Below are 250082 nucleotides of genomic sequence, written 5' to 3' on the forward strand. Positions count from 1 at the left end.
GCGGCATTCCTTGTATAAAACGGCAAAATCAAGCTTTGCTTTTTGTAATATTTTTTAAAGAGTATTTCCAATCTGGATGCTTGAACCCATGGATAAAGAATCTGTATAGATTTCAATGTGATAACTTTGCCTGATTTTAAGCCAGAAAAACTGACTGACAGAGGAGCTTATCCTATAGCGTTTTAATTCGTCTTCCCTCTATCTGGATTAAATCTTAATTCCAGCAGCATCCTGGGTCCATCCGCGTAATTTGCCACCCGAATGCATCCTGGGTCCATCCCTGCTTCCTGGACACAACAGAACTAACAATCCTGGACGAATACCACGCAGAGGAAAATGCTGGAGCCGAGGAGGTCACTTGCCATACACAGGAGGCAGACAGCTAGAGGAATGTCACAAAGAGAAGTAGGCCAAGAAAGGATTCTTCAGGGAGCTTGCAGCTAGAGAATCTATTCGAAGCGCTTTCCCTTATCAAGGAGGATGAAGAAGAGCAGCATGGACAGACTTCTGGGACGGAGCAGGGGAGCCTGAGAGTCCCACCCGAGGGAACAGTCGCTGCTAAGCCTCGGAGGAGGCGTGTGGTCGTAGTGGGGGACTCCTTGCTGAGGGGTACAGAAGCAGTGATTTGTAGGCCTGACAAGAGTCGCGAGAGGTGTGTTGTCTCCCAGGGGCAAAGATCCGTGATGTGACAGAGAGGCTGACAAGACTGGTCAAGCCTACTGACCAATACCCCTTCCTTTTGGTCCACGTGGGAACTAATGATACTGCAAGACACAGCATTCAGAACATCAAAAGGGATTACGAGGCGCTTGGTAGGAAGCTGAAAGGAATGGATGTACAGGTTGTCATCTCGTCTCTTCTGCCAGTTGAAGGGCATGGTCCAGGAAGGGAGAGGAAGATAGCAGATGTGAACAACTGGCTTCGCAGATGGTGCCGCCGAGAAGGATTTGGATTCTTCGATCATGGGCTGCGGTTCCATGAGGAGGGACTTCTTGCAACGGACGGGTTGCATCTCACGCCAGTTGGAAGAAATGTTTTTGCCAACAGTCTCAAGAACTTGATCAGGAGGGCTTTAAACTGAGTTCTGAGGAGAAGGGAGACAATATTAAGGAAGGCGAAAGGGATGGCGAAAATAGTCAAACCGACATAGAGGAAACAAGAAAAAAAGTGCAAGCATCCAACAGTGGGAGGCAAAAAAACTTGCACAAGCAACAAGTAAATGGGACCCGTGATCTGCGATGTCTCTACACTAATGCACAGAGCATGGGAAATAAGCAAGATGAACTTGAACGCCTAGTACAGGGGTAGGCAACCTTTTTGAGCCGGGGGTCGGGTTGCTGTCCCTCAAGACAACTGGGGGGCCGAAGCCAAAAAATAAATAATTAAATATTTTTTAAAAAGAAAAAATTAAATAAATAAATAAACCGAGACAAATGTGGGACAAAATTTTCAAATGGAGGACACTTTTTTTTAAAAAAAAAATGGAGGACACATAAAAATTTGCTGATTTAAAAAAAAATGTTAATAGAAATGCATGTTTTGGAGGCTTCTATAGACAATTGCCCCCCTTGCCTGCCACTTGCCCCCCCTGCCCGCCTCCTCCTGAGAGGTCAACGGCCCCACGTCCTCATGCGAGAGGCCAAAGGCTCTGGCGGCAATCAGCGGCAGGACTGGGCTGGGGCCGGTCCCAAGGTCTTGCTGGGACGCATCCGGCCCGCGGACCGCAGGTTGCCTACCCCTGTCCTAGTACAACAAAGCAAATATGATATAATAGGCATCACTGAAACCTGGTGGGATGAGTCTCATGATTGGAATGTGGAAATAGAGGGGTATAACATTTTTAAGAGAAATAGGCCAAACAGGAAAGGAGGAGGAAGCACTATATGTCAGAGATATTTACACCAGTGAAGAGATCCAGGACATCAATCATGGAAGCCAGGTGGAGAGCATCTGGATAAGAATCAAAGGGGAGGGAAACAACAAGGATGTTACGGTGGGAGTCTACTACAGACCCCCAAGTCAGACTGAGGAATTGGATGATATCTTTCTAGAACAGATGACCACACAGTCAGAAAAGAGAGATGTAGTAGTGATGGGCGACTTCAACTATCCTGATATTTGCTGGAAGTCAAACTCAGCAAAATCCTCAAGGTCTAGCAAATTCCTCACTTGCCTGGAAGACTATTTCATGGTCCAAAAGGTGGAAGAGGCAACAAGGGGGTCAGCTATTTTGGATCTGATCCTAACCAACAAGGATGACTTGGTTAATGGGGTGCAAGTGGTGGGATCCTTAGGTGGAAGTGACCATGTTCTCCTGGAGTTTGTAATACAGTGGAAAGGAGAAGCCAGGCAGAGTCAGACACGCATCCTAGACTTTAGGAGAGCGGATTTCAGTACTTAGAGAAGTATTGAGGGTGATCGCTGGTCAGAAATACTAAAAGGGAAGGGAGTTCGGGACGGATGGGAGTTTCTCAAAAGAGAGAAACTGAAGGCACAGATATAGGATGGGAGACACATGGTTGAATGAAAGTACATGTGAAAGGGATCTGGGAGTCCAAGTAGACCACAAATTGAACATGAGTCAACAGTGCGATGCAGCAGCTAAAAAGGTCAATGCAATTTTAGGCTGCATCAAAAGTATAGTGTCTAGATCAAGAGAAGTCATAGTGCCACTCTATTCTGCTTTGGTCAGGCCCCACCTGGAATAATATTGTGTCCAGTTCTGGGCGCCACAATTCAAAAAGGACATTGAGAAACTGGAGTGTGTCCAAAGGAGGGCGACTAAAATTGTGAAGGGCCTGGAAACCATGAAGCCTTATCAGGAGAGACTTATGGAGCTGGGGATGTTTAGTCTGGAGAAGGTTAAGAGGTGATATGATAGCCCTGTTTAAATATTTCAAGGGGTGTCATATTGAAGAGGGAGCAAGCTTGTTTTCTGCTGCTCCAGAGACTAGGACCCGGAGCAATGGATACAAGCTGCAAGAAAAGAGCTTCGACTACAACATTAGGAGGAACTTCCTGACAGTAAGGGCTGTTTGACAGTGGAAGACGCTCCTTCCTTGGAGTGTAGTGGAATATCCTTCCTTGGAGCTCTTTAAGCAGAGGCTGGATGGCCATCTGTTCATGGGGATGCTTTGATTGAGAGTTCCTGCATGGCAGAATGGGAGTGGACTGGATGGCCCTTGTGGTCTCTTCCAATTCTACAATTCTTTCACTACTACACCCAGAGAAGGGGACGGTTCCTTTTTATGATAAGAGTTAAGGTGCAGTATTTACATTGACCCCTGGATAATGCGACCTAGATAGTTTGCATCAATTTTTTGTGTAAACTTTCTAGACATATACATGAGTATATGGCAAAATCAACTTTGCTTTTTGGAAACACACACACACAGTATATAATATTTTCACGCTCTGGGTGCTTAGAATCATAGAATCTGTGGATAAAAAAAATCTGTGGATACAGAGATGTGAGTGTACCTTTATTGGGCCAAACAAAATGTGACCCAGTTTTGGGGGGGTTAATTTTTGGGGGTAAAATTTCTATACTTACACCTGAGTATACACATTATCATCCAAAATCCACAAGAGAGTGACACCTTTATTGGGCAACCAAATTGCACATTATACACATTGCAAGCTTTTGAAGCTCCCCTGGTTTCTTCACCTGACAAAAGTGTTCAAAATGAGGCAAGATGTTGTAGTTGTAGTCCTTAGTTCAGATGGCATGGCGGGGTATTCATGCAGGCGGGACCCTCATCCTTCTGGTCATGTGGGTGCTGGGAGATTCAGTCCAGGAAACAAACTTTAACCTCCATTTGCAAGACAAAAAGCTACTGCCTGAGATCCTAAGCTTACAACGTGTACAATGTGCATTTTGGTTGGCCCAACAATGGTATCATGGTCTTGTGGATTTTGGATGATACCATACTTTGTTATATGGCCAACATGGCTATCCCTGATTATGAGTTTATACAGCAAGTCTGAGGAGAGTCACTCATGCTTTTTGGAATGCTTTGAGAAAACCTGTGAATGAAGTCCCTGCCACATTCAGCACATTGGAAAAGAAGTCCACCCATGCATCCTTTCTGCATATGAAGGGCTATGGGAGGGTATTCTGAAATGGTTTGCCTTCTAGTTTCAAATGGGGGTTCTTCTTATTCTCTGCCCTAGAGGGCTGCTTCTCTCCCAAGTGGACAGGCCACCAAACATTAAGGCAATTTGTGGAAGATGTTCTCTTGCCACACTTTGTACGTAGACTATTTCCTTAGCCATCTTGCGCCTGAAGCCCAGGGGCGATGCGGATCTTTTGTATCCTGCAGAGACAGTCCTCAGATGGAAGCCCACCACTCCCCTTACATTTGGGGCAGGAGCAAACCCCGCCCTCCACTTTGTGGTGCTTGAGGTGTGAAAGCGCTCCGCTCTTGAAGTTGAAGATCTTCCCACAAAAAAGGCACTTGTATCTCACTCCCGCATGAAAGGCCTGATGGTCAGGCATGTATGACAGGGTAAGGCTTCTGCCACACTTGTCACATGGATGAAGAGTCTTCTCTTTGTCCATGCTGCGATTGGCAGCTGGGACAAGGTTCTTCTGATAATCTTCCTCTTTATATGATGCTTCCCCCTGGTGGGTCCGGCGGTGGCTCCAAAGACTACTTTTATACACGCCTTTCCCCGTGCCGTGGCATTTCAGGTGAATAGCCAGCTGCCACTTATAAACAAATGCCTTCTCACAGTTGTGGCACTTGTGAAGCTTCTTTGTTGCACAAGTTTTCGGGGGGTCACCATAACTGCCTGCTGAGGGAACACTTGGGTTGGGCTTGGCACTGTCTTGCTGCTTGCCTCCTTTCTGATGACGCCTGTGGGACATGGACTTGCCAGGATCTGGGCAAGAGCGCTGAGTAGATGTTTGCGAGGGATGCTGAGAATGCAAGAGGTCACTGTTTCCTTGTCCAGTTTGAACCTTCAGGTTCTGAGGGGCGTCATTTGCTCCCCACTTCAGCTGTTTCCCCATAAGGCAGTATCTGTAATGCATTCCCAAATTCACTTCTAATTGGAACTGTGACCCACAGTGAACACATGAAAAGGGTTTTCCCTCTTTGCCATAAAATTTCCGGGGCAGCTGCTTGTGATCTTCTGAGCCAACCTTGTTCCCATCAGTCTGGGATGCGAAATGCAGCTGAAGGGAAGGCTCACAGATACAGTTCTGGCCACATGCAACATGCTCATGCATCACTTCTTCTAAATGGCGCTCCTCATGCATCGCGACATCGCCCTGGGACATGAAAACAACCCCACATTCAGCACACAGCCAGGGCTCTGCCACCTCATGGCTTTTTTTGTGCTGGAGGAGGTCGAAGTATCTACGGAAGCCTTGTCTGCAGTCCCTGCACCAGTGCACCAGGGCTTGGTAGTTTTCACGATGCGCACTCAGCCGATTCTCCTGAAAACGGTGTTTGTCTTTCCTTCTAAAACCCTGAAAGTGGGTCCTCCGATGCACCTTCAAACGTGAGGAGGTAAAAAAGCAGGTCTTGCACTCAGGGCAAGGAAAGGACTCTTTCCTTGCTTTGGTCTCCTGGTGTATTTGAAGCAGGATTTTCAACCGGAACGTCTTGCCACATTCTTCACATTCATGCTGTTTGGGTGGTATGGATAATCTTTGGCGATGGCTTCTCCGGATTCCATTATGTGGGGCTGGGTCTGCCTTGGATCGATCACAGATCACTTGAGGAGATCCTGCCGGTTTGATACTTTCTTTGTGGCACATCTGTGCATGTCTCTGGTTTGCTGGAATAAACAGACAATATGAATTTATTAGTGAACTAAAAGGAAGGGCACAAAGATGACAACCCAATAGGAAGTTGTGAAAGCCCAAGTCCCACAGGCTCATGCTTATTAAACCCCTATTCCAGGAACCTGGATATCTGCTAGGCATGGCGTCAAATAGGCACATAGTTGGCCCTCTACATTTGCAGCTTTGATTTTTGCGGCTTTGATTATTCATGGATTTGATTAATATGTACTCTTTAGGGATCTCTCGGTCATTGAGAGCAACTCTATGGTCAACTTCCATCAGAAGCTGACCATAGAGTCATGCTGGAGAACCTAGAGATGCCTAGAGAGAACACTTTTCTAGGCATTTGTAGGGCCCTCCAGCACAATCCTATGGCAGGGACTGACTATAGAGTTGTGCTCAAGGATCAAGAGATTCCTAAAGAGATGGTCTCTCAGGTAAGATAAATGTGTTTTTTTAATTTGTAGTTTTCCCATTTTACAGGGGTCTGTACTTCCACAGGTCTAACCGAAAGGGAAAGAGTTAAAGTATTACGTAAACCACCTGCTATCAAACCAGAGGTGACCAGAGTATCTGCCTTTTATCAGCTGTGTATCTGCACAATCCTATTACAAAAGTACAAAGTGTCACGACCACATGACATAAACAGCTATATATTCTTACAAATCAGAGGAAAGGCTAGCAGTGGGTTTGTTTCTTTTTTAAGGCACTTACAATACTTTACCAAGTGCTTCCTGATGTATTTCTTCAGAACCTTCCTTGCTGTGGCACCCTGATGACAAAATATCCTCTCTTCAGAGGCTCAACTCTTGTCACACAAGCATCATTCCAGAGCCAAGTCAAAGTCATGCTTCATTATTAAAGCCCCCAGGTCCTAACCAATTTTATCTAATTTGTACATGTGCTACGGTCAGCGCTATTTTAAATTATTTTAAATTGTCTGGTTTTATTATGTGCTTTGTTGTTTGTTGTGTGCCTTCAAGTCGTTTCAGACTTATGGCAACCCTAAGGTGACTGTATCATGGGGTTTTCTTGGCAAGATTTGTTCAGAGGATTGCCATTGTCTTCCCTTGAGGCTGAGAGAGTGTGACTTGCTCATGGTCACCCAGTGGGTTTCATGGCCAAGCTGGGAATTGAACCCTGTTCCCCAGAGTCAAAGGTCAACACTCAAACCACTGCATCACGCTGGGTCTTCAAGTGCCACGTGGTTTAATATATTTCTAGTTCTTAAAAATAATTGTTATTGTTATTCGTTGTACTAAATTGGATATAAGGTGGGATATAAATATTTTAATAACAATTAAAATGTGTGTGTGTGTGTATACATCTATTCCTGTCGATAGGGAGGGTCAGGTTCGCAGTCTTCTTCCCTTCCATATACCCAGCACCTTTTCCAGGACTCTCCCTCCTAACTTTTTATTACAACTGGTATTCAAGAAACATTAAAATAAAACATATTCAGGTTAAATGTCCATACAGATAAACACTATTAAAAGCTCTTTTCTAGTAAACAATCAGTTCACCAAAATCTGTCTGAATAAAGGAGCCTTCACCTGCCACCATGGAAGTACCAAGTGTAACCTCTCTAGGAAGAGAGTTCCAGAGGTTGGGAGCAGGGGGCATCTACACTGTAGAAAAACGCAGTTTGACACCAGTTTAAGTGCTTTAGCTCCATCCCATAGAATCCTGAGATTTGTAGTTTCGCAAGGTCTTTAGCCTTCTCTGCCTTGCCAAACTACAAACCACAGGATCCTATAGAATTGAGCTGTGGTAGTTAAAGTGGTGTCAAACTGAATTATTTCTACAGTGTAGATGCAGAGGGGAAAGGAGGCCCCCCTGCTTCATTTGCAACCAGACACTCTTGTGAAGGTGGCAAAACTGGGGAAAGAGATCTCAGATCACAAATTTCAGGCTAACGTGTTCCTCCAAAAGACTACTTTTACTCACATGAACAAAGAAATCCAGAAGACGTACTAGCTTTGGAAGGCTGAGCTTCGTTGCCATTTTGACGTTCATGCCGTTCAATCCATGCGAGGACATCTGCTTTGGTGACTGGATGTCCTGCTCACAAGGAAAGAGACACGCAGAGAAGACATTAGGTGAGCAACAAAGCAAACACTGTGATGCCAAGAAAGGCTTAGAAGATATTGATGTGCTGCAGTTGTTTCAATGATTGCCATTCCGCATGCCTTCTCCAGTTCTTCTAGAGAAGAACCATGTAAGTAACTGTTAAGTGGATTTGTAATTGGCTGACTGACCGAAAGCAAACGGTGCTCAAGAATGGCTCCTCTTCATCCTGGAGAGAAGTGACCAGTGGGGTGTCCAGTGGGGCTCTGTCCTGGGGCCAGTTTGCTATTCAACATCTTTATCAATGACTTGGATAAAAGAATAGAAGACATGCTTGTCAAATTTGCAGATGACACCAAATAAGGAGGAACTATCCCAGAGGACAGGATCAAAATTCAAAATGACCTGAATAGACTAGAAAGTTGGGCCAAAGCTAACAAAATGAATTTCAACATGGAGAAATGTAAGATACTGTACTTAGGCAGAACAAAATGAAATGCACAGATATAGGATTATGGGGGACACCTGGCGTAAGGAGACTTCTACGTGTGAAAGGGATCAAGGAGTCCTAGTAGAGTGCAAGGTGAACACGAGTCAACAGTGCAATGCGGCAGCTAAAAAGGCCAATGCGATTTTAGGCTACATCAACAGAAGTCTAGTGTCTAGATCAAGGGAAGTAATAGTGCCAATCCATTCTGCTTTGGTCAGGCCTCACTTGGAATAATCCTGTGTCCAGTTCTGGGCATAACAATTCAAAAAGGATGTTGGGAAACTGGAGCGTGTCCAAGGGAGGGCCACCAAAATGGTGAAGGGTCTGGAAACCATGAAGCCCTATGTCCAAACTGTGGCCCTCCAGGTGTCTTGGACTTCAGCTCCCAGAATCCCAGACCATTAGCCAAGATGGCTGAGGCTTCTGGGAGCTGAAGTCCAAAACACCTGGAGGGCCAGAATTTGGACATCACTGCCCTATGAGGAAAGACTTAGGGGATGGGGATGTTTAACCTGGAGAAGAGAAGGTTAAGAGGTGATATGAGAGCCCTGTTTAAATATTTGGAGGGATGTCACATTGAGGAGGGAGCGAGCTTGTTTTCTGCTGCTCCAGAGACTAGGATCTGAAGCAAGAGATGAAACAGTGGGACCATCTGAGGAAAGCGGCTTGACGTTTCCTATTTGCAGGCATCAAGACCCTTTCGAAGGCTTTCTTTCTCAGCCATTGGACCTTCCTTACCCGCAAGGACCAAGGCTTCATAGTTATCCTTCAGCACCGTCCAGTACAGATCCTTCTGCCACTTTTCCAGTGTCTTCCATTCGTCTCTGAGGAAATAAACGACCACATCCTCAAACCTCACCGGCGCCTGAAATAGGAAACACCGCACTTTAAAAATGATTTCCAAACATGTGTTCAGAGGACTTCAATGAAAGCACATGGGCAAGTCACCTCCTCTCAGCCTCAAGGACAGCAATGGCAAAGGCCAAGAAAGCCCCATGACAGGTTGGCCTTAGGGTCACCAGAGTCAGAAATGACTTGAAGCGGAATACATCATTTCCAAACATTCAATGAGAGAACTTAAAAACACATGGATTTTAAGACAACGGTCCAAAACAGGCTGCAGAAATCATCCAGTTTGAGACCACTTTAACTGCCCTGGCTCAGTGCTAGGGAATTCTGGGAACTGTAGTTTTGTAGACCTTTAGCCGTCCTTGTCAGTGAGCTCTGGTGCCAAAACAAACTCCAATTCCCAGGATTCCCTAGCACTGAGCCAGGGCAGTTAAAGTGGTCTCAAACTGGATGATTTCTGCAGTGTGTTTTGGATAGGCTGTGTCTGCACTGGAGAAATAATACAGTTTGAGACCACTTTAACTGCCTTGGCTCAAGGAGTTAAGGAATTCCATCATGGAATTATGGGAACTGTAGTTTGTTTTGGCACCTGAGTACTCTGACAAAGAAGACTAAAGGTCTCACAAAACTACAGTTCCCAGAATTCCTTAGCATTGAGCCAGGGCAGTTAAAGTGGAGTCACACTGGATTTAATTCTGCAATGCAGATGCAGCCTACACGCCCAGAGTCACTCTCCCAGCCACCTTGGCTGTGTTTTGGTGGGGATCTTGGCAGTTGTTATCCTGAGAAGAGATTCACCTCTTCCTGGCTCAAAGCTATGGAATTCTGGGAACTGGAGTTTATTGTGGGGCCCAGAGCAGAGCTTTAATTCTTGCTGGTTCAAGGCTATGGAATTCTGGGAATTGGAGTTTGTTGTGTAGGCCAATCCTTGCTGTTGCTTTGCCCTTTTTGATGTTATTGTTCTTTTTAAACGATTTTTAAAAATTAAATATGTTTAAAAATGATATTTCCCCCCTAAAAAGAGACCCCCCCACGCCCTTTAAAAAAAATCCCCTCAGAAACGTCTTTTTCCCGTTCCCTCAGAGACCCGAGGAGGAGCATTCATTCCTGAGGAGAATTTTGCGCGGGAAAAACGAAACGGCCGCCATTTACCTCAGAGACGGCTTTTCCAGCGGCGCCAGCGTCGGCCATGATTGGCGATCGTCGGCCTGGCCTTGGTCGCCTCGCGAGGGGCGGGACTCTGGGCTTCCCTTTTGGGCTCCTAGCCCGGCAGGGAGGGGACAGGAAACCTCGAGGCTTCTTCTAGGCCTCCTTTGCGGGGCCTTGTTTTTGGGGGATCCGTTCCCACGTTACCTCAGACACGTATCTTCTTTTTGCGTGTTTAAACGTTTCCTGAGGGGAGACGTTATACGTCATACGTTTAAATGCTAGTACTGTAGTGGTGTATTTTAAGAATTTATTTATAATATTAATAAAGGATTTGGGGGGGAAAAAGAGTTTCTAGCCCAGAACCATGATAATGGAAGCCGCACTGAGGGATCCCCCTTTCTATTATTATTATTATTATTATTATTATTATTATTAAACTTTATTTATAAAGCGCTGTAAATTTGCACATCCTGAACCGAAACAAAAATTAAAAACCCGCCTAAGAAAACAAGATAACGACATTAAAACATGTCTTTCTAGTCTTGTGAAACGGTTTCATCTGTTTTTCGGGTCCAAAACACACTGTAGAAACCATCCAGTTTGAGACTTCTTTCACTGCTGGGGAATCCTGGGAATTGTAGTTTATTGTGGCACCAATGTCTCCAACAAGACTACAGTTCCCAGAATTCCCTAGCATTGAGCCAGGGCAGTTAAAGCGGTCTCAGACTGGATCATTTATGCAGTGTGTTTTGGGGTCATAAGGCTCTTGTGTGCATTTCAGAAATAATGCAGATCGATGCCACTTTAACTGCCAATCTTATGGGATTCTGGGATTTGTAGTTTGTTAGCTCTGATGCCACAACAAACTACAAATCCAGAACGCCATAGGATGCAGCCATGGCAGTTAAATCAGCGCCAATCCGTATTATTTCTGCTAAATGCATCAGAAGACTACAGTTCCCAGAATTCCATAGCATTGAGCCGTGGTGGTTAAAGCGCTGTCAAACCACATTGTTTCTGCAGTGCAGATGCAGGCTTTAGGGATGTATCTGCGTTGTATGAAAAAATGCGTATTGACACCGCTTTAACTAGAATCCTAGGACCAACTCGATGATTCTATGAACTGACAAGGCTGCATCCTGTGGGATTCTGGGATTTGTAGTTTATTGTGGCACTAGAGCTCTCTGATTGAAACAGTGCAGAAAACTACAAATCCCAGGATTCAATTTTAAGGAAAAGGTGGGTAAGAGTAATAAGACACAACATTTTGTTTTGTTTTAAACCGAAACTTTAATCTGCTCGAATCACTTTATGAAAAACCTCCTTTTGAGGCGGCTCTTCCAATCAGAGGAATCACAAACCACGCCCACCGACCAAGGAAAGCGCCCTCACTTCCGGAAAGCGGCTCGGCCTCCTTCCGCCCCTCGACACGTGACCCGACCCTGTTATGCCCCCACCACGTGATCCCGCGCACCGTCGCGTGAGGTGAGAAATATGCCTCGCAGAGGCTCTCCCTTTGCAAAGAAAAGTAGTCCCTGAGGAGAAGGGCTGGATCTGGAGCGTGTTGGAGGCGCAGCTTTTTCCCCCCCGCTCCGTCTCTTCGGATCAGGCAGCGCCGAGGGCAGCCCACGGATGGAGAAGGACCCGCAGGAGGGGCGGAAGAGGAAAGCGCACGCGCTAGCTTGTGTGCTGCGCATGCGCACTTACCTCTTTCGCTCTGAGTTGCGCCAATGGGGGCGGAAGGCGGGGCTTGTGCCAATAAGCGGAATGAAGGCTTTTAGGGAGACGCCTCTTTTCCACGCATGCGCTGAAAGGCCCTTCACAAAACAATGGCTTTCCGCGACCTGCGCATGCGTAGAGCATATATCCCTTTACTTGTAGAAGGAGGGCAGTAACTGCCTTGTTTTCCCAAATTAAAACTTCGCATAAAGCCTTGTGCGAAAAGAAGAACAAAATAAAGGCAAAACCTGAATTGGATTAATGATAGAGGACGGAAATAAGCAAAAAAGTATTCCTTTTATATGAGTAAACTCTTTATCCATCTTAGGAGCTGTATCTGCACTGCAGAAATAATCCAGTTTGACATCGTTTTAACTGCTACAAGCTCAATGCCATGGGATTCTGGTATTTGTGGGTTTCTTGTGGCACCAGAGCTTTGTGACAAAACTACGATTCCCAAAATTCCTTATAATTGAGCCAAGGCGGTTAATGTGGTGTCAAACTGGGTTATTTCTGCAGTGTGGATGCAGCCAGAGTCCTGAGAGCAGCACGTCTTGGTGGCTGCCAAAAATACACAGAACGTAGCCCCAAAATACACAGAAATACCCACCTCATCTGTTTGTACCCAGAATCCCACACTATCCCTCAAATACTTGTTTTCCTTTGCAGTCCTTCTCAAAATGGCGACAAATGAGAGAGACTTTAGAGCAGTGGTCCCTAAACTGCCCTTTGAGGGTTTTTTGGACTTCAGCTCCCAGGATCCCAGACTATTGGCCAACGTTGCTGAGGCTTCTGGGAGTTGAAGTCCAAAATCTCTTAAGGCACAATTTGGGGACCATTGCTTTTAGAGGAAAACAGTATTTGGGCTTGTTCTTGCTCTGTTTGTGAGAGGTTCAGCCCAGAGGGATAGCTGTTTTTTATTTACCTGTATCTTTATATCTTTCCTTTCTTCCAATAGCTCCCAATAGAAGGCTTGAGGCAGCTAATTTAATAATAATAATAATAATAATAAATGTCATTTATATCCCGCCTTTCGATGACTCATTGGCCGGTGCTTCCCTCTCACAGTTGCCCACTCCTGGTTTGGAGGAAAGGAGGGAAAAAGATGGATTTTTAAAATGGAAACAGAAGCCAGGGGATAAAGCGATAAGGCATGAAAGTGTGCACAACTGTAATGTAATTCCCCTGAGAGTGGAGTAATGTTGATACACTGCGGTCTTTCCATATTCACTGGGGTTAAGAGTGAAGGACCCCGCCATGAAGGTGGGAAAAGACACAAAAATAAAACAAAAAACCAAACAAGCTTCATTTATATACCGCTTCATACTGCCTAAGCAGTGGCTAAGCGGTTTACAACTGTAAGCTAATTGCCCCCAGCAATCTGGGGACTCATTTTAGCGACTTCCTCAGAAGGATGCAAGCCTGAGTCGAGCTTGAGCGCTTTTGCTGGTCTTGAACGCGCAACCTTGTGGTTTTGAGGGAGTGGCTGCAGTACAGGCATTGAACCACTGCGCCACCAGGGCTCTTCACGTGCCTTTTTACCTGTGAGAACACCTCTCTAGGAATCTCCAGGTCCTTCAGTACAACTCTATGGTCAACATCTGCCAGAAATTGACCACAGAATCACACTGGAGGACCTACACATGCCTAGAGAGGTGGTTTCTCTAGGTATTTTTAAGTTCTCCAGCACAGCTCTATGGTCAACGTCTGGCAGAGTTGCGCTGGAGGACTTTGAAATTCCTAAAGAGAACATATTAATCAAACCCACAAATAATCAAATCCACAAAAGTCAGATTCACAAATGTAGAAGGCTAGCTGCCCTATGTTTCTCCCATGCTCTAGAGTCCAGGGTTCGATTCTCAGTTTGGGCACAAAACCCACTGGGTCAATTTGGGCAAGGCACACTTTTTCAGAGGATGGCATTTCAGAGGTGGCACCTGAACAAATATTGACCAAAAGCCCCATGATAAGTTCGCCTGAGGATCGCCATAGGTCAGAAATGACTTGAAGGCACAAAGCAACCATATATATATATATATATATATATATATACACATACATATATATATATACACACACACAGTGCCAGCATTGTATAGTGGTTTGAGCATTGGATCCAACTCCATAGATCAGGTTTAAATTCCCCGCTCAGCCATGGAAACCCACTGTGTGATTAGCACACTCTCAGCCTCAGAAAAACCTGTGATAGGATTAGGGTTGCCATGAATTAGAAACCACTTGAAGGCGCACAACAACAACAACAGAATATTATTATTATTATAAATAATAATAATAAAATTTTATTTATGTTTCCCCGCTTCTCCCGGTTGGATCGAAGCGGGGTTACAGACTAAGTAAAAACACAGTATATGCACTAAAATTCTCTAACATTAAAATATCCAACATGTAATTATCAATTAACTATTAACAATTAACAATACAATCAGTAAATAGCACAGCGTCTCATTCAAGGGGGTAGTCGGTTGGTATATTATATCATATCAGGATACGCTTGGCGAAAAAGCTCGGTTTTAAGCGCTTTCCTAAATACCTCCAGTGAGGTCTCCGAGTGGATGTCCTCAGGGAGGCTGCGCCATGATCTCGGAGCCCTTTTAGAGAGGGCTCTTTGGGAGGTGGAAACATATTTGGAATTTCCAATCAGTTCTTGTCCGATGTTCTAAGAGTATACTGTATTATTATGTTATATGATAATATAAATGTACCATAAAGATGAGAGCCAGTGTAGGACAGTGGGGGACCAGGGTTTACTTTATTTATTTACCAAATTTGTATCCTGCCTTTCTCCCAAAAAGGGTTTCGGGTTACACTCTCTCAGCCTCCGAAGAAGCCAACGCAAACCTCCTCTGATGAAGTTTTGCCCTTCAGACCCTTCAATAGGTTCATCTTATAAGTTTATCACACTGGGGCTAATTTCAGCATGAAAGAGAGATTAAAGCGCATTTAAAGCATTCCGCAAATAAAGCTAAAATGGCGAGGAATTGCACGAATGATTATCACCCGCAATTGCGCAAATAAAGTGATATTGGAAATGCATTGTCGCTGAAATCCTGAAAGTAAAAAGATGCGCATTAATGCATCTTTGTGACCACTTTAATGGCGGGTTTTGTGCGACGCTGTGTGAAATTGTTTCACTTAATTACACAATTTCCCCAGGATATTCACAGGATAAACTCCCATTTCTTCCGTGTGATAAACTCCTCAGGGACACCGTAAGTCGGAATTAACTTGAAGACATGCAACAACATCATTACTATGATTACTACAATATACAATGCCGTATGGTATAATATTATACTAATTTAATTGAAATTAAACATTATTTTATCCGCTTGTATTCATTTACAGTATTTTGCACATGTATGCATTCATTCCAGGGTGAGAAGAGAAGCCAAGAGGAACAAGAGGTGTTTCCCCTCAAACTCTTCCAAGTTTGTGAAAGACCACCGCCGGAAAAGTCCTCTGTGTTTGCGTGAACATGATTCGAATCATTAACTGACTTGCAGGAACTGACTCTCGCGCTGCCTGTCCTTTTGGCCAAGGCTTGAGGCTTTGAGTAAAAAGGTAAATCCTGTCCCTTGCTTTACTGCTTTCTACATAGAATCATAGTCTTGGCCGTGGAGCACCTATAATGATAGGATGCAGCACATTTTTGGGTCACCTGTCCAAAGAAAGACAAGAAGTCGTAAGCACCAGAACAGCCCAGGTCCAAAAGCAGTGTTCACTCCTCCTTGCCCCAATTCTGCTTGTTTGGAAGCAGAGCTCTGGATGGTGTCATAGTAGCCAGATGACCAGATGCCTTTCTTTTCCAAGACATGCCCTATAGATTTTGTGGGTTTTTTGGACTATGTGGCCATGTTCTAGAAGAGTTCATGCCTGACGTTTCGCCTGCAGCTGTGGCTGGCATCTTCAGAGCAAGGCATTCTCTGAAGATGCCAAAGCCACAGATGCTGACAAAACGTCAGGAATTAACTCTTCTAGAACATGGCCACATAGTCCGAAAAGCCCACAAAAATCTATGGATGCCAGCCATGAAAGCCTTCGACTTCACATGCCCTACAATTCAGCCTTCTGCACAGGAGGACATCCGAAATGTTCTCCATTGTGAGGATGGCAAAGAAGCATGGATTTATATTTATATAGGTGCTTTTAGCTCTTATAGTCAGCCTTCTATGTTCATGGATTTTTTAAAATGCATTTAAAAATATATATATATTCTAAAAATCAAATAATACAATCCGCAGAAGTCAAATCCGCAAATGTGGAGAACCGACTGCCCTACATTTCTCCCATCTAAGACGGAGGGAAGTTTTTAAACATGATACATTCCCCAGATCGGAATCTCCCTGACCAAGTGTTTGCTAATATTTAATACATGGAGCCAGAGTAGCCTAATGGTTTGCGCGTTACGGACTACAACTCTGGAGACCAGGGTTCGATTCCCAGTTTGGCCACAAAAACCACTGGGTCACCTTGGGCAAGTCTCAGAGGATGGCAATGGTGGCACCTGGACAAATATTGCCATAAGTCAGAAATGACTTGAAGGCACAAAGTGTGTGTGTGTGTGTGTGTGTGTGTGTGTGTAGTGCCAGCATGGTGTAGTGGTTTGACCACTGGATTATGACTCTGTAGATCAGGGTTTTTTTAAAACTGATTTTGCCATTTTATATAAAGGACACAATTTTACTGTACCACTGTTTTTAATGGGACTTGAGCATCCAAGGATTTTGGTGTCCATGGTGTGTGTGTGTGTGTCCTGGAACAAAGCCCCACCAGTCTATTTTGTAATGTTCAACATTTTTCTTGAATGCCTTATATTTTGCAATCCCTCGTCCTCCTTTGCAGTTAGGACATCTGGTCACCCTTGTCACAGGGCAACCCCTTAAACGAAATGCTTGGGACCAGAAGTGTTTGAGATTTCGGAGTTATTCAGATTTTGAAATATCCGCATATATATATATATATATATATATATATAAAATGAGATATTGTGGACATGGAACCCAAGTCTAAAAATGAAATCCATGTAAGTTTCATATCCAGCTTAGGCACATAGCCAGAAGACTGTTTTACACAATTTAAAAAAATACTTTTGTGCATGAAACTAAGTTTGTGTACATTGAAACATTAGAAGCAAAGGTGTCATTTATCTCAGCCACCCATGTGGGCAATTTTGAATTTTGAAATGTTTCTGGTTACAGAATTCTGGAAAAGGGAGACTCAACCTGCAGTTTTAGGAAGCCCACCAAAGGTAGCGCAGAGTCCTTCCACTTAGTTGCAGCCCCATTTTGAGAGACCAAAATGGCACAAAATTGGAGAAACCAGCAAGCCCTATGAAGAGTGGCATAAAGAGCTGGGCATGCTTAGCCTGGGGAAGAGGAGGTTAAGGGAGACAAGGATAGCCCTGTTTAAATATTTGAAGGGATGTCATATTGAGGAGGGAGCAAGCTTGTTTTCTGCTGCTCCAGAGAAAAAGACACAATGGAGCAATGAATGCAAACTACAGAAAAAAGGGTTTCCACCTAAACCTTAGGAAGAACTTCATGACGGTGACAGCAGTTAAACAGTGGGGTATTCTGCCTTGGAATGCAATGGAGTCTCCTGCTTTGGTGGCCATCTGTCCCAAGGAGGACTTTGATAGTGTCTTCCTGCATGGCAGAATGGGGTTGGCTCTTGGGAGCTCTTGCCAATGCTTTGATTCTGGTGTTTGCAGTTCTATGAGTCTGGTGTTATTACAATATAATAACAGAATAAGGAGTAACAAATATATTTTCTACTCCTACTCCTGTAAAAACCTCTTACTCCTTACCCCATCTTCTTTGTAGTCACATCCAGCCACGTCAACCTTCTCCGGATCCCCCTTGCAGACTGTCTCTCTGAGCGTGAGGGAAAACGACTGGATTTTCTTGGAGGTAGCATTCTGTGGAGACATCAAGCAGAAGGTAGCAATTCTGGTAAGGGCCTGGCACTGGATCAGGACCCCCATCTGTGGTTCCCAGATCTCAGGATCTGGCCCCTCTTCTTCTCCAATCATTAGGGCAATGGTTCCCAAACTGTGGGCCTCCAAAGGTTTTGGACTTCAGCTCCCAGAAGCCCCAACCAGCTTGGCCAACAGTCAGGAATTCTGGGAGTTGAAGTCCAGCACAGCTGGAGGACCAGAGTTTAGGGACCACTGCATTAGGGGAAGGAGGAGAATTCTAAGGGGGCAGCATCTCCATAAAACTATCATCTATCTGCTGGTCTCTCCATCCATCCTAGGCTGTAGCCTGTAAGGTGAATATAAGAATGGTGTAAGATGAATATCTATCTATCTATCCACCACCGCTAACAGACATACAGTGGGCCCTTGGTAATTAGTGGGGTTTGGTTCCAGGACCCCCCTTGGATACCAAAATCCGTGGATGTTCAAGCCCCATTGTATACAATGGCGTAGTAATATAGTGCCTCATAGCAAAATCAAGATTTGCTTTCTGGAATTTTGACCTTTTTTGAGTATTTTCAAGCCATGGCTGCTTGAATCGGTGGCTAAGGAATGCATGGATAAGGAGGGTCTCCCTTCCTTCCTTTTCCTTGGAAAACCTCAGCCTGTTATTGGTTAACAAACAAGAAAATATTTCTCAGGTTGGCGGATGGCCATCTCTTGAGAGTGCTTTAATTGTGGATTCCTACATGGCAATGGCAAGAAAACCCCAGGATAGATTCGCATTAGGGTCAACATAAATTGGAAATGACCTGAAGGCACACACCAGCCACAAACATGACAGTGGGTTGGAATAGACCAGTGCTTCCCAAAATCTGGCCTTCCAGGTGTTTCCGACTTTGGCGCCCAGAATCCTAAGCCATTGGCCAAGAAGGCTGAAGTCCAAATCCTTTGGAAGACCAGATTTTGGGAATCGCTGGACTAGATTGCATCTGAAGAGTATCTTCCAACTCAGTGATTCCATGGTCCTGTTTCAAACTATTCTGAGCAGATTTTATTATATCTCACCCTGAGATCATCAGATATAAGGAGCTGAGTGAGCAGATGTCCTCCTTTTCTAGGAAGTGTTCTACATTTATGCCTTCTGTCCTGGAGAAATCCACAACGGCCTCCATTTTAAGAAGCACGAATTTACATTTATAGGAGTGTTTTTCAGCTTTTCTTTGGTGATGCCCTACATTTTCCTTGAACATCCTAAATTGTGTGGTGCCTTATCTTTCTTTGCGATTACGACAACCTGATAAGGGGAGATAGAAATATTATCATGAACCTTGGCGATGGCAATGACAAAGCAAATTGGAGAATTAAGAAAGAGAGTTATATAAAAAAGAGTTATATATTATAGAAAAGAGAGTTAAATAAGAATAGCAGGAAAATAGAATGGTGCCGAGGAAATCTTGATGATGATTATTTTGACTGGAAAAATAAAGGCATATAATGCTTACTTTGTGGCAAAAGGATTTATTGCAAAGTAAACTGAGGAAGTAACAGGTAAAACATTAATATTGTATTATAGAAGACAATATAAATGTTATAACAGAGTGAAATGGTAATTGTAGACTGTAGTAGTTTAGTGACAGATTGTTGTAGTAAAATGTGAGATTTATAGTTTTGTATTTTATGTATGATAATAAATTTTTTTTAAAAAGAAGAAATCTTCTAATGAACCCATCAATCAATGAATCAGTCAATCATGTTGTGAGACCGCCGTCCTGACGCTACTCACCCAATTTGGCTGGGTCTCAGCAAACACCAGCCGGTAGAGGAACTCACTGCGGGACTTCATGTTGTATTGTTGGACCACGAAATCGCGCACTTTGTCGTAGTCTAGCGGGGGGGTCTCTCGTAAGGAAGCGGCCAGGACTGTCCCCAGGAACAGGACTCCTACCCGGCCTCTCACCATCTTGCGTTCTCCAGGACGGCCGTGTCTTGAACTGTCTGGAGAAGGTGCCATGGTGGCTACCTCTTTTATGTCCTACTAGCCCTTCCCTCTTTTGGAATTGGTTTGGACTTCCTTTCCCCTCCTGGGAGTCTTTGGGGGCTGCCTGTCTTCTGAAATCTAACATAATCCATTTTGTCTGTCTTGCAAAGCAATCCAGGAAAGAGGGTGAGGCCGGCCCTTTTGTTAGGAACGGTTAGGACAACAAGGCCCCCTTTGTCTCCTTCTTGTCATCCATCAGCCATGCTGCAGCCTCATTTTGGTACCAAAAGAGGAAGATGGACATCTCAAGAATGGGAACAAGGTGTCAGGAACAGAGTGGCCTGGCCTTTCATTCAACCCGGATCAGATCAGATAATGGGGTTGTTCTCACTAGGTGAAACCCCGCGTTCTGAATCGAATCCAAGGAGTGGCGTTCCTATTAGGATCCGATTTAAACCTAGAACGGTTCTAGAGCAACCCGCAATCGTCTCCACTACAAATCAAATTGTAGAGCGGAATAAAATTTTGATTCGAGTTTTCCTCATTTAACACGTGTTAAAAAAACACTAGGGTCTGACCTACGTTTTTCCATTGATTCGATTTAGGAACCGGAGCATTTAAATAGGAACGACAGCCTTTGAAAGCGTTAGATGAATGGGAGGAGCGGAGTGCGATGGGGCTGTCCTTGGGGGAGTTGCCCTTTCTGTCCCCATCTGTCTGGCTGTCACCATTTTTGCTTCCCTCACCCCTTTGTCCGCTGTGGTCTTTCAATAAGAGATAAGGATTATTTTTATTTTTTAAGCGCCTGAAGTCCCGGCTGCTCAAGCGCCTGCATCTGCCAAAGGAGTACAAGGCTTCCCCCGGTGGATTGCAACCTCCCCTCTGTGTGGGGAGAGCCCATTTCTAACGGAGGAGAGGCAGGAAGGGAAGGCTCCTCTCAAAGAGGCATTCCCTGCCCGCTTGGGCACTGATCTCGCCCAGGCAGGGAAGGGAAGGCTCCTCGCGAGGAGGCATCTGATCTCGCCCAGGCAGGGAAGGGAAGGCTCCTCGCGAGGAGGCATCTGATCTCGCCCAGGCAGGGAAGGGAAGGCTCCTCGCGAGGAGGCATCTGATCTCGCCCAGGCAGGGAAGGGAAGGCTCCTCGCGAGGAGGCATCTGATCTCGCCCAGGCAGGGAAGGGAAGGCTCCTCGCGAGGAGGCATCTGATCTCGCCCAGGCAGGGAAGGGAAGGCTCCTCGCGAGGAGGCATCTGATCTCGCCCAGGCAGGGAAGGGAAGGCTCCTCGCGAGGAGGCATCTGATCTCGCCCAGGCAGGGAAGGGAAGGCTCCTCGCGAGGAGGCATCTGATCTCGCCCAGGCAGGGAAGGGAAGGCTCCTCGCGAGGAGGCATCTGATCTCGCCCAGGCAGGGAAGGGAAGGCTCCTCGCGAGGAGGCATCTGATCTCGCCCAGGCAGGGAAGGGAAGGCTCCTCGCGAGGAGGCATCTGATCTCGCCCAGGCAGGGAAGGGCTCTGATCAATGGGGGGGGGGGGTAGAGCCTTTCTCCCTCCATTTCTCAAATGGAATCTGCCTTCTCCTCCAACCCTGGAAAGAGAATCTTTGGGACGAGTGCTCCCTCCCTGCTTTTCCAGCAGCCTCCTTCATTGATCTCTGGGCTCTCTGAAGGGATTCTCCCTGGCTGTCTTGGGAGACAGGATGCTGCCCTACAAAACCTATCCCATAGTTCCTCTGGAAAGAGCTTCGCTTTTTGCCAGAAGCCTCTCCCATTGATCTCTGTGCTCTCTGAAGGGATTCTCCATGGCTGTCAATGAAATGGAAACGATGCCAAAAGATAAATCGCTTCCAAATATTCCGGATTAACGTTACGTCATTCTGATGTACTATTGATTGACAGCTCCAAATAAGGTATGGAGGAGAAGAATCGCTTTATTTAAACACCGATTTCATGCCAAGTAGGAACGCTTGCAGGTAAAAACTTCGATTTAAACAAACAGATGGGAACGATGAACAAAGCGATTCGGATAGCGGGATAAGAACAGTGTTATTTTGAATCGATTTTATTAAAAACGTTGTATTTTAAATCGTTTCAAATCTTAAGTGGGAACAACCCGAATGTGGGGCTGATGCCCAGTGGTTAAAGGAGGTGATAAAAGCCTCTTTGTGGGAGAGGGTTGCTTTGAGAGAAACCTTTCCCTAATCCAGTAGTTTGTTTGACCAACTGTCTGAACACATTTGCCAGAAAAACCCCATGATAAGTTTGCCTTGTTGTTGTTGTTGTTGTTGTTGTTGTGTGCCTTCCAGTTGTTTCCAACTTATGGCAACTCTAAGGTGAAGCTATCATGGGGTTTTCTTGGCAAGATTGGTTCAGAGGAGGCTTGCCATCGCTGAGGCTGAGAGAGTGTGACTTCTTGCCCAAGGTCACCCCAGTGGCTTTCCATGGCAAAAAACCCCATAAAAAACCCAAGAAGGATATTTTTAAAAACAAGTCAGTACAAAAAATAAACAACTGAACACACTGAAAAGCAGGCAGTAAGCAGGCAAGACTGCTCCAAATTCAGACATTTTGAGGGCAGTAAATTAAAAATAAGAGAAACCAGGCACTTATCAGTGTCTATAAAGTATAGTTACATTTACACACAACCCCCCCCCATCCCAGATAGTAAGCTCTCTCTTGAATGACCATTAAATGATTTCATTGTGTATTTACTGGTGAGGGTTATCAAACCTTTTGTTTCCTTCAAATACTCTGCTTTTGATTCACTGAGGCAAAATCGCTCTCATAATGGGAGACTTGAATCCTGGCTCACCAAACATCCAGGGGAAATTTGTATTCTAAATTATGTTCCCCGCTGTCCATTTTCATCTTCCTTGTGTCACCTTGATTCTAACAACAGCAACAAAGGCCAGCCCTAATGTATTCTTATCCTTCTTATTATCATCATTTCATTTGCCGTTTATCCCACCTTTTACCCAATACTTGGTAATGATCCAAGGGCCGTGGTCCACTCAGATCTCAAGCCAACTCAGGCTGGAGCCTGGAGGGGATATCCAGGAGAAATAAAGTCACAGGTGCCCCCAAATGATGGTTGATTTAATACACGGAGATGCTAAGGCGTTTATGACACTAGCAAGATCATGCAGGAAAATGGGAGTTAAACGAGATGTAAAGCAAAGAAAACCCAGAAATGCTTAAAGTTTATCAGACAACATCACAGTTAACATGAAGTAACACAAAGTTAATCCGAATGGAAAGCAGAGAATACCAGCAGCTTTTTACTTTTGGAACAAGCCGAAAATAAAAAAGCTGCTGGTTTTCTCTGCTTTGCGTTTGGAGTAACTTTGCGTTATTTCACTTGGGCAGTCCCCTAGTGAGATAAACTCCCTGAATTTGCAAGTTTTGTTTCAATTCAAATGTACTTTAAATCTCATTTAATTCCCGCAAAGGCAGTTTCAGCTTGTGTCCCTTCAGCTGACCAAACTAGTCCTTCATCACTGCTGATGTTCACTGGGGTCCCCAGAATGAACTAGATGCCACCCCAACAGACCGGGTCCCTGAGCTGGACTCCAGCAGAAATAGACCCCTTCGGGTGCAGACTGCTGGCCTATATTTTCTCCATTAAAAAAATATCCTTTCTTCCTTGTTCTGAAAAGTGCTGGCAGTTTCATAGGAGAAAGGGGAGATAACCACCCCATTTTTAAGCAAGGACTTCTTATCTATAGATTGGGAGCTGACTTTGCATAGGGAAGCAGCAGCTACTGAAAACTCCATCGTGATGATGATGATGACAACGATGATGATGAGGATGATGATTTTAGGATGAATGTTAGAGCAATGAGCACTCTTTGCCAACTCCTATGGAAATTCTATGCAATCCCATGCATCTCTATGGGAGAAGGTGGTGGCATGGTAGCTCCAGACATTTCTGGATGATGTGGTTCATCTGGACCCATTTCGTTCTGAGGTTTGGGTGGGATGTGGAGCAGCTTTTGGTTAGCTTTGTAAATGACCTACACTGGAGTCTCAGTAGTATCTCAGCTGTTTTTGATAGGAAAGCTTGTTCTCTACAGATAAGCTTGGAGAGGCAGCAGCCATTTGCCTTTGCCCGAGTCTTCTGGGAAGAAGGAGAAAGAAGGAAGGTAGGAATAATATTCTAGAGGCTGTATCTTTTATTCCAAGACACATAATAGAAAAAAATTGGGAGGGACATGTGGTTCTCTCATTTTGATTTAATATTCCGCTGGGTGGGAGGGAGAGCCTAAGAGGAATACGCTTGAACCAAAGCTAGAGAACCACATGCCCCCTTCCCAGTTTTTTTTCTATTGTGTAACATGGAATATAAAATATAGTTTCTAGGTGGGAATAAGATGTCCTGTCCCCCCCCCCCCCCAAAAAAAAAAAAAAAAAGACCCAGGCAAAGTCAAATGGCTGCAGACTCTCCCAGCTTGTCTCTTCTTCCTCATTAATAACTTTTGTCACTTTGCGGATGTCTGGCCACAGGTGTCCCAGTTTCCGTCTGTGAAATGTAGATGCATGTTCAGTTCCGCTTCCCAGAAAAATGTGTTTCAGGGCAATGGCCATGCCATCTGGGGGATTTTGAATCATTTCCCAAGCTCTGGCCTGAGCTTAACTCAATAACTGAAAGAACTAGACACAGTCAAATGTTGGAATATCGTTTTATATTCAATCGCAGGTGAACCGGAGAGGTAGTCACGAGGCAAGGAAAGGTTAAGACGTATAAAGCAGAAGCGTGCCTCTTGCTTCTTTCTCAGGTTCTTAGGTCTTCAGGATCATTTTGTTTTGATACTTCATGGATGCATTTTGCAATTACTCGTTGAAACCCCATTTAAATCCTCTACTGAATCCTCTCAGCAAACCACCAAGAAATCGGAATCTGGTGACCTGGGTTGGCTGGCGGGAAGAAAGGCAGGCAAGGCATTAATGGAGAATGGCTGAACACTTGCTCCTCCAATGGCTAACCCCATAACTGCTTTGGGAAGGGCCCAGGGATGTGTCTGAGTTACACAGAAGGAGGTCATAAACCCATCTGTGGCCAAGGCTGCCAGGTCAGGACAACCTCAGGCCCTGAGATTTCATTAAACACTGGAAACCAAAATGACTACACAGATGCTATCCTCCTTCAGCCCTGTCATGAGATGATAGAAAAGATAACAACGCTGGAGCAAGTGGAAGGCAGTAGGACAGTGGTTCTCAACCTGTGGGTCGTGACTGTTTGGGGGTCAAGTGACCCTTTCACAAGGGTTGCCTAAGACCATTGGAAAACACATATTTCCGATGGTCTTAGGAACCGTGACACTGCTCCTTTATCTGGAGGGTCACCATAATATGAAGTACTGTATTAAAGGGTTGTGGCATTAGGAAGGTTGAGAACCACTGCAGTAGGAATGAGTGGTTGCAGATAGATGGACTCCATCAAGGAAGCCATAATGGCTGCTGCCCAGAGTTTGCAAAACGAGCAGGGCCGCTAATAATGGAGTTTTTTTGAGATCTCTCATTCCAAGGGTCATTACAAGTCAAAGCCAATAACAACCACCCTAATATCCATCCCATCGCTGGGGATTCTTTAAAGAAGAACCAAGTTTCCACATAATGGATAGCGTCCTCTTAGTAACACATGCAGTTGCAAGCCTGCCTTATGTCTGTCTATTTTTTGGCAACTGCAAAGGTTGGCGTTCTTGTCTGCCCTCTGCAATGACCAAAGTTATCCCCAGATTCACTGTTCAGTTGCTACAGTCCCACCTCCTGCCCCTTCCATTGCTGGGGAAGAATGTGGAGAGGGAGGAATTGGAGAAGCACCTGGCTATGTCCCTGTGGCCAGACGCAGACTGATGACATTATCTGCTGAGACCTTTGGAGGATCTTCTTGGCTACAGGGACATAGCCAGACACTTCCCAAACCCTCCTGTGTTGTGGGACGGTCAATGTAGCATTGTTCAACCCTGATGCGCCATAAGGGATCTTGGCCTTTATTAGGCAGCATCAAGATACTCCCACCAAGTTGTAGGCCTTGCAGCCCTAGCCAGAGAGGAAGCCAAGGGCTGAAAGGACCCACACGATGGATGGGAAATTGCTGTGGCTTTCCCCCACCTCTGCATTATGAGGATGGAAAATGTACCTCTTGGGCTGCAGCGTTGCAGGTGATGACAATCTGGGAGATTTCCTGCTCGGTGGAGAAGTATGCAGAACAATCTTTCACCAGCTGTAAAGTTGAAAAGAGAAAATGGTCACTCCTTTATTGCATTATATCCCATTTCTCTCTGAGACCTGAGACACAAAGGCAGTGGGCCCTCCATGTTTGCTGAAGTTAGGGGTGCAGGACCCCCTTGAAAGTGGAAGAATTGCATATTAAAAAAACCACTGTTTCTACCTGAGAGAGAGCACTCCTTTAGGAATTTCTGGCTCTTCCAGCGCAGTTCTAAGGGCAACATCTGCTGGAGGTTGACCAAAGAATTGCACTGGAGGACCTACAAAGGCCTAGATAATTTTCTCTCTAGGAGTTTCTAGGTTCTCCAGCACAACTCTTAAGGTCAACATCTGCTGGAGGTTGGCCATAGAACTGCGTTGCAGGACCTACCAATGCCTACCTAGATAATTGTTCTCTATAGGAATTTCTAGGTCCTGCAGAGCAACTCTAAGGTCAACATCTGGGAGCTGATCATAGAATTCCATTGGAGGACCTACAAATGCCTAGAGAAGTGTTCTCTCTAGGTCCTCCAGCACAACCTCTGGCGGGCATTGACCATAGAGTCATGCTGGAGGACTGAGAGAGAGAACCTATTAATCAAATCCGTGAATAATCAAATCTGCAAAAGTCAAAGTGCAAATGTGCAAATGTGGAGGGATAAATACACAGAAAAGCAGTGGTTAAAAACGCTAAGTGGGTTTCTGCCTCTGATTTATTTCCTTGTTCCTCAAAGATTGAGGCCTCTTTGGTGGAACAAGGAGCAACTGATCAACTAACTTTGGACAGAAAGCTTAGTTGGAAAGGTCATTGCTAGCAAAACAGAAAAGCACAGTTCCTTTGTTCAGAGCCAAAACCTCTGTACAGGACATTGCATTCTTGTTTTAATTACTAGTTTTCCAAAAGGGTCTTAACTGGACAACCCGGTGATAACCAGCTATTTTTCCTTTCCTGACCCAACCAGAATTTCATCCAGCTCAAGTAGCTGGCTGGAATATAAAGATGTATAGTTAGGGCTATTTTCATAGTTATTTACCCAAAAATCCACTTAAAAATAGGTGAGGAAGGACTCTGCACATGCTCTGAGACTCATCATTTCAACTGTTCTCCCCCCGTATCTCAATTTCTGTTTAACATCTGCTTTCTTTGAGAAGGAGAAATGTTTCATGGCTGTGCATTAAACTATAACTGCAGGCAAAGGAGCAGTGATGGATGAAAAGACTGGCTTTTTGACTAATAGAGCAACCATCTTGTGAACATCTGAAGGTGGGTCTCCTTGTCTTTCTGTCATATGCACCAGTGTTGACATGCCTATGGAGCTTAGACCCAGAACCTGTTTGAGAAACATAGGCTCAGCTTTGGAAGACATGGAGCTGTTATGAAGATAGTGTCATCCCTGAGCATGTGCAGAGTGTAGTTACCTCAGCACCAAGAGACCACCGCCAGCCTTCCCCTCTCCCCAAACACAGCTATTGAAGATGGAGGGAAGAAGTGATTTTGCTGGGAGTTCAAGTCACAGCAATGATGACTGAGCTGAGGCTGTCATACTTTGGACATGTCATGAGAGGACATCACTCATTGGAAAAGATGGTAATGCTGTAGGAAAGTGGAAGGCAGTAGGAAAAAAGGAAGACTGTGTTACAGGTGGAGGGACTCAGTCGAGGAAGCCATGGGTGCCCTGAATTTGCAAGACAGGGCTATTGAGGAGCAGAGGTCTTGGAGACCTCTCATCCACAGGGAAGCCATAAGTCAAAGTCAATTTGACAACAAATAACAAGAAGTCCCAGCGTGCTTTTGCTCACCTTCTGTTGGTGTCTTACACACTTCTAATTCTCCTATGGAAATGGCTGGACATTTTTTTTTTTTGCTAATGAAATAAGGCTGTACAGTCAGCCCTCCTTATCCACTGATTTTTTTTATCCACGGATTCAAACGTCCACGGCTTGAAAATATTTAAAAAAAGAATAAATTCCAAATAGCAAACCTTGATTTTCCATTTTATATTAGCGAGCAGAATTTTCCTTTTCCATTATGTTTAATGGGACTTGAGCATCCATGGATTTTGTTATCCATGGAGAGTCCTGGAACCAAATCCCAGCGGATAACAAGGAGCCACTGTATTCAACACATGGGAGCAGAAGCGGAGTTCTGTGTGCAATGCCAGTGAGCATCTGTGTACACTGATGTGCAGTGTGCACTGCACATGGATGTACACTATTCATTGCGCATGCTCATTTGGCAGTGCAAATAATTCACCTGTGAAGGGTAACTCCGTGAGTGTAAAGTCACACTCCATTGCCTAAGTGCAGCACCTTGGCCCTCATTTTAGAAATGGAGGATGCAAAGAACTTTGCAGAATGACATGTTTCTTACCCCATCAGGCTTGAATTCACACTCCTCCGCATTGACTTTCTTTGAGGCCAGGCAGACAGTCTCTTGAATGGTAAAGTTCAGCTCCTGGAGAATCATGGAGTTGGAATTCTTGGTGGGGAAAAATTCAAACCAAGGAGCAAAGGTCAGGGATTGGCAGTCATTTTTTAAACAAACAAACAAACCTTGAATCACGAACCTGTCCATGAAACATCTCTAAACTGCAAAACGCTCCTGCATAGTCACATTATTATTATTATTAACCTTTATTTATGAAGCGCTGTAAATTTACACAGCGCTGTACATGCAATCTTTTTAGTTAGACAGTTCCCTGCCCTGGGGCTTACAATCTAAAAAGACATGAGACAGAAGGAGAAGAAGGGAGTGGTGGAGGGAGAGGGTCAGAGGTCCAGCAGTTCCTCTCTACCTCCGAGGCCTGGACCAAGGCAGATGGACTGGAGGGAGGGCTTGGCTTCAAAATGGAAGGTTAATCTTCATCCAGGGAAAATATATACTCTCAAGTAGGATAATACAAATACAATACATAGCAATACAGGAAATGGTTTGATAAACAGGCACTAAAAGAACATCAGATGGTAACATCATAGAACTAATGCAGTTTGATCCCACTTTAACTGCCACGGTTCCATCCTATGGCATCCTGGGATTTGTAGTTTCAAGGCCTTGAGACTTCTCTTTGCCAAAGAGCGTGGGTGCCTCACAATACTGTAAATCCCAGCGTTCTGTAAGATGGAGGCAGGGCAATTAAAGTGGTGTCAAATTGCATTATTTCTGCAATGTTGATGCACCCCACAGCCTCTGTACTACCCTTTCCTCTCAAATATGTCTCAACATTTTACTCTTTGTGCCTTATTTATTGCTGTGTATCTGGTAAAAAAATTCACCTGCAGATCCTTTTCAGCTCATAAATTCTGCCTCTTAGGATTCTGTGTATTTGCTTGGCATAGAAGACCTGGGATCCCTGCTAGGGAAGAAGAGTAATCCCGGTACTTGCTTCAGCCGGGCAGAACATCCACAGAAGGGTCAATAGGAGATTTTTCTCATGACATATCCACACTGGAGTTGCAGAAGTTTCACGACACTTTAAATGCCTTGGTTTCATCCTACAGAACCCTGGGATTTGTAGTTAACGAGGTACTCATCAATGGAGAACATCTTAAGCTTGCTAAACTACAAACCATAGGATTCTATAGGATGGAACCAAGGTGAAGTCACATCAGAGTGTTATAACTAACTGTGTATTGTAGCGGCCCTTTTGCACATCTATGATTTTCCACATCCATACTTTCCAACTCTCCTAATTTGGCAAAGACGCTTCTGAATAATTCTCTGTCGTCCCGCTTTTCCTGCTGCTTTTAAAATGTCCTGTTTCTCTTTCATCCTATTACCCTTCCCTCTTTATCCTTAACTTAATTCCATTGATCCAAGCTGAGTTCAAAGCGCAAAAGTAGTTTGGACCCCATTAACTCAGTAAGAGGAGAGGAGAGGAGGGACAAAGTCCGTCCCTTCCCAATCGGCTGAGGCAGAAGCAAGCTGCACAGCATTTCCTAGCTTTTTGTTTTCTTCCTCACTGATAACTTTTGCCCTCTTGACCACGCTCTGAGGTTGCTTGCCACACGTGTCCGAGTTTTCATCTGTGAAATATTGGCAAGGATGCATCTGAACCCCAAATACTCTAAAGGCACCAGACTGGGTCTGATCTTGGAAGCTAAGCAGGGTCAGCCCTGTTTAGTTCATGGATGGGATGCCACCAACAAATGCCAGTTGCTATAGGCTGTGTTTCAGAGCAAGGAACTGACCAACCACCTCTGAATGGTCTGTCCCTGGCTTTCTACTTCACCAAATGCATCTGGGAAAGTAGATTTAAGTCTAGAAAAGCTCATGCTGCCAACTTCCTTATTTCAGTTAGCCTCAAAGGTGCTGCAAGATCTCTACAGACTAACACGGCTGTATCTTTGAACAACCAGAACATGCATTTGATGGCAAGTTGCTGAAGATGGATTGCAAAGACACACAGCAAGTGACACCTTCCAAGAACATCACAAATCCAGAGGAGGTCTTGGAAGAAATGATTTTTCATGGGGGAAGCCATGTCACTTCTTGCTCTGAACATTGAAATCCTGATGTGAGGCACATGGGGCTAATGCTTGCCCCTCACCTGCCCACCGGCATCCTATTTTGGACTTACCTGCGCAGGTAGAGCCACTGCTTCCAGAACCCGGAAAGCATTCTGGACCTTGGGGCCTTGGTTGTAGATGGCCACCACCTGCGGAAGAGCGTCCTGGATGTTTCTGGGGGGCTCCAGGGGGACCGCAGTGGCCAGGCTGAGCAGGAACAGAGCTCCCCAAAAGTGGCCCATGGTTGTGTTCTCTAAAAAGAAGCCGCTCTCTGGGCCTTATATGCTCTGGGGCTGGCCTTTGCTTGTGGGGCTACTGGCTCATAGGGGCCCCAAGGCAAGGGTTTCCTCAGGCTTGTGGCTTTTCCTTTGGTTTCCTGAAGGCTTGACTAATAGTCAGCAGACGCTGCTTGCAAATGGCACCATCGCCATCCTTTGGGTTGTCTCTTGCAGGACGGAAGCGGCTGTCTGTGTTTGTGAAACGCATGGGGAACTTTAAAGGTCTCTTCTTGACCTTATGGTTCAAGGCAGTGGATTTGGGTGCACTTGCTATTTTAATACAAGTTGAGCCTCCCTTATCAGGAATTCTGAAATATTCCACGTTTGTCCCCTGTGGGCGGCTGAGACAGTGACACCTTTGCTTTTTGGTGGTTCAAGGTACAGTCAACCCTCCATAGACAAGGATTTTTTTATCTGTGGGTTCAAGCATACACAGTTTGAAAATATTATATATATGATCCATTGGCCCCTCCACATTCGCTGATCTTAGGGGCACAGGACCCCCGTGAAAGCGGAAAAGCAGAAAATAAAAAAGACTATGCATTCTCTGAAGGTGCCAAAGCCACAGATGCTGCTGGCGAAACGTCAGGAATAAACTCTTCTAGAACATGGCCACAGAGCCCCCTGAAACCCCCCCCCCCCAAAAAAAATGAAAACAAGACAAATGGGGTTTTTCCAGCTCAGATCCAGGGTGACTGCAAATGAGCGATGCGAATTCACGTTATAACGTTAATGTATTTTCACACCCGGTTCCTTTCAATGGGAGCTCCTTGCGTGGTGCTTCCACGGTGCTTCCGGACTGAATCCTCATTTGGGAGAGTTCGCTAAATAAGTGAGTTGACAGGATTCGCACTGAGGCTCGCTTCGAATTCACTGCTGATTGGTCTGGTGTGGAATGACACTTTGCTTGTGCTCTTGAACACCACCACAAAACCCCTGGGTTGCAAATTTCCCATGATGCCATGCTGCAATTTTGCCCCATTTGCTTCTGGTGCTCCCCCCCCCCCCCCATGAATGCCTTCACGTTTTAAGGTGGACAAGAGATATGCTGGCGAGGAGAAAGGGAAAGGGGGGGGCAAAGAGAGAGAGTGGGGTTAGTAAAGTTTCCAAAGGACTCTTTGGGGGTAGAGGCAGGACATCCTCCAAAGTGGGGCCAAGGGGGAGGCAGGGTTTACTTCCAAGGAGAACTGCAGTTTCTACACTGATTATTTTGCAGGGAAAGAAATTTATTATTATTATTATTATTAATAAATTCTTTCACTGCAAAATAACAACAACAACAACAACAACAACAATAATTTTGCCGGTGGGTGATACATTTGGATGAAGCAGAGAGCATTTAGAGATAGGTGCCATTCCCTATAAACGTGAGGCTAGGGATGGAGATCCAGATGGCAGATCTGAAGGGGAAGAAGCAGAGGCTGGAGGGAGAGATGGAACTCCCAGAATTCCATAGCCTCAAGGCAAGGACCCCACAACAAACTCCAACTCCCATAATAATAATAATAATAATAATAATTTATTTTTTAAAATAAAATAATAATTTATTATTTTTAAATAATAATAATATTAATATTAATTAATTTTTAAAATAATAATAATAACAATAATAATTTAAGTAATTAGTTTGCTGAGGCACCAGAGCTCTCTGGCAGAGAAGGCTCAATGTCTCAGGACACTACAGTTCCCAGAATTCCATAGCACTGAGCCAGGACAGTTAAAGTGGAGTTAAACTGGATTATCTCACCAGTGTGGATGCAACCTAAGAGAAGACAACTGTTACAAAGGGAAGGAGAGATGTCAATGAAATAGATGAGGAGAATGTCAGGAGGATAGATGTAGATGAGGCTGAAATGGAAGGGGGTTCTGACTGGGAGGACCCCTTTGAATTTGGCTGCCAGGGATGGGAGAATAGAAGGGAGGAAGAAAGGGGAAGCTGTCATTCCCATGAAAGTGGAGCCAGGCTCCCTTCTTCATCTGGAAGTGCAAAGGTTCAGGATGCGTCCAGAGCCCCACTGAGCATGCGCAAGGGTCCCAATTCGAATCGTTGAATCCCCATGGTATGCACTGGTGTGGAAATACAATGTGCACTCACTCCGCTTTGCCTGAATCCGCATCACGTGACTTCCTTGGATTCGATTCCCCCTCCGTTCGGAAGGGCAACGAATGGGCAACCAGGTGTGATAAAACAGCCATGTTATAACCTCAATTCGCATCGTTCGACCCGCACTCACCCCGGATCTTAGCACCAATAACCTCCGTGTGATAAACGCCTATGTTTTTAACCTGAGAGAATACCTCTCCAGGTCCTCCGATGCAACTCAAGGGTCAGCTTCTGCCAGAATTGCACTGGAGGCCCTAGAGATCCCTAGAGAGGACATATTAATCAAAACTGCAAATAATCAAATCCACAAACGTCAAAGCTGCAAATGTGGAGGACCAACTAACTATACACACACACACACACACACACACAATATATATATATATATATATATATATATATATATGTAAATTTGTATATATAAATATATACAGAGTCAGCATGGTGTAGTGGTTTGAGGACTGGACTGTGACTCTGGAGACTAGAGTTTGCTTCCCAGCTCAGCCATGAAACCCACTGGGAATCCTTGGCCAAGTCACACTCTCTCAGCCTCAGAGGAAGATAAAGGTGTCTCAAACAATTTTATTTCTGCAATGCACATGCAGCTGTAGAAGATGAAGCAAGTTGGTCTCCTGTTGTTCCAGAGACTAGGACACAAACCAGTGGATTCAAATGAAAACCTAAACATTAGGAAGAACCGTCTGATGATGAGAGCGGTTTGAGAGTGGGAAGTGTGGACTCTCCTTCTTTAAAAACGGAGGTTGGATAATAATTCTCAGGAGTGTGAAAATCACAGAATGATAGAGTTGGAAGAGACCTCGAGAAGGGCCCTCCAGTCCAACCCCATTCTGCCATGAAGGAACCCCCAGTCAAAGCATCCCCATTGACAGATGGCCATCCAGCCTCTGTTTAAAGACCTCCAAGGAGGGAGACTCCACCAAAATCTCTGAGGAAGGAGTGTGTTCCATTGTCGGACAGCGCTTGCTGTTGGGAAGATCCTCCTAATGTCGAGGTGGAATCTCTTTTCCTGGAGCTTGCCTCCATTGTTCTGGATCCTATTCTCTGGAGCAGCAGAAAACAAGCTTGCTCCCTCCTCAATGTGACATCCCTTCAAATATTTAAACAGGGCTATCATATCAATTCTTAACCTCCTCTTCTCCAGGCTAAACATAGAATCATAGAGTTGGAAGAGACTACTAGGAGCATTCAGTTCAACCCCATATTCTGCCATGCAGGAACTCTCAGTCAACAGATGGCCATCCAGCCTCTGCTTAAAGGCCTTTAAAGAAAGAGACTCCACCACACTCCAAGGGAAGAGTGTGTTCCAATCTCAAACTGCTCTTAACATCAAGAGGTTCCTCCTAACGTTGAGCCAGAATCTCTTTTCCTGGGGCTTGCATCCATTGCTCTGGGTCCTATTCTCTGGAGCAGCAGAAAACAAGCTTCCTCCATCCTCAATATGACACCCCTTCAAATACTTAAATAGGGTTCTCGTATCCCCTCTTAACCTCCTCTTCTCCAGACTAAACATACCCAGCATCTCCCTAAGCCTCTCTGCATAGGACTTCATGGTTTCCAGACCTTCCACCATTTTGGTGGCCCTCCTCTGGACACAGTTCCAGCTCCTCAACCTCCATTTTGAATTGTGTTTTAGTTGTGTGCTGCATGGCACCATTGTTAGTGCATCTACACTGTAGACATAATGCCGCCTGACACCACTTTAACTGTCATGGCTCCATTCTGGGATTTCTAGGATGCCCCAATGATAGGGAAATCTAAAGACCCTGCAAAATTACAGATCCCAGAAATCTAGGGGAGATATCTGAAATGGGATAAGAAAATTCTTCCAGAACATGCAGAAATTTATTTAGATAGGTATGTTAATTTTATTTGGATAATGATGTTAAGCAAAAAATATAATAATACCAATTCTACTGTTGTTTGAATATGAGAGGATAGCAAACAACACCAAAGAGGAAGAGAACAGAAATGTGCAAAGACTTGAACGTGAAGATTTCTGTGCTACAGAAAGAGGAGCACCTTCTCTATGCATAACTTTATATAATCTAAGAATCTGATAATATGCGATTGGAGTTTCTTAAGGACTCAAGTTGAAGTAAAGATGTTAAGGGTAGATTGGTATTGTTGAAAGTGGCAAACTGTATGGAAGTGTACATGAAGAGAATATTTACTTTTATTTGGTCTTGACAGGTGTTACATTTTAATGCTAATGAAAGAATAAAAATAACGGGAAAAACACACTATGAATCCCAGGCTTCCCTAAAAGCACTATAGTTTATTATTTCTACGCTATGGATGTATCTTGGGTTAGACGTCTCCGCTTTTGGCTCTGACTGTTGGAAGCCCTTATCCTTAAGAGATCAAGCAATCTGTCGGTTTTTTCCAGCAGTTCTCTTTGCACCAGACAAAAGACCTGTCCCAACCCACTGAGCATTGCAATGTCCTTTTTGGTTTGTGGGTCTGCTTCTCCTTTCCCCGGCTTTGTGACGGTTGGGATGGGAGCCAACTTCCCTTCCTCTTTGGGAGCTTCTGCAAAGTTATTGACAAGCAAAGTCCTTTGCCACAGGATTGCAAAGGAATCGTTGTGCAAAAGGAAAGCCAAGGTGGCTCCTGACAAACCCCAAGAGGCAGAGGCACATCTGGCCTTTTGCAATAGAGGGGCTCCGTTGCTTATGATGGCTGTTTTTCCATCCATCCATCCCTTCCTCCTTTTTTGAGCAATGGCTTTCTGAACAAGAGTACAGAATACAGCAGTAGCTCCCAAACTTTGGTCCTTCAGGTATTTTGGACTTCAGCTTCCAGAAGCCCCAGATATCTTGGCCAGCGATGTGGGATTCTGGGAGCCAGAGTCCCAGATTAAATACAGATTAAAGGCTGGCACCTGGCATGGGCACGGGGGCCAATTGTTTGCCCTGGCACCTTTTGCTGCCACAGCAGCTATTCAGTAACAAATGAAAAGATCTTTCAATTCAGCAGATATTAAACATTGCAAGGAGAAATCTGTTTAAAAGGTGAATCTCCATTCTTGGGCTGCCTCTGCACTGCAGAAATAATGCAGTTTGGTACCGCTTTAGAGAGAGCTCTGGGGCCACAGGAGTTTATCACATGGGAGGAAACTTGCACAGAAAATGGATTCCAGCCGTGGGGTTCGTTACTGGGCCTGATTCCCACTACCTTTTAAGCCGGATTGCAAATCGGTTTGAATCGGTTTAAATGACCCTGGTTCCCACTTGAAGCAATTCGTGGAAGCAATTCGGAGAAGGAGGGGATTTGCTAGACCCATTTAACCCACGTCTTTTTGACCAAATTGATTCAACACAAGTGTGAACCAGAAACGGATCGGATTCGATTCCACAAATCGATCTTAATAGAATTGCTTCCGCACAAATGTGAAGCGGATGTGCATCGGAATTTATTTATTTATGATGTTTTTATGGATTACTGTGATGGACATTTTAAAAAAAATAACCCCACAGGAAACAATTCTATTTAAACCGATTCCTTAGTCAGTGTGAACCACAAGTGGGTTATCTACCCCAGGAACTGGTTTAAATAGAATCAATTCATACATCGGTGTAAACCAAAAGTGGGTTATTTTGTAGTCAGAAAATGCAATTGGGGCAAGTGTAGTGTAAACCATGATTCGATGTCGAATCAATCCATTGGTTCAGATCATGCACCGATTTATATGTAAGTGGGAATGCTGGTTGTTGTGTGACAAGCAACACCTGCCAAAATCCCCTCTTCTACACAACCATCACAGAAACAGGATCCCTCTCCAGTTTTTGCAGTGACATTGTACAATCACATTGTTGCTTAGGGCATCGTATCACAATCTAGCATCCTCCAAATGTATTGAACTACAAATCCCCAAACCCTCCAACCTGGTATTCACACATCTGGAGCTTTGGAGAAGTTGCTGGTTTAGGAAAATGGCACAATTGACACCAGTGCAAAGAAAGAATTGGGAAGCATTAGCAAGATGTGGTCTTTGCTTTAACATTTTATTTGGACTAGCACCTCTATCCCATGAAGCTAAAATGTGGAATATATATAATCATTTCCAACGTAATTAAAACACTTAAAAGGGCATACATTTCATTAGACTGAACAAACACACTCGACAAATGGCATAACAAACAAATAAACAAATAAAAGCACAAACATTACTTAAAAGAACTTCCTTACAGATTGCAATCCCTATATATATATGTGTGTTTCTATCTAGATTTTCTCTAATCAAAGTATTCTTCGTGACATCTATACTTATACCTCAGTTACAATTATTATTTTTGTTGGCTTCCTTGTGTTTAAATTTAAATAGATTCCTCATATTCTCTCCAATGACATTCATAGAAGTCCAAACTAATTATTCAAAACAAAAAACCATGATCATCATATATTACGTTTTATGTACGTTAAGACAACCTTAAGTGTATTATATCAAACCAGTTTTACCATATTCTTTTCTCATATTCTACCATTAACCAAAATAGCATTGATTATTCCTTTATCTTGGATTCTTCCTATAACGCAAAGGTTTTCTCTATTCTTAATCTACGTAATCCAGTTATCGCTGAGTGAATGTTCTTAATATGGCTATTAAATAATCTATTAGATGGAGATAGATGCCATCTATACATCATTTTCAGATAATTCTCTTTGTAATCCTGGCAAGAAGTAAATTTAATATATACATGTTTTTCCCCAAATCAGTTTGCCAGCCAATATCTTGTGGACCGCTTTATCATCACATGTTTAATCGATTCCCATTCAAATTCTCTTTCTTTTAGCACTTTATAATACTTTGCTATATGCTGCTGACCATCCTCTTCTATAATTTTATCCATCTCATTCTGTTCTGCAAATCTTTCCAGTTTCTTATCAATCTTAAATGTTTCTGATAATTGTTTATACAGGAAGCAATTATTATTTTTTCCATTCTCTAGATACATCTTCTCTAGATATCATTTGGACTTCTTTATTTTTATCAAGTCTTATTATATCTTTATATCTGATCAAAATTTCTTTCTCTTTCCTACTTCTTAAAAAAAAGGTCTCCTGTGTTGAAACCCATAAAAGGTTTTAATTGGATGAAAGTGTGGCTTTGGTGATAAAGTCCCCCTAAGTCCCATTAGCCCTAGGAAGCATGGCTGGGGATGCTGGGAGCTGCAATTCAGCAACATCTGGAGGTGAAATCGAAAGATTTCACGGCCGGCATCCATAGTTTTTTGTGGGGTTTTCAGCTATGAATCCATGTTCTGAAGAGTTTTTCCTGACGTTTCAGCCAGCATCTCTGGCTTTGGCATCTTCAGAGAATGCTGGCCTGGAAGAGAGAGGGGTTTACGATAGTGTCTAGGTTGGAGGAAGCGATTTCCATGTTAATCTGTGTATTGCTTCACAGTGTACAGAGCAATACACAGATTAACATGGAAATCACTCCTCCCAACCTAGAGTCACACACTATGTACAAACCCCTCTCTCTTCCAGGCCAGCCTTCTCTGAAGATGCCAAAGCCACAGATGCTGGTGAAACGTCAGGCAAAAACTCTTCCAGAACATGGATTCATAGCCCAAAAAATCCACAAAAAACAACATCCGGAGGGATCCTTTATTCCCACTCCTGTCATATAGTGACTTGAGAGAAAGCGGAAAGAGAAATGAAGCCCAGGAGGAGGCAAAGGTGATGTTTATAAGGGGTTTTGGAGAAGAAGAAAAGCGTCAACGAAAGGAAAGTGCAGGAGGAGAAAGAGGCAGAGGATGCAAGAAGAACAGAGAGCTGGTCGGATATCCAAACTGTAGAAACATAAGAACGGAAGGACGAAGGAGGAGACCAAGAAAACCAAGGATGGTTCTTCTTGCTTCTCTGCATCATCTTTTCCCAATTGCTGGGGCTGCTTTGGCTACAATGAGCTTCCCGGCTACCATAATAATCTTGTTTGTGATGATCCTGCGGACGGTTTTCCCCAAATGCTTGCGCAGACGTCGCCCAGCCTTCCTCAACCGTTTCCTCAACCGCTTCCTCAGCTTCTTGAACCGCTTCACACGCCTGGAGTGCTTGGGCTAGAAAGGAAGAGAGGAGAGGAGAGGAGAGGAGAGGAGAGGAGAGGAGAGGAGAGGAGAAGAGGAGAGGAGAGAGGAGAGGAGAGGAGAGGAGAAGAGGGGAGAGGAGAAGAGAAGAGAAGAGAAGAGAAGAGAAGAGAAGAGAAGAGAAGAGAAGAGAAAGGCTTCTGGTGATGGTCTCATTCTTCAATGGGGAGCTCGGGGCAATAACTCCCAGAATCCCCAGGCAGCAGCTCCCAAAATTCCTCAGCCAACATGGTTGCTGGGAGTTGCCATCCAACAAGCCTCTTTGCCCAACCGAATCCCATGGCTTACAGTATTTCTCCTCCTGGCTCCTGGGTTTTGCTTTGCTGCAAACTGAGCAGTTCTCTTACAGTGTTTCCTTAGGATCTAAAAGGCACCCCCCAGATTTATCCCCCACTAAGAGCCTTATTGCATTATTTTGAACAAACCCAGCAGGCAAACAAAGATAAACTTTCTTTTCCTCCTTCCGCATTTCTCTTCTTCCCTTCAGGTTGTAAAAGCCTGGGAGAGCATTGCAAGAGCGTCGTTTTTGCCAAACTGATTATTTCAGCTTGGAAAACGTGACACTTTTATGACCCTCTCCCACGGTTTTACAACTGGAAGAGAACAAAAGAGAACCACGTCAAGCGGAGGGAGGGGGAAAAACGTGTTTCGCATCTCTTCATTTGCCTGCCGGTTTGTTTAACAATGCGACAAGGAGGAAAGAATACCAGCAATCTGAGATACGCAGACGACACCATACTCCTAGCTGAAAACCTCACAGACCTGGAACAACTACTAAGGAAGACCAAGGAAGAAAGTGCAAAGGCAGGCTTACTGTTGAACATAAAGGAAACCAAAATAATGACCACTGAAGACCTTCCCAAGTTCCCAGACCTGGGATCAATCATTGATAGAAACAGGGACGGCAGCCAGGAAATCAGAAGAAGATGAAGAATGGGGAGGACAACTATGAAAGAACTAGAGAAGATCCTAAAATGCAAAGATATACAAATGAGGACAAAAGTTAGAATCATAGAAGCCATCATGTTCTCTATTGCCATGGATGGATGTGAGAGCTGGACAGTTAAGAAAGGAGGAAAATCCATTCCTTGGAGATGATGTGGGGCTGGAGAAGAGGGCTGAGGATCTCATCATGGACAGCAGCCAAAGGGACAAACCAAGGGCTCCTGGAGCAGATGAAGCCAGGAAGCCTCCTTTTAACCATCCATTAAGAAGCCAAGCCCTTCCTCCAGTCCATCTGCCTTGGTCCAGGCCTCGGAGGTGGAGAAGATCTGCTGGACCTGATCCTATTCCCCACCACCACTCCCCTATCCTTTTGTGTCGTGTCTTTTAGATTGTAAGCCTGAGGGCAGGGAACCGTCCAATTAAAAAGATTGTATGTACAGTGCTGTGTAAATTTACAGCGCTTTATAAATAAAGGTTAATAATAATAATAATAATAATAATAATAATAATAAGCCAGAAACCTCTTTGGAAGAAGCCAAAGGGACCAAAGTGAGGCTGTCGTACTTCAGGCATATCTTGAGGAGGAAGGACTCCTTGGAAAAGACCATAATGCTGGCAAAGGTGGAGGGAAGGAGGAAGAAAGGAAGGCCACAGAGAAGGCTAACTATCTCACAAAACTACAGATCCCAGAGTTCCATAGTGTGGATGCAGACCTAGTAAAGCGGTAAGCTTGCTACAGTTTCCAAGGCACCTTGTCTATTTGCCAAGACTCTCCAAGGGTGTCTGTATATTTATTTAAAGGGACAAAGTGTGCTGGTGCCTCACCAAACTACAAATCCCAGGGTTTTGTAAGATGGAGCTATGTCAAAACTGCATTATTTCCACAGTGTAGATGCATCCTATGTTTTAACCAGGATTTAAAAAGAGGTCTCCAATGTACTGAATTATATTCTCCAGGTAAGTTCAATACTTTGGATAGCTCCTTTAGAGCGATATAAAAAGCCCAGCATGGATTCACCGTCCCCCTGATCTGATCTGGGACAGCTACTATGCCTCTCTGATTATGGCTGCATCTGCACTGCAGAAATAATCCAGTCTGGCAGCACTTTCACTGCCATGGCTCCATGTTCTTACCTGTTCCTCACTGATGACGCTGCAGGTGAGGACGGCTGCAGGCGGCTGTTCGTTGAGAAAGGCGTAACCAAAGCATTTTTTGAACAGCTGCAAAAGAGAAAAAGAGGGGGTTAAATCTTCTTCTTTTTGGGGGGGGCGTAATTTCATCATATTTCATTTCTTAAATTCCTGCATCATGCAACTAAAGAATAGCCTCTCCTCTCCTCTCTGTCTGACAGAAGGTGCATCTACCCTGCACAGTTATATCAATCTTTTACCACTTAATTGCCATGACTTCATCCAATGGAACGATGGGATAGTTTAAAAGGAAGGGCAGCAGCGAGGGAGATCTCCTAACCTTCTTGCAGAGGGATTTTTAGAGTTTGAGAGTCACCACCAAGAAGGCCCTTTCCTCTTGTCCCACCTGGAAAGATCATACCAAGGAAGGCCGATGGGCCTTTGGCCATCCCTTACCCCATGGGCTTTGAAGGCGCACTCTTCCTCCTCCTCATTGTCTTCCAAGTGGGTTGGATTGGTCTCTGGCGGGAGGCATGCTGCCTCTTTCAGGGTGAAGTCCAGCTCCTGGGCATTTACCGAATTTGGGTCCTGAGACAGAAAGTAACCAAACCAGAGGCGTCAATCTGTAAGGTCTATCCATACACACTGCAAAATTACAGCAGCTTGGCATCACATTTACCTGTCATGGCACTGACCTGGGAATCTGGGATGGGTAGTTTGCAGAGGAAAATAACAACTCAGAGTTCTCTAGCACAGTCCCCAGGAATGCAGCAATAGAGGACTCCCAAGTACCTTAAATGTATGGCTTCAGCATTTTTTAGTCCCTTCAATCTGGGATTTTCCAGGTTTTCCGAGACAAATAGCAACCCAACACAAGAGGCAAGTGCTAATGTTGTCACAAGTACAGTATATTATTATGAGGTGCAGGGAGGGCATGACACATGGCACCTTAAGCATCAGCCACAGCTGCACAGAATGTGCCATTGACATAAAGGCCACTGAGTCTGATAAATGAGGCAGTTACAGTGAGCCTTCCACATTTGCTGAGGTTAGGAGCCCAGGACCCCTGTGGAAGTGGGAAAAAGCAAATAAAAACAACAACTCTGTTTTTAACCCAAGAGAACACCTCTCTAGGAATCTCTAGGTCAGTGGTTCTCAAATTTCCTAATGCCGCAACCCTTTAATATAGTTCCTCATGTTGTGGTGACCCCCAATCGAAAGAGGATTGGTGTCTTGGTTCCTAAGACCATCGGAAATAAGTGTTTTTTGATGGTCTTAGGTGACCCCTGTGAAAGGGTCACTCGACTCCCAAAGGGGCCGTGACCCACAGATTGAGAACCGCTGCTCTAGGTCCTCCAATGCGACTTTATGGTCAACATCTGGAAGCTGACCACAGAGTCATGCTGGAGGACCTATAAAAGAGCCCTGATGGCTCACAATGGTTAAATGCTGGCCCTGCACCCACAAGGTTGCGAGTTCCATCCCAGGCAGGGCTCCAAGGTCCATTCAGCCTTCCATCCTTTTGGAGGTCGGTCAAATGAGTCCCCAGCTTGTTGGGGGCAATTGGTTTACAGATTGTAAGCCCTTAGAGAGTGCAGAGTTCACTGCTAAGCTGTATAGAAATGTAAATGTGAGTCCCTATATTGGGAGAAAGACGGGATATAAGAAAATAAAATAATGGCCTGTTACAGACAGGCCAAAATAAAGCTGCTTCGAGTCACTTTGGAGGTATGGTATTTCAATGATACATGAGTCCTAAGAGTCTGGAAGCTGCACCAAAGCTGCACTTCAGTCCTTAGGACTGGAGCATGGCTTTGGTATGGCTTTTGGACTCTTAGGACGCATGCATCATTGAAATACCATACCTCCAAAGTGACTCAAAGCAGCTTTATTTTGACCTGTCTGTAACAGGCCAATAAAATGATATAATAAATGCTGTTGCTGCAAGTGCCTAAAGAGATGTTTTCCCTAGTAATCTCTAAAGTCCTCCAGTGCAACTCTGTGGTCAATTTCCAGCAGAGTTGCTCTGCAAGACCTAGACTTTTCCTAGAGAGCAGATGTTCATCAAATCCGCAAATAACCAAATCCGCCAAAGTCAAAGCCATAATCGTGGAGGACTGAGTGTATATCTACCCTTTTTTTCAAGGCTGTGCTCTTTCTCTCTTCAGCTCTGAGGATCACAGAAGAGAGGCCAGGCTCTCCAAATCCAGGAATAAGTAATATGAGTAGTGGTCCTGACTTACCCACTCGGGGTGAGGAACAGCCTTGTAGAGCAGGAACGTGATGTTGTCTCCCGCATGTTCATTGTAGAGGTCGACGGAGAGATCCACTGCCTTGGCGTAGCTCAGCGGTGTTTCCCTCCGCCAGGAGCAGTCTGTGATGGTGGCCGAAGCCACTCCAACTGCTAGTACGACTCTCCAGAAACCACTTGCCATCTTTGGCACCGATGGCATCCTCACCCAATGCACCTCCTTGGGGCTGAGGTAGTCCTACCAGGTGCAAGAGACCTCCTTTTATGCACACATGTCCTGGTGCATAAACTATGTGGAAGAGATGCTGGGGTTTCCCCTTGGAAATGGCAATGGCCAGTTCCAGTATCCCTGCCTATGCAAAGCAGGGAGGTCTCTGATATCATGGGACAGGGAAGAAAGGGGCTTTCTTTTCTTAATGGCCCAAACCAGGAACCAGGTGGGCACACGGTGAGGAGGAAGCAGATGCCAAACAAGGGACAGAGGTTTTAAAATAGAAAGACTGTTCTTTGTTGGAGTCCTTTGGAAAGGCTCAAGGGGCCTGGATGGGGACCAAGGCCCTCAAGTGCATTTGCTGAGTGTTTTCTGTTTCCAAAAGGCAAAGAAAGGGCTCTTCTTGGGCACAACCTTTGGAGAGAGTCTCAGGATGCCAGAAATGGAGCAAAGAGGGATGGACAAAGATTGTAAAAATGGCTTGTTTTGGACTATATTTGCCATGAACAGAACTTGCAATGGTCCGGAAAAGGCCAAGTGTGCACACTTTCTCGCTGTCCATCTGTTGTTGTTTTTTTGTTGTGTGTATTCAACTTATGGGGACCTAAGGGTGAAAAACACCCTGCAGAAATAATCCGCTTTGAGACCGCTTTAACTGCCCTGGCTCAATGCTAGGGAATTCTGGGATCAGTAGGTTTGTGAGACCTTTAGCCTTCTCTGTCAGAGTGCTCTGAGCCACAATCAACTACAATTCCCAGGATTCCCTGGTAGAATAAAATAGAGGGGCACTATTGCTTCCCTTGATCTAGACACTATACTCCTATTGATGCAGCCTAGAATTGCATTGGCAATTCTTGACTAAATCCCATTTGGATTAGGGTAAAACACTCTATAGATCCATCTGCACTGCAGAAATAAAGCAGTTGGACAGCACTTTAAGTGCCATGGCTCCATGCTGCAGAATGCTGGGAGCTGTAGTTTTGTGAGGCAGCCGCACAGAGAAGGGTCTGATTGAATGGGTCTGCTTTAACAGATTCCTGCTGGCAGTTGCCATCAGGATTAGAAAGGATCCTATTCTGCGGAAGGGTGAGGAGAAAAGCAGATTGACACACAGAGTGATCAAAAGGGAGCTTTCAGGAGCCTGGTCAATGCATGCATGTTTTGCATGAGTTTCAAGAAAGGGCTGCTTTTGCAGCCCTCCACTGTCCAGAGATGGACGTGATGGAAATCTTGATCTCTCTCAGTCACATAGTATTTGGCAGGTGGGAAGAGACCCTTTCGGCCATTTTTGGAATTCATTGAATTGAGATGCTTCTTTGACCTTGTCAGATCCATCCTGTCCTATAAACAGTAGTTCTGCTCTCAAGGCTTTATAAAGAAAGGACATCATTGTTCTTCTGCACACCAGGAATGCAAATGGGGGAACTTTGTTTTCTAAAAGCAATATGTCACCCAGACCCAAGGTAATGCAAATGCTGATGTATGTCTTCCTCTGTGCCAGGGCAAGCCATTCTATTTCGCAACTCAGATGGCAGTTGCAAACTCATTTTACAAGCGAATAACAGTGAAAGTGGAAAGGAGACAGTTCCCACTCCAAAGAAGGAGGAATCATAATGCAGTTTGCACAGTTTGCTTTACAACTGTGTGTTAGTTTGTGTGCCTACTGCCCTGGTCTTTTAAGTGCTTACTAAACCTTTAATACACCTCTTGTGTCAAGTTTTCCTTCATTTTTTCTCCCCAATTGCGCATGATCTGTTTTTCCAGCTATACATTTTTTTCTCCTGCACATTTTGTCCCACTGTACTTTTTCTTTTTCCAATCCAGGGGATTTGCATTGACTCACCATTCAAGAATCGTCCCTAAAGATCTGGGTCATTCTTCACCAATTAAGGTGTCCATTTGTTGTTGTTATCCACCCTCGAGTCGATCTGGACCCCTGGCGACCCTATGGATGAGCTGTCTCCAAGACTCCGCCTCGTCCTCCATTGCAACCCTATAAAACCCACAGTGACCTCCTTCATAGAGTCTATCATCCATCTGGCGTGTGGACGTCCTCTCTTCTTCCTCAATCCCTCCACCTTTCCCAGTGTTATGTTCTTTTCCAATGAGTCTTTCCTTCTCATGATGTCTCCAAAAGTATGATGGCCTCAGTTTGGTCATCTGGTTTCCGACTTGATCTGCTCCTGGACCCATTACTTTGTCCTTTTGGCTGCTGTCCATGGGATCCTCATTACTCTTCTCCAGCCCCACATAACCTCAAATGAATGGGTTTTCTCCCCATCATCTTCCTTAACTATCCAACTCTCACATCCATCCATGGCAATAATAGGGAACACAATGGCTTCTATGATTCTAACCTTTGCACTGAGTTGTATGTCTTTCCATTTTAGCATCTTCTCCAGTTCTTTCATAGACGTCCTTCTCATTCTTAACCTTCTTCTGATTTCCTGGCTGCAGTCCTCGTTTCTATCAATGTTTGATCCCAGGAATGGGAATCCTTTTACTATTTCTATTTCTTCATTATGTAATTCAAATTTTGTAACTTCTCTGTGGTCATTGTTTTTGTTTTCTTTATTTTCAAAAGTAGTCTTCCCTTTGCACTTTCTTCTCCGATCTTCCTTAGTAGTTGTTCAAGGTCTGTGAGGTTTTCTACTAGTAGTATACTAGTAGTATGGTGTCATCTACATATCTCAACATGGTTGATATTCCTTCCTCCTATTTTCACTCCTCCTCCTTCTGTGCCCAAGCCTGCTTTTCTTATAGTATGTTCTGCATGTTTTATTCTGCATGAATGTTTTACCTTGGTTGAAAGAAAAAGCCGATGGAGTGGGATATTCAACCAAGGTAAAACAATTTTCCTTCTTCTTAAATTTGGACCGGATTATCACGTTTGACCTCTACATCTTCCAAATTATTCCTGATGCAAAAACATGGGAAACCTCTTGAGGAATCCATTGACTTTCCTTACAAGGAGGCCTATGGCCTCACAGGAATGGAGACCGATTGGCTTGCAAAAGAGGGTCCGAGTTGAGAAGCCAATGGACTTTGAATTCCCTGGATTTTGCATATCTCCCAATTGCCTAAAGCATGGCCAGAAGGAGGAGGAACCAGCCTCAAAATGTACTCTCCTCCTACCATCCTCACTAAGGGCAGAAACAACAAAATGCAGGCATCTGACCAACATCTCCAAGTTTTTGGTTTGCAACCTCTTGCCTGATGAAGAAGAAGAAGCCAGTGGAACTTCGAAAGCTTGCAATGAGTAGATTGTGCATTTCGGTTGGCCAAGAAAGGCATCACTGTTTGGTGGGATATTGGCTGAAATTGCTAAATGGCCATCACTGATACCCCTGAGTATTTTCTAAGTGTTCAAGACAAACATACTTACAATCCTCATATAATGTGAAGAGTCTATGCATATATATATATATATATATATATATATATATATATATAAAATGTATATACAACCATTTGAGATACCTTAGATGTGAGATGGCCGCAGGAGACAGAGACAAAGTGGATATTTAGAGAGCAATAGACAGGGCTTTTTTAATACATGGATTATCCATAATCCTTAGCAGTGGAGAGGAAGGACTTTGCTTCTGCTTTACTTTCCTCAGAGTCATTTAACATGGACAAATTCAATGGTCTTCCTGGAACCCTTTGAGCAGAAGGGCTGACATTAATTCTTATACAAAACACAGGGAAATAGAGCATGGTTTATAGACTCCAGTTATATCCACAAAAGACTTCTTAAGGGGCCATTTCAAGAAGGTTTTCCCTGCTGCAAGGAAGCCTCAGAAAAGGGCACAGTTTGGGAAGGTTAGTTCAGGACTCATTCTGTGCCAAATTTGCCATTTCAAGATTGATGATTTCCCCCATTGCAAGAAAACACAATTTTGGACACTTTCTTGCAGCCGGGAAAAAAATACTGAAATTGCCAATTTTGCCCAGAATGAGTCCTGAACTGAAAGGACTCTTCAAAAACTGTGCCCCTTTCTAAGCCTTTTTCTGCAGCAGCAGCAGCAGGGCAAATATTCTTGAAGTCGCCCCTGAAGAAGCCTTTTGGGGACGTAAATAGGGAAGAAGGACCCTCTTAGCACCGTCCTTTAGGGCAGAGCCTGCAATAGTGAGTCAGTCCTCAGGCAAATCCCTTGATTCAATGGATCTACCCTAGTTGGGATCAACAGTTGGATTCTGGAAGGGACAAGGTCTCTTGCAAGTGAAGAGAAATAGCTATTGACCGGCCGTTCCCATGTCAATGGGGCAGTGAATCTGGTCCAGGGTTTAGTCTCAACCAGATTGACCGCCCCTTTGGGTTTTCTTTGGTCCCATACTGGGAAAAAGGCAGGATGTCAAATAAAGAAGGATGCAAACAAGCAAACCAACATTTTTGGGACCATTGGAGTTCGGACCCAGATTCAGAATAGATTCACCTCTTTCCCGAAAGAGTCCCTAATGTGCTCATATCTCAAATAAATGCCAGCGTGATCACGATGTGAAAGTATATGTCTCTCCAAACCAGTTATGGCTCTTTCTTCCGGAGACTCCTACAAACTGGAGGAGAACCAGCAAGACCCGAGTTGCTGCTTTTTTGGACCCATTTTGGGAAAGTCAGCAAAGGAGGAGGAATGACCTGGATTCTACTTTGGGACTTTGGCTCCCTCTAGAGGCCAGAATGGGAATGTCTCTTCTCTCCTTGGATGCTTCTTCCACACTGCGGAATTAATGCAGTTTGACACCGCTTGAAAAGAGAAGAAGATGACACGAGACACGAGGAAATAAGGATAAAGAAACATGAAATAATTTCTTTTATTTTAACTTTTTCGTTTTTTAGGTTATTTGCTTTATTTTTTATTTCTCTAAATTTTTTAATTGATTTCTTAATTTTATTTCCTATTTTATTTGAATTTTTTAAAAAAATTATTTTTGAATTTTATTTTCCTATTATTTTATTATTTAATTTATTTTAGGTTTTTTAATTAATGTTTTATTTTCTTCTTTATTTAAATGTTTGAATTTTAATTTTTAATGTAATTTTTAGTGGTTGTTCTTTTCTCTTTTCTGGCGGAGGAGGCTGTAGGACTGAAATGCAGCCAGAGGAGGGCGCCCGAGAGCAAGCCCTGAAGCTCTTTCCCCAGTGACGTCACAGACCGCAGAGAGGATAAGAGGACCAGGAGAAGCCTCGCTAGCGACACCCAGCGGTGGCGCATAGGGCTAACAGACCGGAAAGCGAGCGGTCGTGGCCTGGGTTGTAAGAGCAAGCCCTGGGTGTCCCTTTTGCCAAAAGGCGGCTTAATAAAGAGACACATTTATTATTTAAAAGGATTTAATTTCCCCCCGAAAAATGTGAAAAAACGATTAATGTATTAAATGATTATTGTAATTATTGTAATTGTTTTCATTTTCTATCTTCTGCCTCTGGAGGCTGCAGTGTACAAATGCAGCCACAGGAGGGCGCCAGAGAGCAGTTCCCTGGAGATTCTGGGGAGTCTCCTTCATTGGAGGCCCTTAAGCAGAGTCTGGATGGCCACCTGTCGGTTAGGCTTTGAGGGAGAGTTCCTGCATGGCAGAGGAAAGGGGTTGGACTGGATCAGGGCCCTTTTTGGGGTCTCTCCCAACTCTATGGTTCTATGACTGAGAGTTCCTGCATGGCAGAAGAGAGGGGTTGGACTGGATCAGGGCCCTTTTTGGGGTCTCTCCCAACTCTGTGATTCTATGATAAGAAAGCCCAGGAGGACAGATTGCTTTCTGTAGGCTTGCAAGGCGGGTTAACGGTAGTTTGCTCTGTTAACTTGGTCTTGATTTCTGAATATCCATTCCAGCCCCTTCTTCTGCCATGCAGGAATGCGTAGAGACCTAGAGATGGAAAGGATCCCCAAGGGCCATCCAGTCCAGCCCCTTCTTCTGACACTTTAACTGCCATGGCATTATTATTATTATTTTATTAATATAGTGCCCCATCCTATGGAATCACAGGGTTTTTAGTTTGTTGGGGAACCAGAGTGCTGTGAGAGAGAAGGCTATATAGAGAGCTATCATTGCAAAGGCTGCATCTGCACTGCAGAAATATTGCAGTTTGAGACCACTTTTAACTGCCCCGGCTCAGTGCTAGGGAACTCAGGGAACTGTAGTTTTGTGAGACATTTAGCCTTCTCTATCAAAGAGCTCTGGTGCCACAAGGAACTACAATTCCCAGGATTCCCTAGCACTGAGCCAGGGCAGTTAAAGCGGTCTCAAACTAGATTATTTCTGCAGTGCGTTTTGGACCTGTAACTCTGGAGACCTGGAATTCATCAGTGATACCTTTATTGTCCAACCGTAATGTCCAATATACTTGCTGCAAGCTTTTGAAGCTCCAAGTATATTGTGCATTTCGGTTGGACAATAAAGGTATCACTGGGCCTGATTCCCACTACCTTTTAAACTGGATTGCAAATCAGTTTGAAACGGTTTAAATGACCCTGGTTTACACTTGGACCGGGGTGGGCCACACACTAGACCTATTTAACCCATATTAAACTAGACCCATTTAACCTGCGCTTTGGATAAACCGATTCTGCACAAGTGTGAACCAGAATCGATTTAAATCTGCCCTTTGATTGGCCGGAACGGGTCCAATTTGAATCGTTTTGTTCGTCAATGTTAATCACGAGTGGATTAATTGTATTTTATTTTGCAGCAAGAAAATGCAACCGGGGCAAATGTAGCGTGAACCGCGCTCCGCTGCCAAACTGATCCATTGATTCGGATCATGAAGCGATTCATTTGTAACTGGGGATACGGCCATTGATGAATTTTTGTTTGTATTTCTTAAATGGCCAGCCAAGCTGAATGTTTTCTGGAGACCAGGGTTTGATTCCCTTCTTGGGAAGGACTTGAAGGCACACAGCAGCAAGATGCACCCCAAATGTCCCCCTAAACCTTTGCTCTGTCGAGGCCAAGGCTTCTTCCTCTTCCCTGACTTTTGCTTCATGTCTTTTGGGAGCCAGAAGCCACGCGCCGTCCTTCCTCCTCCTTGCAATGCGGCGGGTGCCAACGGCCAAAGGAAACGCCAGTTTGTTGGCCAATTCATCAAGGTGGGAGATCGGTCGGAGGAGAAATCTGTGGTCTTTCTTGCAAAACCATCCCCAGGATGGAACAGCAGGCAGCGAGAGGGAATAGAGGACGCAAAGATGGAGTCAGCATAGAATCACAGAGCTGGAAGAGACCCCAAGAAGGGCCATCCAGTCCAACCCCATTCTGCCATGCAGGAATTCCCAATCAAAGCATCCCCGACAGATGGCCATCCAGCCTCTGCTTAAAGACCTCCAAGGAAGGAGACTCCACCAAAATCTCCGAGGGAGGAGTGTGTTCCACTGTCGGACAGCCCTTACTCTCAGGAGGTTCTTCCTAATGTTGAGCTGGAATCTCTTTTCCTGCAGCTTGCATCCCTTGCTCTGGGTCCTGTTCTCTGGAGCAGCAGAAAACAAGCTTGCTCCCTCCTCAATATGATATCCTTTCAAATATTTAAACAGGGCTATCATATCACCTCTTAACCTTCTCTTCTCCAGGTTAAACATCCTGAGCTCCCTAAATCTTTTCTCATAGGGCTTAATGGTTTCCAGACCCTTCACCATTTTAGTCGCTCTCCTTTGGACATGCTCCAGTTTCTAAACTTCCTTTCTGAATTGTGGGGCTCAAAACTGGACACAGGATTATTCCAGGTGAGGCCTGACCAAAGCAGAATAGAGTGGCACTATTACTTTTCTTGATCTAGACACTATACTTCTATTGATGCAGCCTAAAATTGCATTGGCCTTGTTAGCTGTTGCATCGCACTGTTCACTCATGTTCAACTTGTGGTCCACTTGGACTCCCAGATCCCTTTCACATGGATAAATCTTGTTCCTCATCCTATATCTATGCATTTCATTTTTGTGCCCTAAGTGCAGTACCTTTCATTTCTCCGTGTTAAAAGTTCATTTTGTTAGCTTTGGCCCAACTTTCTAGTCTATTCAGGTCATTTTGAATTTTGATCCTGTCCTCTGGGGTTTTAGCTATTCCCCCTAATTCGGTGCCATCTGCACTTTAAATTGGACCTCTGCTCAGATATCCTCCAACTTTCCTCATTTGGCAGCAATAATCACAGTTAATCCTTGACCATCCCACCATCTCCTTTGCTTTTAAATAACAGCCTGGCTTCTGCATCTCTTCTTCCTCCAACTTGCTTCAGTGGCTGCAAACTGAGTTCAAAACCCAAAAGGTACAGTTGGCCCTCAACATTTGCAGCTTTGACTTTTGAGATTTGACTATTTGCGGTTTTGATTAATATGTTCTCTCTAGCAATCTCTAGGTGCAACTCTGTAAGGTTGCCATTGAGTTGTGCTGGAGAACTTAGAAGTTATAAACCATCCTAGGCACAAAATGCTGTTTGAAAACACTGAAATCCTGGACTATGCCAACCACTAATAAGTCAGGATGCACAGGGGAGCCATTGAAATCCACAAACACCTGGACAATTTCAACAGGAAAGAGGAATCCCTTAAAGTAAACAAGGTTTGGCTACCAGTCCTGAAAGATAGCAAGATAAAGACAAATGCAAATGAGAAATCTCCCAGGGTCAGGGGTTTCCCAGCAGACAATGAGCACTAATCAAGCAGACATTAGTCCTCTTGCGCAGACCCTCACCCCCTGAGGACTGCCATCAGCAACCAACGATACACATGCAAATCACTCCTGCCTTTCCAGATCATACAGTATATACTGTATAGCCAAGTCCTTTCCAGGCAAACATTCTCTGAAGATGCCAGCCACAGATGCTGACAAAATGTCAGGAAGAAACTCTTCTAGATCATGGCCACAGAGCCCCCCCCAAAAACCCACAAAAAACTATGGCCTTTGGAGAGTTACTGAAATGCAGCCTCAGTTGCCCCCTTTTTAAAAATGGAGCAAACAGCAGCCAACCTCACAGAGCCGTTGTGTATGGATTCACATGCAAAAGAGAGAGATGGGTTTTCAAACGGTTTTAATGGTCTCTGGTTGTAATCCTGCAACTGCAAGGCACTGCAAAGTGTTCTAGTTGCACATGCAGAATTGCATTGCACATGGGCATGTAACACCCCTTCTGCATATTCCTTTGAGCTCCTTCAGCCTTCTCATAGCAAATCCATGGCTGGTGGATAAGAGAAGCATCTGGCTGTGTCTCTGTAGCCAGACATGAAACGATTACTACATCTTCCCTTCTGAAAAGCCTGGAGGACTCCCTGAGGATCTCCATGCCTCCAACTCAGCTTCAACCTCTGGCAGCCCTATGAAGGAGAGGCCTCCAAGAAACTCTGTTAGGAAGAGGACCCAGAGACCTGGCCGTGTGGTTCTGCAATATCAGTATGCAAGAGGGTCTTGCAGCACCTCTGAGACTGACTCTGGAAGAACTTGTAGCATGAGTTTCTAGTCCTTTGATGTCAAAGGCGCTTCAAGACCCCTTTGTATTCTGTTATGAACACTTTGGCTTCAAACTACAAGAAAAGGGACTCCTCCTCAACCTTAGGAAGACCTTCCTGATGGTAAGAGATGTTCAACAGTGGAAGATGCTGCCTTAGAGAGCAGTGGAGTCTCCTTCTTTGGAGGTTTTCAAAGAGAGGCTGGATGATGGCCATCTGTCGGGAGTGCTTTCGTCGGGAGTTCCTGCATGGCAGAATGGGCTTGGACTGGATGGCCCTTGGGGTCTCTTCCAACTCTGGGATTTTGTGATTCTAGGTCTTGCAAAGTCACATTTTCCTCAATTGACCGATAGTGAAATCTCCCTTTTCCTACTTCCCATTTTATGAAGCTTTATTGTCTTTTTCTCTTTTGTTACTCCAGACTAGCAAAGGCATATAGTGCATTCGGAAGGCTTCACAAAAGAGTCTGGAGTAACAAACACTTGAGGCGAAGCACAAAAATCAGTGTGTACAGAGCCATTGTACTGTCTATTCTCCTCTATTGGTCTGAAAAGTAACAATATGACACTCTGCTCAACCAAATGGAGACAGGAGGATCCCCTTCAGACTGTGAGATGTTTGTGTGTCTGTTTCCAGTTTTGTGCAAGACTGCTGCTGCAGAGCCCTTAGTGAGGCGCAAACATTTATTGTAGGCTTATCAAACCCATTATATTGTTAAAATATGATTGCTCATTCATGCTGTCCAGATGGCTATCTAGCATCTTTTTAGAAACCTCCAAAGAAGGAGACTCCACTGCGCTCCAAGGAACATCTTCCATTGCTGAACATCTCTCACCATCAGGACATTCTTTCTCATGTTGAGGTGGGATCTCTTTCCCTGTAGTTTACATCCATTGCTCCATTTTGTCCTGTTCTCTGGAGCAGCAGAAAACAAGCTTGCTCCCTCCTCAATATGACATCTCTTCCAGTATTTAAACAGGGCTATCATATCACCTGTTTCTTAACCTTCTCTTCTAAACATACCCAGTTCCCCAAGCCGATCCTCATAGGGCTTTCATGATTTTCAGACCTTTCCCAATGCTGGACAACAAAAATAACAACTATGGAAGAAATACATAAATTCAACCTACAGAATGAGGACATTGAAATAGCTAGAGTTCTTGTACCTTGGATCAAAGATTGGCCAGAATGGCGATTGCAGTCATTAAATTAGAAGAAGACTAGGAATGGGAAGGGCAGCTATGAAAGGACCAGGAAAGATCCTAAAGAGTAAAGATATGCAACTGAGCCCTAAAGTTAGAATAGTCCAGTCCATTGTATTCTTCCCCATCACCGTTTACGGATGAGAGCTGGAAGGTGAGGAAAGCAGATAGGAAGAAAACCAGTGGTGTGTATATTGAGCATTGCTTGTCTCACTGGGAGAGTAAAGGCAGAGGGAAACCAGGCCAACAAGTGGAGTAACTCCATGTTGGCCTGTTATTTCCCAAGACAGGGAGCATAGATGTTTAAGGATCCTTGGTCCTACAAATATTGCAACCCCCTCCCCCCAAACTGCTGCCCCCTTAAGAGCCACGTAAACAGCAGCCATGTTGCATCATATATATATATATATATATATATATATATATATATATTTCCTGGAGAAAGAGGAAACCATCCCAGGAACCAGCCAAAATTTAACCATCTGGGGAGGAGTTTGATAAGCCCCCCAATATAAAGGCATTGGAGAGAAATAGGTAAGTCACCTCCCATCACAGCTGGGCCTTCTTTGGGCATCTTCCAAAGAAGTCGTCTCTGCTTTGAGAGTAAGTATAAAATAATTGCTATAGGTTTTAATATCATTTTAAAAACGCTCCTGTAGTTTCTGGATGCATGCTATTATGAAACTAAAAGGAGAAAAGAAAAGAAAAAAGGAAGGAAGAAGGAAGAAAGGAAGGAAGGACGAACTAATTAGAAGGCTTTTCTCATGGAGGATCAGAAACAGACTAAATCAGTAGTCCCCAAACTGTGCTCGTTAAGGGATTTTGGACTTCAGCTCCCAGAATCCCGGACTATTGGCTAACATGGCTGAGGTTTCTGGGAGCTGAAGTCCAAAATTCCTTAAAGGACACTGTTTGGGGACCACTGGACTAAATTAAGGACAAGGGAAGTGGCAAGTTCAAACAATGTTTTTGACCATGCTGGGCAGGAATCAATTACTTCCCTCAATTTTGGAAATTATGTTTCCATTAATGTAGGCTAAATAGCATAATGTTATTTTAGCCTGCATTAATGGAAACATACTTTCCAAACTGAGGAAAGTAATAGTCCCACTAATGAAATGCATAGATTCAGGATGGGGACATCTGGCTTTAGGAGACTTAGGGGTTCTAGGAGTCCTAGTGGATCACAAATTGAACATGAGCCAACATCTAAAAAGTCCAATGCGATTTTAGGCTGCATCAATAGAAGTGTAGCACTATATTCTGCTTTGGTCAGGCCTCACTTGGAATAATCCTGTGTCCAGTTCTGGGCATCAAAATTCAGAAAGGATGTTTAGAAACTGGAGCCATGTGTCCAAAGGAGGACAACTAAAATGGTGAAGGGTCTGGAAACCATGAAAACCCATGAGGAGTGACTTAGGGAGCTGGGAGCTGGAAAAGAGATCGTTAAGAGGTGATATAATAGCCCTGTTTAAGTATTTGAGGGGATGTCATATTGAGGATGGAGCAAGCTTGTTTTCTGCTGTTCCAGAGAATAGGACACCATTTGGAGGTCTTTAAGCAGAGGCTGGATGGCCATCTGTCAGGGATGCTTTGATTGAGATTTCCTGCATCACAGAATGAGGTTGATGGACTGGATCAGGGCCCTTGGGGGTCTCTTCCATCTCTAGGATTCTATGGCGGGTTACACACCGCCATAAGGGACATCCTTAGGACGTCCTAAGTTTAAAAAGGGGCGTCACTTCTTGATGCCCCCAAGCCTAATACGTCCGGAGGACGTACAAGATGGTGGCGCCCCATCTATATGGGGGCCGCCATGATGGCGTCACGAACGCGCCGCCTCCAAACGAGGCGGCGCGGACGTGATGCCGTCGCTCCACGCGAGGGCGCTTAGTGCGCCCTTTCGTCGGAGCAGGAAGGAGCTCCGAAATGGAGCTCCTTCCTGGTCTTACATCGCTGGGTGCAGCCTTTGGATGGCTGCACCCAGCAACGCAAGGGAGAAAGGGTCCAAGCGGCCCCTTTCTCCTCCTCCCCGCCACTTGAAGCCCCAAGGACACCCTTTTCCAGGCCTCGGGGAAGGGGCCTTTTGCCGCTTCCCCGCGGCCTGGAAAGCGGCGGATCGGGTCCTTAGCGGCTGCCGCTCTAACCACTGAGGCCCCGATCTGGCGGGGAAAGGGGCGGGTGCAGGCTGCCGCTTTTCAGCGGTCTGTAACCCGCCTATGATTCTGTCAATCTGTCCTTCTGTCCTTTTCCCTTGCTTTAGGTACCTGGCATTGGGTGCCATAATGGGGCTTTTTGAAGGGCCTGGTCTCCTTTCCTTGGTGATGTTGGCAGCTTTGGTACCCGTATCTGAGCTGGCATCAGTCACTCCGCCTCCTCACATCAAGCCCAGGTACATCCATTTCCTCACCCAACATCGGGATAACTCCAACACAAACACCGGAGGAATGTATTGCAACAAGATGATGGAGAAACGAGGGCTGACTCGTCCAAACTGCAAGGAAAGGAACAGCTTCATCCATGCCTCCGATACGGACATCAAAGCCGTGTGCGGGGATCAAGGGGAGCCCTATGGGACCCAGCGCCGGAGCTGCAATAAATTCCGTGTCACCACTTGCACCCTGAAAGGCGGCTCAACCCGTCCCCCTTGCAAGTACACACATGACAACAGGCCTCGCTTTATCGTCATTGTTTGCGACGAAGGGTTCCCGGTCCATTACGACGAAGGCAAAGTCATTGTAGATGAGAAATGGCCATGCAAAAAGTAAACTGGCCTGCTTTCCTCTCTGCCTATTCCACTATGGCCGCTTCCCTAGTAGCTTCTTTCTTCCGTCCCCGATTCTTGATTTTGACAAAATAGAAAAGCAGCTGTCATTATTAAAATCTTTCTATCGCAACCTTTGTTTCCTAAAGTCCAGCTCCGGACTTCTTTGCTAATCTTTGCCAACCTGTATGCAAGGGAAACAAATACATCTTATCTTGTCTTGCAGCATTCCAAGTCTCTTGTAGTCTTCTATTACTTTAAAAAAGAAATTTGCTTTTCAGGAGCAAGGAGGAGGAGGGGAAGGATCAGGGCAAAATGGAATTTATATTTGTATACTAGGCTTGTCACATCTCCAGAAAAAACAACAACCAGGCCTTCTCATGGATCTTTAGCAGCACTTTTGCTATCCTGAATTTGGGTGGGTGAAGAACTGCTGTTAACAAGGAGCAACGGTTTGATTTATTGTGCAAAAAGCCTCAGGAGATGTCAAGAATAACCTTAAAATCAAATTGCTTCTATGTGCAAAAGAAGCAAGGGCCAATTTCTTTGACCTGTTTTCAACCATCTTCCCCAGAGAAGATATTTAAGCAGGATTCAGCCTTTGCCATCTAGAATCAGCAATTGTTGCATGCTTTCAAGTCATTTCAGACTTAAGGGGACCCGAAGGCAACCCTATTTACAGTGGGCCCTTGGTATCTGCTTGCAGGATGGCACCCCCCAAGGCACTCTGGTCCTGCCAATGGATCTGTATCCCAGTTTCCTGTCCCTGGTCCTTTGGAAACCTCCCTTCCCTCTCGCCTGCAAGGGGACCTGAGTTGCCAAGTGTTGGTTGCCGTATAATTACTTACACACACACACACACTCTTATATATTTATATACTTATATTCCCTGCCTCTCCCACGCATTGAAGTGGGATTACATCAATAAAAAACTACATACACATACAAATAGATCAATAAAATACTGCTATATAATACATAGCTATAGTCAATAGAATAATAAAATTACTATTAATTCAACAAAAACTATATTCTCATCTGGTCATTCAGTTCTAAACACTGAATAATCCGGCAATCATAACCAGAAGTGGAGACATAGGTTTTTCAGTCCATGTAGGATTGGGTGGGTAGGTTGGCTGGAAGAGCTCCGTCTTAAGTGCCTTCTTAAAGGCATCTAGAGTGGTAATAAGACGGATCTCTTATGGTAAGCTGTTCCATAACTGAGGAACCACAGCAGTGTATGCTCTTTGGGAAGTTGTTTTTAGTCTAGTCCTATAATATTCTAGTACATTCTTCCCTGATGTTCTGAGAGTGTGGGGCGGATTGTGTAGGGAGAGGCGTTCCCTTAAGCAACTCAGGTCTGAGCCATGTAAGGCTTTGAAGGTAATGACCAACACCTTGTACTGCGCCCGGAAGCTAATTGGCAGCCAGTGAAGAGATTTTAGTATTGGTGTTATATGGTCAAACCTAGATGTACCAGTGACCAATCTGGCTGCTGCATTTTGAACCATTTGAAGCTTCTCAACTTGGTACAAAGGTAGCCCCATGTAGAGCGCATTACAGAAATCAAGACGAGAGATTACCAGTGTAAGCACCACTGCTTCAAGGTCCTTTTGGTCCAGGTAGGGACGCAGTTGGCATATCAACCAAAGTTGGTACCAAGCACTCCTAGGAGTACTGCCAAACTACGCACTTCATCCTTTAGGGGAAGTGTGACCCCGTCCAGGATTGGTTGACAAATCTCCATCCCTGGACCAGGGGTACCTATCGCAAGCACCTCCGTTTTCTCTGGATTCAATTTGAGTTTGTTTTCCCTCATCCAGTCCATTACCGACTCAAGACAGGCATTTAGAGGGGAAATGCCACCTTTAGTCACTGCAGCAGTCTGAGACATAGAGAAATATATTTGGATGTCATCAGTGTGCTGATAACACTGTGTTCCATGTCTCCGGATGATCTCTCCCAGCAGCTTCACGTAAATGTTAAACAGCATTGGGGACAGAATTGCGCCTTGAGGGATGCCTGATTTGAGCTCCCCCCTGGAAGAATAGCTGTCCCCAAGCGACACCATCTGGAATCTGCCCAACAGGTAGGACCTGAACCACTGCAAGGCAGTGCCCCCGATACCTATCTCCCTCAGGTGTTCCAGAAGGATACTATGGTCAATGGTATCAAAGGCCACTGGGAGGTCCAAAAGCACCAACAGGGTCTCACTTCCCTCATCGATGCCCAGATGGAGATCACTGACTAAGGCAACCATGGCTGTCTCCACTCTGTATCCTGCCCTGAAGCCAGTTTGAAATGGGTCCAGATAATCGGCTTCATCCAAGACAGCCTGGAGCTGGAGAGCAATTGCCCTCTCGATCACTTTGTCTAAGAATGGTAGAAGGGAGACTGGCCTTTAATTGTTTCTCACCAGAGGTCCAGGGAGGATTTCTTTAGGAGCAGTTTAACCACTGCCAATTTTAATTTTGATGGAAATTTCCCCTCCCTGGTGGATGTATTGATTATGGATTGCAGTAATGTTATCACTGCATCCCTACCTGGGCAGTCAACCAAGATGGGCAAGGAGAGAGATGGCACATTGTCCTCCTTACACTTCCTAGCAGCTTGTCCACTTCATCGATATTTACAAACTCAAAATGATCCAGATTAACATAGTCCATAGAGTCACTGTACAACTCTTGTATAGTTTCAGTTATAATACCAGCGTCCAGATCCACTCTTAACTGAGAGATTTTATCTGTGAAAAAGTCATTAAATGTGTCACAGTTGGTTGTAGTAATAAGTTTAGTGTGGGAGGCAGTTGAGTTAGCTCTTTAACCATCCTGAACAGCTCTGCTGGATGAGACTCTGCAGACATAATACGTGCAGCATAGAAACAGTTCTTTGCCACATCTATTGCCACACCATGGGAATCTAGATAGTCTCTATGGTGTATCTTGTCAGATAAGCATCAATGTTTCTGCCAGCAGCACTCTAGTCATTGCACAGTCCACTTCATTTTATGAAGATCTTCTGTGTACCATGGTTTTCTATTTGAAACGGGCTGGAAAGGACGCTTAGGAGCGATACTGTCTATAGCCCTAGTAAGATAGTTATTCCATGTATCAACCAAGGCTTTGACAGAATCGTCGTCGTTCCCAACCATAAAACCCTCTAGGGCGTCCTGGAACCTTTTGGGTTCCATCAGCCTTCGAGGACGGACCATTCTAATAGGGTTCTGTGTAGTGGCCTTCAGTACCACTTTGACCAGAAAATGATCTGTCCATGACAGGACAGAGGTATGGATTCCCTCTGCCCACGGATATTCCTGATCCGTACTAAAGACCACACTGAGTGTATTACCAGCACAATGTGTTGGAGCTGAGACCAGTTGGGACAGGCCCATGGTCCATGAACTCCCAAGCTGCATCTGTCAGATTTGATAAGCCGGACTTGAAGGGGATGTTGAGGTCCCGCAGGACCAAAAGCCTGGGAGACTCCAACACCAGCTCCAAGACCAGGAGCGTCATCTGGGCCAGGGACTCTGTTAGGCCACGGGGTAGATGCTGTGCTCACTGAATCCCCAGACTGTCCCTGGCCTTCAGGGTCAAGTAAATACACTCAATGTGATCTGTTTTCTGGATAGGTCTCCTGGTCAGGGTGAAGATAGATTTATGGACCAAGGCCACTCCATCCCCTCGCCCACTTTTCCTCACCTGTTCCTTAATGGTATTCCGCTGGGAGGGTTTTAGCCCAGATCACACTGCTGTCCTCCCTCAGCCAGGTTTCCGTAAATCAGGCCAGGTTGGCATTTTCATCTTCCAACAGATTGTACAGTATGTGGGATTTGTTTCTAACCGACCTGGCATTACAAAGGATCAGTGTGAGAGTCTGTGGTATGGTTGGGTCGGCCCTCGGTTCTCTTGGGATAACAGGGTGAATGGAAGGCGAGATAGATTTCAGGCATCGATCTCGTATACCTTGGCAGATCCAAGGATAGCAACAGGAGGGATGTTGGGAGCCAAAGCAGAGGTCTGCTACCCATCTGGTCCTCCAAAATGTCCCAAACAGGACCCTCCTGTGCTGAGAAGGTGAGGAACAGAAGTCTGGCAAGATGGTGATCTGCACACTGGCGTTATATTATTGTGGTCCTATTTACTACTACTACTGCTATTATCATTTCATACTCTAACAAGTATTACTGACCAGAGTTTTGGACCATTAAAGATTCAGATTCTATCGGAATCTGTGAGGTATCATCAGATAATCTTGGTGTATTTTAATCTGTTGCTTCCCACCTTGATCCATAGGGAGAGGCGAGTCATAAATAAATATTATTATTATCATTATTATTATTGCTTGTATTATTACTATTATCATTATTACTATTGCTATTATTATTATTACTGTTATAATTTGGCAGCTTCCAAGCAGTGTCACTTTTTGGAGCTGTGCTGTTGTGATCCTGTCCACAGCAATTTCCTTCAAGCCTTTTGCCAGTCCATCTGGAATTGCTCCCAGAGCTGGTTTTCTTTTCCCAATGATTCTCCATTTGTCAGTCTTGATATTTTCTCACCTTTTCTCTCGCTTTGTCTTCAAATCTGATGTCTCCCTGGAATTGCCACTTTCTTTTCTCAACCCCAGTTACAGCAGTCATAACATAGCCTTATTCTTATTTTCTGTACTTACATCCAGACTTTCCCCCAGCATGATATACTGTAAGCCCTCAGTATCCACAGATATTTTATCCATAGATTCAAGCATCCACAGCTTGAGAATATTTTTAAATATATATAAATTCCAAAAATAAATCTTGTTTTTGTCATACATAAGGGCACCATTTCACTATGCCATTGTATTTGATAGGACTTGAGCATCCACGGTTTTTGTTATGCTTGATGGGTCCTGGAACTAAACCCCAATGGATACCAAGTGTCCACCATAAACATAAACACAACAACAATAGCGACAATGATGCTGTAAGCCAAGGTGAGTCAACAAGATGATAATCATTAACTGTTGCTGTTGTGATTAATGATGATGGTGATGATGATGATGATGATGATGATGATTGACTCACATTGGCTTGCAAGATTAAAACAAATGCTAGTAATACAGCAATAGCAAGTACATTTCTATTCTGCTTATCAGTGCACTTGAGTGGTTTACAATGTGTAGTCCAATTGCCCCCAACAAGATGGGTACTTGTTTTAGCAATCTTTGGAAGGATGCAAGGATGAGTCGACCCTGAAGCCCTGAGATCGAACTCACACCCTTGTGGCTGCAGTACCAGCATTTAGCCCATTCCAAGAAAAGGCATGCTGCTTGTATATGCATGCACTTTTTTGACAACATCATATGTAAGACCATTCAATGCATGCTTGCTCTTGGGCAAGTGTCAACATCTTCCCAGCCCAGGCACAATCCCAGCAGCTCACCTTCCTTGGATGCCGTTGTGGCATTGGTCTCCTCTTCCTCTTCTTCAACCTGTTCATGTCTTGACTCTCCTTGTGCATTTCTGGCCAGGGAGCCATTGGAGGAGCCAGGGCTGGGAGCTCTTGTGGTGATCTCCTTGAGGCCCTGGATCAGGCCCTGGAGGGGGCTGCCCCCAGTTGCTGCCTCTGTCCAGAGAAAGACCCACAACAGGGATGTCAGCAGTCAAGCCCTAGAGCTCCTGGGTGTCAAATCCAGAACTTGGAAAAGTTCCCTGGTTTTGGGCTGTAACTCCCAGACGCAGATCCACACGGCACGGCCTTTCAGGAGCAAAAAGAAGCTGCTGCCATTTGGGCACTCTGACACCCGTGTGCCATCATGGTGCACCCCGTGTGGACAGGTGCACACCATAATGGCACATGGCAGCGAAAGTAAGGCTGGGCACATGTGGACACCCAGTCCTATCTAGCCCTACATTTGGCCCCAGGCCGGCACCAACTGCCGGTCTGTTTAGGGCCTTAGTCTTCCAGAGAAGCTGCACCCAAGCCAATGTGGGCAGGTACTGAGAATTCTCTGTTAGCGAATACTAGGCCTGGAGACCAGAGGAGTATATCTGAATTCACTAGCAGAAAGAATTATAAGTACTTCTCACAAATCTACAAATCTCAGGATACTGGAGGATGGAGCCATGGGTGCTAAAATGGTATGAAGCTGCTATAAGTGCACAGTGTGGGCCTCCTCATCCTAGCACAGAGGGATGCAGGCTTTATAACACACACAAGACGCACATACATGTTAGTGTATATTTGTGTTGAAAATGTTCAGATGTGACAATGGTTGCTAAAGTTTAAAATTGTTTGCAGCTGAAGACAAAAGCCTAGGCCGCAGACAGAATGTCCAAGGACAACGGAACAAGACAAAATGTAAACAAAATGCATTAACATGCATCTTTTTACTTTTGGGATTTCAGCAACAATGCATTTCTGACATCACTTTATTTGCACAATTGCATGTGATACTCATTTGTGCAACTACTTGCCATTTCCGCTTCATTTGCGGGATGCTTTAAATGTGCTTTCATCTCTCTTTCTTGCCGAAATTAGCCCAGTGTGATAAACTCCTTCGATAAAAAGAATAGGTTTTTTTAGATTTGCGGCTTTCATCCTTTCACAGGGGTCCTTCTCCCCTAAACCCAGCAACTGTGGAGGTACCATTGTATTTGCATTCAATTAATTCAGCAAGGAGGAAAGAGGAGAGGAAAAGGAGGAATCTTGCTTTTCTTCCCAGTCTGCTCAGCCAAAAGCAACCTGTGGCAGACTCTCCTAGCTGGCCTTCTGCCATCTTGACTATGCTCTGATGATGTCTGGAGACATGTGTCCCAGTCTTCATCCACAAAATATTGGAAAGGATGATTTGAGAGTATGTTTTGAATTTGAGAGCCAGTGAGGCAGAGTGGTTTGAGTGTTGTACTGTGACTCTGGAGACCAGGGTTCAAATCCCTGCTCCACAATGCAAACTTTGGGCAAGAAGTCACACTCTCTCAGTCTCAGGGAAAGGCAACAGCAATTCCCCTCTGAACAAATCTTGCCAAGAAAACCCCATGATAGGTTCGCCTTAGGGTCACCATAAGTCAGAAATGATTTGAAGGTACACAAAACACACACATACATGCAATTTGAGCTTCTTTGGAGGAGACCAGGACTTTGGTCTTGTTGGAGTAGACCCACTGGACCAATGAGATTTACCCATGTGTTGATTCACCACCATTCAGCAATGCATTTGGGGGACCTGCTCTGATTTATAGGATCTGGGTCTAGGATTTTATCATCAGACTGAGTCTCTTTTGGGGCTAATTGCTCTAACTTGATCCCCAACAGGGATGCTATGAAGATCAAGGAGATGGAGCCCTTGGTGTGCAACAAGTGTGATGGACAGCGTTTGGAAATGGAAACTGAGCCACACTGCCTTGGTTTTGGCACGTCGGGTGTCCCTTGGATTAAAGCCTGTTGTGGTCAGCGTGAGCAGATGCAGATGAGAGCACATTAGGAGGAATAGCTAAATACCCCAGAGGAGAGGATCAACATTCAAAATTGTTGTAACAGTGGATTTGAAAAGAGACTAATTGAGACCAGGTGCTATAAATAAGGCATTATCTCTAAATACCTAAAAGGGTAACAAACAATATATGCAACAGAATCATACAAAACCCATATATACAAAAGATACAAAACAAACCATAGTAGTAATGGCAAACATAATAATAACAAGTAGCAAATAATAATACAAACTACATAATATAAGCAAATGGCACAAGTAGAATGCACAGAAAAGAAGGCTGAGAATAGAGTGAACAAAAGAGGGAGAGAGGAAGGCTCACTACAAAGCTACCTTTATTAAGGCTCAGAAGTGGATTAGAGCTAATGCATAGACAGCTGCAGGTCCTCTGTGTTCTCAGTAGCTCTCCATTAACCCTCCAATTGTTATTAACCCTATAATGGCTCAAGGGTAGAGCTTGTTGCTATTCCAACAAAAATGACCTGAATAGACTAGAAAGCTGAGCCAAATGAACTTCAACACGGAGAAATGTAAGGTACTGCACTTAGGGCAGAAAAGTGAAATGCACAGATATAGGATCATGGAGACTTGGGAATATATCACACTGAGATTTGTAGAGCTTTTGCAGCTCAGTTCCGACGTGAATGTGGCTCCAACGATGCGAATTCAAGTCATAAAGTGAATGTGTTATCAGATGCAATTCCTCTCTATGGGCGCGCCTTCCGTGGGGCTTCCGCAGTGATTCCAAAGTGACCCCTTATTTTGGTGAAATTGGGAAAAAAGTGAATTCACCAAAATCTGCTTCTAAGCTCACTTTGCTTTCACTCCGAATTGGTCTGGTGTGGAAGATCACTCCGATGACGCCCCCTTGGCCCCCTGCATCCTTCTCCGTCATCCCACTCCTCCTCCTTCACCTCATCTGGCCCCCTCTGCCAACCTGCCACCCATCCCATCATCCCCTGACTGCTCCTGCATCCAGATCCTGACTCCAGTGACCCCCTGCGACCTATCCCATCATCCCCTGACAGCTTCTGCATCCCCCTCTCATCCTCTCTGCCAACCTGCCACCTATTCCATCATCCCTGGACTGCTTCTTCATCCCGATCCTGGCCCCAGCGACTCCCAGTGAGCTATTCCATCATCCTTTGCCTTCTCCTGCATCCCAATCCTGGCCCTAGCGACCTATCCCATCATCCCCTGACTGCTTCTTCACCCCGATGAAGGATGACAGCTAAGGAGGGGGCAGGGAAGTAGGGCAGCATCCAGAGCCCCACTGAGCATGTACAAGGGTGCCAATTTGAATTGTTGAACCCTCCGGTGTGGTAATACAATGTGCACTCACTCCCCTTTGCTTGAATCCGCATCATGTGACTTGCTTGGAATCAAAGTGACTCCGCTTCCCCCTCGATTCGGAAGGGCAACGGAAAGGCAACCAGGTATGGTAAAACATCACATTTTAACCTCAATCCGCATTGCTAGACAGGAGTGACTCTGGATCTGGTGTGAAAAAACATCACGTTTCACATTGCTAGAACAGGAGTGACTGCAGATCTGAGCTGCAAACCCCCCACGTGGGATATGCCTATTGGAGTTTATCACATGTGAAATTTGAACTAAAACCCAGAGCCAGTTTGAAGTGTGTGCAAGGGATATAGGAGTCTAAGTAGACCACAAGTTGAACATGAGTGAACAGTGCGATGCGGCAGCTAAAAAGGCCAATGCGATTTTAGGATGCATCAATAAAAGTATAGTGTCTAGATCAAGGGAAGTAATAGTGCCACTATATTCTGCTCTGGTCAGGCCCCACCTAGAATATTGTGTCCAGTTCTAAGCACCACAATTTAAAAAGAACATTGAGAAACTGGAGCCATGTGTCCAAAGGAGGGCGACCAAAATGGTGAAGGGTCTGGAAACCATAAAGCCCTATGAAGAGAGACTTATGAAGCTGGGGATGTTTAGCCTGGAGAGGAGAAGCTTAAAGGGTTATATGATAGCCCTGTTTAAATACTTGAAGGGATACCCTATTGAGGAGGAAGCAAGCTTGTTTTCTGCTGCTCCAGAAACTAGAACGCAGAACAATGGATGCAAGCTTCAGGAAAAGAGATTCCAGCTCAGCATTAGGAGGAACTTCCTGAGAGTAAGGGCTGTTTGACAGTGGAACACATTCCTTCCTCGGAGACTGTAGTGGAGTCTCCTTCCTTGGAGGTCTTTAAGCAGAGGCTGAATGGCCATCTGTCAATGGGGATGCTTTGAGCGAGAGTTCCTGCATGGCAGAATGGGGTTGGACTGGATGATCTCTGTGATTTTCTGATTCTGACATCAATAACAACAAAGTTCCAAAAGGGAGCTCTCTTTGAATGACCTTAAAGGACACTCCACTTTGGATAGTCATCTGGTTTTGTGGTTTGCTTTGGAGGCATGCGCTCTACTTTGCTTTGGGGGAACACATAATGTGAGGATTCGTTCTCACTGCCAGCCAAGAGTCTTCACTGATCCCAGAAGACAAAGCCCTCCTATCTCTGCTGGCTGGAGTCTTTCCCAAGAGCGTTGCAACCTTGCTCCCATCCTGCCCACCTGGCTGGTTTTGCAAGGAGGGTTTCCTCGGTTTCCTCTGCCCACCTCCAACTGTTCTCCCACTTTTCGGTTGGACTGACCACGAGGGCTTCCTGCTGGGAAGGGAAGGAAACCACTTGGGTGCCCCCAAAAGGAAGGAGGACGTTGGCCCACAGGAGAAAGAGCTATAAATAAGACAGCCCCAACCTCCAGGGTCCAGCTTTGTGCCACTGTCCAACTCCATCCAAGAGAAAGCTGAGAAGATGGTCAGGGCCTGGGCATGGATGCTGTTCCTGGGGGTGGCCACGGCGGCCCCTTCGCCACAGACGCCCACCAGCTATGACCAGGCTGTGGCCGCCGCTGTGGACACCTACAACCAGCAGCAAAAGCCGGAGTACATCTTCCGCCTCCTGGAAGCCGAGCCTCAGCTGGATTGGGTGAGTAGCCCCCCAGGTAGGGCCCAATATAAAACAGGAACCCTACCTCCCCTCCACGGCCAAGCAACGTCCCGGTCAAGGCGGCCAAAGCTGTTATGCTGCAGCCACCCCAAGACTGTGGAATGACCTGCCGGAAGAGATCCCACGGCTGAGTGCGCTGTCCACATTTAAAAGGGATTTCAATATAAGCTGTTGCTTTCATTGTTTTTTATTATTGCAAACTTGAAATGATTTGAAATGGTCTGTAGGACTGCTTCAATACACCATTCATTCCGATTTAAAAGGGCATGGGAGACCAGTCTCCTCCGGCAGGCTTCTCTGGATGATTTTTAAATAGAGAATTTTAAATTATGAGTCTTAGGAGTTTATCGCATGAAGGAGATCGGGAGTTTATCCCACAACTATTCTGGAAAAATCGCATAATTACGCAAAATGATTTCACATGCCATCGCACAAAACCTGCCATTAAAGTGGTCACAAAGAAGCATTAACACACATCTTTTTACTTCGGGATTTCAGTGACAATGCATTTCCGATATCACTTTATTTGCACAATTGCGTGTGATAATCATTTGCGCAATTACTTGCAATTTCCACTTCATTTGTGGGATGCTTTAAATGCCCTTTAATCTCTCTTTAATGTCAAAATCAGCCCCAGTGTGATAAACTCCTTAAATGTGGATTGTTTTCATATATGTATATCTTATTGTCCTTTAAAATGGATGTATGTTTTCACTGATGTGTTTTAAGTGATGTTGTTCGGTAATTATTTCCCCTCAATCTGTGGGAGTTGCAGGTAAATAATAATAATAATAATAATAATAATAATAATAATAATAGAGAAATGGCAATCCTGAGGCTGCTGCCACATTGCCAGGGTGACCAGATGTCCTAATTGCAAAAGAGAAAAAGGCATTGCAAAATGTAGGACAGTCAAGAAAAATGTAGGGCATGACCAAAGAAAAGCTAAAAACACTCATATAAATGTAAACGCTTGCTTCTTAGTCATGCTCAAAATGGTGGACATTTTTGAATTCCTCCTGGGGAGACGGTTGAAATGGAGGACTGGTCTCAGAAAAAGAGGACATCTGGTCACCTTGCGCATTGCAGAATTAATGCAGTTTGGCACCACTTTGATGGCCATGGCTACAACTGTATCTGCACTGCAGAGTTAGTACTGTTTGACACTGTTTTAATTGTCATGGTTCTGGCTGCATCTGCACTGCAGAATTAATGCAGTCTGACACTGCTTTAACTGCCATGGCTCAATGCTATGAAATTCTGGGATCTGTGGTTTTTGTGAGCTGTTTAGCCTTCTCTGTCAGAGAGAGCTCTGGTGCCACTGCAAACTACAAATCCCAGGACTACCTGTATGCTACCATTCAGCAGGAGAGGTACTAACCGATTCCTTCTCTCCCTGACCCCTCAAATGTCTCCCCAGCAATCCTCTGGAGAGATCACCCAGCCTTTGAAATTCTCCATCAAGGAGACCGAGTGCCGCGCCACAGAGAAGTCGGACATCACCCAGTGCAACTACAAGGATAATGGGGTAAGGGTTGTCTCCTTGCGGGGACTGGATGTCTGAGAATAGAATCATAGAACCATAGAGTTGGAAGAGACCGCAAGGGCCATCTAGTCCAGCCCCATTCTGACATGCAGGAAGTCTCAATCAAAACATCCCCAACAGATGGCCATCCAGCCTCTGTTTGAAGACCTCCAAAGAAGGAGACTCCACCTCTCTCCATTGAGGGATGTGTCCAAGTGTCAAACAGTCCTTACTGTCAGGAAGTTCCTCCTAATATTGCAGTGGAATCTCTTTTCTTGTAGCTTGCATCCATTGCTCCATTGTGTCCTATTCTCTGGAGGAACATAAAATAAGCTTGCTCTCTCCTCCATGTGAGACCCCTTCAAATACTTAAACAGGGCTCTCATATCACTGCCTAACTGTCTCTTCTCCAAGCTAAACATCCCCTGCTCTGCACTTGCCAGGATGCTCTGGGGCCAGACTGGGTATCCTGGTCCTGGGGCTGCCCCAGTCCTCCTCCATTATAAAGCTCATCCATTTTGGATGCCTGGTGGCTGTTAGAAACACGTCCCACACCTGGCACACCTGCTGCCGCCATGGGTTGCTTTGTTCTGAGGTCAGAAGGAGATGTCCAGCAACAATCCCAAAGCTGAGCACCTTGTTCTGAACTAATCCATCAGCCTCTGCTCTGGATCTCCCAGGAGGATCTAGGGTTCTCTGTTCTGGTGCCTGAGACATCTGCCATGGCCGGACATTGTGGCATTTGCCTGCAGCTCTTTAAAATGCTCAACGGAGAAGAAAGCGTGAGCTGAGTAAGGCTCAGTTCAAGGAGACAGAAAAGACTTCAGAAATGTAAAATGTAAAATATACATTAAAAAAACCCACATTCTTTTAAAATTTTCTTTAAAAACATCACACATCACCAAATTTTCACTTTAAGTACATGAAGTTATGTACCTGTCAATACATTTAGGCTGTGCGTATGACGTTGTAATTTTAATCTGGCTAGTTCTTTACATCACAACAATTTAGGAGTAACACAAGTATGAAAAACACGACTTCGGGTTCTGTATGGTCTGGTACGGGAGGCGGTCAGTGGGGTTTGTGTGACATCACAAGTTGCCACAATAGATGAGGCCAACCCTTGTGACGCCGCTGTCTCTTGTGCTCAAAGCCTGCAACTTCTCCAGTTGCTGACCACTCTTTTTATCTCTCTGGACAGCTGGACAGGGACTGCTCCGGCTTCTACTCCACTCAGCAAAGCCCACCGGCCATCATTGTCCAGTGCGAAGACGTGGACCAAGAGGTACCTCCTTTGCCTTCTGTTTCTTTGCCATCAAGAGGTGGCCAGATGCCATGTTTTGGGGCGGCCATTGCCAGACCTCTATGGGTCCCACCGCTGATCCCACTTGTGATAACCCTTGTCTCATGCTTTAAACGGCTGCCCCCTTTTTTTGTACTGACATCTTAAAGGCTTTGCAGGGCCAACCTGGAGGCAGAGGAATGGGCACATGCCAAGGGTGACCGGATGTCCTCACCGTAAAGGAGGACAAGGCATCATGAAATGTCAACATAAAAAAAAACCCGTAGGGCATTCCCAAATAAAAGCTAGAAACACACATATAAATCCATGCTTAGTCGTGCTCAAAATGGAGGACATTTTGGACATTCCTCCTGGACACGAGGCTGAAATGTAGGATATGCCCTGGAAAAGGAGGATGCCTGGTCACCCTGCCCATGCCATGCTACTGGACCTCAGCAAGTAAGGGAAAGTCAATTGCAATTCCAAACATAGCTTACAATGGGAAAGCAATGAATGGATTACATCAGGAGCTCTTAGATGTGAAGGGTATTAAAACCTGGTGTGTTATTCTGATGGGACAATGTGTGAATCTCTGGGTACATCTGGAGTGTAGAAATAATGCAGTTTGACACCACTTTAACTGCTGTGGCTGCATCTAACAGAATCACAGGATTTGTAGTTTGGTGCTGTAGTGGTTTGAGTGTTGGACTTAAGACTCTGGAGGTTGTTGTTGTTGTTGTGTGCCTTCAAGTCATTTCCGACTTATGGTGACCCTAAGACCATCCTATTATTGGGTTTTCTTGGCAAGATTTATTCAGAGGAGGTTTGCCACTATTGTTTTCCCCTGAGGCTGAGAGAGTGTGACTTTCCCAGGGTCAGCCAGTGGGTTTCCGTGTCTGAGCTGGGATTCGAACCCTGGTCCCCAGAGTCCTAAGTCCAATGCTCAGACCACTACATTGCATTAGCATATGACCAGGGTTCAAATCCCAACTTGGCCATGTAAACCCCACTGAGTGGGTTTGGGGAAGTTACATTCTCTCCTCCTCAGAGAATGGCAATGGCAAAGCTCCCTCTCAACAAATCTTGCCAAGAAAAAACAGTGACAGGTTCTCCTTAGGGTTGCACTGTAAGTCACAAGTAAGGACATATAACAGCAGCAGCAGCAGCAACAACAACAAGGGGCAACATCACTCTTTGGCAGAGAAGGCTAAAGTTCCTGCAAAAACTACAAATCCCAGGATGCCATAGGATGGAGCTACAGCCCTAAAACTGATGTCAAACCGCATTATTTAACCATATTTTATTGTGGATGGGAGAGTTTGGGATACAACGATGATAAGTTGTGATTATATTTTACTTATGCTTTCATTGTTAGCTGCTTCGATCTGTTTGGAGACTTGGGATAAAAATAAATTATTATTATTATTATTATTATTATTGTATCTATCTCTGTGTCTGTCTCTGTGTCTGTCTCTATCTCTACTCCATCTCCATTTCCATCTATCTGGGGACAGTATTACTACATACATGATAATACATATTAATGATACATATTATGTTTGTAATTACATACATAATAATGTGGACATTGTTGATCATTGTTGCGTTGTGGTTTCATTCCTTTGGGGCATTGTTGTAATAGCGTGTTATTATAATGTTAGTTTCTCCCTACCTAATTTTTGTGTGTGTGTTTTCTAAACTGCATTATTTCTACAGCGTAGACGCAGCCTCTGTCTCTCACACTTATAAGAAATGGACCCTGAGCCTCTTCCCTCCTCGCACCTTTCTCCTTTTGTGCCATGCCTTGAATCCCTTTGCAAGCTTTGGGCCAGGGACTTCCATGGGACTTGGGCTAAGGGTCAGATATTTAAAAAGGGTTATGAATCAATGGGCAATAACTAAAGTATCTCCTTGACGTTTCTCTGTCCCATTATTCCCGCTGCAGCTGAGCCGGATCACCCGCGGACGCTGGGGACGGTTCTGGGGGAAAACCAAGCGCTTTGTGAAGAAGCATGGCGTGAGCATTGCCTTAGGAGCCCTGCGATTCGGATAAGACAGTTCCAGACCAAAAAGGATGCCCAAAACGACCTCCGCCTTACCATGCTTAGAGTAACATCTATGCAGCAAAGAGAACAAGAAGCTCAGCTCTGGAAAGAACCACACTCCTCTTTTTCTGCTATTTCTCCTCTTGCCTAGATATGTGCCAATGAACGTGTAATAAAACCCTCCATCTCCCACCATAAAGCTGTCCATTTGTTTGTCTTTTTGGCCACCCATAGCATCCCCAAAACTCTTCTCCATCCCAAAGAAGTTGGTTTTCTTGCTATCTGCTTCCTTCACGTCCACTTTCTTCACTGTCCAGCTTTCATAGCCATCCAACGAAGTTTGCTCCAACAAACTACATATCCCAGGATTTTATCAGATATGGGGCTGTGGCAGTTAAAGGGATCTCAAGCTGGTCTTTCTCTCTATAGTGGTGGTTCCCAAACTTTGGTCCTCCAGATGTTTTGGACCAAGCTGGCTAGGACTTCTAGGAACCGAAGTCCAAAATGCTAGGAAGACCAAAGTTTGGGAATTATTGCTCCAGGAGGAAAGTTTCCCAGACTCTCCCTAGTTTTCTGGTTGCAAGGCAGGCCACTCATTGAAGAAGGGATTGATTTGCTGTGAAGTCGAAAGCTTTCATGGCCAGCATCCATAGTTTTTTGTGGGGGTTTTGGGCTCTGTGGCCGTGTTCTGGAAGAGTTTATTCCTGACGTTTTGCCAATATCTGAGGCTGGCATCTTCAGATGCTGGTGCTATGCAAACTACGTATTTATATATGTAATGATTTAAAAGTTAGAGAACCAAATTACGTATTTATATGTACTCAATCATCTATTAGTCAAGCGATAAGTCAATTGCTTTTTGTGGGTTTTTGGGCTATGTGGCCGTGTTCTAGAAACATAGCCTGAAAAACCCACAAAAAACGATTGATTTATCGTTTGACTAATAGATGATTAAGTACATATAAATACCTAATTTGCATAGCACCCAGACTTCAAAACAGGCACTTTCTGGCAATTTTGAAGACGCATGAGATAAACTTAATTGCATTATTATTATTATTATTATTATTATTATTATTCCATCCTTTATCGTGGGGTGACATCTACATAAATGTAAAACCATGATTGCAAACACTTTGAAGTAATTCGTATCTGTCCAAAGTTTGGGAACCGCTGCTCTATAGTGATGTGTGTGTTAAATTAAAGCAAAATCAGAAAAGGGAAATGATGGCAGTTGGATGAGCCCCAGTTGGAGAGATTTTGGGACCTTTCATGCCCTTAGCGTGGGCAGAAGCAGAAGTCGACTTGGTGTGGGATGTTCCCGAACCCACTGACGTCGGGAACGAGGTTGATCTTGGTGACTCCCGGGGGGTACTTCAGGCGGAAACTCTGCAAGATGGTGGTGATATAGAGGAAGAGCTGCATCCGCGCCAGTCCTTCGCCAAGGCAGTTCCTCTTGCCTGGAGGAGAAGGAAAAGCAGAAGGGGGGAAACTGGGTATTCTTTTCCCAACAGAGGTTTCAAGCATGACATTTCAAACTGCAGTGCAGTGCAGCCATAGACACAGCAATTAGATGTGCCCCAGAACTCCAGATTTGTGATTTTGGGCTGCAAGTTGGCTGATAACAGGAAGAGGAGGCGATGCGATGTGACTTTCTGGGCAGCACAATGTGTTGTTGTGGACAACAGGGTGAAAATCTGACCACCTTAAAGATGTCTCCCCATCCAATGCCCGGACCTGCAGAGAAAGGCATGTCTGCTCCATTCTTCTTGAATTCTCCTTTTTCATCCAGGAAATGCGCCGGGTCAAACTGGGACGGGTTTTTATATTGCTTGGGGTCATGCAGCGCAGATCTCAGGATGGGATAGAGAGTAGCTCCCTGTGGGAAACATACAAAGGGATTGGCAAATGACAATTTTGTTGCTCATTTCTAAGCCCTAAGGAAGGCTTTACATTCTTATACAGGTTGAGTCTCCTTTCTCCGAAATGCTTGGGGCCAGAAGTGTTCCTGATGTTTTCCTCTTTTGGAGTATTTGCATATAAATAATGCAATATCTTGGAGATGGGACCCAAGCCTAAATGTGAAATTCATTTATGTTTCATGTACACTTTATACACAGAGTTTGGAGGTAATTTTATACAGAATATTTTAAAATAATTTTGTGCATGGAACAATGTTTGTGTACATTGAGACATCAGAAAGCAAAACTGTCACACTCTCAGCCACCCTTCTGGACAATTTGGGATTTTGGAATATTTCAGATCTGGGAATTCTGGATCAGGGACACTCAACCTCTATTAGTACAAGACAAATTATGGGATTATGTGCACACAGATGGAAGATTATTTAGCAGAACAACTTCTGATTCTTTCTTTTTTAAAAAGGGAATTGCAGAGTTTAAAGTATCATGTTAAAGATAACACTTAAGAGTTCAAAAACTACTAAGTCATTACATTTTGGTGGCAAACAAGAACATTTGGGCAACTGAAAGATGATTTATTTCTATGACTGATATTCTGCCTTTCTCCTAAAATGGGACCCAAAGTGGCTTAGAACAGAAATGTGGGGGGAAGTTTAAAAGGCATTAAATGACCTTTTGTTTTTGTTTGTTGCGTGTCTTCAAGTCGCTTCTGATTTACAGCGGCCCTAAGGCAAACTTATAATGGGGTTTTCTTGGAAAGTTTCTTCAGAGGGGGTTTGCCATTGGCATCCTCTGAGGCTGAGAGAGTGTGACTTGCCCAAGGTCTCCCAATCGGTTTTTACATGGCCGAGCCAGGATTCAAACCCCGTTCGCCAGAGTCACGGTCCAGTGCTTAAACTACTTTACCACACCGACTCTCTATTAAATGACCTAGCCAATTAAAATGTTTAATTTGACATAGTTAAATACATACATATTCAGCACTTCTTGAAAACATGCAACCAGCTTGATGTAGCATTGGACATTGCTTTATATCCAGTTGATTCCTTCCATCATTTCCTATGTTTCCAGTCCATTTGCCTTGGTCCAGGCCTTGGAGTTAGAGAAGAACGGCTGGCCCTCCTCCCCTTCCCCTCCACCACTCCCTTCTCCTTTTGCGTCATGTCTTTCTAGATTGTAAGCCTGAGGGCAGGGAACCGTCCAGTTAGAAAGATTGTATGTACAGCGCTGTGTAAATTTACAGCGCTTTATAAATAAAGGTTAATAATAATAATAATAATTGGACAAGGACTCTGCAGACCAGGGTTCGAATGGCTGCTCAGGCATGGAAACCCTCTGGGAGGCCGTGGGCAAGTCACACTCTCTCAGCCTCAGAAAACCAAGAAATGATTCCAGAAAACCAAGAAAACCCCATGATAGGTTCGCCTTGGAGCAGTGGTTCCCACCCTGTGGGTCTTGACCCCTTTGGAGGTCAAATGATCCTTTCACAGCAGTCGCCTAAGACCATTGGAAAACACATATTTCCAATGGTCTTAGGAACTGTGACACCACAATTTTATGATTGGTGGTCACCACAACATGAGGAACTGCATTAAAGGGCCGCAGCATTAGGAAGATGGAGGACCACTGCCTTAGAGGCACCCAAGAACAAGAAGAAGAAGAAGAAGAACACCACACTGGGTACCTTTGGGATGTTGAATCCTTCCAGCTCCATGTCCTTCTTCACAATGCGGGTGAATCCTAAGGGGATGAGGGAGAGGAACCTCTGGGCTTCATGGAGGGCGGCTTCTGTGTAGGGCATCTGGAGGCGATCCTTCATGGCCGGCAGCCGTTCCCTTCCGATCACTCGGTCGATTTCCTCGTGGATCTTTGCTGGAAGTGGAGCCAAGGGCAAGACAATAAATGCACCCAGATAGTTGAAGAAATGCATTCAGCAAACCAGAAAAGGAAAGGCTAATCTCTTTTCTTCCCCCTTTCAAACATCAATATGAGGAACGCAAAGGACATTAGCCAGTTTTCCTCATCATTGCTGAGAAAGGCTGTTTCAGTCTGTCGAGGCCCCCCCCCCATCAGCATTATTTAATTTGTTTTTAATTATTTTAATTTGTTGTCTGCTATATTTTATTGTTTAAATGTTAAGACATATTAACATGTATTATGTTTAATTATTTTCGTAGAATGTACGCCAGAGGCAAGTTTATTTTATCTGTTTTAAATGACTGTATGTACAGCAGTGTGTAAATTTACAGAAGGTTATAAATAAAGCTTAACAACGATAGCAATAATAATTTGACTGCTGCAGGATCTCTTGCCATGTGTGAGGGTGAAAAGACCACAATATGTTTTTCGACTTCCATTTGCCATCCCTAACCCCCTTTTTGCCTTAAAATGCTGTATTTTGTGCAAAATACAATGGCTGAGGTTGTATGTGGAGGAGATGGAGTGTCATGTTATGCTCATGGGATTATTGCAAAGTCGAGCAACATTGCTTTGTGAGCAAATCGCAATGTTGCGCCACACAATGTGTGAGCAATTGCGCATGTAGATATCCATGATTCAACAATCTGATAACCCACCGGCATGCACAAAGTACTTGCATCATGGCACCTCTTGGGTACTTCCATCTCCATAGTTATGAATTGTGTTTCATGTCAGACAAAAATGCCCAGCCTCTTCTGTAGGGAACGTATGCATGTGTCACAGCAGGATCCTGCTGGGTTTTATACAAATGAAATTTTTGCAAAAACATGTGAAAAATAATGAAAAATACACAAAACATTTGGTAACTTCACCCAGCAAAGAGAAAGATTTCTAAGAGGTTGTACTTGAAACGCTGGTGTGGGAGCAGTGTGGGGGCTTGGCTTTTGGATGAGGCACACCCTGATTCCGCTCCCATGCCAGCATCACAATGCCCACCTGCCCACACTGCGGGTGTCATCATGGCACCCCTTTGGCATGGCATTTATATGATGCACCCCAAAAGGAGCGCCAAAAAGTGCCACCATGGCAGCAGGGGCGCCTGTTTGCCGGCTCTAAAAGGAGCAGCATTTTGCCGTTATTTTTAGAGCCAGCAAAGCGCCGGATCAGGGCCATGGCATGCGATAAGTTTTATTTATAAACTGCTATTCCATGTTGATCATAGTGGTGTACAGGGAAAAATTGCAATATCAAATACAAAATACAAGATAAAAATTGCAATACATAAATAAAACTCCAATAAAAACATTTCAAAATAGAGATTAAAACCATACATCAATCCAGGCCAGCTAAATGTGCTCGATAATGCTGTACATATAGGGGGGAGTCATATATCATCAAGGAGCACCGGGGAAGGCTTGCCGAAACAGGAAGGTCTTAAGTCTCTTTTTAAAGAGATCCAGGGAGGTGGCGGAGCGGAGTTCCTCGGGAAGGGTGTTCCAGATCCCAGGGGCCAAGATAGAAAAGGCCCTTTGTGAAGTTGACACATATCTCGTTATCGGGATCCTCAAGAGATTCTTCCCGGCTGACCTGAGTGTGCAGGGCAGATTATATGGGGAGAGGCGGTCCTCCAAGTACCCTGGGCCCAAGCTATTTAGGGCTTTATAGGTTATAACCAACACCTTGTATTGTGCCCAGAAGCGAACAGGCAGCCAATGGAGATCATGCAGAATCGGTCTTATATGGTCGGCCCTGGGACATCCAGTGACCAACCTAGCTGCCATATTCTGCACTAGCTGAAGCTTCTGGGTTTGGTACAAGGGTTGCCCCATTTAGAGCGCATTGCAGAAATCCAACCAAGAGGTTACCAGAGCATGTACCACTGTTTCAAGGTCCCCCCGGCACAGGTAGGGTCACAGCTGGCGTATCAGCCGAAGCTGGTAACAGGTGCTTCTGACCGTCGCATCCACCTGGGAAGTCAGCTGGAGCGACAAGTCCAAAAGCACCCCCAGACTGTGAACTGAGTCCTTCAGGGGGAGCGTGACCCCATTCAGGACAGGTGGACAAATTTCACCACCCGGACCCGGGGAACCTATCACTAGTACTTCCGTTTTCTCTGGATTCAAGCTGAGTTTGTTTTTCATCATCCAGCCCATTACAGACTCCAAGCAGGCATTTAGAGGAGAGATGCTGTCCCTGGTCACTGCATCAGTCGGGGACACAGAGAAGCATATTTGGGTGTCATCAGCGTACTGATAACACTGCGCCCCGTGTCTCCGGATGATCTCTCCCAGCGGTTTCATGTAAATGTTAAATAGCATGGGGGACAGAATAACATCTGGTGTCCTTAAGGGACACCAGATGTTAGTTCCCTCTTATCGGAGCAAACGTCCCCCAGCTGCACCATTTGGAATCTACCCGAGAGGTAGGAACGGAACCACTGGAGCGCAGTGCCCCAGATACCTAACTCCCTCAGGCAATCCAGAAGGATACCATGGTCGATGGTATCGAAGGCCGCTGAGATGTCCAAAAGCACTAACAGGGACACGCTTTCCCTGTCCATGCCCAGATGGAGATCATTGACTAAGGCGACCATGGCAGTCTCAACTCCATAGCCCACCTGGAAGCCGGTTTGAAATGGGTCTAGAAAATCTGTTTCATCCAAGATCGCTTGAAGCTGGAAGGCAACTGCCCTCTCGATCACCTTCCCTAAAAAAGGCAGCAGCGAAACAGGCCGATAATTATTCCGAATCAGGGGGTCCAGGGAGGGCTTTTTTAGCAGAGGTTTTACTACTGCTGATTTTAAACTCAATGGAAAACACCCCTCCCTGAAGGATGAATTAATTATACGGCATAACATAGAGGTTACCGCCGTTCCCCCCTGGGCCGCCAGCCATGAAGGACAGGGATCGAGAGAGCATGTTGTCTTCCTAACACTTCGAAGAATCTTGTCCACTTCCTCGGTACTCAGAGACTCAAAATGATCCAGTCTAATGGAGTCCACAGAAGCTCATGAATGAAACCCCACCGCATTGGTTATCTCATGGGCTGGTTTTCAGAATAAAATGAGAGAGATTGTCAACCAGCTACAGCAGAAGAGGATAAAGTAGGATCACATCATATCATATATCATATCAATGATATAGTTGGAAGTGACCCCAAGGCTATCCAGTCCAACCCATTCTGCCATGCAGGAACTCTCAATCAACGCACTCCCGACAGATGGATATCCAAGGAAGGAGCCTCCACCACAAGTGTCTTCCACGGCTGAACAGCTCTTGCTGAGAGGAGGTTGGGTGACCATCTGTTGGGAGAGGTTGGATTGTGTCTTCCTGCATGGCAGCATGGGGATGGACTGGATGTGCCAGGGGATTTCTTCCAATTCTAGGATTCTGTGCTTTTAAGAAGACTGGGTTGACTCAGTGGGTGGTGACCCACCTTCCACGTCTGGGTGTTCAAGCAGGATCATGAGGGTGTATCTCAGGCTGGTGCTGGTGGTCTCTGTCCCAGCGAAGAAGATGTCATAAACAGTCATCATCAGATTGTCTCTTGTGAACTCCGTTTTGGGGTTGTTCTTCTCCTGGGAATGCAGAGAACAAGTGTGACTCATAATCCTAGGGTTGGAAATGATCCCAAGGGAAATGATCCCAAGGGTCATCCTCTGCCATGCAAGAAGACACAATCCAGGGCCTTGCAGTGACTGATGGCCATCTATGTCTCTACTTAGAAACCTCCAGGGAAGGAGATTGCACCACTCTTCGGAGCAGCATCTTCTATCACAACATTTGGGGTTGTCTGGAATGACCAGAACTGGGAAACATCACTTTTTTAAAAACTACAGTTCCCAGAATCCCCTTGTCAATATGTGCACTGGCCACGCTAGGTGGGCTATTTGTGAGCATGTAGCCCCCAAACCAACCAGCTACAAACCCTAGCAGTAACAGGATTCTCCCATAGGGTTGCCAGATTGACAAATGGAGAGGGCTTCTGCACTTTTGGTGGTTGTGCAGAAGAAGGAATTTCAGCCAGTGTGGTCTCAAATGAAATTCCCTCTTCTATTCAACTGATTAAAGGGAGAAGAACCTCTTCCAATTTTCACTCTGGCAACCAGACTCACCCAATTCAGTGATGGGTACAGGCACTGGCTGCTTCGTGACTGCCACCCCCATCATTGCGTTTGGGCCTATATGGAAGCAAGAAACCCATGGCCACAGACGAGGGGTCAGGACTCAGGACCTCGTCATTTCTGCTGTTTTTCCTCCAAGGTTCTTCTTGCCGTTCTTGTGTGCCTTCAAACTGACTAGGATTTATGGAAACCCTCTCCTAGTGTTTTCTTGTCAAGACCGAGGAAGCTTCCCATGGCTTTCCTCTGAAATTGACTTGCCCAAGGCCACCAATGGGTTTCCATGGCTGAGCAGGGATTGGAACCTTGGTCTCCTAGGGCCCTCATCCAATACTCTGTCTAGGGTTCCCAGGTCACAAGGCTTGGCCCTGGAGTCTCCACTTTTCATGACTCCTGGACACAAGTGCTCCTGTTTTGGTAGGCTCAGCTCTAGACAAGAAGAAAGGAGTGGGTTCAAATCTCTGGCTAGCTAAGACGTCTGTCTAAATTTCTAAACAGCAAAATGTGTTCTGTGTGAGTGTGAGTGTGCTTGAATGACAATCTGTGAGAAGCTATGGTTATTACCTAATGCATAATGTTTAATCGCATCACCAAGAGGTGCCCCAAAGTGTCTGGTTTTGTCCCTGAAAGTATCAGCATTGGCCAACCCTACTCTAACCACTACTCTGCACTGTCTCCTCCATGCCTTACCTGCTCCATTTTGAAGAGGAAGGAATCTATGAAGTCCCTTGGGCCACTACTGGCATCCAAGGTCTTCTCGTGATTTATTATCTTCCGGGCGACAAAGGCCTGGACATCCTCAAGGTTTGTGAAGAAGGTCTGGTGAGGGCCGGGCAAGTGGTCCATGATGTGGGGGAAGATGTTGTAGAGCTGAAGGGGAAAGAGAGACAGAGGAATGGAAGATGTTTGTGATGCACACTGTGGTCATGCTTTGCAAGGTTGCTTTGCTTTGGAAACTGACACCTAACTGACAGAGTTGTTACCAGTTATGCTCAATAAAGATGAATATTAGACTTTGATGCAGGAAAACTGTCTTTTGCCAGAATCTGCAGAGATGATTGAGAAAGCATACTGGGCAGGTAGGGCTGATAGTGGCCTAGACCCTGTCCATTTTTGGGGGCGGGGAGCCAAGCCTTAAAATAAAAGTAGAAACTGGACATCCCCTCATCCTCACCTTCCTCCTGCTGACAAGGAATGGCTTCATTGATGGGGTGTTTAACCTTCTTGTCTACCTCCATTGGATGAAAACCTGCCAAACTGGCTTGTTCTCTTGAATCACAGGTGTTTTCTCCAGGGCACTTGCCACCACAAAAGGGACTCAACTATCCAACCCTTTGTTCATAACTCCTCTGCCTGCCTAACATCCCACCTCTGTCCCTCTGGGCACAGATCCACTTTTGAGGACCCTTCTCCAGCCCACCTTCCAGGGTCTTCCTCACCCACCTGTCCTGCGATGGAGCTCTCCAGCCTCAAGCTCTCAATGAGCAAGCGGACAATCCTGAGGTACTCCTGGTCCTGGTAGTCGAACCGTTCTCCCAGGAGAATGTGGCTGACTATGTTGGCGGTGGCGCAGCTGAGAAGCATGGCCGGGTTGAAGGGCTGGCCTGGCAAAGGAAGGGAAGGGGCTCAGTTGAGAAGAAGAGTGGGCAGCCGCTGGATATCAGCAGCTGCTTTGCACTTGCAAAGGTTGACTACATCATTTTTGTAGGGTTTTCAGGCTACGTGGCCATGTTCTAGAAGAGTTTATTCCTGACGTTTTGCTGGAACCTATGGCGGACATCTTCAGAGAATGCATTCTTTGGCATTCTCTGAAGATGCCAGCCACAGATGCTGGCAAAACATTAGGAATACATTCCTCTAGAACATGGCCACATAGCCTGAAAACCCCACAAAAAACTATGGATGCCAGCCACGAAAGCCTTTGACTTCACATTGTCTACATCTTTTGGCTCTCAAATATTTGAAGTCTGCAGTTTGTAACTTGGCAGGACTGAATCTCTGCCTAACAATCAGTAAAACTGGGGGTGGGAATAATGCCTCCCTCCCGATATGGATAGACTGCAACTCCCAGTATTCCTCTTTAGTGGCTATGCTGTCTAGGGATGCTAGAACATCCAATCCAACCACATCTGGAGGGCTGTAGGATTCCCACCTCCGAAAATTAACACACAAAGTCTTCTCTTCCCAAACTGAGTGTAGTCCCAGGTCTCTTCAAGAGTTCTTTTGGACATAGATGACTGCTATAGGGTAATATTTCTTGGTGCAGCAGATTGAACACACAGCAAACAGCACCCCAGTACTTTCACTGATGAAGCCTAGCATCCCCTCAAAGAAAAGTTCTACCCAGACTTATCAGTCAAATCGAATCCTCATTGCTGGTCATAGAGGGAATTCTTGGGCTGGGATGCACTGCCCTTAAACCAAAGCCAATGGAAGATGGACTCCCAAGGGTTATACAGTGAAGATGCAAATGAAGGAAACCAAGTCCACAAGTATGACCAGTCTCCCCCTCTGCTAGTAGTGATGAGAAATGCGCAGAAAGAATAATGACATAGGAACACTCACTCCTCCTTTATGTTCCCAGCTTCCATATCTTTTTCCAGCCACAAACTCTCACGCAATGGCATCATGAGGCTTGGTGTCAACTCACTGCAGTAACTCATGCTGTAACCCCAGGCTGCATGGCACACACTTTTCCGGGTCTAGCAGGGCTGTTGGGTGAACAGGAAAGGGAGGCGACTTGCCCTCCTGCCTGGCCAGCAGACCCTCCAGACCTGGAAGGCAGCTCCTTCACACCAGAGTCTGACAGTGGGCTGTGGCTGCCACCTGGTAACGTTTTCCCCATTTGGCCAGCCGCTCCGCTAGACCTGGAAGGAGCTGCTGGTCACCAGAAGCATCCCACCTCCACCAGTGGCCAGTGGAAAGGATGACCAAGGGGTTCTTGGGACGGATGGGAGCAACTGCCCCACTGAGTGTTTACCCCTCTCTGTGGTGTCAAATGGTGAGGTCCGCATCCATTGCACTCCCTTAGTAGCCCCCCTGCTGTAACATCAAGGCAAAGAGTATCTTTTGCGTTCACTAATATCAGTTAACTTTTTCATTAATGTTTGGCCATGATGCTGACAAGGACTTCCATCCGTCTGGTCACAGAGACCCAGTTCTCTAGAGAGGGATAGTTCCCGCCATGGAAACATAAGAGAGCAATTTAGCACATCAATGTACGAACCCTTTGTGGCTCTGAGCTCTTTCATGAGGAACTCTGCCTCCTCTTGGATCCGTTCCTCGATGCTCTTCTTCCCCATCCCAAAGTTCCTCAAAGTCGTGAGGGAGAAGCGCCGGATCTGGAGCCAACGCTCGCCGTTCGCCATGAGAATACCTGCAGTTGGGACATTTGGTACCTCCTGAAAATTTGGGCCACTGTTCCATTTTAGGCATGTAGCCTTCTGTGCCATAAAACCTAGGTTTCATAGCATCAAAGCTTGCTTGCTCCATCCTCAATATGACATCCCTTCAAATTTTTTGACATGCCACCTCTTGATCTTCTCTTCTCCAGGCTAAACATCCCCACTTCCCTCAATCATTCCTCACAGCATTAGCTGGTTTCCAGACCCTTCCCCATTTTGGTCTACCTCCTTTGGCCACACTCCAGTTTCTCCACATGCTTTTTGAGCTGTGTTGCCCAGAACTGGACACAGGATTATTCCAGGTGGGGCCTGACCAAGCAGAATAGAATGGCACTATTACTTCCCTTGATCTAGACACTATACTTCTATTGATGCAGCCTAGGATCACATTGGCCTTTTTAGCTGCTGGATCACACTGTTGACTTATGTTCAGCTTGTGATCTACTAAAATCCTAGATCATTTTCACATGGAGTCTTTTTAAGCCAGGTGTCTCCCATCCTATATCTGTGCATTTAATTTTTCTTGCCTGAGTGCAAGATTTTATGTTTCCCCTGTTGAAATATATTCTGTAGGTTTTAGCCCGGCTTTCTAATTTGTTAAGGTCACATTGAATTCTGATCTTCTATGGTATTAGACCCTAATTTGGTGTCATCTGTGAATTTAATATTCACGTCCTCTGTTCTTTTATTCAAGTAACCAGTAAGTATGTTGAATAGCACTGGGCCCAAGACAGAGCCCCGTGGCACCTCACTAGTCATTTCTCTCTAAGATGAACCATTGGTGTATCCATCGGGGTTACTTTCCAAGGGCTTCTGTGGATACTTGAAACTGTGGATAATAAAGAAACCCATTATTTTCAATGAGACAAACAATGTCCAGCCTGGGCCTAGAAAGAACATATATTTTTCAGACATGGATAAGTGAAACCACGGATACTGAATCCGTGGATATGGGGGTCAAACTGCATGCTTTGGATTTGTCTTCACTAGTCCGTTATTGACAACTGATGATGGTTTAGTATGGAAACTGCCTCTCTGGAGTTAGAGAGAAAGAAGAAAGAGGGTTTGGTGCCAGTATGGGTGGCACCCAGCTCCAACTCTCCCACATGTTTCAAAAAAACATTAAACAGCATTGGTGACAAGACAGAATAATAGAATCATAGAGTTGGAAGTCCAACCCGCTTCTTCTGCCATGCAGGAACTCACAGTCAAAGCATCCCTGACAGATGGCCACCCAGCTCCAAAGACCTCCAAAGAAGGAGACTCCACTACACTCCGAGGAAGGAGTGTGTTCCACTGTCGAACAGCCCTTACTCTCAGGAAGTTCCTCCTAATGTCTCTTTTCTGGAGCTTGCATCCATTGTTCTGGATCCTGTTCTCTGGAGCAGCAGAAAACAAGCTTGCTCCATCATCAATGTGACATCCCTTCAAATATTTAAACTAGCATATCATTAGGAGTCTATCTCAGGCTGTGAAATTTTTTTTATATGGTACTAATTGTTTTTAGATGAGATATGGTTTTATATTGTGATTTTAAATAATTGTTATTAGTATTATTGTGTCTGTATAATCAGCGCTGTTTACGCACAATTCTAAATATACACTGGACTGACTATGTGACGAATGTTGCTGTCCTTGAGAAGCAGGGATCACCAGCATTGAGGCCATGCTATTGAGGACGCAGCTGCGCTGGGCAGGACACGTTTCTAGGATGGAGGACCATCGCCTCCCAAAAAGAGTATTCTACGGTGAACTCGCCACGGGTCAAGAGTGTAAGAGGGGCGCCCCAAAGAAGAGATACAAGGGCTCCCTGAAACAACATCTCAGGCTTGGCCAGATAGATCACCAACAATGGTCCTCCCTGGCCTCGCATCGGGAGGCATGGAGACGCACTATCCATGACGCTGCAGCCTCCTTCGAAAGCTCACGCCGAACGAGCCTCAAAGAGAAACGACAACGCAGAAAGAACCTCAACCTGGAAACATCACCCAAGGAGACCTTCTGCTGTGCTTTCTGCAACCGGACCGGTTTATCCCGAATTGGCCTTTTTAGTCACCAACACACTTGTACAAAGCGTGGGACGAGTCCTTCCTGAATCTTTGTTCGCGAAGCAAAGCCAGAGAGAGATAATTTTGTTTGTAATCCCGCCTCGATCCACTGGGAGAGGCAGGACAATATAAATAAAACTCATCATCATCATCATCATCATCATCATCATCATCATCATTATCATATCACCTCTTAACTGTCTCTGCTCCAGGCTAAACATCCCCAGCTCCCTAAGTCTCTCCTCATAGGGCTTCATGGTTTCCAGGCCTTTCACCATGTTGGTTGCCCTCCTCTGGACACTCTCCAATTTATGAATTGTGACGCCCAGAACAGAGACTAGCAGCACCTTCCTTTCTAAGAGAGGCAATACCTAGTCCTCTGTTGGTCTTATCTGCTGATGGGAAGCTTCCTCGGTCGAGGAATTCATCTCCGCTGTCCACCAGAATCTTCTTCACCACATCGTAGCCATAGAGGACCACCACCCGGTCTGAGCCAAAATACACCGTAAACACTGGTCCGTATTGTTCACTCATCTGCAAAGTCAGGGCAGGAAGAAGAGGGTGAAGAAGAGGCAACACAAGAGGGTGAGTTTGAGGGGCAAGGTGCCTATCTCTGGGCATTCCCCCTGGAGCCAAGACGGCTTTGGCAGAGCCATCATGGTCTAGCGCAGTGATTCCCAAACTTTGATCTTCCAGGTGTTTTGGACTTCAGATCCCAGAAGCCCCAGCCAGCTTGGCCTAAAATCAGGAAATCTGGGAACTGAAGTCCGAAACATCTAGAGGACCAAAGTTGGGGAACCACTGGTAAAGTGGATGGACTGTTGGACTAGGACACCAGGAGTTTGAATGCTAGTTTGGCCTCCATTGGTTTCAATTGGTTCACCCTCATCCAGTCCATTACAGAAGACAGGCACTGGTTTAGGACAGAAGCAACTTCCCTGGATTCAAGTGGAAAAGAGAGTGCAGAAAGTATTGTAGGGTAAACATTAGAATTGTGGGGCATCTTATGGCCAAAATAAACTCATTTGGATAAAACATTAAACTGTATGTTGTCGCTGCATAAGCGACCTCTCTCACCCCATTCCCTGTGTACATCCCTTTCAGACTGAAGCATTTAGCTCTACTCCTGAGTCTCTAACCAATAGCTTTTGATCCAGTCTGCCTCCTCCCCAGAAAGTTTTCCCTTTTATTCTTTGGCTTCCAAATGCCTGGAATGTGCTTCCTTCTCCTCCTCCCACTTTCCTTCCAAGCCTTCTCTCTTGAGGTTTGACCTCTTGCAATTTGGCAGCCTCCCAGGGCTTTGGAGCTGTTGCAAGCAACCCAAGCGATTGCCAAACCCAAAGCTGTATTCTGTCCTTATTCCACCTCTTTGCTGGCGTCTGCCGAGCGATAGCTGTACTTTTGCAGCAACTACAGCAAGACGCTTTAGTATCCCTTCAAGATTAGCAGATTGACTGAAGCGTGAGCTTTCATGGACTACAGAAATAATCCAGAGTTGGGAAATGTCTATCTTCAAAGGACAAGTCTTTAAGTCTCTTTAGCTTGTTGTAGATGTTCTGTTTTAATATATACCGTAAACTGCTTTGAGTCCCATTCAAGAGAAAGCAAGTTAGGAATCAGATCAAATCAAATCAGTTAATAGCTGGTTGGGGGATTCTGGGAGGTGTAGTAAGTGAACTTTGGCTAGATTGCAAAATTAATGTACTTTGATCCCACTTTAATTGCCACACCTCCATTTTATGGATTGCTGGGATTTGTAATAATGTGCATTACTTAGAGCTCTTTGTGAGGGAGCTCTAGTGCTGCAGTCCAGGGGAACGGACCACAGCTTTCTAGCACAGAATTCTAAGTCCTTCCTTGAACTATGTACCCCAGGATTCCATGGTATGGATCCATTATGGTTAAAGCAGCACCAAACCTTTCTAAATTTGTAATATAGGCTGCATCTGCATTGTAGAATGAATTCAGTCTGACACCACTTTACCTGCCATGGCTCAATACTGCTATGAAATTCTGGCATTTTAGTTTCATGATATATTTATCCTTCTCTGTCAGAGTGTTCTGGTGTCACAACAAAACTACAAATCCCATAATTCCATAGACTGGAGCCATGGCAGTTAAAGCAGTGTCAAACTGCATGATTTCTGCAGTGAACCTGCCCCTTACCTGTCTCTGGATGTTGGGGTGTGAGTTTTAAAGAAAAAAATGACCGCAGAGGTTTGAGGAAATTTAACAAAACTTTACTTAACAGAAGTCTCAAAACAATAGCAAACAGAATATGAACAGTACAAAATCTTGATTAAGCAGCATGCATACATTACCATGAGGGCAGCATGGAGAGCAGGATTCAATAAATGCTCCCTAGACCCACAAGGCAATTATACCTTTCTAATGAGTTACCTTAATCACCTGGTCTACTTAGCTCATTACCATGAGCTTATACCTTACACCTGCCTGCTCACTAGATTCTCATCCAGTCACAACTTATTACCTGGACACTGGATGCTCACCTGGAGGTTGGAAGATACAGTTGTGGGTCCTGAGCGATGAGCTGGGATATCGCTCAGAGCTGCTAGACAAAACTGGGCTCAAGAGTGGAAGGGTCCTGGTTTCTTACCTTCTTCAGCCGTTCTGCCACATTGCTGGCCTTCAGCTGCAGGAGGTTCCCAACGAAGGGGAGAGGCGTTGGACCCGGGGGGCAGGTTCTTCCTCTTGGACTCCACTTTTCTCCAGACCACAAGGAGGACCAAGCAGACCACCAAGAAGATGGTGGTGGTCCCCAAAAGATCCATGGCAGCTCAGCCTCACTCTCCCACCCTTTTCCTTCAGCCGCGGAAAGACTGAAGCTCACAGTCCTTCTCCAAGGGATGTCATCGGAGTCAACAGTTAAACCGGTAGATGATGTTCAACCGCCATCTGTTCAATGATTGCTATAAAATTTTTGGAATGAAGCCTGGGTTTGTGTTTTTCAGCACCTTCTCTTTCTCTCTGAGGAATGCAAAAGTCTTCTCTCCCAGCATTTCAAAACTGCATTGCTTTCTTACCTGACTCCACTACCCAAAGGCAGCTATCCCACCTTATTAACCAATATGGGACTCCATCACACCTTTGTAAACTGCCACAATAACGTTAGTTTAAGAATGGAAGCATGCTGGTTTGGCATCATTTCTTATCATACTTTCTCCCACTTTCCTTGTTTTGGGTGCTTGACACCCATGATGATGTCTTTTGGAAAGATTCAGTCTCTCTTCCCCCCCCCCCCCCCAGTGCTGCCAATTCCTATCGTTTTACCCAAATCTAGTCTCATGTTCCTGAGAACGACGTCTTTGTCCAGCTCACTGTGCTACAGAGCCAACAAACGTAGCATTTCCTAGCTAGTTGTTTACCCAAAGCCTAGGTCTCTTGGACATTTGCAAAACCAATTCTTCCATTTTTATTAATACCCTGTTTATTAATAGCCCTGTTTAAATATTTGAAGGGATGTCATATTGAGGAGGGAGCAAGCTTGTTTTCTGCTGCTCCAGAGACTAGGACCCGAAGCAATGAATGCAAACTGCAGGAAAAGAGATTCCACCTCAACATTAGGAGGAACTTCCTGACAGTAAGGGCTGTCCGACAGTGGAATGCACTCCTTCCTCAGAGTGTAGTGGAGTCTCCTTCCTTGGAGGTCTTCAAGCAGAGGCTGGATGGCCATCTGTCGGGGATGCTTTGATTTGGATTTCCTGCATGGCAGAAGAAGGGGTTGGACTGAATGGCCCTTGTGGTCTCTTCCAACTCTATGATTCTACTTCAGGGGCCATATCTGTGCCGGCCAAATGACATATCCTTCCCTTGTCCTCAAGGTGATCAGTCCAAGTGACGCAGGGTCCCATCCCTGATTCTGGTGCAAACTGTCCTGATGACGTATGGCCAGCTCAGCACCAAACTCACATTATTCCACCCTTAAAAGGGATTTTAAGATCTCACTTTTGCTCCAGATCTTCCCAGAAAACCCAGAGCCCTCCGGAGCAGCACCCGGTGGCTTTTTGCACGCATGTCCTCCTGTGCCACTGATGTTGCCACCAGGGATGTAGCCAAGGGGGGGTTCTTGGGTTTCGGACCCCCCCCTTCCATTAGAAAAATGAATGGTGTATGCTGCTGCGCCGCTGCACCCAAGCCCCATTATAATGGTGGCACTTAGTCTGGACCCCCCCCCCCCCTTCCTAAAATCCTAGCTACGTCCCTGTTGCCACTGCTAAGAAGGCAGAAACTCTGCAGGATGTTGGTGACGTATAGGAAGAGCTTCATCTGGACCAATCCTTCGCCAAGGCAGTTCCTCGTTCCTGGAGGAGAAGGAAGGAGAAGGTGCTGTCGGCAGCAGGTTATTTGATGGCGGGTGAGATCTTCATTTCACAACGGGCAGCGCAGATGCAGATGCAGCCTCCATTGCACAAACAGGACAGTCTCTGTGCAAGAGGCGAATGGATAAAATCCAACATTAGAAATGGTAATACCTCAAAACCAGTAGCAGAGCATTTCAAATTCCCTGGATGTATAATCCGTGGCATACAAGTAGCTGTTCTCAAAACAAAATGCATAAATTCATTGGAAGATTGGAATGAGGGAACATATGAATTGGGATATACTGCATTAGCAGAGGTATTCATTTCTTGGCATGCTCCATAGATTAAGATGTCCTCCAACAAGTCATGCAGCAAAACAATTCTTCTCAAAAAATATTTTGAATTTAGGTAACTGACTTTTGGTACGGAGATTTGTCGCTTGGTCTCCGGAGTCATAGGACCTTATCACACCAGACAAATCCTGGGCAGAAACAGGATTTAAAAGTAGAAAATGCCCGCAAATGTGGGACGTGTTTCAGACAACGTTTCTTCTAAAGAATAGTCTTGCAAAAATAAAGTGAATGGAAAGTTGACAAAAACGAGACCTTTTTACTTTTGGGAACTTCCGAAAGTAAAAAGGTGTCGTTTTTGTCGACTTTCTGTTCAATTTATTTCCCCATTATTACTGTTTGGTGCAAATGCATCTTAAAAACGTCCTGCATTTGTGCCCCCCCCCCCTCTACTTTTAAAATCCTGTTTATGTGCTGGATTTCGTCTATTGTGATAAGGTCCATAGTCCAATACTCAAAAACTACTACATTGTGTGGGCTCTCAACGCAGCTGTTTGCAAGTTTATGGCATGTATTACGAATCACATGTTCCTATACTCCGTTACACTCTGATCCCACCATTGAACTAATACGTAACCTGAAGTTGCACATTAACTCCATCAGTGCATCTGAAGAAATAGAATAAAATTTACCAAAGCCTATGCAAAAATTATATTAGTCTTAAAGCGCTGCTAGATTCATTTCCTCTTCTGCTTCCCCCCCCCCCCCTTTTAAAAACAGGTTGGCATCCTTTGCTTTAAGGCAGGTGTGAATCGTGCAAAGCTTGGATGCATCCAGACTGGAGAAATAACCCGGTTTGGCACCACTTTAACTCTTTCTGGCTCAAGGCTATGAAATTCTGGGAGTTGGAGTATGTTGTGGGGTCCAGAGCAGAGCTCTGCTCTGCTCTGGACCCACAACAAACTCCAACTCCCAGAATTCCATAGCCTTGAGCCGGAAAAGAATTAAAGTGTTGCCAAACCGGGTTATGTCTCCAGTCTCGATGCAGTCCTTCACAATCTGTTGGAGCAAATCTCCCACTGTTTCCCACCATTGACTCCTATGCTAGCAAGGGATGCTGGGACCACACAATCCCTATGCCTGCTTTAGAGTAAACCCATTCCATGCCACAGTTCTCAAATTGTGGTCCATCCTGGCCTTCTTGAAAGTGGCCTTAGCAGACGAGTTATTCCAGTGTTCTTGGCCAAGTTGAGTCCAAGTCAAATAACTGAAGAGACTTGAGTCTGACTTGAATCTGAGTCAAACCAACTCAAGTCTATATCACTGGTCCTCAATATTGTGCATATAACCAAAAGAGTCTCCAAGAGATGGTTATGACTCCAAGGAAACTGACTTTTGGTAAGTGTGTTTATTGCGTTCACACATCAATAGTAACTGAGCGCACCAAAATCTGAAAGTTTTATATCTCCTTACTAACCCTTCAAAGATTTAGGGTGAGGTTCATGATTTGCATCTTTCTGATTCCCATTACATTCTCTCCCACATAAATACAGGTCAAACCCTTCTATCCATGAGGGATACATCCCAGGCCTCCAATAGATATACCCAAAACCATGGATAACAGGGGACTCTATTATTTTCAATGAAACTAACACCAGAAGTTGACCATAGAATTGCACCGGAGGACCTAGAAATGCCTAGAAAGAACATTTTTGGGGGACATGAATAAGTAAAACCATGGATACCAAATCCGTGGAAATGCAGGTTGGCTTAGATTCCTAATAGCCTAAGGCTTCAATATCACCCTGCACTGCATCTGAAGAAGTGGCTTGATATCATGACAGCTCATCTTAGCATAAAACCAGTCTTAAAGGTGCTGCTAAACATCTTTCTCACACTCACTCCTCCTTATTAAAGACCAGGTGAAGCAAATGTCTTGGGCAAGATCCAGACCTGTGACCTTAGTGTTGCCATTCTCTTCCTTGGCATAGTTTAGTACCACCTTTGCTAGTGGGCTTCAAAAGCCAGCTTACATGTGAGTTTGCTTACATGCGATTTGTTTAGCCTCATTCAGGGGTCAACATAACGTGTACTTTGGTGTTTTTTTAAAATGGTCAAAAATGGCTATCCATGCATTCCCCCCCCCCCCCCCAAGCTATAAAAGGCACAAACTTGGCTCCATGCTCAGGGAGATTCCAGAAGGACTTTGGCTGCATTAGTCTTTATGCAAAACCCCAGAGTCCCATGGCTTGCTAAAGACCAACTAGTTGTAAATGTATTGCAGAGAGATCTTGCAGCACCTTTGAGACTAACTGAAAGAAAGAGGTTGGCAGCATAAGCTTTCGTAGTTGTAACTGGCATACGCTTTTGTGGAGTCTAGGTCACTTGGCATTGCCTCAGCTGGCGGATTATTTCAGCGCATAGAAATAGGCTCTGTTTTTTGGACTGTAACTGGGACAATTTCCCGTTTCAAAGCTTGGCCAGGACTTCAACACGTCTCTCAGCTCATGCAACGGAAAAAGCACCAAGAGCGAAACTTCCCAGCTGTAGCTGGCTTGGGCTACATAATTTCGTTAGACCACACTTCATTGAAACCATGGAGTCAATGGGATTAACCTCTGTGTTGACTCACCATCCAACAACTGGGTCAATAGGTCTGGTCCAGTTGGGATGGACCAACGGGATTCAGTCTGTGCAAGAGGGTCTGTGAACATTTAGAAGGCAATGCCATAATCACAAAAAGTCAGCATGCGTTTCTGAGAAACAAGTTACACCAGACAAACCTGATCTCCCTTTTTTGATAAAATGACCATCTTGGTAGATGAAGGGAATGCTGTAGCTATAGCATTCCTTGATTTCAGTAAGGCCTTTGACAAGTTCCCCCATAATATTCTTGCATATGAACTTGTAAAATGTGGGCTAGATAAGGCAACTTTTAGGTGCATTTGTAATTGGTTGACTGGCCAAACCCAAAGGGTGCTCAGCCATTGCTCCTTTTCATCCTGGAGGGAAGTGACCAGTGGGGTCCCACAGGGCTCTGTCCTGGGCCCAGTGCTATTCAACATCTTTATCAATGACCTGGATGACAAAATTGGGGGCATACTTATCAAATTTGCAGATGACACCAAATTAGGGGGAGTAGCTAATACCCCAGAGGACAGGATAGGCTAGAAACCTGGGCCAAAGCTAACAAAATGAAATGCAATACGGAGAAATGTGAGGGAGGAAAAATGAAATGCATAGATATAGGATGGGGGACACTTGGTCGAATGAAACTAAGTGTGAAAGGGATTTAGGAGTCCAAGTAGACCACAAGTTGAACATGAGTCAACAGTGAGATGTGGCTAGTTTAATGAATATGTCCAATGACCCCAGAGGAAACCTAAGCCGTTGATGGGATGGACACAGTTTATCTGAATCGCCATGCCTTACCTTCTGCAAGCGTCCTGCAAAATTGCTAGCCTTGAGTTGGGGGAGGCACTGGACCCAGGTGCAAGTTTTTCCTCTTGGCCTCCACCTTCCTCCAGGCCAGGAGGAGGACCAGGGAGACCACCAAGAAGATGGCGGTGGTCCCCAGGAGATCCATTGCAGCTCAGCCTCAATCTCTCTCTCTTCTCAGCAAAGAAAAGAGTGGAGCTCATAGAACGTCTCCAAGGAGCATGGTGAGACTCCACAGTTAGCGGTGCTTAGTGTTCAACTGGCATCAGTTCAATTATTATTATGATTTAACCTTTGGGACAGAGCTTGGGATTGCGTTGTTCAGCAGTTTTGGCCCCTCCAGCCAAAAATACAAAAGTGTAGTCCCCCACTTTCATAGGGTTGGATGTAACCAAAACATGTATCATCCTCCCACTCCACAACAAAGCACAAGGGTAGATATTCTGCTGTATTAACTGGCATGCTTTTAAAACAAGTCGTTAATTAATTAATTAATTAATTAGTATATTGCTTGTCTCCTAATATGTGACCCAAAGTGGGTTGCAGCACTGCTTAAACAAAATGCAGTTAAAGGCATGTATAGTACTAAAGTTTATAAAAACCCATTAAATAAACCATCCCATCAACAGTTTAAAATGTATTTTAAACATAGAGATAAAAATCCTGCATACTGGTGGCTCATGGCTGCGCCTGAGATAATGTCAGTACAAACGTACTATTTTATCTATGCTATGCGAGGAATGCATATGATCTTTCTGCCACATCAAATTTAAAATTGGAGGCTGTTTAAATAAATAAAAAATCCCTGTTGACAAAAATAAGTTAGAAGCAGGTGCCCTTCTTGTCTAGGGTTGCCATATCTCCCAGTTGGCTGGGTTTTCCCCAGATTCTTAGCATACTCTGGTGTCCATTTGGACCATCCTGGTCCAACCAGACTAATGTTCAGATGAACAAAGCCATTTTTTGGTTCAAGAACAATCTCATACAAGTTTTCAAGAGCTCTTGGAGGGACATGCAATAGTGTTTTAGGGGGCTCCCCAACTTTCCCCAAATGCCTTGAAAGGCAGATGAAGTGTCGCTTTATCATGTCCAGAGACCTTTGAGTTGCCATGTCCAGTCATCCAAACTGGCAGCCGCAGCAATGCCCTTCATCCCCTGGAAGTGCCAATACACAAATCTTGTAGCCTTTTTAGTCTCCGGAGCATGCCCACCTTATTACAATACACTTGTTCCTCAATAATTGCCAGGGTTGGGGCACAAGACCCCCGTTAATATGGAAAACTGCAAATACCCCAAACACCATGTTCTTACCTGAGAGGACACCTCTCTAGGAATCTCTAGGTCCTCCAGTGCAACTCTGTGGTCAATGTCTGACAGACACTGACCATAGGACTGCGCTGGAGGAGTGACAAAGGCCTAGTAGAGTATCCTCTTTAGGAATCTCTAGGTCCTCCAGGGCAACTCTGTGACCAACAACCAACAGACACTGACCATAGGACTGCGCTGGAGGAGCTACAAAGGCCTAGTAGAGTGTCCTCTCTAGGAATCTCGAGATCCTCCAGTGCAACGTTTAGTTAAAGTTGACCGTAGAGTTGCACTGGAGGACCTAGAGATTCCTAGAGAGAACGTGTTAATCAAATCCGTGAATTATCAAATCCGCAGATATCAAATCCGCAAATATGGAGGGATGAGTGTATTATTCTCTATCTCTGATGGAAATCCACCATGCTTTTCCCCTTCAATTGCTGCTGTCTGTCCTTACATTCCTCTTCATCTTGTTCTGTAGATCAGATGGAAGGCTCTCCCTGGAGTCTTCTTGATATTCTCATGGATTTGTTGCTTTTTACTGGTGGCTCAATAGTTTACAGCCATCTGAAGGGAATACAACTCGAAATGGCTGTGCATGAGATAATGTTAATATAACCATTACTATTTTAGCTATGCTATGCAAGGAATGCGTATGGTCACTTGACATTTTCCTCTCTCCCTATTAATCTCCAAAAGGCAGCTTTGCTGAAAGGCAGAGACAGCTTAAAGTCACGTAATGCACAAACTGCATTATGAAGCAGAAATGTGTACTTGTGTCTCCCTGTTCAAAGTCCAGCAGAATAACCCCATTAATGAGGCCATTTCGGGTGCATACTAAATGTGCAGTGGGTGCCCAGTCTGGCCACTCTCAGCTCCATGGGCAACTGGGAGAGAAGCCCCCAAAGCCCCTGGGAAGTTAATGTAATAAAATTTATTCAGTCATTGACCAGTATAAAAACAAAATCACACAAGCAGCATATCAATATAACAATAACAAATTAAAATATAAACTGATGGTAGACTGTACGTGTACAGTATCAAACAGTTCTTTCTACACGGCCCCTGGGAAGTTATCCAGATCTGTAGCAACACCTCTCTCCTTTGGGTCTGCATACCTTTGCCTCTGCAAAGGGGATGAGCGTGACTGTGCTGTACAATGGGTCCGCTACATTTGCTTGGGTTAGGAGCACAGGGCCCCCGTGAAGGTGGAAAAAACACAAATAGAAAAACCTCCACTTTTGTTTAAACCGAGAGAATACCTCTCTAGGAATTGGAAGGTGTTCTACCACTGTAAAATCGAAAGCCTTCATGGCCGGCATCCATAGTTTTTTGTGGGGTTTTCGGGCGATGTGGCCATGTTCTAGAAGAGTTTATTCCTGACGTTTCACCGGCATCTGTGGCTGGCAGCTTCAGAGAAAGATGCCAGCCACAGATGCTGGCGAAACGTCAGAAAGAAACTCTGCTAGAACATGGCCACATAGCCCGAAAAACCCACAAAAAACTATGTGCTCTACCACAACTCTATGGTCAGCATCAGCTGGAAGTTGACCATAGAATCATGCTGGAGGAGCTACAAATGCCTAGAGAAGTGTTTTCTCTAGGTCTTCCAGCTTGACTCTATGGTCATCTTCCAGTAGAGTCATGATGGAGAACCTAGAGATTCCTAGAAAACATATCAATTTTAGCGGCCGAAGGAATAAATAAATAAATAAAAGAGATGAATATCGAGTAGGTTTTTAGAGGTTGGAATAGGAAGTAATGAAAATTTAATGGGAGAAAAAGAACCCAGAGAAGTTGACATGACTAATGTTAGTTAGAAAAAGTGTAAGAAGGTGGGAGGAGGTTGGATGGGAGGATAGTGTTAAGAAAGGAGTAGAGTAAGAGACGAGGAGAAATAAGGGATGAGTAAGAGAAAGGTTAAAGGAACAGAGAGAGTAGAAGGTGTATGGAAGAGATTGAAGTGTGAAAGAAGTTGGAAAGTGGGTAAGGAGGTTAAGAAGGTATAGTGGGTTAAGGATGGAGGAGTCTGTTAGTAGGAATATGAAAGTTTGAGTACTATTTAGATGTGACTATGATTAGAAGACTAAGGGGCTGTACTGATGGGCGGCATGGGATCGGGGCCACAGCAACTGCAGGCTGCAGCCCCAATCCGGCCTCCAGAGAGTGCAAAAAGGACCGGCAAAAAGCAGCTCCTTTTTGCTCTCTCCAAGGGGCAACATAGATGCAGTGGCAGGGCTTTATGACAGCCCTTTGGTGCTGCATTGTTTAGATGCTGCGCCGGAGCAGCGCCATGATGGCATGCGCCATGTAGACGCTGCGCCCTGGCTCCACTGACAGCTCTGTATAGGCTCTAAGAGATTAGATTCTAGAAGTGAATGTGATTTAGGAGATTATAATAGATTAAGTTTAAGGCAGAAGGGAATGATACGATAGGAATGATATAATGTGATATGGATGGTTTGACGGAAGGATGTTCTTTTATGGATGTTTATAGTTTTTTGTAAGATTTTGTGTATGTGTGTTGTGATAATTTATTTAAAAAAGAAAGAACATATCAATTAAATGCATGAATAATCAAATCCGCAAAGGTCAAAGCCACAAACGTGGAGGGCTGACTGTATTTGTAATTGAAAGCAATAACTGGGAGGACATTAGTTATAGAGAGCTCTTGTAGCACCTTTGAGACGACCATAGATATTCAACTATAAGTCGACCTCATTTATAAGTTGAGGGCAGGTTTGGGGGCCCAAATTATGGGTTTTTATATGACCCATGAGTAAGTCGAGGGTAAAACTTAAGTGCGTGTTACAAAAGTTCTAAAGGATGAAGCAAGGAAAACAATGCCAAAGAACTTACAAAATTCCAGCAGGTTTGCATTCACACAAAAGGCTGGATGGATGAAAGAGTGGAGGGAGGTCAATGCTTCCAGGACAGGTTACACTTGTCCCTCCATATTGGCTAGAGCAGTGATGGCGAACCTATGGCACACGTGCCAGAGGTGGCACTCAGAGCCCTCTCTGTGGGCACATGTGTCATTGTCCCAGCACAGAGTTTGCCAGAGTTTGTTACTAGAAAGCCAGAGGGACATAGCACTTTGCAATAAATAAGTGGGTTTTGGGTTGCAGTTTGGGCAAAAGGTTCACCATCACTGGGCTAGAGTTAGGGGCACAAGACCCCTGTGAATATGGAAAAAACGCAAATACCAAAATACATTTTACCTGAGAGAACACCTCTCTAGGAATCTCTAGGTCCTCCAGGGCAACTCTGTGGTCAACATCCGACAGACACTGACCATAGAACTGCACTGGAGGAGCTACAAAGGCCTAGGAGAGTATCCTCTCTAGGTCCTCCAGGGCAACTCTGTGGTCAACATCCGACAGACACTGACCATAGAACTGCGCTGGAGGAGCTACAAAGGCCTAGTAGAGTATTCTCTCTAGGAATATCTAGGTCTTTCAGTGCAACTTTTAGTTAAAGTTGACTGCAGAGTTGCACTGGAGGACCTAGATATTCCTAGAGAACATATTAATCAAATCCGTGAATAATAGAAGCCGCAAATAATCAAAGCCACAAATATGGAGGGATGAATTTATTTTTTGCTAAGCAAGATCAAGATATAGATGAAAGTCCAATGCTCCCCTTCGGAGAGAAGACCCTGGCCCACTGGCGGCTGTTTAGCGCGGGGAGAAGCAGAAAGGGATTTGGTGTGGGATGTTCCCGAATCCACTGACTTCAGGAGCGAGATCAATTTTGTTGACTCCTGGGGGATACTTCAGGCGGAAACTCTGCAGGATGGTGGTGATATAGAGGAAGAGCTGCATCCGGGCCAGTCCTTCGCCAAGGCAGTTCCTCTTTCCTAGAGGAGAAGGAAGCAGAAGGTGCCATCAACAGAATTCACAGGGAGAAAATGTTTAATTTTATAGCACGGGGAAATGGCACCCAGGAAGTTTTAGCCAGAAGGCCACTTGGCATGGTGCTGTGGGTTTCCGGGAGTTGCGATCCAGAAAGGTAACTTTGCCAAGCTCTGTGTATTTCACAGAGACCTCAGGAAAGCCTGAGGATCTCCCTTGCTTGCGACTTGCATTAACATCCAATTAAAAGAAATAGAAAAATTAGATGTGTGATCCATAGGTAGAAATAAAAAATTGGGTTGTGTAATTCTTAAAATCACCATCTAGGATTAAATTACAGTTGGCCCTTTGTATCCACTGGGGTTCGGTTCCAGGGCCCCCCGTAGATACCAAAATGCATGGATGTTCAAGTCCATGGTTACATTAGGAATGCCATTAAATAAAATGGTATCCCTAATATAAAATGGCAAGATCAAGGTTTGCTTTTTGGAATAAACATAATTCTGGAATATTTTCAAACTGTGGATGGCTGAATCCATGCATAAAGAATCCTTGGATAGGGAGGGCCGACTATACTTTTAAAGGGGGAAAGGGGGAGCCCCCTAAAACAGCATCACATCCACCTTCCAAGGGTTTGTTATTATATTATATTATTAATCTTGCCAGCTTTAAAAATGCAGTCAAAATGGATCCCTTCCAACAGGCCTTCCTGGATTAGCATCTCAGTCGCCTCCCGCAGACTACCCTTTCTTATCTGTTTTAATAATCTTAATTGTATTGTTTTATTGTTATTGTTTATTGCTGTGAATTACTGGTTATGGTGGGTGGGTGCTGGGTTTAGGGGGCATTGTATTTTATTGTAGTTTAATGTTTTAATATTGTCGTAAACTGCCTCAATCTCATTGGAGAGGCGGGTTATAAATAAATTTATTATAATTATAATTATTATTCTTATTATTCTTGAAAGAGTTCTTCAGCAAAAAAATTATTTTGTTTAACAAAAAATCAGTCTGGGTTTTGTTTTTCATTTTGGCCAGGGCCCACACCCTCCAACATTTCACAGATGAAAACAGGGACACTTGTGGCCAAGCAACATCAGCGCATGATCAAGAGGGCAATGAAGCTGGACAGAGAAGCTGGGAGAGGCTGCAGCGGTTTGCTTTTGCCTGAGCTGACATTGAAGGGCGAGACTTTGTCCCTTTCCATCCTCTTCTCCTCCATTGAATTAATGGAGCACAAACTACTTTTGCACTTGCAGCTCAGTTTGCAGCAAGTAAAGCAAGCTGAGGACAAAAGAGGAAAGCAGAGAGAGAAACCGGGACATTTCAAAAGCATCAGAAAAAGTGGGATGGCAGAGGATTAACTGGGACTGTCCTTGCCAAATTGGTCCAGTTGCAGGGTATAGCCTAGGCCTGGGGGTCAGTGGGGGTCCCAAGGGCCACAATGGGCTTCCCATATGGCCTGTGGGCCACAGGACTGCCACCCCTGAGTTAGGCATCCCCAAGAGATGGCCATCAGAAATGCCTACCAGCGGAGAAAGGCATGTCAGCTCCGATCTTCTTGAAGCGTCCGTCTTTGTCCAAAAAGTGTTCTGGGTTAAACTTATATGGATTTGTATATTGCTTAGGATCATGCAGGGCAGAGCTCAGGATCGGGTAGAGAGTGGCTCCCTGTCAGGAAAAAGCAGAGGAGGCAACTAGGTAAGCATCCACACACACAACTACTAAGAGAGTTATCCGTTCCCTTTGGAGGAAATCATGGTTTGAGCATTGCACTAGGACTCTGGAGACCAGAATTCAAATCCTGGCTTGGCTGTTTAAACCCACTGGAAGACCTTGGTCAATTCACACTCTCTCAGCTTCAGAGGATGGTGGCAATGGCAAACCCACTCTGGAGAAACTTGCCAAGAAAGCCCCATGGTAGGTTCACCTTAGGATCGATGTAAGTCATAAATGACTTGAAGGCACACAACAACAGCAACAAACAAAGGCCTTACAATGGGGCTGTGGGTGCAGTGTGGCCCAAAAGCTGCATGTAGCCCCAGTTTTGTGGCCCCTGAAACCCTCCGCCAGCTCCTCAAGTCTCCCAGCTCCCCCATTCTAAAATAAATTAGGAGTGATTTTTAGGTAACTTGTGCTCCCATCCCAAACCATGTAGAAATCCCCCCCTGTATAATGAATACACATGAAAACCATCCCGCCCCCCAAGAACTCCCTACTACCGAGATCTTACATCAGCTGTGTAACTTGTATCATTTACGGTTGATGTCAGATCTCAGTCCAAGTCCGCCGTCTTGACTGGAGCCGGTACCTTTGGGATGGTGAAGCCTTCCAGTTCCATGTTCCTCCTCACCATCCGCGGTCAATGAAGCGCTGGGCTTCGTGGATGAGGTCAATGAAGCGCTGGGCTTCGTGGATGACGGCTTCCGTGTAGGGCATCTCGGGTCGGTCCTTCATGGCGGGGGGCCGTTCCCGACCGATCACGCGGTCTATTTCCTCATGGATCTTTCTTGGAAAGATGAAGGGCATTCAGAAAGGAAGCCAAATTCATTCCCCTTTCATTTGGTCTCCTTTCCCCATCACAATGCCTTTTGGCAGTGGAATGGAGTCTGGGTGAAAGGGATTTCCCTCCAGGTTTTCCTGCAGACTTGAAAGGCGCTCTCCAAGGTATTGGTCATGTTTTGGAGATAAGGATCAGGACCTTGGAGAACTTCATAGAATCATAGAGTTGGAAGAGACCCTAAGGGCCATCCATGCAACAAGACACCATGAAAGCTCAGAATGGATCCATTGCACCCCTGCTATGGAAGCTACCAGCTGATAGGACTGAGCAAAGCTATACCTGATGCTAAATAGCCAGGTTCAGCTTGGAAATGATGGATGGTAGGACAGGGACTGAAGCATAATTTGTTGTTTGCTGTTGTGTGCCTTCAAGTCATTTCTGACTTATGTAAACCCTAAAGCAGTGATGGTGAACCTTTTTGAGGTCAAGTGCCCAAACTGCAACCCAAAACCCACTTATTTATTGCAAAGTGCCATATCCCTCTGGCTTTCTAGTAACAAACTCTGGGAAACTCTGTGCTGGGACAATGGTACATGTGTCCACAGAGAGGGCTCCGAGTGCCACCTCTGGCACATGTGCCATAGGTTCGCCATCACTGCCCTAAAGCAAACCTTTATGTAAATCCCATTGATCAAGTGGGCCTACAAATGAAACTACCAGGGGGATTTGGGGCTGAGTCGGAGGGTTCATCTAAGTGACAGCAGACATGACGAAGGAGACAGTTTATGAAACCCGGGGAGATCTCTTTCTAGCCTCCTTCCCAGGAGGAGACCCACCAGCTACAACTGGTTATGGGGCAGCCGGCCCAGAAACAAGGCCCAATGGCTTAAGTGAATGAGTGTGTGTATGTGCCTTCAAGTTGCCTGTCGACTTAAGGTGACCCCATGAATTTCACAGAGGCAAGGGCTATCCAAAGGTGGTGTTGCTAGTTCCTTCCTCTGAAATAGAGGTTACAGCACCTGGTAATACTTGGTGGCCTCCCATCCAAGTATTAACCAGAGTTGACCCTGCTTAGCTTCCAAGGCCAGATAGGATCTGGTGCCTTCTGTTCAAGCAAAGGAGAGCACAGCTGATCCAGTGGCTGGGAAGTACCTTCCACCTCTGGATGCTCAAGGAGAGTCATGAGGATGTATCTCAGGCTGGTGCTGGTGGTTTCTGTCCCGGCAATAAATAAATCATACATTGTCATCTTCAGATTTTCTTTAGTAAATTCCGTCTTGGGGTTGTTCTTCTCCTGCAAAGGGGGACAATAAAGTAGACATGCACATGTTAGGGAACTTACGCAGGTGCATAGGCATCACAATGATTCTGCCCTTCATATTTAGCACGTTGTACATTTGCACATTTTTGGTGTGTTGCACAAGGGCTGACATGTGTTATTTGCAGATGAGTTAAGCCTGTTTCTGCCATGTATTTCACTTTTTGGCCTCATTGTGTCTCTGGCTGCATCTGCACTGGTAGAAATAAAAGAGTCTAACACAGCTTTAACTTGTAGTCTACTTGGACTCCTAGATCCCTTTCACATGGAGTCTTGTTAAGCCAGGTGTCTCCCATCCTATATCTGTGCATTTCATTTTTCATGCCTAAGTGCAAAACTTTAAGTTTGCTCCAGCCTCAATATGAGATTCCTTCAAACATTTATACAGGGCTATCATGTCACCCCTGAACCTTTTCTTCTCCAGCCTAAATGTCCCCAGCTCCCTGAGTCTTTCCTCATAGGGCTTCATGGTTTCAAGATCCTTCACCATTTGGGTGGCCCTCCTTTGGACATGCTCCAGTTTCTCAGCACCCTTTTTGAACTGTGGGGCCCAGAACTGGACACAGGATTATTCCAGGTCTGGGCAGCACAATTCCCCCCTGCTCCCCTCGTCTCACCTGCTGCATTTTGAGGAGGAAAGCATCTAAAAAGTCTTGGGGTTCACTTGTGGGATCGAAGGTCCTCTCATGCTCTTCTACCTTCTGGGCTATGAAGTCCTGGATGCTGAACAAGTTTGCGAAGAAGGTTTGGTGAGGGCCAGGCAAATAGTCCATGATCCTGGGGAAGATGTTGTAGAGCTGAAGGAGAAAGAGAGAGACAACGAGAAAGAGAATGAAAATGAGGTGGATCCCCAGATAAGTGGACCAGGAGATCAGTGGGTGAGTCTGAATGGGGGAGCCTTGCCCTTCACTTGGAGGGAGAATGGGGAATCAGTTTCCTGCTCTTCTCCAGGGATGAGAAGCATTTTGACAACAATTTACACCCACTACACAAATGTTTATTTATTTATGGATGTTAGAATGATGATGGATGGGAAAAGTAACTTATCCTTCCCCCTGTGAATACTTGCAAAGAGGCAAATTTAATATCAGCCCACCTACTAATGATGAGCAACCCTCCATATTAAAAACCATCCTCTGCCAGAAGCCGTTGCTAAAAATGGAAAGAAAGTGGGATGACCGAGAATTAATTGGGACTGTCCCTGCCAAATTGGAGCATTTGGAGGGTCTGGCAAAGGGTCCTAGGCTGCTCTCTGTTGGGCAGGACTGCATCAGATTTGGTTTCAGAGTAAGGCCTGCTCTGCCCAAAAGCAAGGGACGTTTGATATCCTGCCAGTCTCTGTCTCTCTGTACTCTTGTCAGAAGGGAAGGGACCTGCTTCCTGAACAATTCCACCCTTCAGACCTCCATTGTCCAGGAATGTTAGCTTTTATGGCCTCCAGGCTCCACAATCCTCCAGCTAGCACAGTCATCCTGGGGGCTGTGGAACTTGCAGTCCAAAAAGCCATCTTTCTGCTCTGTACCCCTGCATCTCCCAACTCATAGATTCTGTCCCTTTGATGCTCCTCATCCTCCGTCTCCTCATCTTCCTCCTCCTCACCTGCCCAGCAACGGAGCTCTCCAGCCGGAAGCTATCCATGAGCTGGCGGAGGATCCGGACAAAGTCCTTGTCCTGGTAGTCAAAGCGCTCTCCCAGGAGGATGTGGCTGATCACGTTCCCCGTGGCACAGCTGAAAAGGGTGGCTGGGTTGATGGGTCGGCCTACGGGAAGGAGGAGAGCAGAGGAAGCCATCTGTCAAGAGAGCTTTGATGGTGTCTTCCTGCATGGCCAAAAGAGATTGGACTGGATGTGGTTTCTTCCAGCTCTATGATGCTATGGTTCTATTATTCAAATAAGCCTTTGGGCCACATATGGCCAAGGGTCATACTTTGCCCACCCTTGCATTAAAGTGAATGCTTATTGTCTCCAACAAACTTGATAAACTCACTTTTTTCTTTCCCAGCAATCAGACTTTCAAATGAAGCCCATGTTCACCTTCTTAAGTGGTGGCTTAGTGGTTAAGACACCAATTCTGATGACCGGGAGGTTGGCAGTTTGAGGCCCAAATGACTCATGATGGGATCACTAGTCCCATCTCATCACTAGTCCCAGCTTCTGCCAACCTAGCAGTTGGAAAACATGCAAATGTAAGTAGATAGATCGGTACACTTCTCAGTGGGAAAGTAACAGCATTCAGCACAGCCATGCTGGACACTTGACCACCAGAGCAGCCCTCAGACAACGCTAGCTATTCGGCTTGGAAATGGAGATGAGCACCAATCCCTACAGTCAGACACAACTAGACATTCATGTCAAGGGACTACCTTTACATTTTTAAAAACCTTCTAAGATCAAGCAAGCTAAAGGGAAATTACATAGGTGAGGACAATCCCAGGCTATTGCAAACTGTCATCTTGCGCTACTTGTCACCTTTATTTTCTGGGATACTTTTGCAGCAATGGCGGGCTGCATCTACACTGCAGAAATAATGAGTTTTGGCACCGCTTTAACCGCCGTGGCTCCATCCTATCAAATCCTAGGATTTGTATTTTGTTGAGCACCAAACCTCTCTGAGAGAGAAGGCTAAATATATCACAAAACTTCAAATGCTAGGATTCTGTAGGATGAAGTCATGGCAGCTAAAGTGGAGCCAAACTGCACTGTTTCTACATTATAGATGCATCCTAGGAAACAGATATTTCACCCCACATTCTCCACAACCAAAAGCCAACAGAAAAGATGGAGGCTGTATTTCTTCTAACTTGGATTTGATTTTCATGATTTGATTGTTGTTATTTTTAAGTGCAAGGTATCAAGGCATCGGCACATACCCTTTGTGGCTCTGAGCTCCTTCATCAGGTGCTCTGTCTCCTCTTGGATCCGTTCCTCGATGCTTTTCTTTCCCATCCCAAAATTCCTCAAAGTCATGAGGGAGAAGCGCCGGAGCTGGAGCCAACGTTCGCCGTTGGACATGAGGACACCTGAAAGGTGGCAGCCAGAGAAGATGAATGAGAACAGGCCCATGTCATGACAAGTAGAAGTGAACTGACTCTGCATTGGCGATGTAGGGTCTACTGTAGAATCAGAGCATCCTACAGTTCTGAAGGGGCCACATGGACCATTGAGTCCAACCCAGATCCTCAGTGCCTGGACCTCCGGCTTCCAATGGTTCCCAAACTTTGGCTCTCCAGATGCTTTGGACTTCAGCTCCCAGAGTTCCTGACCATTGACCAAGTTGGCTGGGGCTTCTGGGAGTTGAGGTCCAAAACAATTGGAGGACCAAAGTTGGGGGATCACTATCCCCAGCTGTTTTGCCTCTTTCTGAAGAAGTCCAGAGAAGGAGATCCTGCCATCTCTTTAAGACATCATTTCCTTTGCTGAACTGCTCTCACTGTCAAGAAGTTCCTTCAGATGGTCACTTGAAATCTCCTCTCCTGTAACTTAAAAGATGTAGGGTGCATCTACACTGTAGAAACAATGCAGTTTGACACCGCTTTAGCTGCTGTAGCTCTATCCTATGGAATCCTGGGAGTAGTAGTTTCACATGACCTTTAAGCTTCCTTTGCCAAAGAGTGCTGGTACCTCACCAAACTGCAAATCCCAGGATTCTGCAGCATGGAGTCAGGGTAGTTAAAGTGAGGTCAAACTGCATTACTTCTACAGTGTAGATGCAACCTCAAAGTGTAACTTTCCTATGCCCCATAAGAAGACACTTAAGGAGCTGGGGATGTTTAGCCTGGAGAAGAGAAGGTTAAGGGGTGATATGTGAGGCCTGTGTAAGTATTTGAAGGGATGTCACATTGAGGAGGGAGCAAGCTTGTTTTCTGCTGCTCCAGAGAATAGGACACAATGGAGCAATGGATGCAAACTGCAGGAAAAGAGATTCCATCTAAATCTTACGAAGAACTTCCTGACATGGACCACTGAAAATGCTGCCTTAAAAGCCTCCTTCTTTGGAGGCACATTTAAAGGGAAACAAACACTTTCTACATTGCCACCATTCGAACATCAGGTTCAGTGATTGGTGGCAGCGGAAATTCCATAATGGCGCTTCCTTCTCCAAGCCGCTGGCACCTTGCTTTTTTATATGGACAATATGGTGCAGTGGTTTGAGTGTTGGACTAGAAATTCAAGGAACCAGGGTTCAAATCCCTGCTCAGCCCTGAAACCCTACTAGGTGACGTTGGGCAGGTCACACTCTTTCAGACTGAGAGGAAGGCGGTGGCAAACCTCTTCTGAAAAGAGATGGCCATGAAAGCTTGGTGCAGTGGTTTGAGTGTTGGGCTAGGAGCATAGAAGTCCAGGGTTCAAATCCAATCTCAGTCATGCAAACCCATGTGTGCAAGTCACACTCTTCTCTCAGCCTCAGAGGAAGGCAAAGCTCCTCTGAATAAATCCTGCCACAAAAAGCCAAAGAGTGTCACTATAGCTTGAAGGCACACAATAACAACAGCAACAAACCAAATCCTTTGTTGGTCTTATCTGCTGATGGGAAGCTTCCTCGGTCGAGGAATTCATCTCCGCTGTCCACCATGATCTTCTTCACCACATCATAGCCATAGAGGACCACCACTTGGTCTGAGCCAAAATATACCGTAAACACTGGTCCATATTTTTCACTCATCTGTCAAGACATGGGAAGCAGAGGGATGTTAGGATGGGCCAGAGCTAGGAGAAGTAAATGTATTTTAGCTTGCAATAAAGGCCATGAAAAACAAATTTATTGCCCAGTCTGGAATCTGGTTACCTTGTTACCTTTTTCATTTGTTCTGCTGTGTTTTTGGTCTTCAGCTGCAGGAGGTTCCCAACGAAGGGGAGAGGCGTTGGACCCGGGGGCAGGTTCTTCCTCTTGGCCTCCACTTTCCTCCAGGCCAAAAGGAGGACCAGGAAGACCACCAAGAAGATGGTGGTGGTCCCCAAAAGATCCATTGCAGCCCAGCCTTTCTCTTTCTCCAGCTGCGGAAAGACTAAAGCTCATCCAACACCTCTGACATTCACAACTCAAGTCAACAGAGGCCACAGAGATTCGATTAAACCAACTTTTATCAGCTCATTTACGGTTACTTAATATAGGGGCTAAGTCCATGCTTGTGTTTTTTTACAACTCTGGGGACAAGGGATCGATCCCCTGCTTGGCCATGAAACCAGCTGGGTGAGTTTGAGCAACAAGTCACATTCTCTCAGCCTCGGCGGAAGGCCATGGCAACCCCCCTCTGAACAAATCTTGCCAAGAAAACCCCATGATAGATAAGCCTTGGGGTTGCCATAAGTTGGAAATGACTTGAACACACAACAATGACAGCAAATCAAGGTAAGGAGCGGGACCCCTGCAGCTCTATGGCCACATGTGGCTGATGGGCCACCTGATTCCCGTCTCTGCTCAATGCTCCAAAATGCCCCCCTGGGGTTCTCCTTTGAGCTGGGTCTTGCCCTTCTTCCACCTTCTTCCAGGCCACAAGGAGGACCAGGGTGACCACCGAGAAGATGGTGGTGGTCCCCGAAAAACCCATTGCAGCTCAGCCTTTTTTCTCTCCGCAGCAATGGAAAGACTGCCGCGTGCAGAACGTCTCTGGACAGAGCACTTTGTCCTAGAAATTTCCAAATCAAACTCACAAACGCTCAAGAGGTGAGACTAGTCCAGCCCTCATCAGCTCAATGCCTGTTCTCTTTACCTTGGAACGGAGCCCAGTTTGTGGTTTTTCATCCCATCTCCTCTGGCTTCTTGTCCTGAGATTGCTCATTCAGGAAGGGAGTTTTCTCTGACTGCGAGGCCAAGTTCCCCACAGAGTGGCTCTCTCATGTTTGCTTTGCAGAGTTTGACAGGAGCAAAAACACACACTCAGGTGCAACACAGAAACTGGGGTGGTTTCTCCTCTGCCCCATTCCCTCTTTTGGGGGATGGATTTGCAGGGCCATTGCTGTTGGTCAGGGAGCCTGCCATCCGCTAGCTATTCCCTAGGGTCACCTGGGCTCCCAAATCTGTGGATGGGGCATTGTCCCAGCAGACGGGGGTAAAATTAACAGTTCCCCTTAAGTTTAAGCATTTCATGAATTTCAAAATCTTTGCTATACAGTTATTATTATTATTATTATTATTATTATTATTATTATTATTATTATATTCTGCCTTTCTCCCAATACAGGGACTCAAGGTGGCGAGTGTATAGGTTCATAATACACACACACACACACACACACACACACACACTCATCCCTCCATATTTGTGGCTTTGATATTTGCAGATTTGATTATTCATGGATTTGATTAATATGTTCTCTCTAGCAATCTCTAGGTCCTCCAGTGCAACTCAGTGGTCAACTTTAACTAAAGGTTGCACTGAAAAACCTAGAAATTATTCCTAGAGAGAATACTCTACTTGGGATTTGTAGCTCCTCCAGCACAGCTCTATGGTCAGTGTCTGTTGGACGTTGACCACAGAGTTGCATTGGAGGACCTGGAGATTCCCAGAGAGGTGTCCTCTCAGGGAAAAATATGGTGCTTTTGTTATTTGCGTTTTTTCCACATTCCCGGGGGTCTTGTGCCCCTAACCCTAGCGAATATGGAGGGAGAAGTGTATAACATTATGAAATCAGCATGTGCCTACTCTCCACTCGCCTTGGGGAGGATCACAGACATCTCAGTCTAGGCACATTCTTATTATAAAATGTAGATTGCCTATAAGGAATCAAAACACATCCCTTTGAAACATTAAGTTACTCTTACAGGACGTTACTGAGAGGCAGCCATACAGAATACAGTACATTTGTAAGGAGTAAAACGTAGAATCCTAGGAGATTATCACATGGGGATAAGAAACGGGAGAGAAACAGAACGCTCCCGTCACAATCACACAATTGAACAAAGATTTCCACACGACGTGGAGCTTATCCCGTACTTCTCCCATTAATAACCTGTAATGCTCTCGTAACTTCTTATTAATGGGGAAACTCCATGAACGGCTTGCCAATAGTACTTCCTTCACACTTTTGCAAAGGTGCAGAACAAACGTTTCATTAGCGTTTCAGTACAGACTGTTCAGACTGCATTTCAGGACAGGCAATTGGTTCTCGTTGCTACAACTGGTTTTGGAGTGGATTTCTCATTTTGAGGTGTAGGGCACAATTTTGTTTGAATTGTATGAAAATAATGTTGTAAAACTTATCAATTTTACTTTGTTCTGTTTGGGACAGGACCATGATTTTCACATAAGTCCAGTAGCGCCAAAAGGGTGCATGGATGAAACATTAAACATTAAGTAATGATTTCTAGGGGGCATTCTCACTTACAATTTACAACAATTTTAAATACAGCGGTTCATTATAAAGCGACTCAAAATACAGCGAGTTTTATCCCGCTTTTCAAATCGCTTTATCTTCATCGTTCTCATTTACTTAACATTTTATTTTGATTCGCTGTAATTGTCCTGGTTTTGTTCCCATTCATGGATGAATCGGTGTATATTTAAACCGGTTCTGTTACTTTTTCTTTCACATTCACTTGTTTCGGCTGTCAATCAAAGCGACGTTATCATGATGTCACAATAATTCGGAGTAACATGCACCGATGTATCCTGTACCTGCGTTCCCACTACCTGACTCCTTCTTGTCTGGGGAGACGCAACAGAAGAGCCTCGGATGCAGACGATTTTCATTGGCTGCTGCCCCTCCAAAAACTCTCTCCCCAAATCTCCAAGCCAGAAGGATGACTGCTTCTCTGGGGTCTTTCTTCCAAGGCAGCAGCCAAGCAGAAGTGCTTTGGGGAGGCAGGCAGTTTCCTCTCTCCCTCAACCGTCCTTCCCCACGAATAACAAAAGTAAGAGAGGGAGAGAGAAAACTGCCTCCCCAAAGCACTTCTGCTTGGCTGCATCCAAGGCTCTTCGCAGACAAGAAGGAGCCTTATTCGTCCTCTTCTGTGTCTCCCCATATTAACTGCCATAACTCAGTGCTAGGGAATCCTGGGAATAGTACAGTGGACCCTTGTTATACGCTGGTGTTTGGTTCCAAGATCCCCCGTGTATAACAAAATCTGTGTGTACTCAAGTCCCATTAAATATAATGGCAGAGCAAAACAGTGTCCCTTATAAAAAATGGAAAATCAAGGTTTGATCATTGAAATTTATACTTTTTTGGAACATTTTCAAACCATGTATGCTTGAATCCGTGTATAACAAATCTGTGTATAAGAAGGGCTGACTGTAGTTTATTGTGGCACCAGCACTTTCTGGCAGAGGAGGATAAATGTCTCACAAACACAACAGTTCCCATAATTCCTTAGTACTGAGCCAGGGCAGGTTAAGGGGTCTCAAACTGTATTGTTTCTACACTGGGTTTGGAACTACAGATGAGGTTTTTTTCATAAATTAAAAAAGTTGTTACTTTATAATTCACCTTAATACACACACACACACACACACACACATATATACATTCACATGCGTGCAAACACACACACACACAAGCTGCCTTGCTGTCCCTGGGAGAGACGTCTTAAAGGGATACACACACACACCTCCCTGGCCCAGCCTCTCTCCTCCTCTTTGCAGCCTGGCTTATGGACTCTGCGTGAATGAATGTGTGGTTTTGGACTGTGCAAAGGGAGAGAGAGGGCATTTTGGAAGTCCTCCTGGACAGGGGGGAGCAATGGAGGACATGCCTTGGGAAAGGAGGGCATGGAATCAGGCTGGCTTATGGACCCAGCCTCCTCCTTTCTCTCTCTCTCTCTCTCTCTCTTTGTGTGTGTGTGTTTGGAAAATCGGATCAAGGAGGAGAAGGCAGTGGGTTTAAGTGGCTAGAGACTCTGCATCCAAAGCCCAGGGTTGGAAAATCGGATCAAGGAGGAGAAGGCAATGGGTTTAAGTGGCTAGAGACTCTGCATCCAAAGCCCAGGGTTGGAAAATCGGATCAAGGAGGAGAAGGCAGTGGGTTGAAGTGGAATATATGCGCACACACACACACATCCAGGGTTTCCTGTGTCTCCCCAGATTGGAAAAGAGAGATGGAAAGGCTCTATTTCCCCCGAGATTGCTGTGCATCCACCCTCTCCTCCGTTACAAATGGTGTTCAATGGCTCTCCCCACACAGAGGGGAGGTTGCAATCCACCGGGGGAAGCCTTTAAGAGTCCTTTGACAGATGCAGGCGCTTGAGCGGCCGGGACTTCAGGCGCTTAAAGTGCTGAAGAGATTAAGCGCCTGTAAACCATTAAAAAAAATAAAAAATTGATAATCCTTATCTCTTATTGAAAGACTGCCGTGGACAAAGGGGTGAGGGAAGCAAAGATGTCGACGGCGGTGACGGATGGGGACAGAAAGGGCGACTCCCCTGAGCCAGCCCATCGCGCTCTGCTCCTCCCATCCAGCTAACCTGATTTCAGAGGCTGATTGTTCCTATTTAAATACTCCGATTCCTGTCCCAAATCAAGGGAAAATTGTAGGTTCGACCCTTCTGTTTTTTTTAACCCGGTATATAAGCCCTTAACACGGATTAAATAAAAACCTGGGTTAAGATTCAGATCTTAGTGGGAACGATTGCGGGTTAATCTAGAACTGTTCTAGAGTTAATTCGGGTTCAAATAGGAACGCTATACCTTGAATTCGATTTGTAACCCGGAGTTTAAGCCAGTGAGAATGCCCCTCTAGTGTTTTTAGCTTTTCTTTGGTCCTGTCCTAAATTTCCCCAGAATGTGCCGCCTTTTGCGGTGCTTTGTCTTCCTTTGTAGTTAGGGCATCTGGTCACAGGGCAGCCTCTCATGCCACCATGGAGCTCTCCTTGTAAACATGCTTGGTGCTGATCTTTTCAAAATGCAGAAGGGCCAACGCCTGTGAAATCCTCCTGTTTCCCCTCATCTAAGCCTTCCCACTTGCTCTTACTGGCCTTTGAGGTCCGCATGTAGTTTCATTCAGCCAGGTGTCCCCCATCCTATATCTGTGCATTTCATTTTTCTGCCCTAAGTGCAGTACCTTACATTTTTCAGTGTTGAAATTCATTTTGTTAGCTTTGGCCCAGTTTTCTAATCTATTAAGGTCACTTTGAATTCTGACCCTGTCCTCTGGCGCATTAGCAAATTTGATAGGCAGGCCCTCTATCCCTTTATCCAAGTCATTGATAAATATGATGAATACATCCTCAGCATTCTTCTCCAGAACCAGATCTCAAATGAGTTGACTTCCCTTCTGTCCACTTTCTTCACTGTCTGTCTCTCGCATGCGCACATGGCGATGGGGAATACAATGGCTTGGATGATCCTCACTTTAGTTCTCAGTACTCTTCAGGATCTCTTTCTGGTTCTTCCATGGCTGCCCTCCCCGTTCCTAGTCTTCTCCTGTCTTCTGGACTGCTGTCTCCATTCTGATCAATGTTTGCTCCAAGGTATTACTATACTTCGCCTATACCTCTATCTTTTCTGATCACTAAGTCAGCGAATTAAAGCTCTTTCTTCTACCTAATCTATTCTCTAGCTGGTTAACTCCCCTGTGTGAATGTAAAGGCAGAGCCATAAGTAAACTTGTCAAAGTTTGCAACCTGAAACAACCTGTCTTGTTTATGTTGAGTCAGTTTCTGTTCTCACTGCAAGCAAGCTGAGATTGGGGCACACTTTTTCTGCTACTCTGCTAAAGACAGCCGATTCCTAGTAGTTTTAGCTCTGATATTTTTGACATTTTAATGTTTTGCATCCCACACAAGCTGAGTCTGGTGTTATGGTTTGAGCATTGGACTATGACTCCGCAGACCAGGAAGTGTATCCATGGGTAGCCATGTCGGCCATATAGCACAGTACAGCATGCTCCAAAATCCACCAAACAGCGATACCTTTTATTGGGCTGACCAAAATGCACATTATACATGTTAAAGCTTTTGAAGCTCCACAGGCTTCTTCATCAGGCAAAGGTGATAAAAAATGATACAGCAGAAAAACAAAACCACATTTTGACAATGTTTTGAACCCTGGCTCAGCCATGTAAATCCATTGGGTGACCTTGGGTAAGTCACATTCTCTCAGTCTCAGAGGATATCAAAGGCAAGCTCCATCTGAAGAAACTTGACAAGAATGTCCCATGATCAGGTTGCCTTAGGGTCACTATAGGTTGGGAAAGACTTAAAGCAACAAACAAGGGCTGGGAACTTTAATTTCCAACCCAAAGGACCTATCCAAGGTGCTGGACCTAGTTAGGAATAGGGTTCAGCTCATTGGAAGGCTACTTTAGAGCCTAGAGCGGATTCACTGAGCCACTCACACAGGAGCCACCACCAGCGGCCACTAGCCCTGGTCTTGGGCTGGCAGAATCAGGGCCTGCGTTTGACCTTCTAGCCACAAGGAGAAGGCAAGGTGGCTGTGATCAGAGAGCAAGAGTTGGCCATGTTCACCTCAAGAGGAGGTGAGACAAGGAATTGTAACCATGTTACATAAAGCTTACAATTAAAAGGGAAGGATATACAATAAGGAGAGCACTCCATGAGATTTTTCTCAGAGCAAAGAGTGGGCCTCTTAGCGCGGGGAGAAGCAGAAGGGGATTTGGCGTGGGATGTTTGTGAAGCCGCTGACATCCGGCGTGAGGTCGATTTTGGTGACTCCCGGGGGGTACTTGACCTGGAAGCTCTGCAGGATGGTGGTGAGGTATAGGAAGAGCTCCATCCGGGCCAGTCCTTCGCCAAGGCAGTTCCTCTTTCCTGGAGGAGAGGGAAGCAAAAGGTGCTGTTAAGATGCATCGTAAGGAAGAGGCATATCTACCCATATCATAGGAAGGTTACACTTTGGGGGTGCATCTGCACTGCAGGAGTAATGCAGTTTGACAGCGCTTTAACTGCCATGGCTCCAGTCTACAGAATCCTAGGATTTGTAGTTATGTGAGGCACCAGTGTACTCTCTGGCAGAGAAAACTATAGACCTTGTAAAACGACAGCTCCTAGAATTCCATAGGATGGAGGTGCAGCACTTAAAGTGGTGTCAAAGTGCATTATTTCTGTAGAGCAGATGCATCCTTAAACTACAGCTTGCAGAATCCTCCAGCTGCTGGCCACAAAGGCTGGCGGATTAGGGGAGCTGCAGTAAAAAAGTGACTTTACCCAAGCTCTGTTTATTCCACAGAGGCCTCCATGCCAAATCTAGTTTGATGGCCTTTGATTTAGGGTACTTTGTTTCATACAGATGTAGAGATGGAAGGGCCCCTTTAGAATCATAGAGCTAGAAGAGACCACAAGGGCCATCCAGTCCAACCCCATTCTGCCATGCAGGAACTCTAAATCAAAGCATCCCTGACAGATGGCCATCCAACCTATGCTTAAAAACCTCCAGAGAAGGAGACTCCATCACTCCATTGACGGAGCCCTTACTGTCAGGAAGTTTTTCCTGTTGTTGATATGGAATCTCTTTTCCTGGAGCTTGCATCCATTGTTCTGGGTCCTATTCTCTGAAGCAACAGAAAACAAGCTTGCTCCATCCTCAATGTGACCTCCCTTCAAATACTTAAACAAGGCTACCATGTCCCTTCTTAACCTTCTCTTCTCCAGACTAAAGATACCCAGCTCTGTAAACCTAAACTCCCCATAGAGCTTGGTGGTTTCCAGACCTTTCACCATTTTGGCCATTCTCCTCTGGATGCTCTCCATCTTCTCAATATCCCTCTGCTTCCAGGAAGAGCAGTGCAATTGTAATCACCCAGTGCCCTGGTTGCCAGTATCTCAGAAATACTTTACTTGGGATGCCAAGGCTGGGTATTATGTTGGGCAAGAGGGAAACACATGTGGCATTGTCAAGATATAACTATCACGACAGAGCTCCATCACCATGGTTGCATTAACAACTCAGGACCACAGGCCACATTTTCTGTGCAGGAATGCTAATTTTCATTTATTCTGGATGGGAAATGTCCTTCCTGCACAGAAAATGTGGAGTTTCTGTGCAGAAAATCACTGTTTTCAGTTCACATGATCCTATGGGTTCTCTTTCCCCATAGAATAATTCCCAAACTGCAAAGATTCTTGTCATGGAGAATTGTCTGCATAGAGGGTTCCCAACATTTTTTGTCTGCTCTTCAAATATTTGTGTATAGGTATATACTCCCCACTTTCCCAAATCCAGCCATTCTTCTTCATACCTGCGGAGAAAGGCATGTCGGCTCCGTTCTTCTTGAAATCTCCCTTTTCATCCAGGAAATGTTCGGGGTCAAAACGAAGTGGATTTTTAAATTGCTTTCCTTCATGCAGGGCAGAGGACAACATCACCACAATGGTAGCCCCCTGCCAGAAGGGAATACAGAACAGCGAGAGTCTGCAAAAGTGGCTACTAAGGCAGATTATCACTGTCTTCTCCAAATTTTGGAGGAAGGCCTCAAAGACTAGTTGCATCAAATCAAAATATGGGGTCCCTCCAAAGTTATTTAGCAAAGTCATGGCTGAAGCCCTTTGGGTGAGTCCCAACTATTATAGAAGTACCGAGTCCATTGTGGTGAGTCAATACATACATAAATCCCATTGCTTCAATGGATTCACTCTAGTTCAGATTACCAGTTTGTTCCAGTTGACAGCCATTTTTTCTAAAAGTAATTTGGAAAGCTGCCTGCAAACTTTTTTTTTTACATATAAAATATTATGTGGTTTGACCACATGAACAAATATAGTCAGCCCTCCACACATTTTTGGTTTTGCCTTTTGCTGATTTGCTTATTCATGGATTTGAGTAATATGTCCTCTCTATGAATCTCTGGCACCTCCTGCCTGATTCTGCTAGAAGTTGACCATAGAGTCAAGAGGGAGGACCTAGAGATTCCTAGAGAAAACACTACTCTAGGCATTTGTAGGTCCTCCAGTGCAAGAGGATTGCATTAGAGGACCTAGACTAATGTGATGCATCATGAGGATAAAGTTTTGGCTGTCTGTTGATCATCACAAGGCTTCTCTTGGGCCTTTTGCAAAAACCACCACCTGATCACCCCAAATCCTAGGTACCTTTGGGATGGTAAAGCCTTCCAGTTGCACGTCCCTCTTTGCCATTCGGAAGATCCCCATGGGGACGAGATCGAGAAACCTCTGGGCTTCGTGGATGACGGCTTCTGTGTAGGGCATCCCGGGACGGTCCTTCATGGCGGGGGGACGTTCCCGGCCGATCACTCGGTCGATTTCCTCGTGGATCTTTGCTGGAAGCAGAGGCAAAGGCAAGATGTGAAGTGCATTCAACAGATGGAGGAAAAGAAGACCAGTTTTGGCAGATTCTCCCCCTCCTTCCTTCCTTCCTTCCTTCCTTCCTTCCTTCCTTCCTTCCTTTATTCCTTCCCTCTTTCCTCCTTTCTATTTTAAACATAATACACCCACCATTTCTCCAGACTTTAAAGATGTCCCACTTTCTCTCCTCTCCTCTCCTCTCCTCCTACTTTCCCACTTTGTCCCCAGCTTACTTCAGTTGCTGCAAATGGATTCAAAAGTGCAAAAGTACTTTGCATTTAATCCAAAGAACCATAGACTCATAGAGCTGGAAGAGGCCACAAGGGCCACCCAGTCCAGCTTCCTGCCATGCAGGAAGACAGTATTGATTAAGGAATCCCTGGGGAGCATCAGTATGAGGAGTGGAGGGGGAAGGCCTTCCCAGTTCGCTCAAACAAAATCAAATGGCCGCATCCTCTCCTAGCTTGTCTGCTCGTGTGCAATGAAACACAACCGGCTCAAGGGCTGGCAAACCTTCCACTGCTGGGTGTTCAAGCAGAAGCATGCAGATGTATCTCAGGGTGGTACTGGAGGTTTCTGTTCCGGCGAAGTATAAATCGAGGACCGTCATCATCAGATTGTCCTTAGTAAATTCGGTCATGGGGTTGGTCTTCTCCTGCAAAGAGAGAGAAGAAGGATGAAAGAGAAGGTACTTTCCCACCAGGGCAGCCATTTGGTGACTGTGGCATCTCCTCTGGCAGCCATTTTGAGACCAACCAAACCCTTATTTGGCAGCCATTTTGTGAAACAGCCCATGATATTCTTTGTCAAAATTCCAGATGGACCCCAAAAGGGAGGGGATCTTATTCTGTGGCCTCCTGCCCATGTCCCACCTGCTCCATTTTGAGGAGGAAGGCATCTATGAAGTCCCGGGGAGTATTGGAGGGGTCAAAGGTTTTCTCGTGATCCTTGATCTGCTGGGCTATGAACTCCTTGACTGCCAACGTATCTTCAAAAAGCCTTTGGTGAGCGCCAGGCAAATAGTCCATGATCCCTGGGATGATGTTGTAGAGCTGAAGGGGAAAGAGAGAGAACGAGAGAGAATGAGCCCATCTTTGCACAAGACAGGATGGGAAACTCTTGGAATCTGAATTCAACCCATGTTGCATAGCCATCTATAGGGATCTTTACTTTTCCCTGGGGCCCAGTTGGAAGAACTGATGAATCCCTGTGCCATCCTTACTAGTCTTATACCTTTTTTCCATTTGGGAATGTTATATAGTTGGATCACAAACTCCAAAGTCCTCTAACCACCCTGGCTAGCTTGGCTGGGGGATTGTGGATGTTGTTGTCTTATCTAATCTCCAGCCCATATCTCTCAGTTCACAGCTGTTTTTCCTTCTTCTGGTCTCTCTCTCCCATCCTCCTCCTCCTCCTCACCTTCTGGCAATGGAGCTCTCCATCCAGAAGTTATCCATGATGCCTCCTTCCTAGGGTCATCCTTTTCCTCCTCCTCCTCTTCCTTACCTGCCCAGCAATGGAGCTCTCATGTCGGAAGCCATCTCTCAGCAGGCGGAGGATGCGGACAAAGTCCTTGCCCTGGTAGTCAAACCGCTCTCCAAAGAGGATGTGGCTGATGACGTTCCCCGTAGCACTGCTGAAAAGGGTGGCTGGGGTGAAGGGCAGACCTGGCAGGGAGGGAAGCCGCATTAGTGGTGGCCATGGGTCAAGCCAGTGTCACAAATACAGGGCCTAAAGCCAGGCCACCCAGGTATTCCAGTGGCTGATGGTGGCTTTTATGTCAGGAAAACAGTGAACCCACTCTGGGGTCCATTCCAGACTTGAAAAGAGCCAGCCATGGTTCTGAAGGGCAACCAAGACCACCGAGGGGCTGGAAGCCAAGCCAGGTGAGGAACGGCTTAAGAAGCTGTTTTTAATGGTTAGGGCATCTGTTTCCAGAGTGTACAGTTATATCAGTTCAATGCCATTTTTAACAGCCATGCCTCTATCCTATGGAATCCTGGGATTCGTAGTCTGTTGAGGCTCTCAGAATGGTGTAGTCCATTCCCTTCAACTACAGCATTGTATTCTCCTGGCAAATATAAGTGCCTCTCCAAAGTACAAATCCCAGGATCCCATAGGATGGAAATGTCCATTAAAGGGGTACCAGAGAAGGAGTAGAGGAAAACCCCAACACTCAGACCATTGGAGTTTGTTAGAATAAATATCAAATACTGTTTTCTAGCTATGAATGGAGAGTAAATGCTACTCCTCACAACCTCAGCAAAGGAAAGATATCAGTAAAGACACCAATTTGAGTCCTTTCTACCTCTCAAATAAATGCATTTAACAAAGCAAAGTACCTTTTCTGTCCCTGAGCTCCTTCACCAAGTACTCTGCCTCTTCTTGAATCCGTTCCTCAATGCTTTTCTTTCCCATCCCAAAGTTCCTCATGGTCATGAGGGAGAAGCGCCGGATCTGGACCCAGCGCTCGCCATTGGACATGATGACACCTGACAGATGGCAGCCAGAGAAGAGGAATGAGCATTGGCCCATAGTTTTGTCAATATGATTAGAACCCCTTTTCATTCTATTCAATTAGAATACAATCCCAATACACACAATTCAGAGGAGTTTGGGCTTTTTGCGTTTCCCCTCACCCCCCCCCCCCAAAAAAAACCCTCCATAAAACTGAACTGAAAAAGTATTTGCAGTTTTTACTGGTGCATCTGCAAGGATGCGCATTACTGAACATATGGCTTTCCATTCCCTTTGCATGGATTTGCACAGTTGTGCATTTTTGGCAGAAGGAGGGTGAATACATACAAATTTGTGCTGGAAGCCATAAGTTCAAAGGTGGGTGATGGCAACATGGGCAACCCCCCCATGGTTTGCACATGCTGACAATTAAGCATTGATACCGATGTGCAAAAATCCGCTGAAATTCGCACAATACATGTATGTGTCGACTAGCCCCATCTCATGCAGGAGATTATGAGATGGGGGACAAAAGCAAAACCCGTCCTTATCCCATCCGGGACAGAGATCGCATGAAAGACATTCATACATTTGTGCTGATCCTGACATTAAACTGTCATCGAAGTGAAATTGCATTAACACATTCTTCCGTGAATAAAAAATGAAGGGCAAGGATGGGACAATTCCACCTCACTGACAGGACAATGAAAGGATCAGCGTGACATAATTTGAAAGTCTTTTGCACATTCATGGTCCATCGCAGTTTAATGACTGGGGACTGACAGGATAAGATGACGTTGTATGAAAATCTTCTCGTGATCGTGCCATAAGTATGGGACGTTCTTTCCCACGCCTGATAATCTCCTGAAGCTAGAAGTGAGCCAGATCCACCTGCGCAAGATGAGTTCCCCTGGAGAAAGGACAAGAGCCCTCCTCAGCCATTCCGAATCTGGGCCATAATGGTGTGAAGAAGCGGGATTTTGCCTGGAGTTCCTTCTTGGCACATGAAGCCTAGCATCAGGAATGACAGCCATGATACAGGGAAGTGTAGCGGGAATGGCTCAATGGGAGAGCACATGCCTTGCATGAAGAAGGCTTCCTGAGAGAGATTTCCTGCTTGTACCACTTACTGAACTTCAAAGAATTCAGTACAGATTTGAACCCAGAGCCCAAGAGCAGGGGAGGGAACTCTCTAATCCTCCAGATGTTGCTGAACTGCAACTCTCATGATCCTGGACCATTGGCCTTGTTGGCTGGAGCTGAAAGGGGCTGAAGGTCTACAGTGTCTTGGGAGCTATAGATTGCTCACACATGCTCAACTCAATGGGTGCCAAGGGCCTATTCTCCTCCCCACAGACCCCACAAAGGCCATGTACCCCCACAGCAAGCCCACGTGCCCCTCTATCCTTCTGCTCCCCCTCAAAATGGTATCAGGACGTGACGTCATATTTGGGGATAGCATGAGGTTCTGGAGAACCAGTGTTGTGTAGTGGTTTGAGCACTGAGTAAGACTCTGGAGACCAGGGTTCGAATCCCTGCTCAGCCATGGAAACCCACTTGGTCAAGTCCCACTTTCTCAGCCCCAGAGGAAGGCAGTGACAAACCTCTGAACAAATCTTGCTAAGAAAATCCCATAATAGGGGAGTATTTCTGCATTTTTTTCACATGACTTTCTGTGTGGTTTCTGGGGGTGAACATTGGCTAATATTGCTCTGAAAGGGGCAAATTTGGAACAGTAGGGATTTTGGGGGAAGGAGTGTGTCCTTTGGGGCCAGAAAAGTGGTCCACAGGCTGCTCTATGTCTCCCTGCTCTTGGCCTCCCCTTAGTCATCCTTGCTGCCTTCATTCCCAGTGATACGCAGATGCAAAATGGCAGCATAAACTGCTGGTGGTTCATTCTGAAATAATCTGTGGGTCCCCAAACACTTTGTTTGAAATATCATAGAATCATAGAATCGTAGAGTTGGAAGAGACCACTAGGGCCATCCAGTCCAACCCCATTCTGCCATGCAGGAAATCCAATTCAAAGCATCCCTGACAGATGGCCATCCAGCCTTTGTTTAAAGACCTCCAAGGAAGGAGACTCTATCACCCTCCGAGGGAGTGCATTCCACTGTCGAACAGCCCTTACTGTCAGGAAGTTCCTCCTAATGTTGAGGTGGAATCTCTTTTCCTGTAGCTTGCATCCATTGTTCCGGGTCCTGTTCTCTGGAGCAGCAGAGAACAAGCTTGCTCCCTCTTCAATATGACATCCTTTCAAATATTTAAACAGGGCTATCATATCACCTCTTAACCTTCTTTTCTCCAGGCTAAACATCCCCAGCTCCCTAAGTTGTTCCTCATAGGGCATGGTCTCCAGACCCTTCACCATTTTTGTCGCCCTCCTTTGGACACGCTCCAGTTTCTCAATGTCCTTTCTGAATTGTGGCGCCCAGAACTGGACACAATATTCTAGGTGGGGCCTGACCAGAGCAGAATACAGTGGCACTATTACTTCTCTTGATCTAGACACTATACTTCTATTGATGCAGCCTAAAATAGCATTGGCCTTTTTAGCTGCCGCATCACACTGTTCACTCATGTTCAACTTGTGGTCTACTTGGACTCCTAGATCCCTTTCACATGTAGTTTCATTCATATGCCACCATATTTCATCCGTATGTTCCAAAGTGGGTGATGGCAACATGTGCAACCACCCATGGATCTCCCAGACCCCATTGGCTGCATTGGGTTGGCCCAGGGAGACCAGACGTCATAACTGCAAAGGACAGCATTCCCAAACAAAAGCTAAAAACACTCATATAAATATAAGTGCATGCTTCTTAGTCGTGCTCAAAATGGAGGGCATTTTGAAACTCCTCCTGGACAGAAGGTTGAAATGTAGGGCATGTCCTGGGAAAAGAGGACGGCTGGTCACCCTGGACTGGCCCTTCTGCCAGTTAATGGCCTCTTCCTTTTTAAAAGGAGAATACCAAGTCCTTTGTTGGTCTTCTCTGCTGATGGAAAGCTGCCTCGGTTGAGGAAATCGTCTCCGTTGTCCACAAGGACCTTCTTGACCACATCATAGCCATAGATGACCACTGCCCGCTCGGAGCCGAAATACACGGTGAAGACCGGCCCGTATTTTTCGCTCAGCTTGAAAAGTAGAAGAGAGAGGAGAGAGTGAGGAAAAGGTGGAGGACTCTTCAAACGGGGTCTTTTGGAAGAGGAGAAGGAAGCAAAATGGGGACCAATTATGTGTGATAATCATTTGCGCAATTACTCACCATTTTTGCTTTGTTTGTGGGATGCTTTAAATGTGCTTTAATTGCTCTTTAATGCTGAAATTAGCCCCAGTGTGATAAACTCCTTAGTCCCCTGCATGGCCAAAGAAGAGGAATAGCCTCTGGCTACTTGGATAACCCTCTGTACCCAGCATAGCTGAGAACAACTACAACAACATCTTGACAAAATGTTGGCCTGTGACTCCAAGACTGTCATTTCCCCCCTCTTTCTCCAGTATACTTTTTAACATCCTTGCCTGATGAAGAAGCCAGCGGAGCTTTGAAACCTTGCATTGTGTAATTTGCTTATTTTGGTTAGCCCAATAAAGGTGTCACTGTTTTGTGTATGGCCAACACGGCTACACCTGGATATGTTTTCTGGAATGAAATATGTGGATGGACAAGAGACAAGCAGCTTGAGTATGATTTTAACCCCTTTGCCTGATGAAGAAGCCAGCCGAGCTTGCAGAAGTTGCATCACACAGTTTGTGCATTTTGGTTGGTCCAGTAAAGGTATTGCTGTTTTGCGGATGTGGGGGGTTATTGTACTTTGCTGTACGGCCAAAACAACTACCTCTGGATATGTTTTCTCTTATTCTCAATATCATTCCCCTCCCCGGATTGAGTCCATTCCTGTTTCTCCCCTTTGAGCTTTGCCCCTAGATTTATTTATTTATTTATACCCCGCTCTTCAGCCAAAAGACTATCAGAGCGGTGTACAAATTGTTAATTAGACATTTCCCTGCCGTCAGGCTTACAATCTAAAGAGACAAGACACAAAAGGAGAAGGGAATGGCAATGCGGAAGGGGGAAAATCCAACAGATCCTTTTTCCCTTGGAGGCCTGGACCAAGGCAGATGGACTGCAGGGAAGGCCCTTCTTCTTACTCAGATTAGGACCAATGGGGCTGGCCTGCCCTTGGCTTCTTTTCCTGCCCAGAACTCTCTCTTGACCTCCTGCAACCTGCCAGCTGTCCTGGGCACCATGCGGGCACTGCCACCGCCCAGTTAGCCAAAGTGCATTTTTTTGAATTTTGGTGTGTGTGTGGTATTCCACATGACCGCAGATGGACTCTGCCCTGCAGTCCGCCACAATCCCCAAAGCGATGGGACATGGCCGCACTACACCCAGCTGAGGTCAGCCTCATGGGACCTTTTGGAGTCAGTACCCTCGGACAGAAATGACTTGAAGCACACAACAACAACCGCAAGTCACGGTAAGGAGTGGGACCCCTGCCTCTCTGTGGCCACATGTGGCTGATGGGCCACCGGATCCCCATCTCTGCTTCATGCCCCAGAATGGCCCCTGGGGCTCTCTCCTGAGCTGGCTCAGCTCCAGTCCTTCAAGTCATCCATTTGGCATTTCCACGGTGGAAAGTATTCCTCTATTCCCCCCCATTCTCCTGAAGAAGCCTCTGGCCCAGTGGTTCTCAACCTGTGGGTCACGACCCCTTTGGGGGTCAAATGACCCTTTTATAGGGGTCACCTATTTATTTATGAAGTAGCAACGAAAATAATTTTATGGTTGGGGGTCACCACAACATGAGGAACTGTATTAAAAGGTTGCGGCATTGGGAAGGTTCTAGCTCCTGTTTATGGCCCTCTTCTGTTCTCTCCTTCAGAAGAAAATGACTGCTTTGGACTACATTTCCCAGAATCCCCCGGGCCAGGGACCATGGTGGCTTGCAATTGTTGTCTCTTTAGCTTGCCTTCCCCTCTTTCTGACTCATCCATTCATTGTGGAACAAAGTAATTTTGAAATTCCATCTGACATCAATTGGTTAATTAAAAAGAACAACGAAGTGAAGCTGCCCCTTTTGAACAGAAGAATCTCTGCCTTTTGAAATAACTTCACAGCCTCCAAAAAAGATGCGGTTAAGTTACCTGGTGCCGAATGGACTGAGGAAGGTTTCTTTTTCACCGCACGCCCCGCACACTATGCTGGGTGCATTCAGGGCCCTGAACGGCCCTGAAATAAGCCGGTTTCCACACTGGATTATTTCATAGTGTGAATGGCCCCTTACTCATTCATTCATTATGGAACAAGAAACAAAGTTAGTTTTGAAATTCCATCTGACATTAATTGGTTAATTAAAAAGAACAACGAAATGAAGCTGTGCATTTTGAACAGAAGAATATCCACCTTTTGGGACAATTTGACAGGTGTCAACTGCATATGTCTACATTTTGCAAGCTCTGATGGTGAGGCTGAGAAACCGCTTGCTGAAATCTCCCTTGGACTACATCTCCCAGAATCCCCTGGCGGGACCATGGCGGCTTGCACTTCTTGTCTCTCTAGCATCTCTTCCCCTTTTGCTTACTTGTTCACTTATTATGGAACAAAGTTAGTTTTGGAATTCCAACTGAAGTCAATTGGTTAATTTTCAAAGATAAATTAAATGAAGCTGCCTCTTTGGAACAGAAAAATCTTTAATGTTTGAAACAATTTCAAGCATTTCAACTAGTGAGTTCATAGAAGTAGAGAATTGAATCTTAGTGTTGGAAGAGACCCCCAAGAGCTAGTTCAAACCCAATTCTGCCACGGAGAAAGACAACCTTCCAAGCTCTCCCTGCAACAGATGGCCATCCAGCCCCTGTTTAAAAACCTCCAGGGAAGGAGACTCCATCACACTTCACAGAATCCTAGAATCCTACAATTGGAAGAAACGCCAAGCGTCATCCAGCCCAACCCTGTTCTGCCATTCAGGAAGACACAAAGCGCCCCTGAAGATGGCCATCCAGCCTCTGCTTAAAAACAGCCTTTCTGCTCTCCAAAGGAGCATCTTCCACTATTGAACAGCATTAACCATCAAGAAGTTCCTCCTAATGTTTAGGTGGAATCTCTTTTCCTGTAGCTTGGATCCATTGCTCCATTCTGTCCTATTCTCTGGAGCAGCAGAAAACAAGCTTGCTTCATCCTCAATGCGACTCCCCTTCAAATACTCAAACAGGGCTATCATGTAACTGTCTATTCTCCAGGCTAAACATATCCAGCTCCCTAAGTTGCTTCTCATAGGGTTTGGTTTCCAGATCTAGAAGTTCTTCCTAATGTTGAGGTGGAATCTCTTTTCCTGGAGCTTGCACCCATTGCTCCATTGGGTCCTATTCTCTGGAGCAGCAGAAAACAAGCTTGCTCCCTCCTCATCATGACCTCCCTTCTAACATTTAAACATGGCTCTCATGTCACTCTTTAACCTTCTCTTCTCCAGGCTAAACCTACCCAGCTCCCTAAGTCTTTCCTCATAGGGCTTGGTGGTGGTTTCCAGACCTTTCCCCAGTTCCTCTTCCTGACATTCCCAACTACATAAGACTGTGTTTTTCAACTTGAGATGGTAAGGCTGAGAAGCCTCTTGCTGAAACCTCCTCCTTACCTTCTTCATCTGTTCTGCTATGTTTTTGGTCTTCAGCTGAAGGAGGTTCCCAATGAACGGAAGAGGCATCGGACCCGGGGGCAAGTTTTTCCTCTTGCCCTCCACTTTCCTCCAGGCCAAAAGGAGGACCAGGGAGACCACCAAGAAGATGGTGGTGGTCCCCAGGAGATCCATTGCAGCCCAGCCTTTCCCTTTCCTCGGCAGAGGAAGGGCTGCCTTGTGCAGAGTGTCTCTCGACAGTCAAGTCAAGAGTGAGCAGCAAGATCAGAACAGTTTGTCCTAGTTCCCTAATCAACCCCACAATGGCTTGAGATTAGTTCAGCCATCAGCATTGCAATGACCGTTCTCTCACCTTGGAGCTGAGCCCAGTTTGTGTTTTGCACCATCTCTGCCCTGGATTCCTGCCCACCCTTGTTTACTCAGGAAGGGAGTTTTCTCTTCCCACAGAACAGTTCTGTCTTGCTCTGCTTTGCAGAGTTTGACAGGAGCAAAATTGCACAATCGGCCTCACTGCAGAAACCAGGGAGTGTTTCCACCCTGTTCCCTCTTTTTCTTTGCGGGGGATTTGCAGGGCTGTTGGTGTTTGCCGATGAGCTTGCATCTGTTAGCCATTGCCTAGAGTCCTTACCATCTTGGCCACCTGGGCTCCCAAATCTGTGGATGATGGCACTGTCCCGGCAGGCTGGTGCAAAACCAACATTCCCCTTAAGTTCAAACATTTGCATTTCAGAATGTTTGTCCTAACAAGCATGTGGCTCCATAAAATGAATATATTTCTGTTTATTGTGTAATTAAACCCCTCTGCCTTGGGAGGAACATAGACCTCTCAGTCTAGGCGTCTTCTTATCCTAAAACCTTCATTACATGTAAACAACCAAACATCTTATATCCTATTAAAACACTAACTTCCTCTTGCAGAACCTTACTGAGAGGCAGACATATAGGCTATAAAGGACATCTGCAAAGTCTAGAGCAAGCGTGGTGTAGTGATTTTAACGTTGGACTAGGACTCTGGAGGCTAGGGTTCGAAACCCAACTCAGCCATGGAAACCCACTGGGTGACCTTGGGCAATAAGTCACACTCTCTCAGCCTCAGAAGATGGCAATGGCAATTTTCCCCTGAACAAATCTTGCTAAGAAAACCCTATGATAGGTTCTCCATAAGTTGGAAATGACTTGAAGGTGCAAAACAACAACAACAACAAATATTTGTAAAGAATTAAACATAGAATCTTACAGTGGTGTCCCTAGGGTTGGGGTCACCTGGTATGGTCACTCATGCTGTCACCCCCATTGACCTCCTCCTCTTCTCATTTCACACCAGATAGAATCCTTAGTAATGTTTTTTGTACTAATGTTACTCATAAACCATAATCCCCATACATACCACTTAATGTACAGTGCACTTTACGCGGTCTTGAGCGTACGCGCTCAAGTTGCAGGGCGTGCGCAAGGTGCAAGGGGTGGCAAGTCCCATTCAAATGAATGGGTGCACGTGCTCGTGGTGCCCTGTGCGCAGCTGCGCTGCCACGCACGAGCCCCATTGTTTCCAATGGGGCTCGAGCATAGGCGGAATTTGCCTTATGCAGTGGGGTCCGGAACGGATCCCCCATGTAAGGCAAGGGCAGACTGTAATGCTAATAGTTCTGACAAAAACAACTAGCAAAATTAAAATTGTACTTTCGAATTACACTATTATAAGCACAGCCTAAGTTTATTTACACATACAAAGTGAGGATTTGGTTGAAATTTGATGTTGTTAAAGAAAATTTAAAAAGAATAAAAATTTCAAAAATTTCAATTTTTGTTAAAATTAAAATTTTGAAATTTGATACTTTAATATTAAAAAAAATTCTGGGGCCACCTCTTTCTCCTCTCACTGAGCTTCCCCTCTCCGACTCCTCCATCTCTTAAAGCCTTTTGAAGGGAAGGAGATGAATGCCACAGCCTGCTTCTGCCCAAATGGAGGCGTTTGAGGCGCAGTGGGGTCACCATTCCTGTTTTTAGGGGTGGGGTCACCTGGCGCAGTCCACACACCATGCAATGATGCCACTGGGATCTTAGAGGGTTTGCAAGGGCCATCTAATATCCAAGCCCTGGCCATGCAGGAATAGCAGAACTCTAGCCCTCCCAAGAGATGCCCATCTGGAATGCACTGGGACTGGCCTGTGGTGAAGGGAATAAATGCATGTAGGGCACCCCAATGAGGACGGGGTCAGATGCTGTTGAAGTGCGTACAGTGTGTCACAAAATCATTGTCTTTGTTCAATCCATTGCTGAGGGACTGTCGTTTCTGGATGAATTCCAATTCTGCTGTTTCTCTTTTGTTCAAGGACCGCTCTTCTGAGGTCCATTTCTCCTCTGGCGCAGGGACCGACCTGTTTGCCCAATGGAGAGCGCTGAAGGGCATTGCTGACACAGTATGGCATAAATTACATTGGAGGCCCCCTTAATATTGTGGGTGATGCCATGAGGTCTTGTGATGATGACATTTCCTGGGGAAAAGTGTGGGCAGAGTTGGCATCTTGGTTTGTGGCAAAGCGTAGTACCTGTGTAGACTGAATCCTCTACCTGAGGCACATTGACGATATTTTCCTAATTTGGACTCATGGAGAGGACTCACTCGTCCGCCAGAGTTTCAACAACTTCTGCCCCACCATCAACCTCAGCCTGGAGCTATCTCCTGAACGGTTGAAGCGTGGAGATGAGCTGTGTCTTGCACGCACATGCGCAGAGTCGATGCATGTAGGCAAAAACGCCTAGGAGAAGGTCTCTACGAAGAGTCTGCGAAGGCTCTGAGCTGCACAGGAAACTTCCTCACAGACACAGGCTGCAGCCTTGAGCTCCCAGCTTCAAAGAAATGAATCGCTGGACAATGAGACTTCACTCAATACAAGGCCTTGTTGGATCTTTGTTGCAGAGCTATTTACAAAGATTACATTGAATATCAGACATCCATCTTGAATACTCACAGCCATAGAAACTAACAAAGTGCTTCGCCAGCCACTGACCACAACAACCCAACAACGGAGATGATCACCTTCTCCCTTATATAGGTGGGCTTCCTGAAGCCGTGTGACAGCCAACCCACCAATGAAACCTGGCTGGTTTCATACCCAGTACCTGTTGCATCTGAATCCTTCCCATGATGCACTTCTGTGCATGTGCCATCAGACGTCCCATGATGCACTGCTCACCAAATGCTGGCTCACGCACCTGCTACTTGAACCATAGTAACTTCTGCTCCAGTTCCTCCTAGTGGCCACATCCATGTCATTTTCTCAGACCAGGGTGCCACATGGGGCTGGCATGGGCAAGTTCACTTTCTGGACACCACAGTACAGCTACAAAATGGACAGATAAGCCCCACACTATATCGTAAACCCACGGACCGTCACACATACTTACGTGCCTCCAGCTTCCACCCCAAACACACCACTCGAACTCAGCCCTCTGATACAATCGCATCTGCTCAGATCTACAAGACAGGGATGCCAAACTCAAGGAATTACAACAAGCCTGCCTCAAACTACTGTACCCACCATGTGAGGTGAGAAAACAAACAAGCAAGGCCAAACTGATCTATTACAGAACACAATGAAGAGGGAAAATGACAGAACCCCAGGAGTGGTCAGATACAGCTTCCAACTGGAGCTGCTCTGGAGCATCATCAATGAACTCCAACCCATTCTAATAATAAAAAAATAATAATAAAGTTTATTTCTATCCCGCTTTTCCAATTTGATCAAAGCGGCGTACAAAATTCATATAAAATAAATAATAATCAGTACAATCAATAAAACAATATATAAAAACAACATATAAAAAACTAATACTCAGCCAGCTGAGTGGGGGAATCCAGAAACATGTCGCAGTCAATACCAAGATAGAGGGGGAAATAACCAAAGTCACATCTCATGGGGGGAAAGCTTGGGAAAAGAAGATGGTTTTGAGAGTCTTCTTAAAAAGGTCTAAAGACGTGGTGGAGCAGAGCTCATCAGAGAGATTGTTCCATATTCTTGGGGCTGAGATGGAAAAGGCCTGTTGCAAGGTCCTCACATATCGCACAGTTGGGACCTCCAGCAAATTTCCCCCTGCTGACCTGAGTGTGCGGGGCGGATTATATGGGGAGAGTTATATGGGGGCACAGTACAAGGTGTTGGTTATAACCTTTAAAGCCCTCCATGGCTTGGGCCCAACCTATTTGAGGGATCACCTGCTTCCATATAATCCGTCCGCATCCTCAGGTCCTCTGGGAGGAATCTATTGCAGCCTTTAAAGACCAGACTAACTGCTCCCTCCCAGAGGGCCTTCTCTGCAATGGCTCCCAGACTATGGAACGGACGGATGGACGGATGAGATCCGCCAAATTGCCAGCTTAGACCGCTTTAAAGACGCTGTTTAGACAGATCTCTTCCGGCAGGCCTTTCCTGAATAAAGTGCTGGCCACAGAATGACTGCCCCCCCCCCCCCCATCATGTGTCAGCCCACCATTCTGTCCTCATTATATTTTTATTGTGTTTTTAATAGATGTTTTAATCTCCAATTTTAATTGTATCATATTTAATCCTGTTTAAGGGGGGTGGGGATTTGGGACATAATGTTTAATGTGGATATTTTAATGGGTTGTGAGCCGCTTTGATTGTTTCGTCACAGAAAAGCGGGATAAAAATAAAAGCTTTATTTTTTATTGTTTATTATTTAGCATTTCTTCTAAGTGGAATCTTTCTGTTTCCCCTCATTTAAACCTTCCCATTGGCTCTTACTGCCCTTAGAAGTGCATGGCCATAAGTGCCTTTTGCAACCAAGGAAGGAGACCTTCTGACCCAGGACCCTTCCTTGGGATCTTCGTCCCACAGAGACTCTCCTCTCTTAGCCTTCCTTCTTCTCCTTTAACTCTACCTTTTTGGAGCACCAAGAGGGCGAATGAAAGACCCAGGCTCCTTTTTCAACCTTATTTATCTTTTTTATTTATTTCATTTGTATTCCGTCTTTCTCCCAGGAGGAACCCAAGGCAGATCACAGGTAAAAAGCTTTTTTTAAAAAGATGACAATAAAAACCATCTAAAAACCATTCATTGGCTAGTTAGGAAGAAGGCTCCCCTGTGCAAATGTAAACGCAAAACCATTAGTAAACTTTCCAAAGTCTGCAACCGGAAACAGCCAATCTTGCTGATTTTGAGAAGGTTTCGGTTCTCAGTGGAAGCACCGTCCGACTGGGGCACAATTCCTGCTACTCTGCTGAAGAAAGCTGATTCCTATCAGTTCTAGCTTTCATGGCACCCTGGGAAACCTTAATTCCCAACACAAAGGACCTATCCAAGGTGTTGGACCTAGTTAGGAATAGGATCCAGCCCATTGGAAACCGCTGTAGAGCCCAGAGTGGGTTCATGGTGCCTCTGCCATGGGAGCCACCATCTGCCAATGCCCCTGGACTCAGGAAAGAAGAATCTCTTGGAGTCACTGTGCATGAAACAAAAGGGAAAAATATATTTTGAGTGGCAAGTGTATTGTGTGTGACAACCGCAGCCTGCTGAGTGATGGGCACATACTTGCAAAGGCACAGCTGCAGAAAGCTATGGGGCACAGACTGATGGCCCAGAACCACCCCCCCAAATAAGGGGACCAAGGGACTGGTCAGTTGGATTGGTTTGGAGCAGTTGGAGGAGTTGGTTGGACGTTGACAGAGAGTCGGTGTATATTACTTTGTACATAAAGGACCTGAAGATAAAGCTCCAGAACTTTGGATGAACAACTACGTCTGTGAATTTGGAAAGTGAGGCAGTGCATTGCCAATACCAGGGGTCCTCAAACTCCAGCCCTCCAGATGTTTTGGACTTCAGCTTCCAGAATCCCAGAGCATTGGCCAAGCTGTAAGGGAGGGCATTATGGGGTAGGAAGGAAATTTGCATGTGTGCGGTGATTGGCTGAGGGGCAAAGAGGAGGTAGGGGCCTTTGTGGGGCTCTGGAAGTCTATTCAGATTGGCTGTAGAATCCTGAGAGAGGAAGGAAATTTGCATGTGGGCGGTGATTGGCTGAGGCTTCTGGGAGATGAAGTCCAAAACATCTGGAGGGCCGGAGTTTGAGGACTCCTGGCCAATACCAACAGCTGGGTATTTTTCTTGTGTGGTTTTTCTTTTTCCACTGGTACCATACTGTTTGGCCACATCTGGGTAGACTTGTCCCCAGATTGCGCCAGTTGTTGGCTTTCCCTCTCGGCAACAGAATCGGGGCCTGCATTCTGGCCACAAAGAGAGAGCAAACTGGCTGTGTTCAGAGAACAAGAGATGGCCATGTTCAAGTGGGCACAGAGGAGGTGAGACAAGGAATTATAACTGTGTTACATAAAGCTTACAATTGAAATGGCAGGCTATACACTGAGGAGAGCTAAAGAGGCCAATGCGATTCTAGGCTGCGTCAATGGAAGTATGGTGTCTAGAGAACAAGGGAAGTCATAGTGCCACTCTATTCTGCTCTGGTCAGGCCTTATCTTGAATAATCCTGTGTCCAGTTCTGGGCAACAAAAATTAAAATGGACGTTGAGAAACTGGAGGGTGTCCAAAGAAGGGTCACCAAAGTGGGAAGGGCCTGGAAACCATGAAGCCCTATGAGGAACGGCTTAGGGAGCTGGGGATGTTTAGCCTGGAAAAGAGACAGTTAAGCCCTGTTTAAGCATTTGGAGGTGTAATGACTGGGCCTCCAGTCATTTGAGGGCTCCTCTCAAACCACAAAGGGTTAAGCTGGGGGGGGGTACATGCTAATGAGAGCTTACATCACATGCTAATGAGAAGTTGCATCATAGCTGACCTATGGCCCAACTGACCAATCAGAGAGTAGGACCGGGAGTTTCGCGCATCTTCCTCCAGAGGGCTTTAAAAGGCTCCTGGGGGCCATGTGGTCTTTGGACTTCATCTCTGTGTTTGTCTTAGAAACCCAGCTGCTGAGCCTGTGCCAAAAGGCAGGCTTAAGGGACGCAAGCTGAGCTGGGCAGTGAGAGCCAGCTCCCTGCATCCAAAAACCCAACAAGGACTGCAAATCCCATCTCTGTGTGAGTGTAGGAAATGTGTAGGAAATGTGTTAGCTAGTGCGTCTAGGCTTTTGTTATGTTTAGCTAATAGCTTGCCTGAAATGAACATCTTGTAACTATGCATTCTGTACCTGCAAGGCAAGGAGGCCTTGCATGAGTGATACCCTGTTGCTCTATTCTATCTACTTAGAATAAATGCCTTTCTTTAAAAGTATCTGCTGTCTCTGCTCCTATACACATGCCTTAGCTCACTTACTGCTTGCTCAGGTTAGCAAGGGAAGGAACTTAAGTCCTTAGCAAGTCCCAGTGTGTGCTAAGGGGAGTTCATTGGAGATTCACTGGGTGATGTCAGCTTGACTAGAGGATCTCAAGGGGTCTCGTTCAGCTCAGCAAGGAGTGGGAACAGAGACCCAGGAGACTCTAGGGGAAATTAAAGGGATCCACTGGGGCTAAGGGCCAAGAACAGGGTGGCTGTTGGGCAGATTGGACCCCAGGGATCATCACAGGAGAGTGTCACTTTGAGGATGGAGCAAGCTTGTTTTCTGCTGCTCCAGAGAATAGGACCTGCAACAATGGATGCAAGTTACATGAAAAGAGATACCTCCTCAACATTAGGAGAACTTTCTGAAAGCAAGAGCTGTTCAGTGGTGGAAGATGAGGTCTCCTGTTTAAATATTTGAAAGGATGTCATACTCAGGAGGGAGCAAGCTTATTTTCTGCTGCTCCAGAAAACAGGACCCGATGGAGCAATGGATGCAAACTGCAGGAAAAGAGATTCCACCTCAACATTAGGAAGAACTTCCTGAGAGTAAGGGCTGTTCGACAGTGGAACACACTTCTTCCTCAGAGATTATAGTGGAGTCTCCTTCTTTGGAGGTCTTCAAGCAGTGGCTGGATGGCCATCTGTTGGGGATGCTTTGATTTAGATTTCCTGCATGGCAGAATGGGGTTGGACTGGACAGCCCCCGAGGTCTCTTCCAACTCTATTATTCTATGATTCTATGATTCCTTGTTTGGAGGGTGATTTTAATCAGAGGCTGGAGAGTTCCTGCATGGCAGAAGAGGATTGGACTGGATGGCCCTTCTTGGGGTCTCTTACAAATCTCTGATTCTATGAGAGAACTTCAGGAGATCTTTGTCAGAGCAGACAGTTAGCTTCTTAGCGCGGGGAGAAGCAGAAGGGGATTTGGTGTGGGATGTTCAGGAAGCCGCTGACATCCGGCGTGAGGTCGATTTTGGTGACTCCTGGGGGGTACTTGACCTGGAAGCTCTGCAGGATGGTGGTGAGGTATAGGAAGAGCTCCATCCGGGCCAGTCCTTCGCCAAGGCAGTTCCTCTTTCCTGGAGGAGAGGAAGCAGAAGGTGCTGCATTTCAAACAGGTTCCCACTCATGCTGCCCTCCAAGAAGCAGCTGGGTCCCAATCCCATCCATGAGATCGATCGATAGCATCTTGAAGGGAGCCACCTTACCTTTGGTAACTATCCCTTAGTGAAACTTGTCCTGTCATTCCATGGCTCACATGTGTGTGAATCTGTGTGTGTGTATTTTTCCCCTTTAATAACAAATAATTCATTGGAAGAATCCTGTCTCTGCATCACTCGACCTTGGCAACCTCTGTATAAATTTGGTAAACGGTCTCAAGGGTCCTTGTGGCGGACCCCATAAATAGAGCTCATTAACCCCCCCAGAAGGACCCGTTGCAACAGAACGCTCATCCTTATAAAAGTTACATGTAATGACACATGCTCAATAGATTTTGTTTCTTCTTCATCTCAGGGGCACAGTCTGTGCAGAAAAGGCTGCCCTCCATTCCAAAGATCCTATGGGTTTTTGCCCCCTCCGTAGAATAAATCCTACATAAATAGATTCTTGTCTTCATAGAGAATTCCCAACATTTTTAACCTCCCCCCTCCTTTTATTCTCTTTTTCAAATACAGTCGTTCCTCTGTTTGTGCAGACTTCGAATCCGCACCCCTCGCTTACTCACAAGGGTCAAACAGAGGGACTTAAAATGGTGTGCACTGCTATTCAAGCCAATAGGCCAAGGCCTGTTACAGACAGCCAAAATAAAGCTGCTTCGAGTCACAGTAGAGGTATGGTGTTTCAATGATGCATGCGTCCTAAGAGTCCAGAAGTCGCACCAAAGCCACGCTCCAGCCCTAAGGACTGGAGCGTGGGTTTGGTATGGCTTCTGGACTCTTAGGACGCATGCATCATTGAAACACCATACCTCCACTGTGACTTGAAGGAGCTTTATTTTGGCTGTCTGTAACAGGCCCAAGAATATCAGCAGATTTCTGTTTTTGCGGGGTGTGTGTGTGTGTGTCCGGAACAGATCCCCTGCAAAAATGGAGGGGTGACTGTAGGTATATATAGCTATATGGTCCTCGCTTTCCCAAATCCAGCCATTCTTCTTCATACCTGCGGAGAAAGGCACATCGGCTCCATTCTTCTTGAAGTCTCCCTTTTCATCCAGGAAATGTTCTGGGTTAAACCGAAGTGGGTTTTTAAATTGCTTTTCGTCATGAAGTGCAGAGGTCAGCATGGGGAAAATGGAAGCTCCCTTTTGGAAGAAACACACAAGGCAACAGTCTGCAAGTGGCTACTATCACTGTGTTCTCCAGATTTTGGATCAAGGCCTTCAAGCCTAATTGCAACAAACCAGGTCTTTATAGTGTTTGCAGAGTTGCTTTAACCATGTTTAACAGTGTTTTTACAGTGTGTAAATGACTGTATATGTTTTAATCTGCAATCTATCAAAACCCACAATCTATAAAACAACAACAACAACAATCCAGTTATTGCAAACTTCTACATCTATGGGGGGTTTGGTTTCTGGACTGACCTTGGATAACATCAAACCCTATTAGACTAAATAACTTTCAGTACCAACATACTAAATAATGGAAGAAAAGAAAGTAGGAGGTAAAGAGAGATAAGCAAAGGAAGGGAGTAAAGGTAAGATAGAAGGCTGGGATAGTGAAAAGGGCAAGAGGACAAGATATGGAATAAGATGAGAGAATCAATAATTAATGATGTAGTTGAATTTAAAGATGGTCGGTGTGCAAGAGCGGTGTAAGGACACCCATGAAAATGTAAATTTGCATATAAGAGACCACTATTTAATTATTTTTTACCAGAAAGAACACCTCTCTAGGAATCTCTAGGTCCTTCAGCACAACTCTATGATCAACATCTGCCAGAGGTGGACCATTGAATCATGCTGGAGGACCTACAAATGCCTAGAGAAGTGGTTTCTCTAGGAACTTCTAGGTCCTCCAGCGCACCTCTATGGTCAACCTTTGGCAGAATTGCTCTGGAGGACCTAGAGATTCCTAGAGAGAACAGATTAATCAAATCTGCAAATAATCATATTGGCAAAAGTCAAAGCCGTAAATGTGGAGCACTGACTGTATATGTTTTTTGAATACTTTTGAACTGTGTATGGTTGATTCTGTGGATGATGGATCCATGGATATGGAAGGATGATTGTACTAAATAGATGAAACCATTTAAACATGTAAGTTAAAAAATAACAGAGAAGAACCCATAGACAGGGAATGAGGGGACAGAGGAGGAACAGTGACTGGCAATAAGCAGCACAGATGAAGGAGTGAAAGTGAAAGAGCTCACAGTCCTTTGAGAGCACCAAGATCTATAATATGATGTACCATTAAAATAAAGTTTTGGCTGTCCATTGAGCGTCGCAATGCTTCCCTTGGGCCCCTGCAAAAGCCACCATCACCCAGGTATCTTCAATGGCCCCCAGGTACCTTTGGGATGGTGAAGCCTTCCAGTTCCACATCCCTCTTTGCCATTCGGACAATTCCCAAGGGGACGAGATCAAGACACCTCTGGGCTTCGTGGATGACGGCTTCTGTGTAGGGCATCCCGGGACGGTCCTTCATGGCGGGGGGACGTTCCCGGCCGATCACTCGGTCGATTTCCTCGTGGATCTTTGCTGGAAGCAGAGGCAAAGGCAAGATGTGAAGCACGTTCAATAGATGGAGGAAAAGAAGACCAGTTTTGACGGGTTCTCCCCTTCCTTCCTTCCTTCCTTCCTTCCTTCCTTCCTTCCTTCCTTTCTATTTTAAACGTAATACACCCTTCATTTCTCCAAACTTTAAAGATGTCCCACTTTCTCTCCTCTCCTCCCGCTTTCCCACTTTGTCCCCAGCTTACTTCATTTGGTGCAAATGGATTCAAAAGTAGTTTGCACTCAATTAACTCATGGGAGGAGAGTCTTGCCCTTCCCAGTTAGCCCTAGCAAAAGCAAACGGCCGCATCCCCTCCTAGCTTGTCTGCTCTTTGTTATTAATAAGTGCAATGAAACACAACCGGCCCAAGGGCTGGCAAACCTTCCACCGCTGGGTGTTCAAGCAGAAGCATGCAGATGTATCTCAGGGTGGTACTGGAGGTTTCTGTCCCAGCAAAGTATAAATCAAGGACCGTCATGATCAGATTGTCCTTAGTAAATTCGGTCGTGGGGTTGGTCTTCTCCTGCAAAGGGGGAGATGAGGGATGAAAATACACATCACTTATAGCACAGCTGAACGGCTGGCATAGTGCTTTCTTACCAGCCATAAAACCAAGAGCTGTGTTGTCTGGGGGATTCTGGGAATGGTAGTCAGAAAAAGTAATGTTTCAAAGCACTCGATGTAAAGCACATCCTCCTAGCTAAACTGGGACGACCATCATATACAGTGGATCCTCTTTATTGGCAGGGGTTCGGATCTGCCTCCCCTTAAAGAAAGATGGTGGTGTCCCGTATTATTCAATGGTGGTTACATGAACGTGGATACGCTTAAGCGTCCAAGTTCACTTCACCACCGTTGACAAATACATGGTGCAATTGTCTGCAAGTGTTTGAATTCGCAGATGGGGAACCTATGCACCACGAGGGATTGCTGTATCTTTCCAGATCTGTGAAATTTACTCTCTCACACAGGGTCAGATTAGATTATCACTACTTTTTCTCCACAAATAGTCAAAGATGTCTGTTTGCCCTGTTACTTGATTTTCCTGTGAATGTTATGTTTTGCATGACTTCTCCAAGCAAACAAGGACTTGATCTGCTTCTGAATGTTGAGCCCCAGGTCCTACCTTTGCCTTGTGCTTAGTTTTTCTTTTTCTTTTTCTGCTAAATTACTTGTATGTTAGCCTTCGCAACTGGTCTGATGTGAAAAGTCTGTTTTATGAAGGTACTTTCCCAGCAGGGCAGCCATTTTGTCACTGTGGCATCTCCTCTGGCAGCCATTTTGAGACCAGACAAGCCTTATTTGGCAGCCATTTTGTGAAACAGCCCATGATATTCTTTGTCAAAATTCCAGACGGCCCCCAAAAGGTTATTCTGTGGCCTCTTGCCCATGTCTCACCTGCTCCATTTTGAGGAGGAAGGCATCTATGAAGTCCCGGGGAGTATTGGAGGGGTCAAAGGTTTTCTCATGATCCTTGATCTTTTGGCCTATGAACTCCTCAATAGCCAACGTTTCTTGGAAAATCTTTTGGTGAGCGCCAGGCAAATAGTCCATAATCCCGGGGATGATGTTGTAGAGCTAAAGGGGAAATAGAGAGGAAGAGAGAACAAGAGAGAGAATGAGCCCAAAATGGGCTGGGAAACATTCTGAATCTGAATTCAACCCATGTTGCATAGCCATCCATATGGATCTTTTCCTTTTCCCTGGTGCCCAGTTGGAAGAGCTGATGGATTCCTGTTCCATCCTTACTAGTCTTATAGTTTCCCCCATTTAGGAATGTTACATACTTTGACCACAACACCCAGACTCTGCTAGCCACCATGGATACCTTGGCTGGGGGATTCTGGAAGTTGTTGTCTTTTCTAATCTGCAGCTCAACTCTCTTAGTTCACAGCTGCGTTCCCCTCCTTTGATGTCTCCATCCTAGGGTCAACATTGTCCACCTACTCCTCCTCTTCCTCCTCACCTTCTGGCGGGAAGCTATCCATGATGTCTCCCTCCTTGGGTCAACATTCTCCTCCTTCTTCTATTCCTTACCTGCCCAGCGATGGAGCTGTCCAGCCATAAGCTATCCACACTGTCTCCCTCCTAGGGTCCTCCTCCTCCTCCTCCTCCTCCTCCTCCTCCTCCTCCTCCTCTTCTTGTGATGGAGCTCTCCAGCCAGAAGCTACCCATGATGTCTCCCTCCTAGGGCAACATTCTCCTCTTCTTTCTCACCTTCTGGCAATGGAGTTCTTCAGCTGGAAGTTATCCATAATGTCTCCTTCCTAGGGTTAACCTCCTCCTTCTCTTCCTCAGAGGAAGTGATCTATGATGTCCACCTCTTAGGGTCAGCATCTTCCTCCTCCTCCTCCTCATCTTCTGGTGATGGAGCTCTCCTGCCAGAAGCTATCCTTGCTGTCCTCCTCCTCCTCCTCCTCCTCCTCCTCCTCCTCCTCCTCCTCCTCCTCCTCCTCCTCCTCCTCTTTACCTGCCTGGCAACAGAGCTCTCCAGCCAGAAGCTATCCATGATGTCTCTCTCCTAGGGTCAACACCACCACCACCTCCTCCTCCTCCTGCCCCTCACCTTCCGACAACAGAGCTCTCCAGCCAGAAGCTATCTGTACTGTCCCCCTGGTAGGCTCAACATCCTCCTATTCCTCTTCCTCCTCACCTTCTGGTGATGGCACTCTCCAGCCAGAAGCTATCCATGATGTCTCCCTCCTAAGATCAACATCTTCTTCCTCCTCCTCTTCCTTACCTGCCCAGCAAAGGAGCTCTCCAGCCAAATGGTATCAGTGAGCAGGCGGAGGATGCGGACGAAGTCCTTGTCCTGGTAGTCAAACCGTTCTCCAAAGAGGATGTGGCTGATGACGTTTCCCGTAGCACTGCTGAAAAGGGTGGCTGGGATGAAGGGCTGGCCTGGCAGGGAGGAGAGCAGCATTAGCAGTGGCCAAGGATGTTATGAGACAAGGGAAATTGGAAGTATAATCCAATGGCAATCCGAACGTAATCATGGAGTTTCACGTTATTGCGTGATAGACTACCACATGCAATTTCAGGCAATGGGAAGTCAGTCCAAACGCAATCATGGGGGTTCACGTTATTGCGTGAGAGGTGCTCACACGCAATTTCGGGCAATGGCAAGCTATTTTCGGGCAATGGGAAGTCAGTTTGAATGCAATTCGAATTCACGTAAATTCGCTGAACTAGCGAATTCATGTGAATGCGTTCTGGCCCCACTTTCTTTTCATTTGAAATTAAGAGAAATTCCTCCTGTGTGATAAACTCCCAAATGTCAAGCCAGTGTCACCAAGGCAGGACCTAAAGCCAAGCCACCCAGGTACTCCAGTGGCCACTGATAGCTTCCTTGTCCAGAAAGACAGTGAACCCACTCTGGGGTTCATTCCAGAATTTAAAAGAGCCAACCATGGTTCTGAAGGGCAACCAAGACCATCAAGGGCCTGGAAGCTAAGCCTGATGGGGAACGACTTAAGAAGTTGAGTATGTTTAGCTTGAAGAAGAGAAGACAAAGCAGTGACATGAGAGCTATATCTAAATATCTGAAGAAATGTCACCAAAAATGGAACAAGCTGGTAGGGGCACTAAGAATTCTGTAGTCCACGCCTCTGAACTACAGCATTTTATTTTCCTGGCAAAGAATTCTAAGAACCTCACCAAACTACAAATCCCAGGATCCCATAGGATGGAAATATCCATTAAAGGGGTACCAGAGAAGGAGTGGAGGCAAACTTGTGACACTCAGCAGTAGCCTAATGGAGTCTGCTAGAGGATGTTCCAAATACTTTTTTGGGTGAGCTTTTCAGGCTATGTGGCCATGTTCTCGGACAGTTTATTACTGAAGTTTCGCCAGCATCTGTGGCTGGCATCTTCTCCAAAAAACCCAGAAGAAACTATGGATGCCAGCTATGAAATCCTTCCACTTTGTACCAAATACTGTTTTCTAGCTACGAGTGGAGAACAAAAGCTACTCCTCACAACCTCAGCAGAGGAAAGATATCAGTAAAGACAGCAATTTGTGGTCTCTCCAACTCTTAAATAAATGCATTTGACGAAACAAGGCATTGACACGTACCGTTTGTGGCTCTGAGCTCCTTCACCAGGTACTCTGTCTCCTCTTGGATCCGTTCCTCAATGCCTTTCTTCCCCATCCCAAAGTTCCTCATGGTAGTGAGGGAGAAGCGCCGCATCTGGATCCAACGCTCGCCATTGGTCAGGATGACACCTGAAAGATGGCAGCCAGAGAAGAGGAGTGAGCACTGGACCCATGGGTTTGTCAACACGATTAAAACCCTCTTCATTCTATTTGATTAGATTGAAATCCCAACACAGACAATTCAGAGGAGTTTGGGCTTTTTGCAGTCCTCCCCCCCCCAAAAAAAACATCCATAAACCTAAGCTGAAAAAGGGTTTGCAGCTTTTACTATAAAGATGCGCATGACTGAACTTGTGGCTGTCTGTTCACTTTGCATGGATTCACACATCAGCTGCACATTTTTGGCAAAAGGAGGGCTAACAGATGCAAATGTGAGCAGGAAAGGAAGCCAATAAAGTGCTGACACACGTAAAACCTTGCAGCAGGAATGGTGTCCATGGTTCAGGGAAGCATAATGGGAATGGCTGTAGCTCAATGGGAGAGCACATGCCTTGCATGAAGAAGGCTTCCCAAGACGCACTTACTGGGCTTCAAAGAGTTCAGTAGAGAATGGAACCCAAAGCTCTAAAACATCCTCCAGATGTTGCTGAACTGCAACTCTCATGATCCTTGGACTTTGGCCTTGTTGGCTGGGGTTGGTAGGAGTTGGAGGTCTACAACATCTTGAGGGCTACAGATGGCTACACAGAGAGGGGAGGGGGGATACTGACCGGCACTTTGTGCTGGCCTGTGGGCGGAGTCATGGCGTAGTGTCGGCACGCTGGATGCCATGACTCCGCCCTCATTGTACCATGATGCCGCACGCCCTTCTACATGGCGCACGGCATCATGGCACAACTCCCGCACAGCGCCCAAATGGTGCAGTGCAAAAGGGGCATCATCATGCCGCCCTGTTGTGGCTTTTTGAGGCATCTTTTTGCTCCCTGCGGAGGCTGTGGAGTGTGGTTGCCGTGGCCCCAATCCTGGGGCAGCATGGTGCAGTGTTTGAGTGTTGGACTATGACTCTGGAGAGGTCATCTGGTGCTAGGGATGCGGGGGGAAGGGTAGTGGCCTTTGAGGCCACAAATGGCCCACAGGTTGCCCTATGTCTCCCCTGCTCTTGGCCCTCCATTTGTAGTCCTTGCTGCCTTCATTGACAGTGATATTTGGATGCAAACCAGAAGTCTAAAGAGCTGGTGGTTCATTTTAAAACAAGTTGTGTACCCCGCTCCAAACACCTTGTTTGAAAGAGAAAGAGCCCTTTTTATGCCATCACATTTCATCCATAAGTACAAGGATGGACCGTGGCAACATGCGCCATGGATTTGGGGACAGACAGATTTCTCCCAGACACTGTTGGCTGCATTGGGTTGGCCCTTCCTTCTGCCAACTAATGGCCTCTTCCTTTTTAAAAGGACAATACCAAATCCTTTGCTGCTTTTCTCTGCTGATGGGAAGCTGCCTCGGTTGAGAAAATCGTCTCCGTTGTCCACAAGGACCTTCTTCACAGTTTCATAGCCAAAGATGACCACCACCGGCTCAGGGCCATAATACACCGTGAAGACCGGCCCGTATATTTCGCTCAGCTTGAAAAACAGAAGAGAGAGGAGAGGGTGAGGAGAAGGTAGAGGACACTTTGAATGGGGTCTTTTGGAAGAGTAGAAAGGAGGCAAAACTGTGGCCAAAGGACAGGCGCCAATGGAGAAAGGTGAGGTTTTGGCAGGAGAGCTATCGGTGGGAATGCTTCTGCTATGGCCAAGGTGGCTTTGCCACATTGAATGATGTTAGTTCATATTTGGTAGGCACTGAATTACTTGTCTTCCACACTGCAGAAATAAAGCAGTTTGAGGACTCTTTGTCCCCTGCATGGCCAATGAGGAGAACCAGCCTCTGCCTACATGGATATCCCTCTGTATCAGTTTAACTGAGAACAACTATAACAACATCTTGACAAAATGTAGGCATATGAATCCAACAGCGTCACTTGATTGTTAAACACCTTTACCAGATGAAGAAGCCAGTGCTTCAAAAGCTCACAACATCTATTTTGTGCATTTTTCTTGGCCCAACAAAGGTATAACTGTTTTGTGGATTTTGGATGCTATTATACTTTGCTGAATGGCCAACATGGCTATGCCTGAATATGTTTTCTGGAGTTGAATATGTAGGCAGACAAGAGACAATTGGCTTGAGTATGATTTTTTAACACTTTTGCCAAGTGAAGAAGCCAGTGGAGCTTCGAAAGCTTGCATTTTGTCTGGCCCAAGAAAGGTATTGATGTTTGGTGGATTTTGGGGGGTTATTGGACCTTGCCGTATGGCCAACATGGGTAGCTATGCTTTCTTTCTCTCTCAGTCGTCTTTCTCCTCTCCCGGCATTGCATCCATCTCTTAACCCTTCCTATTGCTCCACCGACCATCAATTTCTTCCCTTTGACCTTTGCCCCTAAAGAACTGCGATACCAAAGTCCTTTGGCTTTTTGCCCAGAACTATCTTGACCGCCTGCAATCTGGCTGCTGTCTGGGCACCGCTGGGTCCAAAGGTCTTTCACGCTCCCTGCTCAGGTATGTCAACTAATCCTGCCCCATAGACTTACCCTAGGGCAATACACTATGGGTCCCCCCCCCCCCCCGTTAAATAATGCTACAAGTAATCTGAATCACACAATGCCATGATGACGCACCTCTGCCACAGTGCCCAAACAGCGCAGTGCAGATGAGGCATCATCATGGGACACTGACTTTTCATGGGTTCTTTTTGCTCCCTGTGGTTGCTGTGGCCCCAATCCGGGGTGAAAAGGGAGGGCGTCCCATCACCCATTTGCACAGCCCCAAAGTCTCCTATATAATACCAACCTTCCTCTGAAGAAACTTGCCAGGAAAACCCCATGATAGCTTCACCTTAGTGTCGATGCAAGTCAGAAACAACTTGGAGCTACACAGCAGCAACGGTATACAGTGGACCCTTGTTATAAGCTGGGGTTTGGTTCCCAGATCCCCCGTGTATAACAAAATCCGTGTATGCTCAAGTCCCATTAAATATAATGACAGAGCAAAATGGTGTCCCTTATAAAAAATGGAAAATCAAGGTAAATTTATACTTTTTTGGGACATTTTCAAACCGTGTATGCTTGAATCCGTGTTTTAAAAATCCGTGTATAAGAAGGGCCGACTGTATTGTCAAACTCTTGCAATGCTGCATTTATTCTGGCCACGCAATGTAAAGCATAGAGTTATGGGACAAATCTGAGCATATCCCACATACCAAGGAGTCCAAAAAGGTGACTTGGGATCAGAGCCCAGAAAAGTTCTCTTTTAGACCACGGATTCTAGAAACCCCCCCACCACCCACCCCCCTTTGAATCCATTGGCCATGCTGCCAGGGGCAGACTGGATGTGGCACTAGTAAGAAAAGGAACTTCCCCAAGTTCCATAATTCCACCAAAAGGAATATTTTTGCATGTCCTTTCCATCCTTACTGTCCCTTTGAAGGGTTTGTGTTCAGAAAGGTGAAACAAGGTTTGATTGTAGGGTTGAGATACAGATTGCAGAAGTCTCCCTCCTTACCTTTCTCAGTTGCACTGAAACATTTTTGCCTTTCAGCTGCAGGAGGTTCCCAATGAAGGGGAGAGGCATTGGACCAGGAGGGAAGTTTCTCTTCTTGGCCTCCGCTTTCCTCCAGGCCAAAAGGAGGACCAAGCAGACCACCAAGAAGACGGTGCTGGTCCCCAAAAGATCCATTGGGGCAGCTCTATCTCTTTCTTTCTTCAGCAGCAAAAATGCTGAATGCTCTTGGACCTTCACTGAAGTTTATAGGTCAAGTCAACAGAAGCCGGGAGGCGAGTCACTGAGAGCAAAGTGACTGTTATATAACCTTGGAAGGGAGCCCATATATATTTATTTTTTATTGTACTGTATTTGAATCCTGTCTTTCTTCTGGGACAGGACCTAAGGTGGCTCATGTTGAGTTAAGGACAAAGCGCATTCAGAAACCTCCTCGATACAAAAAGTTTAGAAAGCATTAAACAAAGAGTCCCACTGAAAACCCCAAATGGCTTGTCTATTCCTGCATGGCAGGGAATCCGACTGGAAGGCTACTCTGGTTTCCTCCAATGCAACAAGTAAAACACATGAAAACATGGTATATCCATTAAAATATAGCTATATTTCTGCCACAATAAGCGAAATTCCAAAGGGCTGCCTATAGGGTTGACAAAATGGTCCACTAAAACCCGGGACAAAATGTAGGACAAAATCTAGACCAAACTGTAGGACAACTGCAGGACAAAACTCAGCCCAAAATGTAGGACATTTAAGGTCCTCCATTTTCTTAATTGTCCTACATTTTGGGTTGAGTTTTGTCCTGCAGTTGTCCTACAGTTTGGTCTGGATTTTGTCCTACACGTTGTCCCGGGTTTTAGTGGACAATTATTGCATCCCTAGCTGCCTAAGTAAAACAATGGATGTCTACTGCATCCTGTTGGAACGCAATTCGTCCCCATTCTTCTTTAATTCCTCTGGAAAAAAGCAACAGGTAATTTGAGCGAATTCCTTCCTGAAGTGAGAATGTTTTTGGAGACGACTCACACTTTGGAACTTATTCTATGCAAAATTTACGCACAAAGATTACAGCATTTTCTGCACAGGAAGCCTTCCTTTCTGTGGAGAAACAAAGCATATAAATTTTGCACAAAAATGTAGTTCATCCGCAAAGAAGGCCATTTCTGCAAAAACAAAGCAAAATACACATGTGAATTTGGCGCAGAACAAATCCTGAACGGTGAAGTTTGAAGGATCTCCTCATCAGGGTTCCCTGAGACTGAGAAAGTATGTATTTCAACCATGCTTCAAATACTTTTGGATATTCTTTCCTTCCCCGATGTCCTCTGAAAGGGTTTGTCTTCAGAGAGTGAACCAGTTTGGTGGATGAGCGTGAGGCAAATATTTGGGGCGGAATCCCTCAAGTACAGGAATCTCTAGGTCCTCCAGTGCAACTCTATGGTCAACTTCAACCAAAATCGCACTCTACTTTATCATACAGGAAAAACTGGAAGGTTCCAAATGTCACCCTTTTTTGTACATGACTAAGCAACTGTGATGGTCCCAGGGGTCCAGCAGCCCCCCAGCCCCCTGTGCTTGGCTCTTGACCCCCAGGGGATCCCTTAAACTTTCCCTTCTAGAGTCCCCTAGGTCTCCATTCCCACCCCCCGCTGAGCTGAATGAGGAGACCCCTTGAGATCCTCTATTCCTCGCTGCCACCACCCAGTGAATTTTAACCAACAAGGTCTCCCGCCTTAGCACACACTGGGACTTGCTAGGGATTTCTAGTTTCCTTTCCTTGCTAATTTAAGCAATCAGTAACCGAGCGAAGGCACATGTACAGGAGCAAAGAAAGACAGAAAGATATTTATTTTAAAGAAATAGAATAGAATAGAAAGATATCATTCATGCAAAGCCTCCTTGCTTTGCAGGTACAGAAAGCACAGTTACAAAGTGTTCATTTCAGGCAAGCTATTAGATAACATAACAAAAGCCTAAACCCACTAGCTAACACGTTTTTCTAGCTACTCACACAGTGATGGGATTTGCAGTCCTTGTTGAGGTTTCGGATGCAGGGAGCTGGCCCTCCTTTGGCAGAGCTTTACCTACATTCCTGAGCTTGCTCCTCAGACTCACAGCTGGTTCCCACAACAAACACACACCAATGGAGAACAAAGAAAGCATATGGTTTCCCCCTCAAGATGAGGAAAGGGAGAGACAAAGGGCCACATGGCCGCTAAGGCCTTTTAAAGGCTTCTCATGGAATGTTCTTGAATCTCGCGGTCCTACTCTCTGATTGGTCAGTTGGGTCTTACGTCAGCTATGATGTAGCTGCTCATTAGCATGTGATGTCAGCTCTCATTAGCATGTACCTCCCCCCAGATTAACCCTTTGTGGTTCAGGAGAAGTCCTCAAATGACTGGAGGACCCAGTCATTGCAGCAACATGACTTTATATTTGTACTGGTGTTTTTCGCTTCCGGGCACAACACAAGGTGTTGGTGATAACCTATAAAGCCCTACATGGCTTGGGCCCAGGATACCTGGAGGACCGCCTCTCCCCATACATTCCGCCCCGCACCCTCAGAACATCTGGGCAGCAACTACTGAGGGTTCCAGGGGCTAGACTTGCCTCCACAGCAAGGAGGTCATATACTATCGTCGCCCCGGCCCTCTGGAATACGCTGCCCATAGAGCTCCGCTCAGCCACCTCCCTGGCTCAGTTCAGGAAGGAGTTAAAAACCTTCCTGTTCCGGCGAGCGTTCCCTGAATCCAGCTCCAGTTAGTCTTCCCCCCAACCCTTCGACAGCGATGGTAGCTGGTTGATCAGGGTTTTAATATTGGTTTTAATATTGTTGTTGTTATATGCATATGTATTATGTTATATTGTAATTTGTTGTTCACCGCCCTGATCATTGGAAGGGCGGTATACAAATAAAAATTTTATTTGATTTATTTATTATTATTTACCTTGTATTTGCAATGTCCTGGATTCTTGAAGGCCCTGCATTTTGCGTTGCCTTCTCCTCCTTTGCATTGAGGGCACGGCTGGTCACTCTGCCCAGGGGCCATCTATGCCAACTCCTTCTGCCATGCAGGAAGGCACCAGCCAAGCCTCTGCTTGAAAACAGTCTCCAAAGAAGGAAGGCTTGGAGATGTGTCATCCGCAGGACTGCCATCAGCTGAGGTTAGACTCATAGTATCCTACAGTTGGAAGGGACCCCCAAAAGGGCCACCTGATCTAACCCCCTTCTGCCTTGCAGGAATCCAGAGTCAAGGCCCTCCCTGGGACAGATGGCCACCCAACCTCTGTTTAAAGACCTCCAAGGAGGGAGACTCCACCAAAATCTCCACTGAGGGAATGTCTTCCACTGTCAACAGCTCTTCCTAATGTTGAGCTGGAATCTCTTTTCCCAGAGCTTGCACCCATTGCGCCATTGGGTCCTATTCTCTGGAGCAACAGAAAACAAGCTTGCTCCCTCCTCAATATGGCATCCCTTCCAATACTTAAACAGGACTATCATATCCAACTCTTAACCGTCTCTTCAATACAAACTCTCTGCATGTGTGCGATGCAACCCACGGATGTCGATGTCCCTGACAGGAGGCTGGCCACAGGCATCGACTCTTGACATACAGCGACCACCCAAAGCCCATGTATCCCAAAATCACATTGCCTTCATGACAGAAAACACCTCCAGGAGCAGTCCGCTGCCTCTTGGCCCCTTTCTCCCCTTCCCAAAGAGCCTAAGCTCCCTGCAATTGCCCTGGCATCCCAGCAGTTACCCTGCCAGAAAGCCCCCTCTGTCCTGGAGCTCTCTGTCCATGCATCCACTATGGCTGTCTGACCACCCCTTCCGGGTCCACCCCCCTATTTTCCTTGATATTGGGTGGAAAAAGGCCTCTTTTTTTGCTTTGGAAGGTACTGAAGAGCTCTGGAGAATGAATGATGGCAGCAGGGAACCCTTCACCTGGCTTTGGACCATGCTCTGATTCCAGGGTAAATTTAATTTTTAATGCATTTTTAAACAAAGGGAGAGATGGGGGGGGGCTTCTTGATGCCCATTGTGGGAATGAACTGGAGATCGCCAGGCTCCAGAGGCCAGAGAAGAAGCAGCCATGTCTTCACCCTTCTGCCCAGCTTCCCCACGATTGTCTGAATTGCCCTATACCAAATGCCCAGTGCCCCCATGATTCCTCAGCTGCCCCTTGGAGACCCAGGGCAGCGGAGGCTAGTAGGTTCCCTGTCAGAGGAGCCTAGATTTTGGCTAGATTCAGTATCAGGAAAAGTCTAGCATTCTTCCCCAACTCCAGGTTTAGAGATGGGTTTAGATAGGACAGCATTTCTTGCCAGTGAAATCTTTATGTTTCCCCTCATTTAAACCTTCCCATTGGCTCTTACTGCCCTTAGAAGTGTATGGCCAAAAGTGCCTTTTGCAACCAAGGAAGGAGACCTTCTGAACCAGGACCCTTCCTTGGGATCTTCGTCCCACAGAATGAATGAATGAATGAATGAAAGTTTATTTCTAGATCACTATTCCTTAGAGATCATAGCCGTTTACAAAATTTAACATCAAAAGACAATACAAAGTGAAAGCACATAACCCGACAATAAAAAAACCCACACGTACCACTTAAAAACAATACAACAATTCTAAAAACATTATAAACAATCATTCAATATAAAAACCAATTAAAACCCATTAAAACACATATAACAAATTAGCTGGATTGAACAAAATGCATAGAGAGAAAGGGATAACATCAAGGCACATGGGGGAAGGCTTGACGGAAGAAAAAGGTCTTCAGATTCTTCCTAAAAAGATCTAGAGAGGTTGCTGAGCGGAGCTCGTCGAGCAAAGAGTTCCAGGTCTGCGGGGCCACGATGGAGAATGCCCTTTGTGAAGAAGACACAAACCTTGCCTTGGGAACTCTTAATAGATGTTTTCCGCCCGATCTGAGAGTGCGGGGCGGACTGTATGGGGAGAGGCGGTCCTCCAAGTACCCTGGGCCCAAGCCATTTAGGGCTTTATAGGTCATTACCAACACCTTCTATTGCGCCCGGAAGCGAATAGGCAGCCAGTGAAGATCTCGCAGTATAGGTGTTATTGTCAGGAAATGACATTGGTGTGGCCACTAGGGGGAGCTGTTGTGCAGATAATTTGGAGCTCCAGTGGCAGTTAATGTGTCAGCATTCAAACGGTTCATCATCGGAATGTTGATGCAACTGTCAACTGTCAGTTCTCAACTGTCACTGAGGGAGAGTGAGACAGTTGGTGCCTGAGAGTGGGCTGTGTCTGTTACTGAGAGGCAGTGAGATGGTTGTGTGTTAATGTGGCTGCCTCAGAGGTTGTGTTATTGTTGGTTGGTGTAAATAGTGTGTATTAGAGATGGATGTCCAATATACTGTGTATATCTAGGTTGTAAATACTACAAAGGAAGATTAAAGCCCTCGTTTAGAGTGAAGACTTGTAAGACTCATTATTAGTTGAAGACATCTTCACAGATTCCTTCTTCTTGGCGTCCTGTCGACGTGGTTGAACTCTGCAGGTGGTCGTGGTGGACACTGTGCGTCATTTCATAGGTCCCAACAAGGGTTATGTGCGCAGCACACGAGCCACAACAGTTATATGGCAGGTCCTGGAACATCCAGTGACCAGCCTTGCTGCCATATTCTGAACCAATTGTAGCTTCCGAGTTTGGTACAAGGGTTGCCCCATGTAGAGCGCATTGCAGAAATCCAATCGAGAGGGTACCAGAGCATGTACTACCGTTTCAAGGTCCCCCCGGCCCAGGTAGGGTCACAGCTGGTGTATCAGCCGAAGCTGATAACAGGTGCTCCTGACTGTCGCATCCACCTGAGATGTAAGGTGGAGTGACGAGTCCAGGAGCACCCCCAGGTGGCGAACAGAGTCCTTCAAGGGGAGCATGACCCTGTTCAGGACAGGTGGACAAATATCCTTCCCCGGACCTGGGGAACCTATCACGAGTACTTCCATTTTCTCTGGATTCAAGCTGAGTCTGTTTTCCCTCATCCAGCCCATTACTGACTCCAGGCAGGAATTAAGAGGAGAGATGCCATCCCTAGTTACTGTATCAGTTGGGGACACAGAGAAACATATTTGGGTGTCATCAGAGTACTGATAACACCGCGTCCCGTGTCTCCGGATGATCTCTCCCAGCGGTTTCATGTAAATGTTAAATAGCATGAGAATGACTTCTTGAGGGAAACCAGATGTAAGTTCCCTCTTATCGGAGCAAACATCCCCCAGCAGCACCATCTGGAATCTACCCGAGAGGTAGGAACGGAACCACTGGAGCGCAGTGCCCCAGATACCTAACTCCCTCAGGCGTTCCAGAAGGATACCATGGTCAATGGTATCGAAAGCCGCTGAGATGTCCAAAAGCACTAACAGGGACACGCTTCCCCTGTCCATGCCCAGACGGAGATCATTGACTAAGGCGACCATGGCAGTCTCAACTCCAAAACCCGCCCGGAAACTGGTTTGAAATGGGTCCAGAAAATCCGTTTCATCCAAGACCCTTTGAAGCTGGAAGGCAACTGCCCTCTCGATCACCTTCCCTAAAAATGGCAGCAGCGAAACAGGCCAATAATTGTTCCAAATTAGGGGGTCTAGGGAGGGCTTTTTTAGTAAAGGTTTTACTACGGCCGTTTTTAAGCTCGATGGAAACTGCCCTTCCCTAAAAGATGAATTAATAATCCGGCATAGCATCTCTGTCCCCCAGTGCTGCCAAACAAGAAGGACAGGGATCGAGAGAGCATCGTCTTCCTAACACTTTGAAGGATCTTGTCCACTTCCTCATTACTCACAGACTCAAAATGATCCAGTATAACAAAGTCCACGGAAGCTCTGGAAGCCTCTACTCTGGATTCTGAAGAAATACTGGCGTCGAGATCAGCCCTTATCCGAGAGATTTTATCCGCGAAGAAGTTATTAAACTCGTCACAGCAGGCTTTCGATGGTTCCAAAATAGGGTTCAGGGGGGAGGCAGTTGAGTAAGCTCCCTTACTACCCTGAACAGCTCTGCTGGATGCGACTCCGCGGATGCAATACGGCAGCATAGAACGAATTCTTAGCTGCACTTATTGCCACTCCGTAGGCCTTCAAAAGAGAGTCTAGGAGTGCCTTGTCGGCTAAGTCCTGATGTCTTCGCCAGTCGCGCTCTAGTCGTCGCAGAACCCGCTTCCTTTCCCTGAGGTCTTCCGTATACCAGGGCTGTTTTTTGGAAGCAGGCCTGAGAGGACGCTTGGGAGCGATACTGTATATAGCCCTGGAGAGATCAGTATCCCAGATGTTAGTCAGGGCATCAACAGAGTCGCTGTCAGTTCCAACCATATACCCCTCTAGGGCTTCTTGGAACCTTTTGGGTTCCATCAGCCTTCGAGGGTGGACCATCCTAATAGGTCCACCACCCCCGGGAGGGATCTGGGTAGAAGCCTTGATACTAGCCTCGAGCAAGAAATGATCCATCCATGACAGGACAGAGATGTTGGTGACCTCTGCCCACGGAGACACCATGTCTGTACAAAAGACGACATCAAGCGTATTACCAGCAGAATGCGTGGGCCCTGAGACCAACTGGGACAGGCCCATGGCAGTCATGGTAGCCATGAACTCCCAAGCCGCACCAGTTGGACCATGACCGGCCTCGAAGGGGATGTTGAGGTCCCCCAGGACAAGAAGCCTAGGGGACTCCAAGACCAGCTCCAAGACCAGCTGCGTCAGCTCGGACAGGGAGTCTGTTAGCGCACGGGGTGGACGGTAGACCAACAGAATCCCCAGACTGTCCCTGGCCTTCAGGGTCAGGTAAATACACTCAATGAAGTCACTTCTACGGACATGGTTCCTAGTCAAGGGAAGAGTGTTCTTATGGATCAAGGCAACACCCCCACTCCCCGCCCACCTAACCTGATCTGGTCCTTGACTGAGTACCCGGCTGGTAGGGCCTGTGCCCACACTGCTTCACTCTCAGGCCCAAGCCAGGTCTCAGTAATGCAAGCCAGGTCACAACTCTTCTCATCTATAAGATCGTATATAATGTGGGTCTTGTTCCTAACAAACCTGGCATTGCACAGGAGCAGAGACAGGGTTTGTGGTACAGTTGGACTGACCCTCAGATCTCTTTGGTTAGGAGAGTGGATGGAAGGGGAGATAGATATTAGACATCGATCTCTCCTTCCTTTCCAATAAGACTCCACTCTCCTACCGCTATATCTCCCCCTGCCCCACACTACTCCAATAGGAGCCCCGCTTAACCCAGCATCACCTCCCTTCCAGTGTTGCCAATTTCGCGACTTTCACGTGAAAACGGGGACTTTTCAGAGCTTTTCGTGTGATTTTCGTGCCTGGCTCTATTTCAGTGCCTTTTCCGCGACTTTGGCCCATTTCAGCTCCAGCCTGAGACTGCTGCAGAGCAACCAACCCTTTGGAGTGTAACAGTTTTCAGCCAATCAGAGAGAGGGCTGGAGAAAAAACTCTCTCTCTCTCTCTCTCTCTCTCTCTCTCTCTCAATGACTCCCTCTGAGAGAGCGAGGATGGAGCAAGAGCAAACCAACCAACCAACCAACTGTTTGGAGGAATCACACTAACAGTTTTCAGCCAATCAGAGAGAGGACAGTGATTGCCCCCCCCAGGCATTCATGCTCCAGGGGAAAGCAAAATGGCTGCTGTGTGATCATGTGAATGTGATGTCCCTGAGTGTGTGTGTGTGTGTGTGTGTGTGTGTGTGTGTTAGTGATTAAATATGCCTCTGAGCATGGGCAGAGCACCTGGTCAGTTGGCACCCCTGCTGCCCTGTCTTCCAAGAATTTTGTTTTGTGGATCTCTTTTTCGTTCTCTTTTCCATTGCCATCCATACTGCAGAAATAATCCAGTTTGGCACTGCTTCTAACTGCAAGGCTCCCTGCGATGATGGGATTCTGGGCACAACAAACCACCAAGCCCAGAATTTCATGCATGGAGCCCTGGCTGCCGGTAAAAGCAGTGTCTCAACATGTCACAACAAACTACAATTCCCAGGATTCCCTGGTTTGACAAGGGAATTGCCTCCACGCTTCCAGATCCCAGCCCCAGAGAATGAGTCTACAGCATATCAGTGTTGCCAGTTTAAGTCCACTTCTTCAGCTGCATTTGGATTTAATAATGATAATAATAATGGTGATGATGATAGAGAGATCTTGTAGCACCTTTGAGTCTCACTGAAAGAAAAGTTGGCAGCATGAGCTTTCCTAGACTTAAGCATATTTCCTCAGATGCATGGGAACTGTAGTTCATTGTGGCACCAGAGCTCTTTCTCACAAAACTACAATTCCCAGGGTTCCCTAGCACTGAGCCAGGGCAGTTAAAGTGGTCTCAAACTGGATTATTTCTGCAGTATGGATTGGACCTTGAGCATTTTTAATAACGAAGGTCCAAAACACTGCAGAAATAATCCAGTTTGTGACCGCTTTAACTCTTCTGGCTCAGTGCTAGGGAATCCTGGGAATTGTAGTTTGTTGTGGCACCAGAGCTCTTTTTGATAAAGAAGGCTCAATGTCTCACAAAACTACACTTCCCAGGGTTCCCTAGCACTGAGCCAGGGCAGTTAAAGCAGTCTCAAACTGGATTATTTCTGCAGTGTGTCTTGGACCCAACTCAGGCTGCATCTTCACTCCAGACTCCAGAGACAACCCACTTTCATACCGTTTTTACTGCCATGGCCCAGTGCTATGAAATCCTGGGAATTGTAGTTTGTTGTCACACCAGAGTTTGCTGAGAGAGAAGGTTAAATGTCTCCGAAAACTAGAATTCCCAGGATTCCCTAGCACTGAGCCATGGCAATTAAAAGGGTGTCAAACTGGATTTATTTCTGCAGTGCGGTTGCATCCGAACACATTTCTATTTGGCACAAAGCTTCCTGAACCCCCTTCATGTCAAAATAAATATCTTTAAAGGACTGAAAGATTCTTTGTTTGGTTCAATGGTGATTTTGAGAGTTGAAATAAGTTACAATTATTTTTATTCAATTATCTGCCATTTTAACATTATGGGAATTTTCCGGGAATTGTGACTGAATATTCCGTGTGATCTGGGGGGATTCAGCGGGTTTTGGACAAACATTTTCGGGAATTATCTTCGAGGCTTGTTGGCAACACTGCTCCCGTCACCACATCAAGCTGAAGGCCCCCCCATGTCCATATAATCCCTTCCCAACAAAGCTAAAATACCACAGCAGAGGATGACTACCGCACAAGTCAGTCCTCTGCTGTGGACACAGCTAATAAGATCCCACCCCTCTTGCCCCTCCTGCAATGATGCACAGTTGCGCTGTTGCAGCAATGGACTCCGTTGGTAGAAACCTTGGGTTAATGCGCAGCTGCGCAGGGATGGAAAAGCCCAAGGAGCCGCTCCGGCAACAGCAGCAACAACAAACAGTCCCTTGGGGCCTTGGAGGGGGGGTGGGACGAAGGAGGTTCACCAGCGACTGGCTTTATGGCGTGTCTCTGCCACCGACACGCCCCTCCCCGTCTTCCCCCAGGTGTTCCTCAGTCTCCCTCAGTCCTGGATGCAGCGCTGGGTGGACTCCGTTGGCAGCAGCCTTGGGTTAATGCGCAGCTGCGCAGGGATGGAAAAGCCCAAGGAGCCGCTCCGGCAACAGCAGCCCAGGCCACGCTCCTTTTCCTCAGATGCCTTTGCCTTTGCCTTTGCCTTTGCCTTTGCCTTTGCCTTTGCCTTTGCCTCTGCTTGAGGGGCCTCAATGGTGTGGAGAGCTGGCTTCTGGCTCTGGCTTCAGGGCTGGAGTAGTGTTCCTCTCCTCTCTTAGCCTTCCATCTTCTCCTTTAACTCTACCTTTTTGGAGCACCAAGAGGGCGAATGAAAGACCCAGGCTCCTTTTTCAACCTTATTTATCTTTTTTATTTATTTCATTTGTATTCCGTCTTTCTCCCAGGAGGAACCCAAGGCAGATCACAGGTAAAAAGCTTTTTTAAAAAGATGACAATAAAAACATAGAACCCTTAAAACCATCTAAAAACCATTCATTGGCTAGTTAGGAAGAAGGCTCCCCTGTGCAAATGTAAACGCAAAACCATTAGTAAACTTTCCAAAGTCTGCAACCGGAAACAGCCAATCTTGCTGATTTTGAGAAGGTTTCGGTTCTCAGTGGAAGCACCGTCCGACTGGGGCACAATTCCTGCTACTCTGCTGAAGAAAGCTGATTCCTATCAGTTCTAGCTTTCATGGCACCCTGGGAAACCTTAATTCCCAACACAAAGGACCTATGCAAGGTGTTGGACCTAGTTAGGAATAGGATCCAGCCCATTGGAAACCGCTGTAGAGCCCAGAGTGGGTTCATGGTGCCTCTGCCATGGGAGCCACCATCTGCCAATGCCCCTGGACTCAGGAAAGAAGAATCTCTTGGAGTCACTGTGCATGAAACAAAAGGGAAAAATATATTTTGAGTGGCAAGTGTATTGTGTGTGACAACCGCAGCCTGCTGAGTGATGGGCACATACTTGCAAAGGCACAGCTGCAGAAAGCTATGGGGCACAGACTGATGGCCCAGAACCACCCCCCCCCCCCCAAAAATAAGAGGAACCAAGAGATTGGTATGTTACCCATGCTGCCCTCTATATAAATTTTGGTATAAATGATAGCCCGTGATGACCTCAGATGAACTCTAGTTGCCTGTCCGCCATTAAGAGCCAGGCCAGGGGACATGTACAAAGGCACAACCATTGTCATTGTAGATAGTCTAGGGAGTTGCAAATGGGATTATCCTATTGCCCAAGAAGAGCAATGTTTGCCTTCCCCGAGGTGCTTGCCCCCTCCTTAAATCTATTGTCCAAGCAGATTAAGCCTAAAAGACAATAAGACCTAGTCATCCAGGTGTAAAGAAAGTAATGAAACACCTTTGCCAGCAATGGGCCTTTTGCCCCTATAAGAACTCCCAGATTTGCCTGTTCTCTGGGCCAGTCTGGATTTCAGGGGGAAGCTCTGTCCCCTTAAAACCTGACCTGGCTCCTGACTCCTGGCCAGTCATTTTATGGCTGAGCCTCCTGCCATCCCCATCACTTTCCATTTGGATTCCTGGAGGGAGTCTACATTCTGGTACGTATCACCCCAGTGATGCCTGAAATCCTATTCAACGCTAACCTCTGCTTTTCCTGAGCCTTGTATGAGTGAGAGTGTGTTAGTGAATTGCGTGTGTTTCTCCCCTATATTGATAAAGTGAACTTTACTTAGAAATTTCTGCTTGTGCTCCATTTATTGGATTCCCTGGTCTGCTCCATATACACAACGGGAGACGACCTTGCAGGGCTGTTGTAGCCGGTCCATCTCGCAATATTGAGCTAATAATCAATTCCCCTAATTAGACCCTTGGCTAAAGTCAGTTGGATTGGTTTGGAGCAGTTGGAGGAGTTGGTTGGACGTGGACGGAGAGTCGGTGTCTATTACATTGTACATAAAGGACCTGAAGATAAAGCCTCCAGAACTTTGGATGAACAACTATGTCTGTGAGTTTCCTTGTGAGTGTGGAAAAGGGGTAAGTGCATTGCCAATACCAACAGCTGGGTATTTTGCTGGTGTGGTTTTTCTTTTTCTGCTGCTACAATACTGTTTGGCTGCAACAGAATCAGGGCCTGCTTTCCACCTTCTAGCCAAGAAGAGAAGGCAAGATGGCTGTGATCAGAGAGCAAGAGATGGCCATGTCCAAGTGGGCACAGAGGAGGAGAGACAAGGAAGTATAGCTGTGTTACATAAATCTTGTAATTAAAAGGGCAGGATATACACCAAGGAGAGCTAAAATGCGATTCTAGGCTGCATCAATAGAAGTTTAGTGTCTAGATCAAGGGAACTAATAGTGCCACTCTATTCTGCTTTGGTCAGGCCTCAATTGGAATAATCCTGTGTCCAGTTCTGGGCACCTAAATAAAAAAAAGAATCATAGAATCCTAGAGTTGGAAGAGAACCCCAAGAAGGGCCCTGATCCAGTCCAACTCCCTTCTTCTGCCATGCAGGAACTCTCCATCAAAGCATCCCCATTGACAGATGGCCATCCAGACTTTGCTTAAAGACCTCCAAAGAAGGAGACTCCACCACAATCTCTGAGGAAGGAGTTTGTTCCACTGTCAAACAGCCCTTACTCTCAGGAAGTTCCTCCTAATGTTGAGCTGGAATCTCTTTTCTTATAGCTTGCATCCATTGCTCTGGAGCAGCAGGATGTTGAGAAACTGGAGCACCAAAATGATGACAGGCCTGGAAACCATAAAGCCCTATGAGCATAGACTTAGGGAGCTGGGGATGTTTCGCCTTGAGAAGAGAAGGTTAAGAGGTGATACAATAGCCCTGTTTAAATATTTGAAGGAGTGTCACATTGAGGATGGAGCAAGCTTGTTTCCTGCTGCTCCAGAGAATAGGACACAGAGCAATGGATGCAAGCTGTAAGAAAAAAGATTCTGTCAAAATCCCAGGAGGAACTTCCTGATGGTCAGAGATGTTCCAACAGTGGAAGATGCTGCCTCGGCGTGTGACGGAGTCTCCCTCCTCGGAGGTCTTCAAACAGATGCTTTGTTTTGAGAGTTCGGGAATGCTTTGTTTGAGAGTCCCTGCATGGCAGAATGGGGTTGGAATACATGGCCCTTTTTAGGGTACGTCCCAACTATGAGAGGACTCCATGAGATCTTGATCAGAGCAAAGAGTGGGTTTCTTAGCGTGGGGAGAAGCAGAAGGGGATTTGGCGTGGGATGTTCATGAAGCCACTGACGCCTGGCGTGAGGTCGATTTTGGTGACTCCCGGGGGGTACTTGACGTGGAAGCTCTGCAGGATGGTGGTGAGGTATAGGAAGAGCTCCATCCGGGCCAGTCCTTCGCCAAGGCAGTTCCTCTTTCCTGGAGGAGAGGGAAGCAGAAAACCACATTTATTGTGCAGAAAAGACTGTTTTCAGTTCAAAAGATCCTATGCAGGATTTCCCTCCATAGAATAAATCCTACACTGCAAAGATTTCTTGTCATGGAGAATTGTTCCCAACATTTAAAAAAACCCCTTTTTGGTCTCTTTTCCAAATATTGGCTCCCCCTTTCCATCAAATCCAGCCATTCTTCTTCATACCTGCGGAGAAAGGGACGTCGGCTCCATTCTTCTTGAAATCTCCCTTTTCATCCAAGAAATGTCCCGGGTCAAAACGAAATGGACTTTTAAATTGCTTTTCATCGTGGAGAACAGAGGTCAGCATTGGGAAAATGGAAGCTCCCTTTTGGAAGAAACACAGAAGGCAACAGCAGTGTGAGAGTCTGCAAGCGGCTGCTAAGAGAGAGATTATTGAAAGCTTACAACTATTATCATTATTGCTATTATTATTATTATTATTATTATTATTATTAATTTCTTACCTGCTTATTTTCAAGGCTCAAGGCTGGGTACAACATAGATTAAAGTAAATATACATGGCTGGATTTATGTACAGCGCTGTGCAAATCTACAGCACTAGATAGATAGATAGATAGATAGATAGATAGATAGATAGATAGATAGATGAATAATAATACAACAAGCCCTTGATATCCGCCAGGGGTTGGTTCTCGGAAACCCCAAAATCCATGGAAACTAAGTCCCATTAAATACAGTGGGGTAATAAAATGGTACATTCCCCCCCCCCCCGAAAGTGAAAATCTTCAAATAAGAAATTGCTATTTATTTATTTATTTATTTATTTATTTATTTATTTATTTCCAGAGGCAACACCTCTCTAGGAATCTCTAGGTCCTCCAGCACAACTCTATGATCAACACCTGCCAGAAGTGGACGATAGAATCATGCTGGAGGACCAACAAATGTCTAGAGAAGTGTTTTCTCTAGGAACGTCTAGGTCCTCCAACACGCATCTATGGTCAACCTCCTGCAGAATTGCTCTGGAGGATCTAGAAATTCCTAGAGAGAACAAATCCACAAATAATCAAATTGGCAAAAGTCAAAGCTGTGAATGTGTTGGGCTGACTGTGTGTGTGTGTGTGTGTGTGTGTGTATATATATATATATATATATATATATAATACTTTCAAGCAGTGAACGGCTGAATCTGTCGATGAAGAATCCGTGGGTGGGCTGACTGTATAACTAAATAAACAAAACCATTTAAATACCTAGGTTAAAAAATATCAGAGCGAGGGGTCAGAGGAGGAACAGTGACTGGCAATAACCAGCACAAACGAAGGAGCGAAACTGCAAGATGTCACACTCCTTTAAACCCTATGGAAGAATGCCAAGGTCTACAATATGATGCATCAGGAGAACAAAGTTTTGGCTGTTGCAAGGCTTCCCTTGGGTCCCCTGCAAAATCCACCACCACCCAAGTATCTTCAATGGCTCCCAGCTACCTTTGGGATGGTGAAGCCTTCCAGTTCCAAGTCCCTCTTTGCCATGCGGAGGATCCCAAAGGGGATCAGGTCAAGATACCTCTGGGCTTCATGGATGACAGCTTCTGTGTAGGGCATCCCAGGACGGTCCTTCAAGGCGGGGGGACGTTCCCGGCCGATCACCCGGTCGATTTCCTCGTGGATCTTTGCTGGAAGCAGAGGCAAAGTCAAGATGTGAAGCGCATTCAACAGATGGAGGAAAAGAAGACCAGTTTTGGTGGGTTCTCCCCTTCCTTCCTTCCTTCCTTCCTTCCTTCCTTCCTTCCTTCCTCCTTCTTTTAAACATAGCACATCCTCCAATTCTCTAGACTGGGTAGGGACACTCTCGATTAATTCTCTGTCCTCCCATTTTATCAACTGCTTTAAAGTTGTATTGGGCATGGTACAGACCGTCATAAAACGGTGTACCACACGGTCCCTAACACTAATACGTATGTACAGTGTAATAATGGCGGCACCCTGTATACATGGGTGCCTCCATTGTTACGTAAGCACCGTTACACCGCCCCTGCGCCTTAAAAAGAACCCGCTTTTCTTGGGTTCTTTTTCCGTTGGAGGGAAGCCATGCGGTTTGGCAGCTGCGGCTTCTCTCCGGAGGAAAAAAGGTCACTGGCAAGCTGCCCTTTTTGGGTGGTCTGTTCCAGGCCCCAGTTTCTCTCCTCTCCTCCCGCTTTCCCACTTTGTCCCCAGCTTACTTCATTTGGTGCAAATGGATTCAAAAGTAGTTTGCACTCAATTAACTCATGGGAGGAGAATCTTGCCCTTCCCAGTTAGCCCTAGCAAAAGCAAGCGGCCGCATCCCCTCCTAGCTTGTCTGCTCTTTGTTATTAATCAGTGCAATGAAACACAACCGGCCCAAGGGCTGGCAAACCTTCCACCGCTGGGTGTTCAAGCAGAAGCATGCAGATGTATCTCAGGGTGGTACTGGAGGTTTCTGTCCCAGCAAAGTATAAATCGAGGACCGTCATGATCAGATTGTCCTTAGTAAATTCGGTCGTGGGGTTGGTCTTCTCCTGCAAAGGGGGAGATGAGGGATGAAAATACACATCACTTATAGCACAGCTGAACGGCTGGCATAGTGCTTTCTTACCAGCCACAAAACCAAGAGCTGTGTTGTCTGGGGGATTCTGGGAATGGTAGTCAGAAAAAGTAATGTTTCAAAGCACTCAATGTAAAATCCATGTCTTCCTGCTAAATTGGGGTGAGAATCATGTACAGTGGATCCTCTGAATTGCTGGGGTTCAGTTCTGCCTCTCCCAAAACATGGATGTTTGTGCCACATATTATTCAATGGTGGTTATGTGAATGCGGATGCACTGAAGCATGTGTTCACATCACCGCCATCAACTAATACACAGTGCGATTGTTGAATTTGCAGATGGGAAACCCATGTGTCACGAAAGATCCCTGTATCTACTTGGACTGTGAGCAATAGCAAGAGTGTTTACATTTCTATAATGCTTTTCTGTGAACTCAGCACTCTTTAAGAGCTTTACAATCTTTAAGCCATTTCCTCCCAACAAGCTGGGGGCCCATTTTACAGACCAACGAAAGGATGGAAGGACCCCCTGCAGGAACCCCACCTCCCACAAGCGGGGAACGCCACTGTGTTTAACCACTGCATCACTAGGCCCCCTTGTGCCACCAGTACTATGACTCCCATCATTCCTTGTTTTGACCCTGCTAGCTAAGGCTGCTGGACATTGCAATTCAAGTTCGCCAGGAAAGATGTACAATTTCCACCCCTGTTCTAAATATTTGATTCTACACAGTGCTTGTTTGTTTGTTGGATCTCTATCCTGCCTTTCTCCTAAAATGGGATTCCCCTGCAATCTAAGGATGGGCAGCTAAAATACTGTAATAATTCTGGCAGAGATCTCTGGAAAATGCACCCTTGGATCTAATCTGTAAGAAGAGATTCCAGTGGCTCCCATGTTTCCAGAGGAAGATCACAGCTGGAGACCTAGGGATTTCGTAGCATTCCTGTGACCTGAAATCTACTCTTTCACACAGGGTCAGATTAGATTATCACCACTTTTTCTCCACAAGTGGCCAAAGATGACTGTTAGCCACATTATCTGATTTTCCTCACCTACGTATATTAGGCTTATCATGACTTGCCCAAGCAAATAGACTTGATCTGCATCTGGATGTTGAGCCTCAGGTCCTATCTTCTGCTAAATTACTTTTATTTTAGCCTTCGCAATTGGTCTGATGAGAAAAGTCTGTTTTATGAAAGTGCTTTCCCACTAGGGCAGCCATTTTGTGACTGTGGCATGTCACCTGGAAGCCATTTTGAGACCAGCCAAGCCCTTATTTGGCAGCCATTTTGTGAACCAGCCCATGATATTCTTTGTCAAAATTCCAAATGGCCCCCAAAAGGTTATTCTGTGGCCTCTTGCCCATGTCCCACCTGCTCCATTTTGAGGAGGAAGGCATCTATGAAGTCCCGGGGGGTATTCGAAGGGTCAAAGGTGTTCTTGTGGTCCTTGATCTTCTGGGCTATGAACTCCTTGGCTGACAACATATCTTTGAAAAGCTGTTGGTGAGCGCCAGGCAAATAGTCCATGATCCCTGGGATGATGTTGTAGAGCTGAAGGGGAAAGAGAGAGAAAGAGAGAGAATGAGCCCAGTCTTGCACCAGATGGGCTGAGAAACACGTTGACTCTGAGTTAAACCCATCTTGCATAGCCATCCATATGGATCTTTTCCTGTTCCCTGGGCCCCAGTTGGAAGAACGGATGGATTCCTGTTTCATCCTTATTAATTTTTCCCTGCAATGGTTCTCTGCCTCCTTTGTTGTTGTTGTTGATGTTGTTAAACAGCCTTGAGTTGTGCTTTTTTGTGGTTTTTTGGGCTCTGTGGCCATGTTCCAGAAGAGTTTCTTCCTGACGTTTCACCAGCAGCATCTGTGGCTGGCATCTTCAAAGAATGCTTTGCCTGGAAAAGGTTGGGTGTATATCTACTGTGTGAGCCTGGGAATGCAGGAGGGATTTGCATGTGTCTTGTTCTGTGCTGATGGCTGGCCTCAGGCTGGGAGGCTAATGCAAAAGAGGATTAGTGTCTGCTAACTGGGGATCATTATCTGCTGGGAAAGCCCCTGACTCTGAATGGTTTCCCATTTGCATTTGCTGAGTCCTGATTTTGCTATTCCTCAGGACTGGGAGCCAAATTTTCTTCACTTTGAGGGTTTCTTCTTTCCGGCTGAAATTATCCAGATGTTTGTGGATTTCAATGGCTTCCCTGTGCATCCTGACATGGTCACATAGCCCGAAAAACCCACAAGAAAGCATGGATGCCGGCCATGAAAGCCTTCGACTTCACAGCCTTGAGTCAATCTCGACTCATGGCGACCCTCTGGATAAGACATCTCTAAGACTCCCTATCTTCCACTACTTTCCCTAGTTCTTGCAGATTTGTACCTGTGACCTCCTTAATAGAGTCCATCAACCATCTGGCATGTGGCCTTCCTCTCTTTCTAATTCCCTCCACTTTTTAGTATTGTCTTTTCCAGTGAGTTGTTCCTTCTCGTGATGCGGCTGAAGTACGACAGCCTCAGCTTAGCCAACTTTGCCTCCAGGGAAATCCCAGGCTTGGATCTGTTCTAGGAGCCACCTATTTGTTCTTTTTGGCTGTTCATGGCATTCTCAACACCCTTCTCCAGCATCACATCTCAAATGAATTTATTCTCTTTTTGCACATTTGCTTAACTGCTCAGCTCTCACATCCAAACATGGCAATGGGGAATACGGTTGCTTGCATGATTCTGACTTTTGTGCTTAGTTTTATACCTTTGCTCTTTAGGACTTTTTCTAGTTCTTCCATAGCTGCCCTACCACCCAGAAGAAGACAGAAACAGGGAAACCCATGTGACCCACGTTATCCAAAACCAGCTTGCCGCCACCGCCCAACAATTAACCACTTACACCTTAAAGAACACAATGGGAGGTTGCTGGGACTTCTACTGGTATTTGCCAACTCAATGAGGAACTAGTCAAGCTAAGGCATGTGGGCAAAGAGTACTTTAAGGAAAAGGTTTATTCTAACGAAAGGAAATGTTCCTAACCTTAGTCCTGCACCAGAGGAATTTATAGTTCTTCTGGTCAGAAGCCCCTCATGGTTCCAGGCCGGAGACCAAGCAGGCAGGCCCATGGGCCAAAGCCTTGCTCCGCGCTTCTGGCTTTCTGCTCCCAACCATCTAGAACAGCGGTTCTCGACTTGTGGGTCACAACCCCTTTGGAGATCGAACAACCCTTTCACGGGGGTCACCTAAGACCATCGGGAAAGACATATTAATGAAGAAGCATGGGTTAATGTTATGGTCGGGGGTCAGCACAACATGAGGAACGGTATTAAAAGAGTCGTGGCATTAGGAAGGTTGAGACCCACTGGTCTAGAAGGTTCCCTCACCAGGGACCATCGGATTGGACAGTTGCCCTCACACCACCATTGAGGTCAACTCTCCCCACAAAGTGACAGCACCCCCTCCCAAAGGGTTAACCTTTTGTCATCTGGGAAGAAGGCCATGATAGAGGAAGAGACTCCCATTGATCACACTCCCATTTGGGAATGTTACACATTTGGGCCGCAAATCACATACTCCTCTAGCCACCATGTATACCTTGGATTGGGGATTATGGACATTGTTGTCTTTTCTAATCTGCAGCTCACATCTCTCCCTGCTAAGGTCAACATCCTCTTCCTCTTCCTCCTTCTCCTTCTCCTCTTCCTTACCTGTCCGGCAATGGAGCTCTCCAGCCGTAAGCTATCTGTGAGCAGGCGGAGGATGCGGACAAAGTCCTTGTCCTGGTAGTCAAACCGCTCTCCAAAGAGAATGTGGCTGATCACGTTCCCCGTAGCACCGCTGAAAAGGGTGGCTGGGTTGAAGGGCTGGCCTGGAGGGGAGGACAGCAGCATTAGTGGTGGCCATGGGTCAAGCCAGTGTCACCAACGCATGGCCTAAAGCCAGGCCAACCAGGTACTCCAGTGACTGCTGGTGGCTTCCATGTCCAGAAGGCAGCGAACTCACTCTGGGGTCCATTCCAGACTTTAAAAGAGCCAGCAATTGTTCTGAAGGGCAACCAAGACCACCAAGGGGCTGGAAGCCAAGCTTGGTGTGGAACAGCTTAAGAAGTCATGTTTTATGGTTAGAGCATCTATCTCCAGAGTGTACAATTATATCAGTTCAATACCATTTTGATAGCCATGCTACTATCTTATGGAATCCTGGGATATGTAGTCAGGTGAGGCTCTGTAGTCAACAATGGTGTTGTATTCTCCTGGCAAACAATTGTAAGTATTTCACCAAACTACAAATCCTAGGATCCCATAGGATGGAAATGTCCATTAAAGGGGAATCAGAGAAGGAGTGGATCAGCCCCTTGGAGTGTATTAGAATAAGTACCAAATACAGTTTTCTACTTATGGAGAACATACTCCTCAAAACCTCAGCAAAGAAAAGATATCAGTAAAGACATTCGTTTAGTCCTTTCTACCTCTCAAATAAATGCATTTAACAAAGCAAAGTACCTTTTCTGTCCCTGAGCTCCTTCACCAGGTACTCTGCCTCTTCTTGAATCCGTTCCTCAATGCTTTTCTTTCCCATCCCAAAGTTCCTCATGGTCATGAGGGAGAAGCGCCGGATCTGGACCCAGCGCTCGCCATTGGACATGGCGACACCTGAAAGTTGGCAGTCAGAGAAGAGCAGTGAGCATTGAACCCATAGGGTTGTCTACATGATTAAAACACTAGTCATTCTATTCAATTAGAATGCAATCCCAACACATACAATTCAGAGGAGTTTGGGCTTTTTGCATTTCCCCTTCCCCCCACTCCCCCCCCCCCAAAAAAAACCCTCCATAAAACTGAGCTAAAAATGGATTTGCAGTTTTTGCTGGAGTATCTGCAAGGATGTACATTGCTGAACGTGTGTTTGTCCATTTTTAGCAGAAGGTGGGTGAATAAATACACATTTGTGTAGGAAGCTGTAAGTTCAAAGGCAGTTGATGGCAACATGTTCAAACCCCAATAGTTTGCACCTGTTGACAATTAAGCATTGGCACAAATGTGCAAAAATCTGCTGCAATTAGCATAATACATGTATGTATCAACTAGTCCCATCACACCAAAGCTAGAAGTGAGCCGGATCCACCTGCGCAAGATGAGTTCCCCTGCAGAAAGGACAAGAGCCCTCCTCAGCCATTCCGAATCTGTGCCATAATGGTGTGAAGAAGCGGGATTTTGCCTGGAGTTCCTTCTTGGCACATGAAGCCTAGCATCAGGAATGACAGCCATGATACAGGGAAGTGTAGCGGGAATGGCTCAATGGGAGAGCACATGCCTTGCATGAAGAAGGCTTCCTGAGAGAGATTTCCTGCTTGTACCACTTACTGAACTTCAAAGAATTCAGTACAGATTTGAACCCAGAGCCCAAGAGCAGGGGAGGGAACTCTCTGATCCTCCAGATGTTGCTGAACTGCAACTCTCATGATCCTGGACCATTGGCCTTGTTGGCTGGGGCTGAAAGGGGCTGAAGGTCTACAGTGTCTTGGGAGCTATAGATTGCTCACACATGCTCAACTCAATGGGTGCCAAGGGCCTATTCTCCTCCCCACAGACCCCACAAAGGCCATGTACCCCCACAGCAAGCCCACATGCCCCTCTATCCTTCTGCTGCCCCTCAAAATGGTATCAGGACGTGACGTCATATTTGGGGATAGCATGGGGTTCTGGAGAACCAGTGTTGTATAGTGGTTTGAGCACTGAGTAAGACTCTTTAGACCAGGGTTCGAATCCCTGCTCAGCCATGGAAACCCACTTGGTCAAGTCCCACTTTCTCAGCCTCAGAGGAAGGCAGTGACAAACCTCTGAACAAATCTTGCTAAGAAAATCCCATAATAGCTTCTTATTAGGACCAACCTAAGTCAGAAACTACTTCAGGGCACACAACAACCAACACAACAGCAACCAGCACAACAACAACAATGGGGTTCTGTGTGTTTGCGGAGGAAGGGGAGTATTTCTGCATTTTTTTCACATGACTTTCTGTGTGGTTTCTGGGGGTGAACATTGGCTAATATTGCTCGGAAAAGGGCAAATTTGGAGTAGTAGAGATTTTGGGGGAAGGAGAGTGTCCTTTGGGGCCAGAAAAGTGGCCCACAGGCTGCTCTATGTCTCCCTGCTCTTGGCCTCCCCTTAGTCATCCTTGCTGCCTTCGTTCCCAGTGATACGCAGATGCAAAATGGAAACATAAACTGCTGGTGGTTCATTCTGAAATAATCTGTGGGTCCCCAGACACTTTGAAGTTTACTGCACCGGGGATAAAACGTTCCCTGATGCGTTCTAACGTGCACGAGTGGGGCTGCGCACGGAGTGTGATGGGAACCCGATGGGGCCCAGAACGCGACTTTACTGCACAGGGAATGCCGCCGCTGCCGCCAAGCGTTCCCATCGCATTCCCATCAGGTTCCAGAGGGCGCCATTGGACGCCATTTCTGGGAACTGTTTTGAAACCGTTCCCAGAAATGGCGCCCTCTGGAACCTGATGGGAACGCGATGGGAAAACGATGGGAATGCTTGGCGACGGTGGCGGCATTCCCTGTGCAGTAAAGTCGCGTTCTGGGCCCCATTGGGTTCCCATCACACTCCGTGCATGGCCCCGCTCGTGCACATTAGAACGCATTGGGGAACGTTTTATCCCCGGTGCGGTAAACTTCTTTGTTTGCAATATGCCACCGTATTTCATCCGTATGTTCCAAAGTGGGTGATGGCAACATGCGCAACCACCCATGGATCTCCCAGACTCCATTGGCTGCACTGGGTTGGCCCAGGGAGACCAGACGTCATAACTGCAAAGGAGAACATTCCCAAATGAAAGCTAAAAACACTCATATAAATATAAGTGCATGCTTCTTAGTCATGCTCAAAATGGAGGGCATTTTGAAACTCCTCCTGGACAAAAGCTTGAAATGTAGGGCATGTCCTGGAAAAGAAGGACATCTGGTCACCCTGGACTGGCCCTTCTGCCAGTTAATGGCCTCTTCCTTTTTAAAAGGACAATACCAAATCCTTTGTTGGTCTTCTCTGCTGATGGAAAGCTGCCTCGGTTGAGAAAATCGTCTCCGTTGTCCACAAGGACCTTCTTGACCGCACTGTAGCCATAGATGACCACTGTCCGCTCGGAGCCGAAATACACCGTGAAGACTGACCCATATATTTCGCTCAGCTTGAAATGTAGAAGAGAGAGGAGAGAGTGAGGAGAAGGTGGAGGACTCTTCGAACGGGGTCTTTTGGAAGAGGAGAAGGAGGCAGAATGGTGGCCAAAGGACAGGCGCCAATGGAGAAGGGTGAGGTTTTGGCAGGAGAACTATCCATGGGAATGCTTTGGCTATAGCATCAGGCCTGGGCTAAAGTAAGCGGATGAGCCCTCCCTTTGCCATCTACAGCTTCAGAGGGAGAATGAGGCCTGCCAGCTCCACTGGGTCTGGCCTGAACTAAGAAGCAGAGCCCTCCTGGCTCCAGTCCATCTGCCTTGGTCCAGGCCTCAGAGGGAGAGATGAGCTGCTGGACCTGATCCCCTTCTTCCCCACCACCATCTTTCCCTTCTCATTTTGTGTCATGGGAACCATCTAATTAAAAGCTGCTCTGATAGCCTTTAGGGCTGAAGGGTGGGGTATAAGTACTCTAATAAATAAATAAATACCATAAATAAATACATAAATAAATAAATATAGCCAAGGTGGCTTTGCCACATTGAATGATGCCATTTCACATTTGGTCGGTACTAACATACTGGTCTTACACACTGCAGAAATAATGTGGTTTGATATCACTTAAACTGTCATGGCTTAATGCTATGGAATCCTGGGATTTGTAGTTTGGTGAGGTATTCAGCCTGATCTGTCAGACAGTTTTAGTGCCTCAGCAAAATACAAATCCTACGATTCTGTAGAGATGGAGGCCTAATCTACAATGCAGAAATAATGCAGTTTGACACGGCTTCGACTGTCATGGCTCCCTCCTATGGAATCCTGGGATTGGTAGTTTGTCATGGCACCAGAGCTTTTTGACAGAGAAGGCTGAATATCCCAGAGTTTAAGACTTTAAACTCCAAATGCATCTGAGGAAGTAGATTTCAGTCTAAGAAAGCTCATGCTGCCAACTTTTTTCTTCCAGTTTGTCTCAAAGGTGCAACAAGAGCTCTCTCCAATGCTGATGTTTTGTTATATGTGTTTGTGATAGAAAGTTCTGTTATGTTAAGTTCTGATTGATGATACGTATTTGCCATAGGCCTGGTCGCATGATTCACCACTTTGATTTGTTGTTATACTTGCTGACATGGTGTAGGTCAGTGATGGTGAACCTTTTAGAGGCCGAGTGCCCAAACTGCAACCCAAAACCCACTTATGGATTGCAAAGTGCTATGTCCCTCTGGCTTTCTAGTAACAAACTCTGGCAAACTCTGGGCTGGAGAGACGGCACATGTGCCCACAGAGAGGGCTCTAAGTGCCACCTCTGGCACGTGTGCCACAGGTTGACCATCACTGGTGTAGGTTCTTTGCTATGTTATTTGCTATGGAGTTTATCACACGGGAAGAATTTCTCTTAATTTCGAATGAAAAGAAAGTGGGGCCAGAACGCATTTATGTGAATTCGCTAGTTCAGTGAATTTATGTGAATTCGAATTGCGTTCGAACTGACTTCCCATTGCCCCAAAATAGTTTGCCATTGCCTGAAATTGCGTGTGGTAGTCTATCATGCAATAACGTTAAACCCCATGATTGCATTTGGATTGCCATTGGAATATACTTCCAATTTCCCTTGACAGATAAACTCCCAAGTTCTTTGTTATGTATTTTTTATTACCACGGTTATATGGAGTATTGTTCCTGCTGGCTGCTATGGTATGTGGGGTTTGGACTGTAGCCATCATTGTATGGGGCATGAAGGGGAGACATGTGTCAAAGGAACAGGCGAACCAAGGCAGTTGGCCCTCTCCATTTGCAGCTTTGACTTTTGCGGATTTGATTATATTTGCAGTTTTGATCAATATGTTCTCTCTAGGAATCTCTAAGTCCTCCAGCGCAATTCTGCTGGAATGTTGACCATAGAGTTGTGCTGGAGGACCTAGATCTTTCTAGAGAAAACGCTTCTCTAGACATTTGTAGTTCTTCCTGCATGATCCTATTATCAACTTCCAGCAGATGTCGACCACTGAGTTAAGATGGAGAACCTAGAGATTCCTAGAGAGATGTTGTCTTTGGTATAAAGAACTGTGCTTTTTTTAGTTTGGGTTTTCCACGTTCACGGTGGTCCTTCACCCCTAAACCCCCTTGAATATGGAGGGATTACTGTAGTGTTATTTAGATGCTAAGCAAGCGGCTAATAAATAGGGGCTGTACAAACAGCCCATAATGGATAATAATAATAATAATAATAATAATAATAATAATAATAATAATATTTATTTGTATCCTGCCTCTCTCTGTATCGGATCGAGGCAGGTAACAACAGACAAAAGAACAAGAAAAATGCTACACAACAAGTCACAAGTAAAAACATAGCAAAAAACACCCTAAAACTCCCTCCCACCTGAAAATAACGTTAAAACAACAATTCCCAATAAAATGCTCCCAATAAAATCAATAAGATCAATAAAATCAAGCACAATCACAGTCCAGTGGGAACAGCTATGCGACTGGAGAGTGAGCATTCCAAGGGGTCAGTTAGGGAAGGCCTGCCGGAAGAGACCTGTTTTTAATGCCTTCTTATTAAAGGCCTCCAAAGATGTTATAAGGCAGATCTCCTCCAGTCGGTCATTCCAGACTTTTGGAGCGGCAACAGAAAACGTCCGCTGGGAAGTCGATACCAGTCTGGTTTTCTGGGACTGCAAGAGATTCTTCCCAGAGGAAGACCTGAGAATGCAGGAAGGATTGTATGGGAGGAGGCCTTCCCTCAGGTAAGCTGGACCCAGGACATGTAGGGCTTTATAGGTAATAACCAACACCTGATACTGTGCCCGGAAGCTAATAGGCAGTCAGTGAAGGGATTTTAAGATAGGTGTAATAGGATCAAATTTCGAATTCCCTGTAACCAATCTGGCTGCCATGTTTTGGACCAGTTGCAGCTTCCAAACTTGGCACGAGGGTTGCCCCATGTAGAGCGCATTGCAGAAATCGAGACGAGAGGTGACCAGTGAGTGTACAGCCGTTTCTAGGTTTTCCCGTTCCAGGAAGGGTCATAGCTAGCGAATCAGCCAGAGCTGATAACAGGCACTCCTGGCCGTCACGTCCACCTGAGATGACAGCTGAAGCGACGAGTCCAGGAGTACCCCCAAGCTATGGACACAGTCCTTTAAGGGAAGTGTGACCCCGTCCAGAACTGGGGAGCTTATCACCATTCCCAGATTAGGATTGCTTATAGCGAGTACCTCTGTTTTATTTGGATTCAGTTTAAGTCTATTTTCCCTCATTCAATACATTACTGACCTCAGACAGTCATTCAGAGGGGAGATGCCATCCTTGGTCACCAAAGCTGTCCGAGACATAGAGAAATAGATTTGGGTTCACCAGCGTACTGATAACACTGCGGCCCATGTCTCCAGATGACCTCACCCAGCGGCATCATGTAAATGTTGAATAGCATTGGAGACAGTATCGCGCCTTGAGAGACACCCGATATGAGCTCCCTCTTGGCCGAACAGCTGTCCCCAAGCGACACCATCTGGAACCTACCCGAGAGATAGGACCGGAGCCATTGCAATGCAGTGCCCCCAATTCCTAACCTTCTCAGGCGTTCCAGAAGGATACCATGGTTGATGGTATCGAAGGCCCCTGAGAGGTCCAAGAGCATCAACAGGGCCACACTTCCCCTGTCGATGCGCAGATGGAGATCACTGACCAAGGCGACCATGGTGGTCTCCACTCCGTATCTCGACCTGAAGCCAGTTTGAAATAGGTCAAGATAATCAGTGTCATCCAAGACTGCTTGGAGTTGGTTGGCAACTGCCCTCTCAATCACCTTGCCCAAAAACGGAAGGAGAGATACCGGCTGATAGGCTTTTAAAGAATAGGTGTAACCACAGCCAGTTTTAAACTGGCTGGAAAACTACCTTCCCTGAGGGAGGCATTAATCTCCCTCCCTGGATGGCCAGCCATGAAGGGCAGGGGTCAAGAGGGCAGGTGGTCTTTTTGACCTTCGCAAGCAGCTTGTCTACGTCATCAGTACTCAGAGACGGAAACTGATCCAAATGAATCTCATTAACAGAGTCGCTGGACACCTCACTAGATGTTTCTGTGTTAAGGCTGGAGTCTAAGTCAGCCCTTATCCGAGAGATTTTATCTGCAAAGTAGTCACTGAAAATATCACAGCAGGCCTCTGTGGGTTGGAATAACATATTCAAGGTGGAAGGAGACTGAGTTACCTTCTTAACCACCTTGAAAAGCTCTGCCGGGCGAGACTTCGCAGACGCAATAGATGCAGAAAAGAAAGACTTCTTTGCTGCATTTATTGCCACTCGATAGGCTTTAAGTGAAGTTCTATGACATGTCTTGTCGGATAGGGATCGAGTCTTTTGCCAGCGGTGCTCTAGTCATTGTGCAGCCTGCTTCATCCTTCTAAGATCTTCAGTATACCAAGGATTTCTATTTGAAGCGGGCTGAAAAGGACGCTTGGGAGCGATTGTGTCGATAGCCTTTGTGAGATCCTTGTTCCAGGTGGACACCAAGGCTTTGACAGATTCGCCGACGTTAGCAGCCATTGCACCCTCCAGGGCTTCCTGGAACCTTTTGGGTCCCATTAGCCTTTGAGCGCAGACCATTCTAATAGGTCCACCACCCCCGGGGGGTTATGAATGGTGGCCTTTAGTCCAACCTTAACCAGGAAATGATCCGTCCATGACAAAGGGGAGGTACAAGTTACCTCTGCCCACAGATTTTCCTGTTCCGAACAAAAGACCGCATCGATGGTATGACCAGCGCAATGTGTAGGCCCGGAGACAATCTGGGATAGGCCCATGTTTGTCATGGCCCACATGAACTCCCTGTTTGGGTACTGCACACGAGGGATGTCATTGTGGTGCGTCCCATGTAAATGGACACGCACCAAGATGACGCCCTGGCAGAGGAAGAAGGGCTTGGAGCATGTGAACGCTCTGCCCTTCTTCAGCCCTACTCTGTAGACAGGCTGGCACAAAGTGCCAGTCTGTACTGCCTCTTAATTGTGTAACTGAGTACTGATTTTATGGATCAGAAATATATGAGGTGGTCTCTTATGGCTTTGGTGAAAGAGATGAACCTGGCCTTCATGGAGAGAGCCTTGCATCAAAGGAATGCCAGCTGTACATGTCGGAGTAATTTTATTATGCCAGCTAGCTTTTCATTATCAACGTGCTTCAACCATTAGAGAAGCCAGGATGAGACAGCCTGGAATAAATCAAAAGACACTAAGGACTTTAACACACAGGGAAAACCAGGAGTTTAACCAGCAATTAAGCCATGAAAATCGCACAATCACGATTAAGATTTTCACACGATGTTGACATTAAGGTGCCATTATCCTGGGCATAAACTGACAATAAACAGCAACAAAGCATTCACAGGTTATTCTCTCGCTATTCCCAGGATAATGGCTCTTTGAGTGCAATGTGTGTGAAAATCTTTAATAGCGATTGCATGATTTTCACAGATTACTTGCTGCTTAAACCCCCGATTTTTCCTAATAAAGTCCCTAATAGTTTAGTGATATGGGGAAAATAGATTTTGCCCACCAATTCTGTGGGGTGGGACCCATGCCTTTTGAATGCTTCTGTTTGATGTATGCGCGCTTAGCCTTTAGTTCTGCCCAAGACGTTTGCCCAGTAGCATCTCTCCAACTCCAGAGAGAAAGCTTGACTGTTTCACTTACCGGGGTCTGATTTACTGAGTTTGGAGGGGAATTCAACTAGTCCTTGACACTGTTCCACTTCCAGGCCTTGGCACCCCAACTGGCAATTGGCCACACAACATGCCATACTGTGTCTAAAAGTGGGCAAGATGATGGGCACTACCAACCTTTGTCTTTTTTTGTCCCCTTCCACCCTCCCATTTTATCCCTTGACCCTTCCTATCTCCTCACTGACCATTGATTTCTTCCTTTTGATCTCTGCCCCCCAAATAACCACGTTAGCATGATTGAGCTATGGTCCTGGACTATGGCCTTGGAGAACAGAGTTCGAATCCCGGCTTGGCCATGTAAACCCACTGGGGTGACTTTGGGCAAGTTGTCCTCATCCTCAGAGGATGGCAATGGCTAAGCCCCTCTGAAGAAACTTGCCAGGAAAACCCCATGATAAGGTGACCTTAAGGTGGCCATATGTCAGGAATTACTCGAAGGCAACAACAAACAACGACCATAACAAAGTCCCTTGGTTTCCCCCCCAAAAGACTCCCTCCTTTCCCTTGTAAACATCTTTACCTGATGAAGAAGCTGGTGGAGCTTCGAAAGCTTGCATTTTGTCTAGCCCAACAAAGATATTGCAGTTTGGTGGATTTGGGGGGTTATTGGACCTTGCCCTATGGCCAACATGGGTAGCTATGTTTTCTTTCTGTCTTAGTTGTCTTTCTCCTCTCCTGGCATTGAATGCATCTCTTGACCCTTCCTATCGCTCAGAACTCTCTTGACCATCTGCAAAATGGCTGCTGTCTGGGCACTTTCTGGGCACCGCTGGGTCCAAAGGTCATTCACCCTCCCTCCTTTCTTGGACTCAGCTGGTGGTGCATCATTGCCCCAGGGCTCCTTCCATGGAAGCGGTGGGCAACCTTCAGGGATATGGGGACCAGTGCCTCCACCGGACCTTCTGTGGGGGTCATACAAATCCCCCAAAAGAAAAAAACAACCAGAAATAGCTAAATGGTCAGATGGTAAGGCTCCCTGGTGACACAGTGGGTAAAATGCCACTCCAGAAGCCATAAAGTTGTGAGTTCGATCCCAGGCAGGGTTCCAAGGTTGGCTCAGCCTTCCATCCTTTCGGAGGTTGGTAAATTGAGTCCCCAGCTTGTTCACTGTAAACCTCTTAGAGAGCGCTGAGTTCACTATGAAGCAATACAGGAATGTATAGAGAAGACAATACAGAGAAGAAAAATGTCTGCTTCTGGAGGGTCCCAGAAATTGGAATATTTCTTTGTGCAGTCTCTCTCTCTGTATCTCTCTCTCTCAAACACATTATTATTATTATTATTATTATTATTATTATTATTATTATTATTTCAGTATTCTCCTTCATCTGAGAATTCAGTTTATGGTCTTTTAGTGCTTAGAAAAACAGCTACAATTTGACTGCAATCCTCCAGCCAACTAGATGTTCTGGAAACTCTTGTCTAAAAAGGCATTTCCCCAAAGGTCTATTCTTTCCATGGACACAGCTGTCCTTGGTTGACGTGAAGAAATATCGGGGCTTTCGATGCAATTTATGAACCAGTAACCCCCAAAATCTATCAACCCCCCTAATCTCAAAAGCTAGCGTTGATCAATACCATCCCATTGCTTTCATAGTTATTTAGAGTGTCCTGCCCTGATAATGTTGACAGCAACAGCAAGTTCCAAAAGTCCCTGAACTGAACATTTTTGCATGTCCCTTCCATCTTGACTGTCCCTTGGAAGGGCTTGTCTTTGGAGAGACGAAGCAAGCTTTGGTTGCAAGATTGAGACACAGCTTTGCGGAAGTCTCCCTCCTTACCTTTCTCAGTTGCGCTGAAATATTTTTCCCTGTCAGCTGCAAGAGGTTCCCAATGAAGGGGAGAGGCATTGGACCAGGAGGGAAGTTTCTCCTCTTGGCCTCCGCTTTCCTCCAGGCCAAAAGGAGGACCAAGCAGACCACCAAGAAGACGGTGCTGGTCCCCAAAAGATCCATTGGGGCAGCTCTATCTCTTTCTTTCTTCAGCAGCAAAAATGCTGAATGCTCTTGGACCTTCACTGAAGTTTATAGGTCAAGTCAACAGAAGCCGGGAGGCGAGTCACTGAGAGCAAAGTGACTGTTATATAACCTTGGAAGGGAGCTCTCCCGCGCACATGCGCACACACACACACATTTGCCTCCTGTCTTTCTTTTGGGACTGTACCCAAGGTGGCTCACGCAGAGTTAAGAACAAAGCACATTTGAAAACCTCCCTGGTACAAAAGGTTTAGAAAGCATTAAACAAACAGTCCCATTGAAAACCCCAAACGGCTTGTCTATTCTTGCTTAGCAAAGCGTTGGGCTGGTTTGGCCTTGTGGTTTCTTCCAAGTCTACATTTCTATGCAATAAGTAAAACACATGAAAACATAGTATATGTCATTAAAATATAGATATAGTTCTGCCACAATAATCCAAATGCCAAAGGGCTGCCTAAGTTAAAAAAGAAAAGAAGATTCCTATTCTGTCACTTTGGCATGCAATTCTTCCTCAGTTTCCTTCCTGAAAAAAGCAACAAGTCCTCTCTTTGTGATTCCCTTCCTGATGGAGAATGCTTTTGAAGACTAGTCACAGTTTTGAACTTATTCTGTGCAAAGTTCACACAAAGGGTTTTCAGGAAGAACAAGGCTTTCCGTTGGGGAGAAAATTATTTCTGCACAGAAAATGCAGCTCACCTGCAGAAAAGGCTGTTTGCTGCAAACAAGCCAAAGCAAAGCAAAGCATAACAGATGTGTGAATCTGGTGCAGAATAAGTCCTGAACTGTGAAGACTCTTGGTAGTTTGAGGGGTCTCCTCCTCAGGGTTCCTGAGACTGAGAAAGTATGCATTTCAACCATGCTTCAAAAACCTTTGGATATTCTTTCCATCCCCAATGTCCTCTGAAAGGGTTTGTCTTCAGAGAGTGAACCAGTTTGGTGGATGAGCGTGAGGCAAATATTTGAGACAGAATCTCTCAAGTACAGGAAAGCTATATCATAGAATCATAGAACCCTAGAGTTGGAAGAGACCCCCCAAAGGACCATCCAGTCCATCCCCATTCTGCCATGCAAGAACTCTCAATCAAAGCATCCCCATCAGAACGTTCTTCCTAGCCTTGAGCTGGAATCTCTTTTCCTGGAGCTTGCATCCATTGCTCTGGGTCCTGTTCTCTGGAGAGCAGAAAACAAGCCTGCTCCATCCTCAATATGACACCCCTTCAAATACTTAAATAGGGCCCTCATATCCCCTCTTAACCTTCTCTTCTCCAGGTTAAACATCCCCAGCATCTCCCTAAGTCTCTCCTCACAGGGCTTCATGGTTTCCAGACCCTTCACCATTTCAGTCATAAGAGGATATGAAGCTCCTGCAGTGCCCTTCTGCCTGGGCTGGATGGGACCCCAGAGGCCATCTCTCTTAGCTTCCGCCATCCATCGATTTGCATCCTCCTTGCACAGTAACACAATGGGACGCTGCTGGGGCTCCACTTACACTGTGCAGCACCCCATTCCTGTCTCTGCAGAGTAGGGTTGCCATAGTGCCGGACCTCGAAACCGGGAAAAATGTAGGACAAAATTTTCAAATGTAGGACACACAAAAAGTGTGTCCTACATTTGAAAATTCTGTCCTACATTTTACTGCGATCGCAGCGGAGGCCAAGCGGCAAGGGAAAGCCTCCACTTAAGGAGGCTTTCCCTCCCCGCCTGGCCCCCGCCACGATCGGAGGCCAGGATCGGGGCCTCGCCTCGTTCCTGGGACCCTCAGGGACCAGGAAGGAGGCGAGGAGGCCGGCGGCGATCGCCCCGGCCTCGCCTCCTTCATGGCCCCCGCAGGGACCAGGAAGGAGGCGAGGAGGCCGGCGGCGATCGCCCCGATCCTCGCCTCCTTCTTGGCCCCCGCAGGGACCAGGAAGGAGGCGAGGAGGCCGGCGGCGATCGCCCCGATCCTCGCCTCCTTCTTGGCCCCCGCAGGGACCAGGAAGGAGGCGAGGAGGCCGGCGGCGATCGCCCCGGCCTCGCCTCCTTCATGGCCCCCGCGGAGGCCAGGAAGGAGGCGAGGAGGCCGGCGGCGATCGCCCCGGCCTCGCCTCCTTCTTGGCCCCCGCAGGGACCAGGAAGGAGGCGAGGAGGCCGGCGGCGATCGCCCCGATCCTCGCCTCCTTCTTGGCCCCCGCAGGGACCAGGAAGGAGGCGAGGAGGCCGGCGGCGATCGCCCCGATCCTCGCCTCCTTCTTGGCCCCCGCAGGGACCAGGAAGGAGGCGAGGAGGCCGGCGGCGATCGCCCCGGCCTCGCCTCCTTCATGGCCCCCGCAGGGACCAGGAAGGAGGCGAGGAGGCCGGCGGCGATCGCCCCGGCCTCGCCTCCTTCATGGCCCCCGCAGGGACCAGGAAGGAGGCGAGGAGGCCGGCGGCGATCGCCCCGATCCTCGCCTCCTTCTTGGCCCCCGCAGGGACCAGGAAGGAGGCGAGGAGGCCGGCGGCGATCGCCCCGATCCTCGCCTCCTTCTTGGCCCCCGCAGGGACCAGGAAGGAGGCGAGGAGGCCGGCGGCGATCGCCCCGGCCTCGCCTCCTTCATGGCCCCCGCGGAGGCCAGGAAGGAGGCGAGGAGGCCGGCGGCGATCGCCCCGGCCTCGCCTCCTTCATGGCCCCCGCAGGGACCAGGAAGGAGGCGAGGAGGCCGGCGGCGATCGCCCCGATCCTCGCCTCCTTCTTGGCCCCCGCAGGGACCAGCAAGGAGGCGAGGAGGCCGGCGGCGATCGCCCCGGCCTCGCCTCCTTCATGGCCCCCGCGGAGGCCAGGAAGGAGGCGAGGAGGCCGGCGGCGATCGCCCCGATCCTCGCCTCCTTCTTGGCCCCCGCAGGGACCAGCAAGGAGGCGAGGAGGCCGGCGGCGATCGCCCCGGCCTCGCCTCCTTCATGGCCCCCGCAGGGACCAGGAAGGAGGCGAGGAGGCCGGCGGCGATCGCCCCGGCCTCGCCTCCTTCATGGCCCCCGCAGGGACCAGGAAGGAGGCGAGGAGGCTGCAGGGAGGCGGGAAGGTTGGCGCGGCTGCGCCCAAGAGGCGCCGCCTCCCTGCAGCCTCCTCCGCCTCAGGCCTCGCTGCCCTCCTTTTCCGTCCCGACTCCCAGGCCTCAGAAAGGCCTTGGAGCCGCGGCGGCGGCGGAGGTGGCCGCGGTGGGCGGGGCCGTCCCGGTTTGGGCGCCAAACCGGACCGGGACCGGGATGGCACCGCCCAAACCGGGATTGTCCCGGCGGGGGGCGGGATATGGCAACCCTACTGCAGAGGGAAGGCAAGGGAAAGAGTGTGGGAGATTCTACCTAAACATTAGCAAGAACTTCCTGATGGTAAGAACCGTTTGACAGTGGAAGATGCTTCCTTAGAGAGTGGTGGAGTCTCCTTCTTTGGAGGTTTTCAAACATGGGCTGGTTTGCCATCTGTCACAAGGAGGGATCGGACTGAGTATTCCTGCATGGCAGAATGGGTTGGACTGGAAGGCCCTTGGGGTCTCTTCCATCTCTAGGATCCTATGATTTTGAGAGCTCATGCCAATTTGGAATAGCCCTCAGATGATCCAAGGGAAACTGACAGCAGTGCTGCAAACGGCTGAAAGATGAGGAATGGACACAAGTTCTCACTTGCTTCTGCTGAGTATTCCCCACTCTTAAATATTGAAACTGCCAAGACAGAAAAGGGAGACAAAGCAAACTATCTTGTTATTTGATTCCAATAAGCATGATGCCACCTCAGTATTAGGAAGAACGTCTTGATAGCAAGAGCTGTTCGACAGTGGAAGACCTTGACATTAATCCTCCTTTGCATTAGCCTCCCAGCCTGAGGCCAGCCATCAGCACAGAACAAGACACATGCAAATCCCTCCTGCATCCCCAGGCTCACACAGTAGATATACACACCCACTTTTTCCAGGCAAGCATTCTCTGAAGATGCCAGCCACAGATGCTGCTGGTGAAATGTCAGGAAGAAAGTCTTCTAGAACATGGCATTCACAGAGCCCCCAAAAAACCCACAAAACACCATGATGGTGTCTTCCTGCGTAGCAGAATGGGCTTGGACTGGGTGGTCCCTTCACGTCTCTTCCATCTCTATGGAGTTTATCACACAAAGGAGAGCAGGGGCTTATCCTGTGAATATCCTGGGGAAATTGTGTAATTACACAAAACGATTTCACACAATGTTGCACAAAACCTGCCCTTAAAGTCTTTTTGCTTCCGGGATTTCACCGACAATGCATTTCCAATATCACTTTATTTACGCAATCGCATGTGACAATCATTCGTGCAATTACTCATCATTTTCGCTTTGTTTGCGGGATGCTTTAAATGCACTTTGATCTCTCTTTCATGCTGAAATTAGCCCCAGTGTGATAAACTCCTATGATTCTATGAAATGGGGTAAGGAAAGGAGTATTATGCAGATTTTGAAATTAAAACATCAAGGAAAGGGCTTCAGTAGTTTTCCCCTTTTTCTGGCCAAATCGGTTCTCCTTCCCAATGTTTTTTTTTTCCAGTTAAAAGGAAAATGGACGAATGAATCCTCTTCCATGACTGGAGCAGTCCTCTATAAAGGCACAATTGCAGCAGCCCCTCCCCATTCACTGGGTTCGGGGTAAAGGACCCCCGTGAAAGTGGGGAAACTGCAGATAGAAAATGACTGTTATTTTTTAGCTATGAGGAGTTTATCACACAGGACGCATACTCTGCAGAAACTAAAGTTAAACTGAAAACAATTTGTATTTGGCGTGAAAGAGAAACAATGCAAAAATAATTCGATTCCCTGGTTGACCATGGAGACCCATTGGACAATCTTGGACAAGTCACACTCTCTCAGCCTCAGGGGAGACAGTGGCAGACTTCCTTTGAACAACTCTTGCCAAGAAACCTCCATGATAGGTTTTGCTTTAGGATCACCATAAGCAAGAAACGACTTGAAGGCACACAACCAAGACAGTCACGATGGCTCTGCTCCCTTAAGGGACACAGTTCAGGATCTGGCATGCGATGCCTTGGCCTTCCAAGGGTGGCTTGGATTGAGGAATCTCCCCCTAAAGTCAACATCAATCACACATGGCACATTTTAGATTTTGGGGAAATGTTTAGGATTTGTTTTGAGAGAAGAGGGAAGAGGCACTGGAGGAGAGCATTGAGAGAGAGATAGGGAAAAAAAGAGTGAAGGTTAAAAGACAAATCATGAAAAAGTGGGATATATTTTCCACCTGAGAAATGTTACTCCATTTTAATAGAAAACTAAAGCCTCTGTAGACTTGGTCTGTTTACTCAGATGCAGCGAGTGAATTGGTGCCTAGGAAGGACCTTGCCACCTCATCACCAGACCCACACGTTTTGCATTTCTGTGGGTGGTTATAAAGGTCCTTCCTGGGCACCAGTTCACTCTGTGCATCTATGAAAGCTCATAGAATCATAGAATCATACAGTTGGAAGGGACCACAGGGGCCATCCAGTCCCACCCCATTCTTCTGCCATGCAGGAACCCTCAATCAAAGCATCCCCACTGACAGATGGCCATCCAGCCTCTGCTTAAAGACCTCCAAGGAAGGAGACTCCATCACACTCCGAGGAAGAAGTGTGTTCCACTGTCGGACAGCCCTTACTCTCAGGAAGTTCCTCCTAATGTTGAGCTGGAATCTCTTTTCTTGTAGCTTGCATACATTGCTCCATTGGGTCCTGTTCTCTGGAGCAGCAGAAAACAAGCTTGCTCCCTCCTCAATATGACATCCCTTCAAATACTTAAACAGGGCTATCATATTACCTCTTAACCATCTCTTCTCCAGGCTAAACCTACGCAGCATCTCCCTAAGTTGTTCCTCATAGGGCTTCATGGTTTCCAGACCCTTCATGCTGCAGCTTCATGCTACAACTACTTTTGCACAGTTAGTCTCAAAGCTGCTACAAGATCTCTTTGTGGACTGATATTCCAGACTAACATGGCGAATAGTTTTTTGTGGGTTTGTCAGGCTCTGTGGCCATGTTCTAGCAGAGTTTCTTCCTGACGTTTCGCCAGCATCTGTGGCTGGCATCTTCAGAGAATGCTTTGCCTGAAAAAAGTTGGTTGTATATATACTGTGAATGCAGGAGTGATTTGCATGTGTATTGTTCTGTGTTAATGGCCGGCCACATGGCGAAGTCTCTGCCTGGGGCAACATGTGCCATATGTGTGTACATGTGTGTGGAAGGTGAGTCAAGAATGCCATCTGATTTCTGTTTAAATTGTTTAGTTTAACTTTATTTCTTTCTATGGCCCGCCGAGGGATTTCAGAGAGGTGGGACACAAATAGCATTCTCCAGAGGAAAGAGAAACCAGGTCTCTATGACACTGCATTCATTCTGGCCATGAGGTCCAAAGCAGAGTCCAGTAGAGGACAAACCTCATCAGACCCAACATGTCAAGCCTCTCAGAGGGAGTTGGGATCATGGAAAGGTTCCCCCCTTTAAGTACCACAATTCTTAAATCCCCCCACCCCAAATCCATTTGGCTGTGTTGTTTGGTATATTCTGGATATTGTAGTAGCAAAAAAGGGACATTTCCAGTCTCCTTGGATTTTTGGAGACTTCTTGTTGAAGTTTCCTTCCCGACCTTTTTCATTTGTTCTGCTGTGTTTTTGGTCTTCCGCTGCAGGAGGTTCCCAATGAAGGGGAGAGGCATTGGACCCGGGGCAAGTTCTTCTTCTTGGCTTCCACTTTCTTCCAGGCCACAAGGAGGACCAGGGAGATGACCAAGAAGATGGTTATGGTCCCCAAAATATCCATTGCAGCTCAGCCTTTCTCTCTCTCCAGCTGTGGAAAGACTAAAGCTCACACAACTGTTACCGAGGTTGGGTTTTTACAAAAACAGCCCCCAAATCCCCACATCTAAAGTGCATTGGCAGAGGTAATGTGGATGCTGCCATCCTAGCATTGCTTGAACATAGAAGCCTCTAAGAGAGCCTTAACGTTCATAGTGTGAAGACATTTTTTCTCATGACCCTATACAAAAGGCATGATGGGAGGCGACCAGAGTCCTCCATAAGAGCAAAGCGGGCATCCCACGTATGCAACAGAGTCTTTGTTAGGAAGAATCTTTTCACACCTTGGACAGATATACAGTCTTGAGATGCTATGCAGAACACAGTTATTCCGGCAGTGATGACCCTTCCCCATCGAAGAGGCTGGCTATAGATCAAACAATGTGTAAATTCGGTTTTACTTTGACATAGGAAAACAACCTCCACTGAAGACAGAACAGAAGCCCATTTAAAGTCCTGCAAGTCTTTGGTTCTGGTTTCTGGATGGGAATCCAGGCAGGCTTTGTCAGTCTGTGTTCAAATGTAGTTCCACGTAACCCTTCCCTTTTCTGTTTCTCGTGTTGCTGATATTGTGGTTGATTCCAAGGATACCATCCAGGTGAGCATCACCCATAGTGATGCCCATTGTTCTTTTCCACTTTTCCTCCCTTTGCTTCTATTAGTCTTGAGTGTGTGTGTGTGTGTCCCTTTTCAATGAATAAACAGACCACAACCAGCGCTAGCAATAACACTGCGCAGGGCTTCTGCAGCGGGCCCATGTTGAAATTGGCGCGCCATGTTATCATAGGTAATGAAGCGTTGCTAACGTAACAGCATCTGCAAAGTGTTACAGAAGGCGTTTTGCAGGAAACATCATGGTATATGAAAACGGGTGAAACTGGGCAGCAATGCAAAAAGGAATGCAAAGTGAACAAATGTATATTTAACTATATATACAGCTGTTGTTGGAGGCGCATGGTCCATCAATAAAATAGCGCTGGGAGGGTTTGGTTATGAAGAGCGCAGCGGGAACATTTTGAAATAGGCACACCCTGTTATCATTGAGAAATTGTCTTGAGCAAAGTGCTCTAAAGGAAATTATGTGAATGCAAATTCATATGTGTAGAAAATCTAATTTTAACGAAAGAAAAAAGAGCAAACAAAAAAGCAGGTGATTCTCAAAGCTGTTGGCATAATCACCACAAAGAGAGGCATATATTTTTCCGAGGTAAATTAAATAGTAACTATTGCAGAAATATATTTCTTCTTGTAACCATCCACTAATGTTTTGCCCAAATATAACCAATAAATTGCAAAAGTAAAGAAGTAAAAGAGTGGCAGAGAGAATTGCAAACTGGTACTTCATAAAAGATGTTTATTTATTTGAAAATTTAACAAATATTCATTTCCATATTCAAACACACCAATAAGGGTCACATTATAGCAAGTTAGTTATGATTACTGAAATGCCAGTTTATGTTATATATATGATAAATGTTGAAAAGTAAAGTTTGGAAATCCTACACAGTTTTCCATGAAATTACACGTGAAGCCTTTACATTTCTACAAAGGAAATTAGGAATTAAAGAACTCCACAAAGGCATCTCTTATCTCTTCCCCCTTCTGCTTTTCCTCTTCATCAGTGAGATAAGTAGTAGGATCAATTACATATGTTTCAGGAGAAGTGTTTCGTCCTTGTAATACTTCTCCATTGCTCTCTATTATGTTATGCAGAATCCCACAGGTTAAAATCACGGAAGGTACGTTTTCAACAGAGAGGTCTAGACCTCTTTGCAGGGCGTGAAATCTAGATTTCAAACGCCCGAATGATCTTTCCACCATGATTCTTGAGCATGATAATTTCCTATTATAAACCCCCTCCCTCCTATTATGCCCAACCTGAAACGGAATAAGCAGATAAGGCTTTATAGGGTACCCACCGTCCCCCAGAAGAATCGGTCTGACCTGTTTTCCAGCAGTTGTCAATGTTGGACAACCGGGGACATACAGGCCAGCTTTTAATGCGTGGTAGATGGGAGATTCTTGAAGCACAAATGAGTCGTGGTTACTCCCAGAATGTCCGCAAAATAAATCAGAATATTTTCCAGTATGATCACATGTTGCCTGTAGAATCATGGAGTGCTGCTGCTTTCGGTTTATGTACTGAGGACCTTCGTGAGCAGGTGCCTTAATCTTAACGTGGCAGCCGTCAATTGCTCCAACCACCTGCGGAAACCCTAGCGCTTCAAAGCCGGACATGACCTAGGGTTTTAATAAAGAAAATTATTAGTAAATCAAAGTTGTTGTAAATCAATTATCTGAGTAGTAAAATAATTAGGGATGTGTAAATGGATAGGTAGATAGATAGATAGATAGATAGATAGATAGATAGATAGATAGATAGATAGATAGATAGTAAGATAGATAGATAGATAGATAGATAGATAGATAGATAGATAGATAGATGATAGATAAGTCTATTGTCAGAGACAGATACAGAGACAGATGCAGACTTAGAGATCAAAAGTCATGGAACTATTTTATTTGTAAACTAAAAGGATATGATAGAAATGCGGAACATAAGACCAAAAGAGATTAATAGCTACCCACCTTTCTGTAGTCACCAAGGTAAACTGCCCTCCAGAGTAGCACCATCTCCATACACAGGAACACCTGAATTATTGCCTTGTACGCTGTAGACTTTCCAACACCGAAAAAAGTTGCAACTGTTGCATAGGAGCCATTATGGGCGAGGTAAAAAATGGCCATGGCAATTTGCTTTTCTACTGGAACTGCCTTACGAAACCGTGTGTCTTGCCGGGAAAGATGGGGACGCAGCTCGTCCGCAATCATTTTAAAGACCGCACGGGGCATTCTGAAGTGCTTTTTCCAACTGGAGTCAGACCAGACAGTTTTGGCATAAACGTTCCAGTGGACATCAGTCTTGGGGTATATCCACCACCTTCTAAGCATCGGTTGAAAGCTCATCTGAGCGGCTTGCAGATAAAAAGGTAGCATTACTTCCATAACAAGAAGATAATTAGTCATTTCTGCGTCATGCTCACTGCTATCACACAACGCCATCACAGCTGTGCATTGGTGCATCAAGTTTTCAATAAGCATGACAATCAGCGAATACATATACTCAAGTTTATGGCGAGTGTCCATGATTGTTGATAAAATGGAAGGAGAAACAGCAAACAGAAGGAGGGGGCCACAACAGGGGTATTTAAAGGCTAAAGACGCTTATGACGTTTAATCGCTTAAGCGGCTCCATTGGTCATTTCAAAAAAAAAGGTGGCAAATTAAAAGCGAATCACAAACGGTCAATGAATGGAAACGCAGAAATAAGATAAACCGGTTCAAGATACTCCGGATTAACGTTACGTCATGCTGACGTTGCCATGATTGGCAACTCCAAAAATGGTAGGGGGGAGCAAAATCGATTTATATATACACCGCTTTATTCTAAGTAGGAACGCTGACGGAGAAAAACATCGATTCAAAGAGCCAAATAGGAACGAACATAAAAAGCGATTCGAAACGCTGGATAAGAACGGGGTTATTTTGAATCGGTTTTATTGAACCCGGTATAGTTTAAATCGCTGTAAATCTTAAGTGAGAACTCCCCCCTAAATTGCAAAAGTCTGCCTCTGCGCTGCTTCTTAGAATGTCTGGCCCTCTGTAAACACCTTGGGATTTGCTCCAAAAGGGGTTCTTTTAAGAAGGCCATCTTTTTAGTAAACTGAGCTAATCAAAATTCTCTGATGGAGCAAATATTCTTACACAACACCTCCGACGTTCACTACTGAAATCAACAGAAGCCAGAGAGGTGTGGACTTAACTCAGGTGGCCAGGCTCTGCCTAGATCCGTTTGAAGCAGCAGTCTCTAATTACGATCTAATCAATCTGGATGGATAACTAGGATGGCACAGATATTGTGGCCAGGGACCATTTTGAAGGCAAGATACCAAAGCAAGATGCAACTTCCGGATGAGTCCCCAGACACATATATAGCTAGGAGAAAGATGCTGGGAATCCTATCTGGAGTCATAGCATTAGCATTAAACAGGGAAGGACAGCTGCTTCTCAGTGGCACAGATATCATCAAGGACATGTATCAGGGATTAAACGATGCCTCAGAAATGTATCTGGGAGCAGCCTCTCTCAGGTTCTGTACCATAGATTGGCAAGGGTCCATGGGATACAGACAAGAGGCATCCCAAGAATACTGGACCCGGGAGGCGCAGGAGGAGCTGGCCAAGGGAAAAGGTCCTTGGGCCACGGGGGAAAGGCAGGAAAAGAGGGAGACCCAATCCACGCTGTGACCAACCGAAACACGGTCCTCATTCACAACTCTTGCCTATGGAACCCAATTGAGCTAGCCAAAGTTCCCCAATGGAGCAAATATTCTTACACAACACCTCCAGCATTCACAACTGAAGTCAACAGAAGCCAGAGAGGTGCAGTTAGACCAACTGTTATCAGCTCAATTACTGTTATATAACCTAGAGGCTAAGTCCATGTTTGTGGCTTTTGTAAATCATTTCTACTTGCCCTCTAATTTCATTCATTTTATTCTGGAAGAAAACAACAAGTAATTTTAGCCGGTCACATCTTCCATCTGTGAGAATAACTTCAAAAACAGCAACATTTTGAAGATGACTTGCAGTTTTGCATTTATTCTCCACAAAATTTGCACATGACTTTTTTTTGGTCCACGGCTATATCTCTGAATTAATCCCTTATTCAGCATCCTATGTCCAACCGCAGGACAAAGCATGCCAAATGCACATTTCCCTCCACTTGGGGGCGCCTCTGCCTTGGCCAAGATCATGTCAAAAGTGACAGAAGTCAAGAAGTTTAAATCACAAATTACCATCAACTTGTGCGCATAGTATTGCTCAGAAATTCAACATATGCATTGTGGTTTGTGTTAAAAGTAGATATGTTCCAGCATCTTCATGGGCTGATGCTGTTCTGTGCCTTGAAGTCAACTCCAGCTTATGGCAGCCCTGTCTCAGAGTTCCTTTGGCAAGACTGGGTTTTCGGAGAGGTTTGCCACAGCTTTCCTTTGAGGCTGAGAGACTGTGACTACGCAAGGTCACCCAGTGTTTGGACAGGCGTTTGAACCCTGGGCTTCGGAGTCTTCATCCAACGTTGGGACCATTATACCATGCTGCCTCCCATCCGTATACCCTGTTATGTGCCTTCAAGTCAACTATGGCTAAAGGGCAACCATTTCATAAGATTTTCTTGTCCAGATTTATTCAGGGGAGGTTTGCCATAGTCTTCCTCAGAGGCTGAGAGTCTGTGACTTGTCCAAGATCACTCACAGCAAGCTTTCCAAGGTTGCATGGAGGGGATTTGAACCCTGGTCTCCCAGAATCCAATTTTGGAATGCAAACCAGTATTTGGGACAGATGATCAGTCTGCAAAGGGATCTTGCAGCACTTTTGAGACTAAGTGAAAGACAGGTAGCAAGATACAACTGAGTGTCATCGGCATACAGATGGTAGGAAAAGCCAAAAGAGCTAATGAGTTTTCCTAAGGACAGTGTGTAGAGAGAAAACAGAAGGGGACCCAGAACAGAGCCCTGGGGAACTCCAACAGATAAGGGGACAGGAGATGAAGTCTGACCTCCTGCAACCACTGCAAAAGATCTGCCAGACAAGTAAGATCTAAACCAGTCGAGAACAGAGTCTGAGAACCCAAGGTCAGAAAGTATATCCACTAGAAGCGAGTGATCAACAGTGTCAAAGGCTGCAGACAGATCAAGAAGGATGAGAACAGAGTAAAGGCCATTTGCCTTGGCCTGTAAAAGATTGTTTGAGATCTTGGTGAGGGCTGTCTCTGTAGAATGCCTTGGGTGGAAACCAGACTGAAAGGGATCAAGGATGGAGTTGGCTTCAAGAAACTCAAGACAGCGAGAATAAACAACCCATTCCAAAACCTTAGAAAGAAAGAGAAGAAGAGAAATTGGACAATAGCTAGAGAAAGAGGAGGGGTCAAGGGAAGGTTTTTTCAGAATTGGGGAAATGAGAGCGTGTTTGAAGTCCGAAGGGAAGGAGCCTGTAGAGAGAGAGAGATTGAAGATATGGAGAAGCGAGGGCAGAAAGGAGGGAGCTATAGACAAGTAGGAACTGGGTCAAGAGAACAGGTTGCAGGTTTGCAAGAGTTCAGAAGTGTAGAGAGTTCATCCAAAGAGGCAGGAGGAAATGAAGAAAATTTGTTAGGGGAGGGCGATAGAAGATTAAGAGCAGAAGAAGAATCGGGGGGACTATCTCCGAGCGAATGGTGGTGATCTTTGAGATGAAATAATTAGCAAAGTCATTAGGAGAGAATGATGAAGAGACAGGAGGAGAGGGAGGTTTAAGCAAAGTGTTGAAGGTGGAGAATAATTGCTGCGGACGCCTCTCATAGGCGGAGATCAGTGATTTGTAATAATTCTGTTTTGCCATAGAGAAGGAAGAAAGAACAAATTTGAAATGGATAAAATCAGCCCACTCTTTGGACTTTCTCCAAAGATGTTCAGCCGCTCTAGAGCAGGACTGGAGGAACTTAATGATGGGGCTGCGGCTTAGTCTTAGAGGAAGAAGTGGGGACAGAGACAGGGGTAAAGCAGTCGAGAGTTGAGGAAAGAGTGGAGTTAAATAAAGACATTGCTGAGTCAGCAGAGTCCCCAAGATTTAGGGAAGAGAGAGATGAAACCAGGGTCTGACCAAGATGGTTGTTGTTGTTGTTGTATTTTATTGATGGGTCTTTTTATAAAGCTTGTGCCTTGTTTCTATACATTGTTTTTGTATTCTTATTCTTATTATTTTTTGCTTGACCTGTATTAAATTGTGACGGCTTTTAGCTTTTAACAATAAGGGCATTGCTTACTTAGAACAACTGGGCACAGCTTCCCTGGGAAAGAAGGGAAAACAACCGGAGGAGAGACAACTGCTTTGAGAACAGTGATGTGTTCAAATGTTTAAAATGCTTTAAGTTCCGACTCCATCCCTTTAATGGCCGGCCGGCCAGAAAGAAAAGCAGTTTTGGCAGGTGCTGCTTAAGCTTCATCCCCTGTTGCCAGTCCCTCCTTTACACAAGCATTAAAGGGAGAAGAGCCCTCTCTGGTCTTCCCTTTGGCCGCTCAGCCTGGGACTATGGAGGGCTGCAGTCCCCACCATCCCCTCCTTTGCACTCAGCACAGTGTAAAATGTGGCCCCCTAAAGGCATTGATTCCCCAACTGGCCATGGAGAGCCAATGGGTGACCCTGGCCAAGTCACATTCTCTCAGCCTCAGGTAGGTCATCCCTTGGGTTTCTATGGCCAAATCAAACCCAATGCTTAAACCACTGAATCACGCTGGCTCTTGGGAAACATCATCCCTGGATAGATTTTGGAAGAAGCTTTCAAGTGCTTTCTAGATGGTACTAAAAGGTTCCCATCATTTCTGCAAGGTTCACCTGACCCCAGTTGTTTCACTTCACAGGTGCGTGTTTTAGACTTTGGATTTAAATAACCATGTTGCACTGCTCCTCTTTTTTGTGGTGTGTGAACCAACAACCATTCCCTGGGTTTTTCCTCCATACAGTTTCTGCCTCGTGTATTAAATTTGTGGTTGAAGAAGTCATGCTCAGGAACACATTGGCTTGCTTAAATTGAGCACACCTGTGCTGCTTAAAATAAGGCTAAAGAAAGAGGAGCTCAGGGCCTGATAAAAGGCCTCCCCATTCATTCCCACAGGAGGCATCTTTTGCTCCCTTTCCAGGAACCGAGGAGGAGTCAACCGGGGCTTTTCCCAAGCCATTCTTGCCAGAACCCTCTGAAGAAGGCAAGTCTTGTTCTCTTGACTTTATGGAGTGCCCAAAGGGCCACCGAAATGCAGAAGGCTGGGCTGGGACAGTGTGCCCAGACCAGAAACGGAGGTTAAGAGGTGATATGATAGCCCTGTTTAAATATTTGAAGGGATGTCATATTGAGGAGGGAGCAAGCTTGTTTTCTGCTGCTCCAGAGACTAGGACCCGGAGCAATGGATGCAAGCTGCAGGAAAAGAGATTCCACCTCAACATCAGGAGGAATTTCCTGACAGTAAGGGCTGTCCGACAGTGGAACACACTCCTTCCTCGGAGTGTAGTGGAGTCTCCTTCCTTGGAGGTCTTTAAACAGAGGCTGGATGGCCATCTGTCAGGGATGCTTTGATCTGGATTTCCTGCATGGCAGAATGGGGTTGGACTAGATGGCCCTTGCGGTCTCTTCCAACTCTACGATTCTATGATTCTATCCCAGTCTGAGACTAAAGGCAGGTGAATCCATCCTCAGCATACAAAGATCAAGGGAAGTAATAATACCTCTCTAGTCTGCTTTGGTCAGGCTTCACCTGGAGCAATTAAAGTGCAGTCAAACTGCATTATTTCTACTCTGAAGACGCACACATCTCTGAAGATGCCAAAGCCACAGATGATGGAGAAATGTCAGGAATAAGCTCTTCTAGAGTCCAAAACCCCCACAAAAACACACACACTTTGATAGAATGTTTGAGTGTAGTCCAAATGGGGTTTAATCAAGAACTGCCAATTCTAGGCTGCGTCAATAGAAGTATAGTCTCTAGATCAAGGGAAGTAATTGTGCCACTGCATTTTGCCACTGTGTTCTGCCTAAGTCTCTCTGAGGAGCGATTTAGGGAACTGCTGGGGATGTTTAGCCTTGAGAAGAGAAGGTTAAGAGGTGATATGAGAGCCCTCTTTAAATACTTGAAGGGATGTCATACTGAGGAGGGAGCTGACTTGTTTTCAGCTGCTCCAGAGAACAGGACCCAATGGAGCAATGGATGCACGCTCCAGGAAAAGAGATTCCACCTCAACATTAGGAGGAACTTCCTGATGAAAAGAGACATTTGATAGTGGAACAAACTCCCTCAATGGAGTGTAGTGGAGTCTCCCTCCTTGGAGGTCTTTAAGCTGAGGCTGTCAATGGGGTGCTTTGATTGAGAGTTCCTGCATGGCAGAAGAAGCGGGTGGGACTACATGGCCCTTGGGGGTCTCTGCCAGCTCTATGGAGTTTATCACACAGGAGGGATCCCATGCAAAAATGGGATTTAAAGTGCCCCCCCTCCCCCACAAAAGCGGATTTATTATCAGACGACAGCTGGGTTAACCCAACATTAACCCAGACAGAAAGTAGAAAAAACATTCAAAAGTGCAGTTGGATTTTGGATGACGTCACTGTTAAGGTTCATAAATGCGACATTAACCCGGCTAGAAAGTAGACAAAACACTATTCTTTTTACTTCTGGAAGATCCCGAAAGTAAAAAAGAATTGCATTTTGTCTATTTTCTAGCTGGGCTAATGTTGCATTAACCCTGATGTGTCTGAAAGTCAATTGTGCTTTTGTGTGTCTTCTTAGGTTTTTTGAGGGTTTTAAATTCCATTTTAAACCCCATTTCTGCATGGGATGCCTCCAGTGTGATAAATGCCATATGAGCCAGTGATACATAAATCTCATGCTTCACGACTATCAACTAGCAAACTACCATCAGCTGGAAGGGAGACTCTCCATGGAGTAGTAACATTAGAGGGAGCACAGTGAGCACTTATTTGTTGCAGGATTTTGACCTCAGTGTATATTCTACTCCAGGGAGATTTACTCCTCTCCAGGATACAGGTCTTTCTGGGTTTTCAGTGTTGCTGACTTATATGTCTAAGTTTGCTTTACTCCATCCATACAACTGTTTGGGATACACAGTTTTCCATGACATTTTGCATTATGTATTTATGTGTTTGCTAATATCACTACAATGTAGTTGCTTACATTACATTAGTCTTGTTTTTATACTTTTGGGATATTATTGTAATAAATTATTGCCAGTGTTAGATTCTCCCCAGCTGTTCCTCTGTGTTTTCTGTAAACCTTCCTCTCCTGTTTTCAAACCATGGAAATCCACATGGACAAATCAAACCTGCTTCTAGCCTCAGAGGGATCCAGCGTGGTTTCAAGGCTGGTTTTGGTTTTCAAACCAAATATTCTGCTTTCCTCACAGGATAATACAGCTTTAATCTTGCAGTGCAAAGGGGTTGAGCTAGATGACCCTTGGGGTCACTTTCAACTCTAACATTAGATGATCTGTCTTTTTTTGGAAGGATTGGACTGGATTGGAAGCGAGGGAGCTCTTACCTTGTTCCCCGTGAAAGAAGCCCAGGGGAAGTCCCAGTTTTGGGGGGAAAGGGGGAGTTTCCCTTTGCCTTCCTCTAAGGCTGAGAGAGTGTGACTTGCTCCAGATGCAGCCATTTGGCCTAAGCCTCAAGGGTTCCTGCTCTTTCTTGATCTTGATTATTGACATTATTCCTATTTCTGAATGTTGGTCTGTCCCAAATTAAGAGGGGAAAATGACTAAAAAGGATGAAAGGGAAGCAGTGAAGCTTTCATGGTGGTTGACCTTTCCTTAAAATCTAGCACTGCCTTTCAGACAAGAGCCGCAGGAGAAGCCCCATTGGTTTCGCCAATGGCTGGGCCGAGGGATGTGCTGGAGATGCCCGCTTTGGGACGCCCTTTTCGGTTGGGGATGCTCTACAACTGCTACCAGGACGCTCTTCTCCCAGGTAACCCTCTTTTCCTGGAAAGGTTTGTGGGTGCGTAGGTGGGTGGCAGAACTGGTCTGGCAGGCTTTTCTCCTGGGCAGCGGACGCTGGCGCACATCGGCCTTGGTTAGCCTCACCTGGGATAGTCCTGGGTCCAGTTCTGGGCTCCACAATGCAAGAAGGATGTTGAGAAACAAGCATGTGAAAAGGAGGGTGGCTAAAATGGTGAAGGGTCTGGAAACCATGAAGCCCTATGAGAAGAGACTCAGGGAGCTGGTAATGTTTAGCCTGGAGAAGAGTTGGTTAAAAGATGATATGATAGCCCTGTTTAAATACTTAAATGTATGCCATATTGAGGAGGGAGCAAGCTTGTTTTCTGCTGCTCCAGAGAATAGGACACAGTGGAGCAATGGATGCAAGCTACAAGAAAAGAGATTCCACCTAATCCAAAATGGTGAAGGGTCAGGAAGCCATGAAGCCCTATGAGAAGAGGTATATTTACCCTGGAGAAGAGACGGTTAAAAGGTGATATGATAGCCCTGTTTAAGTACTTGGAGGAGTGTCATATTAAGCAAGGAGCAAGCTTGTTTTCTGCTGCTCCAGAGACTAGAACATGGGACAATGCAAACTATTGGAAAAGAATTTCCTCCTAAATCTCATGAGGAACTTCCTGATGGTCAGAGCTGTTCAACAATGGAAGACGCTCCCTCAGAGAATGGTGGAGTCTCCTCCTTTGGAGACCATTTTTAAACCCAGGCTGGATAGCCGTCTTTCCCAGGCAGGGCTTTGATTGTGAGTTCCTGCATGGCAGAATGGGGTTAGACTGCACACTCCATGGGGTCTCTTCCAACTCTATGACTCATGGGAGAAATTGGGGTCAAATCAGGGGTTTAAACAACCAATTACTTGGCATTTAAGATTTTCACACACATTGCTATTAAACAGATAATAAACAGCAACAAATCATTTTCAGGATTTCCCCATGAATGATTTGTTGCTGTTTATTGCCTCTTTAATAGTGACACTGTGTGACAATCTTAAGTGCGAAATTGTGTTTTGCATGGGAGAATCAACAGTTTAAACCCCTGATTTTGCCCATGTGATAAACTCTTAGAGTCAAGCCTGAAGGATTCAAAGGAAGGTCAAGTTGTTCCAGCTCTTGCTATGTATAGTGTTTAGTGGTATTTTTGTGTTCGTGGCTATATGTGTGGTTTTTCTTAGGCCCCATTCTCACTAGACCATTTGCGCTGGATAGAACTGGGCAGATCCGGGTCCCCGCAACTCGAATCTGCTCGAAAAGAAGTGCCCACTACCCTTTGCCTCGATCGGGGCAATTTGCTCCTCTGCAAGTTCACATTTGCACTACCACTTTAAAATGGAGCCTCCTCTGTTGTCAATCAAATTCATTTCTGCTTTGTCAAAAGTGACATATCCTACAGCCATTGGCCAACCAAATGGGTGCTTCCCCCCTCCTTTAAAAAAAAACTGGCAGCAGAGTGCGCATATTCTGTCAACTTGTCAAATTTAAAAACCTCCAGGTGTGTGTGTGTGTGTTGTGTGTATTTGGGTCATTACAGATTATGGCAACCCTAAAAAGACCCCATCCTGGCAAGACTGGTTCCAAGGAGATTTGCCATTGCCTTTCCTCTGAGGCTGAGACAGTGTGACTCCCTCAAAGTCATGGGTTTCCACAGCTGTCCCTCTGAATGCCAGCCTCTGGCTTCCCCTTCGCTTCCAGCCCAGCATTTCCTCCTCTTTGGAAGCTCTTCCCTTCCCTTCCAGTCCAAAGCATTCACATAATCTGTCACAACAACAACAACAACAAAATGTTGCTTGCAGGGGAGGCCACCTGAATGCCATCTCTGCCACCCCAGAATGCCACCTCTCCTTACATACACACATGTAGCACAAACATTCACACATTGTATCAATTTGCCAAACTGAAAGAGAAACATTTGTAACATTCATATTGTAGCATTCGCATATTACACAAAGAATAATAATAACAATAAAAATAATAGCCTCTTGCAAAGTGAGGTGCCGTGCCGGCAGCAAGCAAACGAAAGGGAAATGTAGCACAAGCAGATGCATTCTATCAGTATGTATCAATCTGTAGAACAAGCATGCGCATAATCTGTCAAAAATAAAATTACGAAGAGAGAGAGAGAGAGAGAGAGAGAGAGAGAGAGAGAGAGAGAGAAAGCTGCCTGCGAGGGGAAGGCATGTTCCGCCCTCCGCCCTCCCTCCTCCTCCTCCTCTTCCCCCTCCTCCGCCCTCCCTCCTCCTCCTCCTCTTCCCCCTCCTCCTTCACTCCGATGCTGTCCTCCATGGCTCCCTTCCTCTGGATCCTTCCTCCTCCTCTTTCACTCCGATGCTGTCCTCCATGGCTCCCTTCCTCCGGCTCCTTCCTCCTCCTCCTTCACTCCGATGCTGTCCTCCATGGCTCCCTTCCTCCGGCTCCTTCCTCCTCCTCCTTCACTCCGATGCTGTCCTCCATGGCTCCCTTCCTCCGGCTCCTTCCTCCTCCTCCTTCACTCCGATGCTGTCCTTCATGGCTCCCTTCCTCCGGCTCCTTCCTCCTCCTCCTTCACTCCGATGCTGTCCTCCATGGCTCCCTTCCTCCGGCTCCTTCCTCCTCCTCCTTCACTCCGATGCTGTCCTCCATGGCTCCCTTCCTCCGGCTCCTTCCTCCTCCTCCTTCGATGCTGTCCTTCATGGCTCCCTTCCTCCAGATCCTTCCTCCTCCTTCACTCCGATGCTGTCCTCCATGGCTCCCTTCCTCCGGCTCCTTCCTCCTCCTCCTTCACTCTGATGCTGTCCTTCATGGTTCCCTTCCTCCGGCTCCTTCCTCCTCCTCCTTTACCCTGATGAAGGGGAGGCATGTTTTGCCCTCTGCCCTCCCTCTGACTTAATCCCTCTCCTGAACTTGGCCCAATCATGATCGGGGCCACGTTCACATTTGCCGGCACTCGGTTTTTCTCAAAAGATACAGGAAAATCTCCGCTTTCAAAAGACCTGCGCCAAGGGGCATTTGCCCCTGAATGGGTGTGCAAGATTCAAATTCGAGTGTAAAAGAACCAGTGCCAGTATGAACTTCCCGCTTTTAATCTGGTTTCTGAACCGGGGTAAAAGGTAGTCTGAATGGCCCCTTAGTGTTTATAAGAAGGACCTGAGCACAGAGGTTGAGGGCAGCAACAGCATTTACCTTTCTATACTGCTTATCGGTGAACTCCGCATTCTCTAATCCTGGGATAATCAATGTTGGGATTGTTTTTCAAGTCTTCCTAAAAGATTCACATTGTCAGTTGTGTGACCAACTGGTGCATAGACCCAGGATAAGCCAGGATAAAGCTCTGCATGCTCTGCAGCTCTTGGGGCCAAATGAAGTATCTGAGTAGTACTTTCCAAAGGCATCCTTGCACACAGTTATCCAAAAGGGTTGTGACTAAGGCTATCTTTCCCTGAAACACATTTTTAACCCTTCATAAGGAGAAGCATAACTCCTTTTCCCCCATTAACCCTTTGTTTCTTTTCAAAATTGCAGAACATTCATTGCTGGACCCAGAGACGTGTCGAAAACATGCAGAGCAAATCAGCCACAGCATCTGTCGGAGAGAGATGTTTTTATCGGACACCATTGGAGAGAAGGCATCTGCCCTGGGGATCAGACCTTCCCTGCTGACCAGTCTCCTCTGTGGCTTGTTTGAGGTGGATGGATGTGCCAAATACCTGCTCAGCGCCAAGGCATTCAGGCACCCGGGCATCCTCACCTACAGGTCCTTGGCCATGGAAAGGTTGGAGAAGCTGGGACTAAATAATTTGAGTCCTAAATATTTCTCTTACCCCAAAACAGGAAAATGTGCAGCCACCCATGTGGTTACTGGCGTGTGGTACGGGGACCAGGCCTTCTGGGATTATGATAAAGAGGCTTCTTTTTCTTCTTCTGAGAATGTAGAAAAAGAGAAAGTAGCAAGGGATGGAGAGAGAAAGACAATGTTTCTTCCACCACAAGCCAAAACAACTCCCCAAACTGAAGCTGAAGAAGGAGCACAACACCAAGAACTGAGCTTTAGCTGGGATGGTGCTCCGTCTCTAGAGCAAAGTCTAGGCTCTTTTCAAGATCCTGTGGAAATCTGTGCTAGCCTCCCAAGATGCCTAGGAGAGAGTAGGGAGAAGGGGGTCCCCATTAAAGTCCGTCTGTATCCCCTGATGAATCTGGACCTCAAAGACTGCCAGATTAAATATGGAAGCTTTTCCCATGATATTAGAGACACCTTGAATTCTGAGATTGTGGATGAAATGGAGGGCCTGTTTGAAACAGAGGCGCGGTGCAATGACCTCTTGAACACTCCTGCAGCCACGGCTTTCCCTGAAATCAGGAAGAAACTCCATCAATTTAGAGATCTATGTGAGCAACACAAATGGGACTTCCAAAAAAAGCTGGCAGAAATGGTGCCCCTCGTTCGTGAAAGAAAGAAAGAGGAGAAGGACCTGGAGGAGGTCTTGAAGCGGAAAAAACAGTCCCCTTTTGGCACTCAAAGACTCGCCCAGTTTCTGGATGAAAAGGAGCAAGAGGTTAGTTTTGTGAATTCTGTCCTGGCAAGTTTAAAGGAGATAAAGGCCATTTCTTATCAGAAGGAATTGTTGGAAAAGATCTATGAGCCAAACACTGACTTTGTGATAGTCCTGATGTTCACATCATTAAACAAAGAGGAGCCCTATTTCTCTGAGCTGAGAGCCTTTCTGTCTTCTGGGGAGCAACCAGAAACATCCCAAAGGGAGATGACCCAAAGCCCTACAAAATGGTACCAGGACCAAGCGGTCATCAGACGGGCAAAAGAAGTGGCCAGGTCCTTCTCGGCTTTTGCCCATGCCAACCGGTCAAGTGAGAAGACCCAGTTCCTGGTGGCCTCCATCCAGGATGAGAGCAACCCAGGTGCCTCTATTTACCTGTATGAAAACGGAGTCTTGGTAAAGACCAACTTTGAGCCTCCATCCAAACCTCAACCTCTAAAGATAGAAGAAATCTCCCATGACAGAGTAAGGCTGAGATTAACTCCAGCACTGAGTGGGAAAGATGCCATCTCCCACTACCAGGTGGAATGGAGGACTATGGGGCAAGAGGACTGGCAACGCCACTGGGTTCACAGTGGAAAAGAAGGAACAGTCACAGTCATGGGCCTATGCCCAGACACTGAGTACGAATTCCGCTATGCTGCTGTAAGCAAACTAGGGACCAGCGAAAGCAGTGATGTTTCCAGGGCTGTGAGGAGGACCCTTCCTGCCATCTCTCCCAGAAGCACCAAAGAAACCCATGGAAGAGCACCTGCATCTTTTCTAGAGAGTCAGGATATTAAGGCAGAGGAGGAAAACACAGATTGCATAAACACAAGAACGCCTATGAAGAATAGAGAGGGGCAACACTCAGGCAAAGAAAGTCCAAGAAGGGAAATGAAGACTGTTGCAGGTCCTCTGACCCCAGCATCTAATCCCTTCTCAGATGATGGGACTACGTCAATTTCAAACCCCAAAGGAGAGTCAGACAGTCTTGCTAGCTGTCTCCGTGGGAGAAGTGAGATAATAAGAAAAGGGCAGCCTTCCCTATATGCCCTTCCATTGGAAAAGCCAGCTTACAGTGGCAGTGAAAGTTGTGTGAAGTACAGATTTGGGAGACAACCTAATCCCCAGTTTACTCACAAAGTGGTTATGTTTCTGGGAGAAACCGGGGCAGGGAAGAGCACCTTGATCAACCGGATGGCGAACCACATCTTTGGTGTCCGATGGGAAGACGATTTTCGATACAATCTAGTCCAAGATGGTGCCAAGGGGAGCCATGCTCACTACCAGACCAACCGACTGACTCTCTATGAAATCAACTGGACACAGGGATTGCAAGTCCCTTTTTCTTTGACCTTAATAGACACTCCAGGGTTTGGGGATGCTAGAGGCGTCCACCATGACAAGAGGCGAATGGAGGAGATCTGGGAGTTTTTCTCCAGCCAAGATGGCATTGATCACTTGGATGCCGTTTGTCTTGTAGTCCAAGCTTCCCAGTCCCGTTTGACACAATCCCAGGAGTATATTTTCAACGGGGTGCTCTCTATTTTTGGAAAGGACATCAGAGACAACGTTCTCGTACTGACCACTTTTGCAGAGGGACAGACGCCTCCTGTGCTCCGGGCCATTGAGGCAAGTGACCTGCCTTGTGCCAGAGATGCCAAGGGAGTCCCTGTCCATTTCACGTTCAATAACTCAGCTCTCTTTGCTAGTAATGATCCGGAGGACGAGGACAGCTATCGTTTAACTCAAAAGGTCTGGGAGATGGGAAAGAGGAACATGGATAGGTTTTTCCAGGCCTTAGATGGTTTAGGACCACAAAGTTTGACACTAACAACAGCAGCCTGTAAGAAGTGGAAGGAACTTGAGGCTGCTCTTCAAAGCATGAGACCTCAGGTCCAAAAGGCGCTAGTAAAACTGGAGGAGTTAAAGAAAACGTTGAGAGCCCTGGAGAAGCATTCAGGTGATATAGAGGCCAACCGGGATTTTGAATATGAGGTGGAAAGAATTTACTCAGTGAGAAGTGAGATCCACAACAGGAAATATGGTGCGTTCAACTGCCAAAGGTGTAGTTACACCTGCCACTATCCTTGCCAGGACCAGAAATGCAGATATGCCATGAAGGGCAATGATAATCAACAATGCAGCATTTGTCCCGGTGGATGTCTGTGGCAAGTCCACTTCCTGCAAGACTACATGTGGGAGTACTACATCATACAAGAGAAACAAAGCTATATGCAACTGGTGGGGAAGTACCAGAAAGTGTATAGAAAGGCATTCAGGGGAGGGATGGTCCTGGAACTGGTTCACAGGGAATTGAAAGAAGCAGAGAAGGAGCTGGCAGAAGTCATTGAGAAGGCTTCTCATCATCTCCAGAAGGTGCAAAAACCCACCTTGAAGGCCAACTCAATCACCACTTCAGGATACCTAGACTTACTGATCCTTTCGGAGGAAGAGGAACGACAGCCTGGTTATGCGGAACGGATAGAGATGCTGAAGTTTCTCAAAGGCATCTGAAGTGCAGGGCAGTCTCCGGTTTACAGGGACAAAGCGGTGAAGCCCTTGAGCATAGTTCACAAGCCAAAGCCTTATTCCCCCCACCAAGTCATGGCCAAATCCCTCTGTTCCCCCCTTTTTATCCTTCACCCCAAAAGCAAAGGGGCTGCCCTTCCTGTCATTCAAGGCTAAACCTTACTGGATATTTTAGGGAAATGTTGTTATTTTTTACATGGAGAGGGATCTTGGCCGGCTACTTTGTAAGTGAGAATGGAGAGGAAAGCGTGGCAGACTCCAAGCCATGTCTAAACGATGGGTTCAGTGCCACAAAAGGTGTCCTTTTGTCTTTCTCTCTGTGGGCCTCACACTTTCCCATGGTTTTGGTTCCACTTTTGACAAATGCCTACTTGTCCCCCGATTCCTCAGACTCATGGACCACTATGAAAATGATGTTGTCCTTTCCCTCTCTGCCTGCCTCTGTTCTTTCCTGGAGGCAAAGGCCATCTTCTTTTGGTCGGTGCTCAATATTTTCAATACGGAAGCCATGGGGGGTTGGTCTCCAGTTATAAGCCGTCACTGAAGCTCAAAACAATCTTTTAGATAGAAAGGTGTTTTTATATTTTGTTAATGGTGATGATAATAGTAATAAACCCATGCCCAATTTTTAACTCTAGAGGTTTACTGTCCATGGAGTCCCATAATACTTTGATCACGGAGTATGATAACCCAATCTCTATGGCGGACCTTGTCTCCCGATTCATTAGGGAGCTAATTGAGGCTCAGTTAATTGAAACACAGTCTGGCTGAAATGGAGGAACTGTGAAGAGAAGAGTCTGCTGCATCCACACTAGAGAAATAACCTGGTTTGGCACCGCTTTAATTGCCCTGGCTCAAGGCTATGGAATTCTGGGAGTTGGAGTTTGTTGTGGGCCCAGAGCGGAGCAGAGCTTAAGGAAGGAAGTCCCCACAACAAACTCCAACTCCCAGAATTCCATAGCCTTGAGCCAGAAAAGACTTAAAGCGGTGCCAAGCTAGGTTATTTCTCCAGTGTGGATGCAGCCTAGATTGCATGCTCTTCCTACATCTTTGTGGCTGCCTCTGCACTGCAGAGATAATCTGGTTTGACACCACATTAACTGCCATGGCTCCATGCTGTGGCATTTGGGGAACTGCAGTTTGTTGTGGCACCAGGGCTTTGCTGCAAACTGCATTTCCCAGAATTCCCTAGCATGGAACCATGGCAGTTAAAGTGCTGTGAAACCGGATTGTTTCTGCAATGCGGGCGCAGCCTGTGACATATCCTGTTTAGCAAAAGACAAGCCAAAATTTGCATGCCAATTTCAGTGTTGCTGCCAGGGTTTTTAGCCACTCGCTGGTAGGGAATTATATCTGGCGTTGTTGTTGTTGTTTCCACTGTGAATCCCAATTTATCCATTAGTCTTTATTTTGTCATTGCCTCCTAAATGTAAACATTATACGTTGTATAGTCTCTTCCAAGCAAGTATAATGCCATCTATTTTTTCCTGTCGGTTTATTTTGATCACCTTCATGTCATCCAGTTCTTCAGTGAATATATTGTCAAATGATGTATCTTGTACTTTTATTTTAACTTCTTATTAAAAATCTCTTAAAGTTTGTAAGTTTTGTGTCTGCCTCTTAGGCTTTTTGCTAAGAACCCATATTGTTGTTGTTGTTGATGTTGTTGTGTGTAAGCAAGATGACAATAAAAAGCCCAGCCAAAAAACCTGGCGGGAGGAAGGTTGTGAGGAGGCTTGTGAACCCCACTCTCGTCTCTGCGTCTCCTTGCCGCGACAGCTGGTGACCCCGACGTGATCCAGAAAAGGCCCGACGTGATACGGAGAAGGCGGCTACAGCCCAGCTCACACGACTGGAACAGTCTGCGCGCACATCCTCTACAGGATCCCGTGAGTATGGGAGGAACGTTGTCCACCGAACAAAGGTCTCACGCTAGGGAGTTATATGAGATAGTTAAGCGGCTATCAGGGGATAGGCAAATCACCCAAAGCGAGATAGAAAATCTGATAGCAGAGATTTCATGCCAGTGTCCCTGGTACCCAGAGAAGGGAAGACTCTCTGCGGAGGAATGGGAGAAGATAGACAATCATTTAAAGGCTGAACCTCATGCTGCAGCACCCCACCTGATTGCCTGGCAGGTAGTAAACACGGCCGTGAGGCGGTTAAGCCAATCCACGACCCCCAAATCCTGCCTTCAACCCTCCACTCCTTTAGCCTCGTTAGTTCATCCTCCAGGAGATCCACCAGGTTATTCAATGCCAGTGATTGCACCACCCTTGCCACCTGTAAAGCCCTGGCTGGGAGCGGTAGAGGCAGGAATAGCTGACGAGCTTTTTTATTTGATACAGAAGGCAGGGAATAAGGTTAGTAAGTCTGATGTATGCAGGCTAGTTCAGGAGATTCGTCACCAGTGCATCTGGTATCCCGAAGATGGCTCTTTAAAATCAGATACTTGGGAAAAGGTTGGAAAGAGTTTACATGCAGAGCCAAGAGCGCCAATTGAGGTGCTGCAACTGTGGCATTTGTGTAGACATTCCATAGAAAAATGCCTGCCTGCTCCGGCAGGACCAGCTAAGGCAAAAGCGGCATTAGATACAGAACCCCCTTCCTCATTTGTGGCTCCTGTAATTCATCCTCCCAAGGAGCCAGAGATAGATAGAATCATAGAATCATAGAATCATAGAATCGTAGAGTTGGAAGAGACCACTAGGGCCATCCAGTCCAACCCCATTCTGCCATGCAGGAAATCCAAATCAAAGCATCCCTGACAGATGGCCATCCAGCCTCTGTTTAAAGACCTCCAAGGAAGGAGACTCTATCACCTTCCGAGGAAGTGCATTCCACTGTCGCACAGCCCTTAATGGATAAAGATCCCTCAGCTCCATTGCCTAACAACAACCTACAAAGCCCTTCAGGGGCAGCTATGTCTCCATTTCAAAAAATGGTTCAGCAGTGTAGAAGCTCTGATCCAACTGATTTAGATGATCTAGAATTGTTGACTGCATATCCCACCTCTCAGACACAGGATCACAATAGTGGAGCAGCTTGTGAAAAGAGTCCACTGCCATATGCAGTAACGAAAGAACTACAGCAAGCTATCAAGGATACAGGAGTGGAAAGTAATGATGTTAAGGGTATGTTAGAAGGTAGCAATAGTGAAGGACAATACACTGCAGAACAACTGGCAGGAATAAATAACTTTGACACAATTCAGCAACAGACAGTGCTACCTCGAGAGGTCCTAGCAATATCTTCTGATTGTGCATCCTTGGCCTTTCAGAAAATATCGCCCTCTGGTCAGCCTAGAAAGGGTTTTGCTACCTTAAGACAAGGGTCTGTTGAACCGAACTGTGACTTTGTTAATCAGTTGCAAGCAGCCTTAGCACAGCAGGTTGATAATCCTGACATGGCCAGAGATTTGTTGATCAAGTTGCCAAAAGATAACAAAGACTGTCAGAAAGCTTTACAACCATTGATGGCATCTAGAAATTTTGCATTGGCAGATATGCTTAGAGTTTGCCAGGACATAGGCACTCAATCACATGAAATGAATCTCTTGGCAGCTGCCATATCATTGGGTAATGAAAAGGAAGTGAAATGTGTTAATTCTGGACTAATAGGACTGGTTTCACCCAGATCATCTCTTTCAAAAGGAGGAATTTTTGTTATACCTAGTGCTATAGGTAGTGATTATGCAGGAACAATTCAAATGCAGGTTTCGGTTAATCTGCCACAATTTTTGTTCTTAGATATGCCAGCGGCACACTTAGTTTTGTTACCATCTGCAGCCCCAAACTCAGCAGATATAGAACCTGGTGGTGTCGATGTACAGTGGATAAAACAGCCAGTTGCTAACCAGCGGCTCAGCCGTACGCTTGTGATTGCAGGTTTAAGCTTCACAGGACTTTTACACACAGGAGTGGATGTGACTGTGATGCGAACACAGAAGTGGCCAATAAATTGGGAGGCTGACTCTGTGCCTCAAGTCTGTGCCATTGGTGGCCCACAAACATCTCGACAAAGCTGTAAGTGGCTCAAGGGGTACTAAGACCAACAGTCTGTGACAAATAGATGTTACTCAATATCCTCCATTCCATCTATCTTCCTCTTTCCATATTTTGGGAATCTCTATGGATGCACAGGTCTTGCAGACAAAGAGAACATAAAATTTTGTGGAATAAAACAGTAGAGTGTGCTTGGAAAAACTAGGCTTTCCAGTCAGCAGGAGTTCTATGTCTCATTCTTTTAGTGGTCAGTTCGGTCTGCCCTTTTCTCCTTGATGTGTTTGATTTGCCCAGGCTCGGCTGGAGAATTGCAACAGCTAGAGGCCAGCATGGTTGTTATAGATCCTATCAATTGTTGCTTGTATCTGTTAATTTCCTTGTTTGTTCCCTTGTTTGTTTGGCTGATCGTGATTTGCAAATCTGAAGACAGCTCTCTTCTTTTAGTGCAAAGGTCTTTGCTGTGTTGGTTTTTCACTCAGGTGTCTTTTCCTTTCTGTTAAGCCTCACTTTGGTCAGCATAGTCTATCTGTAAAAACTGTCTTGGCTAAAGTAGGAAAAAAGTTTTGTCTAGGTTGCTTTGTGTTCTCATGGCTAAAGGACTACATATCCCATCTACCTAAATTGTGGTGCATGTTTAGAAACAGATTCTAGTCCTCTTGCACCTAGAAATTGTTCATTTCTCTGTCTGTTAATGTGTTTGGATTTGTGCTACACTTTTGCAACTCATAAACCTGAATTTCTTGTACTCTTCCTCCATTTGTGTTGTTTTACTTCCTTCTTTCATGCATTGTTTCCTAGAGAGAGAGCTTCTCTTACCAGCACAGTCTATCTGTCTCTCTTACTCTTCATCTGGGTTAGCTATAGTGGGATTACTGGGGGGGGAGAACCCCTCCTTCTCCTCTGCCTTATCCTTTTTGTTTTGGAGTTTAATCCTGTGCTCCATAGGTCTGCTTGCAGAAAAGGATTTGCTAAAATAGATTGCCTCATTTTTGCTAAAATTGGTATCCTACCTTCTTTACTAAAGTCTGCTATTGCCATTCTTCTATGTTCTTCCCTATGGATAGCCCTCTCTGTTTAAAGTTCAAAAAGGGGGGAGAGATTCTTTTTCTCTCTCCTATCCACTAATTTCCTATGTTCCTAACAATTTTCCTTTGTTCTCTTCTGTGAGAGGATAAGGCTATACAGCCTTTGTCTCGTCTAAAGTGTTGCTTCCTCTGCTTCTGTCTTTTCATACTCTTCACATGCTCAGAGAATATGCAAGTTCAGTTTGTTCGCAATGCCATCTGTCTTTTCTGAGCTCTCCAGTCCTCAAAGTAAAAGGCACATGCCTTACCTTTTCCTTTCAATCTCAGAGATGGTACAGCTTCTCAATTAAAATGGTGCAAATATCCCAAATTTCTTTCGTGAATTTTGCCTATGCCCAGAAGTTAAAGGGCCATAAAGTCCCCTCTTTCTCCTTTTTAATGACCCCAATAGCCTCCTTCTATATAAACAAAAAAGGGGGAATGCACCCCCCCAATAAACACAAAAAGGTTGTGAACCGGGTCATATCTGTTGTATTTGATTTGTCTGGAATAATTTAATTGCACTGTCTGATTATTTATTTCCAACACAGGAACATTTTTCTTCACTTTCCCTGCTGCTGTGGCCCTTGGTGTGATATTGACAGTTTCCAGAGACAGCGGAAAGGACCAGCAACCCCCGTCATTTGGGGAAGAGGTTGTGCAGGAATGTCAACCCCAATAGGCACAGTATGGACATCAGCCAAGTATCTGAAACCTGCACACGGCATCGAGGCCTTCAGAACCTAATATTTCAATCCAATCAACCATTTCACATGATGCTAAACAATGAACAACATGAACTTAGAGATGCCACTCTGGACAATGGAGCAGCCATAGACTATTTACTTTTGCTATGTGAAGAAATCAAAAATATGTGCTGTATTAACCCATAATTCTATGTTAACTGTTGTACTTGGTTTATTATGCTTGACCAGTGGAGCCCCTTCAGCCCAGTGGTATCAAAGGGGAGATCAAAATGTTTGGGAAAAGAGATTTCACTTATATATATCCATATTTTATTGCCACCTGGATAGTTTTTTAATTGTAACTGTCAAACTCATAATTCTATACCTGCCAATGTGTCTGATGGCACACAGTGCTGTCTGAGTAGGCTTGTTCCTGTTCTCCAACACCCTTCTATCTTGGATGTTTCCAGGGTTCAGAGAGCAGTAACACTCACCTCTGACTATGACTCTACAATACACCTCTATAGCCCAACTGAATACTTTTGCTGTCTGAAGACGTCAAGATATGTGTTGCCTCAAATTGTCAGATAACTCTTGTTCCATTAATAATTTGATTGAAGAACTACATGATTTACCTGACTCAGGTCCACCAAAACATTGGATATTCTGGACTATGAAGCTGATTGATTTACTGTTTGCCAGACTTTCATTGGCTGAAACAACTTCTTGTATATGGCATTGTCACATTTGTATTATGATCCTATTTTGCTGTCTCATCCAATGTATTCCTGCCTTGTGCACTATGTTTTCGCAAAGGTAATGACGGCCGCAGAAAAGCAGCGATTCGCAGGATATGTATACCAGCTCATAAAAAACAAATAAGAGGGAGATGTGGCAACCCCACTGGCAAAACCACGGAGTCGTGACCCTCTCTCAGGATAGCAATGCTCATCAAGATTGAGATGTGGCAGTTCTGCTGGCAAACCACAGAACTGTGACCCTCTCTCAAGATAACAATGCTTTATCCATAATCAGATAGATAAGTCCATGCTGACTTAGCCGGTCTTCACATCCTGCTTCCATTGCAAAAAGGGCACGTAACCTAGCAAATGATTGTAAGGCAAACAACGGACTAATGTAAGCAAGATGACAATAAAAAGCCCAGCCAAAAAACCTGGCGGGAAGAAGCTTGTGAGGAGGCTTGTGAACCCCACTCTCGTCTCTGCGTCTCCTTGCCGCGACAGTTGTGTACCTTCAAGTTATGATTTATGGAGACCCTAAGATGAACCGCATATGCCCTGGTTTTAGTCTGTGAAATCCTGGAGTGTAAGAATCCGCACCCTTCAACATTTCACAGACTAAATCTGGGACCCATGTGGCCAAGCAACATCGGTGTGCGTTCAAGATGGCAAAAAGTGACAACGAGGAAGAACACACAAGTTAGGAGAGGCTGCAGCAGTTTGCTTTTGCCTGAGCCAACTGCTCAGCTATGGAAACCAACTGAGAGACTTTGAGCAAGTCACACTCTCTCAGCCCCAGAGGAGGGCCATGGCAACCCTCAGAATAAATTGTGACAACAAAACCCTATTTGGGGGACAGTGTGGTGTAGTGGTTTGAGTGTTAGACTAGGACTCTTGGAGGCCAGGGTTTGAATAGTTCTTTTTTGGCCATGGAAGCCCACTTGGGCAAGCTGCTCTCTCAGCCTCAGAGGAAGCCTGTGAATCAGACTTGCCCAAGAGAACCCCATGATAGGTCCACCATCGGTGAGAGTCATCTGGAAGGTGCACTGGAGAAGAGAAGGTTAAGAGGTGATATGATAGCCCTGTTTAAATATTTGAAAGGATGTCATATTGAGGAGGGAGCAAGCTTGTTTTCTGCTGCTCCAGAGACTAGGACCCAATGCAGCAATGGATGCAAGCTCCAGGAAAAGAGATTCCAGCTCAACATTAGGATGAACTTCTTGATGGTAAGGGCTGTTCGACAGTGCAACACACTCCTTCCTCAGAGTGCATGCGAATCTCCTTCCTTGGAGGTGTTTTAACAGAGGCTGGATGGCCATCTGTCGGGGATACTTTGAGATTTCCTGCATGGCAGAATGGGGCTGGACTGGATGGCCCTTGGGGTCTCTTCCAGCTCTACGATTCTAATTCTTCCACTGGGAGGGAATCCAGTGGTTGCCCAGGAGTTGTTGCACTCCAGCTCCCAGCATCCCATACTATGCTGACTGTGGGGCTGCTGCTGTGGGGCTGCTGGAGGCCCACCAGCCATTTCTCCTTCCCTAGCATGGGGAAGGAAGAACAAGGGACCCCCATTTTGCAGCCTCTTGTGCTGCTCCGTCACCCTCTTCTCTCTCCGGAGAGGGTCACTTGGGGATAACGAGGGTTAGCCGTTGTGTGACGCAGAATTTTTACTGGCCAAAGAAGCCAATTTTGTAAAACATGTGATACTTGTCAGATGATGGGGCAGGGATGAGATAGGATGGGGCAAAAGCAAACTGCTGCAGCCTCTCCTATCTTGTCTGTTCGTCCTCATAAATAATAACTTTCTCCATCTTGGCCCCACTCTGACGCTGCTTGGCCACATATGTCCCAGTTTTCACCTCTGAAATACTTTGTTGGATATCATAGAATCATAGAGTTGTAGGGACCACAAGGGCCATCCAGTTCAACCTCCTGCCATGCAGGAACTCAAAATCATAGATATTTGTGGGGTTTGGGGGCTATGTGGCCATGTTCTAAAAGAGTTTATTCCTGACATTTTGCCAGCATCACTCCTCCCAAACCAGGGTCACACTGTGTGTGTGTGTGTGTGTGTGTGTGTGTGTGTATACACCCAACTCTCTTCCATGCCAGCATTCTCTGAAGATGCCAGCCACAGATACGAACAAAACATCAGGAATAAACTCTTCTAGAACATTGTTTCATAGGCTGAAAACCTCATTAAAAACTATGGATGCTGGCTATGAAAACCTTTGACTTCATATCAGAATCAAAGCATCCTAACAGAACATAGCAGTGGAAGTAACTCTGCATTGCTCTCAACTTGGAGCACATGGTGGAACACCATTTGCATCAGATGCCATTCAATAGAGAATGTGGCTTTTGCTGTGTAATTACTCAAATTTCCTTCTTGTATGTCAAACTGGGAGCACAAGGAGCATCATCTCTTCATTTGGGGCCTTCTTCCACAATGGAAGTCATGTAGCTGGTGACCAAAGACTGTGGCCCTTCTCGCACGGGGGGGGGGGGGGGGTTCAGCTCAGATTTGCAGTCACTCCTGTTCTAGCAATGCAAAGCGTGATGTTTTTCCACACCAGATCCAGAGTCATTCCTGTCTAGCAATGTGGACTAAGGTTAAAACATCATGTTTTACCACACCTGGTTGCCTTTCTGCTGCCCTTCCGAATCGAGGGGGAAGCGAAGTCATTTCGATTCCAATCAAGTCACATGATACGGATTCAAGCAAAGCGGAATGAGTGCACATTGTATTACCACACCGGAGGGTTCAATGATTCGAATCGGCCACCTTGCACATGCTCAGTGGGGCTCTGGATGTTGCCCTCCTTCCCTGCCCCCTCCTTAGCTGGGATGAAGGAGGAGGCAGAGGATGATGGGATGGGTGCCAGGTTGAAGTAGGGGAGCAGATCAGGGTCTAGGAAGATGCAGGGGATGATAGTATAGGTGGCAGGTTGAAGGAGGGGAGAAGATCGGGGTCTAGGAGGAGGCAGGGGCTGATGGGATAGGTGGCAGGGTGGAGGAGGGGAGCAGATCGGGGTCTAGGAGCAGTCAGGGGATGATGGGATAGGTGGCAGGGTGGAGGAGGGGAGCAGATCGGGGTCTAGGAGGACACGGGATGATGGGATAGGTGGCAGGGTGGAGGAGGGGAGCAGATCGGGGTCTAGGAGGACACGGGATGATGGGATAGGTGGCAGGGTGGAGGAGGGGAGCAGATCGGGATCTAGGAGGAGGCAGGGGATGTTGGGATAGGTGGCAGGTTGAAGGAGGGGAACAGATGGGGGTCTAGGGGGACGCAGGGGATGATGGGATAGGTGGCAGGGTGGAGGAGGGGAGCAGATCAAGGTCTAGGAGGAGGCAGGGGATGATGGGATAGGCGGCAGGGTGGAGGAGGGGAGCAGATCGGGGTCTAGGAGCAGTCAGGGGATGATGGGATAGGTGGCAGGTTGAAGGAGGGGAGCAGATCGTGGTCTAGGAGCAGTCAGGGGATGATGGGATAGGTGGCACGGTGAAGGAGGGGAGCAGATCGGGGTCTAGGAGGCAGAGGATGATGGGATAGGTCGCAGGGGGAGTCACTGGAGCCAGGATCGGACTGAAGGAGCAGTCAGGGGATGATGGGATGGGTGGTAGGATGGCAGAGAGGAGGAGATAGGGTGAAGAAGGAGGAGGGGGGTGAAGGAGCAGGACACAGGGGGCCAAGGGGAGCGACATCGGAGTGATCTTCCACACCAGACCAATTCAGAGTGAAAGCGAAGTAAGCTTGAATGAGAATTCTGTGAATTCCGTTTTTTTCTGGAATTCATCAAAATGAGGGGTCACTTTAGATTCACTGCGGAAGCCCCACGGAAGGAGCTCCCATAGAAAGGAATCGCGTCTGATAACACATTCACGTTATGATGTGAATACGCATCGTTGGAGCCGCATCACGTCGGAACTGAGCTGCAAGAGCTCTAAAAAATCTCCGTATGATAAACCTCTATGTTGTGACTATTTTAAATAACACAGTCCAGTGTTCTCCAAAGCAGCTGTCCCAGAAACACCTATCTTCCCAGAAAGTCCTTTGTTTAAAGAAGGTGGGAGCCAGTGCTGTCTCAGGTGAGAGCGAAGGTCCATCCGCAGCTCCTGCTCTCCTGGGCCAGCCTTGGACCTGACTTCCCTGAAACTGGAGCCATCAGCAGCTGGATCTCAATTGGGTTGCAAAGTCTGAGTATCTCCTTTCCGCGGTGCTTTGGCTGCAGGGTCATTTTCCATTTTTATCTTCAAATCTGTGAGGTATTCAGGCTCTCCATGGTATTTAGGGTGGGCATAGGGTGGCCCCATAGCCTCTGACAGATGCCCACCTCTGGGTTAAATGGTCTGCTGCCCTGAGCCAACAAGGCAATGTCACCAAGGCAAATGGGCTTCGCTTGATCGGGGCAGGCTTGGCTTTGGACAAAATAGCAGCCTCATTGCAGTGTGGCTTGGTCCCTTCTTCCTCTTGGTCAGATGCTGGCCAGAAGGTCTCAGAACATAAAGCTCACAACTTCTCAACAGCAGTGTTTTCTGACTGTGTAGCCACAACCCAGTGAAAGTGAAAGTTGGGAAATACCGTAAAGACAATGCATCCAAATGTCATAAATGGCTATCCATGGCCTTTGCTCACATCAGCCATGACTCACGAGGAAGTCGGGAGGGGAATTGGGAATCCACCTAAAACCTTGAACTGCCTTCCGTTTGTGTCACAAAAGTTTTGCATTGAAAAGTTCATGATGGCAAAGAGACCATGAACGTTGCCACCCAACTTTCAGTTTCACTCTGCTCTGGTTAGACAATGCTCCCTTGGTCTCTGCTGGGGTTTGGTTCCAGAACCCTCGATGGATACGAATATCCATGGATGCTCAAGTCCCATTACGCACAATGGGGTGGTAAAACAGTGTCCCTTGTATAAAATGGCAAGATCAAGGCTTGATTTTGGAAAAACTAAAATTTGATGGGGAGGGAGAGATTTTCAAGCTATAGATGGCTGAGTCTGTGGATGCAGAATGTCACGATCTATCATACAGAGTAGCCAAATCTCAGGTTTCAACTCTAGTTTCGTTCCTAACATTTCATTTCCCCCTTTTTGAATTTGCTTCCAAAATCTTTTGGCCTGAATGCATGACCACCAGAGATGGAAGCAGGTGCCTTTTTCCTTCTCACATTCCCAGCATTTGCCATTTCCAGCCACACACACACACACACACACACACACACACACATTCTACCGTTCTGGATTTTTTAAAAGTCACCTGGGAATAATACAGAGGAAATAAGGCGCCAGTCCCTGGCATGTTGTTGGGGAGGGAATGGCTGAGGAAACACTCACCCTTTGGCCATACACAGGTTTCCCCCCTGTTTTCCCAATGGGACAGGCAAGAAATGGACACAACTCTGGCAAAAAGGAAGAGATGTTTACTAGAAAGTTCAACTAAAACTACAAGATACCATTTGAAAATACATTGAATGAAGAACAGGTGACGTGCATAACAGAGATTCATAAGGTATGCTGACAACACATTTGAGACATGTATCAGTTCCTTAAGAATGGCTAGATAATCATTAAATTCAGAAAGCAGTAACAATATTATATATATATATATATATATATATATATATATATATATAAAAATGTGGTTTACAGAAGGGAGCAAGAGAGAGGGAAAACACAAAACAACGATGGATTTAATTCCATGTCAATATGGGGCCAAACACTGGCAACGTCCCTCCTGCAAAAGGGCAGCTCTTACAAAGATGGGAAATAGTTTGCAATCTAGTAAAATAAAAAGCTTTGAGACAGTTGCATAAACACATACCCTTTCACATTTTACAGATGAAAATGAGGAGCATGGTTATGAAGGCCAAAGTTATTAATGAGGAAGAACAGCTAGACTAAGGCTCTATACTGACTGACACTTTGGGCCAGCATGGGGGCAAGTTGGGCGTAGCATCCTCACGAAGCATGCCTGACTCTGCCCCCCCCCCCCCCGGGTGCCCTGATGCCACACTCCGCTCCAGACAGTGCATGGCTTTATGGTGCGCCTCTGGTGCTGCATCCACATGGCAGCAGCATGCAGTTGCCATGGCCCCAGTCCAGCTAGAAAAGGGGCAATCTGTTGAGCCCCTAAAGGAGGCTGTTTGCTTTTGCCTGAGCCTCTTGGGAAGGGCAAGATTCTGCTCCTCTCCTTTGCACTTTGAACTCAGTTTGCAGCAACTAGGGAGTGGAAGGAGTCCACCATTGCTGCCATTGTAGTTGGCACTTCTCTTTCTTGGCCCAGCCAAGAGCCTTGGCAGGCCCAGGAGTGGCTTCCAAGGGGCAGTAGTACCCCATCCCCACCAGTGGCTGCAATGGGTGGGCGGCAGAGGAGCCCTGGCCGGTGGAAGGGGGCAGCTGGGGTTGTCTTGGGATGGACAGTGAGCAACCACCCCAATGAGAGTTCATCCCCCCTTCTGAGGTGTCACTCAATGTGACCTGCACCCACCACACCCCACAATGACCCTCCTGCTTGTGCGCCCCCCCCCCCATCAATCATATTTGTGATGGTTGTGGGACAGAGATAAGGGCCTCTCCTGAGGATCTCAGGGCCCAGGCAGGCACATCACCTAAAGATGGTGATACTCCAGTGCACATGTTTTGCACACCCAGGAAAGAATGGAGGGAGACAGAAAGGGGGAGAAAATAGCCATAACAAAATTGGTCCGTGTTGACTGGGCCTTTGTCTGAATGGATGTCAACGTGATGGGCAAATGTAGGCTAACCTTCTTTGGAAGTGGTCCCCAAACTGTGCCCTTTAAGAGATTTTGGACTTCATCTCCCAGAAGCCTCAGCCATGTCAGCCAATAGTCTGGGATTCTGGGAGCTGAGGTCCAAAATCCCTTAAAGAGCAGAGTTTGGGGACCAGTGCTCTAAGGCCTGCCTGTATCCTGGAGGACAAATGCACAGACCCTTCTGTGGAATTGAAAGTGGCTAGTAGAAAACATGGTTGGGTTCTGAAAGCGGCTGGAGTCCTGACACCTGACGTTCTCTTTGGCAAAAAAGCCAAAGTGAATTCAATGCTACTTTACACATAAAACATGCTTCCCTTGTGAGTCCTCAACAAGCCTTTTTGCCCCCCTTGTTTTGATCAAAAGCAATGCTGGGAGCAGGTCTAAGGTCCCCCCGCTTTTCCACTGGAGGGGGGCTTGTGAGTGAGGGGGGTCCCAGAGCCATTCCTGGACAGGAGGACATTGTCCATCATCCCAACCAATCCAAGTCTTGGGCTTGAGTGACAGGCGCATGGGAAGCCCCCTTCGCCATTTGGGATGAACGCGTGGGACCATGACTTGGTGACTGTGGGGGCAACTGGGGCTTGTGACTGACACTGCTTTCTCCTAATAATCTGGGGCTGCTCTCTTGTTGAGACTTCCTTTCACGGATTTCAGTATTCCTATCCGCTCTGCATAGCCAGGCTGGCGTTCCTTCTCTTCCAAACTGATCAGGAGGTCGATGTAGTCTGGAGCAGTAATTCGGCTGGGTCTCAAGGCAGTTTCCTGCAACCTCTGAAGATGATAAGATAAGGTCTCAATGAGTTTCACTAAGCTGCCAAATGCTTGATTGGATTGAAGCCGAAGAGAGTCAGGCACCTTCTTCTCTGCTATTACCCTCCCATAAGAATCCACAAAGTATTTCTCCTTGACTTGGGCAATGCTTTGTTTTTCTGTTATGACATAGTAATCCCACTTGTAGTCTTCAAGGCAGTGGACTTCCCATGGACATTTACGAGGGCAGACAAGGCACTCTCCAGAGTCTTTGTCCATAATGCTATGCTTCCATCTCCCACTATTACTTGGATCCTGGCAAGGATAGAAGCAAGTGCATTCACACTGCTGGCAGTTGACGGCTCTGTGCCTCTGATCAGAAATCTCCTTCCTCTCTACCATAAGGGTTTCCACTTCATATTCAAAATTCTTTTTGGCTTTCATGGCACCTGGATGATTTTCTAGGGCTCTCCTTATCTTCATTATATTTCCCAATTTTACAAGCATACTTTGGACCCGAGACTTCATGCATTGCAGAGTGGCCTCAATTTCCTTCCGCTCATGAAAAACTTGTCTTGTCAATGCCAAATTTTGTGATTTTAAACTATTTAAGACCTGGAAAAACCTATCCATTTTCTTCTCTCCCATCTCCCAGACCTTTCGAGTTAAAGGATAGCTGTCCTCATCCTCTGGAACATTACTGGCAAAGAGAGCAGAGTTATTGAATGTGAAATGGAGAGGGACTCCCCTGACGTCTCTGGCGCAAGGCACAGCGCTCGCGTCAATGGACTGGAGCACAGGAGGCGTCCGTCCGTCTGCAAAGGTGATCAGGAACAGAACGTTGTCTCTGATGTCCTTTCCAAAGATAGAGAGTGCTGTACTGAAAATATACTCCTGGGATTGTGTCAGACGGGCCTGAGAGGCTTGGACTACAAGACAAATGGCATCCAAGTGATCAATACCCCCTGGGAGACTGAAGAGGGACCGGATCTCCTCCATTAGCATCTTGTCATGGTTTACACCTCTTGTGTCCCCAAAACCTGGAGTGTCTATTAAGGTCAAAGAAAAAGGGACTTGCAATCCCTGTGTCCAGTTGACTTCATAGAGACTCAGTCGGTCAGTCTGGCTGTGCGCTTGGCTCCCCTTGGCACCATCATGGACTAGACTGAATCGGAAATCGTCTTCCCATCGGACGCCAAAGATGTGGTTCGCCATCCGGTTGATCAAGGTGCTCTTCCCTGCCCCGGTTTCTCCCAGAAACATAACCACTTTGTGAGTAAACTGGGGATTAGGTTGTCTCCCAAATCTGTACTTCACACAACTTTCACTGCCACTGTAAGCTGGCTTTTCCAATGGAAGGGCATATAGGGAAGGCTGCCCTTTTCTTATTATCTCACTTCTCCCACGGAGACAGCTAGCAAGACTGTCTGACTCTCCTTTGGGGTTTGAAATTGACGTAGTCCCATCATCTGAGAAGGGATTAGATGCTGGGGTCAGAGGACTTGCAACAGTCTTCATTTCCCTTCTTGGACTTTCTATGCCTGAGTGTTGTCCCTCATTATTCTTCATAGGCGTTTTTGTGTTTATGCAATCTGTATTTTCCTCCCCTGCCCTAATGTCTTGACTCTCTAGAAAAGATGCTGGTGCTCCTCCATGGGTTTCTTTGGTGCTTCTGGGAGAGATGGCAGTAAGGGTCCTCCTCACAGCCCTGGAAACATCACTGCTCTCGCTGGTCCCTAGTTTGCTTACAGCGGCATAGCGGAATTCGTACTCAGTGTCTGGGCATAGGCCCATGACTGTGACTGTTCCTTCTTTTCCACTGTGAACCCAGTGGCGTTGCCAGTCCTCTTGCCCCATAGTCCTCCATTCCACCTGGTAGTGGGAGATGGCATCTTTCCCACTCAGTGCTGGAGTTAATCTCAGCCTTACTCTGTCATGGGAGATTTCTTCTATCTTTGGAAGTTGAGGTTTGGATGGAGGCTCAAAGTTGGTCTTTACCAAGACTCCGTTTTCATACAGGTAAATAGAGGCACCTGGGTTGCTCTCATCCTGGATGGAGGCCACCAGGAACTGGGTCTTCTCACTTGACCGGTTGGCATGGGCAAAAGCCGAGAAGGACCTGGCCACTTCTTTTGCCCGTCTGATGACCGCTTGGTCCTGGTACCATTTTGTAGGGCTTTGGGTCATCTCCCTTTGGGATGTTTCTGGTTGCTCCCCAGAAGACAGAAAGGCTCTCAGCTCAGAGAAATAGGGCTCCTCTTTGTTTAATGATGTGAACATCAGGACTATCACAAAGTCAGTGTTTGGCTCATAGATCTTTTCCAACAATTCCTTCTGATAAGAAATGGCCTTTATCTCCTTTAAACTTGCCAGGACAGAATTCACAAAACTAACCTCTTGCTCCTTTTCATCCAGAAACTGGGCGAGTCTTTGAGTGCCAAAAGGGGACTGTTTTTTCCGCTTCAAGACCTCCTCCAGGTCCTTCTCCTCTTTCTTTCTTTCACGAACGAGGGGCACCATTTCTGCCAGCTTTTTTTGGAAGTCCCATTTGTGTTGCTCACATAGATCTCTAAATTGATGGAGTTTCTTCCTGATTTCAGGGAAAGCCGTGGCTGCAGGAGTGTTCAAGAGGTCATTGCACCGCGCCTCTGTTTCAAACAGGCCCTCCATTTCATCCACAATCTCAGAATTCAAGGTGTCTCTAATCTCATGGATAAAGTTTGAACATTGCACTTTGAGCTCCAGGTTTCTTAATGGATACAGAGAGATTTTAATGGGAGCATTATTCTCTTCACTGTCTCCCAGACGCCGTTTGATGGTTTTGGAAGGTGCTTTGTCTTGCTCTGGACATGCTAGATTTTGAACATCAGTTCCTCTTGCGTTCTTATGGACCTTTTCAGAAGCAGGTACCTCTTGACCACAGTCCCAGATGGCCTGGTCCCCATACCACACGCCAGTAACCACATGGGTGGCTGCACATTTTCCTGTTTTGGGGTAAGACAGATGTTCAGATTCCACATCATTTAGATCCAGCTTCTCCAACCTTTCCATGGCCAAGCACCTGTAGGTGAGGATGCCCGGGTGCCTGAACGCCTTGGTGCTGAGCAGGTATTTGGCACATCCGTCCACTTCGAACAAGCCACAGAGGAGGCTGGTCAGCAGGGAAGGTCCGATCCCCAGTGCAGCCGCTCTCTTCCTAATGGTGTCCGAAGGAATTTGCTCCCGTATGATGGTGGCTTGTTTGATTTGCTCTGTACGCGCAGCACACATCTTTGAGTCTATCAGTGAATGTTCTGTAGGATGGAAAATAAATATGTGGTTAATGCAGAGATATGGTATGTCCTTTTAGTCCTTAATGCGAAATAAACCAGAAGAAATACAGACAGCTTACTGAACAAAGAGGAGCACAATAGGGTGCTAAGATGTCATTAAGCATTATGCTTTACATCCAACCCTAGTTGCTCACAGCTTTTCATTCAAACATGGGAGAGAAGATTTTCATGTCTGGAAATTGGGACAGAAGTCTTGGCTATATCTAACATTTCATAGAATCATAGAATCGTAGAGTTGGAAGAGACCACAAGGGCCATCCAGTCCAACCCCCTTCTGCCATGTAGTAACTCTCAATCAAAGCATCCCTGACAGATGGCCATCCAGCCTCTGTTTAAAGGTTTCCAAAGAAGGAGACTCCATTCTTACAGTCATGAAGCAACTGCAGCAACTGAGCCACCAAAAGCTATATGACATATAAAGACCCCAACAAAGAGCAAGCACTCTTTCCAAACTATGCACATCCCTCTTGTTCTATGGCCACCTGTCAGGAGGGCTTGGATGGTGTCTTCCTACACAGCGGAAGGGGATGGGATGGCCCTTCCGACTCTAGGATTCTAGGAGTCTGTGGTTTTAATTCTGCCGTCAATGTAACACTAGAGATTTTCACATGGGCAAAAGTGAGGGAAGCTTAGTGCGATACTCCTATCACTATCACACAATTGCACAAAGATTATCAGACTACATTGTGCGGTGTCGTGATAATCATGTTATTATCCCATGAGTAAAGAGGAAATCTCACGTTGCTTTTGGGACTTTCCTGTGAATAAAAAGTGATGCTAGAATTCCTCTTTACTCAAGGGATGATGATGCAGTTATCGCAGCATCGCACAATGTCATCTGATAACCTTCGTGCAATTGCGCAAAAATGATGGGAGCATCCCAGTATGTTCCCCTCACTTTTGCCTGTGTGAAAATCTCCACTGTTTTAACTCCAGCTTTTGTATATATTTAAATTTTATGTGTGTTAACTGTAATTTTCGGCTTTTTTGTAAGCTGCCTAGAGTCCTAAGGGGTTATTCAGTTGGGATTTTTTTTTAGTGTGGCTACACAAAGAATCTCACTCTTGCATTCCAGTTTTGTTGTTCACACCTTTCTGTGATGTGGATGTATTCAAAACATATTCAAGGCATGCAGAGTTTTATCCTGGGTCTATCCACATTGGTTTGAATAATTAACAATGCAAATCTATTAAGAAAACTTGGGGGGAAACCTTAAGATGGATTATTTTAGGTTAATTTGTTTGTTTGTTTGTTTGTTTGTTTGTTTGTTTTGCAACCCCCCACCACCCCGAACCTAATTGGGTGCATTCCAATTGCACATGAACAGCAAAGATTCAACCCATATTCTACCAGAAGCATTTTCATCTGAATAATTCCTAAGTAACCTGCTATTCTGATAGAAATATGGGATGTGAATAAAGGGATGGATGGATTGGGTTGAAATGGAAAAAAAGAGATCTAGTTGGCACCATCACTCTATGTATAGCCACCCTCCTGATCTCTACTGAAGAGGTGAAACCTCATTAGACCTGACTTTGCTCAGTGTGATGGCACAGGAGCCTTACCCAAGAGGAGAGCATCCTTGTAGCAGTTGTATAACATCCCCAGGCAGAAAGGGCGGCCCAAGGCGGGCATCTCCATCACATCCTCTGGACCGGCCATTCTTCCGATTCAGCCACAAGTGCTTTCCTTGTAACCTCTTGTCTAAAGGAAAGACAGTCCTGTCACTAGGGATGCCAGTTCAGGATCATCTCAGGCTCCAAGGCGTTCAGGAGAAAACCTCAGACCCAGGGAGACTCCCTGATGATTCAGTATCAACCATAGTTGTTTGCTGCATGTCATTCAAACATGGACATACACACATACGCATGCACAGATACACAGGGCCGGCTCTAGGTATTTGGCCACCCTAGGTGAGAAATATTTTGGCACCCCCCCCCAGTAACCCCTCAAAGTGTAGGACAAAATGTAGGACATTCAAGAAACATGGAGGACACGACCAACTAAAAGCCAAAGCCATTAATAAAAACACAGTATAAATTCCTGTTTCTCAGTCGTGCTCAAAATGGAGGACACTTTGACATGCCTATCAGCACAGCTCCAAGACCCAAATTCACAACTCCTAGTTCATTGGGGACAGAAAAAGAGAGAGAAAAGCAACAGCGCATGCAAGGAAGCCTTGGAGCATTCTGCTCATTGGAGCATTCTCTGAGACTAGGGTTCAAATCCTGGCTGAGCCATGCAAACCCACAGGGCGACCTTGGTCAAGAAGGCACACTCTCTCAGCCTCAGAGGATGGCAAGGGCAAACCCCTCTGAAGAAATCTTGCCAAGAAAACCCCAGGATGAGGTCTCCATAAGTTGGAAATGACTTGGAGGCACACAAGAGCAACAACCACAACGTGAGAAGGCAGCCAAGGCCCAAAGTGCACAGCAGAAAGAATCCAGTTTGAGACTGCTTTAACTGTCCTGGCTCAGTGCTGGGGAATTCTGGGAACTGTAGTTCTTCTGTGAGACACTGAGCCTTCTCTGTCAGAGAGTCCTGGTGCCACAATAAACTACAAATCCCAGAACTCCCTAGTACTGAGGGCAGCTAAAGCAGTCTCAAACTGGATTGTTTCTGCAGTGTGTTGTGTACTATAGGAGGCTGCTAGGACTCAGTGTATCTATACATATATACATACATACATTGTATGTGTATACACACACACACACACACACACAGAGTATATCTATATGCATGTGTATGTGTGTGTGTGTACTTCTTAGCCTTCTTAGGTGCAAAACACACTGCAGAAACAATCCACTTGGAGACCACTTTAACGGCCCTGGTTCATATAAAGAAAGGAACAATAACAACAACCTTGAGGTGAAACTCAAGGCCTCTACCCAGATCCCCCCCCGGGGGTGGCGGACCTGTTAGGATGGTCCACCCTCGAAGGCTGATGGAACCCGAGAGGTTCCAAGAAGCCTTAGAGGGGCTCACGGTTGGAAATGACGGCGACTCTGTTGATGCCCTTACCGGTATTTGGAATACCGGTCTTTCTAGGGCTATACACAGGATCGCTCCCAAGCGCCCTCTCAGGCCCGCTTCCAAACGCAAGCCCTGGTACACGGAAGATCTCCGGGCAAGGAAGCGAGCTCTGCGACGGCTAGAGTACCGTTGGCGGAAACACCTTCGCTTAGACGACAAGACTCTCCTAGACCAATTGTTAAAGGACTATGGAGAGGCAATACGAGCAACAAAGAATTCGTTCTATGGTGCTCGTATTGCGTCCGCTGAGTCGCGTCCGGCAGAGTTGTTCAGGGTGGTTAGGGAGCTAACTCAGCTCCCTCCCGCCCTGAACCAGATCCTTGAACCTTCTAAGGCCTGCTGTGACTTGTTTAATGACTTTTTTGCGGATAAAACTTCTCGTATAAGCGAAAGTCTGAACGCCGACATTAGTGCAGAACCTAGGGTAGAAGTGTCCAGAGCCTCCGTGGATAATGTTAAACTGGATCACTTTGAGTTGGTGAGTACCGAGGATGTGGACAAGATCCTCGGAAGTGTTCGGAAAACAACTTGCTCTCTTGATCCCTGTCCCTCGTGGTTAGCGGCCCAGGGGGGACCGGCGGTAACATCACTGTTACGCCGGATAATTAATTCATCTTTGAGGGATGGGCTATTTCCATCGGATCTAAAATTGGCCATAGTAAAACCGATCCTAAAAAAGCCCTCCCTCGACCCCCTGGTACATAATAATTACCGGCCTGTTTCGCTGCTACCATTTTTGGGAAAGGTGATCGAGAGGGCAATTGCAATCCAGCTTCAGGGGGTCTTGGAGGAAACGGATTATCTAGACCCATTTCAAACTGGCTTCCGGGCGGGTTACGGGGTTGAGACGGCCATGGTCGCCTTGGTCGATGATCTCCGTCTGGGCATTGACAGGGGAAGCGTGTCCCTGTTGGTGCTCTTGGACATCTCAGCGGCTTTCGATACCATAGACCATGGTATCCTTCTGGGGCGCCTGGCAGAGGTGGGAGTCGGGGGCACTGCGCTCCGGTGGTTCCGCTCCTACCTCTCCGGGAGGTCCCAGATGGTGCAGCTGGGAGACGTGTGCTCCGACGAGAGGCCCCTTAAAACCGGGGTCCCTCAAGGGGCCATTCTGTCTCCCATGCTATTCAACATTTACATGAAACCGCTGGGAGAGATCATCCGGAGACATGGGGCGCGGGGTTATCAGTACGCTGATGACACCCAGATAGTCTTCTGTATGTCTCCGACTGATGCAGTGACCGAGGATGGCGTCTCTCCTCTCGTGGCCTGTCTGGAGTCAGTAATGGGCTGGATGAGGGAAAACCGACTCAAGCTGAATCCAGAGAAAACGGAGGTACTAGTGATAGGTTCTCCTGGTCCAGGAATGGCGGTGGTTCCACCTGTCCTGAACGGGGTCACGCTCCCTGTGAAGGACTGCGTGCGCAGTCTGGGGGTGCTTCTTGACTCGTCACTTCACCTGACTGCTCAGGTGAATGCGACGGTCAAGAACACCTGTCACCAGCTTCGGCTGATTCGCCAGCTGCGCCCATACCTGGCCCAGAGGGACCTAGAAACTGTCGTACATGCTCTGGTAACTTCGAGATTGGATTTCTGCAACGTACTCTACATGGGGCAACCCTTATACCAAACTCAGAAGCTGCAAATGGTGCAGAACATGGCAGTCCGGCTGGTCACTGGCGCTCCCAGGACCAGCCATATAACACCGGTTCTAAAAGACCTCCATTGGCTGCCCATTCGCTTCCGAGCTCAATATAAGGTGTTGGTAATCACCTATAAAGCCCTAAATGGCTTGGGCCCAGGATACCTAAAGGACCGCCTCTCCCCGTACATTCCGCCTCGCACCCTCAGAACGTCTGGGCAGCAGCTACTGAAGGTGCCTGGGGCTAGGTTGGCCTCCACTTCTCGGAGGACGTTCTCCATAGCTGCCCCAGCCCTTTGGAATGCGCTGCCCACAGAGCTCCGCTCGTCTACTACCCTGGCCCAATTTAGGAAGGACCTCAAAACCTTCCTGTTCCAACAGGCATTCCCCGAATAAATATCCTGTGGGCCTCCCTCCTCTTTCGTGGCCAAGAGGATGGGCTATGGGGCTTTTTATTGTTAGTTTGTTTTTTATGTGTATTTTATTTGAGTGTGTATTTTGATTTGTCTGTATTTTAACATGTTGTAAGCCGCCCTGATCGAAGGAAGGGCGGCATATAAATAAAAATTTTATTATTTATTTAACAACCGCAAAAATAGCGTTGAGAACAACAAACAATCATCCCCAGAATTGTCGTTCCTGGGAAGTGCAGTTTCTTGCCGCCCCAGAGCTCCCTCTGACAGAGAAGGCCCAGTCTCTAGTCCCAGAACTACAGTTCCCAGGATTCCCCGGCCTTGAGCCAGGGCAGTGAAAGGGGGTCTCAACTTGGTCCTGGACTTTCTCCCTTTGGGAACTGCTGCTGCTGCTGCTGCTGGAGGGATTCAGGCTGGGATGGAGGAGGAGGAGGGCCCTCCTGGCCTGCCAGCAGCCACGACTGACTGACTGACTGACTGCCCTTCTCCTCGGCTGGGCTCCCGACCAAGGCTCCCTGGGCTGCAGGGAGGGACTAGGCAGGCGCCCTTTGGCCCGGGCCCCTGCCTCCCAGCCATGGCCGAAGGAGGAGGAGGAGGAGGAGGAGGAGGAGGAGGAGGAGGAGGAGGAGGCGGCTCTTTCTTGTTGTTGTTTTGGGGTGCCTCCAAGCCCTTTCCCACTCCCAGCCCCTCTCCTCCTCGCTCCTCTTGGGGGAAGGGGTCAGGACTTCTGGGACTTCTCCCAGGCTCTCTCTGGCCTCCTTGCCATGCTGCCCCCCCCCCTAAATTTTGTGCCCTAGGCAGCTGCCTAGGTCGCCTTTATGGACAAGCCGGCCATGCAGATACAACATATTAGGAGACCACAAGTTGAACATGAGTCAACGCAGCAGCTAACAAGGCCAATGCAATTCTAGGCTGCATCAATAGAAGAACAGTGTCTAGATCAAGAGAAGTAATGGTACCACTGTATTCTGCTCTGGTCAGGCACCACCTGGAAGATTGTGTCCAGTTCTGGGCACCACAATTCAAAAAGGACATTGAGAAACTGGAGCCATATGTCCAAAGGAGGATGACCAAAATGGTGAAGGGCCTGGAAACCATGAGGCCCTACAAGGAGAGACTTAGGCAGCTGGGGATGTTTAGCCTGGAGAAGAGAAGGTTAAGAGGTGATATGAGAGCTCTCTTTGAATATTTGAAGGGATGTCATATTGAGGAGGGAGCAAGCTTGTTTTCTGCTGCTCCAGAGAACAGGACCCAGAGCAATGGATGCAAGCTACAGGAAAAGAGATTCCACCTCAACATTAGGAGGAACTTCCTGACAGTAAGGGCTGTTCAGCAGTGGAATATATTTGTTCAGAGAGTGGCGGATGTCTTTAAACAGAGGTTGGATGGCCATCTGTTGAGAGTGCTTTGACTCTGAATTCCTGCACGGCAGAATGGGGCTGGCAGGGATGACCCTCGGGGCCTCTTCCATCTCTGATTCTGTGATACACACCTTCTCTTTCAAGGGAACTGTAACTGTACCTAGGATGGTCTGCACATCTACATCTCAGACATGGACCTCCCTCTTGTTTGGATTTAGGTTCACTTTATGGACCCTCAGGAGAATGGTGGAGCCTCCTTCTCCGGAGGCAGTTTTTAAAGAGAGGCTAGATGGCCATCTGTCACAAGGAGAGCTTGGATGGTGTCTTCCTGCATGGCTGAAGGGGGCTGGACTGGATGGCCCTTGGGGTCCCTTCCAGCTCTATGGTTCTATGCTTCATCTGTGGAATCTCCTCTAGTTAACTCTGAATCTGCCCTTTGATGGGTTTTCTATTTAATCCATTTCAGTGTCTGGGAATGCTTTTCTCCTTCCTTTAAAGCGGAGGGAGAGGCCTGGCAAAGGAAAACACAAAGCTACCTGTCAGCAAAAGGAGCAGGAAAGTATGGGAAGCGGGAGAGAAGGGCCAGGATGAGGGAGATAGCAACCCAAAGAAGCTGGGTGAAAATTAGGCAGAGGAGCCTGAGAAGGCCTCTTTTTTATGTCTATAGGGGAAAGGCTTAGTGCCTCCTAAACTGAACGGCCGGTTCCTTGTGCCCAGCCCTGAGGTCTCCAGGCCAAAACCTGAGACGGAGGGACAGTTAACCTTTAGTGGCATCATTAAGCAGGATGCATTAAGTACCAGCCACAGTTGCCCACAGCTTGCCATTCAAACACACAGAGACACAAATCATGAGCACTCATTGGAAAAGAAGGTGAAGGGAAGTCGAAAAAGAAGCTTGCATGCAAGATGGATGGACTATTAAGGCAGTCACTGTGGGTTTTATGGGGCTGCAGGAATTTAGCAGGGCATGGGAGGGCAGAGGGGGGTCTCGGAGGTGTCTCATCCACAGGAGTTGCCATGAGTCCAGATCATCTTGAAGGCAGTTAACAACAACAACAACAACAACTGCCTGGAGATGACCCCTCAAAATGGGAGGCTCAGGGCCAGACTGTGAGATCTGGCAACCTTCCTTTCCAGCCATTGCAGACTCTGCTTCTTGTCCCTGAACAGCAGCAGCCAAGAGAGTGTCACTACTCTCTAAGGTGGCAGCATGGGCCAAAGACCTCCAGCCCCAAAGCAAGCAGCCTGACCCTGACCCTAAGCCTTTACCTGGCTTCTCCAGGAGGGTCCCAGGCGGTGTCTCTGCCTCTTCAGGGTTTCTCCAGAAAGAGCCTTGCCCTTTATATATGCTCCTAGTCCTGGGAAGAAGGTGAAAAACAAGGGCGGATCCTCCAAGCCCCTTCTCCCACCCTTGAAGGAGAAGTGGTCTTATGCCGGGAAATGCACCCAAAGGAAAGTGAAAGGAACCGCTCCGAGAAACTATAAAAAGGACAAATGTTCTCACTGAAGAAGAAGAAGAAGAAGAAGGACCCATTTGCAGGACTCTGGCCATCGCCTGCGCAGGCAGCATGGGGCTCTCCTGAGAAGACAAAGGGATCCGCAAGGAAGTTGCCAAGAAAAAGGTAACTGAAATCTCCCTCTCCCTCCCTCCCTCTCCCTCTCTCTCTCTCTCTCTCTCTCTCTCTCCCTCCCTCCCTCCCTCCCTCCCTCTCTCTCCCCCTCTCTCTCTCTCTCTCTCTCTCCCTCCCTCCCTCCCTCTCTCTCTGTCCCTCCCTCCCTCCCTCTCTCTCTCTCTCTCTCTCTCTCCCTCCCTCCCTCCCTCTCTCTCCCCCCCTCTCTCTCTCTCTCTCTCTCTCCCTCCCTCCCTCCCTCCCTCCCTCTCTCTCTCTCTCCCTCCCTCCCTCCCTCCCTCTCTCTCTCTCCCTCCCTCCCTCCCTCCCTCCCTCTCTCCCTCCCTCCCTCTCTCTCTCTCTCTCTCCCTCCCTCCCTCCCTCCCTCCCTCCCTCTCTCTCTCTCTCTCTCCCTCCCTCCCTCCCTCCCTCCCTCCCTCTCTCTCTCTCTCTCTCCCTCCCTCCCTCCCTCCCTCCCTCCCTCTCTCTCTCTCTCTCTCCCTCCCTCCCTCCCTCCCTCCCTCTCTCTCTCTCTCTCTCCCTCCCTCCCTCCCTCCCTCCCTCCCTCCCTCTCTCTCTCTCTCTCTCTCTCTGTCACAAATTAGATTGTTTTAAATTGTACCGAAGTTGAAGCAGCAAATATTTATTGAGAAGAGCTGGATTCTCTGGAGCAGCAGACAGGGCTCTCCTATCACCTCTTAGCCTTCTCTTCTCCAGGCTAAACATCCCCAGCAGTTCCCTAAGTCTCTCCTCATTGGGCTTCATGGTTTCCAGGCCCTTCACCATTTTAGTCACTCTCCTTTGGACACATGGCTCCAGTTTCTCCATGTCCTTTTTGAATTTTGGTGCCCAGAACTGGACACAGGATTATTCCAGGTGAGACCTGACCGGAGCAGAATAGAGTGGCACTAGTACTTCCCTTGACCTAGACACTATACTTCTATTGATGCAGCCTAAAATTGCATTGGCCTTTTTAGCTGCTGCATCACACTGTTTAACTTGTGGACTACTGAGACTCCTAGATCCCTTTCACACAAATAAGTCTCCTTAAACCTGGTGTCTGGGAACCATGAACCCTATGAGGAATGACTTAAGGAGCTGGAGATGTTTAGCCTGGAGAAGAAAAGGTTAAGAAGTGACATGACAGCCCTCTTTAAGTATTTGAAGGGATGTCAGATTGAGGAGGGAGCAAGCTCCAGAGAATAGGACACAATGGAGCAATGGATGGACGCTACAGGAAAAGAGATTCCAGCTCAACATTAGGAGGACAGTAAGAGCTCTTTGACAGTGGAACACATTCCTTCCTCAGAGATTTTGGTGGAGTCTCCTTCCTTGGAGGTCTTTAAGCAGAGCCTTGATGGCCATGTCTTAGGGCTGCTTTGATTGTGATTTCCTGCATGGCAGAATGGGGTTGGACTGGATGGCCTTTGGGAGTCTCTTCCAAATCTATGACTGTATGATTCCATGAGGACCATTCCAGTAGATCATCTATTGTCTCTCCCTCAGGGCCCAAGGTTCTTGTTTCTGGTCAGGGGACAAGCATTGCATGCCATGGTCCATCGTAAAAAATAGCAGGCTTATTTCCTTGGCCGTGAGCCATATAGCAGCACTGAACAATCCTAAGGAAAAGCAAAGTGCTGAAAGGTCTGGAAACCACCAAGCCCTCTGAAGAGTGGCTCAGGGAGCTGGGTGTGTTTAGCCCGGAGAAGAGAAGGTTAAGATATGAGAGTCTTGTTTAAATATTTGAAAGGATGTCAGATTGAGGATGGAGCGAGCTTGTTTTCTGCTGCTCCAGAGAACAAGACCAGGAGCAATGGATTAAAGCTACAGAAAAAGAGATTCCACTTAAATGTTAAGGAGAATTTCCTGATGGTAAGATCTGTTGAACGGTGGAAGATGCTGCCTTAGAGTGTAGTGGAGTCTCCTTCTTTGGGAGTGTTTAAACAGGGGCTGGATGGCCATCTGTCACAGAGGATGCTTTGACGGAGAGTTCCTGCATGGCAGAATGAGGTTGGACTGGAGGGCCCTTCTTGGAGTCCCTTCCAACTCCATGATTCTATGATTCTAAGAATAAGGTTGGATTGGGGTCTCTTCCAACTCTATGATTCTGTGAAGACCATTCTGGTAGATCATCTTTCTCTCCTTCCATTCTCAAAGTTCTCATTTCTGGTCAGGAGAGAAGCATTGCCTGCCAAGTTTATTTGCTTGGCCATGAGCCATATAGCAACACGCAACAATCCTAAGGAAAAACAAAATGGGGAAAGGTCCTGGAAACCACCAAGTCCTCTGAGGAGTGGTTCAGGGAGCTGGGCGTGTTTAGCCTGGAGAAGAGAAGGTCAAGGGGTGATATGATAAGGAGACATTACTGAGGAGGGAGCAAGCTTGTTTTCTGCTGCTCCAGAGAATAGGACACAGAGCAATTGATGCAAGCTGCAGGAAAAGAGATTCCAGCTCAACATTAGGAAGAACTTCCTGAGAGTAAGGGCTGTTTGACAGTGGAACAAACTCCTTCCTCAGAGATTGTGGTGGAGTCTCCTTCTTTGGAGGTCTTTAAGCAGAGGCTGGATGGCCATCTGTCAGCAATGCATTGGTTGAGAGTTCCTGCATGGCAGAAGGGGGTTGGACTGGATGGCCCTTGTGGTCTCTTCCAACTCTATGACTCTATGATAGCCCTGTTTAAGTACTTGATGGAGAGCCATAATTGAGGATGGAGCAAGCTTGGTTTCTGCTGCTCCAGAGAATAGGAAACACCACAGGGCTAGAAAAGTTAAAAGAAGAGTTTCCACGTAAACATTAGGAAGAACTTCCTGATGGTAAGAACTGTTTGACAATGGAAATACATGGCCACCTGAGAGAATGGTGGAGTCTCCTTCTTTGGAGGATTTTAAGTAGAGGCTGGATGCCCATCTCTCACATCTGGATGGCCAGAGGTCCATTCGCCAGACCTTTAGCAACTCTCGGGTCCCAGTCAGGGAGGATCTGAGACATTTTATCTCCAAAATGGTGGGCTATTTTTTCATAGTGGACTTTAAGCTGAATGGCGCAAATTCTACTTTGGACCGATGGCGTCACTAAAGAGGTGATGGGTTGCGGAGCGCACCAGGTGACACCACTTTGCTCAAACACCTGTTTTTTGGCAGAAACATTGTGGCATTGGCCTGTATCTCTTTAAACTGCTTTAAAAGACGGCGGGAGTGAGGTGGACCTCAGCGGGAGAAGAAAGGAGGGGCCCAGAAATTTCAAAATTAAAATTAAAATTTCAAATTTGTAAAAAATTCTTTAAAAACATTACATACATCTTCACGATGTATATGTCAATACATTTAGGCTTGTATTGTACTGTAATTTGAAGGCATATATATTTTTAATTTTGCTAGTTGTTTATGTCACAAGTGTTAGCTTTGCATTCAGTGGTATATGGGAATTATGATCCACGAGTAACATTAGTGCAAAAATAAAACGTGACTATGGATTCTGGATGGTGTGAAATGGGAGGAGGAGGTCAGTGAGGGGGGTGACACCATGAGTGACCGCACCGGGTGACCCCAGCCCTAGGGACACCATTGCTTTGGACCAGGTTGTGACACATTCTTCACCACACTAAACAGCCTATTGCCCCACATCAGGCCTTCAGATAGACTTTAGTCTGTTACCAATCTGAGGGGTTTTTTTTGCCAGTGTCATGTGGAAGCCATTACCGTGGCATTCAGATTTCCCAATGTGATCCCATCTGAGAACGAGTCAGTTTTCACCCACAAAACTTAAGCTTCCTTCGTACTTCTTGGGGGAAAGGCGAAGGACATGTAAAGATAAGCAGAACAATGACGACTCTGACTACTTCCTACAGGTAGAGGACAAAGCAGCGGAGCGCAGGGCCATGGCCGGGTCAAGGCATACGATGGAGACGCTGGCTCTGGGCCGCCCCTTTGAGCTCGGGAAGCTCTACGACGCTTGCAAGGAGGCCCTCCTCCCAGGTAACCTTCCCACAAGGATTAGGATGGAATATATACTCCCAGGTTTCAACTCAAGATTATTATTTTTTTACTACAAGCCTGGCAACTCCAGAATCCAACTCATTTGCAGTAATAAGACTAAGCCACATCTGCCTGGCCCACATTTGTTTCCTGTGCATGTTCATCTTGCCAGAGAGGCAGTGTGGCATAGTGGTATGACAGCCTCCATTTGGTCCTCTTGGCTTCCAGGGAGATTTCTGCCTTGGTTTCTTCAAGAGTGTTTATCACACAGAGCTTTTTGGAGATTTTGCAGCTCAGATCCGACATGAGTGCAGGGCAAATAATGTCGATTCACATCGTAACGTGAATGTGTTATCAGACACAATTCCTTTCTATGGGCACTCCTTCCATGGGGCTTCTGCAGTGAATCCAAAGTGACCCCTCATTTTGGTGAAATTGGGAAAAAAGTGAATCCACAGAATTCGTATTCAAGCTCACTTCGCTTTCACTCCGAATTGGTCTGGTGTGGAAGATCACTCCGATGTCGCTCCCCTTGGCCCCCTGCGTCCTGCTCCTTCATCCCCCTCCTCCTCCTTCATGCCATCTCGTCCTCTCTGCCACCCTGCGACCTATCCCATCATCCCCTGACTGCTCCTTGAGCCCAATCCTGGCTCCAGTGACCCTCTACGACCAATGAAGGATGACAGCTAAGGAGGGGGCAGGGAAGGAGGACAGCATTCAGACCCCCACTGAGCATGTGCAAGGGTCACAATTCGAATTGTTGAATCCGCATGGTATGCATTGGTGTGGTAATACAATGTGCACTCACTCCGCTTTGCGAGAATCTGCACCATGTGCCTTGCCTTGGATTCGATTCCCCCTCAGTTCGGAAGGGCAACCAGGTGTGATAAAACATTCACGTTACGATGTGAATTTGCATAGCTGAACCAGGAGTCACCCCGGATCTGAGCTGCAAAAAGCCCTATGTGATAAACCTCAAGGACCCATTGGTTTGTCTTTTTGGCCATCCAGGTTATCCTCAGCACTCTTCTCCAGCACTGCATCTCAAATAAATTGGTTTTATTCCTATCATCTTTCTTAACCGTCAGCTCTCACATCCATCCATGATAATTGGGAAAACAATGGCTTGTATGATTCTAACTTTTGTGCTCAGTTGTATATCTTTGCACTTTAGCATCTTGCCTAGTTCGTTCATTAATGCTTTTTCTACACATGTCATTTTTTCAGGTGCTCTTTTACAGGATGCAAACTCAGTGGAAACCAATGCTGTTACGCCACTCCTTGTGACTGAACATTGTGTCATTGAATCGGACACCATTGACAGTAAACTGTCTGCGCTGAAGGTCCCAGAATCCCTGAAGGCCAGCCTACTTTGTGGCTTAGTGGAGCCCAAGGGAGCCGCAGGATTCTGGAAAGACAGCAAGCGGTCCAGTCGCCTGGCATGCATCGCTCTCCATTACTCAGCCACAACCAAGACCAAGCAAGTGCAAATGTCAGACTTCTCCTATCCGAGCGAACACAACCTACAGACAGCCACCCATGTGGTCAGTGGCATGGAATATGGGGCTGAGGTTTTCTTTGTCTTCGATCAAGAGGTCTCTTCTTCAGAGCAGGTAGAAGAAGTACAGCAAAGCCTCCGGCCCCTGATCGAAAGAGTCCCAGGATCATGTCTTTCAGAAGGAAGCAAAGGGATTCCCAGCTTGGCTGGCAAAGAAAAGGCCAGGGCTGAGAAGATCACCTGCAGGATTTATGGCGACGTGGTTCAGAAAGACCACCCCGTGACTTTCCAAGAAGCAGTGGAGATTTACTCAATGCTCCCCAGACTGCTTTTGGAGAAGGCTGTGCCTGTGAGGATCATCTACATCCCCTCAACCAGCTGAACACCGGCCCTTTCCATGAAATCAGCTCAGAACTCATTGGGGAAATCCAGAATATCTTCCAGTGGCTGATGGAGGAAGACAGGCGATGCAGCGATCTGGCCCAAAACCCTGCAGCCACGACTTTCCCCGCAACGAAGAGGATGCTCCAGCTCTTCCAGGCTCTGGTCCAGCAGTTCAGAGACAACTTTCAGAAACGGCTGTCAAGAACCGTGCCGCTAATTCGGAGGAGAGAGGAAGAGGAAGACGCTCTGGCAGACCTTTTGAGCAGCAAACAGCAGTCCCTGTTCAGCCGCAAGCAACTCAATGCCTTTTTGGACAGAAGGGAAGAGGAGATGATGTTTGTGAATTCATATCTGGAGGCCCTGCAAGGTGTGGAAATTGTCTCCACGAAAAAGGAACTGGACCGAATCCTCACCAATCCCATCTTGAAGAGAGTCATTGCATTTGTCTTCACCTCTTTGCAGGATAAGGATCCATATCTTTCAGAGCTGGAACACTCTCTGGCGATTAAGAAAGATCACAGATCCGCAGCCTTTGCCACTGAGGGATCAAGTCCAAAGCCATGGTTTGAGCGTCCAGAGGTGACCGCCAAGGCACGTGAACAGGCCAGGGCCTTCTTACGGCTGACCAGGTTATGCCCCAAGGACACTAAGTGCATTGTTAGTGCTCTTCCGGATGAGGACCATCCTGGGGTTTCCATCTATCTCTATGAAGAGGGGAAGCTGGTCAACGCCAACCTTGAGCCCCCTTCCAAGCCTTCCCCTCTTGTGGTTGGCGACATCAGCCAGAATGCCATCCAACTCACCTTTAACCCCGCTACCTTTGGCAAGGCCGAAATCTCTGGCTTCCAGGTGGAGAGGAGGATCGTAGGGCAGGAGGCCTGGGTGGCTGTGGAAACCAAGGAGAGGCAGGAGACCTTTGGAGTAACAGGGCTTCAGCCAGACACAGAGTACCACTTCCGCTATGCCTCTTTGAGCAAAGTAGGAGTCAGCGAGAGCAGCGACGTCAGCAAAGTCGTGAAGACCCTTCCCATCAATTCCCCTGGCAGATCGGAGGATGCCATCGCTAAATGCCCGTCCGATCACTCTGCTGCCCAGAGACCCACTCTTGCCAAACTGGACAGCTGTAGGAAGAAAGGACCCCCAACTTTATCCAAACCTGCAGCTATTTCAGTTCCAGAGAAAGAAAGGATAGCAGTGAAAATGATCCAACAAAGCACAGTGTTAGAAAAACAGGACTCAGTGTCTGTGTATCGCCTCCCCTTAAAACCGTCTGCCTCTTCTTCTCCAGGTTTTAAAAAGTACAGACTCGGGAGCAATGACCCCCAGTTCCCCCACAAAGTGATCATGATGCTGGGAGCAACAGGGGCCGGGAAAACCACTCTGATCAATGGGATGATCAACTTCATCCTGGGAGTGGAGCTGAAGGACAGCTTCTGGTTCAAGCTCATTCAAGAAGTGTCCAACCGAAGCCAAGCCCATAGCCAGACGTCGGAGGTGACTGCCTACGAGATCAACTACCAGCAAGGCCTCCAGATCCCATATACCTTGACTATTGTTGACACGCCAGGATTTAATGACTCCCGCGGAATAGAGCATGACAAACAGATCACTGAGCAGATCCGGCATTTTTTTTCCACTCCGGAAGGAATTGACCACATCGACGGTGTGTGCTTTGTGGTCCAGGCGCCTTTAGCCCGCTTGACCCCAAGCCAGAAGTACGTCTTCGACTCGGTGCTCTCCATTTTTGGGAAGGACATAAAAGCCAACATACAGATCTTGGCCACTTTTGCAGACGGACAGACTCCTCCTGTCCTGGAGGCCATTTTGGAGAGCGAGGTGCCATGTGCCAAAGATGACAACGGTTCCCCCGTTCACTTCAAGTTCAACAATTCGGCTTGGTTCCCCAGCCAGTCCTCAGCTAGCGAGGGCAGCTCTGAACTGAACGAATTGTACTGGAAAATAGGGATTGTGAGCATGAAGAAGTATTTTGAGGCTTTGCAAAGCCTAGAAGCCAGAAGCTTGATGCTGACCAAAGAAGTGCTCCGAGAAAGAAAAAGACTGGAAACGACGGTGGAAGGGTTGCAGCCGCAAATCAAATTCGGTCTGACGACTCTGGAAGCGCTTCGGAAGACCAAGCAATTTCTGGAGCAACACAAAGACGAGATGGAAGCCAACAAGGACTTTGAGTTTGAGACTGAAAAAACAATCCCATTCCAGATCAAGGTCAAGAAGGAATTTCTAACTAACTGCCAGACCTGTCACTTCACCTGCCACTATCCCTGCATGATCGCTAATGATCAGCAGAAGTACCTTTGCGCCGCAATAGATGCCAAGCGAGAAAAATGCACCGTTTGCCCCGGGAAATGCGTCTGGAATGTGCATTTCAACCAGAAGTACAGATGGGAGTACAAAACCATAAAGGAGAAGCAAACCTATGCCCAAATCAAGGCAAAGTACGAGAAAGCCTCTAAAGAAGTGATGACCATGGAAAAAGTCTTTGAGCACCTCCAAAAGGAATATGCGCAAGTGGAAAAAAGGATGCTCAAACAGATTGAAGACTCCACTCGCTGTATTGACCGCTTGCAGGAAATCGCCCTGAAGCCCAACCCGATGGCCACCCCAGACCACATTGACTTGCTCATCGAAGCGGAAAAACAGGAGGCCAAGCCGGGCTTTCAAGACCGCATCAAGGCCCTGGAGCAGGCGAGAGAGATGGCTGTCACCGTGAGCAAGATTGCAAGGGACGAACCTCTGCTTCTGCCGAAGGGGAACACTCAGGAGCCATAAAACTGGGGAACAAGTTGCATTCTGTTAAGGCACACATAGATATGACACCCAAGGAGGCCAGATTAAAGGCTCCTTATCCCATCTCCATAATCCCCAACAATTCCACCCCTGTGTTACCTAAATTGCTTCAAATTAATTTTTAGAGGGGAATTAACTAATTAGCTCAATTGGAGTGCCAGGGTAACATCTTATTTCGGCTCTTTCAGCCTTTTGCTGCCAGGTCTAAAAAACCCAGATTCTAGAATGAAAGATTAAAGACTTTATCAGATTATCTTTTTACCTGGCAGCAGTCTAATGGGATGCAGCCAGGACGCGGCATGGAGACAGGGATTAGCGCATTGTAAATTGCCGCCGATTCATACAAGAGCCAACAAGTTAAAGGTTGGCTAAACGGAACAAGGAGTAGAGTGGTGGGAAGTATGGCACAGTACACATCGCCCCTTTCCCCTCCGGATTGGGGGCAGGGCAGCCTCACTGGCAGCCCTACAGCCCCAAGCTGCAGTTTTTCTGGACCACTTCTCTATGGCACAGAAAATGGGTACCCTTGGGGCTTCATGTCCCCGGACACACTGGGAGCCAGAGCCATGGGAGAAAGGGGCCGCCCGGCCCTTTGTCCCTGGCATCGTTCCCGCAGCTGCGGGAACGATGTGCGTGGCGAAAAGGAGCTCTGTTTTGGAGCTCCTTCCCGCACCGCAGCCAGGCCACTGTAAGTGGCCTAGGGCAGGGCGGAGATATCATGCACACCGCACTGTTTGGACTTGGTGCGTGTGTGTGATGTCATCATGGCGCCCCATCATGTGGATGGGAGGCCGCCATGATTATGCCGCCACCATGTACTATGGTTGTGGGGCATGCAGTTGCTCTGTCCCCGCGCAACCCTAGTACGTGGCCAGGCCAGCACAAAGCACCAGTCTATACTGCGCCTATATGTCCCCAATGCAGATGCTAGATTAGAGGGAAAACTGCAGAGAACATGGACTCAGAGTGGTAGTGATGCTGAGGAGTCTAGGTACAATTATGGCTTCTGACTTTGCCCAAGGCTGAGGACAAAGAGCAAACAGCTCTCCTTTATACATTTTCATCTTTCATTTGGAACGTTTGGGTGGAAGTTTGCATGGGGACGGAAGAGCAAACAGCCTTGTGCCATAAAGTGAAGCCATACTAAAGAAGTGGCTGATTCATAGGGCAACTGAGTGGAATGGGTTGGCAGGTTTTATTTCTGATAGCCTAGAAGTTTCCTGATTTGTTTCTGTATTGGATTTGTAATTGAGTTTGTATTATTACAGAGCTATGTAGTATACCTGTTCTATCTCTCTAACTCTTCAAGTTCTAATGACTTTTTCATAATAACTTGACACTGAATATTTGGAATATTCCTCTTGGATTGAATACATACACACTGTTCAGTGAAATGTATAAGAGTCTGTTCCTTGCATTAGTCTCTTCTTAGGGCAGCAAGAGAGCAGGTGAGATGCAACACAAGGAAGTGGATTTGTTTGGATTGTAAATTGCAGCTCAGATTTCCATCTGGGCCATGTACTTTATTTTGGGTGGAGGGCAATGCCAGTATAACAGCTGCCCCTCATGTAATGCGTCTTCAGCCTGGGAGGGGGAAAACACACAAGCAAGAGATGCAAAGGCAACAAAAAATTATTTACACACTTCAAGCTATTGTATCATATCCAAAGTCCCTGAGGGTGAGTTATGACACCAGCCAACAACCTGACACACTTTTATGTTGTGGGTTTTGTTCCATTTGGGGAAATGCAAGAAGATGCTCTTTACTAGATCAGACCATTAGTACAATGATGTAGACTTGAGTCTACTAACTTGCACTTAAGTCAGAGGGCCTTATCACATGTGAAACTGGAACTCCAATCTGGAGCCCTTCTGCAGCCCTTCCGTAGCGAGGAGGAAGCAGGGCACTTCGAATCTAAGGCAATTCACGTGATTTATTATCTCATGTGAAGAATGCAATTGTGGTGATTCCTGAGTTAAAGCGGAAGAATCAGAGGCAAGGATTCATTTGAGTCTCCTTGGCTAAGCATTTCCTTTTTAAAAAATCCTTTTTGTTATTAAAATAGGGTTGCCATAGCGCCGGACCTCAAAACCGGGGGAAATGTAGGACAAAATTTTCAAATGTAGGACAAAAATGTGTCCTACATTTGAAAATTCTGTCCTACATTTTCCCTGGCAATCGAGGCGGGGAGTGGAGGCCAAGCGGCGAGGGAAAGCCTCCACTTAAGGAGACTTTCCCTCCCCGCCTGGGCCCCGGGCCTCACCGCGATCGGAGGCCAGGATCGGGGCCTCTCCTTGTTCCTGGCCCCGGCTGGGACCAGGAAGGAGGGGAGGAGGCCTGCGGTGATCGCCGCGGCCTCTCCTCGTTCCTGGCCCCCGCTGGGACCAGGAAGGAGGGGAGGAGGCCTGCGGCGATCGCCGTGGCCTCTCCTCGTTCCTGGCCCCGGCTGGGACCAGGAAGGAGGGGAGCAGGCCTGCGGCGATCGCCACGGCCTCGCCTCATTCCTGGCCCCAGTGGAGGCCAGGAAGGAGGGAGGAGGCTGCAGGGAGGCGGGGAGGTTGATGCGGCTGTGCCTAAGAGGCGCCGCCTCCCTGCAGCCTCCTCCGCCCCAGGCCTCGCTGCCCTCCTTTTCCTCCGCGCGACCATGCGCGATGGAGGAGGAGGAGGGCAGCGAGGCCCCAGGGTTGCCCAGCAACCCCGCTGCAACCGGGCTTTTCCCGGTTTTTGGCTGCACCCGTGCCGTGACCAGGCAGGTGCAGCCAAAACCGGGAAAAACCCAGTTGCAACCGGGTTATGGCAACCCTATATTAAAACCAAAAATTAATCAAATAACAAAAACAATATGATTCACAATATCAGTAATGGAGATATTGTAATATAACAGTTTCAGGTTTACAAGTTTCGTCTATCCAGAAACAGGGTTAACACAGGGCTCAAGCAGAGGAGCAAACACTCTCTAGATTAAGTATCAAAAGCGTTTCCTGTTCTTTCTTCTCCTCTTCTTCCTTCTTTCATTCATTTATATCCCCACTTTTCTCCCAAGAAGGACACTGAAGGTGACCAACAACATATTTAAAAACAATATGGATTAAAGACTGTAAGAAAAACCACAATAAAACCATCACAATAAAAGTTATTTACAAAGGCAATTCAACCATTTATAAAGTTAAAAAACATTAAACAATTAAAAAAACCCATGACAGTTCATTAAAAGACTATTGCTTGGAAGCCGTTTCCGATTTCTGGCGACCGTAAGGTGAACCATCACAGGGCTTTCTTGGTAAGATTTCTTCTGAGGGCCTTTGCTTTCCTCAGAAGTCACTCAATGGGTTTCCAATGTGAATTTGAACTCGGATCCTGATTGTCCAGCGCTCAAACCACAAAGACAGCCCCAATGACAGCCCTCCGACTGTCTTCTAAGCGTTGCTAATGATTAATCTGCTTGAGCAGCCCATTGGTTTGGGGGCAGGCGGTTCCCTTGTCAGATCCCCCATCCCAAAAAAATCACCGAAGGGAAGAGTTAAGGTCCAGAGACACAGAAAGAGAGACATAGGCTTTTCAATCTGGCCACAGATCCCTGCTTTGGAATCTGGCAGCAGAGCAATTCTCCTTGCCATGAGGATTTGGCTGGTCTTGGCGTTTTTGGCCATCGCTGCTGCAACGTCAGCAAGGCAGGTGAGACCACATTTAGCCGTTTGATGCCAAGAAAGAGATGCAAGGGACAGCAAGACGGGTCTCCTTTCTCCGAAATGCTTTGGACCAGTATTTGCATTATTTGCGTAATGAGATACCTTGCAGATAGGACCCAAGTCTGAGCACAAAATTCATTTGTGTTTGGGATATACACAAAACCTGAAGGTCATTTCATCTATAATATTGTTCATCATTTGGGGCATGAAACAAAGTTTGTGTACAGTGAAACCTCAGGAAGCAAAGAGGGTCCCTATCTCAGCCAAATATGTGGGCAACTTTTTGGATTTTGGGAGTATTTCAGATTTTGGAAATCCAGATAAGGGAGGCTCAGCCTGTAAATGGGAGGAGTGCGGACAAGAGAGATGAAGCAACCAAGTCTGCAGAGTTTGGACTGAGGACGGAGCAGACACAGGGCCCCATCTCAGCTGAAGGGGCTAAATGCCAACTACCCCATTAAAGTGGCCTTATTTTGATAGAGATGTCGAAATTGTGTAATAAGACGTAATCTAAGAGTATATTAATTTTAGGGGGAAAATATTTTTATGGAGGCTATTCTGCCCATAAATGACAAATGTAAGCTAGACCATCTCCCCATTTCTTTTTTGTAATGGCTTTCCACAGTGGGAAATAGTTGCTAGCATGAAGCTTGGAATTTCATTTTATTTTGGTTAAGTTTATCCCAAGATATCTAATTTTCCTTCTGTATTTGAAACAATTAAAAACATTGCAATATTAAAATTTAAAATTTATAACTCTTTAAAACAAAAGAAAAACAAAACAGCACCAGAGAAGGGCGCAACCGGTCTGCAATGGGGCCCAGAGGGTAAAGTGCAGCCCTGTCTTGCAAAATGGACCATGCACCGCCGCGCTCTCCATGCTTTGGCGCTTGGAAAGCCTTGGCAATCCTCGTTGTGCATGCATTTGTGAAAAGGAGTTTGCTGGTTGTGGAAATCTGTGCAAGGGAGCGGGCACACACTGACCTCTCCAATCTCTCTCTCTTTCGTGGGCCAGAACCGAACCCAGAAGAAACCACCAAGATGGCAGAAACCCTGCATTGGATGCTACACGCTTCTGGGAAGAGTAAGCATGGAGTAAACATGGCCTGGAGGGGAATGACTTGTGCCTCAAAAGCAAACCAGACCAAGTAGATGGAGTGGGCTTGCGGGGGGGCTGGGAAAATAGTGCATTTCAAGAACCAGACGTTTAAGTCCCAATTATTTCTAAACCCAAGTACTGTATTCGGTGTTTGATTCCAAGATTAATGGAGCCGGCCCAATAATTTAATTGGCCAAGTGGGTTAAAACACCAGACGCTTATCTGTGACTTCCACTTCAGGGATGTTTATTCTACATCGCTTTGGGCTTTTAGTTTTTGCCCCCAGGCCCAAGGGCAGATTATCCTTTGGGACATTTCTTCACTGCCTCACTTTTAAATGCCACTCTTCAAACATTTCTGGGCAGAACAAGATGGGGAGTGAGCTGTGTGTGTGTGTGTGTGTGTGTGTGTGTGTATCTCACAAACATTATAAATGTTTACACACACATACAATTACCTTACAGCAAACTACAAGAATAGTATTTCCCTCCTTCAGCGGATCGGTGTTTAATATTTTTCTTTGGCTGGGTTTCATTTCCTTCCTTTCTGTTCCTTTGCCCCTTACTTATTATTCTAATCTTATTTCCATCCATTTAACCAAAATTACAATAAGCTGAAAGAAAACCACAACTCTACAAATATATTCATACTGAAGCTTACTAACTTTGCTATTTCAAAATGTATACCAGCTGTGCATTAACTTTGTATTTATATTGCCCCATTATCTCTTCTCTCTCATTCATATATATATTTCTTTGCCAGAAATTGACCATAAATTTACACTGGAGGACCTAGAGATTACTAGAGAGAATGTTTGTCTAGCCATCTGTGGGTCCTCCTCCAGCATGAGGCAGATGTTGACCATAGAGCTGGACTGGAGGACCCAGAGATTCCTAGAGAGGTGCTTTTTTAGTTATGGTTTTCCCCTTCCTAGGGCTCCTGTGCCAATAATCCCAGTGACTGTGGAGGGCCCACTGGAGCCTAAATATTTATTCATAAATATAACATATTATTCTTAACCAAAGCCACAGCTATATATTCTCTAGATGGGGAGTGTTTTGTGGTTTCCACCAAGGCTAGCTAATCACAACTCTGTGCCCCGGCCTCATCTTGAAATACGAAAAACCGTTGGTTGCAGTCGTTGGGCCGCGTATTCTCTGGCTGCATCCCTTTGACAGGGACAGTCCCATTTGATCCTTTGCCATCCCACTTTTTCAACTGCTTTCTCTCTCTTTTCCCCACTTTGTTCTTGGTTTCAGTTGCTGCAAACTGAATTCAAAGAGAAAAAGGGGTTTGCACTCAGTTAAGTCAACAAGGAGGAATGAAGAGGAGGGCATGAAGTCTTTGCAAAAGCAAACTGCTGCAGCTTCTCCTAGGAGTTTATCACATGAAAGATATTAGGAGTTTATCCCATAAATATCCTAGAAAAATTGCATAACTACGTGAAACCATTTCACATGACGTTGCACAAAACTCGTCATTAAAGTGATCACAAAGAAGTATTAATGCAAACCTTTTTACTTTTGGGATTTCAGCAACAATGCATTTCCGATATTACGTTATCTGCTCAATTGCGTGTGATAACCATTTGCGCAATGACTCGCCCTTTTCGCTTTCTTTGCAAGATACTTTAAATGTGCTTTAATCTCTCTTTAATGCCAAAATTAGCCCCAGTGTGATAAACTCCCTCGTTTGTGTCCCCCCCCCCCCGCCATTGATCACTTTTGCCATCTTGACCACAATCTGATGTTGTTTGGCCATATCTGCCCCAACTTTCATCTGTGAAATCCTGGAGGATATCCATTGCTTAACTAAGGTTCCTCTGGTTCTTGGGGACAAAGTCACAGGACTGGGACTGACCACATGCTCTCCAATGTCCACTCTTTCCTCCGCAGCCTGTTCAAGCATTGGTTGAGCCTGGACCTTATACCATCCAAGGAGCAGAGCCCAGCAAAGGGGTATGTCTGGCGATGGGGAGGGTATCAAGTGGTGGGGCAAAGCCAATGTCTCTGGAGACCCCAAGCGGAGGGCTAGCAGTGGCCCTTCACCATCATATTCAACCACTGGGTCCAATGCACCCACAAAGACACATGTTTAAGAGATGAGCAGATGTTCCAGTCCCCATTAGTAGTTGTGTGAATGAATGTGGATCCAAGGATGAGAATTATCCCAGAATGATGTGGTGGCAGATCTGAGCCTCGCCAGGGAAAGCAATGCACTGGCCAAATCCAACAGCTACAGCAAGAGATGTATGGTCAGCCCTCTGCATTGGCAGCATTGACTTTTCTGGATTTGATTGATATGTTCTCTCCAGGAATCTTTAGGTATTCCAATGCAACTCTGCTGGACATTGGCCATAGAACTGCTCTGGAAGACCTAGCGGTTACTAGGGAAGCACTTCTCTAGCCATTCGTAGGTCCCTCCAGATGTTGACCATAGAGTTTTTTGGAGGACCTGGAGATTCCTGGAGAAGTGTTCTCTCAGGTTAAAAAAAGAACAGTGTTTTATTTGCAGTTTTCCACATTCACTCCTAACCCCAGAAAATGTGGAGGGCCCACTGCAGTAACTGGGGGGCAATATAAAGGCACTGCACCTCAATAGCAACTCCATTAAATTTCCATTAATTTCTAGCATTGCAGAGAGTGAGATGTTGCAGACCATCCACACCACTCATATCTGCTGTGTTTGCATTCCCTGGGTCATTTATTTAGCCTGCCCCTTCTCTTTGAGCGCCTAAATTGTTATTTCTAAATGTGCAACTGAAATTTTTAAGTTACTGCAATGCTAGTATTTTGGGGGTTTGGATACCTGAATTCAACCGAAATCCCGAGTTACTGCAACGATGTGCTGTGCCACCAAGTTGGAAGGGATTTAAGGAGATCTCCTTGCTCTTGCAATGATGCTGGCCTAGATCAGGGTTACTGTCAGGGCTGGACCGTGGGACTCAGGAGTGAAGATGGCACCTTAATGGGGCAGAGCAATGGCATCACTAGGGTTGGTGTTACCTAATGCAGACATTTGTAGTGTCATCCGCCACCCCAATGGACCGTCTGGGATGGAGGTGCAGATGAGGAGGAGGGTCTCACCCCATGGAACCCAGCTTCCCACCTCCACTGCCTCCCCCCAAAAGACCAGATGCCCCCCTGAGGAAGAACCATGTTTTAATTACAAAAGAGCTCCACCCTCAAGGAAAGAGGAAGCCACAGCAAACAGACCCTTGGCAGGACAATGGTGGAAAGGAGCCCCACGGATCAGGAGAGGGAGGCTGCAAATGGGGGAATCGGAGAAGAAGGTCTGTGGCTTCACCCCCCAAATGGGACTAGCATGCCAAGATGAGTACTCCCCTTTCTTTCAGAAGGATGGGCTTTAGGATCCCTCAATGTGCCTGGTGTCACCCATCTGATGGTGTGGTCCTCAGCCCCTGCAGCCCTTAGTGACTCCTCTGGGGCAGAAAGTCTTCCCTGGTCCAGGCAGCAGCACCACTCAGCAGTCTCCCATGTTCTCCCTGACCTTCCTCTCTCCTTCCACAGCCGCCACTTCCAGGAAGGAGGGTCAACAACGTCGGAGAGGCCACTTTGTCTCTTCTGGAGCCCAGCAAACTGGTACCTTTGCAGGTGGGATGCCTGGAAGGCAGGTGGAATAAGGGGTCACTAGGTTCCTTCTTGAAGAATCAGCGAATGGCTTTGGCCATTTTCTTTCTGCTCTGAGAAAGTCTTTGAAAACCACACACTTCCCAAATTTTCTGCATTTCATTATATAGAGTGGGGCCCTTGGTATCCATGGCTGGGGTTTGGTTCCAGGGCCCCTTGCAGATAACAAAATCTGTGGATGCTCAAGACCCATGAAATACAGTAGCATAGTAAAATGACATCCCTTATATAAGATGGCAAAATAATGGCATGCTTTTTGGAATATATATATATAGGAATATTTTAAATCTGTGGAAAAAATCTGTCGATATGGAGGGCTGATTTTCAGCCATATTTTTCTGATGAAATTATTGCATTATTTCTGCACTGCAGATGCACCCGCTGCCAAACAGGAAGGAGTTATTCACAGGATAATATCACTTGGAACACAACATTGTGTGAAAACCATTAGCGCATTGCATGATAATAACAGGTTATTCATGGGATAATCTTGGAACATGACGTCGTGTGAAACCCATTAGATCAATTGCATGATGATAACGGGTTATTCATGGGGTAATATCACTTTGAACACGACTTCGTGCGAAAACCATTAGCGCAATTGCATGATAACAACAGATTAATCATGGGATAATATCACTTTGAACACGACGTCGTGTGAAAACCATGAGCGCAATTGCATGAGAATAACGGGTTAGTCATGGGATAATATCACTTTGAACATGACGTCATGTGAAAACCATTAGCGCAATGGTTGAATTGAAGTAAGCCAATGATGAAGGAGGAAAATGGCGGGAGGAAAGAGAAACTGGGGCATTTTAGAAGAAGCTGAGAAAGTGGGACGGCGAAGGATTAATTGGGGCCATTCCTGCCAAACCAAGCCAGTTGGAGGGCAGGGTTTCATTCCTGTTGGAGATGCATTCGCTGGAACAAGGAGGCCTGGCATGGGTTGCTTCTCTTTGTGATGATCAAGAGTGGGCAATGCAAGATGATGCAAGGCCTGGGCTAGCAGCCAGGTAGGGGGCCAGGAGGAGACTGGGCATCTCATTCATTAATAGACAAGAGACAGTCACCCTCCCCATTCCCATTTGGTATAGTGATGTTGTTCAAAACAATCTGACCCCAGGGCTTTGCAGGGAATTTGGAGATCAGCTGCATCCCATGTAAATATTGACCGACTGGGAAGCTAATCATGACCTCTGTTCCTACTAGACCTTGGCAGCGCTCCCTAAATCCTCAGAATCAGGCTGGGGCTGGGCTGGACTTGTCTTTGTCAAGGACAAGGATTGGTCAAGCAGTCTGTGCCTGAAAAGAGCCGGCTTGTTGGGAAGGGAATGGCCAAGGAATGGCTACCCATGGGAGCCCTCTTCTCTGACCCCAAAATGGGGCTGGACCACTTCAGCGGCCACTTTTCTACCTTGGGGACCCTTCAAGAACTATGTGGACTGCCTGAAATGCAAAGACACAGACATACCCTTCAACTGTCCCAATTTGGCATGGACAGTCCAGATTAATCCTCTGCCATCCCACTTTTCCAGCTGCTTTAAAAATGTCCTGTATTCTCTTCTTTCCTCCTGCTTTGTCCTCAGTTTACTTTAATTGTTGCAAACAGAGTTCAAAGTACATAAGTCGTTTGTACTCATTTAAATCATTGGTGGGAGAAGAGAGGCAGGGAAAGAATCTTGCCTTTCCCAGGAGGCTCAGGCAAAAGCAAACGGCTGCTGCCCCTCCTGACTTGTCTGTTCTTCCTCATTAACAACTCGATGCAGTTCACTTGGTGCAATTCAAGATGCAATTCACTCCTCTTATCTTGCCAAAGAGGATGGTCAAGAGCTGCAAAAACAGGCTTGAATCCACATAGTGACCTAGGGCCAGACCCAACGTAAACCAGAAGAGTAGCTAATGAGAAATGTCCCCCAAATAAGATATCTCCTCCAAATAAGATTTCTCACCCAAATAAGATATCTCCCCCACAATGAGATTTCACTTCAGTTCAATTGCTAGCCCTGCAGAGAGTGAGGCATTGAAAATCATTCCCACCTAAAAACCCTGCTATCATCTGTGTCCATTGCCTTGCAGATTTTGTCTTCCCCTTTTCTTGGGATGCTTAAACTGGATTTCTAAATACTGAACTGAAGTTTTAAGTTATTGCAGCTCTAGAAATATGGGGGCGGGGGGGATTCAGAAATCTCATTTTGGAAGGGGCAATGCCCGCCTTTTGGCTCCCTTGTAGTTAAGTCCCAGCATAAGACTAAGCAAAGAGGTCCAATGGAACGGGAATCATGTTGCCTTCCTCACATTGTTGGACTGCAACTCCCATCACTCCTCCTCACCATTGGTTGTCTTGGCTGGCACCTGACAACAACTGGAAGGCCACACAATTCCACACCCTTGATTTATGTTGTTGTTGTTGTTGTTGTTGTCTGCCTTCAAGCAGTTTGTAATTTACGGCAACCCCAGGGTGGACCTTTTGTGGGGTTTTCTTGGTAAGATTTGTTCAAGTGGAGGTTTGTCATTGCCTCTTCCTCTGAGGCTGAGAGAGTGTGACTTGCCCAAGGGCACCCAGTGGGGTTCACAGCCACCAGCGATGTGTGCATATCCTCCAAAATTTCACAAGTGACAACCAGGAAACGTGCAGCCAAGGGACATCGGTGTGTGAGGTCAAGACAGCAAACATTATGAATTGGAAAGAGCAGGCAAACCAGGAGATGGGCAGCAGTTTGCTTTAGCCTGAGACAACCCAAGTGCATGATTATCTCCCCTTTGCTCCTCTCCTGCTGCAAATGAATGCAAACGACTTAAGCTGCATAGTGATTTGAATGTTGGACTGAGACTCTGGAGGCCAGGGTTCAACTCCCAGCTCAGCCATAGAATCATAAAATCATAGAGTTGGCAGAGACCCCAAAAAGGACCATCCAGTCCAACCTTCTTCTGCCATGCAGGAACTCACAATCAAAGCATTCCCAACAGACGGCCATCCAGCCTCTGTTTAAAGACCTGCAAAGAAGGAGACTGCCATGAAATCCAGTGGGTGGCATTGGGTGAGTCACATTCTCTCAGCCTCAGGTAAAAGACATGGCGGCAACCCCACTCTGAATCAACCTTGCCAAGAAAAACCCAGAAGGAACAACAACAACAACAACAACAACAACTACAACAAAGCAATGAAGCAAACTGAGGACAAAGGGGGAAGGCAGGAGGAGGGAAGAGAAATCAGGACATTTGAAAAGCAACTGAGAAAGTGGGATGGCAGAGGAATAATTTGGACTTTAAGGGGTAAGTGTGGGACGGTGGCCTTGCTCACTGACCATTCGACTGTCCCCCTTCTCTGCAGGCTGAGAGTCCGAATGCCAGGCGGACCAAGAGGGAGGAGAAGAGGTCTGGCCTGGTGAGGCGCAGAGGGAAGCAGCGGTCAAGCTCCCGTCCAGTGTGCCGGGGCTGCTATTCCGGCCTGATGATCGTCGCTCCCCCCGTCCACACGAGCAACAACTCCTTCATCCCTGTCCTGGAGAGCCATTCGGAGTCAGGCTGGGATTCCAGTGAAGAGGAGTATTTGCCACGGGGGCCAGGGACCCCTTAGGACCAGGGATTCCCCCTGTTTGAGGCTTGTTAAGAAGCATTGCCTTTCTTATAGAGACTGAACAAGGTGCCCCCCCCCAAAAAAAATCCCCTATTTCAGGGTGTGGGTCCTTCATAAAGGTGCACATCATGTCATTTATGCATCTAGTCAACATGTTGATTTTGCAGAGAAATACATGGTTAAATAAACTGAATACAATTCTTGCTAACTTAACAGTAGCTGCTTCCTGAGGGTCAGCTCTGGGGGGTCATGAATTTCAGCTGTCCCTTATGGTTTGAATCAGTATCTTGTAGCACCTTTGAACTGACTAAAGAAAGAAGTTGGCAGCATGAGCTTTCGTAGACTAAACTCTACTTCCTCAGATGCATTTGGTCCAGTTATGCATTTATGGTTTAAATAGTTTTTTATGGGTTTTCAGGCTATGTGGCTTCCAGAAAATAGCCACATCTCCCGAAAAACCCACAAAAAACGAAAGATGCTGGCCGTGAAAGCCTTTGACTTTACTATGGTTTGAATGTTGGACCACAACTCTAGAGAGGAGGGTTCGAATCCGCACTCTGTCATTGAAAACCCATTGGGTGACCTGGGACAAGTCACACTCTTTCAGCCACAGAGAAAATCCTCTCTGAACAAATCTTGTCCCGTGATGTAGTTGCTTTATGGTCACCATGAGTCACAAAGGACTTAAAGGCACACAACAACAACTTCTTCCTGTTCTGAAAGCCTGGCAAGACTATATACAACTTCATGGTCAACCTCTGTTGAAGGTTTGAGGCTCAAATCCCTTAGTGACGCTGAGGGCAAGTTAGTCATGGTTGATGCTATTAGGAATTGCATGGCTGTTTTCAAGACATAAATAATGGCAGGTGTGTTTGTGGGTATGTTTGTGTTTGTGGATGTGTGTGGATCTGGATCAAGACAGATAGTGTGCACAATCCATCCAAGGAAATGCAATGGGGAAACATACCCTAAAGCTGTCACAATTTAAGTTCAGTCCTGATTATCTTCTGTCTTCCCACTTTCTCGCCTGCTTTTGAAAAGTCTCAGTTGATCTCTCTTCCTTCCACTTTCCCCCTTGTCCTAAAATCCTAGGATCCTGGAGTTTAAATGGTTTAAATGGACGTGGGAATGAGCCCCTGGACTGGCAACCCTATTCTGGGGCCAGTGGGGGGCTGCAGACTGACTCCCCTTCCACTCTCCATGGGGTCATGGGCGGGGAAGGCATCCCTGGATGTGGGGTTGGGCACCAGGTTGCTGAGACCCCTCCAGCCCTTTTTCTCCTGTTTCATCAGAGTGAAATGATGTTGGGAAGGGACTGGAGTCACTGCACCAAGGTGAAAACATTTAGCAATCCAGATAAGACAGAAAAAGGAAACGGAAAACCCCATAATTTGGGTTTGCTTTGGACATCCCTCCAAAGTTCTTCTTCCCTGTTTTCCCCTTGAGGTCCCTTTTCCTTCGCTTCTCAGCCTCAGAGGATGGCAACAGCAAACCCCCTCTGAGCAAATCTTGCCAGGAAGACCCCATAATAGGGTTGCTTAAGGCCAATGACAAGTCAGAAATGTCAAGAAGGCACGCAACAACAACAACAACAACAAAAATACAGACGTCTTTAACTATTTCAATTTCCTCATCATCTAGGTTGAATTTATGTATTTCTTACGTGGTCATTATTTTTGCTTTCTTGGTGTTCAGCAGTAAGCATGCCTTTGCACTTTCATCTTACACTTTTCTTAGTAATTGTTCCAAGTCTGTGATGTCTTCTGCTAGTAGTATGGTGTTGTCTGCGTACCTTAGATGGCTGTTCCTTCTTCCTGTCTTCACTCCTCCGTCTTCTAAGTCTGCTCTTTATGATTTTTTTCTGTGTACAAGTTGAACAGAGAGGTTGAAAGGGTGCAGCCTTGCCTGACTCCTTTGCAAATGGGAACCATTCTGTTTCTCCATATTCAGTTCTAACCATAGCCTCTTGTCCTAAGTACAGATCAGAGGGAAAGCCCACCCCTTAATGTTTGGGCAGATTCGTGTAGGGAAGTAACAGTCTTTCATACAGACTGGATCCCACCCATATAGGGTTTTATAGCACTGTGGATTGTGTCCAGATATGAACTGGTAGCCAGTGAAGCCATTTCAGCAAGGGACTTACATGGTCCCTACACTCAGCCCCAGTCAGGAGCCTGGACACAGCATTTTGGACCCACTGACATTCCCAGAGAGTGTCCAGTATGGACTGGGGAGCCAGAATCAGAGGTCACCCAGGAGATGGCCAGAAGGCGTGCGCTGCCTGGAATTTGCCTGGTTCAGCTGCCAGGGTAAATATTTCCGTTCGCATTTTGGGAAACTGAAATGGTGCAATGGCCACAGTGTCAAAGAAAGAGTCAAGAATTCAGGGGTTGCCAAAGTGACACTTCCCTCCAGCTACATCCAACCCCCAGAAGACCATCCATGAAAATGGCTCATCCATAGGGTTACCATGACTTGTGGTCGACTTGAAGGAAGTTACCAACAACAGCAACAACATGTCACAGGCACCCATAGTCCCATCCTCCAAGAATTATCTTGGAAGCCCCCCCAGATATTTTGTGGGCAAGGAAGAGAGGGCTGCCACCTGTCTGTGCCAGGCTGGTCTGACTCAGAGACACCTGGCATTCCCCTAAGCATCGCCAATATTCGTTGGTCAGTGCATCCCATTGGTTGGCTGCGGGCTCTTAAAAAATTCCTGGAAAGGAAGAGCCAAGGTCCAGGGACAGAGGGAGGGACCGCCGCCGGGTGCCTTTTTCTGCAGAGACTTTCCCCTGCCTTTCATTCAGCAGAGAGAGCCAAGCCAATGCAAACCATCATGAAGACCCTTGGGCTGCTCTTGGCTGCCATCTTGGTCCCTAGGGCCATGGCCATGGCAGAGGTGAGCTTTGCAACATGGAAAGTGGTCCTCTGGGGTTGAAGGAGAGAAGGGCAGATCATTGCAGGCAGGGCAGAGGAGAAATGCAGGCCAAAAACAGGCCAGGTAACCGGTCAGAAGACCTTTATGATTGTGGTACCATTGCCATAATTGTAAAAGCCCTCCAAAATGCACATGAAAAGCCATCCATCCATCCTGGGCAATGGGGTTCAGTGATACTGTGAATATTGATAGCCTTCCTCCCGAAGAGTTGAAATTCTCTGAGAACTTGTTGGTTAACTTCACACTTGGGTTGTGTGGCTGTGTGTTTCTCTGTGTTGGTTGTGGGGTCTTGTGCAAGGCACAGAATGCTCCCGACTCACAGTATCTTTCCACCTGCAGAGCCAGCCCTTGCTGGAATCATCTCAACAAATGCGACATCCCTGTTCCCGTCATTATCCGGGGTGTTACTCATCAATAAGTGGAGTG

The 250082-nt window shown here is 46.3% G+C and overlaps 10 protein-coding genes and 3 pseudogenes across 18 annotated transcripts; 5 read left to right on the forward strand and 8 right to left on the reverse strand.

The window, feature by feature from the left end:
* Positions 1-2185: 2185 nt before the first annotated feature.
* Positions 2186-20052, reverse strand: LOC149310189 (zinc finger protein 786-like). Of its 2 annotated transcripts, XM_089533910.1 has the most exons (5): positions 19793-20052; positions 17896-18006; positions 9090-9216; positions 7742-7855; positions 2186-5787 (listed from the first exon to the last, which is right to left on the reverse strand). In XM_089533910.1, exons 1-5 carry the CDS (start codon positions 20018-20020, stop codon positions 4268-4270), a joined length of 2100 nt encoding a protein of 699 aa, XP_089390036.1. In that variant the 5' UTR covers positions 20021-20052; the 3' UTR covers positions 2186-4267. The 2 variants fall into 2 exon arrangements, with proteins under 2 accessions (XP_089390036.1, XP_089390037.1); XM_089533911.1 differs by lacking the exons at positions 17896-18006; positions 19793-20052 and adding an exon at positions 10353-10605.
* Positions 20053-24644: 4592 nt separating this feature from the next.
* On the reverse strand, positions 24645-43746 carry LOC149310190 (cathelicidin-2-like). 3 transcript variants are annotated; one of them, XM_089533938.1, is made up of 6 exons: positions 43507-43746; positions 41720-41851; positions 41267-41353; positions 28561-28668; positions 26122-26205; positions 24645-24896 (listed from the first exon to the last, which is right to left on the reverse strand). In XM_089533938.1, the coding sequence occupies exons 1-6, from the start codon at positions 43714-43716 to the stop codon at positions 24813-24815; spliced, it is 705 nt and encodes a 234-aa protein (XP_089390064.1). In that variant the 5' UTR covers positions 43717-43746; the 3' UTR covers positions 24645-24812. The 3 variants fall into 3 exon arrangements, with proteins under 3 accessions (XP_089390064.1, XP_089390066.1, XP_089390065.1); XM_089533940.1 differs by lacking the exons at positions 41267-41353; positions 41720-41851; positions 43507-43746 and adding an exon at positions 30767-31401; XM_089533939.1 differs by lacking the exons at positions 24645-24896; positions 26122-26205; positions 28561-28668 and adding an exon at positions 38509-39160.
* Positions 43747-56634: 12888 nt separating this feature from the next.
* LOC149310191 (angiogenin-3-like) lies at positions 56635-57117 on the forward strand. The gene has a single exon (XM_089533943.1). It carries the CDS (start codon positions 56635-56637, stop codon positions 57115-57117), a length of 483 nt encoding a protein of 160 aa, XP_089390069.1.
* A 10285-nt stretch (positions 57118-67402) lies between these two features.
* LOC149310192 (cathelicidin-2-like) lies at positions 67403-72457 on the forward strand. Its single transcript, XM_089533946.1, has 4 exons — positions 67403-67576; positions 69018-69125; positions 70324-70407; positions 72350-72457. The coding sequence occupies exons 1-4, from the start codon at positions 67403-67405 to the stop codon at positions 72455-72457; spliced, it is 474 nt and encodes a 157-aa protein (XP_089390072.1).
* Positions 72458-73695: 1238 nt separating this feature from the next.
* LOC149310193 (cytochrome P450 2C19-like) lies at positions 73696-88655 on the reverse strand (annotated as a pseudogene).
* Positions 88656-98803: 10148 nt separating this feature from the next.
* Positions 98804-108732, reverse strand: LOC149310194 (cytochrome P450 2A13-like; annotated as a pseudogene). The gene is made up of 10 exons (XR_016281989.1): positions 108604-108732; positions 107687-107887; positions 107393-107555; positions 105763-105912; positions 104492-104652; positions 103510-103689; positions 102702-102868; positions 101383-101580; positions 100601-100742; positions 98804-99077 (listed from the first exon to the last, which is right to left on the reverse strand). The product of XR_016281989.1 is annotated as a cytochrome P450 2A13-like (transcript).
* Positions 108733-113720: 4988 nt separating this feature from the next.
* Positions 113721-126441, reverse strand: LOC149310195 (cytochrome P450 2C11-like). Its single transcript, XM_089533925.1, has 9 exons — positions 126177-126441; positions 122516-122678; positions 119429-119578; positions 118593-118753; positions 117959-118138; positions 117600-117741; positions 116874-117061; positions 116024-116165; positions 113721-114596 (listed from the first exon to the last, which is right to left on the reverse strand). The coding sequence occupies exons 1-9, from the start codon at positions 126348-126350 to the stop codon at positions 114415-114417; spliced, it is 1482 nt and encodes a 493-aa protein (XP_089390051.1). The 5' UTR covers positions 126351-126441; the 3' UTR covers positions 113721-114414.
* Positions 126442-131238: 4797 nt separating this feature from the next.
* Positions 131239-145069, reverse strand: LOC149310196 (cytochrome P450 2A13-like). The gene is made up of 9 exons (XM_089533928.1): positions 144883-145069; positions 142740-142902; positions 141257-141406; positions 139922-140082; positions 138580-138759; positions 137563-137704; positions 136978-137165; positions 135626-135767; positions 131239-134544 (listed from the first exon to the last, which is right to left on the reverse strand). Exons 1-9 carry the CDS (start codon positions 145054-145056, stop codon positions 134363-134365), a joined length of 1482 nt encoding a protein of 493 aa, XP_089390054.1. The 5' UTR covers positions 145057-145069; the 3' UTR covers positions 131239-134362.
* A 10677-nt stretch (positions 145070-155746) lies between these two features.
* LOC149310197 (cytochrome P450 2C19-like) lies at positions 155747-176185 on the reverse strand. 2 transcript variants are annotated; one of them, XM_089533927.1, is made up of 10 exons: positions 175983-176183; positions 168332-168494; positions 165800-165949; positions 165005-165165; positions 162684-162863; positions 161142-161283; positions 160232-160419; positions 158967-159108; positions 158622-158746; positions 155747-156280 (listed from the first exon to the last, which is right to left on the reverse strand). In XM_089533927.1, the coding sequence occupies exons 1-10, from the start codon at positions 176154-176156 to the stop codon at positions 156278-156280; spliced, it is 1428 nt and encodes a 475-aa protein (XP_089390053.1). In that variant the 5' UTR covers positions 176157-176183; the 3' UTR covers positions 155747-156277. The 2 variants fall into 2 exon arrangements, with proteins under 2 accessions (XP_089390053.1, XP_089390052.1); XM_089533926.1 differs by having other exon boundaries at positions 155747-158746; positions 175983-176185.
* A 17276-nt stretch (positions 176186-193461) lies between these two features.
* Positions 193462-200611, forward strand: LOC149310198 (uncharacterized). The gene is made up of 2 exons (XM_089534031.1): positions 193462-193558; positions 197082-200611. Exons 1-2 carry the CDS (start codon positions 193462-193464, stop codon positions 200609-200611), a joined length of 3627 nt encoding a protein of 1208 aa, XP_089390157.1.
* Positions 200612-212529: 11918 nt separating this feature from the next.
* On the reverse strand, positions 212530-226030 carry LOC149310199 (uncharacterized). 2 transcript variants are annotated; one of them, XM_089533903.1, is made up of 3 exons: positions 225933-226030; positions 219545-219683; positions 212530-217940 (listed from the first exon to the last, which is right to left on the reverse strand). In XM_089533903.1, the coding sequence occupies exons 2-3, from the start codon at positions 219639-219641 to the stop codon at positions 214501-214503; spliced, it is 3537 nt and encodes a 1178-aa protein (XP_089390029.1). In that variant the 5' UTR covers positions 219642-219683; positions 225933-226030; the 3' UTR covers positions 212530-214500. The 2 variants fall into 2 exon arrangements, with proteins under 2 accessions (XP_089390029.1, XP_089390028.1); XM_089533902.1 differs by lacking the exon at positions 225933-226030 and adding an exon at positions 225698-225735.
* On the forward strand, positions 225963-236100 carry LOC149310200 (uncharacterized; annotated as a pseudogene). The gene is made up of 3 exons (XR_016281987.1): positions 225963-226050; positions 229886-230012; positions 231240-236100. The product of XR_016281987.1 is annotated as an uncharacterized LOC149310200 (transcript).
* A 1126-nt stretch (positions 236101-237226) lies between these two features.
* Positions 237227-246926, forward strand: LOC149310201 (uncharacterized). Of its 2 annotated transcripts, none has more exons than XM_089533937.1 (5): positions 237227-238375; positions 239405-239473; positions 241384-241446; positions 243019-243090; positions 246473-246926. In XM_089533937.1, exons 1-5 carry the CDS (start codon positions 238130-238132, stop codon positions 246716-246718), a joined length of 696 nt encoding a protein of 231 aa, XP_089390063.1. In that variant the 5' UTR covers positions 237227-238129; the 3' UTR covers positions 246719-246926. The 2 variants fall into 2 exon arrangements, with proteins under 2 accessions (XP_089390063.1, XP_089390061.1); XM_089533935.1 differs by having other exon boundaries at positions 237994-238375; positions 243019-243102.
* The last annotated feature ends 3156 nt before the right edge of the window (positions 246927-250082 follow it).

This window comes from Sceloporus occidentalis, unplaced genomic scaffold (genome assembly GCF_023333645.1).
Source record: "Sceloporus occidentalis isolate IW3139 unplaced genomic scaffold, rSceOcc1.0.p SCAF_7, whole genome shotgun sequence".
NCBI classification, from domain to species: domain Eukaryota; kingdom Metazoa; phylum Chordata; class Lepidosauria; order Squamata; family Phrynosomatidae; genus Sceloporus; species Sceloporus occidentalis.

Coding starts and splice junctions, on each gene's coding strand:
- LOC149310189 (XM_089533910.1), bottom strand. CDS start 20,020: ATGGCACCTTCTCCAGACAGTTCAAGACACGGCCGTCCTGGAGAACGC. Junction 18,007..19,792: donor CTGAGACCCAGCCAAATTGG/GTGAGTAGCGTC, acceptor ATGTCTCCACAG/AATGCTACCTCCAAGAAAAT. Junction 7,856..9,089: donor TGAAGCCTTGGTCCTTGCGG/GTAAGGAAGGTC, acceptor CCTTGTGAGCAG/GACATCCAGTCACCAAAGCA.
- LOC149310190 (XM_089533938.1), bottom strand. CDS start 43,716: ATGCCATCGGTGCCAAAGATGGCAAGTGGTTTCTGGAGAGTCGTACTA. Junction 41,852..43,506: donor CTGTTCCTCACCCCGAGTGG/GTAAGTCAGGAC, acceptor TTTCTGTCTCAG/GACCCAAATTCGGTAAATGC. Junction 26,206..28,560: donor GTGAATTCAAGCCTGATGGG/GTAAGAAACATG, acceptor TCAACTTTACAG/CTGGTGAAAGATTGTTCTGC.
- LOC149310191 (XM_089533943.1), top strand. CDS start 56,635: ATGGGGCTTTTTGAAGGGCCTGGTCTCCTTTCCTTGGTGATGTTGGCA.
- LOC149310192 (XM_089533946.1), top strand. CDS start 67,403: ATGGTCAGGGCCTGGGCATGGATGCTGTTCCTGGGGGTGGCCACGGCG. Junction 67,577..69,017: donor CCGAGCCTCAGCTGGATTGG/GTGAGTAGCCCC, acceptor ATGTCTCCCCAG/CAATCCTCTGGAGAGATCAC. Junction 70,408..72,349: donor GCGAAGACGTGGACCAAGAG/GTACCTCCTTTG, acceptor TTCCCGCTGCAG/CTGAGCCGGATCACCCGCGG.
- LOC149310195 (XM_089533925.1), bottom strand. CDS start 126,350: ATGGATCTCCTGGGGACCACCACCATCTTCTTGGTGGTCTCCCTGGTC. Junction 119,579..122,515: donor GAAGACCAACAAAGGACTTG/GTATTCTCCTTT, acceptor GCCATCTGTCAG/GTGTCATCATGTCCAATGGC. Junction 117,742..117,958: donor TCCTCCTCAAAATGGAGCAG/GTGGGACATGGG, acceptor CTCTCTTTGCAG/GAGAAGACCAACCCCATGAC.
- LOC149310196 (XM_089533928.1), bottom strand. CDS start 145,056: ATGGATCTTTTGGGGACCAGCACCGTCTTCTTGGTGGTCTGCTTGGTC. Junction 140,083..141,256: donor GGAGCTCAGAGCCACAAACG/GTACGTGTCAAT, acceptor CCTCCCTGCCAG/GCCAGCCCTTCATCCCAGCC. Junction 134,545..135,625: donor CGATGTGCCTTTCTCCGCAG/GTATGAAGAAGA, acceptor CCTCTCCTCCAG/GAAAGAGGAACTGCCTTGGC.
- LOC149310197 (XM_089533926.1), bottom strand. CDS start 176,156: ATGGATCTTTTGGGGACCAGCACCGTCTTCTTGGTGGTCTGCTTGGTC. Junction 168,495..175,982: donor TTTCAGCGCAACTGAGAAAG/GTAAGGAGGGAG, acceptor CTACATTTCAAG/CTGAGCGAAATATATGGGTC. Junction 162,864..165,004: donor AGAGCTCCATTGCCGGACAG/GTAAGGAAGAGG, acceptor TTTCCCCTTCAG/CTCTACAACATCATCCCAGG.
- LOC149310198 (XM_089534031.1), top strand. CDS start 193,462: ATGGCTGGGCCGAGGGATGTGCTGGAGATGCCCGCTTTGGGACGCCCT. Junction 193,559..197,081: donor CCAGGACGCTCTTCTCCCAG/GTAACCCTCTTT, acceptor TCAAAATTGCAG/AACATTCATTGCTGGACCCA.
- LOC149310199 (XM_089533903.1), bottom strand. CDS start 219,641: ATGGCCGGTCCAGAGGATGTGATGGAGATGCCCGCCTTGGGCCGCCCT. Junction 217,941..219,544: donor CAAGGATGCTCTCCTCTTGG/GTAAGGCTCCTG, acceptor TCCATCCTACAG/AACATTCACTGATAGACTCA.
- LOC149310201 (XM_089533935.1), top strand. CDS start 238,130: ATGATTAATCTGCTTGAGCAGCCCATTGGTTTGGGGGCAGGCGGTTCC. Junction 239,474..241,383: donor GCTACACGCTTCTGGGAAGA/GTAAGCATGGAG, acceptor TTTCCTCCGCAG/CCTGTTCAAGCATTGGTTGA. Junction 243,103..246,472: donor GCAAACTGGTACCTTTGCAG/GTGGGATGCCTG, acceptor CCTTCTCTGCAG/GCTGAGAGTCCGAATGCCAG.